General features: G+C 50.6%; 14 protein-coding genes across 28 annotated transcripts; 4 read left to right on the top strand and 10 right to left on the bottom strand.

The window, feature by feature from the left end:
- Positions 1-7,813: 7,813 nt before the first annotated feature.
- Gipr (gastric inhibitory polypeptide receptor) lies at positions 7,814-16,796 on the top strand. Its single transcript, XM_041654925.1, has 14 exons — positions 7,814-7,876; positions 8,257-8,353; positions 8,877-8,984; positions 9,521-9,624; positions 10,196-10,299; positions 10,459-10,603; positions 12,592-12,751; positions 12,949-13,009; positions 13,301-13,370; positions 13,496-13,584; positions 13,665-13,803; positions 16,141-16,182; positions 16,260-16,460; positions 16,661-16,796. The coding sequence occupies exons 1-13, from the start codon at positions 7,814-7,816 to the stop codon at positions 16,458-16,460; spliced, it is 1,383 nt and encodes a 460-aa protein (XP_041510859.1). The 3' UTR covers positions 16,661-16,796.
- A 4,664-nt stretch (positions 16,797-21,460) lies between these two features.
- On the bottom strand, positions 21,461-24,653 carry Snrpd2 (small nuclear ribonucleoprotein D2 polypeptide). Of its 2 annotated transcripts, XM_041654200.1 has the most exons (3): positions 24,503-24,653; positions 22,858-23,037; positions 21,461-21,738 (listed from the first exon to the last, which is right to left on the bottom strand). In XM_041654200.1, coding segments are annotated over exons 1-3 (357 nt in total). In that variant the 5' UTR covers positions 24,505-24,653; the 3' UTR covers positions 21,461-21,563. The 2 variants fall into 2 exon arrangements, with proteins under 2 accessions (XP_041510134.1, XP_041510133.1); XM_041654199.1 differs by lacking the exon at positions 24,503-24,653 and having other exon boundaries at positions 22,858-23,054.
- A 493-nt stretch (positions 24,654-25,146) lies between these two features.
- On the top strand, positions 25,147-36,753 carry Qpctl (glutaminyl-peptide cyclotransferase like). Of its 3 annotated transcripts, none has more exons than XM_041654662.1 (7): positions 25,147-25,386; positions 25,852-25,995; positions 27,648-27,929; positions 32,503-32,655; positions 32,769-32,868; positions 33,997-34,113; positions 35,513-36,753. In XM_041654662.1, exons 1-7 carry the CDS (start codon positions 25,177-25,179, stop codon positions 35,656-35,658), a joined length of 1,152 nt encoding a protein of 383 aa, XP_041510596.1. In that variant the 5' UTR covers positions 25,147-25,176; the 3' UTR covers positions 35,659-36,753. The 3 variants fall into 3 exon arrangements, with proteins under 3 accessions (XP_041510596.1, XP_041510597.1, XP_041510598.1); XM_041654663.1 differs by lacking the exon at positions 35,513-36,753 and adding an exon at positions 34,919-34,985; XM_041654664.1 differs by lacking the exon at positions 27,648-27,929.
- Positions 36,754-38,753: 2,000 nt separating this feature from the next.
- Fbxo46 (F-box protein 46) lies at positions 38,754-60,406 on the bottom strand. 3 transcript variants are annotated; one of them, XM_041654195.1, is made up of 2 exons: positions 60,335-60,406; positions 38,754-41,554 (listed from the first exon to the last, which is right to left on the bottom strand). In XM_041654195.1, the coding sequence occupies exon 2, from the start codon at positions 41,478-41,480 to the stop codon at positions 39,669-39,671; it is 1,812 nt and encodes a 603-aa protein (XP_041510129.1). In that variant the 5' UTR covers positions 41,481-41,554; positions 60,335-60,406; the 3' UTR covers positions 38,754-39,668. The 3 variants fall into 3 exon arrangements, with proteins under 3 accessions (XP_041510129.1, XP_041510132.1, XP_041510130.1); XM_041654198.1 differs by lacking the exon at positions 60,335-60,406 and adding an exon at positions 52,274-52,380; XM_041654196.1 differs by lacking the exon at positions 60,335-60,406 and adding an exon at positions 48,593-48,871.
- Positions 60,407-65,199: 4,793 nt separating this feature from the next.
- On the top strand, positions 65,200-82,907 carry Meiosin (meiosis initiator). Its single transcript, XM_041653269.1, is given in 14 exon segments — positions 65,200-65,270; positions 69,275-69,365; positions 75,053-75,152; positions 76,250-76,286; positions 76,288-76,373; positions 77,039-77,275; positions 78,248-78,353; positions 78,991-79,097; positions 79,537-79,692; positions 80,010-80,062; positions 80,826-80,969; positions 81,038-81,273; positions 81,814-81,903; positions 82,733-82,907. Coding segments are annotated over 14 exon segments (1,689 nt in total).
- A 494-nt stretch (positions 82,908-83,401) lies between these two features.
- On the bottom strand, positions 83,402-87,531 carry Six5 (SIX homeobox 5). The gene is made up of 3 exons (XM_041654001.1): positions 86,374-87,531; positions 84,813-85,621; positions 83,402-84,677 (listed from the first exon to the last, which is right to left on the bottom strand). Exons 1-3 carry the CDS (start codon positions 87,150-87,152, stop codon positions 84,088-84,090), a joined length of 2,178 nt encoding a protein of 725 aa, XP_041509935.1. The 5' UTR covers positions 87,153-87,531; the 3' UTR covers positions 83,402-84,087.
- A 425-nt stretch (positions 87,532-87,956) lies between these two features.
- On the bottom strand, positions 87,957-98,445 carry Dmpk (DM1 protein kinase). Of its 7 annotated transcripts, none has more exons than XM_041654160.1 (15): positions 98,131-98,445; positions 96,227-96,318; positions 95,906-95,989; positions 95,737-95,832; positions 95,314-95,462; positions 95,029-95,122; positions 94,614-94,820; positions 94,051-94,314; positions 93,287-93,372; positions 90,693-90,804; positions 89,865-90,022; positions 89,686-89,783; positions 89,478-89,524; positions 89,111-89,200; positions 87,957-88,802 (listed from the first exon to the last, which is right to left on the bottom strand). In XM_041654160.1, the coding sequence occupies exons 1-15, from the start codon at positions 98,288-98,290 to the stop codon at positions 88,662-88,664; spliced, it is 1,878 nt and encodes a 625-aa protein (XP_041510094.1). In that variant the 5' UTR covers positions 98,291-98,445; the 3' UTR covers positions 87,957-88,661. The 7 variants fall into 7 exon arrangements, with proteins under 7 accessions (XP_041510094.1, XP_041510093.1, XP_041510096.1 ...); XM_041654159.1 differs by having other exon boundaries at positions 89,111-89,196; XM_041654162.1 differs by having other exon boundaries at positions 94,066-94,314.
- A 1,103-nt stretch (positions 98,446-99,548) lies between these two features.
- Dmwd (DM1 locus, WD repeat containing) lies at positions 99,549-106,281 on the bottom strand. Of its 2 annotated transcripts, XM_041654318.1 has the most exons (5): positions 105,763-106,281; positions 104,107-104,289; positions 101,008-102,267; positions 100,302-100,376; positions 99,549-100,071 (listed from the first exon to the last, which is right to left on the bottom strand). In XM_041654318.1, exons 1-5 carry the CDS (start codon positions 106,192-106,194, stop codon positions 100,024-100,026), a joined length of 1,998 nt encoding a protein of 665 aa, XP_041510252.1. In that variant the 5' UTR covers positions 106,195-106,281; the 3' UTR covers positions 99,549-100,023. The 2 variants fall into 2 exon arrangements, with proteins under 2 accessions (XP_041510252.1, XP_041510253.1); XM_041654319.1 differs by lacking the exon at positions 100,302-100,376.
- A 2,497-nt stretch (positions 106,282-108,778) lies between these two features.
- Positions 108,779-130,625, bottom strand: Rsph6a (radial spoke head 6 homolog A). 2 transcript variants are annotated; one of them, XM_041654696.1, is made up of 6 exons: positions 130,012-130,625; positions 127,119-127,350; positions 117,028-117,792; positions 114,740-114,884; positions 113,824-113,941; positions 108,779-109,042 (listed from the first exon to the last, which is right to left on the bottom strand). In XM_041654696.1, exons 1-6 carry the CDS (start codon positions 130,623-130,625, stop codon positions 108,805-108,807), a joined length of 2,112 nt encoding a protein of 703 aa, XP_041510630.1. In that variant the 3' UTR covers positions 108,779-108,804. The 2 variants fall into 2 exon arrangements, with proteins under 2 accessions (XP_041510630.1, XP_041510631.1); XM_041654697.1 differs by lacking the exon at positions 117,028-117,792.
- Positions 130,626-130,892: 267 nt separating this feature from the next.
- Positions 130,893-165,116, bottom strand: Sympk (symplekin). Of its 2 annotated transcripts, XM_041653687.1 has the most exons (27): positions 165,005-165,116; positions 160,543-160,666; positions 160,325-160,390; positions 156,516-156,569; positions 156,358-156,431; positions 153,175-153,301; positions 151,664-151,913; positions 150,609-150,779; positions 149,291-149,530; positions 145,999-146,153; positions 145,495-145,645; positions 142,626-142,830; positions 141,854-142,004; positions 140,697-140,932; positions 140,132-140,213; positions 139,877-139,990; positions 138,937-139,084; positions 138,141-138,301; positions 137,047-137,155; positions 136,665-136,765; positions 136,112-136,202; positions 135,364-135,465; positions 132,903-133,090; positions 131,959-132,135; positions 131,740-131,835; positions 131,148-131,501; positions 130,893-131,033 (listed from the first exon to the last, which is right to left on the bottom strand). In XM_041653687.1, the coding sequence occupies exons 2-27, from the start codon at positions 160,645-160,647 to the stop codon at positions 130,905-130,907; spliced, it is 3,837 nt and encodes a 1,278-aa protein (XP_041509621.1). In that variant the 5' UTR covers positions 160,648-160,666; positions 165,005-165,116; the 3' UTR covers positions 130,893-130,904. The 2 variants fall into 2 exon arrangements, with proteins under 2 accessions (XP_041509621.1, XP_041509622.1); XM_041653688.1 differs by lacking the exons at positions 130,893-131,033; positions 131,148-131,501; positions 131,740-131,835; positions 131,959-132,135; positions 132,903-133,090 and adding an exon at positions 133,754-135,217.
- Positions 165,117-165,958: 842 nt separating this feature from the next.
- Foxa3 (forkhead box A3) lies at positions 165,959-175,842 on the top strand. Its single transcript, XM_041653978.1, has 2 exons — positions 165,959-166,163; positions 174,139-175,842. Exons 1-2 carry the CDS (start codon positions 166,095-166,097, stop codon positions 175,114-175,116), a joined length of 1,047 nt encoding a protein of 348 aa, XP_041509912.1. The 5' UTR covers positions 165,959-166,094; the 3' UTR covers positions 175,117-175,842.
- Positions 175,843-180,135: 4,293 nt separating this feature from the next.
- On the bottom strand, positions 180,136-185,097 carry Irf2bp1 (interferon regulatory factor 2 binding protein 1). Its single transcript, XM_041654033.1, has one exon. The coding sequence runs from the start codon at positions 184,696-184,698 to the stop codon at positions 182,944-182,946; it is 1,755 nt and encodes a 584-aa protein (XP_041509967.1). The 5' UTR covers positions 184,699-185,097; the 3' UTR covers positions 180,136-182,943.
- Positions 185,098-187,559: 2,462 nt separating this feature from the next.
- LOC121449088 (Myb related transcription factor, partner of profilin) lies at positions 187,560-197,838 on the bottom strand. Its single transcript, XM_041653296.1, has 3 exons — positions 197,768-197,838; positions 196,521-197,298; positions 187,560-188,848 (listed from the first exon to the last, which is right to left on the bottom strand). The coding sequence occupies exons 2-3, from the start codon at positions 197,023-197,025 to the stop codon at positions 188,181-188,183; spliced, it is 1,173 nt and encodes a 390-aa protein (XP_041509230.1). The 5' UTR covers positions 197,026-197,298; positions 197,768-197,838; the 3' UTR covers positions 187,560-188,180.
- Positions 197,839-201,539: 3,701 nt separating this feature from the next.
- On the bottom strand, positions 201,540-201,935 carry Nanos2 (nanos C2HC-type zinc finger 2). Its single transcript, XM_041653307.1, has one exon. It carries the CDS (start codon positions 201,933-201,935, stop codon positions 201,540-201,542), a length of 396 nt encoding a protein of 131 aa, XP_041509241.1.
- Positions 201,936-224,633: the final 22,698 nt, after the last annotated feature.

Below are 224,633 nucleotides of genomic sequence, written 5' to 3'. Positions count from 1 at the left end.
GTTGGATTCAGCCACTGGGGTGGGGTGAAGGGAAGTTTACTGGGGGATTTGGAAGTGAAGGGAGGTTGGCTCTATCTATCTACACAGCCCCAGTTGAGAGCCGCTCTTGTCTGCCCGCCATTCTGGCCTCTAGGGCCAACACCCCACCCAGTGAGACATTATGTCAACACAGCCCTGCGGCTGCTTCTGGCCTGGACAATATTTGCATTGGGGATCTGGGTCGGTCGCTATGGATACCGGCAACCCCCAGGACGGGAAGAGGCTAAGGAGAGCTGACTGCATCTGCCTCAACTCCCTCAGATTTTGACTTTGGGGCATTGATACAGTCTTGTCATTTTGGACTCTGTCTCTCCCTGTCGTCCCTCTCTGGATACTGTCATATTTCTGTCTCCTTGTTCTTCCCTCTCGGTGGGTGCCCTCCCTCTGAGTTTCTGTCTGGCCTGATCCCCATCTCCCTGGTTTCCTGTTTCTGAGGTTCTATCTCTTTGAAATTCACTCAACCCTTGACTTTTTCTTGAGACTGAGACTCATGTTGGCCAGGCTGTCTTTGAACACTCTAAGTGGTCAAAAATGACCCTGAACTTCCGACCCTCCCAGCTCCACCCCTCACCCCACCCCCGGAGTTGGGATTATCTGCACTAGCTGGTTGTTGTTGGTGGGGATCGAATCCAGGGCTTCACCCACGCTAGGCAAGCATGCTATCCACTGAGCCACATCCCAAAGCTCTTGACATTGTCTCTCCAGGTCTCTTCTGTCTTCCATTTTTCCTGCCGTGGATTCCTTCCTCCGGGAATCCTTGTGTGTGGCTGAGTTAGATGTCCAGGCTCTAGCTCTCTGTCACTGTGAAACCATCTTTCTGACTCTGGCCTCCTGGCCTCTCTTCTCTCTGAGGTTCTGCCTCTGGAGCTCCTCAAGTGAGTGGCCATGTTTCCCTGAGAGTGTCTTCGTGCCCCTATCACATTCTCTGCTTCTCACTAGCTCTCTATCCTTCAAGTCCCATATCTCTGTAGTCTTCAACCTCAGGGGCCATCTCTCCCTCCCATTCCTGGCCTCAGGCCCCACGGGGCGCCTCCTCTCCCCATATCTCTCTGCCTCATTTCCCCTGCACCATCTGCCAGCACCCCAGGCTCCTGCCTGATGCCCTCCAGCTCTGCTTGGCTGGGCAGCCCCGTGGGGGGAAAGACAGGCTTTCTAGTTTCCCCCTACTGTCACTTCCAAAGTTGGGGCACTGTCTGGTCACTGCTCTAAGCCAGAGGGACAAAAGACAAGAGCCAGGAAAGCCAGGACCAGCAACAATGGAGGGAAGCAGACAAACACCCACAGACAAGACAGGAAGGGAAGGAGAGACTCAGGGAAGTTAGAAGACAAGAATAGGCCCAGGGTGGAGCCTGATCAGAAGCAGAGAGCTTGCCTTGCTTGTGTGGGACCCTGAGCTGCATTCCCAGGATGCAAAATTAAATAAAGCAGATTTTAAAGCAGACTAATGAATTGTGGTAGCTAATGCCTGGAATCTCAGAGGGGGCTGAGGACTGAGGTGATTTTGAGGTCAGCTTGGGCTATAAGTATGTTGGGGTGGTGGGAGGTAAGAGTTATAACTTAACTGGAAAGTCCTTGCTTAGAATCCCTCAGTGAGAAGCTGAGGGTGTGGCTCAGTGGTAGAGCCCCTGCCTAGAATCCCCCAGTGAGGGGCTGGGGTGTGGCTCAGTGGTAGAGCCCCTGCCTAGAATCCCCCAGTGAGGGGCTGGGGTGTGGCTCAGTGGTAGAGCCCCTGCCTAGAATCCCACAGTGAAGGGCTGGGGTGTGGCTCAGTGGTAGAGCCCCTGCCTAGAATCCCACAGTGAAGGGCTGGGGTGTGGCTCAGTGGTAGAGCCCCTGCCTAGAATCCCCCAATGAGGGGCTGAGGGTGTGGTTCGCTGTTAGAGTACTAATCTAGCATGCACAAGGACCAGAACAGCAACAATAATAGCAATAATAAATACAATAAGAAGACAAGCAAAAAAGGCTGATTCAAAGCAAGAGGAAGACTGATAGAAAAAACCCGAGAAGTCGAGTGAGAGACTGAAGAGACGTACGAGAGAAAAGTACCTACATTCAGAAAGACAGAAACCCTGAATGTGGGCTTAGAGAAAATGAGAAAGGAGAGATCCAGGGGCTTTGTTTGGTCCTTTTGACAGGGTCTCCCCATGTCGCCCTAGCTGACCTGGCACTTGCTTTGCAGATCAGGCTGGCCTTGAACTCCCCTAGCCTCAGCCTCCAGAGTACTGGCATTGATGCTCTGTCATGCACCCCTAGACAGGAGGAATTTAGAGGAGAGAGGGAGAAGAAGAGAGAGGGAGGGAGAGAGAGCAAGAAGAGTGGGGAGGACCAGCAGAGAGAAGATAGGCTGGCCGCTGGGAGAAACAGGCTATATTTAGAGACCGGAAGAGCCAAGTATGCAGGAGAAGCAAGCAGAGTGTAGTCAGGGCCTAAGTCTCAGGGGGGAGCGGGCGGTGAAGGGTGGGCTGCTGCAGCATGGTGCAGCCTGGGAGCAGCTGAGTAGCTCAGGAGAGATTGCCAAGGACCCTAGACAGAGGACGGGGCTGGGCAGGAGCCAGTCAAGGTCCTAGACAGATGTCCCCTCCTCTCCCTCCTGTCCTACATGCCTGCCCTGTGTTCACTTAGAGTGGACACGGGGGGAGAGCATGAGGATGCCTCTCTGTCTTCAGGAACATCTTTGGAAATTGAATATACATATATTTGTGTTTGTTTATCTGTGTGTGTCTGTGTGCCATTGTGGATCTGCCACTGTGTATGAGCGGGGGTCAGAGGACAAGCTGTGGGAGTGGAGTGGGTTCCTCCTCTCCTACCATATGGGGTCCAGGGATTGAACTCAGGTCGTTTGTCAGCTTTGGTGGCAAGCATGCAAGCACACTTCCCCACTGAGCCATCTCACAAGCCCCTTTTAAGATTTTTATTAGCAGATGTTAATCATACACAGCTATATGTATACACACACACACACGCACACACACACACACACACACACACACACACATATATATATATATATATATATATATATATATGCATGTCCATATATAATGTGTTTTGGTTGTATTCACCCTGTCTCCTGACTCACGTCTTTCCTGTTTCTGACCATCCTCCCTCTGCTTGTGTGTCGCTGTGGGTTTCTTTGCCGTGATTCAGTGAGTTTCGTTAGTGTTACTTACAGGATCATGGGGGAAGGGGTGACTGACAGGAACATGGGCACCTTACTATAGCTTCTCAAGGAGGGTGTAGAGGAGGGGGTCTCTGCCCCCTCAAGACCATCTTTCAGGCTCACTCTCTCCCATCTCTCTTCCTCTCTTCTCCCTCCTCCTCTTCCTTTCCCTCCCCTTTTCCATCCTTTCTCTCTCCCCTTCTCTCTCTGAAATTCTGTCTCATTACGGAGTACAGGCTGACCTCAAACTCAGGATTTCTTGCCCCAATCTGCACACCAAGTTCTTTTTCTCCCCATCCTTCATCTCTCTCCTCCTCCTCTTCCTTTTCTTCTTCTTTTTGGGGGAATTCGAGACAGGGTTTCTCTGTGTAGCCCTAACTGTCTTGGAACTCACTCTGTAGACCAGGCTGGCATGAACTCCCAGAGATTTGCCTGCCTCTGCCTCCCGAGTGCTGAGATTAAAGGTGTGCACCACCATCTGGCCTCTTATCTTTTTCCTCCTTATCTTTCTGGGACTTGGGCTCTTTTACTGCCCCTCTGAGCACCCCAGTCCCACTCCTTCCTCCCTCTCCAGACCAGTGACCTTCATGCCCTTGCTCTCTTGAAGCCCAAGAGGATCTCCCAGCCCCAGCTGTCCACGAGGTGCTCGTCAATCTCAGACCCTCTTCACGCTCCACTTCAGGAACAGATACTTTCCCAGGATCCACATGGCGCCAGGAATGTGGAGCAGAGAGCACAGAGGCCCCCAGGGGCCAGGCGGTAGGGACCCTCACCCTCCCCATGTTCCCTGCTCCCTGCTTCTGATGTGGACCTCAGGCCACCCCCTGCCCTTCCTGAGGCCTCTGGGCCTCAGCTTGTCCTCTGCAAAATGGGCAGGCTTGCCTCTGTCCTACTTATCAACAGATCCCAAGAGAGCAGCCTGAACTGGTGGTGTGTATTGGGGGGAGATGTAGACACCGAGTTCTTGTAGTTGGTTCCAAGTCTCCCCATCCTACGCTCCATGGACAGATGTTCCCTGTGTCTGGGGTGAAGGAAGATCCCAGAAGTAGAGATTGTAAAAACATGGGTGATATGTAGGTTCTTGTAACCTTGGGACCACTTTAAGACTTCGTGTTAATGTGTGGCAGTGGGAATCACAGTGTGTGGGCAGGTAACTGTATGACTGGCTGTGGGACCTCAGCTGGAAGTGGTGACCCCCAGGTGAAAGTCTAGCATCTGGCAATAGGAAGCAGAAGGAAGATGAGTTCAAGGTTAGCCTGGACCACATAGCATCCTTTCTCACAAAATGAAAAAAGTGACGTGGGCCAGCAAGATGGTTCAGTGAATAAAGTTGCCGGCCATTAAGCCTAATGACGTGAATTCCATCCCTGGAACCTACACGGAATGTCTGAGGTTTGTGAGTGTGGCCAGAACAGTGGTGTAGACTCTGGGATACTGTAATCTGTGTCACAGGGTGACAGTGTTTGTGGATGTGTGTGACACTGTGTGTGACTTACAGCTTGGTTTGAGAGATGACTGAATGGCTGTGTGAATCAACACACACACACACACACACACACACACACACACACACACACTTGTGTCCTGAACACTCATTGCTTGAGGTCCTGCTCTGGGTAACATCTCAGCTGTCCAGTTCCTGTCCTCCTGGGGGATACAGACTAGTGGCCACTAATCTGACATGACGCGCTCTATTGAGTGTGGTGTCTGTGCTATTTACTGATAGTGTTCCCGGGAGCCAGACGTGGTTGCACACACCTTTCAATTTAAATCTGAATCTCAGCGCTTGAAAGACTGAGGCAGGAGGATCCAAAGTTGGAGGATACCTGGTTTATATAGTAAGACTCTGTTTTATTAAGAAACAGCAAACAGCAGGGTGGCAGTGCATGCACTTGGGAGGCAGAGGCAGGCGGATCTCTGTGCATTCTAGGCCAGTCTGGCTTACAGAGTGGGTTTCTGGACAGTTAGGGCTGTTATAACAGAGAAACTCTGTCTTGTAAAACCAAGAAAAAAAAAGAAGAAGAAAAGGAAAAGAAAGAAAGAAAGAAAAAGAGAGAGATAAAGAAAGAAAAGAAAGAGATAAGGAAAGAGAGAAGGAAGGAAGGAAGGAAGGAAGGAAGAGCAAACAAAGAAAACAGGGCTGGAAAGCACTGGCTGCTATTCTAGAGGACCCAGAGTTCAGTACTCGGCACCCACAGGAAGGCTCACAACCATCTGTAGCTGCAGTTCCAGTGCCCTCTTTCTTCTGGCCTCCTTGGGTACTGCATGAATGTGGTACACAAGCATCCATGCAAGCAAGACACACGTAAAATTAAAACAAAGCCAACGAGTTAAGGATTGGGGCCATGGATGGCTCAGCTGCTAAAGTGCTTGCAATGCACCTTAACATAGAGCCTGAGTTTGATTCTCAGCAGCAAGTAAAGCTGGGTAGTGTGTTTGTAATCCCAGTGCTGGAGAGGCAGAGGCAGGGAGATCTCTGTGAGTTCAAGGCCAGCCTGGTCTACAGAGTGAGTTCCAGGCCAGCCAGGCCTAACAGTGATACCCTGTCTCATATTTTTTTTTCAAGACAGGGTTTCTCTGTGGCTTTGTAGCCTGTCCTGGAACTAGCTCTGTAGACCAGGCTGGTCTCGAACTCACAGAGATTCTCCTGCCTCTGCCTCCCGAGTGCTGGTGGCGCCACCACTGCCAGGAAAACCTGTCATATATATGTGTGTGTGTGTGTCTCATATATATACATACACATACATATGTATATGTATGTATGTGTATGTATATGTGCATTTTTTTTTTAGAAAGAAAGGTGGGCAGCACCTGAAAAAGGGCACCAGAGGTTGATCTCTGGCATCCACATTTGTGAGGACATTTGGGCACACACACATATATATATATGCATACATACAAAGTAGGCAGCACCTGCCAGGTGTGATGGCACACCCTTTTAATCCCAGCACTCTGGAGGCAAAGGCAGGTGGATCTCTGTGAGTTCGAAGCCAGCCTGGTCTACAGAGTGAGTTCCAGGACAGTCACGGCTACACAGAGAAACCCTGTCTTGAAAAACCAAAACAAAGTAGACAGCACCCAGGAATGACGTCAGAGGTTGTCCTCTGGCCCTCACACCCTTACACATGAACATGTACACACATATCCGTCCACCAAAGAATGACAACAGAAAGACCATGGTGTTAGGAGTATTGGATGCATATCTGTGAAATGTCCACGGCCCTGGGCACACAGCCACGTGTCCCTGTGGGTGAAAGGCTGGCTCTCTCAGCGTGTCCCGCTTATGTAGCTGTGAGTGACAGAGTCGCACTCCGAGTCTCTGCTGTTCTCCTGCTTCGCGTTTGGAATCCTGTGAGAGACTGTGTGAATGGCTGAATGGGAGGGATAGTGTGTTCTATGGCTGGAGCGGGGCGGGGCGGGGGGGGGGGGGAGTCGGCGGACCATAACTGTGTGGCTGCTCCTACGTGACACAGAGTGTCTGTGATAAACGTGCCTGCTCCCCAGTTTCCACTCTTCCCTAGAGCTCCCCGTTCCCGTTCTCTGTTCCGCCCTGGCCCCGCCCCCCTCCAACACCCCAGGCTGCTGGGCGCCCGTCACCTCTTGCAGAGCTCAGGCTGGCGAGGCAGGGCAGCTGTGGCAGAAGGAAATTGGGAGCCGGGACTGGACACAGGTAAGGGGTTCCTCATCAAGACACTGCTCTGGGGTCTATCTCTCCCTGCCTCTGTTTCTCTATCTCTACCTTTGTCTCTTTCTGCCTCTTTGATGGGCTTATTTCTACTCTTTTCCTGTTCTTTGTCCCCACTCACTTCTTTCTGTCTCCCAGCCCACATTTTTTTTTCTGTAATTTTTTGCTATTTGCTCTCCTTTCTCCTGCACTTCTCATTGTCCCTGAGTCAGTCTCTCTCTCTCTCTCTCTCTCTCTCTCTCTCTCCTAGAGGTCTGAGATTCCCTCTTGAAACCCCACTTTCGCATTGTGGGGGTGGGTAATTGTTGTGGTTAGAAAAATTTTCAGACAGCGTTTAGCACGCTAAAGTCAGAAACCCACAGTCTAATGTCTCAGTATTTGGATGCTGGGAAAACGTTGTCTCTTTGACTCTGGGCTTTATATATCCAAAGCCAAGAAAGTTTTAGAAGAAGGTTTGCTATCTAATTTTAAAAACGCTTTGCACTGGGAGGATGGGAACTCAAAAGGTCGTTTCAAGTTCCCTTCTAGATTTGACTGATGGTTTCTATCCCTCCCATCCCCACACCCGCCAGAAGGTCCCAGGTTCCCGAGTCTCTCCTGTCTAGCCTCTGGTTGACACCAACGCTTCTGCCTGTCACGGCTCTAGGGCAACAGGCCCCTCAGCAAACACCCCTCCCTTCTACCTAGGCTGCCTCAGCAACACTTAGGAGGGCCTGGGAATCGCTTAGCTGATCTCAGCCCCACTTAACCATTGGAAGCCGCGCCTAGTACTGCCCCACCCCAAATCCTCACGTGCGGAAATGGGGGTGGCCTCAGACTCTATGTGCATCTGGCAGGTGAACGCTGGCTGAGGCTGAAGTGTTAATTCTGCGCTGGGACCCTCCAACCCAACTACCTCCGCGTGGCCGAGTCTCCATCACCTTTCAAGGATGCCCCTGAGGCTTCGGCTTCTGCTGCTGTGTCTGTGGGGGCTGCCACTCCAGAGGGCGGAGGTGAGGAGCTAGAGAGACACCGGTGGTCCGGGAGGGTTTTAAGCCTTCCCCTATCACAAGGAGAGTTTTGAGGCTGCCCGTCCCCACGCTGCAGTCTGGTAGTTTCTGCTCATACAAGTCCTCCCGTGGGGTCCACCTACCGCCCTCCTCTGATTCTCTGAAAAGTTTGCCGTCTCCCATATCAGATCCATTGGCGGTTTTCTAGGCACCCCGATTCCATCGAAAAGATTTCTAAGCCACCCAGGAGTACTGTGTAAAACACTGAACAGCCCCTCCAAATCTCTAAAAATGAGTGCTTTTGACCCTTCCCAACCGAGCTTGCTGCCTGGAAGGGGGTTGTCCTCGTCGAGGGGGGTTTCCTCCCTTCCCTTTCCTCTTAGACAGACTCTGAGGGACAGACGGCGGAGCTGTACCAGCGCTGGGAGCTCTACGGCAGGGAATGCCAGGAGGCCCTGGAGGCTGCAGATCCTCCCTCAGGTGTGACTAGAGGGCTGGGCCAGCAGGGGGGGAGGGGCTGAGAGAAGGAGCTGGCGGCTGAAGAGAAAAATCTGGGCGATTTCGAGGATGTGTGGGGTGGGGTTTGGCTCGGGTAAGTGGTGATGACCCGGGTTGGATTCAGTTTAATAAAAGAATCCTAATCCCAGCACTAGGGAGGTAGAGGCAGGAGGATCTCTGTGAGTGAGTTCGAGGCCAGCCTGGGTCTACAGAGCCAGTTCCAGGGAGGGGAAGTGGGAAGGGTCGTAAGCGGGGCCCTGCACTCCAATGGGCAGGGTCTGGATGGAGTTTGATAACTGAACTTTCTAGACGAAATAATCATGATACGGGCTTGGGCTTTGTTTGGTGAAAGGAGCCTGCGATGGGACTGGGAGGAGGCAAGGGTTTGAGGTCTGGTGAGAGGAGCTTGTGGCCTCTAAGGGGATAGCATCCTGGAGGTGTGAAAGAAAGAAAAATTAGGACCGCCCTCTACTCTAGCCTCTGGCTCTGTCGCCCTCTCCCTCAGGCGTGGTCTGTAACGGGTCCTTCGACACCTACGTTTGCTGGGACTACACGGCCGCCAACACCACTGCCCAGGTGCCCTGCCCCTGGTATCTGCCCTGGTATCGCCACGGTGAGGTGCCGGGCAGCTCACCCAACCCCTCCTGCTCCCGATCGTGACCCTGTCTGTCAAGCCTGGTGTTTCCTAATGTCTGTGTCCTCTGGGCTCTGTCACACACTTTATTTTCCGTCTTAATTTATTGTGTGTATGGATGGATGCACATGCTAAGGGGTATGACGATAAGAGATCAACTTTAGGGCTGGAGAGATGATGGTTGAGAGCACTGGCTGCTCTTCTAGAGGACCCAGGTTCAGTTCCCAGCACTCACATGGCAACTCACAACCGTCTGTAGCTTCAGTTCCAGGGGGTCTGAAAAACTCATGGCAACGCACGTAAAATAAAATAAAATAAAGAGATCAATTTACAGTAATCCTTTCACCTTGTGGTCCCAGGCTCTACCAACAACTCTACCTGCAGAGCCAACTCCAGGGCCCAGGCTGCTCTTGAACTCATGGCAATCCTCCTGCCTCGACCTCCCAGTTGTCAAGATTACTGTGGTGAACCACTCCATGCCCCTTTCTCTGATCCCATCCCTTATGTTCCCATAGTGGCTGCAGGCTACGTCTTCCGCCAGTGTGGCAGTGATGGCCAGTGGGGGTCTTGGAGAGATCACACCCAGTGTGAGAGTCCAGAGACGAATGGGGCCTTTCAGGTGAGAAGAGATGAAGGATTCAGGTTAGGGTATCTGGGGAGAGCTGCAAACCAAAAAGACCTCGGGAGCTTCAGGCCCAACTTGACACCTCTTTCTACAGAGTAGAACTCTGGGTTGTTAGTAATGAAAATCCAACCCGGGAGGCAGAGGCAGGCGGATCTCTGTGAGTTTGAGGCCAGCCTGGTCTAAACAGAGTGAGTTCCCAGACAGGTTCCGAAGCTACAGAGAAACCCTGTTTAAAAAACAAAATAGCCGGGCGGTGGTGGCGCACGCCTTTAATCCTAGCACTCAGGAGGCAGAGGCAGGCGGATCTCTGTGAGTTCGAGGCCAGCCTGATCTACAAGAGCTAGTTCCAGGACAGGAACCAAAAAGCTACGGAGAAACCCTGGCTCATAAAAAAAAAATAGCACAAGTGGTGCTTCAAGGAGAAAATCAGGATGCTTCACTTTGAAAGGACAGAGAACAAAGCGGCACTTTCCCCACAGGGAACAGGCCTGCTGGGCAGCCCTGCCTTCTACTCTGGACCAGCTGGAAGAGTCATAACTTCTCTTGCCTTCCATGTCTCCACCAGGACCAAAGACTGATCCTGGAGCGCCTGCAGGTCGTGTATACAGTCGGCTACTCCCTGTCCCTGGCCACGCTGTTGCTAGCCCTCCTCATCTTAAGTTTGTTCAGGTGCGCCCCCAGCCTGGGTGTGGTGGGCCTCAGTTTACACACTAAGTTGGGAGAGGGGGTGGCTCTAGGGGAAGGGCTAGGGGATGGTGAAAGGGCCTCTGGATGACTGAGGACAGCTCTGCAGGGACTCTCAGCCCTTTCGTCTCTCCAATCCTCCAGGCGGCTACACTGCACTCGTAATTACATCCACATGAACTTGTTCACGTCTTTCATGCTGCGGGCAGCGGCCATCCTCACCCGAGACCGGCTGTTGCCTGCACTGGGCCGCTACACAGAGGATCAGACTCTTACCCTGTGGAGCCAGGTACTCCATCTTCTCCTTTCTGGTGGGACCAAGACGTTTCCCGTCTGCGAGCATACCTTTCCTCGTCACTGTGTACAGAGGGTATGGGAGCAGGATGGGAGGGAAAAAAACAATGGGGAGAAGCCGGGCGGTGGTGGCTCAGGCCTTTAATCCCAGCACTCAGCACTTGGGAGGCAGAGGCAGGTGGATCTCTGTGAGTTCAAGGCCAGTCTGGTCTACAAGAGCTAGTTCCAGGACAGGCTCCAAAGCTACAGAGAAACCCTGTCTTGAAAAAAACCAAAACCAAAAATCCAGTGAGGGGGATTTGGAAGGTACCAATTTGTTCCTGGATAGGAAGGTGAAACTCAGGGCTGTCAACAGATGTATAAAAAAATAGGACTTTAATAATTTTTTAAAGAAATGTGAGGGTCTTGGAGGAGAGCCCAGTGCTGGGAAAATGAAATGAAAGACTAAGCGTCATCCATCCAGGACTGGAGAGATGGCACAGTGGTAAAGTGCACAGACCTCTCATGCAAAGGACCCTGGCTTGGTTCCCAACACCCACACGGCAGCTCACAACCATCTAACTCCAGTTCTAGGGGATCTGTGCTCTCTTCTGACCCTCATGTGATGCAGAGACATGCACGCATGCAGACAAACACCTCTATACATTAAATAACAGCAACAAAAAAAAAGCACATCTAGATAGCGCAGTGCATAAAGGCACTGGATAGCAAGCTTGATGACTGGAGTTCAATCCCCAGAACCCACATGATGGACAAAGAGAACCCACTCCTGAAAGGTCTCTGCTCTTCCTGCACCTGTGGTCACATAGCCTGGCATTTAAATTTTTTTTTTTTGACACAGGGTAGCCCTGGCTGTTGTGAAACTCACTCTGTAGACCAGGCTGGTCTTGAACTCAGAGATCCACCTGCCTCTGACTCCCCAGTGCTGAGATTAAAGGCGTGTGCTGCCACTACCCGGCAACATTCAAATTTTTTATTTTTATTTTATGTGTGTGACTGTTTGCCTAAATATATGTATTACATGTAAATGTGTGTGTGTGTGTGTGTGTGTGCACACCAAGAGCATGTCTGGTGTCCCCAGAGGCCAGAAGAGGGTGTCAGATTCCCTGGAACTGGAGTTACAGATAGTTGTGAGCTGCAGTGTAGGTACTGGGAACTGAACCCGGGTCCTCTGGAAGAGCAGTCAGTGCTCTTAAGTGCAGGAGTTCAGTTCTTAGCAGCTAGGGTGGCAAAGGCTAGTTATTGGGATTCTATGGGTACTCCACTGTGGAGATGAACTAGACAACGCCAGTTTTTAGGGTGTCAGTGTGGGAGAGTCCGTAACAGAAAGGGAATAAGGTGACATAAACCATCTGCTGGGGACCCATAGGAAAACATCTGAAAGCAAGAAAGAGATGGAGACGAGCCCTGTCTGGTCAGAAGCTCTTGTAGTCCCAGGAATGTGGGAATCTGAGTAGAATTGACATTTTAAGGCCCTATTGGATTACAGAACAAGTTTAAGGACAGCCTGGACAATGTATTGAGATCCTGACTCAAAGAGAAGAGGAATGGATGTAACCCAGTTGTAGAGCACCTGCCTAGAATCCCCCAGTGAGGGGCAGGGCTATGGCTCAGTGGTAGAGCCCCTGCCTAGAATCCCCCAGTGAGGGGCTGGGGTGTGGCTCAGTGGTAGAGCCCCTGCCTAGAATCCCCCAGTGAGGGGCAGGGGTATGGCTCAGTGGTAGAGCCCCTGCCTAGAATCCCCCAGTGAGGGTTTGGGGGTGTGGCTCAGTAGTAGAGCCCCTGCCTAGAATCCCCCAGTGAGGTACTGGGGCGTGGCTCAGTGGTAGAGCCCCTGACTAACAAGCAGGAATCCCTGGGTTCAAGACCTGCTACCACATACACGAAGGAATGCACACAAATAATAAAATAGAGATGAGGCTGCTGGTGAAAGAGTTGGGGATACCTCTCTGCCTTGACTTCTCTTGTCTAATGGCTCCCTAGGCCCTAGCTGCCTGCCGCACGGCCCAGATCGTGACCCAGTACTGCGTGGGTGCCAACTACACCTGGCTGCTGGTGGAGGGTGTGTACCTGCACCATCTGCTGGTGATCGTAGGAGGCTCAGAAAAGGGCAACTTCCGCTGCTACCTGCTTCTTGGCTGGGGTGAGCCCTAACTCCGTGCCCTCCAACCCTCTGTCCAGCCCAGTGCAACTCGCCTCCCCCAGTGTCCCACCGATCCACGTTGCCTTCCCCTCCCACCCCCTCGTTGAAGAATTCCGCGGGTCTTGGGCCTGAAAAGGGGCTCGTGTGCACGCTGACAGCTGCGGCGGGGTGGGGGGCGGGGATCGGGGTCTGCACAGGGGCCCCCGTGCTTTTCGTCATTCCTTGGGTGATCGTCAGGTACCTGTTGGAGAATACGCGGTGAGTTGCAGGGCCTAGGGGCGGGGCCTGGGTTGTGGGCGGAGCTACGTGGGATCAGGGCGGGGAGGGTGGAAACGGGACCAGGTGGAGAATGTGGGCGGGGTCTAAAGAGGCTAGGTGCTGGGGAAGGTGACTTAGGAGGTCTCCAGAAAAGCAGGGTGGGGTGGGACTTAAAGAAATGTGGGTGGGCCTTAAAGAGGGTGGGCAGGGCCTGGTGAGGGACCCGGCCTGATTAGATGTGGCTGGGGGTGGGGAGATTTGTGTATCTCAGTTCTACCCTGCCTCCTCCAGGTGCTGGGAGCGCAACGAAGTCAAAGCCATTTGGTGGATCATTCGCACCCCCATCCTAATAACCATCTTGGTAGGGCCAATATCGCCCACTCTAGGCTGTGTTCAGGGATTTCCCATTCTGGGGAAGCGGAAGGCCAACCTCCCGTCCCACCCCTGAACTCAATGACTTCTGGCTCAGTCTCTCTCTCCTCACAGATCAATTTCCTCATCTTCATCCGCATCCTTGGCATCCTCTTGTCAAAGCTGAGGACACGGCAGATGCGGTGCCCCGACTACCGACTAAGGTGAGGGCCCTAGTAGGGAGGCAGACGGGGCCAGGTTCAGGGATAGGGATGTGAAGACTACCAACAGCTTCTCTTCCCAGGCTGGCTCGGTCCACGCTGACGCTGGTGCCCCTGCTGGGTGTCCACGAGGTGGTGTTTGCTCCCGTGATGGAGGAACAGGCTGAAGGCGCCCTGCGTCTTGCCAAACTGGCCTTTGAAATCTTCCTAAGTTCCTTTCAGGTGCTCAGATAGGGTGCATGGGTTCCTCCCTCCCATCTGGGGCCTTTCTTTCCACCAGGGCACAGCGCTACTATCATCCACCTGAACAGCCACTGATTGGAATGTACCCATGGGATTTCATTCATTCATCCATCCATTCATCCATCTATCCATCCATCTATCCATCCATCTATCCATTCATCCATCCATCCATCTATCCATCCATCCAGCTATCCATCCATTCATCATCCATCTATCCATCCACTCATCCATCCATTCATCCATCTATCCATCCATTCATCCATCCATCCATCCATCTATCCATCCATTCATTCATTTACTCATGCATTCATTCAGGCTTTCATCATGTAAGCATAGGACAGAAAACACCTAACGAGGGTTATCCTGGGCTGGGGCAGAGGTAAGGGAGTGGGGATGGGGGTGAGGAGCAAGGGCTGTGGGGTGGACTGGGCTGGGGCAGAGTTAGTTGGCACTTGCTAACTTCAAGGCTTTCTTCACCTTTGGATGGGGCTAGAGTGAGACAAGCCTAAAGTACAGAATTTAAGAAAGTAGGTCGTTCCAGATGGGAGGCCAGTTCTGATGCTACCCTACCCCGATAGACCCGCTGAGCCCCAGTCTTCTTCTCTCGAAAGTGGGCACAGTACCTGTAGCTGTGTAAATGAATGCAGACAGATTGTAACAATATATATAGCTTTAATGTCGAAATAGACTTACAAAACCACCGTTCCAGCGGAGACCAGGAAAGCAGAAGTGACAGCAGTGATTAAATGAATACAGTTTGGGTGTTGTTATTTCAGGCATAAGCTAGCCAGGCAGCCGGGGTGCTGGGGACGCAGCCCCGCCGCCCATATTACTACAAGTACCAGTTTCCCTTGGGAGGATGTGCATTCACTAAAGGAAGCAAGAGCAGATGGACACTTATGTACTGAGCTACAACCACAAATGCTAGTACCCCTTCTGTGGGAAACACAGCCAGTCACATATCTGGGGCATCCCTGAGGCCAGAGGGCAGCTAGTATGGTGGACAGAGGTGAGGTGACTCCAGCTGCAGAGCTACTGCAGGAGCAGAGGAATCGAGAGGGGCCAATTTCCTGAGCGTTTGTTTTTCTTTTCTCCTGGAAGAGGAGGTATGTGATTTGAATTAGATTTTGATAGAATTGTAGAATATCATAAGGATTATCTTTTTGGGCTGGGCGATGGTGATACATGCCTTTAATCCCAGCACTTGAGAGGCAGAGGCGGGCGGATCTCTGAGTTAGAGACCAGCCTGGTTTTTCAAGACCGTCCTGGAACTCACTCTATCGACCAGGCTGGCCTCAAACTCAGAGATCCACATGCTTCTGCCTCCCAAGTGCTGGGATTAAAGGTGTGCACCACCACTACCCGGCATAAGAAATATCTTTTTAAAGAAGGAGTTTTAAAAAGATTTTATTTATTCGTATATTTTATGTATGAGGGCTCTATTTGCATGTACACCTGCATGCCAGAAGAGGGCTTCAGATCCCGTTATAAATGGGTGCTGGGAATCGAACTCAGGAACTTTGGAAGTGCAGCTAATGCTCTTAACCACTGAGCCATCTCTCCAGCCACCCTAACAGCCCATGTTTATAATTGGCTTGAAAATTAATTTAAGCTAGGCATGGGGCTCAAACCTGCACTGTCTCCAGCTGCTAAGCATGTGCTCCATTACCAAGCAAACCTCAGCCACATAATTAATTAGTTAAAATATATTTATTTATTTATTTATTGTGTATTGATGTTTTAACTACACGTGTCTGTGCACCATGTGTATGCAGTACCCACAGAGGCCAGAAGGAGGTGGCTGATTAATTTCAGATGTTTAAGGGTTATCATGTGGATGCTGGGAATTGAACCTGGATCCTCTGGAAGAGCAGCAAGAACTCTTAATGGCTGAGCCATCTCTACAGTCCAATTTAATTAATTAGCTAATTCATTATTATTGCTAAGCACTATATCTTGCTATCCTGAAACTCATTCTATAGACCAGACTGACCTCAAACTCAGATTCACCTGGCCTGGGAGTGCACTACACCGCCCTGCTGTACTACATCTTTTTACACATAAATACCTCAATTCTGACAGCCACCACCTTCATTTTTCATGACGAAGAAATCGAGGCACAGAGTGGTAGCTTGGCCCAAATGTGGAAAGCAGGGAATCAGTTTCCACACTCAGGACCCTCAACTGCTGGGCCCTCAGCCGCTGGGCAGACCAATGCAGGGAGCTGGGAGCCAGTGAGCAGGTGTACTCGGTACTTTGATCAGGGCGGCTGGGATCAAGTGCACAGCAGCGATCTGATCTCTCCTATTCTGACAGGGCTTTCTGGTGAGCCTGCTCTACTGCTTCATCAACAAAGAGGTAGGAGAGGCCGGCCCACCCGCACCCCCTGGCGGCCGCTCCGGGAACGGTGCCGCCCTGAGCGTCTCGCGTTGCAGGTGCAGTTGGAGATTCGCCGAGGCTGGCGTCACTGCCTCCTACATCTCAGTCTCCGCGATGAGCACCCCCGTCCGCACGTGGATCTTGGCCCTCCGGCCCTGCCCTTGCGTTCTGCACCCCGAGAGGTCCCCATGGGCGGCTCCTTGCCCTCTGGGTCGCTGCACATGCCTGGAGATGAGGTCTTGGAAAGTTACTGCTAGGTAACGGGACTCCCGTGTCTGTGTAGCTTGTATTGAGTGCCTACTGTGTACCAGCTCCTGTGTGGGGAATGCTGGGGAACCCCGAGAGAAGGAAGACAAGGGCGGGGTGCGGGGGAGAGAAAAAAGACAAGGTCCCTACGTGTATATTTTGTTGTGGAGTGACTTGTGAAAATAATTGAGATGTTTAGGACAACTGACAGGGAGGCCACTTGTGAAGATGAGACACTTTTGAGCCATGCTTCAAAGAATCTGGAAACAACTTGAAGAGCTGGAGGACAAGATTCCAGGAAGACAGAATAGCATGTGAAAAGGCCCTGGGAACAGGAAGGATGGAGAAGGGCTTCTGTGGCTCGATTGGAAAATGCTGGGCCTGCAGACTGAAAAGTGGGCCGGAGTACAGAAACTGCACTGGAGATTTTCATCTTTTTATGCGTACGACCGTTTTTGCCTGCATGGATGTCTGTGCGCACATGTATGCAGCACTTACATACGCATGGAGGACAGAAGCTCCCCTCCAACAGGATGCTTGTCAGCCTCCACGGGGGTGGGGGCAACTGAATCTATCTCTCCAGTTAGCAGCATGCCTAGCTCCTTGGCTTTTCCCACAGTTGTCTGCTCCACAGGGACAGATCATCAGGGGCAGGATGTAAACTGGGAGCCCAGTGAGGGGAATGCAGGTGGCTGGACCAGCAGAGGGGTGAGAAAGATTTGTTGATGGATCCCAGGAGAGGGATCAAAAGAGAATGCCAAGACAAAAGGAGGGAGATCAAAGGGCTCTTTGTTTGGGGTGGGGGGAGTAGTGAAGTGCTCTTGGCCTGTGTTAGGCTGAACTTAGGATCTGGAGAAACCTGGCAGCAGAGCAAGAGGAGCCTGGGTCACTGAGGGTTAAACATGGAACCCCTGCCGCAGAAACCCTACCACCTCCCAGAGAGGACTGGGAGAGGTTGAGGAAGCAGTCTAATTGCAGCTGGCCTACCTGCACGTGCGCACACACAGGCCTTCTCAATTAGTAGGGTGTGCTGTATTTTCCCCCACACACCCCAGGCTTTGATTTCTGGTGGGGTAGAGGCCCTAGCAAAGCAAACATGAAAATCAATTGCTTCTATATGGGGTGGGACACGATGAAGGTCAGGCTGGAAAGGCAGATGACCAGGGTATGCGTGTGAGGTTGTCTGCCACAGATGAATAAGGTTCAACTGGAGCCACGTTCCCACTGTGCCCTTGACTGGAAACTAAGACACATGTACAAATTAAATCTCTGTGTGTGACCCTGCTGCTTCTCTAGGAAGGCAACACAAATAGCAGAGCTGGGAGAGGACGTGGGACACCTGGAACCCCAAAACTTGGGAGGAGAGTGTGTTAAGGTCATCTTGATGGAAGCAAGTTGGACATCTGAACTCTGGAAACCTTGTCTCACAAACAGCGGAAGCAGCAGGACCAGCCCAGTGCATTTCTTAGTTGGGCTACTGTATTATCTGTCACTAAATTCCCAATTTGTCTGTACTGCTCCCTTTTCTGGGGCCTGTACGTTCAGGCTGCGCAGGACTCCACACTGCTTGACTTGCCTGAGGCCCATCCCTTCTGGCTGGGGCAGTCCCTGCAGACCGCCTCTATGACTCTCGTCCCCTGAAGGACTACTCAAAAGCAAGCAGAGGCAGAGGCACAACTGTTTCAGAGCAGTTAGGGCTAAAGTGAGATCACATCCTTTCCCCAAGACTAATTTGTATATCTGTAATTTGACCATCTAGGAAGTCAAGGCAGGAGCACTCTAAAGCCAGCCTAGGCTATGTAACAAGACCTTGTCAAAAACAGAAAGGGCCAGGGGAGAGGGCTCAGTGGGTGAAGTGCTAGCCATGCAAGTCCAAGGACTGCAGCTTCGACTCTTAGCATCCACGTATGTGGTAGTGACTGAGGAAGCTTCCCATGGGAGCCTGGGTTTCCATACATATAACTGTGTGCACATGGATCCATTCACATATGAACATACACACACTCTCCCACCTCCAGCGGGGCTTCCATACATACAAATGTTCATAAAGCCATACACATGTGAACACGCACACACGTTCCCACCACAACATGCGATTTGGGCAGCCAGATGCCCAGAACTGACATCTTTGCTGTCTGAGAGGCAGGTTAGCAGTATCCATGTCTGCTAAGTAGCGCTCAGAGGAACGGGGCAGGCCTGCAGCTGCGCCTGTGGCCTCGAGGCCTGATCCAACCGTGTTCCTGGGTGAAAGAACTGGGCTTCAGGGCAGCTGTGTGGACCGAGGTTGCCCACCAGCTTGGCCGCATGACTTTTATCATTTTGTTTTTTTTGAGACAGGGTCTCTCAATTTAGTCCTGGGTGACAAGAACACACAGATGTAAAGGCCCAGCAGCCATACCCAGCTCCCTCTGCAGCTCTTTAGGTCACCATGCAGAGTGGCTGGCTGTCTCCTCCCAACACCATCGCCTGCTTTCCGTGCGAAGGAGGTTGTGGTGGTGATGGTGGGGAACCCCACAGGAAGGCCAGCTGAGACACTAAGCGCCCTTTGTGGGTCTGGAGGCACCAATCCCAGGTTCTCAGCACAAACTGGAAGAAGCCGAGTGGGGAGCAGTGCTCGGGGCAGAGCTCTCTTCCTCGCTGGTCCTGCCCTAGAGAGCACCTTGAGGAGCAAGGGAGATCAGGTGCCACCTTCACTGGCCAAAGGATAATGGGTGCCCATCAAGTGGGAGAAGGTGGAGGGGGAGCCCAGGCTAGCTCCCTTCCGAATGCACTTCCAACAGAGCCTTTTCTTTTTGAGATGGTCTCACTATACCTGGCTCACCTGGAATTCACCATGTAGAGCTCTGCTGGCCTTGAACTTGTAGCAATTCTCCTGTCTCAGCCTCTCAAGCTGTGAGGATCATAGGCATGCACCATCATGCCTGCCTTCATCTTAGTGTACTATACTGTTTATCAGGCAGTTTTGTTGGTCTTTTTTTTTTTTTTTTTTTGAGACATGGTCACACTGTAGTCCTGGTTGTCTTAGAACTATGTAGACCAAGTTTGCCTTGAACTTGCATAGAAGTCTCTGCCACTGCCCCCTTCAAGAGCTGGTATTAAAGGCATATGCCACTATGATAGGCCACAAAGATCTTTTGTGTTTTGACAGGGTTCCTCTGTGTAGCTCTGGGTGTCCTGGGACTCACCATGTAGACCAGGCTGGCCTTGAACCTAGAGTTCTGCCTGCCCGTACCTCCGAAGTGCTGGGATTAAAGGCATGAGCCACCAACCTGGCATAAAGATCTATTTTCTTTATATTAAATTGCTTTTTTCTTTATTGATTTTTATTGAGCTCTACATCTTTCTGTTCCCCTCCCTGCCTCTCCCCTCCCCTTCAACCCTCTCCCAAGGTCTCCATGCTCCCAATTTACTCAGGAGATCTTGTCTTTTTCTACTTCCCATAAAGATCTATTTTTAATCTATGTGCATTTATGTGCAAGTGCCCAAGAAAGCCAGAAAGGGTGTTGGATCCCCAGGCCCTGTAGTTATGGGCAGTTGCCAGGAGTGGGTGCTGGGCACTAAGCTCAGTAGTTACTGAGCCATCTTACCAGCCCCAGCTGCCTTCTTGATGCAGCATGATTATTCTCTAGCTGGGTGATTCTGGGGCAGGTCAATGCCCTTTCTGAATCTCAGCGGTCTCACCTCAACAAGCTCTGTAGCCTGGTGACACAGGCCTGTTATCCTGGCTGCTTGGAAGACTATGGCAGGAAGATTGCAACTTTAAGGCCAGCCTGGTGGGGCTGGAGAGATGGCTCAGCGGTTATGAGCACTGACTGGTCTTCCAGAAGTCCTGGAGTCGGTTCCCAGCAACCACATGGTAGCTCACTACCACCAATATAATGAGATCTGGTGCCCTCTTCTGGCCTGCAGGTATACATGCAGACCCTGTATACATAATAAATACATTAAAAAAAAAAAAAAAGAAAAAGAAAGACCAGCATGGGAAACCTGAGGTTTCTGTCTGAAAACAAAAAGTGAATGGAAGAACTGGGGAGATGGCTCTGTGGTTAAGAGCACTTGTATAAAATGAGGACCCGAGTTCAAAACTGATGCACACACCCACAGCATGGGGTGCAGATGGGATGCTGGAGCTTGCTGGCTGCCAGCCTAATTCTGCTCAATGAGAGGCTCTGTTTCAGAGCAGTGCCAGAGGCCACCTATCGTCCTCCTGTACATACACATGGAGAGCCTGCTGAGCACATGAGACCCTGGGTTCAGCCCCCAGCACCACAAGAGAACAAGAGAGAGATGGCTCTGGAGTTCGCACCAACACTGTTCTTTCTGGCAGCCATTCAAGGAACACAGATCTTTATGGACCAAGCACCACAAGCCTTCCCTGCTACAGGCTTCCCAGTCCCACACAGGGCTCACACAAGGGCAGGTAGGTAGCTGGAAATGGTAAGCAGTCTAAAGCACTGGCTGCTCCTGCAGAGGACCCAGGTTTGGTTCCCAGCACCAACGTGGCTGCTCACCACCACCTGTAACTCTACTTTCTGGGATCCAACCTTTCTTTTCTGGCCTGAGGGCACCAGGCACAGACATATATGCAAGCAACATACCTGTACATGTTTCACATGTATTTTAAAGAGGGAAAGCTATCCCGAACTCAGGCCTATGATCTCCTGCATCTACCTTGTTTTGGAATTACCTGGAGGGAGTGGGGACAGAGACAGAGACAGAACAGAGGGCCCCGTGTACAGCCTAGAACAAGTCAGGGTTCTTCCATAATCCTCTTAAAATAAAGGGCCACCCTTTCCCACTGCAATCCTTCCAAATTTACTAGAGAATCCCTCTGCCCACAATACACAAAAGATAAATTACGGTCATTTCTGCCTAAACTATCTCCTTCACAGATGGGGTAGAAATGTGTCTCACCTACTCATGGGTTCTGTCCTAGTGCCCAGACCATGACAACCTGACTCTCCATCCCAGAGTCTACCCAGTTCACAAAACCCAAAGGCAGACAAGACCATTGAAAACAAAACAACAAAAAACACAGGGTTTTATTTCCATCCCATTGGGCAGGGCTCGGCAGGGCAGGGAGCAGGCTCTGATGGAAGAAAGAGGCCTCTACTCTACTTGCCAGCGATGAGCGGGTTCCGTAGCACCACAATGACTGAGTCCCCGCGCAGGAACATCTTGGAGATGTAGCGGTCCTTGTTGACAGGCTTGGACTTCTTCTTGCCCTTGCCGCTCTTGGGGACCTCAGTCCACATCTCCTTCACATTCTCCAGCACCATGTTGCAGTGCCTGGTGGGGTAGGGGCGGGAAAGAGGCTGGAGTGAGAGGGGGCATTCTTAGTGTCCACCTCTGCCTGGGTGAGCCTGCCAGCAGCAGGCATCTAGGCTCCAGGGTGAGGATGGAACAGGCTGCCGGTGCCATCTCTGTCCATTCTTTTTTTGAGACAGGGTTTCTCTCTGTAGCCTTGTCTGTCCTCAAATTCACAGAGATCCACCTGCCTGTCTCCTGAGTGCTGGGATTAAAGGCACATGTCACCACTGCCAGCGCTCAGCTCAGTTCTTAACTGAGGCTTCAACAAAGGCCTTGACCCCTCTCCACCTCAGTTTCCCCCTCTGAAATGGAGACAATCTATTTCACAGGGCGGATGAGAAGACTGATGAATGAATACAGCATTTCTGAAGCATCACCCTGGCAGAGTAAAAGCAACCAAATTGGCTGCACTTCTGCCATCAACTCTAAGGACTTAGGGAAGCAGCAGGAGAGAACAATTGTCCCCTCCACACCCAGAGGGTCCCAGGGCGCGGGGGTTAGGCTCCCAACACATGGACTCCAGTGCTGTGCCATCCTGTCCTCATGGAGCCAGGTAGCCATGTGTTTACACTGGATCAGCTCCTCCCAGAAATGCTTGCAAATATGAACAAAGTACAATGATAGACACATATGACTAGATGAGTGGACATACGGTAGTGATATACATATACACACACACACACACACACACACACAGCAACGAACTAGGTAGGATGGCGTATCCCGTGCCTGTAATCCAGCACATGGGATATACACAGAAGACAAATTTAAGTTGGGAAGTGGTTCATCCCCCATCCCCCCCACCCCCCCCCCACCCCCGGCACTCAGGAGGTGGATCTCTGAGTTCAAGGCCAGCCTGGTCTACAGAGTAAGTTCCAGGACAGCCAGGAGTACACAGAGAAATCCCATCTCAAATAACAATTAAAAGGGGGGGGGGGCACACCTATTTTCTGGTTTTTTATTTTTGATTGTTCAGGGCTGGCCTCTAACTCATGCTGAGACTAAGTGTTTGTCGCCAGGTCCAGCTTACTGCCACAATGCTGCTGGTATCACCTTTCCTTCAGGCACTCAGACCGTCCTCCCTCAGCCAGCACTCACCTGTCAAAGGCCTTCACCCGCCCCAGGAGCTTCTTGTTGTTGCGACAGTTAATGAGCACCTGTGTGTTGTTCTTGACCGACTGCGTGAGCACCGAGAGTGGGCCTGTGTTGAATTCCTCCTCCTCCCGCTTCTGCAGCTCCTCTGGGGTCATCTCACTCTTGGGTTTATTGAGGAGACTCCTGAATAGAAAGGCCATGAGTGAGATGGATGACATTGGGAGCCTGAGCGATCAAAGCCACTGTCCAGTGTCCCCTCAACCTGGCCCCAAACACCCTCCCTGGCTCAGTTTTCTCTGGAGGTGAGAGAGATCTTTCCAAGTTGGCCTGCTCCAGTTCATCAATCTCCAAACCTCTTCCACCTACTGTGTCCTCACATCTTCACTGATGGCAATGCCATTCAGGGGGCTCTCTAAGCTAAACCTCTACTATTAAACTAATTTCTGTTGTGGGGACAGGATCTCATTATAGCTCGGGCTAGCCTTCAACTTGTTATGTAGCTAAGGATGACCTTGAATTCTCAATTCTCCTGACTCCACCTCCCAAACTCTGAGATTACAGGGGTCCACTGTCATGCCCGGCACTGGATTCTTTTCTCAACATCTTGTTATCTGCCTGACAACATATCCAGAACCTGGCCATTTCTATCCATGGGCTCAACTTCCATCATCTCTCTCCAGGGATCCCCACAACATCCCACCGTGTAAGCTTGGCTGGCCTGGGACTTAGACTCCCCATCTCTGCCCCAAGAGTGCTGGGATTACAGGCCTGTGCCACTAGGCCCAGTTTGTGTGGCGCTGAGGGCTGAACCCAGTGCCCATAGTAGCCAAGTACTCTCTGTCCTATAACTCCAGCCCAAGTACTGCACTTTCAGGGTGTCCTTTTTTGCTAGTTACTCAACTTCTTCATTAACACTCTTGATCATCTAACACGCTGTACATATCTGTTCATTATGGTCTTCCTAACCCATTCCTTTTACAGACCTACTGAGATTTCTTTTTCTTCCCTTGGTGGCAAGGGTCTTTTACTCACCGTGTGTCTTAACCTATAAACAGGCTATGTAACATCTGCTCAATGAATAAACACACCAAAATTCCTCAGTAGCTTGCTACTCTGACGGTCTCTTTCGATTAGGTCGAAAAGCCACCTGTCTGATCTCTAATTTATCCTGGTTAAGTCCCTCACCATTATTATTGTTTTTTGGAGAGCCTTTCACTATTTTTAACAGAATTCCCTAAACTCTCGCCAAGCTCTTTATCCATAAGACCATTCCCATTTAAAATTACTACTACTTTCGGAAACGTCTCGCTATGAAGCCCAAGGCTGGCCACGATCTCGCAACCTCCTGCCTCAGAATCAGCCTGGGATTCTAGGCATGTACCACCAGGCTCAGCTTTCCTCTTACAGTCATTTTCACAAGACTCAGTACCTAAGAGGGTCCCACGCCCGTTAGGGAACAAAGCTGTCCCCCTCCGGAACTCATGAGCGTCCAAGGCCCCACGCCTGTTCTCAAACACCTCAAGAGAAAAGACACTACTTTTGTTAGAGGAACTCTGCCCCCAGCTAAGAGCACCCCACTTCAACCGTTAATCTGCTAAACTGTCCCCTTCCACCTTCCAGACCCTGCCGAAGCCCAGCCCGGCCTCACATGGTGGAGGTTTCGCTTGCAGATCACTCCCGCCGGCAGCGCGTTGCTCAGGTCTCCGGAGTAGAGCGAGAGGAGGGCGGGACTTCCGCCTCCTGCGGCTCACTTCCGTCGGCGCCTGCGCACTCCACCTCAGCGGAGATGGGCGTGCCCTGTCTTCATAGTGATCAATTTGCTGCGCGCCGCCTTAGAAAATGCCTAGAGGATCCGAGGCCATTGAGGAGCACAGTAGGGGTCTGCGCTCAAGACTAGGAGAGGGAAATAAAGGGGGGCCTGAGTCGAGTTAGCTCCCTGACCGACAGTCTAGGAGGACGGGGCACTCAGCGCCGTTTCCAAACACCCGCCGACTCTTGGCCTTGGGGGCGTGGTCTCTGGAGAACCAATCGACTCCCTGATTGAGCCACAGTTCCTTGATGTGTTTCTTGAGTGACATCGTAAGGGGCGTGGCTTCACGCACAGTCAGACGCAACTCATTGGCTGTTTCTCTTCCATGGGGCGGGCCCCATGGTTTCCGCGCTGCCTTTTGATTTGTACGACGTTTAGTCCAACCAATCGCAATCATCTGGCGGGACGACGCAGGCACTCTCCTTTTTTATTGGTTTTTGTAATCCACAAGGGGCGGATCTTGGCCTAAACTCAAACTACAGTCCAGGGATTGGTTTCAGGGCTAAGCTGCCATGAGTCTCGGGAGCCGCGGGCGGCCCCGACAGCGACCCGGGGATCGGGGCCTCATGCAGTCACCCTCTCTTTCCAAGCGCCGCCTGATACCGCGAGTGCGGCTCCTGCCTCTGCTGCTGTTTGCGCTGGCCCTGGGCTTGGCTTTCTACATCGTCTGGAACGGCTGGCACCCTGGGGTTCAGGAGCTGTCACGGAACCGGGATCTGCGGGTGAGGTCTGGCTGGGGCCCGGACACCGTCGTTCCTCCATTTCCTTTCGTATAGACTTTCACGTTAACGTGGCTGTATGGCCCTTGCCTCTGGTGCCATCTCTTTTTCCATCATTTGAACCCATGTCCCTTTCCAACAGACTAAGGCTTCAGGCTTGTTTTGTAATAGCACTTTCTGAATATGAAGGGTCAGCATAGCAACACTGGTAAATCTGAGTTCTACGCCCCAAGCCATCTATTTAGAAGAGTCTCCATCACCCGGTTTTCGTTTTTCCCATCAGAACTGCAGTAAGATGAACCAGATTTGCTTTGAAGACTTTTTCCTAATCTAGGGTATATCTATCCTTCAAGTCTTTGATGCATCGCCAAGAAGAGTCAGGGATCCTAGGGGGGCAACGTCGTCCCGGAAAGGGTGGGAATGGGGTTGTCTTCATTTTTCTTTTCCCCATCCCATTTCCCTACCAAGGCCGCGCTGATTGGAAGCCTTCCAGAAGCCAAGCTGCGGAGGGTGGTAGGGCAGCTGGATCCGCAGCGTCTCTGGGGAACTTTCCTGCGTCCCCTGTTGGTTGTGCGACCCCCGGGTAGTCCTGGCAATCTCCAAGTGAGAAAGGTAAAGGGTCTTATTTCCAATCCCTAAACTCCTTTCCCCAACCTTCCAGGAAATGGAACTCAGGCATCTAAGATCCCGGAACAGCCAGGTGGCAGTTCCCAAACTATACAACTCCCTCCCACCAAACGCTTACTTTATATTAGGTACAGCAATGTATTGTCTAGTGAGGTCGAAAGTAATATGATCTCCGCTATACAAATGGGGAAATTGAGGCCCAGGGGATATTCTATTGAAGTTAGAATTCAAGCTTGGCTTCAGAGTGGGTGATGAAGCATTGTTTTAGATATTGTACTTAGGATCCATCTTAGTTGGCATAGTTTTCTTAACCTCTCTGGGACTCAGTTTCCTCATCTGCAGAATGGGGACATTCACTCACATTGTTGACTTCATAGGGATCCTAGAACAGACTTGGCACATAGTGAGAGTCTTTTAAGAGGAAGTCAGAGCATGTCTCAACAGGAGAGCACTTGCTCAGAATTCACCATTGTGAGGTGGGGGTGTGGCTCAATTGATAGAAGACTGCTGTAGTGTCCACCAGTGTAGGGCTGTGGAAGCTGCTTGCAGGAAACCCTCGATCCAACCTCAGCACCATGGAGAGAGGCAGACAGACCCAGAGGGAGAGGGTGGGAGAGAGAGAGAGAGAGAGAGAGAGAAGAAGGAGGGAGAGAGAGAGAGAGAGGAGAGAAAATGAGGGGGGGGAAGGAGGGTGGAAGAGAGAGAGAGAGAGAAGGGAGGGAGAGAGAGAGAAGGGAGGGAGGGAAGGAGAGAGAGAGAGAGAAGGGAGGGAGGGAAGGAGGGAGAGAGAGAGGAGAGAGAATGAGGGAGGGAGGGAAGGAGGGTGGAAGAGAGAGAGAGAGAAGGGAGGGAGGGAAGGAGGGAGAGAGAGAAGGGAGGGAGGGAAGGAGAGAGAGAGAGAAGGGAGGGAGGGAAGGAGGGAGAGAGAGGAGAGAGAATGAGGGAGGGAGGGAAGGAGGGTGGAAGAGAGAGAGAGGGAGGAGAGAGAATGAGGGAGGGAGAGAGAGAGAGGAGAGAATGAGGGAGGGAGGGAAGGAGAGAAGGAGGGAGAGAGAGAGTTGAGAGAGAGGAGAGAGAATGAGGGAGGGAGGGAAGGAGGGAGAGAGAGAGAGAGAACACTGTCTGAGCTGGTTGTGGTGATGGCCTGGGTCTATAATCCTTCCAGGAAACAGAAGCATGATCTGGGGTCCTAGACCAGCCTCAGCTACACAGCAAGTATGTAGCCTGGACTACGTAGTGAGCCATAAATTTTGTTAGTAGCTGGGTGGTGGTGGTGCACACCTTCAATTCCAGTACTTGGCAGGCAGAAGTAGTCAGATCTCTGTGAGTTTGAGGCCAGCCTGGAGTATAAAGTGAGTTGCAGGACAAACTCCAGAGCTACACAGCTACACAGAGAAACTCTGTCTCAGAAAACCAAAAGAAAAAAAAAAGCAAAGAAAAAGAAGGGGGAAAAAGGTGTGGTTACCCCCCATCTGGCACGCAGCTGTTCCTCAGCAGAAGCGTTTGTTAAGGGAAACTTAACCCAAAGTGGGACTTTCTAGCCACCCAGACTGCTCTGCGTGGCTCCAGTCACAAGACCCTTCTCCCCACCTTCTCCCCAGTCCCTGTCCACCCTCCTACCTCTCTCTTGCCACTAGTTCCTAGAGGCCACGTTGCGATCCCTGTCAGCAGGCTGGCATGTGGAACTGGACCCTTTCACAGCTTCAACACCCTTGGGGCCACTGGACTTCGGGAACGTGGTGGCCACGCTTGACCCGGGAGCTGCCCGGCACCTCACCCTTGCCTGCCATTATGACTCTAAGTTCTTCCCTCCTGGGTCGCCCCCCTTTGTGGGGGCCACAGATTCAGCTGTTCCCTGTGCCCTGCTTCTGGAGCTAGTCCAGGCCTTCGATGTGATGCTGAGCAGAGTCAAGCAGCAGGTGAGAGTGGGGGAGGGTTGTCTGTCCCTAGCCCACCTCCTCCCTTGCTTCTATCATTTTATCTGAGATAGGGTTTCATTAGAACGGAGCCCAAGCTAGCCTTGAACTCAGCCATTCTTCTGCATCACCCTTCCAAGCAGTGGGGTGGCAGGTGGCCATTTACCCCATTGTCACCCTTGTTTTCTCCAACCCCCACTGATATCTTTGTTTTCCAACATATGAACTGAGACACAAGGATTCCCACCCCCACCAGGTCTCACGTAGGCCACACTAGCATCGAACTCAATAATGAATTTAAATTTCTGCTCCTCTTGCTTCCACCTCCTGAGTGCTGGCATTACAGTCGTACATGCATGGCCTAGTTGGGGTTTCTATTGCTGTGAAGAGACACCATGACCACGGCAACTCTTATAAAGGAAAACATTTAAATTTTCTGTAATTACAGAAAACTGGCTTACAGTTTCAGAGACTTAGTCCCTTATCATCATGGCAGGTGACACGGTGGCATGTAGGTAGACAGGCACTGGAGAAGGAGCTGAGAGTTCTACATCTTGATCTGCAGGCAACAGGAAGTGAACTATGTACTACAGTGAGTGTAGTTGGAGCACAGGAGACCTCAAAGCCCACCCCCACAGTGACACACTTCCTCCAGCAAGGCCATACCTATCCCAACAAAGCCACACCTCCACTCCCCATGGGGCCATTTTCTTTCAAACCACGCTGGGGCACCAGGACTGGAGCATTGCTATGCTAGGTCTGACTCTGTTTTGGAGACTTTGGTTAGGAAAGCAGTGGATGCTTTATGCACCGCTTAATTAGCCAGACTAGTAGGCGCATGGAGGACGGTGGTGCTGAGTGTGATTTGGCTCAGGAGCTTCAGAAGAGAAGAATATAATATGTGCCTACAGATTGTTCTTGTGATATGTTGGTGAAGAATGTGGCTGCTTTTTGCCCTTGTCCAAAGAGTCTGCCCGAGGCTAAAGTGAAGAGTTTTAGATTAATTCCACTGGCAGAGGAAATCTCAAAACAGCCCAGTATAGATTCTGTTGTGTGGTTACTCCTGTTGACTCTCAGGAAGATTTATAATGAAAAGGAGCAAGCTGAGCAAGTAAAAATACAAAATGTACAGATTGAGGAGAAAGGGGGGACCAGGAAATGGAATGGAACTAATTCCTGTATTCAAGGAGATAAACAGATTAAGAAATACAATAAGTGGAGTGAAATGGTTTGGTACCTTTTCTCAGTGAGGCATTCTCATCTTGCTTGCTCTGCATCTGGCTGGTAACTGTCGCTACCTTTCCTTATCCCTGAATTCTCCTAGTCTGGTTGCCCTGCCTATACGCCTGCCTGACTACTGGCCAATAAATGTTTTATTAAACTAATACAAGTGACAAATCTTTACCGGGCACAAAAGCATTATCCCACAGCAAGAGTGGGGACCTCAGGGGAAAATGCCACCCAGTTAAGTTTCCAACTTGTGAGAAGGAATTAAAGAACAGTTTAGGTCCAGGTATGATGGTATACATCTTTAATCCCAGAACTCTGGAGACAGAGGCAGGCAGATCTCTGAGTTTGAGGCCAGCCTGGTCTACAGAGTGAGTTTCAGGACAGCCAAGCTTAGGCAGTGAAGGAAACCATTGAAAACAGAAAGCTGGTGAAGATGTAACTGAACAAGGGGGCCATGTCCCAGCACCAGCAAGCAGCAGAACTTGGCAGCTTCAGCCACATGGTTCTGGCTTTAGAGTCAAGAATAGAAGAAAAGTGCTAGGGAACTTTCCTCTGGGACCAAGGAAAGCTGCTGAGGCCAGGCATGTGTCAGGGGCATCCCTGCATGGAGGCCTAGAGATGCCATTGTGTGAAGCTGTGAAATTAAAGCCTGATTGCCTTAGAGATCCCAACATGTTAGAGATGCCAGAGCTGTGGGACACCTGCCAAGGGGAGCTGCTAACAGAAGGTAGAACCAGCCTGGGAGAAAGAAGTGTGGTACGGTCAACAAAGCTGAAAGGGCTGGAGCTCTGAAGAGCACTTTGATATCTGACATGGTGATGCAGAGTTTGGAGCTTGCCCAGGATTTTGGTCTTGCTTTGGTCCAGTATTTCTTCCCTATATTCCCTTCCCTATGTTTTAGGATGGTAATGTATATCCTGTGCCATTATACGTTGGAAGCATGTGATCTGCTTTTTGATTTTGATTTTGAAGGATTACGGTTAAAAGATTGCATGAATCTCAGAAGAGAGTTTGAGTTTGAGCTTTAGATTTTTAAATATGTTTGAGACTGTTATAATATGGACTTTTGAAATTGGACTGAATGCATTTTTAAAAAATATTTATTTATTTATTTATTTATTTACTTATTATGTATACAATATTCTGTCTGTGTGTATGCCTGGAGAGAACCAGACCTCATTACAGATGGTTGTGAGCCACCATGTGGTTGCTGGGAATTGAACTCAGGACCTTTGGAAGAGCGGGCAATGCTCTTTACCTCTGAGCCATCTCTCCAGCCCCTGAATGCATTTTTGCAATATGATTATGGCTACAAGCCTTTGGGGGTCAAGGAGTGGAATGTGGTAGTTTGAAAGAAAATGGTCCCCCAAGAGCGGCAGTATTAGGTATGACTTTGGAGTGTAGGTATGACATTGTTGGAGGAAGTGTGTCACTGTGAAGGTGGACTTTGAGGTTTGCTATACTCAGGATCCTCCCAGTGTGACAGTTAATTCTGCTGCCTGCCGATCAACATGTAGAACTCTCAGCTCCTTCTCCAGTACCATGTCCCTCTGCACTCCACCATGTTTCTCACCATGACAATAATGAACTTAACCTCTGAACTGTAAGCCAACCTAAATGAAATGTTTTTCCTTTATAAGAGTTGCCGTGGACATGGTGTCTCTTCACAGCAATAGAAACTCTAACTAAGACAATGCAACAATGTACCACCATGTCTTCTTTATGCTGAACCCAGGTATTCATGGATGCTCAGTAAGTCCTCTGTCGACTGAGCTACAACCCCCGCCTGCCACAGGGATCTTTCTATGTCCTAAATGGCAGATCCTGCCCTTCTGTGTCCAGAAATCCCTCATCCCATTCTAACGATAAGCAGAGTCCTGAGGGGTCCACGGGAGGCATACCCTCCCCGCCGCCCCCTCCTACCCTCCTGCCGCCCCCGTCCTTCCCTAACTCTAAGCACTCTCTCTTTGTTGGTCTAGTAGTTTTTGTTTCTTCATTACTCCACAGTAGCCACACCCTTTCTGTGTCCCTCTAATCCACAGACTTCATTTTCACCTCGTTAGCATTTGCTGTTTGCCCTGCACAGATCATGTTTTTCTTAGATAAACCCCCTCCCCAGGGCTCTCTAACAGTCTTTTTTGTTTTTTACAAAGAAACCTTTCAGACTACCTCCAAATATCTTCCTGTCACCGCCCATGCCTTATGGCACTGACGACCCATTTTCTATAGTCACAGTGCTTTCCGTGACCGTATGGACCTGGCTTCTTCCTGATATGTCTCACTGAGTCAGAGTAAAGTCGGACATCAGTAGAATCTGTGGAATGAATGAAAGCACAAACTTTATTATATTTCTCCCTCAAAGCCCTTCTCTGGCTCCCCAGTACTCCTGTGATATAACAAAGCCAGAAATCTGTGGATCTTGCTAACTCTTCTGGTCTCCTGTCAAACCCCTCTGGCCCCAGCTTTGGTCCAGGCTGTCCCCTTGCCTGAGAACACTGTTCCCTCTTTGCCGGGCCAACTCTCACCTACTCACCCTCAGTGCAAGCATCCCTGCCTGATAGACCCAGTGGCCCCTCTAAACTAGATCACCCTGCAGCCAGCCTCCTAGGCCCTCAGAAACTAGATCTTGGAAGCATTTGTCCCAGTCCCAATCTTGCTTCTTTGTACAGTTATTCCCTTGTGGGTGGGTCTGTCTGTCTAGCCCAACTGGGCTTACGTAATAACAACAAGAGCTGATTCATTCGGTTCTTACAGACCTGGATTCAAATGTGATCCTGTGAATAGAACTATTACCACCATTCATAGATGAAGAACTTGAGCTAACCCCAGTGGCACAGTCCTGTAATCCCAGCTCTTCCAGACATGGAGGCCCGAGGAGCAGAAGTTCAAGGCCAGCTAGGGCTACAGAGTGCTCGCAAGGGTAGTCTAGGAAATTTGGTGAAACTCTATCTCAAAAAGTAATGAGAGGGCTGGGGGTGTAGCTTAGTGGTACAGTGCATCTCCAGCAAATGGGCATCCCTAGAGCCATTCCCTAGCAGCACAAAAACAAAACAAAAAACAGCCATTATGCTGCACACCTGTAATCCTAGATAGGGAATCAAGAGGGATGGACGTTTTAGGCCAGCTTGGGCTATATTGGACTATCTCAAAACAAAACAAAGCTACCATATCTAACAGCCACTTAAAAGCATGGATTTGAACCCTCCTGACTCAACTTGTGACTTTTGTCACCACATTGCATAAACGAGAACACTTGATTTGTCCCATCCCAGCTGTGCAAATAGGCAGGTCATGTGGGTGGACCAATGCCAAGGGTTGGCAGTGATTTGGTTGCTTGTTTCCACAGGCAGCACCGGTGACCCTACAGCTGCTCTTCTTGGATGGGGAGGAGGCACTGAAGGAGTGGGGACCACGGGACTCCCTTTATGGTTCCCGGCACTTAGCTCAGATCATGGAGTCTATACCACACAGCCCTGGCCCCACTAGGATCCAGGCTATTGTAAGATCCATCCCTCTGGGCTCTGGAGGAGGAGGCAGGGAGTGGGGAAGGAGGGTAGGGTCAGTAGCATCGGACAGATTAAGCAGCCTCCAGTCCTGGACTCCTTCCCCCAGGAACTCTTTGTCCTTCTTGATCTTCTGGGAGCGCCCAGTCCAATCTTCTTCAGCCACTTCCCCCGCACAGCCCGCTGGTTCCAACGACTAAGGAGCATTGGTAAGGAGGGTAGGCCAAGGCCGGGGTAGGCCGAGCACCTGACCTCTGTGTACTCATTCAGTCTTCCCTCCCTAGCCCTGGGCTGAGAAATGAGGGCAAAAACAAACTTATCTGTGAAAGTTGAGTGTAGTGACTGTGAGACTAGCCTGGTTTCAAACCCTGGGTCTGCCTGGGCAAGACACTTCATCTCTCGATCCTCCTGCCTCTGCCGTCCGAGTGCTAGGATTAAAGGCATGCGCACCACTGCCCGGCAAACCTCTATTTCTTAGATATAAAATAAGTATGGTGATAGTGCTGACGAGCATAGTTGTGAACTGGCCCTCATGGTGGTGCATGCCTGATATCTCAACACTTGCAAGGAGACTGCAAGTTGAAGGCTATCCTGGGCTACACAGTGAGTTCCATGTTAGAAGAAGCTGCCTGGTGGTGTCCACCTGTATCCCAGCACTTGGAAGGCTGGAGCAAGAGGATTGTGAATTCTAGGCAAGTCTGTATCAGCCTATATTGGTGGTGCATGCAGCACTTGGGAGGTAGCTGTAGGGCCGGAGGATAAAGGGTCATCCTCAGCTGCACACAGAGTTTGAGGCCAGCACACAGGTACGTGAAAGCCTCTCTCTACAAAAATGTCAAAATGAATAAATAATTAAAAAACTAGGGACATTGGGGTCAGCAACAATGGGTAAAGGTGCTTGCCTCAAAAGCTGGCAGCCAGAATCAATTCCCAGAACCCCTGTAAAGGTGGAGGAAGAAAACTGACTCCACAGAGTTGTCCTCTGACCTCTACATGCACACCCTCCCATTCACACATAGACAAAGAAGAAATGAAGAAATAGAGGCATCTACTTCCGAGGCAGAAGGAATAAATGAGACTAGGAGAAGGAAATTGCCATGAAAAGAAACATGGTGCTGGAGAGATGGCTCACCAGTTAGCAGCATGTGCCTATCCAGAGGACCTGGGTCCCAGCACCCACATGGGAGCTCCCAAGTGTAACTCCAGTTCTAGAGGATCTGATGACCTCTTTGGCCTCCAGAGGCACTGCATGCACGTGGTGCACACATATATACACTGGTTTTGGGGGGATATCTCTGACTGCTGACTACTCTTGCTCTCTAATCCTGCCTCTCCAGAGAAGCGCCTTCACCGTCTGAACCTGCTGCAGTCTCATCCACAGGAAGTGATGTACTTCCAACCGGGAGAGCCCCCTGGCCCTGTGGAAGATGACCACATCCCCTTCCTCCGCAGAGGTACTTGCTGGGGTCAGGGCTACAAGGAAGCCTCCTCCCCAGGGCTAGGGCCTGCTGGCAAGTGGTCAGCCTTGATTTCTTCATCTGTAAAGTGGAGAGAATGGGGGGCAAGAATATGCAAATACACATCAAGGTTTGACTCAGAGCTGAGCCCAGTGCACAGCAAGCCACCGTGCTGCCTCTTGCATTATTCCATTTCTTCACTGATTCCTTCAGTGAGTGCTTCTACAGGTAGGTGTGGGGAGAGAGGAACTGGGTGTCCAATGGGCCCCAGATCACCTGTTCCTGTGCTTACACAGGGAAATATCCAAAGAGCAGGATCCCAATGAAATATAGGAGAGGTTTGCTGGATGGTGGCACACGCCTTTAATCCTGTGCTCAGGAGGCAGAGGCAGGTGAATCTCTGTGAGTTTGAGGCCAGCCTGGTTCTACAGAACTAGCTCCAGGATAGCCAGATATACATAGAGAAACCCCATTTCAAGAAACAAAAAAGGGTTAGAGAGATGGCTCAGTGGTTGAGAGCACTGGCTGCCCTTCCAGAGGTCCTGGGTTCAATTCCCAGCACCCTGTCCATAGCTCACAACTGTCTGTAACTCCTGCTTAGGGATTCCAACACCTTCACTTAGACATGCATGCAGGCAAATCACCAATGAACATAAAATACAAATAAATAATTAAAGCAACAGCAACAACAAAAAAAAAACCCCAAAATAACCAAACAAAAAATAAATAAAGACAGGGTCTCACTAGGAAGCTGACTGTCCTGGAACTCACTTTGTAGACCAGGCTGACCTTGAATTCACAGAGACCCACCAGCTTCTGCTTCCCAAGTGCTGAGATTAATGATGTGCACCACCACGTCTGGCTCTAATTATTAAACAGTATGTATCCTCTCTCACATTTCAAATCATTCTTTGGGACTTGAGGATAACTCAGGGGTGGAGCACTTGCTTAGCATGCCCAAGGTCGAGGGTTGAGAAGTTTTTTGTTTGTTTTTTGTTTCTCAAGACAAGATTTCTCATAGCTTTGGAGTCTGTCCTGGAACTAGCTCTTGTAGACGAGGCCTGCCTCTGCCTCCCAAGTGCTGGTATTAAAGGCATACTGCCCAGCAGGTTGAGAGGTTTATTTTATTTATTTGGTTTTTCGAGAGAGGGTTTTGCTGTAGCTTTGGAGGCTGTCCTGGAACTAGCTCTTGTAGACCAGGCTGGTCATGAACTCACAGAGATCCGCCTGTTTCTGCCTTCCGAGCGCTGGGATAAAGGCGTGCACCACCACCACCTGGCTGGTTGAAAGGTTTTAAAGGGCTAGCCCCATCTTCCGTGTCTGTGGGTTGAGGGGGATGCTCTGTAGCAGCTGTCTGTGGGTTGCAGTTGGTGGCTAAATCTCCTGTCCCCTCCAGGGGTCCCCGTGCTCCACCTCATCGCCACGCCCTTCCCTGCTGTGTGGCACACACCTGCTGACACCGAGGCCAACCTTCACCCGCCCACTGTGCACAACCTGAGCCGCATCCTCGCCGTGTTCCTGGCTGAGTACCTGGGACTCTAGCCTGCAGACTGATACCTTGGAAGGATCTTATACCGAGCTGGGGACATGACAGGGGCACCTTGAGTAGTGCAGGGTAGCCAGGCTCACCTCAGGTGTCTGCTACAACCATCTCAAGTTACTGCATTTCAAGGACATGCTAGGAACACTGAGGGTATGAGACTGTCAAAGGAACAGTTTTGGCTTCTGACCTGAAGTAAATGGACTTGTCTGAAAGTTCCCAGGGACCAAATGTGTCATGGGCTGGCACCTGGACCAGCACCACCAACCAAATGAATCCTGTGTGGCTAATGTTTTATGTCAGTTCATTAGTCAGAATGGCAGCCTTGCTACTGCATGGACCCAGTTCTGTTCTGACTCTCACATGGGCATGGGCCTGAGGACAGCAATGAAGACTCATGGGACTGAGCTTAGAGCTCCACGTTCTGCTTGACCCAGGGATTAAGGGGGAAGAAAGGCCACAGTTTCCACTGGGAAATGACATTCAATGAGTTTCCTCACTCAGAAGGTGAGATCTTCCTGGCTTAGAATGAAGTGGTTCTCGAAGTATCTCACATTGGAACCCCTTTATGAGGAGGTATTTCAAATGAAGTTGCCTCAGATGATATTTTGGGAAGACTGGGTTTGAGACTGGGAATGGATTGAACAGACTACACCCCCTAAATCCAGTCAACCCCAGAGCACCATTTCCTTTTGTAGAATAAGCTTGCCATAGATCTGCCTGCCTCCACCTCCACTGGGATTAAAAGTACAAGTCACCATATCCAGCACTATTTTTAAGAAAAGATCTAACTGTATAGCTCTGACTTCCCTGGAACTGTGCAGTCCTGAGTGCTAGTATAACAGGTTTGTTTCTTCCTCGCTCTAGCCAGTCAAGAGTGGTTTACCAAGTCCATGTAAATAAACAGGCTTCCAAGACCCCCCCAAACCCGATGAACCAGCACCAATCGGAATAACCAGAGTGTGTGTCTGGGAGTTCACTCACCTTTAATCCCACCACTCAGGAGGCAGGGACAGCTGGACCTCTGAGTTCAAGCCAGCCCTATCTACAGAAAAACCCAAAATACAGAAATGTAATAAACGTTTGTGGGAATCTCATCAACTGTATTTAGAGCACCTTATCATTAGGCCAGTTTGGTGAATGCAGAGTTAGTTGCTTAGCAAATGTGCCTGAGGAAAACTGTAGGTGCTGGGAACCAGGCTGAAGGGCAGCTCAGTCACCTAGAACTTGCGAAGCCACCCTTTTATCTCAGTAAGATGGAGTGTTAATGAGGGTGCCAATGGTTTTCCTGGTGAACTGCAGACTTCATGGGAGCCTGAACCATAACTCAGGACATTAGAGCCAAGTGTGATGACACAGTCCACTTACGTCGGATTGGCAATTTAGTGAGACCCTATCTCAAAATGGGTTGAAAATATAGCTTAGCGCCTACAGCATCTCCCAGAATCCCCCAGTGAGGGGCTGGGGTGTGGCTCAGTGGTAGAATCCCTGCCTAGAATCCCCCAGTGAGGGGATGGGGGTGTGGCTCAGTGGTAGAGCCCCTGCCTAGAGTCCCCCAGTGAGGGGATGGGGGTGTGGTTCAGTGGTTGAGCACTTTCCTAGCATGTGTGGTTCTGGGCTCCATCCTCAGCATCACACACACACAGCACCAGACTATGTACATGAGGTGACGTGAAATGAATTTTATGGGCCTGTGAAAAGGCTTCAGTGGGTAGAAGTACTTGGTGTATGACTGATGACCTCAGCTTGATCCCTGGAACCTACAGTGGAAGACCTGCACATGTGTGCTGTACCATGTGTATACCTCTCCTGTTGTGGAAAATTAGTTTAAGATGTGTTACACTTGTTTATGCTGTGGAATATTTGTTTGTTACATTCCTTTATGTTGCATTTGTTTGACTCTGTGAAGCTGTGTTACTCTGCCTGCCTATAACACCTGATTGGTCTAATAAAGAACTCTTTGGGGACCTGCCAACCAGCTCCTAAATAAATACAAGAGACTTAGGAATGCCCGGCATTAGCTTGGCTTATTTCTAGCCAGCTTTTCTTAAATTAACCCACTTCTCTTCTTTTACATTCTGCCTCTGGGCTTTTATCTTTCTGTATTCTATATACCTTTCTTTCCTTTTTACTTCGTGATTGTTTGTGTGGCTGGCCCCTGGCATACTGCTCTTTTTTTCTGGCTCCTTGCCCTTTCTCTTTCTTTTCCTCCTATTTATTCTCTCTGCCTGGAAGTCCCACCTATCCCTCTCTTGCCTTGCTATTGGCCATTCAGCTCTTTATTAGACCAATCAGCTGTTTTATACAGGCATAGTAATACAGCTTCAGAGTTAAACAAATACAACATAAAAGAATGCAACATATCTTTGCATCATTAAACAAATGTTCCAAAAGAACTACCCACACATCTCACACACATGCAAAAAAATATTGAAAATGGAAAAACCTTGTTTTTAACTTGAATTGCATCCCTGGTATATCTGTATATAAAGATGAGGAGCTGTGGAGTTCTGATGAATGAGAAGTATTCACAGCTCGTGTAGCACCTCTACCATGAAGGGGACTTCCCTTCCTGCACAATAGGGACAGCAGGAATTCCTGCAGTCATAGACCACAGCGATGAGGGTCACTGCTGAAGCACCATGGAATGATGAGGGTCACGTACTTACCCAACACTGGACTCTTGAGAGAAGTAAAAATGATCTTGTTTAAACCACTACTATTTCGAGATGTTTAAAAAATACTAAGTGAGAGATGATAGGAGTCTTAAATACTTCCAGACAGAGGGACTGAGGTGGGGACTCCTACTCCTTTCCATCCCACCCTGCCAAGCGCAGACCTATGGATATCTCTGTTACCAAATCCCCTCCCTTAACATCACACAGACCAGTCTGGCCCTGCTTTATAAATATTGATTTTATAGAAAGGACCAATTCAAAATTGGTCAGATGCCACACACTAGAAGCTTCCAGAACCACAATGAAAGAGAAAACAAACAAAATAAAACCCCCCAAAAGAGGAAAAACCTCAAACAAAAAGATCTTGAATTGCCAGGTGGTAGTGGCCCAGGCCTTTAATCCCAGCACTCAAAGGCAGAGGCAGGCAGATCTCTGAGTCTGAGGCCAGCCTGGTCTACAGAGTTCGTTCCAGCATAGCCAGGACTACACAGTAAACCCTGTCTCGAAAAGCCAATAGAAAAATAAATTAAAAAAAGATCTTGGACCAAACTGCCTAAAAATCAAGGCCTACCTAAGCAAAAGGTGTGGGGAGGACGGTGTAGAGACCCGAATGCCTCACTGAGTACCCATGTGGAAGAAAGATCACCTGGAATTCAGACCCACTGTCCTTGCCCTCTGAGGCAAGGGGTTTCACAGCTTTACTGGGGAGTCAGTGACAAGAGCTTAAAGAGGGATCTCTATACTTGAGGGGATCTCACCCACTTTCCCTGGGGTGGGGGAGGGAAAGACTGGTAGTTCAGAAGAAATCATTTTTTTTTTATTTAATGAGGAAAACATCTAGAAATGGTGGGCTGCCTGCCTCCAAAAAGTGCTGACTTGAGTTGCGAGCTAATGGCCTGGAGGTGTCAACCTTAGAGACTGCAGCCCTTTGGGTGAACAAAGAACTTGGGGAGGCACAGAATGGGGAGGGCCAGCTTGAGAAATGCCTCAGGTGGTACCAAAATTAGCTGCCATCTGCTCCCTGCTGGTGGGTCCCTGGGGTGGAGAGACTCAGGGATGGGGTTGGGGCTTGATCGAGTCGCAATTGAGATGCTGATAAAAAACAAAAAACACAACCCTCTCTGAGGGTCCATGGCCCTGGCTCTGAAGAGTAGAAAACTAACGGGGGTCAACCAGGGTATTTACCCACTGACCCCCAAACCTGGTCCCAGTTCTAGTGGGAGATCAACGCTGGATGGACTGGTAGGTGTTGGCTGGTGACTCAGTCCTGGTCCCCAGCTCCCAGCAAAGCGGGAAGGGGTTAGGTATAGCAGGTGTCCCCTCATCCCCAGGCTTCACCTTCCCTCTTCCCGGCCAGCTCGGCCCCCTCCCACTCCATTGCATGGCAGCACCCAGTTGTTGTCGTGCAGGCCCAAGCGACAGCCTGGTGTCTCGCGATCGGCTCTGCGGCAGCACATCCAGTAGGAACGTCCATAAGGCAGGTCATGGTGGTAGGGCTTGGGGTGCCAGCGGCAGAGTGACACGTCGCCCTTCTCATATCTCTTGCGGCACTGCTTACAAGGGTCATCGCGATAGAGTGGGTCCCGGTTCCAGCGCGAGTCCGTGGCACGCACACCAAAAGCCTCGATGATGCCCTTGAAGTGGTGGCAGGTACACTTAAGGGCTGCCAGGGCTCGGGTGGGCAGGAAGCTGAAGATCTTGACCAGCACATGCTCAGGCAGCAGCAGCATGTACTGCCGTGGCTCCAGAAGTCGCTGGATCTTGAAGCGAATCTCCAGGAAGTCATGCGACACGTGCCGGTACAGGCGGCACAAGGAGGTGTCCGTTGTGCCTTCCGAATCGTCGGGACCTGGCACTGTGCTTGGTGTATCAGCTGGGGGTGGCTCAGGCGGACCTTCTGGACCCCGGGACTGGAGGAAAAAGAGCTGGCCAGGTGGGGGTGGCTCCTCAGGGCTCACTGTCAGGCAGACAGTCTCTTCCTTTACGTTTTTGGTGCCATCTTTGCCAAAGAAGATGCACTCATCCACCACACCTGTCACCACCACATCCACATGGAACCCTGATGCTCCACAGTCCCTGGCAGGGGGTGGAGGAGGGGCTGGGGGGGTATCTTCAGGCCTGGCCGGGGTTGGTGTCTCACCTTCACTGGCTTCGTCTGCCCTGGCCAGGAGGAACTCCATGTTGCTGGGAAGGGCATCCCTGGAGGGGCTGATAAGCTGGTACAAGTCACAGGTGATTTTGTCTTTGGCTCGAGCCCCAGGACCAGGACTACCAGGGTAGGGACTACCAGACTGGCCTCCACTCCAAGTAGGTAAATTGCCATCTGGCGAACGGGGCTCTCGGCCATTGGAGATGCGAAAAGCGATCCGCACTTCACCAGGCCCAGGACCTGGCCGCTCCTCCTTGCGGAGACCCTTGGTTGGAGGGCTGTCCCGCTGGGCCTCAAAGTGGGCCACTGCCTCAGCAACTCGGCTACAGTCACCACCACCAGATCGTCTTTCTGACCCTAACCCCTTGGCTGGTCCCCCCTGCTCAGCTGACACGAAGACCACTGGAGCTGGGGTGGTGGGGCGTGGGTAACTCTGTAGGGCCAAGGCAGCTCTCTGTTCGACCAGGGCTACCATTTCCGCTACGGAGAGCAGGTCTACATCTTCTCCGGATGTCGTAGGAGCCCCCTCAGTGGCAGGGGCTCCTCTTCTGCCCCCTGGGTCTGGAGGAGCCTTGGTGGGCTCAAGGCAGCGCCTCCTCCTCTTGGCTTTGGAACTATCACTGCCCCAGTACCCTTTGACCTTCATAGAGCTAGCCCGGCTACCTCCACCACACTGGTGGGCCACAAAGAAGGCCACCTTTTCCTTTGTGTTTCCAGGCTTGATTACATACCACGTGTCCAGCAGGACTCGACCCTCATCGCCAGCAGCTGTTGAAGAGAGAAGTGGAGCATGCTGGGAGGTGGGGGCTTCTGCAGCCAAGGTAGGTGGTGTGTTCTCTGAGTGTGCAGGTCCGTGGTCAGGCTCAGTTCCATTGCTTGTGTCAGAGCAGGCTGGTGGCTTGAGGGCTGTGGAAGGTGGGCGTGGCTGGTTTTGGGAATATGTGCCGAAGGGCCGGGGGCACCAGAGCTGGAAGGGCAGGAGGCTGCCCCTGTCCATGCTGGGAGATGATGGCAAATAGCAGGTAGTCACTCAATCTCAGGACATTGGTAGTAGGGAGCTCCACATGCCACCTGGAGACATAGAAGGTTGAGACATTGTTGTGGAATATTGGTCTAGTAAAGAGCAAGGCAGGAGAAAGACAGGTGGGGCTGGTGGACAGAGAGAATAAATAGGAGAAATCTTGGAAAGAAAAAAAGATCAGGTAGTAAGAGAAGAACAAGAAGAGGACTCCAGGGGTCAGCCACCCACCAACACACAGCAAGTCACAGAGTAAGATAAAGAAAGGTACACAGGGGCTGGGCGGTGGTGTCGCACGCCTTTAATCCCAGTCCTCAGGAGGCCAAGGCAGGCAGATCTCTGTGAGTTCGAGGCCAGCCTGGTCTACAAGAGCTAGTTCCAGGACAGGCTCCAAGCTACCGAGAAACCCTGTCTCAAAAAACAAAAACAACAACAAAAAGATACACAGAAATAGAGAGGTAAAAGCCCAGAGGCAAAAGGTAAATGGGATAATTCAAGTTAAAAAAGCTGGCTAGAAACAAGTCAAGCTAAAGCTGGGCATTCGTAAGTAAGAATAAGCCTCTATGTATTTGTCTGGAGCTGGGCGGCAGGCCCCCAAGAGTAAAAAGTATAAAAATAACCGACAACAGAGCACTGACCGACAACAGAGCACTGAGGTTACTGCCTTTCTTCCCAAGACTACCCAATCTTAACTTCTGCACAAGGAACAAATCAAAGTAGAGCACTGAGAACTGGATGTCTCACACAGTAAAGTGTGCAAGCTGAATCCCAGCAAGGGAGGAGTAAGGTGAGGAGTGGAAGGCCATCCTGGGCTACATGAGTCCCATCTTAAACGGACAGACAGTCACACACACACATACTTTCAAAACCTCTTCTTTGGCTAGAGGCATGGCTGGTAAGAGCCACTGCCTGGAATCCCCCAGTAAAGGGCTAGGAGCATGGTTCACGGTACAGCAACAGCACTTGCCTGACTTTACCTAGTGAGGGTTAGGGCTATGGCTTGAGGCAGCCTCTCTACCAGTCTGGATTTTGTTCCTAGCATGGCCAAGAAAATAAAATTCTAGCCCAGTCACGAATCAGGTAAGCAGAGGGATGCAGCCAAACCTTTATATATTCATTAGTTTTTTTTGAGACAGCGTTTCTCTTTGTAGCCTTGGTGTCCTGAAAGTCACTCTGTAGACCAGGCTGGCTTGGAACTCAAGAGATCCACCTGCCTTTGCCTCCCAAATGCTGAGATTAAAGGCATGATTGGCCTGGCCTTAACCTTCAGTGAAAGTACCAGGCATGTTGAAATAGGAGCGGCGGGGCTGCGTCCCTGGCACCCGGCCGCCCACATGGCTAGCTTAGCTTATGCCCCAAAATAATTACACGGAAACTGTATTCTTTTAAACACCGCTTGGCCCATTATATCTAGCCTTTTCTTGGCTAACTCTCGCACCTGGACTAGCCCATTTCTAATAATCTATGTAGCCCAAGAGCTGGCTTACCAGGAATGATAACCTGTGTCTGCCTGGAGTGGGAGAATCATGGCAACTCCCTGACTCAGCTTCTTTCTCCCAGCCTTCTGTTCTGTTTACTCCACCCACCTATGTTTTAACCTATGAGGGCCAAGCAGTTTCTTTATTGCTTAACCAATGAAATCAACAGATTGATATATGACACTCCCACATCACTTCCCCTTTTTCTGTTTAAACAAAAAAAGGCTTTAACTTTAACATAGCAAAATTACATATGACAAAATAGTTATCAAGCAAGAATTACAGTTACAATATTTATATCTATTTTATCTTTTATCATAACTAAGGAAAACTATAACTATCTATTCATTCTTCAACTCCATCAAAGACTCCAGAAGGATATAATATTACCTAAGTAAACAAGAAATAAGAAAACTCTAGAAATGACAGAGACATCTCGCTGCCTGGACAGTCACCCAAAGTTCTTTTGTACCGTTGGGGCATCCATCTTCAGCCTTAAGGCCCATAGTATCCAGCAGACATTTTCATCAAGCAGGAAATTCCAAAGACAGTTCAGTCACTTTCTGCTGTATCCTGCAGAATGTCTCGCAGACTCTTTCATGAGTCAGGAACCCCGAAAGACCATCTCACCTTTAGGCAAGTTCAGCAGTCCTCTCTCTGCGGGTTCTTTGTGTCCAGTTCATGCATCAGTCCAGGCAAAAGCAGTTTCTTGCCCAAATGGCTATCAAACTCCATAAGGATCCTCTTCGATGCCCATCTTCCTCTTTAAGTAGATTGGTGCTGCCAGGAGCAGAGTGTCTCATTGTCATGAAAAGTCCTAAGTTATTAAAACATTTAAAATGCCATATTCTGCAGTCTTTGAAAGATATGAAGAATGTCTATCTAACTGAAATATATCTCTATATATCTAGAAAATCTAAGTAACATGACTACAAACTTGACTATTATTTATGACTATCCATCAACAACCTATATTTCCTAATTATATATTACATTTTAAAAATGAACTACACAATCATAACACCTTATTGAAGATCAGAAATACATATACATATAACAAAATTGACCTTAAAATCCACACCAATGCAAATTATTCATACCTATATCATTTCCCCCTTTAAATGTAAAAGAACATTTATTAACAATATTTTGGGAACATGGGCGCAGTTTTTTCTCTCCAAACTGCTTCCTGCTGAATGGGGGCGCTGTTAATCAGATCATTTAGGGTGTAACCTGTGTGCCAGGTTTATCTCAGTTGGCAGTTGAGCGAAGTAATTTTTTGAGGGTGTTACAGCAACCTTTCAGGAGGGTGTGGTCTATCATACCATATCGGGATAGATGCAATCCACAGGGTCTGGTCCTCTGTGAAAACAAAAGAAGACCCTCTCCAAAGCATCATATCCTTAGACCCAAATTTTGAAATCGTAATATCCTTATATCCATTCTTGTTTAGCTTGGCAGCCCATGTAATGAAATGTCTCTCTGTACTTAGCTCCTTCACAGTAAAAAATTTTAAAGAAAACACAATGTACATAATCCAGACTCTCTGTGAATTTTCCATTTTTACGTGGCTTATTTTTCTTTATTTCTTTTAATCTACAACTATATGTACTCTGTCTCTTTAAAGACTTTACCCTTTTTTTTTTAAACCATTAATTTTATTCTCTATATTCTTTTTCTTCTCTCTCTCAAGCCTACATACATTCATCCAACAGTGTGGTCTTTTATGTCTGAATCTGTTTTATTGTGAATCTGTAACATTTTTTTATTATCCAGGAGCATTTCTTAAAATGTTAAGCATTTCTTAAAAACTTAAGTTGCACCATGTAGGGGTAATACGGTACTGCCTGTTTACTGCCAAGTCTAAACCTTAACTGCGCTGTTATTATGGTAATTACGGCAGTTCCTGCCTGAGGTCAGCATAGTTCAGCATGGAGCAGCAGCTCCTGCCTCAGATCCATTGGTGCCCCTGAGCTGAGCACAGTTCCAGGCACACAGCAAGTCCACATTGGAGCCACACTCAGCAGTTTAATTTTGAGATTGAGCGTGCAGCATAGAAACTCTTTTTATCCAAGTTACAACCAAATCTGACACGCAGAGCACTGCGCAGTCTGAAAACATGTCTCTTCCGCCATGCTCTTCCGCCTGCCTAAGCCTGATTCTGCCCAGGTGCAGGCGGGGAGCGCTGAGAGCACTCTCCTTCCGATCCCAAGCGGGAACACAAACATCCAGTCCCATAAAATCCATTGAAATGCTTTAAAGCCAGAGTTTGCATTGGCGGCACAGTCCCAAGAAGCCGCACTTTAAAATGACGCAGCTTTTTTTCTGCTGCTGTTGCCGAATCAGGAAATCTCTCTACAGCACGCCACCAACAAACAGCAAAATCTGTGTGAAATTCTCTCTCCCTTATTTTTAAGCCTTCTCAGGTTTTTAAGTGGGTTTATTTAGTCCATCACGTCTGGGTGCCACTCTGTTGAAATAGGAGCGGCGGGGCTGCGTCCCTGGCACCCGGCCGCCCACATGGCTAGCTTAGCTTATGCCCCGAAATAATTACACGGAAACTGTATTCTTTTAAACACCGCTTGGCCCATTATATCTAGCCTTTTCTTGGCTAACTCTCGCACCTGGACTAGCCCATTTCTAATAATCTATGTAGCCCAAGAGCTGGCTTACCAGGAATGATAACCTGTGTCTGCCTGGAGTGGGAGAATCATGGCAACTCCTTGACTCAGCTTCTTTCTCCCAGCCTTCTGTTCTGTTTACTCCACCCACCTATGTTTTAACCTATGAGGGCCAAGCAGTTTCTTTATTGCTTAACCAATGAAATCAACAGATTGATATATGACACTCCCACATCACAGGCAGACCAACCAAGCTTCTCCTTACACTTGTACCTCTAGTGGCCAGTTCCAGAAAAGGCAGACATTCCCAGCCTTGTCCACAGAAGCCAGAGTACACACAGAGGGGTAAGGTGATTAGTCAAGGGAGGAAAATCTGAAGCCAGAACCAGACAAACCCTTAAGAAATTTACTCTCCACTTGTTTTGGGTCATAAGGTTCTTAAGTATGACGACGGTTCTTTTTTTTTTCTTTTTGAGACTTGGTCTCACTATAGCCCAGGCTTGTCTTAAACTCAGCAATTCAATCTTCCTGTTTCATTCTGGGAATACAAGTGTGAGGCAGGCACTATACTCATCTTTTTTGAGATTATTCTTTGAGACAGGATCTCACTCTTTAGCCCCAGCTGTCAGGCTCCTAGCATCCCAGGTTCTGGGATCACAGGCCTGGGCTGCAGCATCTGCTGAGAGCACCCTTAATAATGATTTTTACTTTTGTTCTGCAAGACTTTGCACACATCAGCTAATCTGGAGGGAGTTTTGTTAATGAGTCTGATGGCAGCATTTTCTGTTCCACTTTCTACTTACCAGTAAATAGCAGACGCTTAGTCTCCTGCATCTTTGGCCCATCTCCTTCCAGACATGTCAACATGAAAACAACCCTCCACCAGGGCATGGTGTTGAGTGCCTATAATCCCAGATCTGGGGAGGTGATGAACACCTAAGATCCCAGATCTAGGGAGGTGATGAGTGCCTATGATCCCAGATCTGGGGAGGTGATGAACACCTAAGATCCCAGATCTAGGGAGGTGATGAGTGCCTATGATCCCAGATCTGGGGAGGCTGAGGCAACAAGATAGAGAATTCCAGGCCCGTCTGGGCTACGAAGACAGACCTTGTCCAAAAAAGAAACAAATAAACAAAAGGAAAAAAATAACCCTTTACAAACTAAACTTGAACATGCCAATGAAACAGAAAGGTAAGCAAATTACAAGCCAAGAATTAATCCCAGCCCACTGCCTATCTTTGTAAACTAAATTCTATGGAAACAAATGATGGCTGCTTTCATTCTACAAGAGCAGAACTGCATCAATGATTGTATGGCCTGAAATAATTCATTACCTGGTCTTTTATAGAAAAAGCTGGGCTGGAGAGATGGCTCAGAGGTTAAGAGTACTGGTTGTTCTTCCAGAGGTCCTGAGTTCAATTCCCAGCAACCACATGGTGGCTCACAACCATCTATAATGAGATCTGGTTCCCTCTTAGGGCACGCAGGCATACATGTAGTGCAGAACACTGTATACATTAAAAAAATATAATCCCACCCCCCCCCAAAAAAGAAAAGAATAAATTAGCTGATGCTGTAGGATGGACTGCCCGCTCTTAATCTAGGCAAATCTGACACACTATTATATTAGGGACCTGCAGATGCCATTCAAAACTCGGCTCCAAATACTGTCACCAGTAAGAGAACCCCAACCTTAAGACTCCTTACCCAACCCCACCCTCATTTCCAGAATCTTCATGTCCTATCCCCAAGTATTCTAACTTTTTCAAATTTTATTTTAAAATTTCAACCCTCTCCTCAAGACCTTACCAAGTCTGGTGGCACATGTCTGTAATCCCAGCACTTGGGAGGCTGGGGCATAAGACAGGAGGATAAGGATTCTGGGTTTGCAATATTATATAAAAAAAATCCTGTTCCTCCCACCCCCAAATCTAAGTGGTGCAAGGTGCCGGCCTTTAATCCCAGTACTCGGGAAGTAAAAGCTTGTGGATCTCTGAGTTCAAAACCATCCTGATCTACGTATCTAGTCCTAGGCTAGCCAGGGCTACGTAGAGACCCTGGCCCATAAATAAATAAGAATGAGAGTTGAAGAGATGGCTCAGCAGTTAAAAGCACTTGCTGTTCTTGCAGATAACCCAAGTGTGGTTCCCAGCACCCACAGAGTGGCTCTCTGTAACTCCTGTTCCAGAGGATCCGCCGGCAACAGACACATGTGGGACACAGATACACACACCGGCAATACAATACATATAAAACTTAAAAAAAACCAAAATAATAAATCAAAACGCCCTCCAGCACAGAGAAGCCAAATCACAAATAACTTTTCAGACATCCGAAGACACACAGCAATACCCGAATCTCACAGGTGATTCGGGTCTCCTGACATCCTCCGCTCATACCCGACACCGATCCTTATTCTACCCCTTCATTCCCCAAGAGCTCCCGATCCTTGAAAGAACTCAGACATAAAAATACCCTATTTAAAACGAACCCCAAATCAAATAAATGTCAGCAGTCCCTAATGAAACCGAGTGGTACAACAGCAGCCGGGTGTCCCGCACGCTCCAGCAGGCTCCTAGGCACTGCTCCGACATCGTTGCTCTGCGGATCCCGGGAGCGCGCAGTCTCCGCAGCTCCCGCTTGCCAACAGGCCACAGAAAGGAAAGTGCCCTCCTGTCCTAGTTCACACGGAGAGGAAGGACTCAAGCCCAGGCATTCTGGCCCCCGAACCCCAAAGGACACCTCTAAAACAACCAAGCCTACGACGTTACAAAATAACCCCAGCCCAAGGTGTTTCTTTAGCTCCCGGGACCCCTAAAGTATCCCCTCCATCCCCTCAACTTCCCCAAGCGCTCAATTAAACGCTTCAATGCAAAAAGGTGCCCCCAAGTTTTGGACCCGCCTCCTCCTCGACGGAATCCTCCGACCCCCTCAGGCGATCTCCCCAACCCCCCCCCCCCCGGACACGCCCCCCCCTCGGCGCGCTTACCGCAGCGCCTCCTCCAGGCGGCAGGGAGAATGGCTGCCCACAAGCATGCGCACCAGAGCCCCGCGGGCCCACCCCCTCGCGCGGGCTGGCGCGCGGCGCGCCCCGCCCCGCCCCTTTGTTGACAGACGCGCGCGTGACGACCCCAGCCAATGAGCGGCCACGGTTCAGAGCCGTGCCCATATAAGGAAGGCACTGGCGAAGGGGCCTCGACTTGGAAAACAGGAGGAGTAGGCGTGAGGTGACGGGGAGGAGGGCAGGATGGGGCGGGCAGGATGGAAACAGCCCGAAGTAAGGGAGTGGGGACAAATTCCCACAGTTCAGGACTGCCAGATGGAGAGCCCGGCGGCGGGGACAGACCGCCACACTCAAGGCGAGAACTATCCAACATTCCCTTGAAACAGGAGCCCTGATGGACGCTAGAGATTTAAAGGGCCACGCAGCCGGGGACGGGCAGAAAGAAGTGTAGGGGAGAAAGGTCCGAGAACCTGGCTTTGATTAACAGTTGTGGTGATGGAAGGGTTTCTCGGTGGGACACCGGAGCCTTAGTCATCTAGTCTTTAAAACAAACAGGCAAGTCGGGCGTGACACACCACACCTCTGTAGTTCCAAAGTCTGGGAGGCTGAGGCAGGAAGTTTTTTAAGCCATCCTGGGCTATATAGTGTCACACTGTCGTAAAATAAAAATAAAATCATACAAAAACGGAAGAATAAGCAAAACAACAGCAACGACAAATTTCCCTCAAATCCACAAACAGACAAAGGAGGGGCTGGAGGGACAGCTCAGCGGTTAAGAGCACTGGCTGCTGTTGCAGAGGGCTTGGGTTTGGTTCCAGCACCCGCAGGGCAGCCTCTAAGTCCAGTTCCAGACGTGGCATCCTCTTTTGACCGCTGCGGGCTATGCATGCATGCAGTCCACAGATATGCATGCAGGCAAAACACATGCGTATTAAAAAGGGTGGGGGAAAGCCAGCATTTAGGAAATAAAGCTAGGGGGACCAGGAGTTCAGCCCCCCCCCCCCCCACACACACACACATACACACCAGACCTTGTTTCAAAAGCCAAATTCAAAATCAAAGAACAAAGGCTAACCCTGTACTGGTCACTGGTCCCCATAGTCACTGACTTGACAATCAAGGCTAAGGCTTGGGAACCTGTCCAGTCTCCTATAAGGCTCTTCAAACCTCTACACTCACTACAGGAAAACAACAGGAAGTCACACAATAATGAATTTTAAGTTATCTTAAAATTACAGATACCTTAGCCGGGTGGTGGTGACACAGGCCTTTAGTCCCAGCACTCGGGAGGCAGAGGCAGGTGGATCTCTGTGAGTTCGAGACCAGCCTGGTCTACAAGAGCTAGTTCCAGGACAGGCTCCAAAACCACAGAGAAACCGTCTTGAACCCCCCCCCCCCCCCGCAAAAAAAAAATTACAGATACCTTGCGTTGTTTCTGGCCTATGCTGGGCTGATTCAAGACAAACCCAAAGGTGGCTTTCAGGGCAGTGCAAGTGGCTGGAGAGATGTTCAGCGGGTAAGGACATTATGGCTTTTTTTTTTTTTACAAGAGCCACGAGCTTCACAAATCTCCAACTTTAAGGATTTATTTTTTACTACTTTTAAAGTGTGTGTGATTGTGTATGTGCATCTGAGTGCAGGCATCCATAGTCCAGTTGAGGGCGCTGGAGTTACAGGCACTGTGAGCCACCTGATATGTTGGGAACTTAGGTCCTCTGGAAGAGCAGCCAAACCATTTCTCCAACCCTATAATCCACAATTTTAATGGAAACCACAAACATGCCTGTCACAGGAGATTGCCTGAGAAAGTGAAGCTGATAGGACAGCCACACACTCTGCACCCTTATTAAGTGCCCCCCAATAATTAGAGAATTCACATTCCCATACCCTGATACACAGAGTTGTCTGCAAAACCTTGCCCTTGACATGCACAGAGGTCCTCCTGCAGGCTGGTCCTGGATGTATAGGATACAGAGATGACACTGGGCTCACCAGAAATAGCTCAGAGGGAAGGGGAAAGACATCCACTTTATGCAATTAGTGGCACAGCACTTAAAACGAACTCATTCATTCCCCTCATCTCTCTCTAGGGTCTCACTCTGTAGTCAGCCTGGCCTCAGCCTCTTGAGCACTGGAAGCCCAAGCGTGCTGCACAACCAGTGTGTCTCATTTTTATGTCTTTATTTGGGGTCTGTATATGGCATATGAATGTGTTTGTGTGGTAGTGTGTAAGTGTGCTTGGAAATGCACATGAGTGTGTGTGGTGGACAGAGATCAACACCAGGTGTCTTGATCACTCAGCATATGTCTTTTCCCCCACCCCGAAACTAGGTTTCTCTGTGTAGACCGGCTGTCCTCGAACTCAGAGATTCTCCTGCTTCTCAACTGCTGGGATTAAAGGCATGCGCCACCATCACCATGGGCTGCACATGGTTTTTGAGGCAAGATCTCTCACTGAAACCCAAGCTCAGTAGTAGCTTTATTAGGCTGACAATGAGACTCGAGTAAAAATGTCTCTGCCTGCCATCTTTCCAGTATTGTGGTTACTGATGCACATAGCTGTGTCTGGCTTCTTAGGTAGGTGCTGGGGATCTGAACCCAGGTCCTCAGGCTTGCAGAGCAGGCACTTTGCCCGCTAAGCCATCTCCCCACACTGTGTTCGTTCTTTTTCTTTCTTTTTTTAAAAATATTTATTTATTTATTATATATACAATATTCTATCTGTGTGTATGTCTGCAGGCCAGAAGAGGGCACCAGACCTCATTACAGATGGTTGTGAGCCACCATGTGGTTGCTGGGAATTGAACTCAGGACCTTTGGAAGAGCAGGCAATGCTCTTAACCACTGAGCCATCTCTCAGCCCCCACTCTTTTTCTTTTTAAAATGGATCTAAGACCTATTTTAAAATCTGCGTATGTGTGTCTGTATATGGGTATGTGCACAGGTAAGGGTGCCCAAGGAGGTCAAAAGAGGGTGTCAGATCTCCTGGAGCTAGAGTTACAGACGGCTATGGACCACCTGACATGGGTGCTGCAAACCAAACTCAGGTCCTCTGCAAGAACAAGTGCTCTTAATGTTGAGCTGCCTCTCGAGCCCAGCCCATCCGTGTCTTATTTTCCTGTTGTGTCAAAGACTAGGAAGGAAACTCAGGCAAACAAAGTAGGCAGCAGTCTCTGCCCTCAGACTGCTCACACTCACTGGGCACGGATGGTATCACTCAGTCCTCCAGGTCACCACACTCACTATTCCCTGTCACCCCTTACCTCCTTCAGGACTGGCTCAGAAGTCACCTCTGGGAAGCCTTTGATCCAAGTCCACAGCTTCTGCCCAACAGAACACAAACTCAATCCTCACTGGCTTTTCTCCTTCCTGTCTGTCACTATCCACGGTACTAAACACTTTGCTTATAAAGTGTGCTGTCCGCCTCTCCTTATTAAAATGAAAGCGTAAGGGCTGGCGTTTCCCTTTGTTTCATTATATAGCACAAGCTCATCTCAAACTGGAGGTGCTCCTGCCTCAGTTTCCTCAAGACTGGAATGACAGACATGCACTACGATAGCTGGCTTGGCTGGCATGCAGCTTTCTTTCCTTAGTGCTTTCCTTGAAGCATGGCATCAGGTGCCAGCCCCTGGGAACAAGCAAGAAACACAGGTCCTAGGTCCTTACCTCAGGGAGGTTGACTGCAGCTGTGCATCTCACGGACCAGCCAGGGCACCATGTGCAATGCATTGTCTGGATGAGTGGACAGCCTGATTGCTGGCCAGCTTTTACATGTCTACAGCTGGAGACATCTGAATAGCTGGCCACTTCAACCAGCTGCCCTGAAAAATCCCATCCACCCCCTCAGGGGCCTTCCCAGGCTATCCTTGACCTCTTCCTCACCACCCTGCTTCTAACACCTGTCCCTGTCATTGCTCAATGGCAGTGGGCTGGGCAGATGAGAGGCTCTCTCCCCTCCAGCCTGTGACTGGGATCTCTCCTTGTAGCTATCCTGGATCTCTGAGTAGCTCACTGGAGGCCTCAGGGTCTACAAGCTGCTTACCCACGCCCCTCCACGCTCCTGCTTTTGGCCGGTGTGTCAGCTCTCCTCTCTCCCTCTGAGGTTCAGCTACCACACCATCCTCAGTCTAGTCCTACAATGTTAAGACTTGAGGTGTGCAGGGCTAGCCAGCTTTTTTGGTGCCCTTTAGGTGGGGAAACAGGGACACAGGGAGGCCACCTAACCTGGTTTCTGTCTGCTTCCAGGATCTCTAAATGCCGGAAGGTTTGGCTAGCTCTGCCCTGAAGATTATTAGTCAGAAACAACTTCGAAGCTAGCCCGATGGCCCCATCTGTAATTCCAGCTCTCTGGGAGGCCGAGAGAGGAGGATCACAAGTTCAAAGCCAGGCTGGGCAACTACTGGGGCAACTTGCCTCCTAAAGAAGGCGAGGGTGTGGCTCAGCAGTGCAGCACATGCCTTGAATCCACCAGTGTGCGGCTCACGGCTAGAACGTTTACCTAGCAGACAGACGATCCTGAATTCCATCCCCAGAATAGAAATAAATAAGTAAAGCAGGGTCCTGGAGAGATGGCTCAGCAGTTAAGAGCATTGGCTGCTCTTGAAAAGAATCCAGGCTCAGTTCCCAACACACACACGTGGGTGGCTCACAACTGTCCTTGGGTCCAATTCCTGAGGGTCTGGTGCCCTCTTCTGGTCTCTGTAGGCACCAGGCACATGCACAGTGCACATACACATATGCAGACAAAAAACCAACCCCCCCAAAACAAACAAAAAAACCCCAAATCCACTCATATACATAAAATATTTGTTATTGTTTTTGAGACAGAGTCTCCCTCTGCAACCCAAGCCAGCCTGAAAGTCACTATGAGAGTTCAGGCTGTGCTGGAACTCCAAGCAATCCCCCTGCCTCAGCCACCTCACTGCTGGGATCACAGGTGTGTATATATAATCATATCAGAGCGGTCCTCTTTAGTTCACATTCTGAAATTAAACTGATCTCCAGGAATCACAAAAAACAAACCAGGAAACTTTCCCCTTACTGCAGGATCCTGAGCCTTGCTTATTCATTTAACAGAGAGAGGTGGCTCCGTGGTTAAGAGCACTGGTTGCTCTTGCAGAGAACACAGGTTTAGTTCCTAGCACTCACTTGGTAGTTCATAACTGCCTGCAATTCCAGTTCCAGAGGATTCAGTGTCTTCTTCTGGCCTCTCAGGGCACAACACACATATAGTGTGCAGGCATACACAAAGGTAAAACATTTATACACATTATAATCCCAGCACTTGGGAGGCAGAGGCAAATGGATCTTTGTGAGTTTGAGGTCAGCCTGGTCTACAGCTAGAGTTGTTATACACAGAAATCAAACAAAACAACAACAAAAACATATTGTAGCCAGGTGTGGTGGGGCATCCTTTAATCCTGGCACTTTGGGCCAGACAGAGGCAGGCATATCTCTGTGAGTTTGAGGCTAGCTTTATCTACACAGTGAATCCAGGCCAGCCAGAGCTATACAGTGAGATCCTGTCCAAAAGAAACCTATACTGTGACAGGTGTAGTTCCAGGCACTGGAGACACAAGGAACAGGAGACAGAAATCCCTGTCCTCAAGGGGCTGACGTACTAATTGGATAAAGGGGGAAAATAAACACAATGGCAGTTTCCAGGTAGAAATAAACGCACAGGCGAGGGAGGGGGCTGGGCTGGATGGAGGGTGAGCTTCTGATCTCAAATTGAGCAGTGAGTGAGGCTGTGAGGAGGCCATATCCTCTTCCGCATGAAGGGACATACCACAAGCAAACTTCAGCAAAGCTGCGCTCTGAGGAGGAAGACGGCTTTGCCACCGCAGCCAGTAACATGCTGTCACAAATGGAATACAACAAAGGTGACAGTGACTTTAGAGGCAGATGTGATATTGGATGCCTGAAAACTCGACATTCTGGAAGCCAAGGCGAGAAGATCCTGGAGAGCTCAAGGCCAATGATACAGAGTAAAACCCTGTCTTAAAACAACAGGGAAGGGGGGCTGGAGAGATGGCTTAGTGGTTAAGAGCACTGACTGCTCTTCCGGAGGATCTGGGTTTAATTCCCAGCACCCACATGGCAGCTCACAGCTGTCTGTGGCTCCACTATCTGACACCCTCACACAGACATAAATGTAGCAAATACCAATGCACATAAAGTGAAAATAGCTTTTTTAAAAAAAAGTCAGGGAAGGGTCAGGGTGGGAGAGCTGGCTTTGAGGTTAAGAGCACTGGTTGCTCATGCAGAGGACCAAGGTTCAATTTCCAGCACCCACAAAGGCAGCTCACAACCATTTTTAACTCCAGTTCCAGCAGACTGGACGCCCTCTTCTGACGTCTGCAAGCACTGCCTAGACATGGTACAGACATACACAAATGCAGGTCAACATGCAAAACACTTAAGTACAAATAAATAACGGTAGCTTAGTCTATAAAGTGCTTGACAGACAGGCATGAGTGTTGGCAGAGGCTGCTAGTTCGTTTCCCAACTGCCCTGACTAGTAATAGTCACACAGAAACCATATTGTTTGCAATACTGTTTGGCCAATAGCTTAAGTGTATTTTTAGCTAGCTCTTATATCCTGAACTAACCCATCTCCATTAATCTGTGCATCACCACGAGGTCGTGGCCTACCGGCAAAGTTTCAACAGGATACTGCGCAAGCCTCTGTCTCCTGTGGCAGCTACATGGCTTCTCGCTCACTCCGCCTACTCTCTCCTCTATCTGCTTGGAACTCCCACCTTGCCCTATTCTGTTAAGCCACTGGCTGAAACAGCTTTATTCATTAACGAATAAAAGCAAAACATAGACAGAAGGACTTCTCACACCACACACGAGGACCTGGACTTCATCCCCACCATCATGTAAAAAGTAGGGCATGGTGGGATACATTTGTAACCCCGCCACTGTAGGTACAGAGATATGTTTGCTGGCACATACTCGTACATAAACACACAGATACACACAAATGTGCTATGAGAAAGCCTCAGACAGGCATAGGCTGAAATTCAATGTAAGATTTTTTTGGGGGGGCTGGAGAGATGGCTCAGTGGTTAAGAGCATTGCCTGCTCTTCCAAAGGTCCTGAGTTCAATTCCCAGCAACCACATGGTGGCTCACAACCATCTGTAATGAGGTCTGGTGCCCTCTTCTGGCCTGCAGGCATACACACAGGCAGAATATTGTATATATAATAAATAAATAAATATTTTAAAAAAAAGATTTTTTTTTTTAAGCCAAAAGAGCATGGTACCTGGAGGCTCTGATCCCTGCTCTTGGGATGCAGAGACAGGAGAATCAATGTCATCTTCACTACACAGTGAGTTCAGCCCCAGCCTGAACTACATTAGATCCTATCTTAGAAGAAGAAATAAAAAAAGCAATCACTATGTGTGGCAGCACAGACATAATTCTAGCGCAGTGGTGGCTGGGACCTGATGACCAAAGGTTTGGGGCCAGCCCATGCTACATAATGAGACCCTATTTCTGAAAACACATACAATCTCAATGCTCAGTCAGCAGAGGTAAGCAGATCTCTCTGAGTCCTGGGCTAGCCTGGTGTACTTACATACTGAGTCTCAGAGCAGTGAAGCTATGAAGTTAGAATGTACCTCACGAAACAAATGGAAACAAAGGCGGGGGGGGGGGAGGCAAAATAATTTGGAAATGTCACTTGTTTTTCTAAGACAAACAAATGGAGGGTATGGGGGAAAAAGTGTCAGCTCATCCAGCTGTAACACACAGGGCCAAGTGAGAGATGTTCGCTTTACGCCAAATCAATAGGTGTTCAGATAATTTAAGAAAAAGTGGAGAGGCCAGGTGGTGGTGGTGCACGCCTTTAATCCCAGCACTTGGGAGGCAGAGGCAGGTATGAATCTCTGTGGGTTCAAGGCCAACCTGGTCTACAGTTGAGTTCCAGGACAGTCAGAGCTACACAGAGAAACCCTGTCTTGAAAAATCAAAAAAAAAAAAAAGAAAAAAAAAAAAGAAAAAGAAAAAAGAGCAGAGAGACAATGCTAAAAGTTCTCAGGGTAGGGTTTGGGTGGGTGGAGAGGACACACATCCCGTAGGGCATGGCAGCGATGCAAGGGCCAGGCACGAGACAGGTGACACTGACAGCACCAGAGGAACTGAAACCTGAAAACTGCGCACAGAGCATAGAGCCCCTGGTGCTGAGAACAGTGCCCTGGCATTATGAAAACAGGGCGATCTGGAGGACAGAGGCCAGTCTGCCTACCATCCTCTGGCACCTAGTGGAGGATCTGGCCACTTAAGGAGTGAATCCCAAGTCAGCAAGGTAATTCATGGGTATAGGCCCTTGCCGCCATGCTGACCATCCTGACTTCTATCCTCGGGATGCACTCAGTAGAAGGAGAAAACCCATGCCCACTGACTTCCACTTCCCATAGTACACACTATAAGTATAGACATAAATTTTTAAGTGAACTATCTTTTTCAGATGGCAATCTTCCTCTCCCCTCCTACCTCCCTTTTCCTTCCTTCCTTTTAAGATCATATGTAGCCCAGGCTAGCCTCCAACTTCAGATCTTCCCACTTCCACATCAGGTGTGCCATCACAATGAGCAGAAATGTATTTTCTTGAAAGAATGAAAACCCCAAGTTGTCATACTTGTTGAGAGCAAAATGCAACAGGCATTTTAAACAAAGGGCCTTATTGTCAGTTCCTGAGGGGAATATCATGGGCTGAGTGTGGTCCCATTTTACATATTAAAAAAAAATGGAGGCCTGGTATGGTGAACCATGCCTTTAATCCCCACTCTTGGGAGGCAGAGACAGGCGGATCTCTGTGAGTTTGAGACCATCTTGGTCTAAATGAAGTTTCAGAACAGCTAAGGCTACATAGAGAGACCCTGTCTCAAAAAAAGAAAGAAAGAAAAAGAAAACTGAGACCAAGAGTGGGAATGTAGCTCAGCCAAAGTCACGGCGTGCCATTTGGCTCCGGCAGACACCAGAGCTTTTAGCCGTAAGCTTCACTGAGTTTATGAACTAAAGGCTCCAAGCAAATGACCCATGCTTGGGCTGCTAAGACAGCTGAACAGCACTTGCTCCTCTTCTGAGGTTGTGGGTTCAAGCCCCAGCGCCTACATTAGGCAGCCCGCAATCACCTGTAACTCTAGCTCCTGAGCATCCAACTGCCCTCTTCTGGGGCACAAGTACACTGTCCCCCATAACATACACATAAATAAAAAAACCCAAATTGTTTCAAAGTGAATTATAAAGTTGCTAAACTCCTTAGGGAAGCCCCTTTCCTGCCATGATTAAAATGTTAGAAGCACACACATACCACCACCAACAATGACAACAAGAAAATCAAAAATCAAGTCAAATCAAGCAAAACCCTAACTCAGTTGTCAGCAGTATTTCTAACTCACTGGAAGACTTGGGAATTGGGCCAGACTGGGCAAGTGAATTATTAATATTTAGCTGGAGACAGACTGATTTCTGAGCACCTTTCTGTGAGTCTTGCTTAGACTTAGAAACCCAGGAATAGGTGGAACTAGAAAAATCAGGTAAGGGGGAGAGGGCAACTTGAAAGCAAAGAGACAACATGCCCAATGCTCCCTCACTGGTTCCTCTATCTTCTTCTTTTTTGGTTTGTTTTCTTGTTTTCTTTTGTTTTGTTTTTGAGACAGGGTCTCTCTGTGTAACAGCCCCGGCTGTCCTGAAACTCACTCTGTAGACCAGGCTGGCCTTGAGCTCACAGAGATCCACCTGTCTCTGCTTCCCGAATGCGAATGCCACCACCGTCCAAGTCCCTCATCTATTTTCTTTATCTGACATTTCCCATTTGTTTTAAAAACAAAAACATGGACCAGTGATGCAGCTCAGTTGGTAGAGCGATTGCCTAACGTGCACAAAGTCTTGGGCTGGATCCCTAGTACAGCATAAGTCAGGCATGGTGGTACACACCTATAATCCCAGAAATCAGGATGTGGGGCAGGAGGATCAGAAGTTCAGGTCCATCCTCAGCTACACAGAGAGTTTGAGGCTAGCCTGGAATACATGAGACCCTCAAAACAACAACAAATAGTATCTGGGCTGGGGTGGTAATCCAGCATTCTGGATGCTGAGGCAAGAAGATCAATACAGGCCAGCCTGAGCTACGCAGTAAGTCTCAAGACAGCAACAAATGTGTACTGTGTACTTACTCTAAGCACTTCCCAAACATTAGCTCCCTAAACTCTCCAGCCTACCTAGCTTATGGATCTCATTTAATAGCTGCATAGTCCTAAGATTTGCAGCAGGTCACACAAATGGATTCAATTCTGTCTGACAGCTGCTCTGGCCAGTGTCTCTATTCTCCATATCTTACTTCACTATAAGCAGAGGAGACTGGATTAAAGCAGCCAAAGCAGATTTTGACCTGGACAGTAATTCTAGATTCACCATTTTTTTAAAAATATTTATTTATTATGTATACATGTGTGTATGTCTGCGGGCCAGAAGAGGGCACCAGACCTCATTACAGATGGTTGTGAGCCACCATGTGGTTGCCAGGAATTGAACTCAGGACCTTTGGAAGAGCAGGCAATGCTCTTAACCACTGAGCCATCTCTCCAGCCCCCTAGATTCACCATTTAATGCTGGCCGACAACAAGAAAGTTGCTTAAACTCTCTGCCCCTGCTTCTCTTCTATAAAACGGAGCACCTACATTTAAGTTCATACAAACAGCTAAAACCAAGATCAGGCATTTTGGAAAAATTGGCAGTAAGAGGTAGGGATGGAGGTGTCAGGTTTTGAGAAAATGTCTGAGGGCTGGACTGAAAAGTAGAGACTCTATTGGCAAGCAACTCTAACCCAGTCAACATTCCTGACAGGAGCTTCCCACCCATAGCTCTGAGGCTGGGACTTAACTTTCCTACCAAAAGTATCGATTTTTACGGAGCCTCCCTTTAGCTATCTTCACAGTGTCCTGCTTGTTCTCATCATGAGATAAGGGCACAGAGGTTTACATAGAGACTTGCCTAGGTCACAAAGGAGGGGCAGAATAAGGAATCTGAAGGCTGGATGGCCCACACAAGCCACTATTTGATGCCACTGGGGCTGAAAGGATGCTAAAGGTGGTCTCGACGGACCTCTTCTGGCCATATCAGCCCAGAGTTACGTGACTGTCTAGTTCATCGGGAGTTTCTGGTTAGATTAAGGCACGATATAGACAGCCACGTTAGTAAACTCACGCACCCTACAACGCCTCCTGGTCCTAGAAGCTAACCTTCACCCTCATTGACGTCCACCTCCCACCTCCTCAACTTGCCTTGCAGCCCCACCTCGCTGTCAGAGAACTCAACCTAACTGCATCCGCGGTTAGCTTCTCCCTTCACTCTTCTAACCCCGACTCTCCTGCCTTTCCATGTACACCAGGCTAACTAACCTCTCTCGAAATTACCCACTTCAGGGTCTCTTGCTTAGATGTCCAGCCAGGACTCCCAACTCGGAGTCTCACTCCCCCAGCTCCGAATCCTTCTCATAGTCAATTCCAAAGCTCGACTCTCTCCACCTCCAAGACCCCTCCCTAGCCCCCATTCTTCTACTCTCTCGGGCTCCTGTTCCTCTCAATCCCCACCCACAGCGATCTCCCCACGCCCAGCCCTTTCTTTAGCCTCAGTTTGTTTCCCCGAGAACCTAGGCCCCGAACCCCGCGCCCATACTCTCGAACACCCGCAGGACCCAGCTTGGGGCTCTCACCATCTCCCCGCGCTGCAGCTCGCTCGACTACGCGGGTTTCCCCCACTCGCTCCTCTCCAGCCTCCCCTTCCGGGTTCTCGCCCCGAAGCCCTCTGGGAATTGGAGTACGGGCGGCCATGGACTACAGCTCCCAACATGCAGCACGGTACCTTGGAGGCGGAGTAGGAAAAAAAATAGGTGGGCCAAGAAATAGAATGACTCGAATTCCCAGGAGGCAAAGGGCACACACAGCTGCGCAGGCGCAGACAATTCACCAGCAAGGCTCTCTGGGAAATAGAGTCCAGCTGTCTCAATTTTGGCTCGAAGCCCTTGAAAAGGGAATTAAGGTTACTTCAAAGGAATGTTAGTGAGGGATAAAGAGTTGAGAAAGAAAAAAAATTATTGGTTTATTTAACAATTTATAATATGTTATTTAACAATATTAAATGCTGTTATTAAATATTATATGGTGTGGCTCATGCCTTTAATCCCAGTACTTGGAAGGAGAGGCAGGTGCATCTCTGTGAGTTCGAGGCCAGCCTGGTCTACAGAGCGAGTTCAAACTAGGGCTGTTACACAGAGAAACTCTATCTCAATCAATCAGTCAATCAATCAATCATTCAATCAATCAATCAATGAGTTTTCCCAGACTTTCCCTCCCATTCGAATTTCACCTCCATCTCTCACCTCACCACTTTCACCTACCACCACCTCCTAATTCCCAAATGGGAAAAATAAGTTATTGGATCGAGGAAAGCCCTGGCACTATGAGACGGTTTATATCCCAGGTAGATCAGTGCATCCAGAAGGGCAGGAGTCTTTACGGATTTATGCACCTTGGTTAGGTACTAGCACAGTATTGTGTGAATAGTTCATGCTTTTTGACCACTTTGGACAACCCTCGTAAGAATAATCCCAAATTACTAAAAGTTAAGGTGACTGTAGATCAAGCCCCTCTGTCCACATCATGAATGGAAAGTACTGTGAGCCGAGAGAGTTTACCCCAGGTACTTGTTGTCATTGCTGGGGGCTAGAAAACGTCTGAAGAGTCCACACAATCCCCGTGTTCGTGTATATGAGAATGTTATTTTTTTTATTTGAGTGGGTGTGAAGCCTAGAGGACGACTTTCAGGAGTTGATTTCGCTCCTTCCACTATGAGTTTCAGGTCGTCAGGATTGGCAGCAGGGGCCTTTACTTACATTGTACTGTTCGGAACGACCGTGGTTGTGCACACCTTTAACGCCACCACTCGGGAGGCAGAGATTGGCAGATCTTCGTGAGTTTGAGGCTAGCCTGGTCTACCTACATACTGAGTTATGTATGAAACCCTATGTCAAAAAATAAAGATAAAAACATTAGCCTGGAAAGATTTTTTCAGGGGCTGGAGCGATGGCTCAGAGGTTAAGAACATTGCCTGCTCTTCCAAAGGTCCTGAGTTCAATTCCCGGCAACCACATGGTGGCTCACAACCATCTATAGTGAGGTCTGGTGCCCTCTTCTGACCTGCAGTCATACACACAGACAGAATAGTGTATACATAATAAATAGATAAATAAATATTTTAAAACAAAAAAAATCGTTTCTTACTTTAAAAAAAAATTTTTTTCAGCAGTTAAGAGCATATATCACTCTTGCAGAGAACCTGGATTTGCTTCTAGCACCCACACTGGACCGTTCACAGCTGTCTGTAACTCAAGCTCTAGGGGGATCTGATGCCTTTGGGGACACCTCCGCCACACGCGCCCATGTATACATAATATTTAATATACATAATATGGTTAAAAATAACGAATAGGATAGCTTGTAGTCTGATGTGGTGGTGCACTCTTTGCATTCTTGCCCCTGAGGCAGAGGATCATAAGTACTAGGCAAGCCTGGGTTACATAGCAAGACCTGACCCACAGAGACACGTAAAAGGTTACTTTGTTTGCATTTACAGGAACTGGCATCTCCTTCAGGTCTACAAAGGCTTATTTCAAGGAAAGCTGGCAAAATTACCAGCCTGAGCAAGGTGCCTGGCACACCATGGTCTTTAGCCACGCGCTGAAGGGAAAGGGAAAGGGCGGGACCGGGGCACAGGAGGGCCAGCAGGGGGAGTACTGGCATCTCACTCTTCCGGAGACCTGTCAAGTCCCTCTACTACTAGCCAAGGCGAATGGTCAGGGGGCGGGGCAATGCAACGGGGCGTGGCCTGAGGAAAAGGCGGGTAGTGGAGCGAGAGCTGATTGGCTGGCACTCTGAGCGCGGGAGCTGGAGCACGTGCGGAGCTGCGACAGTGTCCTGCCTCAGGTGCGCATGCGGATGGGCCCTCGCTGCACAGCCCTTTTCTAACGCCCTCTCTGCCTGGCACCGCGTGGCGGGAACGTGGAGGGGCGTGGCCTTGAATCAGGAGCAAATTCGCGCGTCAGCCTCGCGCCCTGCCATTCCTCTCTTGGCCTGCGCCTCGCGGGTCGGCATCCCTGAGACCTGCGACAGCCATTGTCATCACCATTGGGCCGCCCAAGCGTGGGCCCAGCGTCAAGGCAGAAGTGGAGCCTTAACGCCATTTTGCAAGTCTTGAGGCAGGTGTTGGTGACCAAAGGGTGTGGGGCAGTGGATGCCCGGGCACTAGCTGGCCGGGGTAGCAGGGAGCCTGGAGTGCCCAGAGTCGCACCTTATGGCGGTGGCCTCCTTCGGGATAGAGTGGAGCAGGACCACAGAGCTGAAGCAGGTGTGAAGCTAGGCCTAGGTGTGTGTGTGTGTGTGTGTGTGTGTGTGTGTGTGTGTGTGTGTGGAGGGGTGCTGAATCTGGATTTCTAGAAAGTTCTTTCTGAGTGGCGCTGGAGACGTGGAGTCTCCTGTTCGAGGCTCGAGGTTCGAGGTTCGAGGCTCGGCTTTTGGAATCTTGAAGACAGGAGGTCTGGGAATCTTAATTTGAGGTTCCAGAGTTCACCTCTGGAGAGTCAGAGATCTAATTTGAGGCTTTTCCGGTCTCAATGGAGTCTATTGAGGTATGAAAGTAGGATCTTGGGTTGGGCACAGTTTGGGTTTTTGAGAACTCGTTTTAAGGCCTGGAGTTGTCCTCCTATGCATTGAATAGAGGCACCAGTTTAGGGTTCTAGATTCCAGTAGAAGCTTTCGTGAGATCTAGGTTTTCTTTTTCTTTCTTAATCTTTTCTTTCTTTCTTTCTTTTTTTCTTTCTTTCTTTCTTTCTTTCTTTTCGTTTTTCGAGACAGAGTTTCTCTGTGTAGCTTTGGAGCCTGTCCTGGAACTTTCTGTGTAGACCAGGCTAACCTTAACTCACAGAGATTCCCCTGCCTCTGCCTCCCGAGCACTGGGATTAAAGGCCTACGTCACCAACGTCTGGCCCAAGATCTAGGTTTTTCTAAGAAGATAACAATTTGAGGATCTGAAAGGATAGTTTTGGAGTCTGCAGATATTTATTGTAGGACATGAAATACTTTTCGGGGGTGGGGTGGGGTTGAGGTTAATTTTAAAGAATCCTGGATAGTCTTCCTATAGAATTTGGGCTTTTCAGCATAAAGACTTGTGATTTGAGCTGGCTGTAGTAAATCACACATACAATCTTGTTAAGTTGGAGTCCAGTCTGTACTACATACACCTGAGCTAGAATATGGAGAGACCCTGTCAAGAAAAAAAGTTTGTGGTTTGTGATCTTGGTATTAGGCTTAGGGTCCTATTTGAGGGTCAATAGTCAACAGTTTGCAATCCAGTATTTCAGTATCATATTTTCAGGTTTAAAGGTTTGGAAGCACCTTTGGGGGATTTAGCCCTCACATTGGAATTTATTTATTGGTCTTCCCTCTCTCTCGTTCTTTCTTTCTTTTCTTTTTTGGTCTGTCTGTCTGTTTGTTGTTGTTTGAGATTGAGAGAGGGTCTCACTATGGCCTGGAACTCAGAGAAATCTGCTTCTGCTTCCTGATATATTTTTTTGTTGTTGTTTTGTTTTGTTTTTTCGAGACAGGGTTTCTCTGTAGCTTTGGTGCCTGTCCCGGAACTAGCTCTGTAGACCAGGCTGGCCACGAACTCACAGAGATCCGCCTGCCTCTGCCTCCCGAGTGCTGGATTTAAAGGCGTGCGCCGCCACCACCCCCCAGCCTCTGGGTCCTGATATTAAAGGTATGAAACTGCCAAACCTGGTTCACTTTGGGGTTAATTTTTTTAAATTATTTTTTGTGTAAGTGTTTTGTCTGCATGGATCCATGTATGTATACATACATAGAGTTGCTGGGGTAGGTCAGAAGAAGATATTAGACCCCCTAGAACTTGAGCTAGAGATAGTTGTGAGACACTATGCTGTGGGTGCTAGGAACCAAATCCAAATCCCCTGGAAAAGCAGTCAGTGCTCTTAACCATAAATCCATTTATCCAGCTCTCACTTTGGGATTTTAAAGTCAGTTTTCATCTATTAATATCACCATGTAACTCGGAGGGGTAGAGCCAGGTGAATCTCTGTGAGTACAAGTGCAGCCTGGTCTACATAGTGAATTCTAGGACGGCCAGAGCTACACAGACAGACTGTGTCCCAGCCCCAACCACTCTTCGAGAGGTCTCAAGCCACAGTTTTCAGTCTGGACAGTTTGTATTTCAGACTTTGGCATCCCATTATTGATGTCTAAATTCTGAGATCAATATCTGGGAATTTGCTGGGTTTAGTTTTAGATCTAGATTTTAGGAGCTTAAATTTATCATTTGGAATTTGTGTTCCTCTATTTAGAGTTTATAGTTTTAATTAAGATTCTTGTGCCCATAGTTATGTCTTATTTTAGGATCTTTTTTCAGGTGCTTTTAAAGATACACCATGGGGGTGGGGAAGGGTGTGCACCATTTGCCCCATTCATTCTGGAGTCCTAAAGAGCACTAACAGTTTGTTTCCCTCTGCAGATGTTGGGTTCCGGCAGATACTTGATTTTTCCTGATGAGCTCAGAGATAGTTCTTTGAGTCCTTCTGACAGGTAATAGTTCTCCCCTCCTCAGTTTAGCAGCTTGGTTTGAGTAGAATAATAGTAACAAAACAAGGCTACTAAACACTGTTTCCAGATTGTTTGTTTACCCTTTAATTGTATCTACTGACCATTACAGCAACCTTGACAAAGAAACAGAGGCGAATATTCCCGCCATTTCCCAGAGAGGGTTCTGAGTTGATTTCAGGCATTGATGTTCTTGGGTTTTTCTGTTTGTTTGTTTGTTTTTCCAGTACTGGGTATGGATCCAGGATCTTGTGGTGTGAGGTACTAAGGAATTTTTTTTAAATCACTATACTATATCCACAGCTCCCATTCTGACCCTCTTTTCTTTTCTTTCTTTCTTTTTTTTTTGTTTGTTTGTTTTGTGCATGTACTGCCTGTGGGGGCCAGGAGAAGGCACCAGATCACCCTAGACCTGGCATTACAAGTGCTGTGAGCCATTGTGGGTGCTGGGATTGCAACCTGGAGTCTCTGTAAGAGCAGCAAGTGCTGTTAATTGCTGAGCCATCTCTCCAGCCCGTTTAATTTTTTGGTTATTCATCCACCTGTAAAACACTTATGAAATGTTAGGAATCTTTTGGATATTGTGGGGTGAGAGGAAATACTGAAACAGCCTTCAGGACCACGTACTATGTGATAGGCAACCCTTTACCACTGAGCTGTAGGAATTTGAAAAGGGGATTCATATAGCAGATTGAGAGTTGGATTGGATTCCTCTCCATCCATCCAGTCTGGACAAATTAAAAGCAGTCGAAGTTCATCTTTCCCTGTACTGTCTTCCCCTTAATGGATGTCAATTCAACCCTCATTAATTTATTAAGCACCTCACAGTTAAGCACCTCCTTGCTCTGGTCCTCTGTGTAGTAGGTACTGCTCAGAAGGAGCACCATGAAGAAAATGAAGAATCATGTATTCTGTAGCTTAGCTTCCTGGAACCTTAGTAATCAACAGTTTAGACTCTTGTTGCCCCCTTTGTAGATGAGGGAATCTTTACAATAAAAGACTCTTGGTTGCAGTGGGTAGAAAACTAGCTTAGGTATAAAAGGGTATTTGCTGGATCATTTAAACAAAAATTTAGGGGCACCAGGGCATGGCTAGTCCCTGACAAGGGTTGAATGGTGTTGATAGGGCTCTGCTTGCCTTGGCTCTATCTTTCTTATCAAGCAGACTCTCTTTAGGGGAGGGCAAGATGACTCCTAGCTGCTCAATCCATATCCTGCCTGCTGGATCATCCCAAAGAGGCTCTTTTCAAGATTTATTGAGTCCATCATGCTAACTTCTTAGATATACCTTGGTTTTGTGCTCCTTTTAAAAGGGGAAAATAGAGTCAGTTTCTCTGGAAAACTTGAACAGAGAGTAGAGAGGCTTCCCAAAGGACAATTGAGGTACTATTTTCAGGGAAGGGGAACGGGATATTGGTGAAGCAAAAACAGCAATTATCAACAAGTCATTCAATAATCTATGTGTCTCATCATCTACCATCCCTTACCCCTAACACATTCTGAGAAATGATTGTACCCTCTTTTTTTTCAGTTTTTTTTTTTTGAGACAAGCTGTAGTTCTATCCTAGGTTGGTCTTAAATTCATTAGAGTCCTCCTGCCATACACTCTCAAGTGCTGGGATTATAGGTGCAAACCATGCAAGTAAATAAATAAGATCAGAAAGATAGCTCAGTGGACAAAGTGCTTGTCATGCAAAGCATGAGGGTGTGATTCTGATTTCCTGGACCCACATGGAGAAGACGTGTAGCAGCACATGCCTATAATTTCAGCACGGGGGAGGGAGAGACAGGATGATTCTTACGGGCCTTACTGACCAGCCAGTCCAGCCACACCAGTGAGCTCCAGCTTGAGAAGGAGACTGTCTGAAAATATAAGTGGGGAGTGACTCAGGAAGACATTGGATTTACACACTCAGGTATTGTACACATGCATAAATAGGTAAATAACAGGACCAGCAATTGGCGATTTGGAGGATTTACTTATTATATTTATCTTTTGTTTTCAGTATTGAGAATTGAACCAGGGGTTTATGTGTGCTGATCAAACACCAGTTTTTCTTTCAAAATAAAGTCCTCTGGGTAGTGGTGTACATGCCTTTAATCCCAGCACTCAGGAGGCAGAAGCAGGCAGATTTCTGTGAGTTCCAGGTCTTACAGCTTGATCTACAGAGCAAGTTCCAGGACAACTGGGGTTACACAGAGAAACCCTTTCTCAAAGAAAAAAAGGAAGAAGTAGTAGTAGTTCAAGGCCACCTTTCACTACATAGAGAAACTCAAAGCCAACCTAAGCTATCTATAACAGACCCTGTCTCGAAAAGAAAAGAAAAGAAAAGAAAAGAAAAGAAAAAAGAAAGAAAGAAAATCTGGTTTGGCTAAGATAATAATGAAAACTCTGAACACACTACTGGTCTCAGCTACCGAGGAGGCCAAGGCAGAAGGTCATGTGAGCCCAGGAATTTGAGGCCATCCTAGGTAGCACAGTGTGCCCAAGGACAGCACGCCTCAAAATGGCAGTGAAGAGGTCACTTGGAAACCATTTATGATATTTTCTTCTTCATTCTTCAATTCAGATGACTAGTGTGTGTGGTCTCTGTGTTCAACAACATTTGAAGAAGTGAACTAACGGTGCTGTCTACTGTGGGAAGCCCTTTAAGTGCTTTTCATAGATCTTAGAATGGAGATAAAACTCCTTTGTACTGTAATCCTACAGGTCTCTGTTTCACCCAAGATGCCTCCTCCAGCCTTGTCCCTTTTGCTTGCTGAGCTCCAGTGCTTGGGTTTTATTTTTCTTGAGTTCCTCCTACTCCTTTATGCCACAGGGCCTTTGCATATGTTTCTTCTGTCTGGAGTATTTTTTGTTTCTTCTCACCTGCTCTCATCCTCTAGACTAGGTTCTCGCCAGATTTAGTTCCAAAGGAAAAGACGTCACTGGTTAGTCTGGAGTTCTAGGTCACAAGCCCCTTATTTTGTAGGTCAAAACCTGCTATTACAACATTGACAACCAAACAGCACCTCTCCTTTACCTGCCATCAGAGCCAGCCTTGATGGGTGTATGACTTGTGCAGTCATTCACACAGGGCCTAGTGTTTAAAATTTCCAACAATTGGGTGCTGGGTGGCTGGATCCGTACAGTGCTTGGCATGCAAGGTTAAGGATATGAGATGAGATCTCTAGCACCCACAAATACAAACAAGTGCAGGGGAGATGGAGCTAGGGCTTTGAGATTAGGCCAGGCAGCCTAACTATTTCTGTGAGTTTCAGGTATACTGAGAGACCCTGTCTCCAAAACTAACACATACACACATAGAATAAAAAGACCTAAATGATGAGTTTAATGATTTACTTTCTTAATCTTGAAGATCTTAATTATTCAACAAGTGACACCACATTTTCATTTGTAGTGAACCCCTCATTCTGATCCGAGTTGCTGTTTTATGTTTGTGTAACTGTGATTGAGGCCCTTACCTCCAGCTATACCCTCAGCTCCAGAAGAACTATTTGCTCTTTATACTCTTGCCCTGTCCTCACAATTTCTGCCACAGAGTGGATGCTCACTAATTGCTGAATGAATGGATGAAAAAGATATAGTTGGTTTTTTGAGACAGGGTTTCTCTGTGTAGCTCTGACTGGCCTGGCACTCACTGTGTAAAACAGGCTAGCCTCAAACTCACAGATATCCACCTGCCTCCCAAGTTCTGGGATTAAAAGCATGCATCACTATCTCCTGTATTACTGCTAATTCTTTAGGGTTTTTTTTTGGGGGGGGGTATTTATTTATTTGTTTGTTTATTGAGACAAGGTCTCATGTAGCCTTGGTATTAGACCAAAGGTTTGGGGGCAGATGGCAAACCTTTAAAGCTAGATGTGATGGCTCATGCCTGGAATGTTAGCACTTGAGAGGCTGAGGCAATATGATCATATTACCTTGTCTCCAAAAGCTAGGTTTAATTTTAGACGTCTTAACCAAAACTGGCTCTCATCCCCAAACAGGAAGGATAAGAAGAACCACACAAACAAGCTTCGAGAACTGGCCCTGCTGATCCCTGTGACCATGACGGCCAGAAACAAGAAGCATACCAAGGTGTGGGGACTAAAGGAGATGAAGCAGGAGGGAGGAAGGATGTCTGAGCAATAAGTGCGGGCCTCTCTTGAGAAATCCATGCAGGCTCTCTCAGTGACGGACTTGAAACAGGGGTGGTCTAGCTCTTGAGCAGGAATTTCTGGGAGTTCATGATCCCACCAGGATTTTTTTCTTAAGCCAGTTCCTTGCCCAAGGTCAGGGAGTTCTGTACCACTGAGCTATACCCCCAGCCCTACGGGATTCTTTCAGGATAAGAGGTGAGGTAGGTAGAGCAGGGGCTGGAGACAGCACAGTCAGCACTCATTACTGAAGCATAAGAACCTTAGCGCCAGTCCCAGAACCCACAGAAAGCCATGCATCCATGAGGTGTCTTGGTGCATGCTTGTATTGGTCAACCAACCTAGACTAATCTGCCAGTGACCCAGGTCACATTGAGAGACCCTGTTTCCAAAAATAAAAGAAAATTTAAAAAAATAAGAAAGAAAAAAAAAAACCTGACAGTGGACAGCCTCTGAGGAATGACACTGAAGATGACCTCTGACCTCTACATGCATGTGCACGCTGGCACCCACATGAACATGCACATACACAGAGAAAGAGGAAAGGGAACTAGGAGAGAAAAAGTAGAAGCAGAGGTCACACAGCAGAGCAGGAGCCTTCCAGGTCTCACAGCTGCTGTCTGAGACTCCTCAGTCTCTCTCAGCCCCAGGTTCTCAGTTAAAAAAAGGAAAGAGTAAGCCAGGCCTGGTGGGACAGGGTTTAAATCCCAGCACTCAGTAAGCAGAGACAGGTGATCTCTGGGAGTTTAAGGGCAACCTGGTCTATAGCGTGAGTTTAAGGACTTCTAGGGATACACAGAGAAACTCTGTCTCAAAAAACAAAGGAAATATAAGTTCTGTTCCTAAACAGTACTGAAAGACCTGTAGTTTAGCAACAGAGTTCTTGTCTGACTTGTGCAAGGTTCTAGATTTCATCCTTGAGGATGGGGGTAAAGTGCACAGGGAAGATAAAAAGTGTGGCCTAGTTATACATGCCTTTCCTTTTGGCACCTGGGAGGCTGAGGCAAGAGAACTGCAAGTTCAAGGCCTGCCTGGGCTACAGAGTGAGTTCAAAACAGCATGGACAGCTTAGTGAGACCTTGTTTCAAAATACAAATGTAAAATAGAGGACTGAGGAGGGTAGCTCAGTGGTAAAGACTTGCCTTGGACACAGAAGGCCCTGGGTTCAGAGAGAGAGAGAGACAGACAGACTCAGGAGAATTCATTTCTTTTCCTTTGGCAATTTGCAAAGGCCTCACACTGCTTGCAAACTATCAACAAAGTCTCTTCAGTGCTTCTTTGTTCTCATATGGTCTCCCCACCTTTGACCCTCCTGCCTCCCTCTTACAAAGATCCTCATGACTACACCAGACTCACGTGGGTAATCTCAAGTAATTTCTCCATCTCCAGATCCTTAACTCAATGACATCTGTAAAGTCCCCTTGCCCTGTAAGGCAGCCTATTCACAGGCATGGAACTAGGATGTGGCTGCCTTTGGGACTAGGATGTGACTATGGGGGGATTTTTCTATGTCCTCAAGCAAGTGCATATTTGCTATGTATAGGTACTATCACAGGTTTCTGGAAAACCAGGGAAGAGACAGACACAGTTCTTGTCCCCAAGGAATGAATCTAGCATTTTATAATGTACAAGATGGTCATCTCCTTTGGAATTATCTCTAAGGCTGTCTACTTTTTTTTAATCTTTAAATTATTTTAATTTTTTTATGTGCACGGGTGTTTTCCCTGCATGTGTGACAGTAACAGAAGAAGGTGTTGGGTCCCCTGGAGGTGGTTAGGAGCCACCCTTGGGTACTTGGAATCAAACCTGAGCCCTCCAGAAGATCAGCTAAAGCTTTTATCTGATGATCCATTAGAACTAGGGCCTTGTGCATACTATGTAAATACTCTTCACTGAACTATACTTATTCCTGAGACAAGATCTTACTAAGCTGCTAGCCTGACCGTGAGCTCACTCTGTCGTCTTGGCTGGCCTTAACTTGGAATCCTTTGTGTCTTCCTCCTGAGTGGCTAGGATTATGAGCCTGTATCATCAGGCCTGATTTCCTTCTACTTCTCTCTGTTTTGTTTTGTTTTATTAATGTATTTATTTATTTATTTATTTATTTATTTTTGGTTTTTCAAGATAGGGTTTCTCTGTGTGTCCCTGGATGACCTGGAACACTCTCTCTGTAGACCAGGTTGGTCTTGAATTCAGAGATTCATTTACTTCTGCTTCCTGAGTGCTGGGATTAAAGATGTGCACTACCTCTGTTTTAAAAAACAGAGGCCTACTTTCTGTTTTAAAAAAATCATTAATGTGTGTGAGAGAGAGAAAGGGGGAAACATGTCTTGGCATGTTTACAGAGGCCAAAGAACAATTTTTGGGAGTCAGTTCTCTCCTTCACAGTGGAATCTGGGGATGGAGCTCAGCTCCTCAGGCCTGTACACCAAGTACTTTCACCCTCTGACCCATTGCTGTGCCCTCACCAGCCCATTCAGCTGATTTCTCTACCATGTATCCTCTCCTCTGCTCAGAACCCCTGCCCCACCACTCTCTCTGGGCCACTGACTTTCCAATCCAGGGCAAAGACTCCAAAGGATGACTCTACTCCTAGCATCCAGCCTAGAGCAGATATTGATTGATCACTGTTGTTCCCAGTTTACTGTGAATTCCTGGACTCAAACATCAAATGTTGAATATCTTAAATATGCCTCCATCTTTAAAGTTTTAAGTTATTTATTTGGTTCAAATATCATGACACAATTGTGGGAGTCAGTTCTCTCCTATGGACTTCAGGGACCGAATGCAGGATGTCAGGCAGGTACCTTTCCCTGCTAAGCCATCTCACAGGCTTGCCTTCTTTTTACAGTTTGAGACAAGGTCTTACTATGTGTTCCTACTTGGCTTGGTACTTGCTTTATAGCCCAGAGTGGCCTCAAACTAATAGCAATCCTCAGCTTCTGGTGTTGTGATTATAGGCCTATGCCACCACACCTAGCAAGGCTGTGAGAGATGTATGGACATGCTCACGTTTTTTTTTTGGGGGGGGGCTGTTGGAACAGGGATTCTTTGTGTAGCCCTGGCTGTCCTGGAACTCCCTGTGTAGACCAGGCTGGCCTCAAACTCAGAGATTTACCTATCTCTGCCTCCTGAGTGCTAGGATTAAAGGTGTTGGCTTCCACACCTGGCAATATGCTCACTTAAAAAAAAGCTCTTATATCTGTTTATTCTATTTTATATGTATGAATGTTTTGACTGAATGCATGTATGTATACCATGTGTGTTCCTGGCACCTGTGAAGGTCAGGAGATGCTGTCAGATCAGCTGGCATAAGAGCTACAGAGAGTTGTGAGCCCCCATATCAGTGTTGGAAAACAAACCCAGGTCCTCTGCTAGAGCAGCAAATACTCTTAACTGCGGAACCAACTCTCTAGCCCCTAGACATGCTCACCCTTTGGTTTAAGAAATCATGAAGAGGGCTGGAGAGAAGACTCAGAGGTAGAGAGCACTAACTACTCTTTCAGAGGTCCTGAGTTCAATTCCCAGCAACCACATGGTGGCTCACAGTCATCTCGCTCTTCCGGCCAGCAAGCATACAGACAGACAGAACACTGTATACATAATAAATAAATAAATCTTTAAAAAAAACGAAAGAAAGAAATCATGAAGAAGGCCAGGTATGGTGGCACACACCTTTAATCCCAGCACTCAAAGGTAGAAGCAAGTAGATCGCTGTGGGTTCAAGGCTAGCCTGGTCTACATAGACAGTCAGAGTTACATAGTGAGATACTGTTTTTTTTTTTAAAAAAAACAACAACACAACAACAGCAACAAAAACCTATGTGTTTAATTAAAAATAAAGAAATTCCTAAAGGAACAGATTGCCTAGAAATACCCAAGGGGCAAGGAGGTAAGAGAGAGAGGTTGTGGGGAGAGAGAGGGAACGAGAATGGATGAGAATACATCATTCTAAAAGCCTTCAGTCATTCAGTCACTCAGTGTTCAGTAGATGTTTGTCGGATGACTTCTCTGTTGTGACAGTTTTAAGACCTATTATAGCTTGAAATGGTCTCTGAAGTTTCACCTAGTTGTAGCTGCCAGGTCATGTTACTAAAGCACCAAAACTGAGCCTTCTAGCTGGGTATGGAGCCCATGTCTATAATTCCAACACTTGGAGGCTAAGCAGGAGGATCACGAGTTTGAGGCCAGCCTGAGGTACACAGTGAGACTTTCTCCATAAACAAAACAGAAAAACAGAAACAGCCTTCTATTTTGAAATCAGGGATGGAACCTAACCACCTCTGCATGGAGCATGTGTGTACAGCCCTTCACAGCTTTAAAGACTTCAGTGCCCGTCTAAGAGAGACACCTGCTCAGTGCTCCACTCACAGCTTTGTTCTCTTTCTTTTCCTTTCCTTTCTTTTTTTTTTTTCGGTGGGGGCCTTTTTGTTTTGTTTTGTTTTGAGATAGGGTTTCACTGTTTAGCCTTGGCTGTCCTGGGACTTGCTCTGTATACCAGGCTGGGCTCAAACTCAGAGACCTACCTCCTGAGTGCACTTTTCTTTTTCAGTCCCTTGAGACTCCCTTGAAGACAATCTCATTCAAACATTGACTAAGAAAAATCATGTGAGAGAGAGAGTGTGGTGTGCATGTGTCTGGAAGGGTGGGTGCAGAGGGTTCCCACTCTCAGTCTTCTTGTCTCTGTTTCTATGTGGTCTTGCTATATAGCCTGTATTGTCCTGGAATACACAATCCTCCTGCCTCATATTTCTGAGAACTGGGATTACAGGAGTGTTCCAGCATGTTTGGCTGATGATTTTTATATTGGTTTTTAGTTTTGTGTCTTCCGCAGCAGTTCAGGAGGTATTTAGTGGCATTGGTGAGGCAGGTGGTGTTTGCCCACTGGCCGGAAGCACCCTGCTGATTGCTGTGAGAAATCTACTTCTTTAAAAGCCCCTGGATGAGCCACCTCTCCATATATGCCTTTGCAATATAAAAATAAGTTAGCTAAAGTCTTGCCTCAGCTAGCTCAAGGTCAAAGGGAGAGAAGAACATGGCGACAGAAAGCAGAAAGCCGTGTCCAGGCTATTAGAAAGCACTGGAATGTGGGAAGCTGACCCCGCCTAGGCCAGATGGTCAGAAGAGAAGGGGGCCATGCTGAAGTTCAGAGGAGGAGCAGGCAGGTGAGGGGGCTTGTGGGGAGAAGAGGGGACCCAGATAGGGAGGTAAGTATGAGCAAAAGGCCTGGGGCCAGAAGCTGAGGAGTATATGCCAGTAACTGGGACCAGGAGGCAGGCTGCCCTGGTCAGATTCCAGCTCTGCCTCCTTAGGTTTCCAAACCCCATTAGTGTTCAGCCTCAGTCTTCAGCTGGCTCTCTAGGACAAGGTAGGGGCTAGATAGCAGAATAGGCGAGTCTCTGCCAATATGCCTACTAGGGTATGTGTGGAGGGTAGGCTGTGAGGTACTTCCTGTCTCTGTTCCCAGGAGTCTCACACTGTTCTGGGCCCTGAAGCTTATACAAGTCAGGGTCTTACAGATTGCACCATAGACTAGCTTCCAACTCACAATCCTGCTACCTCTGCCTCTTATGGAGTCAAGAGGTCAGGTGGGCAAGGTGCCCCACTCTCCACCCTGTCTCTGTGCAGAAGGAGATCCTGCTGCGTGTCCTGCACTACATCCACTACCTCCAGAGATGCATTGATGTGGTCCAGGCTTTGCTCAAGCTCCACAACAGCGATAGCAAAGGTGGATTTGTGGGTAAGCAGTTCCACCTCCAACATGCTTTCCTGGCTGTCAGGGAAACTGATCGGCCGTCTTCTCCTTCCTGAGGGAGGTGTCTACAGCAGAGAGGTAAGCAAGGTGCTGCAGGAGAGCCTCATGTGATGGCTCACACTTGTTACTCCAGCATCCAGAGGCCAGCCTAGGCCACATAGTGAGTTCCAGTCCAGCGTAGCCTACAGAGCAAGACCCAGTCTCAAGGAAACAAAGCAAAACATGGACACTGTGTTTTGGAGTTTGGAGAAGGAAGCCGGAGAGCTTGGCCTTCAAGGACAGCACCCTGCCAAACTGCAGAACCACTCTGACCAAAGAGCATGTGGGCGTGAGGAACCATAGAATGTTTAGGGACAGGCAGGAGATGTGGCTGGAGAAGATACAGCACTGAGCGGGTTGATGCATGTCTTTTCCAAGCCAGATCCTGATTCAGACTCTGCCATGACCATAGCCTCTCTGGGCTTCAGTCCTACAATCTGTAAATTGGGAGCCCCCCAGAACTTCCCTCTTTTGTGTGCTATGAGAATCAAATATATTAAAACAGAGAAACAACATGGTGGTTACAGCATACAGCTACCCAGCACTGTACAGTGGCTGGTGTGAAATACTCAGGCAGGAAGAAGAGGCTGGGGGCACAAAGGCTAGAGCAGGGGGAAGAGGTCTGTAGGGCAGAGCAGAGGGGTAGAGATGAGAAATATTAGAAGACTGAACCAGGAAATATCCTGCTCAGATTAATTTACTTTTGTTTTTATTTTTCTTTCTCCTCCTCCTCCTCCTCCTCCTCCTCCTCTTCTTCTTTGTTGTTTTGTTATTGAGACAGTCTTTCTGTGTAGCCCAGACTGACCTTGAACTTGCAGTAACCCTTCTGCCTCGGCCTCCCAAATGCTGGGATGACACACCTATGTCCCTATGTTTGACCTCATGGCTGTGCAGCCATAGACCTCAGTTTCCTTATTTGTAAAGCCTGTCTGAAAACCTTCCCACCTCCAGGGTTGGAAAGCCTTGTCTGGGAGGAAAACGATGTCCAGGATGGAGAGTGGGCTCTGATCTGCCCCCTTCTCCACTCCCAGGGCTGGGTCGGAACCCATCTGCCGGCCCAACCCAGCAGGCACTCCATTCCCTCCAGCTATCAGAAGTCGCACCTTTGGGGCACCTGCTCCAGACCTCGAAAGAAGAAGTTCACCTGAGTGTCAGGTACATGTGGTCTCTGGAGGCAGGACAGGGAGCTGCTGATGTAGCATAGTTTCCTCCTGTAGGGACACACTGAGCTAGGCCTTGTCAGTCTGTGCCTGAGTAGACTCCCAGACCTTCCTAGGGGGTGCTGAGGTCTAGGGTGGCATGCTTTCCTCTGGACCTTCATTTCTTCCTCACTGGGACAGTTACCAATTCATGCCCTCTCAAGGTTACAGAAAAGCCCGGGCAGACATTGCCAAGCTGTGCTTATATCAGAAGCACTGGCAAGGCCCAAGGAGGATGCTGCTGTTATCATTTACTGTCCTTGAACTAGGGCATAGGGGAGACAGAGTTGAAGGAAGATCCATGGCTGCACATTGGAATTACTTCAGGTACTTAGAAACTTCCTAAGTGTGTACCATACACCCAGAAAGCTGGTGTCTTTTGGGTGTGGAATATCACACCAACTATGCATCATGTTGTTAGAGCTCAGAGTTACATAGACCGAGTTGGCTCAGTAAGCTCTACTTGAGGAGCTGGGCACACCTGGGGTGCTGGTAAGTGGCCAAGCCAGGCAGTGCTCTGGAATGTGACAGTCCAGAACAGAAGAGTTCTCTCCTTGGGCCAAATTCTGAGGCATCCCAGTATCCTCACCAAGCCCCCTGACTCTGTCTCTATTCTCTCAGAGCGCCCAACCTGGCCCCAGAAGCCTCGCCGCTCTCTGGCTTTGAATCAGCCTGAAAATTTGGTCACTGCATACCCAGGTCAGAAAGAAGAAAACAGGGAAGGTGCCACCTACCCAAGAGACTTCAGCCCTGGCACCCACCCCACATCTGCACTATCCCTGTCAGAAAGTGATGGAGGAGGGGCCCAGCTGGTGTACTTGGACATGGCTCAGAATATTGTTGCCTATGACATCATAAGTTGGTGCCTTTCCTCAGCAGGAACTTACTGTTTTATTTGCATGTGTTCTTCTCTGCCCCCCACTGTGTGTGTACATGTGTATTTGTGTGCTTCTTCACAGATTTCCTCCTGGACAGTCCTAGCAACAAGGCATACATCACCGAGTGGGATGACACTGCGTCTCTTGTCATGGGGCTTCACCCACGGCTTTCCTTTCTTGTGTGGGGGACTATAAGGGAGGGGCAGGATCAGGTCACCCTGTGTGTAAGCTTCAGGTCTCAAGCCTGGGGATGGGGGAGCATAAGCCTACTGGGCTTCTCTGAAGAAGCCAGATTGTCACTTGGCCCTGTCACTGTACCAGAGGGGAGTAGGGGTGGAATTCCCTAAAAAGGACAGAAGAGTGACAGGAATGCAAGCCTTGGCCTTGCACTAGCTCTGAGGCCTCAGAGTGCCCAGTTCTCCATCATGCTCCCTATTGTTCACGTACCTCCTCTAGGCCAGGCCATAACTTGTTGGTGCTTGTGACACAGTAGTGACAAAATTCTCAGTCCAGTGATGGAATCACCCACATTTCCTGGGCCCCCATAATTTCTGAGGTGATAGAATGCCGTGGTCCCAGAGCTGCATCACCTTCCTGCTAGCTATATGACTTGGGCTAGACATTCATGTAGCAGTGACTGGGACAACCCATTGGGGTCTACTGCGTTGTACTTCAGTAAAAGATGCGCAGGGGTAGGTAAGGGCCAGCCACACTTGTGGCCATCCCTGTTGTCATGGCATTGTTATTCCATGTTAAGGATCTGATGATCGTCAGTGCAGCTTCTGATAGATAGAGGGGTGAGTAAGGGCTGCGATGACTTGGGCTCTTGTTTGGGTATAGAAGGAAGAAGACTGGTGGCAGAGTCTGGTCCCCTTCTTTCTCCTTGTCTTGGGGCCTTGGAATCTAGCCCATATACAGTCATAGTCACCTTATTCTGACACCCCTCCTCCAGGTGATTATGGTGCAGGGACCCAGGATGGTGAGCTTGACACTGACATCAAGGCTCAGAGCAGAGATCAGAGGTCCTGTTTCCTCACCAAAGCAGAGCCCTATCTCAGGTAAGGACACCCTGGGGTATCAGTGGCTGGGGCTGAAGTATCTGTGGAGTGTGAGAGATTGATTTACATTCTCTGCCAGAGTCCCCTAAATGGCACCCTAGGTCCAGTTGTGTGCTGGCTGGTGCAGACTCCCATGAAGGTCTGGATTGTTACCCATTGATCTTCTTGCCTCTTTCCCCATCCCAGCCTATTCTCATCCATTGAGGGCTTCTCTACTACAGACCGTGACTGTATCAGTGGGGCTGATCCAAGATACAGCCCAAACCTCTTCCTTGGCATTGGAGAATGTGACCTCTCTCACCATGTCAGCCCTCTCTTGCCTTTACCATGAACCTTCCACTGAGCAGCACAAATCTTCTCCAGTCTTCACACCACCTGCTCTGAGTTTGCTGCTCTGGTCCCTCTACTTGGAGCATCTGCCTCTCTGATTTACATGGGAAACTATCCTCTCCGATGTGCCCTCTGGTCTTCCCTGGAACACTTCCTCCGTGGGATCCCCTCTGTGTCAGCATCTGCTTACCAATTCATTTTCCCTAAAGACTGATTAAATCCTCTGGGGTTGCATGGAGTGGCCCATGTGAGCTCCACAATCACAGCTGAGTTCATCCCGGGGCTATGTGTCTTCCTATGACTCCAGCTCTCACAGGCAGAAGCTATTCTTGTGTACTTCCAGTGAGACACACAAAGAAACCCCAGACACTGACCCTTGGCTTCCTGCGTGGACCTCAGAAGACAGCCCCAATGGTGATTACAACTCCTCTTCTTGTAGGCTGTGAGCCTTCTGAACCTTCCTCTCCAGAGGGTTTCTATGGCAGAGAAAAGCAGGAAGAAGGTTGGGGATCTGCTAGGCACAGGGATAGCAAACATACTATGCTTATTATCACTCTGCCCCCTGATTGCTATGCCAGACTTTGCTAATCAATCCCTATTTTCATGAGCCAGCCACTATAGAACTTTTTAAACAGAGCTATGGGTTACTACAATCAGGCTGCTGGCTTTGACACACTGTAACAATGATCTTTCCTTTTTTGTTGCTGTATTGCCAGGCAATGTGCCTCTTAATTTCCTCTACCTTCACGACTCTGAATGGTAGTCTTCTTTCCCCAGTGTCTGACACTATCCCCTCAAAACCTGCTGCTGCACTGGGGGTTGACCACACTCCTGAGTGCCATGATCCTTTCAGGAAGCCCACTGGCCTCGGAGTCTTCCCAGAGCAATACCTGGCATGAGACGAACTACCTGAGTGAGATCTTAGGACTCAGCTCTTCCCTCTTCAGCTCCCCAAGCAAAATCCTGCCAGATCATGTCCTGGAGGACGAGACCTACTTTCTGACTGAAGGTGGGCTGCCAGAGTGGGAGGAGCTTCATTCATTCATAAAAGATAGGGACACCTGTCCACCAAGTACTTGGGTCTGAGATGGGCCCAGTGGATTCTCACAGGGCCTTGAAGGGCCCATAGTTCCTCCAACATAGGGTCCACTAGGCCACGTAGTGAAGGGGAGGCTCCAGAAAATTGCCACACTCACAGCTGGCCTGTGAGTGAGACTTGGACATGGGCTAGGAAATCCCAAAGGGGAGAAAATCAGAGAAGGGGACTGGGGATAGCCAGGGGTACTGTGAGAAAGGTGCCTAGTCCCTCTAGTTCTCTGCTCACAGGTCTCTTGGAGCCTTTGCCTGCTGCCTGTGAACTGGAGGACCCCCAAGAGAAGGTAAGTTCCATCTTCCTGGCTTGACTCCTTTAATGAGCATCACACACTTCCATCCTTCCAAGAATTACCAAGTCTGTCCTCACCATCCTCCTTTGAGCTTACCGCTGCCCATGAGGAGCCTGAGAGAGGCCTGCTAAGATCGCAGCTACTCCCCAAGCAGGGTGGGGACAGGACACTTCTCTCACCTTCAGGGATTTACCACTCATGGAGGAGCCACGATGCTTAGTATGTGCTTGTTTAATGTGTCCCTGTGCATGACACAGGGGTCTTGGATCCTAGACTGGCCTCAAAATCAATCCTCCTGCCTCAGCCTTCAGAGAGATTGGATTACAGGAGTGTACCAATTTTTATGGCCAAATAAATTTCAATTCTTCGAGCATGGAGTTTACTCCAGTGGGTAGTCTCATCACAGGCCTCATGTTCTGGAGTTCATGAAGAAAAACTCCACTGATGTCACCCAGTTTTGTTTTTTCCTCCAGTTCAGCACAGGAGGGAGCAGGAGGGAGGGAGAATCAGTCAGTAGGGACTGGTGCTGAGGCCACGCAGGTGGGAGGGGACACCTGTATCCTCCAGCTGAGACATCCTATGTCCCTGTTCTAGTCTGTTTCCTCATGTGTGAATTGATGTCATGAGGCCCTGCTTGAGACCTTTGAGTTGAGGTTCCTGAGTTTCCAGGGGTGTGGATACAGACAAGCGTGTTTCACCTGCACTGTTTCTGATGCTCTGTGAATCCCATAGTCAGTGTTTTCCTCATCAGGTCCAGGACACACCCACAGCCCCACCTAACTTCCAGTCCTCAGTCTCACTGGACCACTGCTACCTGTCGCTGAGTGAGAACACCAAGGTGCTGTCTAGCTGCAGCTCCAGTTCAGAGTCCACAGACACTGAGTCCCTGTGGGGACAGGAGGTGAGAGGGGTGGCCATCCACCCGGGAGGACAGGGGTCTTCTCCCTTGCTCAGTCTTCTGTCTTGCAGCAGGCCAACCCTGTGGGCTTACAGACCCCCAGTGATGAGGACAGAGACTACACATGGACACCTACCCGACAGTCTTCTGGCCTGCCAGTAGCTGGCAAGAAGACCAAGAAGGTCCAAGCAAGCCAGGGCTCTGGGAAGCTCAAGGAGAGCAGAAAGGCCTGCCCTGGCCAGGTGAAGAAAAAGTGTGTTAATGGCTTCATCATGTTCTGCAGGATGAACCGGAAGCATTACATCCGGTGGGTGAGGGCACCCGGGGTTTTAATGGTATAAAGAGGTTACCATCCCCATGTGTACCCTAAGACCATGTGGCCCCACTGCCATGCAGCAGACCCAAGCTCAAACTTGAGACACCAGAGAAAAGGAAATTAATTGGCCTTCTGTCACCATCAAGAAAACTTTGGTTCTGGGCTGAATCAGTCCTGCCCCTCTCTCCTGAGCTGTCGTCTCCAACATGCTGGGCCACACTGGTAGCAGGTTGTCCTCAGGAGGTTCAGGCTCAGTCCTGCCGGATGCCCTAGAAGTCTCATCTCTAAACATCCTTGGGGTTGACTTAGATCAGGTGCCAGCCCTAGACCTGTCACTGGTGGTTGAGCTTTGCTGGAAGAACGGGTTTGTGGGTCGTAGGGAGAGCCTGTGAAGTGGTGGCTACAGGTCATTTGCTTTTGGGGAAATCTGTGTCTTCAGAGGGTGAAATGGGACACTGGAAGTCTGGTGGGAGAGGAAAGATGGCCAAGGACCATGGTGTGGCCATTGTGACCTCCTCCTTCCTGTCCCAGAGCCTGTCCTGGGACTGCATCCACAGCTGCCACTAAGGTCCTGGCTCAACTGTGGCGAGAGATGACTCTGGAGGAAAGGAGACCATACTGGTGAGAAGTACCTTCCAGAGGGTGTGGGGGGAACCAAGGGCCCCAACCTGTGACTCTCATCCCTCACTCAGAGCCTCATGACTTTACTAACAGGTTGGGGCTTTCCTGGGCTGAGGACTTGTGAAACACAGATTCCTTTTCTTTGTATATGTGTGCTGCATGCACATGCGTGTGTGGTATGTGCACGCATGCACATGCATGCAGAGGCCAGACCAGGATATCAGGTGTCTTTCTCTTGCTTTTTGCCTTGTTGCCTTGAGGTAAGGCCTCCCATTTAATGGGGAACTGGCCTTTACAGCCAGGATGCCTGGACAGCAAGCTTTTGGTTCAGCTCTTTATGTGGATATTGGCAACTCAAACTCACGGCCCAGAACAAGTGCTTACTCACAGATTATCTCCAGGCCCCTGGGTCACACGTTTTATGACCTGGGAGGTGACAGGTAGTGTCACCTGCAGCTGGAAAGAGAATGAATTTTGCTGTTCTTGGACATGCTGCCTCCCATTTAAGCTTTGCCACATAGAGCATCTCGGTTATTTTCCTGTCACTTGGCCTTTTCTCTCTTGCCTTAGCCATGCTTCCCCAATTCTATCCCTTCCACCAACTTCAAGGGCTTCCTCTTGCCATTTCCAAACTAGTCGAAATCTGTTTGTGAAGAGCACCCAGCAGGGTCCAATTTAGGTGTCAGAACCTGGCACCCCAAAGACAGATTGGCCCCATGGGACCAAAGAGTGTTCTGGCTCCCTGAAACTTAGGTTTGGTCAGTGCTGGGGGCAGAGGGCTGTGCAGGAACCAAGGAGCCAAGAATGAGGAACCTCCATCTGTCCCCAGCACTAAGGCACGCAGGTTCAGCCGCCAGCACAACCGCATTGTGAAGCTGAAGCGGGAGAGCTCCAGCAGTGAGGACGACGATGGGGATACCCCTAAGCCCTTCTACCAGCTGATGGCTGACAGGGTCCAAGTGCCTTTGGCCCTGGCTTTACTGCCCTCCCCTCACTGCCAGTGAGAGGGGCAGCCCCTGCTGGGTCTGCCATTTGCTTAACTCCCAGGTCCCCCAATGTTTGTTTCCTTTGGGCCTCAGCTGCCACTACTGAGGGTCCCCTGCCCAGCCTCCCACCCCCAGCACCAGAGAGGAAGTGTATTTACTAGCCTTTCCCACCTGTTCTAAAGGATAGTGCCCAGATGAAATGCAGCTCAGAATCAATCCTGCTTCAGCCCCATTTGTTCTCATTGCACACTTCCCTACTCTAGCTGTCCTAAAATGAAGTGGAACCCTTAAGAGCAGGGGAGAAGCAATGCTGTATCCAGAATCCCTTTGCTTCTGAAATTTGAGTTCCACAGGTATGAACTCAACTCCTTTACCTTGAAAATCCAGGCTTGGGATGTGATGACCCATGTCTATAATTCCAACATTTAGGAGGTTGAGGCAGAAAGATAGGATTTGAGGCCAGCCTGGACTATAGAACATGACCCCATCTCAAAAAGAACCCAAACAAAAAGAGCAAGCCACAACCTCAGGCTTCGTGTTGTCTAGTTCTTTCTTGGGCTGGTTGTTTGGCAGGTGACCCTTACCCCAATGGCTCTGTTGTCTGTTAACTTGACTTTAATTGAAATGGAGGCATAACATGTCCTAGAAAAATAAAGATTTACGATACAAACTAGACAAAGAGGCCAGGGTTGCCCGAGTGGGCAGGGGGAAATCTTTGGTCTGGGACTGGATCCTGGGGCTCAAGTCAAGGGAAGTAGGGGAAGGGTCCCATGCACCCATCAGACCCTCCTCAGCAGAAGGGCTCTCTGGGTCACACCCTGGTCTCCCATCCCTGGGATTCAGGCAGTTCTGGGAGCACTAGGTATCCGTGGGCCTATTAATAGTGTTATGGTGAGGGTGCTGGCTGGAAACCAGCCACTTAGCAGGGCCTTCCTCAACTAGTACCAAGTAGAGGACAAAGCCCTAGTCAGGACCCCTAGAGCCCCATGCAAAGAGGGCTGTAACAAAAGACTTCCCATCAGGCAAGGGACAGTGCCCTGACTGGGGTGGTTCCTCTGGCTTCTCCAGGGCTTGCAGCTCGTCCAGCGTGGAGGGTTGTAGTGTGGGACCTTCAGACTGCAGCCACTTTACTGAGGGTTCCTCCTTCTGTCCTAGCACCTTGAGCACCATTGTCAGGAGAGGTGAAAAGTCCAAGCAATCACAGTTCCAAGGGCTCCTCCACAGGCACTGACTGCAACTGGGTCAGGACCTTGGCCTCAGCTTCTGGCCCCTCATCAACCTCAGTCCCTGCTGTGGTCCCCAGGAGCAGCCCCTGGGAGTCAGGGTCTGGCAATCTCAGCACAGTGTGGGTGGCCTGTGTCCCCAGCCCCTCCACCCCTGTGCTCAGTTCCAGCCCTGCTGGCCAGACTGGCACAGCTGCAGGTGACAACATCAGACCCTCAGGCAGGGGTGCTGGGAAGCTAGGCAGCAGGCCAGAGGAGTCCGGGGAGAAAGGCAGGCTGGTGGCAGAGGTGACAGCAGGAGCAGGTGGCAGTGGCTGAGTAGAGATTGGCCCCAGAGTGTGACCCTCAGGGAGGGTGGGGCTGGGGGTCACTGGGAGGGCTCCTTCAGGCACTGTGATGGCTGGCTCTTGCTTCAGGGGCAGGGCTAGGCTGGGGGCAGGTGGCAGGACTTGGGAAACGAGCATGCTGGTGGGAAAGGTAGCAGTAAGGATGATCTTGCCCTGTTGCACAGCTACCCCAGTGACAATAGGGCTGCCAGACACAGGGTTGGCCAGGAGGAAGTTTCCTGTGGAGAGAAGAGATGGAGGGCAAGATGCTGGAGAGCAGGCAGAGGAACCAGTAGGCTTAACCCCAAGAGATGTACCAGAAGCAGAACACGGGCTCCCCCAGCCCAGCAGGCCCGAGGAAAGCAGGAGGGTACCTGGGGTGGCGGCTGAGGGAAGTTGCAGTGCAGTCACTCCCACACCAGAGTTTATCAGGTGCACATTACCAGGCCCCGCTGGAGCTGCCACCTTCACAGGGCTGCCTGGCCCAGCTGCCAACAGCTGGAGTGGCCCCACAGCCTGAGGCAGGGTCACCACCTGGGAAGTGGGTACCACCTGAGGCAAGTTCAGCAGTGGGGAGGTGGGGCTTAGGCCTGTTGGGTACCCAGAAGAGGGGGAGAGTGGTACAACCTGCGGAGCAGCCACTGAGGACACAGCTCCTGGGGTCAGAGAGAAGGTGGAGGTGGGTGGGGGACCAGGGACTACTTGGGGCAGGGTCCCTGGGACTTCCTCGCCAGCTGTCCCAGGAACAGCTCCCTGAACCCCTTTGGTCTCAGGAGCCTCAGACGAAGCCTCTTCCAATCTAACCTCTCCTGTCTGAGGGTCCAGGACAAGGGAAGTCTTGGCCTCATTGGCTCCCTGGGGGCTGGGTTGTGGTGGTGGCGCGCCCCCGCCTCCTGTGAGCAGCAGTGGCCCCAGGCTGGAAGCCTCTCCTAGAGCCAAGCTATTGATGATGACTGGGCTGCCATTGAGGAGCACTGCTGGGGGGCTGCTGGCTGCCAGGAAACTGCCATTCACTAGGATAGAGGAGGAGGCGGGGCACGTCGCAGGAGGGGTGGCCCCCGCTAGAAAGATAGAATTCTGGGTGGGGGCCTCAGCAGCTACGGGGGCCACACTCCTCTCCAGGTCCTCCGGACTTCGGCTGGACTCGGACTCATCCTCAGTAGTGGGGTTCCCATCGGACTCACTGGCAGGAAAAAGGGTTAAGTCTCAGGTCTGAAGGCTGCTTTGCCCTAGAGGCAGAGGCAACCCAAACTCCTGTTAACTCTTTGAGCCCTTCAGAGGACCCGCACGGATCCCAGAGCCTCCACAAACCCTGCTGGGGTTGACAGCATAGCGGGAATGTAAAGCCGGAGGGAAGCTTTTCCTATTCCTTTGGCTTGCAGCCGAGCACCCAGTCCGCCCCAAGTCCCCTGGGTCAGCAGGCGCGTGGCAGCAGAGCGAGGCAGCAGCCTTTACTCCAGTTCTTCCCCCTTTCCTCCCCTGGGGCGTCAGAGACCAGAACTAGAGGCCTCGCGCTGGGGTGGGAGGAGAAGGGCTTGGGTTACAAGAGAAACCGGAGCCGGAGAAGGTTCACGTTTCACAACAAAGGCAGGCAACAGACCATGCTGTTTGGGCCGGAGGGGGCGTGGGGGTGGGCGTAAGTAATGGTCACCAAGGGTTGCAGAGGTCCTCGCCCTAGGTGCCTTAGACAAAGGCCTCCTTACCCTTACCATCACCCCTCTAGGGGACCCTCCTCCCTTTTCTCATTGCTCCCTGAACTGCAGCCCCAACCTAGAAACAGAGCCAGAACCTCAGCCCCCTGGGGCAGTGATGCCCAGAGAACCCAGGGTGTGCCTGATCTCTCTGCGCTCAGCCCGTGCGCTCGCCAACGCCGAGGGGTACCAAGGGTCAGGCGCGCAGACTCCAGCGGGAACCGAGGAAGGCCGGTCCCCTCACCTTTTGCAGGGCGCTCCGCCGCCGGTCCCAGTTCGGTCGCGCTGTCGCCGGTTCTTGAACCAGTTGCTGACCTGTGTGAGCGAGAGGCCGGTGAGCGTGGCCAGGCGGCGCTTCTCGTCTGGCGTGGGATAGCGGTTGCCGCGGTAGCAGGCCTTGAGCGCCGCGCGCGAGCGCTCCTTGAAGCAGTAGACGGTCTCCTCGCCGTCCCAGATGGTCTTGGGCAGAGGGAACTTCTTGCGCAGCCGGTACTTGTCCACCGCGCCCAGGGCACGGCCTCGGGCCCGCTCGGCCTCGTGGTAGCGCGCGCGCAGGTAGAGGTCCTGCAGGAAGGCGTGGTGGGCGGCGGGGAAAGGGCGGCTCTCTAGGAGCCGGTAGAGCTCGGCGTATTCACCCCGCTGAAAGGCCACTAGGGCCCGCGCGCGCAGCACCGGATCGCTGCCACGTAGGCGCTCGGCCGGGGGCAGCGCGCCCAGGAAGCGGCTCAAGCGGCCGGCGTGGCCAGCCTGCAGCAGCGCCTCGCACACACACGCCACCTGCTCGGGCGAGAAGCGGAGGCCCGTGGGCTCCTCGGCCGCGGTCTCGGAGGGAGACGCCGGGGCACCCGGGGACCCGGAATCTGCCGCCGCCGCCTCGCCCGCCCCGGCCGCCGCCGCCTCCCCCTCGGCCTCCTGCAGAGTCTGCAGAAGCTGGCGCGCTTCCTCCTCCTCTTCCTCGGTCGCAGCCGCTGCCTCCCCCGCGGCTGCCGGCCCCGTGCTCGGCTCGGCAGGCGAGGTAGCCATGTTTGGCAACTTTGGGAAGTTCCTCCCTCCTCTGCCGCCTCCTGCGGGCTTCCCCAGCCCCCTCCCCCGCTCAGTCGTCCTCGCCTCCCCAGTCCCCTCGCGGTCTTCTGGCCCTCTCCCGGCCCAAAGGCTAGACTCAGCTCTGCACTCGGGTCTGTCCCTGTGTCTGTGTGTCCACCCCCCTCCCTGGCTGTCGGAATTCTTTGTTTTCCCTGCGCCTCTGGCCGCGCTTTCGGCCTTCCCCTGCGTGTGCCTCTGGCTCAGGGCCTCAGTTTCCCCATCAGGGCAACGGAGAAGGTAGTGGGCCGTCCAGCAAGGTTAAGGGCGCGAAGCCGCTTCGATCTCCCGGGTCCCTAGAAGGCCCTCTCCCTATCTCCGCGCCCCGCTCCGCCCCTCGGAATTCCCGGCCCCGCGGGGAGGGGGCGGATCTGGCAGGGAGGCGGGGCGGGAGAAAAGCGCTAGAAAGTTTTCAGCAACTTTTCTGAAGCGTCGGTCTTAGGAGCGGATGCGCGTGGCTTGCGCAGGCGCGATGGGAGGATGGCAGTGGGCGCCCTGCTGGCCCAGCCCCCTACTTTTCCAAGCTTGAGTAGCACAGCTGGGTCACAGCTGGGCGGGGGCGGTGGTGTCTCCGATGGCTTGTTGCTCCTCTCCTACTGGCTGGATGCCTAAGCTCCGCCCTTCATCTCTATTCGTTCGCTTTGCGTCCCACTAGCTCCGAATCAAGCTATTGGTTGTGTCTACGGGTCTCTCTATTGGCCTACCGGAGGCTTCCTCCCCACAGCAGGGACTTCGCGGAGCTCAGGGCAGACCAGAAAGTATTTTATTCTCAAGGGTCGGGAGTGGGTTTATAGGTGGGGACAGACAATAAATACCGAGGAATGTAGAGTCTCAGTGCATCCAAAACGTGGGTCCCGGAGTCTGTCAGTGAGTCAGAGGACAAGGTCAATAAATACCCACACTGCCTTGGGGGAGGGGGTGTGCAGCAGTGGCTCCAACGGCAGCATATGTGAGGAAGGGGTCGTCGCAGCATCCCTAGGAGCGGGGCTGTTCAAAGCCAGAGGCTCCCATGAAAGATAGAGGTTGTGCTGATCATTTGCTATGGGACTGGGACCTCCCCAGAGATCAGGGGCTCATAAACAAGGATTTATGGTTTGTGACCAGTGGCTGGAAGCGTGAAAAGTGAAATCGGATGGGCTGAGCCGTTTGCCTATCCACGTCGGGCCTGAGTAAAGTGGTCGGCGAATGTCCTGGCAGTAGCAGCAGCATTCAAGCCGCCTGCCCTGCAGGAACCGGGTTCCTGCGCACGGGGTCCTGCTCCTCCCTCCCCGGCCGCCAGGGGGCAGGCCCGGATCACAGGAGCGGAGCCGGGTGGGGTCACAGGCTCGCAGAAGTGTAGAGTGGGGTGGCTGGAGGGGGAGGGAGGATGGGCACAGAGACGCTCTGGGCCGTTCCCAGGTCACCCGGCTTTCCAGGGGGGCCTAGATGAAAGATGGCTTGGAGTCTTAGGGTTCAGGGGGCGAAGGTGGCTCCCGGGAAACACCAGATTGGGGTATAGGCCACCAACCCAGTGCAGCCCAGTGTGGCGGCAGCAGCCAGAGCAACGGCGAACAGGAGCAGGCAACGCGCCTCGGATAGGCCAGACCTAAGGAGCTGCAGGCAAGAGGGCAGGATTAGCAACTGGCTCCAGGGAGCAGCCCAGCCTGTACCCATAGATGGGCCAAGAATCCTCTGAGCGCATCCCTGATGCCCCACAGCCCACAGTTACAGTTGACTGCTCGCAAGCCTGAGCTCCCTTCAGAACTCATCATTGGCTACTTCGTAGCGGCTTGTGTTGATTGGCCGCCCGATCACCCTCCCTCCCTGCAGCGGCCGAGCTCCACAGGGGCACAGCAAAGCAGTGATGACACTCAGTGGGCGGAGCGAGGCAAAAGCCCGTGATGGGAGGACTTGGGACATACCCTGGCAGGGAGCAGCAGGTGACGGCGGTGCACGGGGCCTGGCCCCACCAGCGGGCATTGGCCCAGAGCCACGGCCGGGGGGCCATCTAGCTGGAGAGAGAAGGGACAGGTGACCCGATCGGAGCCCAGCCCGGCCGGCCGCCTTCAGCAGCAGGGCAAGAGGCAGTATAGGGAGTCAAGGCAAGAACGGGAATCTAGGAAATTCCTTTGGGGAAGATTTGGCAAAGGGCCTGAAACAAGGGAGAGCTGGTAGATGGCAGACTGAGTGAAGGGTATCTTCCTTCTGGAGCCCCCAAAGAGAGCGAGCCCTAATGTGGACGGGGAGATGGGCAGATCTGAGTGGGGATGGGGAAGAAAGGGGTCTTACATGGGAAGGTGGATCCATGGCCCAGGGACTGGGGACCCCCATGACAGCTGGAAGGAGAAGAGAGGTGTATGGAGCGTGGAGGGCGGAAAAGGGCGGTGGCTCGGCGTGCCCCAGCCTGGGACCCTCCCCTGTCCCAAGTGTCCACACACCCAGCACGCCCCCATCTTCACCCGGTGCCCTCCTGGCCTGGGGTGTGTGAGGGACTCGCCTGGGGCTCCCGGAGGCTGCAGCATCTCCATCCGCTCTTGCAGCTGCCGAACGTGAGCCTCCAGGTCTCGGTTCCGGACTTCGGCCTCCTGCAATTGGCTGCAGGAAAACAGGAAGGTAAGCCAGCCCATAGGGTGAAGGACTGGGAAGGTTGCTGGCACCCCGCACTCTGACTCCAACCTGGAGAAGTTCTGGTTGGCAGTGCGGATGGCTTCCAGCTCGCGGCTCAGGCTCTGCCGGGTGAGAACCTCCTCCTCCAGGGCTTCCTGGAGCTCCCGCAGCGTCATGACGGTCTCAGCCTCTGCTGCAGGGACAGCTGCTGGGCCGGCCACTTCTGCCTGTAGGTGGGGATCGAGTTTGGGACCACCACTGGGCTCAGTCCTGCACACCCTTCCCCTGGCCTTCTCTCTGGTAACCTAGTAGGTTCTGGGACAGTCAACACGGGCACTGAAGGGCTGGCATCAGAACTTGATTGTGTCCCTCCCAATCCCACAGTGCTTCAGACAAATCTGGCTTTACCCACAGGCCTCTGGCCTGCTCTCTACATCCTCCCCTCCTTCCAAGGCCACCTACCACCTGTAGCTTTAAGAAACAGCATCCCACCTGGTGAGCTCTGGTCTCATTCTTCCACCTGATAAGGACCCCTAACTCAGCCTCCTCCAGGTGATCAGCAGTCCCTCCCTCCCTTCCAGCCCTGGTTGGTGTTGCTTTCGGACCCCACACCCAGCCTGGGGAAGCATCTACCTCTGAGCTGCGGATTCCCTAGTTCTCTGTTATTTTTCACTCGAAGACAGGGTCTCATTGCATAACACAAGCAAGCCTTGACTTTGGGATCCTTCCTGAGTACCTAGGGCATGCTACTGGGTCTTACTGAAGCAGCAGCCTGCCAGGGGCCACTGCAATGTCCTCTAAACTGCAGCACTTGGCTCAGCAGGTGCACCCACCCAGCAAGCTCCGCCCTTCTCTCTGCAGGTTCTTGGTCAGCCCTCCTCTCCTCTGTCTACTCACCACTTGATTGGGTGGGGACACTGGTGGCTCCAAGTTGAGCACTTGCAAGTCTGCCTCAGGCAACTGCAGGGCCTCCAGTTCCATAGGGGTGGGGTCCAGGACCTCATTGTCTCTGAGAAGAGGAAGAGGCTGCCAAACAGGGATCTGGGGCTCCCAAGGCTGTGGGTAGGCCAAGCTTCCAAGACCCCATGGCTCAAGGAGGAGCAGGGAAAACTGCCAGGGCTAGTTGACAGCCCCTCCTCTGCCTAACAAAGCCTCTGCTGACAGGACCTCTGCCTCTTGGCTACCTCGCTGGCTGACTGAGCAGTATGGCTCTACAGAGGGTGGGCTATATCCTCTTCTACCCAGTGTGGGATAGAAGCTGCTATCAAAACATAGGCTGTTCTTAGTTAGCTGTGCCTGTCTGGGACATGCCCAATGGTAATCACCTGTACAAGTTTCCTCTAAGTGCTCCTGCTTCCCAGTTTACTCCTGAGAAGTGGCCTATTCATTTGTCATTTTGTGGCAATGCAGATTAAGCCAGGAAATCATACAGGAGAGTTAAGATCTCTCTGTTGTTAAGACAGAAACTCTGTGTAGCCCCGGCTGTCCTGGAACTCACTCTGTAGATTATGCTGGCCTCAAACTCAAGATTGCCCATTTCTGCCTCCCCAGGTGGTGGGATTAAAGGCATGTGCCATGCCTGAATAGGTTTTTTTTTTTCTTTAAGGATTTATTATTATCTTTAGTACTTTTTAAATCTTTGTCTTTCTTTTGAGACAAGAGTTCATGTAGCTTAGGCTGGCCTGGAACTTGCTATAGCTAATGATGACTGTGAACTTTTCATCTTCCTGTTGTCTCCTCCCTGGTGCTTGGATGACAGGTGTGACCCACCATGCATCCTTTCCACAGTGCTGAGGTCAAAGCCCAGGACCTGAGCGTGCTAGGTAAGCACTCCCCCCAGAGCTGGGGATGCTCTCCTGTACGGGGCTATGCTCCCAGTCCAGGAAGCACTGTCTTATCTGAATAACTGATTTCTTGTTTTGTTGTTTTTGAGACCAAGCTCTTACTATATACCGTACTGTACCAGGTTGGCCTTGACCTTGTGACTCTCCTACCTCCACTACCCCAGTACTGGCACCACACGTGTGCCACCACATGCCTAACCAATAATGAATTTATTTCTGGTATTTCAAGACAAGTTCTCACTCTGTAGCCCAGGCTGGCCTCCTTGATGGTGGGGTTCCAGGGTAAGACACCCTGCTTAGCAATAGTGGATGCTGTCTGTCTATCTTTTGTTTCTTGTAGCCCAGGCTGGTACTAGACTCACTATATAGCCCAAAATAGTCTTGAACTTCTGATCCTCCTGCTTCTACTCTAAGTGCTGGAATTACAAGTTTGTGCCACCACACCTAGCATAATGAATGGATGCTTTGAAAAGGCTTTACTGACCAGGCATGGTGGTACATGCCCATAATCATAGCACTCTAAGGCCAGCTTAGGCTGTATGAACAAGATCCTGCCTCAGAAAAGAAGACAAAAAAACTTTAAAAACTTAAAAGTTGTTTTATTGTTATGTACTCCAATAAGTTAATGTTCTTAAAATAAACTGTCAGATTCCAGGCCTGTTTCCTAAGAACCTGGGTCCTATGACATCTCTTAGAAACATAAAAGTCAATAGCTGGAAGATTCTGGAAGGCTGAGAATAGATTTTTGGGTTATACAACTGAACTGAAATGCTGAAGTACATATGGCCAGGAAAGCCATAGCTACATAATAGAGGGACTGGTCTCAAAAAAGCAAAACAAAACAAAGTACATATGTGTTCCTGTACAGGCTAGTCTTATGTCAACTTGATACAAGCTGACGTCATCAAAGAGGAGGGAGCCTCAATTAAGAAAATGCCTTCAAGGGCTGGAGAGATGGCTCAGCGGTTAAGAGCATTGACTGCTCTTCCCGAGGACCCAGGTTCAATTCCCAGCACCCACATGGCAGCTCACAACTGTCTGAAAATCCAGTTCCAGGGGATCTGATACCTTCACACCAATGCACATAAAATAAGGTTAAATAAACCATAAAAAGATTTTTAAAAAAAGAAAATGCCTTCAAGCCCGCTGGTGGCAGTGGTGGCACATATGTTTAATCTCAGCACTCAGGAGGCAAAGGCAGCCTAGTCTACAGAGTGAGTTCCAGGACAGCCAGGGCTACTCAGAGAAACCCTGTCTCAAAAAACCACCAACCTAAAACCATCAAGCTTCAGGCAAGCCTATAGAGCATTTTCTTAATTAGTCATTGATGGGCGAGGATCCAGCCCATTGCTGGTAGAGCAAGCCAGTAAGCAGCACCCTCCATGGCCTCTGCAACAGCTCCCGCCTCCAGGTTCCTGCCCTATTTGAGTTTCTGCCCTGACTTCCTTCAGTGATGTACAGTGATGTGGAGTGGAAGCCAAATAAACCCTTTCCTCCCCAATCTGCACTTGGTCATGGTGTTTCATTACAGCGACAGAAACCCTAACTAAGACAGTTCCTAAGAAACCTTGGTTTCAAGACTGATCCTTCGAACTGACTGATTGAGGTGAGCCTTCACACACATAGCCAGTAGGCAATCACGCTTACCTGAGGGCCATGCAAGAGTAGGAGTAACCCACAAAAGGCAGGTGGACCCCAAGTGGCATGTCCTCCTGCATGTCCGATAGTGTCTCCTATGGAAGAGGTGCAGGGCTGTGGCCAACAATTGTCAGGGTTGGCCCCTCACCCCTCTCTAATCATAGCATGACTGTCCCCATTAAGCCAACCCCATGAGTTAAGGTGTCCCTTCTATCATTTTCTCTTCTATCTTGCTGCTTCTTGTTGGGCCTTGGCCCACACCACACTTTTCTCTACTGCAGTGGGCCACGGCAGGACCTAGAGCTTGTTGAATCTAATGCTGAGAGAGCACTAGCCTGAGAGAGGATCTCCTGCCTCTCTTGGAATCCTTTGGGGCCTCAGCTCAGTCTCCTCCAAGAAGCTCTTCAGCACCTTCCAGGCCGGGTCCATTTTAGCCTTGCTAACAGTGAGACCTCACTGTCTGGAGAACTGGTCACCTGTGTGTCCTCAAGTCTGAGTGGGCACATTGCAGTGCTCTAGGTAACGATGTGGGACCAAAGAAGGTGGTCACTCCATTGTTTTATTTTTCAAGGGGGAGGTCTCACTATGTAGCCCTGACTGGCCTGGAACTCATGATGTAGACCATGTTGGCCTTGATCCACCAGAGATCTACCTGCCTCTGCTTCTGAAGCCCTGGGATTAAAGGTGTGCACCATCACACCTAGCTGATCATCCCAATTTTATGAGGGGGTTAGAGAAGTCCCCTTAACCACTCAGGAATTGCAGGTACGTACCCCGCCCCCGCTCACCATGGCAGTGAGCCGGTCCTCTACCACATCAAAGTTGCATGTGTCCGTGGCACCCTCGAAGTCTGGTGTAAAGGGGGGTACACTGTCTCGGAGAACCTCCCAATCAAGGCCACAGAAGAAAGGGTGCTTCTGGAAATCACCTGCCCCACCTCGGCCTAGCCTTATCTCCGCAGGGCACAGCAGGCCCCGAATGAGATCTTGAGCTTCCTCAGGGACACCCGTGTCTGCCAGAGGCAGAGACAGGTGTTCCTGTTCAGAAAGCAGAGAAAAGCGAGTCAGTCCTGGGTTGAAGAGCTGCCTCACTGGGCAAGAGCACTGGCTGTTTCAGCAGAGATACCACGGTTCTATGTCCCGGCACCCACATGGCAGCACACAAGTCTGTCTCTACTTCCAGGGGACCACATGCCCTTTGACTTTCGTGAGCACTTACATAGTGCACAGACATACAGGCAGCTTAAACTTATACATACTTATATAAATATCTTTTTTAAAAAAAGCCTGGGAGCATGCGCCATCATGCCAGGTGCCCTGCTGGCTCCCGTGCTCACCTTGTAATGCACAATCTTGGCATACGTCTCAGCCGTGGAGTCGGCGTAGAAGGGTGTCTGCCCGTAGAACATTTCATAGGCGAACACGCCCAGCGCCCACCAGTCACACTCAGGCCCGTAGCTACCTGCCCCAGGCCCTCCGCCAACAGCCTGCAGAATCTCAGGAGACAGGTAGTCCGGGGTGCCCACAGCCACCAGCGACCTCACCTGTGCCAACCAGACCTGAATGCTAAGCCCTTCCCCTGACTGTACAATCTGGAGCACAGGATGTCCCCAGTAAAGCTCCTTTCTTGCTCCACATCCAGCCCAGCCCTTACCCAAGCTCCACTCTTCAGCTCTCCAACCCAACCCCGCCTCCTGCACCTTCTGCTCCCTAACTGGTGGGGAGAGTTTCACCAGGCTCTTCCCATCATACCTTTCCATCAGGCTGGAGTTTGAGGCAGGAGCCAAAGTCGGCCAGACGGATGTGCCCACACCGGTCCAGCAAAATGTTATCTGGTTTGATGTCCCTGTGCACAGACAAGGAAGGAGGTGCTTGAAAGACTGTACTCCTGGGTCCCATCAGGCTCGGTCCAGTTCCACCCCAGCAGGGATTCTACAATTCTAGACCCCATTCCTGCCCCCAATGGGATCTGACGTCAAGGTACCCTTCCTTCCCACACAAACTCTGCTAACCCTCCAAGGGCCCTGCCACGCCCACCTGTGCACGTAGCCCAGCCGGTGCACCGAGTCTATGGCCATGACAATCTCGGCCAGGTAGAAGCGCGCCATCTCGGCGGGGATCCGCTCCCCAAACTTGCTCAGCAGCGTTAGCAGGTCCCCGCCCACGTAGTATTCCATGACCAGGTACTGGGAGCAGGCGTGTCACAGGGGGTTGGTTGCCCCCAAGACTCCCTGAGACACCCCATCCCCAAGCATAGAGCCCTCCACTGTGATAGAGTGCCCCAGAGATCCGAACCAAGGCCAAACCAGACATCACCTCTTTTCTCAAGAAAGGTCCCTCTTCTTCCTGAGACATATTCCTACCCGCCCCCGGCCTACAGCTGCTCTCCCTACTTCAGCTTTCTTGACTTGAGGTGGTGTATCTGTCACTCCTTCCTGGTCACCCGGGCCCGGAGCTCACCAGGTAGTTCTCATCCTGGAAGGCAAAGTGCAGCTGCGTGATCCAGCGCCGGTCCCCTTTCACCAATACATCCCTTTCTTCCCGGAAGCACGACACCTGTGAGGCAGGAGCGATGCTGCAGAAGGTGAGCTGGAGAGATAAGGGCGCCTCCCCCAGCCCTGGTCCTCACCTCGCCTCTCTTCAGCATGTCCCACTTATTCATAATCTTCATGGCATACACCTGGCCTGTCTGTTTCATCTTCACCACCGCTACCTAAAGGCAGAACCGGGATGATAGCTGAGGTGGCAGGGAAAACAGCAAGGCTCACTCAGATAGGACTCCACCCTTATCTCCACCCAGCTTTAGCCACGCCCCCACGCACAACACCCACTGACCCCCCCCAACCCCGCCTCCACCCGAGCCTCAGCTTCAAGCTCATTCATCAATTTTTAAGGCTATGCCCCACCCACCTCAAGTAAAGTTCCACTCTCGGGCCCCTCAAAGACTCACCTCACTGAATGCCCCTCGCCCGATCACCTTCAGAATCTCAAAGTCATCCCTCTGCAGTCGGACCTCCTTAAGCCTTGCTGCAATGGGATCCACTGGGTGGGGGTGGAGGAAGAGCCAAAGGTCACGAGAACACTAGAGGCAAGTGTGGTACCCTCAGTCTCCTCTTCCCTCTGCCCCTTAGGTTGATTTTAGGGTTCTGCTTCCAAAACCTCTGTGATGTTTGGGGGCCCAGAACTGTTTCCATAGGACTGTAGGGCCGAAAGGGAGGCAGAGGGAGGGAAGCCCAAACCCATGTGACATTAGGGTGCTCAGTCAGGTCCCCTGAGATTCTCATTTAATGTCTTGCACCATGGCCTCAAAAGGCAGTGGTGTCTAGCACAGCCAATGTGAAGACTGCACTTGGGAAACTTTAGTAGAGCCTGGAGTTGGGGAGGGCACAGCCCACCAGCATCCTAGACACTGCTAGAAGCATTCTTGGTCTCCAAAGTGGGTAGAAGAGCCTTCTTACAGCCAAAGTTCCAGGAGATAAGGTCCTGAGCTAGGGTGCTTCAATAGGAGGGGAAGGCAGCCAGGTCAGAGGCTGGCAACTAGGGGGCAGGGGGCAGAGAGAGACCAGGCCTCCTTTGGGAAGTGGTCAGGACTGAGAGTGAGGATGGAGGAGGAATGAGTATAGGAAAGAGGGAGATGGTGGGTCATGGAGAAGAGAGGGGCTCGGGTAAAGTGGGCCGTCAGAGAAGACACAGCCAGGGCCAAGGCTGAGGGGGGGTTGGGAGGAGAGAGCCAAGGCATTGAGCCCTTTTAAGGCAGCGGGAACCCAGGCCCCCTCCCCCGCCCAGGCCTGGCAGGGGAGGGGAGGGGCCCACGGGATGCTGCTCGGGCCACAAAAGGACTGCTCCTTTCCAGTGGGCCAGACCCCCACCCCCACCCCTGTTCTCAGTTTACCCCCTACCAGCCCTGCCCCATCCTCTGCAAAAAGGGAGGTTGAAGGAGTCCCTGAGGGCTGCAGAGAAGAAAAGTCCTCCACAGGCTTAGTGGCCTAGCCCATGGCCTCCACCTTTCCATCTATGAAATGGGGGAGGAGAGGAGAATGAGCTGGGGCCATAGACATGGGCATACAGGACAACGACCAAGAGCAGGACCCTTAATGATGGGCACAGAGCAACAAAACAGCGTTATTTGTAAGGAGGTTGGGGTAAGCCTGTACTCTGGCTGATGTGGAGCAGGGGCAGATAAGGTCCAAGCCCATCCACTAGGCCTCAGAAGACCTTTGCAGAAGAGCATTTAAGTTGTGAGGGGAACTAGAGGCCTTGAGCTAGAACCACGAAAGCAGGTGGAAAGCCAAATGAGATCCCCAGTCTGGGCAGCCCGGTCCAGGAGAGTCCAAGACACACTCCGATGCTGAAAGTGTTCCTCAATTTGGGGGACATAAAGGATGCTGGGTGGCGCCTGTCTGCCCGGCTGGTTCTCCCCCAGGGCCTCTGTGAGTCACTGTGCCCTCACAGCTCCTGGACACCTGTCAGGGCAGCTGGGGAGGCAGACGCCAAACACCTGCCTACGGGCCGCGCCCTGGCAGCTGCCCCACGCTCTCCCTCCCCACACTCTGGGAAACCAGGGAGGGCTGTATTTTGGAGGGTGAGGGTCTTATAAGAGAAAGCTACCAGGCCCCTTTGTGGGTGCAGAGAAGGCAGCAGGTTGTGCCCATCCCAGCCTGCACTGGCTGAGTCATGGCTGGCCTCCACTGACCCTAGTCTGCCCCAGCAGGGGAGCTTGGGATCAAGGCCTGAACTCTGCTTGAGTCCGGACAGGAAGACCTCGTCAAGCCTCCTGCCCTCCACAGCCAGTTCCTGCCCTGTAGACCCACCTCTACCTTGCCCCTCCACCCCATGCCTCCTGCCCATACTCACCCCACTGCAAGAAGTCGGCCACATACTTGTCCTGGGCTAGGTGGGAGGCGCCCAGCTCCTGGTGGACGCCCAGGAGAAGGTCGAGCAGGGGCTCCAGCCCCAGGAAGCCGGGGTCCAGCACCAGCTGCTGGAGCTGCCTCAGCCGCACCTCGGCTGACATGTTGGGCAGGCAGCACCATGGCCCCTCCCCGGGCCGGAGCTCGGGGTCTTCCTGTCACGGGGCCTGGCTACCCCCGTCCAGGCCCCAGGACCCTGGCTGCATGTCTGCCTGTCCCTGACTATCCCTTGGGTCCCTCTGGCCAGTTCTAAGGCTGAGGCCTCCTCCTCTTTTCCCCACCCCTTGGCCCAGCCCCCCTCCCGCCTCCCAGCTTTAACCCCTCCTAAGCCAACACCCCAACTCCTTTCTTTCAGGGCCCCTCAAAACTCTTTGATGCCCAATGTCAAAGGATAGAGTAGTACTCCACAGATGACCCCCCAAAGCCCCTACCCACCCACAAAAGGATAGAGCAGAGGGAGTTACAGGTGTGAGGTGTCAGTGCCCAGAAGTGCCAATCTAAGTTCAGAGCTGGGAGGGGTGGGGAAAGGGGCTGATGCCTAGGCCCACAGGGGAGGGGGGCAGAGGCCAGGGGCAGCTTCTTCGTGACTCAGCAATGGATTCCGACTTTGGGACAGTTAAATTTAGTTCCTGTGCCTGCTGTATTACACGCCCCCCCTTTTTTGGCAGGAGGTGGAAGGGAGATCAGAAGGGAACCTAGCCAGCCACCAGGGCCAGGGGTGACCTGCTGGCCCAAGCCTGGGGAAGGCAAGTGGTGGAGCCAGGCCCTCCCCAAATGAGAGAGACCCCAAAATAGCTCCCTGGCCACAGGCCGGGGCAGCCACATTCCTGCCCAGGCTAGGATTAGAGACAGAAACATTTTGGGGGTTGGGGGTGGAGCCATCTGGACAGCCAGCCAGGAGACATGTTAGTGTCTTTCTAGGGTGGCCAGTTCTCTGGGGAGGAAATCATGGCCTCCAGCAGCTGGCACTTCAAGGGCCAGGGGCACCAGGCTACAAAGGCATATCCAGAAGATGAGGCACAGCTCAATTCCCAGCACCCTCCCCTCCTCCTGGAAGAGCATGCTTGGATAGTCCTGACACTTTAAAACAAGTTTCAACACCTCTGAAGGACCTAGCAGGAAGGGGCCACCTCAGTCTCTTGATTCTGAGGGTCAGGGATTCTTCTTCCAAAGGACTCTGCTCAGGGCTAGGGGATGGGGAGGCAGAGTAAATTGGCTTTCCTTTGGTCAGAGCACAGCCCCCAGGCCCCACCCCCAACACATCCCAGGGAACAGAGATAACCCTATGCCAGGACAGACACAGACAGACAGACAGACACACACACACAGACACACACACACACAAGCCCCAGGGAACAGAGACACTGTGCAAACAAAGACTTTAGTATAAATAAGAGGTCCAGGGGGGACAAGGAGGGCCCTGGGGGCTTCCATAATTTAACACTCTTCAAAAGCACAAACCATAGCGAGGGGTGGGGTGTGGGCTAGCTGGGGACACCCCCCCCAGCCCTCTCACCCAGGGGCACTGTGGACTTGGGCTTTTGTGGGTGGAGTCTCTCCCAGGAGTGACCAGTCACATGCTGAGACAGGGATGTGGGTTAACACTGATGCTTCAGAGGACAGGTCATTGTACTTGGCAGTGGGCAGAGGCCAGGGCTGAGGCACACATGCCTCTACAACCCCATGGCTGGGCCAGTCTAGGGGAATCCCCAGCACTTGGACAGGGTGGGGTTTGCAGCAGTCCTTCCGTCATGATTAGTCTTGTTAATACAGGGATCCTTGAGGTCAGCAGGGAGGATTATGGCTAGAAGGCTGGGGGCATGGGACATCCACAGCTTCACACTACAGTGCCACTGGGGGAGTTGCCTGGTTGAGAGGAGATGCCCTAGGGAGGATGAAAGGGAGGCTGGATTAGACAACACCTGGGCTTCTGCCAGTGCTGGGGTTGGGGGGGCATCCGATGGGGGCCCCTTGGCTCCCAGTCCTAGAGCTGACATCCTGGCTAGGAACAACAGCTCAGCAGCCTTCCCTGCCCCAGGAGATCCTGGGCAGACAAGACAGGACAGTGGAGAAGGAGAGACTGGGGCCCACTTCCAGCTTGGGGATTGGTCCTACCTCTACCACTGACTTGCTGGGTGACCTGGGCCAACTTGCTTCCCCTGTCTGGGCCTCGGTCTCCTCATCTGTAAACTAGGGAGACAGAGGGGTGTCTTTTAGAGTTCACACTCCCCAAGTCCTACCATCCTGCCTTCGCTGAGGCTGCTCTGACTTTTAAGGCTTCTGAACTCTAACATTCCACAGCAAAGGATCTGAGGGACTGAAGGCAGTGTGGGGTTCCAGATGCTGAGCCCACGTGCTAAAGAACCAAGATAGACCAGTGCCAGGTTTTCATCTCACCAACTAAGAGCACAACCACCACACAGCCCATCTGCAAGGCACAGTGACCAGGATCACACACCAAGCACAAGTGCAGGCCTGAGCCCCTGTGATTCCCATCCAGGCCTTTAGCTCAGAAATGGAGGAAAAGAGGCAGGCCAGAAGCCAGGCCCTCGGTTCAATCTCAGACCAACAGTGTCAGCCCCAAAATAAAGTTTCACCATTTAAAATGCAGATTTCCCATAAAAATAGGTTCTGCCTTGAGTGTTAAGTGTTAAGGGTGGGCCAGACGCGGGCCATCAGAGGTTCTTCACATGGGGCTGTGGGCCCCACCACTCTGTCTCCTACACCTGACTTCTCTGCTGACTGATGCCTGGCATTCAGGAGGCCCATGACTCAGAGGGGAGCAGGATGAGAGGATCCTGCCCAGGGTGGGTGGACTCACCGCCTTGCCTGGCCGAGCCCAGGTGCAGATGAGGCCCTCCTGGCAGGCAGTGATGATACAGTCCTCCAGGAACAGCAGCACAGTCAGGCGCTCCTGAGCGATCTTCTTGCACACGAGCGGCTCCAGTAGTGGGACCTCATGAATTCGAGGGCACAGTGCTGTGCCCAGCACCTTGGCTGGGTCCAAGCGGCTACGGGGAGCGGGGCCACTGAGCTTGTCGTTGCTGCTATTGCCCCCACTGCCCCCACGGCTGATATTCCCCAGGCTGTGGTAGCGCTTGTGTTCCTTTTCAGCCACTCGGTCCCGCCTCTCCTGCAGGGTCAGCGTGGCGAAGCGGCCAATGCTGAATGGTGTGCCGGGCTCCATTGCCACACTAGGCCCACCAGCTTTGCCACCACCAGCTGGGTGTGGGAGGCTGTTGGAGCGCGACAGGGAGCGGGGCAGGGGGCCTGTGCCTGTCTCTCCAGCCCGAGAGCTACCAGAGGCTGGTGGGGTGGCCCCAGGTGTGCCTGGGAGGGTGCGGGTACGGGCCAGAGAGGGATGAGGGGAGAGCACATCCTCTGTGAGGTCCCATAGGCAGAACTGTGTGTCCTGGCCAGCTGAGCCAAAGCGGTAGGTGATGGAGCCAGCCTTGGGTAGTGGGGACAGTGGGGCTCCTGTGTCTGAGTTGGTGGCTTCAGGCTCTTCCTCCTCACCACTGGGATCCCCATCACCACTGGCCGATGTTGCTTCCTCTGCTCGTGTGGTGTAGGGATCGAAGGCCACAGCATTGACCCAGGACTTGTGGCCATGGCCTCGAGCCACTACACGACCCTCCGTGAAGGACCACACAGTAACCAGGTCATCTTCCCCTCCCGTCACCACATAACGGCCATCAGGGCTCCAGCACACACACAGCAGACCCCCAAAGTAGCTCTTCATGAGGCCACGAAGAAGCATGCTGTCAAAGTGGAAGACACGGAGGCAGCCATCCTGGCTGACACAGGCTAGGTGTCGGCCATCGGGTGAGAATGCAAACTCGTTGAGGGGCCCCTCACCCACCGCCCACTTGGCCAGTGGATTGCGGGGTGCCTTGCTTTTAGCTGCATAGACAGCAAAGCCCTCACCCTGCTTCAACAGGCTATACTGGGGTGGGGTGGAGGTGCAGGGGTGGCTGACATTGTAGAGGTACAGGTGGCCACTGGCGTGAGATGCGAGGAATAGACTCTCAGACTCAGGCAGCCACTTCAGATAAGTCACCTTGGTCTTGTCAATCAGCCGCTGGAAAGGGAATGACAGGTGGGTTTGAGGGTGGTGATTACTTCTGATGGACTGTGTCCTATATCCTGAACCCCAGCTCCCCCACTGACTGAGACCGACTGCCATATATCACAGGGACACAGGGAAGAAAGTCGCCTGTGAGGACTCCACGGTGACTCCATGTATTGCCTAGCAAAGGATTATCCTCTAGCCACTCAGCTGTTGCTTCTGTCTTCAGTGTCAGCATACAGATCCCAGAATGCCAGTTTCCCCCAAGAAAGGGTCCCTGGTACTAGTCCCAGCAGTTGGCGCAGCATCCAAAGGACATGGCCCGAGCAATGCCCTGCACAAAATGATGGCAGCCTCACCCTTTCGGCTGCACCTATCAAACCCCTCCAGGCATCTCTCCTTTTCCCAATCAAGTCTTGCTTCCAACAAAAGCTGCGGCAAAGTGTGCCCACCCCAACCACCCAGGTCCCACTGCCACCACATGTTTCCCTGTTGGCCTCAGACACTCATAGCTGTCTCTTCCTCAATGGCCTGAGATTAGTACATTTGAGATGAGTAAATTAGTAAAATTCTAGTGCTGCCCTGTGAGAAGCCCTACAGCTTGGGGCAGGCACTGTGATGACCCAACTCCTCTCCTGGGACCAAGCTGCGCCCCACTCAGGACTGAGAAAGTCACCAGCCCTATGGTTCAGGAACAGAAGGGTATGTGGGGGACACTTCTCTGGCTCCTATTGATGAGGAGGGCAAGGTCCTTCTATGGCTTTCCAGGCCAACCCTGGTCAACACCTCCTGCTCCTTCCCAGAATGCACCTTCTGTCTTCTCTCCCTCAGCTGCTACCCTGGCCACAAAGTCAATGGCCATCCTGCCTAGGGGAGTTTATTTAAGCTGTTCCTTCTACTCTTGAGCCTAGGCAGACCTTGAACTTCTGATCCTCCTGCCTCAGCCTCCCAAATAACGGCAATAACAGACCTGTGCTAAAGGCCTGACCCACTCTCTCTATGAAATGTCCTTCCCTGGAGGCCAGCCTCCTTTAGGCTTCACTTGAGTGGCAGCTCCTGGCTGACACCTGATGAATCTGCAGTTTGTCTCCCAGCTTAAAAGTGTGGCTAGAGCAGGCCTTCCATGTGCTGGCTGAGCTGCTCCTGGATTGTGGCCTGCACAGGAGGGGACCGCAGTTCTGTGAATGGGTGAGTGCATTCTTAATCCACTCAGCGTTGGGCTTCTTTGCTCCCTCACTCCCTCTGGTCATTTGCTCATCTGAGAACATTTGTGGCCCGCCTGCCCTGGACCAGAGACAGCACAACCAGAGTACAAAGGCCCTCCCTGCCGGCTTGCTAAGGTCATCTCCTGGCATTTCCTTTTAAGTCAAGTTAGTCCAACTGAGCAGTCTTTATGAATGAGTTTCTATAGTCCTGTGAGAAGGGACACAGATCCTACTTTGCAAAAGAAAACTATTTGCTCAGACAACAGATCACTCTCCCCAAACCACAGAGTAAGTCAATGATACAGCACAGACTAGACTCCAAAGCCCAAAGAGCTCAGAATTTGAAGTCAGCAAGAACATCAAGAAAGTTCTAACTGCCTATGCGCCTCAGTCTTCCAATCTGTAAGATGGGTACTATATTTTCTTATCCATCCATGGGTGAAAACGTAAGAAGTAAAGCCTTCTTTCAGCATAGGGCTGGCACAGTAGAGGACTGGGACATTTTAATAATGACACTATCAGCAGCCGTCTGTCACTTGTTACCCTTTCCCTCATCCTGCCCCTCTCAGGCCTATTCTGTCTGCAGGCAGCTTAGTGAGTGGGTGGGTAGATAAACAAGAAGGGAGCAATGCATGTCCTCGATCACCTCTTCATTGAAGAGCTTGCTGGTGTCCTTCTTGATGAGGTCTAGGTACTGCACCTGGCCAGCAGAGAAGCCCACCAGCAAGGAAATGGTCTCTGTGGCCGCTGTAAACTGGTTGAAGTCGTGGCAGGTGGGCTGGGTCCCCTTGTAGATCCGCTTGTCGATGGGCTTGTTGAGGTCAATGGACTTGAGCCATGGGAAAAGACGAGTTTGTGGGTTAGAGCAGGGAGAGGATGGTAGAGGAAGCTGAGGTGTGTGTGTGTGTGTGGGGGGGGAACCACCAAGGGGAAGCAGGGTTAACCTCGAGGGAAGTGGCTGGGTGGGCGGGTGGGGAGAAGTAGGCAACCACAGACTGGAGGAGGCTCAAACCTAGAAGGATGGCACACACTTGCTCACTTGCACTCCACCCAATAAAGACAACAGACCCTTGCAAGGTGTAATTTAGGGTTACTGCTGCTCACAGCCTCAGGGTTCAGAATCCCTAAGAGCCTGGAGCTGATTCTCCTCCAGTCTTTCCAGCCACCACCACAGGACAACTCCAGGGGAATTAGAACAAAATTCCAAAACCCAAGGACTCAAAAATTCCAATATCCTAGGTTTTCAATTTTTTTGTACATATAGTATATACCTGTGTACATGTGTATGCATTACACACGTGGGCAAGGTCAGAGGTCAACATTTAGCATCTTTCTCTGTGGTTTTCCAGCTAACATTTGACACAGGTCTCTCACTGAACCTGGCGTTCACCGGTTCAGTTAGGCTGCCAGTGAGCCCTGAGGATCCTTCTGCCTCTGCTCCCTGAATTGGGGCTGCAGACATATACAGCTGCACCCTTCTACATGGGGTACCGGGATCCAAACTCCTGTCCTCATGCTTTCAAAGCACGCATTTCATCCACAGAGCCATCTCCGAAGCTTCATTTCTTCCCATTTGGAGTTCCTAAACTTCAGGATCTTCATCGTAGTTCAGACACTGCTCAATCATCACGATGGTCCCTCGTTATTTTAGGTACACAATCACCCCTGGGCTCTCAGGATCCCCACCTCTCTCTCTTTCCATCCTTCTGGGACTCAATGACTTTAGAGATGTCTGCCACACCTGGGGATGTCCCCTGCCAGGAACTCCATCACCTCAGAATTCCCATCATTCCTCCAAACTCCCTTCATTTCCTCCAAAGCCTCACTCTCTAGACAATGTATTCTTTAGGATCTCATTCACCAGTTGCTTTGTTCGCCGACCCCTAAGCTACACCCCCAGTCCTCCCTGCCTTTTACCTGTAAGACTCCTACCTTTATCACTTACAAATGCCTGACACAAGTCTCCAGACTCCCTCCAACACGCCAAGAATGCAGTATTTCTCCGTTCCCCATCTCCCCTGGGCCTGCATCCTCTTTGGATTCCCCATCGCCTGCACAATGTCTGCCCCTCGGAATCCGTAACCCCGCCCCCCATCTCCTCCCAGAAGCTCCAACCCGTCCAGAACGCTCACTCACCACCTCCACGAACTACCCCCCCCCCCCTCACGCGAAGATTCGCCTGCAACCTCTCAGACTCCATTAGCTCCAGGAACCAGGCTCCCCTGGGATGTCCAACCTCGGATGCTTTCTGGCACTCCGGGGACCCAGATGCTCTCGGCACCCCACGAATCGGAGCACTCACCCGTTGGCTCCCGCGGCGGCAGCAGCCGGGGTAGAAGTAAAGCTCGCGGCCCAGGTTGAAGCAGACGCGGTCTCCTCCCGCACCCAGTCCCGAGGGCGTGGAGGGCGGCTCCCCGGCGCCATCGGGCTCGCCAAGGCGCACCAGGCTGAGGCGGACGGCGGGCAGCGCGGGCCCCGTTCCGGGGCCGGCGGGCGGCGGGGACGACGCAGGGCCCGCGGCACCAGGCCCTGAGGCTGCGGCAGGTCCGGGCGGGGGCTGAGGGGGCTGCGGCGGCGCCGGGGTCTGGGCGGAGGCTGGACCCGACCTGCGTGTCGCGTCGCCGGGAAGCAGCTTGTAGAAGCCCTCGCGAGTGCGAAACTGCGACTTGATCTCAGCGCAGTCGCCCATGGCGGCGCTGGGACCCGCGCCGCCCTCCGCGCCGCCCGCCGCCATCTTGGCCGCCCACCGGGGCCCCGCCGCAGCCCCACCGCCAGCCGCCGGACCCCCCAGCCGGAAGTTGCGGACCTAGTGCCGGAAGGGGTAGGGTCGTCGCCCGGGTGACGCCTCTACGATTGGCACCCGGAACCGAAGGTGGGCGGAGCCGAGACTGTTGCTGAGGTAACGGTTCTGGGGCTGTGGGCGGGGTGATGATATGGGCGTGGTCGACGCGACAGACGCGGGCGAGTGGTTGGCTACAGGGCGTGGCCGCTAGGAACGTGCCTAGCAACGTTGAAACCTCAAGTGCTATTCAGAATCCTTGTGTTGTTACAGCTGACTCCAGGCGGGTTTTTTTGCCTTTTTATTAATTAAAAAAATTACTGCATTTATTTATTTTTGCGTTTTTGCGTAGTCAAGCGCAATGTAGAGGTCAGAGGGAGTCAAGTCCCCTCCCACCGTGTTGGTCCTAGGGATCGGAATCAGATCCTCACGCTTGGCAATAAGATCCTTTACCCGCTGAGCCATCTCGCTGACCTTTGTTTTGTCTCACACTTAGAGCCCAGGCTGTCCTCAAACGTGACCCAATCCTTTTCTCCTCGGCCTCCAGAAGTGCTTGGCTTTCAGGCCTGAGACACCATACCCAGCTCCTTGTTTCATTTGAGGCTCAATGACTTACTTCTCAGCCCTTCATTGTCTACCTGGCAACCTAAAGCCCTTCCCTTCCTCATTGTGGTCCCCTGCTGCTGGAGGAGTGAAGTAAAACCCTCCTGTGGCCTAGCTGACTCGGCCCACCTTTTTCTTGGCTTTGTTCTTCGTGAGAGAGGTCAGCTTTGTCAATTTGACACTACCTAGAATCACTTGGAAGATAGTCTCAATGAGGGACTGTCTATAGGGTAAAAGGGGCCAAGGAAAGGACACTCTGCCTCTGACTTGACCTCCAGGTGGCAGAATCCCACCAATCCCTGAGCACAAAATCCCAACCACCCCTGAACTTGTCCCAGAATTAGCCTAGAAACACACAATCCCAAGGCACCCTGGAAAAGTGCACCCCCAACCCTCCACTGTGGGAGTCACCATGCCCTAGGCAGGAGGTCCTAACTACATAAGCTCTGAACCCTGTCCAGTTTGTTGCAGCTTCTTACCCCAGAGGCAGTCACCCTCCTGAATTTTTCCTTCCCAATAAATCTAGTGAGGGAGGTTTGTTGTGCAGTGTGACACTTTCACTGGAGCAAGCAGAATGGTAACACTTTGCTTGGTGAAACTTTCCCCTAGAAGAGCAGAGCTGCAGCATTTGCTAACCCTGAGCAAACCTGTAACAACTTTGCTAGAACTGGGAAAGCCCTCCGGGCAGAGCAGAGCTGTTACACTTGCACTGGGGAAACCACAGGGCTGTGTAGTGATTTCGGGTAAATACCTTGGCTCCCAACTGCCTGGATACATTTCCACCAGAGCTGCAACACTTGTACTGTCTACACTGGGTTGGCCTGTGGTTATATCTGTGGGTAATTGCTTTAATTGATGTGGAAGACCCAATCCACCTTGGGAGGCACCATTCCCTAGGCAGGGGTCCTGAACCATGTAAAAGCGGAGACAAGACTGAGAACACCTAAGTAAGCATACCTGTATTCCCTCTCTCTACTTCTTGACTGGGGACATTACTGCCTTGACTTCCCTACTATGATGGGCTGTAACCTGGAATAGCAAGCTGAAATAGTGTTTTTCTCCCCTAAGTTGCCCCTTGTCAAGGTATTTTATATTTACCGCATCAACAGAAGAAAGCCAGTTCTGTTTTGCCATTTTGTGAGAGAAGGTCTCTAGCTCAGGTTGACTTCTACCTCCCTTTGTAGCTGAAGAAAACCAGGAACTCCAGGTCCTTTGCTTCTACCTCTTCCAAGTTGGTGTGACAGCATTTTGCAGTGGTGGGGACTGGAGCCAGGGCTTTGTACAAGCTGGGCAAGCACTCGAGCAACTGGTTGTGAGCCACCATGTGGGTGCTGGGACTTGAACTCAGATCTTTTGGAAGGGCAGGCAACGTTCTTAAGTGCTGAGTCATCTCTCCAGTCTGCCCCCTCCAAAAAAACCAAAATTTTAAAAAATAAATGAGGCTGGATGACCCAAGTTCAGTTCCCAGCCCACAAATTAGGGGGCTCACAATTGCCTGTAAGACAACAGGGGACCTGACCCCCTCTTCTGGCTTCTGAGGGCATCTTCACACACATGCATAGACACCCACATACATATAAATAAAAATAAATCTTTAAAAACAAACAAGGCAGGTGGCAGTGGCGCACACTTTAATCCCAGCACTTGGACGGGAGAGGCAGGTGGATCTCTGTGATTTTGAAGACAGCAAGTTCCAGGACAGCCAGAGCTACAGAAAACCCTGTTTTGAGAAACCAAAAACAAAGAAATAAATAAGCACAAACAAACAAGGAGAAGGAATGACTGAGTCCACTCCTATGGCAAATGAACGTGAAGCTTAGTTTGTGCTATGCGGGGTTTTATTTGGAGCACTGGGCGCTTTCCTACCCATGTCCTGCAAGGGCAGGAAACAAAAAACAACAGGAAAAATACAATCTGTAAATACAAATAAGGGCAAAAGCTATGGGACAGAGCTTGGTGACCTCAGTCCTCCAGGTCTTCGTCCTCCTCCTCCTCCTCATCCTCCTCCTCTTCCTCGGCTGCTGCCAGGGCCTGTTCCTGTGCAGCCTTCAGGGCCTGCTCCTCCTCCACTGTGGGGTCACTCATCTCCATAATCTCAGGGCCGCTGGGGTACTCTTGCTGAATCGGAGCTGGCAGGGATGGGTTGAAGTTCTCGGGGCTGTACTTGTGGCCCCAGCCAATGTAGATGTTCTCAAACTTCCTAGAGAAACAGGGAAACATTCTCTTGGGGGGTGGTGCGGGACTAAGTACGGCACAGCATCACCACAGAGTTGCCAGTGGGCAGATGAAAGGTGCACATGGAGATTCGCCATCACTCTATCCCACAAAGGTTTACTGAGCTCCTGTTAGGTGGTCACCAGATCTAAAGTAGCAAGGGGACTGGAGAATAGAGTGTGTGTGTGTGTGTGTGTGTGTGTGTGTGTCTGTCTGTCTGTCTGTCTATTGGTGTGAGTTTATGCACATGAGTGCAGTGTCTGCAGAGGCCAGAAGAGGGCATCAGATTCCTGGAGTCGTAGTGGCAGGTGGCTGTGAAGCTACCAAATATGAGTGCTGAGAAACTGAATCAGGGGTCTTCTGCAAGAGCAGTACATGCTCTTAACTATGAAGACAGGGTCTCCCTATATAACACATGTATATAGACAAGGCTGGTCTCAGACTGGTGCACATCTGCCTTCTGAGTGTGGGCTTTAAAAAGGGCATCACGAGCCGGGTGATGGTGGCGCACGCCTTTAATCCCAGCACTCGGGAGGCAGAAGCAGGCGGATCTTTGTGAGTTCAAGACCAGCCTGGTCAGCCGGGCGGTGGTGGCGCACGCCTTTAATCCCAGCACTTGGGAGGCAGAGGCAGGCGGATCTCTGTGAGTTCGAGGCCAGCCTGGTCTACAAGAGCTAGTTCCAGGACAGGAACCAAAAGCTACAGAGAAACCCTGTCTCGAAAAATCAAAAAAAAAAAAAAAAAAGACCAGCCTGGTCTACAGAGCTAGTTCCAGGACAGGCTCCAAAGCCACAGAGAAACCCAATTCACTTCACTGATATTTTGAGGCAGAGTCTCTTCACCAGGTCTGGAGTCAGATTCTGCTAGGCTGACTTCACCAGTAAATTCCCGGGCTCCGTTGATCCTCAGCCCCTCACTGGGGGATTCTAGGCAGGGACTCTGCCACTGAGTCACATCCCAGCCTCTCACTGGGGGATTCTAGGCAGGGGCTCTACCACAGAGTCACACCCCAGCCCCTCACTGGGGGATTCTAGGCAGGGACTCTACCACTGAGCCACACCCCAGCCCCTGACTGGCTTGGGCAGCAATTACCCACTAAGCCATCTCCTCAGCCTTTGCGGTCTTCTTCCATCACTAATCACTTCTGAGTCATTGGTTCCTGGTCTCATGTCGTCAGCATCCCCCTCTGCCTCCTTTACTGCTTTCTCACTGCCTTCTCAGGGAGCCACTGAGCACATCTTGTATGATGGCAATCACCTTACATCTAACTGAGCCTTGTTTGAAGATTCAGTTCACACTCTGTCTTGGAGTGTTTCCGTGGACACTGGAGAAGAATGTGTGTTCTGCTGTTTTGGGGTGGAGTGGCTTTGATTTAATTTTATTTAATTTCAATTTTAAAAATAAAACTGATACTTAATTTGGTTATTGGAAAACCTCCAAAGAGTCCTGGAACAACTTGGGTACATGAATTCACTTTTACTTCTTTTTTCTCTTTATGGGAGTATGTCACCATGTATCCTGAACTGGCCATAAACTAGAAATTCCTGCCTCAGCCTCCTTGCAGCTTGGATAACAGAGATGTATCAGAAGCCTGGCTAAGGTTAATTTATTTCTCCTAGTGGTACAAGAGGTTGAAGCCAGGATCTCCTGCCAGGTAGGAAGGCACTTAACTGTTGATCACAAACACTCCCAGCCCCTCACTGGGTGATTCTGGGTAGGTGCTCTACCACTGAGCCACGCCCCCAGCCCCTCACTGGGGGATTCTAGGCAGGGGCTCTACCACTGAGCTGTATGTAGCCTTGGCTCATTTTTATCTTGAAATACATTCTAGGTTGCTCAGCCTGGCCTTACGCCCCCTCAGCAGCCAAAACTGGCCTTGGAATATCTCGTGTTTCTCCTGTCTTGGCGTCCTGATTATCTGAGCTTACTGGAATCATGATCCTGGGCCACCAGCCCAGCAAGCCTTTCTGATGAAAACTTCATATCCAAACTGAGATTCATTTTAATGAAAAACATATTCCAGATCCTGAAGACATGTTATGAAATAAGGAATGAAAAATAGAAGCTGGGTGGTGGTGGCCCACACCTCTAACCCCAGCACTGGAGAGGCAGAGGCAGGTGGGTCTCTGTGAATTTGAGATCAGCCTTGCCTACAGAGTGAGTTTCAGGACAGCCAGGGCTACATAGAAAGAGGGGGGAATAGCCGGAGAGATGACTCATCAGTTCAGAGCACTAGCTGCAGACCAGAGAGATGGCTCAAGCAGTTAAGAGCACTATATGCTCTTTCAGAGGACCCAGGTGCAATTCCCAGCACCCACATGGCAATACACAACAGTCTGTAACTCCAGTTCCAGGGAATCCGACTCCCTTGTGCAGACACACATACAGGCAAAACACCAGTGCACATGAAAAATAGATCTGTTTTTAAAGAGCAAAATGAGGCCTGAGCGCATGGCTCAGCAGTCAGTAGAGCCCCTGCCTAGAATCCCTGAGTGAGGAGCTGGGGTGTGGCTCAGACATAGAGCCCTAACTACATCCCCCAGTGAGGGCCTGGAGTGTGGCTCAATAGTAGGTCCCTTGCCTAGAAGAGGCCAAAACCCTGGCTTCAATCCCAGCATCACAATACCCTGAAACCCAGGCTCTTTTCTAGACATTTGAAGTAGAATTTTCATCTTTGCCAGATTCTCAGTGAGTCCTACTCATTCCGATCATAAAACTGGTCTAGACTACCCCTGCCTGTCTCAAACAGTACTTCTTTCTTTCCCTGTGGATTGTAGATTGAGGTCGCTTTCTCTCCAGAAGCCACAAGGCCTCAAGACACCCAATTAGGAGCTTATCTAGTTCATAACAGCGTACTTGCTGGCATGGAGTGTGGAACGTCATACAACTGCATGGAGCAGGGAGTACGTGGATGGTAGGGATGTCGTCGTACAAGACTGGATTTCTGCTACCAGCTCCCATGTATGATCCGTGGCTGTCTTTCCAATAAGGGCCTGGCATCCTGCAGGCAGCTGCTAAATAGTGATGTTCAAGAGTTTCTCACAGAGCCAAGTTTGATGACATGCCTGCAATCCCAGTACTCCAGAAGTGCAGGCAGGAGGATTGGGAGTTCAAGGCCAGCCAGAGCAGCATAATGAAACCCCGTGTCAACAACAATAAGGTTCTTTTAGGGCTAGAGAGAGAGAGCCGCACAAGCCGGGCAAGCTGAATCTGACCCTGGGAACCACATAAGAGGTCAGAGTTGGCAGCACAACTGTAACTCAGCACACATGGTGTGGGATGGGGTGCAGAGACCAGAGAAGCATTGTCTGGAAGCTCAGGGAGCTAGCCTGGGATACACTGCACAGCACAGAAACAACAGAGACTGCTACAACAAGGTGGAAGGCTAGCACCCACTCCTGTGCCTTCTGACCTACACATGCATGATGTTGTTCATGCATGTGCACACACAGTTGATTTATTTGAAGAGTCTCAGGCACTTGTTGTCACGCACATCTTTAATCTCAGCACTCCAGAGGCAGAGGCAGGAGGATCGCTCTGAGTTTGAGGACAGTCTGGTCTACCTAGTGAGTTCTAGACCAGCCAGGTCTACATGGTGAGCTCATGTCTCAAAAAGAAAAGAAAAGAAAGGGAAAGAAAAGAAGTCCCACATGAAGCAAAATAAAGTCTCTTTTTGGGCTGGTGTGATAACCCAGCTGCTAAGAGTGCTCACTGGTTTCCTGCACCCACATCAGGAGGTTCATAATCACCTACAACTCCAGTTCCTGGATGCCCAGTGCCCTCTGGTGGCCTCCAAAGACATCTGCATGGCTGTGGCATACGTAAACTCACACAAGCACACAGTACATGTAAACAACGTACGTAACTTTGTCTAGAATGCTCTTTTATAGAAAGACAAAAGATAGATGGACAAATTACTGAACTGAAGGATGCACAGATGGACGAGCTGATGACGAATGGATGGGTGAATGAATGGGAGGGAGGGTGGGGAGATAAACGGGCATGAGGATGTCGGGCCAGTAGAACTCAGTCTGACTTTCAGAGAGATTTTTAAAAATTAATGTGTGGCTGGAATAAGAGGGTTAGAAAAATTCTAGTCTCAGATTCTGGACAAAAAATAATAATCTAGGGGCTGGAGAGATGGCTCAGTGGTTAAGAGCATTGCCCACTCTTCCAGAGGTCCTGAGTTCAATTCCCGGCAACCACATAGTGGCTCACAACCATCTGTAAAGAGGTCTGGTGCCCTCTTCTGGCCTGCAGACATACACGCAGACAGAATATTGTATACATAATCAAAAATAAATATTTTACAAAAATAATCTACAAGAATATGACTAAAAGCATCAATTGTCCTTGAAACTCCATCAGAACTAAGCCCAGAATTCAGCAATATAGAGCACATTCAGAGATCAGAGCAGAAGAGCTCTGCCCTCTGGTGGACATATCTGGAATCGCAGTCAGGGTCTCTGAAGGCTGTAGTGGGACTGGGGGGCTAGTGAACTGATGTAGGGATTTAGAGCCCAATTTAAATGTAAGAAGAGTGAAAGTGGGGGCGATCAGAGATTATCAATATACATTTTTTGAGATGGGGTCTCTCTCTATAGCCCTGGATGTCCTGGAACTAGCTCTCTAGACCAGGCTGGCCTCAGACTCACAGAGATGCCCCTGCCTCTGGCTCCTGAGTTCTGGGATTAAAGGCGTGCGCCACCACTGTCTGGCTGGTAGGTAATATGTCTGTATCATAGGCAGACCAAGGCTAAATCGTACTTGCCAACGGCGTAGGCATAGGCCCCTGGCCAGAGGTTGGAGCGCACAACGGCCACTGAGTACTGTGGGCTGAGGCTGCAGGAGATGCGGGTTGTCCAGGGTGACAGGTGCATGATCTCTGTTGTGAGAAGAAAAAGGGCAGTGGGGTCAGGGGCCCCCAAGCCATGCCTTACTTACCGCACGGATGAAGAAAAGGGGACCAGGCAGGAGCCACGAATCACACTGAAGCCCAGCTCTGGCCTCTCTAGGAAGACACTTCACCTGTCTCTATTTTAGTGAAGGGAACAAGAACTCTCACGTCACCTCCCTTGCTGGGTGGTGGTGAGGTCTGGTAGCCATGTCCCCAGCAGCAACTCCCAAGCATTCTCTTACAGGGTGCATGGCTTTGAACTAGGACCTGGGCCGCCCTCTTCCCCCCAGAGCTCTCAGACTTAGGGAATTCCTGCCATAAATGCAAAATCCCACTCCTGGCTGCCTCCCCTAGGGGGGGCTCCTAAACTCTTCCCCAAGCCTGGTTGGGGCTCAAAAGACCGTCTCCCAGCTAGGCATAGGGGCACATGCTGATAATCCTAGCACTGAGGACAGCAAAGATGATTGCTTAGAGTTCAAGGTTAGCCTGGGCTACAGAACAAGACCTGCCTCAAATGGCCTCTGCTGTGACAGCCCTCCAGAAAGAGAGACAACCAGGGAAGAGATTCTGTCTCGAGGCCATGGTTGCTGTCACGTGCCTGATGAGGCTTAGCCACAAGAAGTAGCTGGGGATGCCTCATGAGTCTTCCACTCTGCCGCCCTAAAGCTGGGATGACGGACTTGTGCTCCCACTGAACTGAGGCCCAGAAGGTGGGTGACATCAGTGTTTGAATCCCATCAACCCCTTCTGGGCCACCACTGCACCTGCCCCAAAGGAAGGACTTACCTGCATCTTCTGAGAGAGGAGTCAGAAGCGGAGGACCGACCTCCTGCTCCACCTCCTCCATCCCTTCGTCCGCCTTCTCTTCCTCCTCCCCTAGCTCCTCCTCCTCCTCTGTCTTCTGCATTGGGTTCACCCATGTACAGCGGCCCTGGGGGTGCAGCGGCAAAGTCAGACGGCACCCTCCAACAGAGCTTAGCCTACTGTGGGAAAAGGTGGAGGGCTAGACAGGTCCCTAGAACACTGGTCCCCAGGATGCTGGACATACTGCTGAGAAATGAGACCTCAGTATTCCTGGGGCTGCTGTCGCTCTGCAGTGGCAATGCACTTGTGCATCCCTCATTGGATGGACACTGAGCTCGACCAAGCCAATGAGCACTCCTGTTCTCTGTGTGTGTGTGTGTGTGTGTGTGAGTGTGTGTGTGTGTGTGTGTGAGAGAGAGAGAGAGAGAGAGACATCAGACCAGCATTCTTCTGAGCTACACGCCCAGCTTTGTTTTGATTTTGTTGTTTTCTTGCTTTCTTTTTTTTTCTTGTTGTTGTTTTTCACGGCAGATTTTCTGTGTAGCCCTGGCTGCCCTGGACCTCACTCTGTAGACCAGGCTGGCCTCAAACTCATAGAGATCTGCCTGCCTCTGACTCTAGAGTGCTCGGATGAAAAACTACCACTTCAGGCCCTGTTGTTCTGTGACCTTGATCAATGACTGCTTTTAGTTTTTTTAAATATTTATTTTATTTTATGTGCATTGGTATTTTACCAGCATCTATGTCCGTGTGAGAGTGTCAGATCTTGGAGTTACAGACAGTTCTGAGCTGCCATGTTGAGTGCTGGGAATCGAACCTGGGTACTTTGGAAGAGTCAGTGCTCTTAGCCCCCGAGCCATGTCTCCAGTCCCAGTGACTGTTTTTTGAATAATAAGCACAGGCAAGCACACAGCACAGCTCTACCTCCCGTTTCCTCATCTGTGAAACAGGGGCAGTACCTGTCCTGGAACTCGCTCTGTAGACCAGGCTGGCCTCGAACTCTCAGAGATCCACCTGCCTCTGCCTCCCGAGTGCTGGGACTAAAGGTGTGCGCCCACACCTGGCTTTCAGAAGGAGTTCTTTGAAGACAGTATGGTAGTTTATGCCTGTAGTACTGGTTTGCTGCTGTTCGTGTGTGTGTGCGTGTGCGTGTGCGTGTGCGTGTGCGTGTGTGTGTGTGTGTGTGTGTGAACTTGATAAGAGCTAAAGTCATCCAGGACGGAAACTCAGCTGAAAAAAGACCTCCATCAGATTGGCCTGCAAGCAAGTCTGTGGGGCACGCTCTTGATTAATGACTGATGTGGGAAGGCCCAGCTCACGGTGAGCAGTGTCATCCCTGGGCTACTGGTCCTGGACTGTATAAAGCAGTAGGCTCCACCCCCGAACCCCCACAGAGGTGGTGTCTGCCTTTAATCCCAGCACTCAGGAGACAGAGGCAGGTGGGGCTGAGGTGGGCAGGTCTCTGAGTCTCAGGACAGCTAGCGTTACACAGAAACACTTTCTTGAAAAATAAAAAAATAAAGAAAAGAAAAAAAGGGGAGTTATTGTAAAGTCAACAACAGTTGATTGAATTAATTAGATGTTCCCAGCTGGGCCAGTGAGGTAAAGTGTCTATGGAAAAACCTGACTTCCTGAGTTCAGTTCCCACGACCCAGGTGGTAGAAGGAGAGAATCGACTCCGAAAGCTGTCCTCTGACCTCTACAAACACAACTAATGCATAATGAATTAAAATGTAACTAGAAAGTCCCTGTTCCCAGCAATCTTCATGGAGTGACTAAAACCCAAGGCTGATGTCAGGACCCAGCCGGCACTCGGCACAATCAGCATCATCGTCACCTGTCCCCCATCTGTTTAGATGGATAGACAGACAGTTGACAGACTAGTGGATGGACAGATAGATTTGTGAATGGAGTGGTGGGTGAACGGATTTGTGGTTGGAAGAGTGAGTAGCTGGGTGGAAGGTTTGGTTGATGGACAAGTAGACGGATGAACAGATCATTGGATGGATGGATGGATGGATGGATGGACAGGTGGATTCAAGGGAGAAGGATGGGTGGATAGATGGATGAATGGGTAGGTGTATGGAACCGAGGTTGGATGTCTGGGTAGATGAGTGAGTGTATGGACAGACGATTGGGTGAGTATAATGATGGATGGATGGATGGATGGATGGATGGATGGATGGACAGACAACGACCAGCATCATGCTTTTATCACACAGATGCAGGGCTGGATTGGGGTGTGTCCTGGTTGGGCACTCTGTCCTCACCTGCGGCAGGATGTGCTGTGTGTGATGTACCCAGTTGGCCATGGAGTCCACAAGCTCCAGCACCGGGATGCCCTCAAAGTCGGGGTTCTCCTCGAATGAGTCACGCCCTGCGCCGCCCTCCTCCTCCTCATCTCCCTCCTCCTCGCCGAACTGGTAGAAGCCCAGCGGGCTGATGTGCGTGGCTGCTGAGATGCGCGCAATCTGAGCACGCAGGTAGTTGGCCTCGTTGCCCGGGAAGGGCGGGTAGCTGATGACCGGGGTGTCCAGGAAGCCGGTGAAGAACTTCTTGATCTTGCGCGCACTGACGATCTGCGCAGGCGTCACGTGCGGCAGGCGCGTCCACGGGCGGCCTGGCTCGTTGCACACGAAGTACAGGTACTTGTTGGCGCCCGTGCGGCTCTCCTCCTTGGGGATGACTGGCGGCGGCTTCCACTGCGGCTTGGGCACTGCATCCACCACCTTCTCCTCATCCTCCTCGCCCTCCTCCTCACCGTGCGCCTCCATGACCTCTCCTCCCTCCATCATCTCCTCCACCTCCTCCTCCTCGCCTTCCTCCTCGCCTTCGCGGAACTCCACCTCGGCCACCAGGTAGCTGCGGCTCAGTCCCAGGATCTTGCCCCAGAAGCGGCACGTGTGGATGGGTTGCTGCTCCACCAGCTGCCTCAGGGCCAGGAAGATCCGGAAGCTTTCGTCGGAGCTCAGCCCCACGCCCGCCTGCTCAAAGTAGAAGGCCGTCTCCATGATGTTGGGCACCGGGCTGTCGTTCTGCACAGCGTGGGAGAGGGGATGAGAGAGAGGATGGAAGGCTGAAGGCTTTAGAGTCAGATTCTCTTGCCATCGCCTGGGTCCCAGGGATGGTACTCGAGTCTGCAGCCTCAGCAGAAAGATCTGAGCCAGCCCGGCAGCCCAACTCATCCAGAGTTAAGAAACTTGGACTGAAGCCACCAGTTTGGGGGAATGTCCTCAGGGAGGGTGTCCCTTGAGGGAAAAAAAAAAAGCACACCAGGAGAAAATCCTTTTCTATTTGTCCTGACCGCTGGGTACCAACAGGCAGCAAATGCCTGGGTCATCATACTCTACGCCCTAATAGCGATGGGGTGAAAGGTGGATTTGGCCCTCGGGCACACAGCTGGATCGCCCTACCACCCTGGCCTTCTTGTTCCACTGGACAAAAGAATCACTGTTGCCAGGCTCGGTAGTACAGACCTTTAAACCCAGCCCTTGGAAGGGAGAGGCTGATGAATCTCTGTGAGTTCGAGGCCAGTGTGGTCTATAGAGCGAGTTTCAGCCAGCCAGGGGTGCATATCAAGACTGTGTAAAATACAAAGCCACTATTAGTCGCGTGTCCGTTACTTACAACCCAAAGCAGTCTTCACTGCCTATCTTTCCACTGTGTTCTTGGTTCACGACCATGGGATGGGGTGGAGAACGAAGGGAGGGAGGGAGGGAGGGAGGGAGGGAGGGAGGGAGGGAGGGAGGGCCTGAAAAGCAATGCTTGACAGGAATGGGGGGGGCGCCTTTCTCTGAGGAATGCCTGTCACCTGCTCAGCAGAGGGGCCACAGGCCACAAAGCTCAGCATTCTTCAGTCTAGCGATATGGAAATAGCCAGTGGTGCCCTGAGCTAAGCCAAAGCTGCGGGGAAACAGCTGCTCAGGACCTCTGGCTGGTGGCTGGTCATCTCTGGAGTCTCTGTCTGCAGGTTCATGTGGCGTCTGTGTGTGTGTGCGCGCGCACGTGTGTCCGTGCGTCTGTGTGTGTCTGTGTGTGTGTGCGTGTCTCTGTGTGTGTGCATTTGTGCGTGTGTCTGCATGTGTCTCTGTGTGTGTACGTGTGCGTGTGTGTCTGTGTGTGTGTGCGTGTCTCTGTGTGTGTGCATCTGTGCGTGTGTCTGCGTGTGTCTCTGTGTCTCTGTGTGTACGTGTGCGTGTCTGTGTGTGCATGCGTGTGTGTGTGTACATGTGTGTGCGTGTGCGCGTGCGCATATGTGTGTTCATCCCATTTTTCAATCCTTTTTTTCTTTCCTTATTCTTTTTTTTTCTAAATATTTATTTATTATGTATACAGTGTTCTGTTTGTATATATGCCTGCAAGCCAGAAGAGAGAGCCAGATCTCATTATAGATGGTTGTGAGCCACCATGTGGTTACTGGGAATTAAACTCAGAACCTCTGGAAGTGAAGTCAGTGCTCTTAACCTCTGAGCCATCTCTCCAGCCCCTTCTTTCCTTATTCTTATGCAATTAGAATTGGCATTCAAGGGGCTGGAGAGATGACTCAGTGGTTATGAGCACTGGTTGTTCTTCCAGAGGTCCTGAGTTCAATTCCCAGCACCCACATGGTGGCTCACAACCATTTGTAATGATATCCAGAGTCCTCTTCTGGCCTGAAGGCAGAACACTGTATACATAATAAATAATCTTTTTAAAAAAGGAATTGGCATTCAAAATGGATGCTTCACACTAAATATTATTAGACTTTCAGTAATGCATTATCTCCCACCAAAACCAAAACCCCATGACAGTATTAGTACTAGAGAAGTGGTTATGTCCTTGCTCATGACTCGTGTTCATTGTCTGCACTTGGTTCCTCCTCATCCGTATAGCCAGTGCCCCTTGTTCTTTCCCCTGTTACACTCTATCCATACATACACTTTATATACATAACTGCTGTACTCCGCACATGAGGGCAAATATATGGTTTGTTTACTGAGACTGTGGCCTCACAATATTGCATATTCCAAGTCAATCTGTTTTGTTTTTCTCTGTGTAGCCTTGACTGGCCTGGAACTCTCTCTGTAGACCAGACTGGCTTCACACTCAGGGATTCACCCATTTCTGCTTCCTGAGTGCTGGGACTAAAGGCGTGAGCCACCATGCCTGACTTTACACGAATTATGCGTTTTCCCCCCTAAATCTATAAAGTTTTGCACTGAGATTTTGAAAGGAATTGTATTTTGTTTATTAATTTTAGTGGACAGACATTTTCATAGTAATAATAATGTCTACCCAAGAACATGGAATGCTCTGTCATCTAGTGTTATTTTCTGTGATTTCTTCTTTCAATATCTTGTCATCTGGGTTGTTGAGGTCTTTCATGTCTTTAGATATATTCCTCAAGACTTAATTTGGGGGATTATTTTGCATGGAATATTTTTTTAAATTTCTAACAGTGGTCTGAGAGTAGTTAATATAAATGAGACTATTGTTTGTGGTTTGTGGTTTATTTATTTATTCATTTTGTTTCTTGAGACAGGGTTTCTCTGTGTAGCCCTGGCTGCCCTAGAACTCCCTCTGTAGGCCAGGGTGGCCTTGAACTCAGAGATCTGCCTGCCTCTGTCCCCAAGTGCTAGGATTAAAGGCCTGCGCCACCTCTGCCTGGCTTTTTTTTTCTTTTTCTAGTTATCGATAAAGTAGGATGGATGGATGGATGGATGGATGGAAGGATGGAATGTAATCAAATATTGCAAAGTCAACAACAGTTGATTGAATTAATTAGATGTTCCCAGCTGGGCTAGTGAGATGCTTTAGTGGGTAAAAGTGGAAAAACCTGACTTCCTGAGTTCAATTCCCAGGACCCACATGGTGGAAGGAGAGAATCGACTCCGAAAACCGTCCTCTGACCTCCACAAACACAACTAATGCATAATGAATTAAAATGTAACTAGAAAGTCCCTGTTCCCAGCAATCTTCATAGAGTGACTAAAACCCAAGGCTGATATCAGGACCCAGCCGGCACTCGGCACTCGGCACAATCAGCATCATCGTCACCTGTCCCCCACCCAAAAACCCTCAAGACATGTTCTGCAGAAGAACAAGGGCACTGCTGGCCACAGTGTCTGTTACTGCAGCCGTCTCCCCAGAAGCCATCCTGCAGCGCCCCTGGCCTGAGCTGACGGGTGTCATTCCTGTGTCAGCCAGAAATGCCCACGTGTTTGAATGCTCACTGCAGCGCTGCCTGTCACTAAGGCTCCCCTGTCCAGAGCTGCCTGTCACCACAGATACATTGTATCCTGAAACTTTACTGTGTTTATTAGGGCCAAGAATTTTCTAGCCGACTCAGTAGGGACTCTAAGTAAAGAATCATGTCATCTGCAAGCAGAGATAGTTTGCCTTTGCCCTTCCTGTATTTATGCCCCTGTGTACTGTCCTGGCTGATGGCTACAGTAATGACTGTGAGCAGTATACTCAATCAGAGGGGAGAATGGCCATTTTTGTGTGGCTCCTGATTTTAGAGGAAATGTTCTCATTTGTTTCCATCTAATGTAATTGGTTGTAGCTCTTTTATTTTTGAGGACTACTCCATCTTTTCCTAACACTCCAGAACTTGTATCATGAAGGCATGTTGAACTTTGTCAAATGCCTTTTCAGAGCTGACTGAAGTAATCATGTGTGGCTTCTGTCCTAGAGTGTGTCACAATTATGGATTTATGTGTGTTGGGCTGACCTCGCCTTTCCGGGATGACGCTCACCTGGTCATAATGTATGATCTTCTTCATGTGTTCCTGAACTGGGTTTGCAAACATTTTGTTAAGTAGGTTCACATTGCCAGGCGGTGGTGGCGCATGCCTTTAATCCCAGCACTCAGGAGGCAGGTAGAACTCTGAGGTTGAGGTCAGCCTGGTCTATAGAGTTCTAGGATAGCCAGGGCCACACAGGGCGACCCTGTTTTTGAAAAAAACAAACAAAAAAAAAAAACAACAGCAACAAAAAGAATATTCACTTATGTATCATCCAGGAAATAGGTATGTAGTTATTTTTTGCAGAGTTTTCCTTCACTTTCTATTTTATGGATCAGGTTAAGAAGAATTGGCATGAGGTCTTCCTTGGAGGTTTGGTAGAATTCAGCAATGAACCCGCCTGACCCTGGGTTTTACTATCAGCTTCAGTCTTATTGCTTGTAATAGTTCTGCTTAAGACCTCTCTCTCTCTCTCTCTCTCTCTCTGTCTCTCTCTCTGTCTCTCTCTCTCTCTCTCTCTCTCTCTCTCACACACACACACACACACACACACACACACACAGAGCTGGAGAGATGGCTCAGCTGTTAAGAGCACACTGGCTGTTCTTCCAGAGGACCCGGGTTAAATTCCCATCACCCACATGGCAGCAGCTCCACAACTGTCTGTAACTCCAGTTCTACCACTTCTGAAGACATATATGCAGGTAAAACACCAATGCACACGAAATAAAAATAAATAAACAAGTTAGAGGCCAGCCTGGTCTACAAGAGGTAGTTCCAGGATAGCCAGGGCTGTTACACAGAGAAACCCTGTCTCAAAAAACCTAATTAATTAATTAATAAAAAGATTTTACACACACAAGCACACATCTTCAAGACTTAATTTTAGTGAAGGATAATTTTAGTGAAGGATATTCATTTAGAAATCCTTCCTTTTTTTTTTTTTCCTGACTTTCCCAGCTTTCCAAAGTTAAATCTTCGTGGTAGTTTCTAGTGATGTTCTCTATTTCACTGGGGTCAGTCATAACCCTTTCGGTCTCCATTAATTTTATTAATTTTATTAATTGCATCTTCTCCCTCTTTGTTCTGTCAGATTAGCTAAGGGCTTGTGCATCTCTTTTTCAAAACGCCGACTCTTTGGCTGGATCCTCCTCAGACTGGACCACTGTGTTGTGAGACCCTTGGGCGCATCATTGGGTTGTTTATTCGATGCCTCCCAGCTTCTACACGTGTGCTTATCGCTAGTAGCTTTTCTCTTTAGAGTGCTTTGTGCACCAGGGCTTCAGGTAGGACGCGACTCTTCGTTTGCCTCTAGGGATATTTTCATTTCCTTTCTGACTTCTTGAATGACCCACTGTTTATCCAAAAGTGTGTTTAGATACACACCCCCTATTTTTTTGAGTTAGGGTTTCTCTCTGTAGCCCTGGCTGTCCTGGAACTCAGAGATTCACCTGCTTGCTGGGATTAAAGGCGTGCGCCATCACCACCAACCTGGCTGCATATTGCCTTTTTTAGAAGCCTGCATCTCTGTAAAAATGGTGTACTGTCCCAGTTCAGCCAAAGGGTGTTAGTATTGCCTGGCCCTTCTGGCCACTGTTGATGGAAACAAGTGTGGTCCAGTACTTCAAATGACAGAGTCAACTCTTTGACAGAGGGAGAATATGTCTTGCTGTTCTGAAATTCCCTATGTACACCAGGCTAGTTTTGAACTCAGATATCCACCTGTTTCTGCCTTCTGAGTGGTTCAATTAAAGGCATGCACTACCACATTAGATTGACTCTGATCCGCTTGGTGTGGTTGGATGGAGAGAAAAACCAGTATCTGGTCCTTAGAGATCATCTTCTGGTGTGGCTGTCTCAGCGCAGGCTGGTCTGACCGGACACGTGAGCTCATCCGGTGTGGCTGTCTCCACACGGGCTGGTCTGACCGGACACGTGAGCTCATCCGGTGTGGCTGTCTCCACACGGGCTGGTCTGGCAGGACACGTGAGCTCATCCGGTGTGGCTGTCTCCACACAGGCTGGTCTGAAGGACACGTGAGCTCATCCGGTGTGGCTGTCTCTACACAGGCTGGTCGGACACTCAGAGGACAGGTGAACATGCTTTATTCCATGGTGAGCCTTGACTTGCTGGAAAGACAAAATCTCAGTTCTCCTTTCTCTCATCCTGTTTCTGCTGTTGGGAAAATCCCATTTGCCATTTGTGACCACACTCTGTTTTATTGTAGAGAGACATTACCCTTAAAGTCATCCATGTAGCCAAGAATGGACTTGAGCTTCTAACCTACTGGCGCTATGTCCTAAGTGCATGGAATATAGGTGTGTCCTAGCACAACCAGTCGATGTGGCTCTGGGCCATGAGCCCAGGCCTTCATACATCCTAGCTAAGCACTCCACCACTGAGCTATGTTCCCATAGATTGTTTTCACAGCTAGGCATCAAACCCATAGCCTTTTATATATTGGGCAGCGTTTCCACCACTGAGCTACGCCCTAACCCCTCACTAGAGGAGTCTAGGTAACTGTTCGAGCAACCAGCTACACCCTCAGATTGGATTTTTGAGGGGAGATTTAAGATGAGATCTCCTATCTGGACAGTGATAGGACACCTTTAATCCCAGCACTCTGTAGGCAGAGGCAGGCAGATCTCTGAGTTTGAGGCCAGTCTGGTCTACACAGTAAGTTCCAAGACAGTCAGGGCTACACAGAGAAACCCTGTCCCAGAAAACCTAAACAAAACAAAACAAAAGGTGAGCTCTCCTTAAGGGGCCCATTGCTGGCTTTGAACTCACTCTCCACAGTATAGGTAATAATGCTAATCCTCCTTCTCCAGCCTCGGGAAGGCACAGCAAGGGGTATCCAGAAACACACTGGAGTTCCTGTGCTGTGAAGCAGTGTAGGAGACAGTTCCCGGCAATGGAGAAGGATGGACCGTCAAGTTGATGCCCTTGGGAATTACAGCTAGCCAACCATACGAGAGACACACAAAATGAGAGAAAGAGGAACCTGCCCCAGCCCAGATGGGAAAAGAAATATAACTTTTGAAACGTGGCTCTGTCTCGCCACAGACGCCCACAGTTTTTCTCTCTAGATGCTGAACCCCAGGATTGGGAACACACTGATCGTGACACGGAGACTCTTATTAATTACGAAAGCTCAGCCGATAGCTTAGGCTGTCCCTAACACTTCTATAACTTAAATCAGCCCATTTCCATAATCTGCATGCTGCCGCGTGGCTAAATTAACCCATTTCCATAATCTGCATGCTTCCGCGTGGCTCGTGGCTGTTACCTCATGTCTTACATATCATGCTTCCTCTGCATCTCCTCACAACTCTGCCTTCTTCCCAGAATTCTCTCTGCCCTGAAAATTCTGCATAGCTATTGGCCGTCTAGCTTTTTATGAAACCAGTCACAGTGACAAGGAATATTCCACAATAGCCTACCGTGTATGAGGACAGCATAAACCCGGGAAGCACATGACTGTCATCCTAGCCCTCAAGAGGTAGAGGCAGGAAGATCAGATATTCAGTGTTATCCATAACTACCTAGCAAGTTCAAAGCAAGGGAACATATCAGACCCTTTGTCAAAACCTTACCTCCCAACCCTGCAAAAATAATAAATATAAATAAAATGACTGTTCCCAGCTCTAAGGAGATGGGTCTCGGCCTTCCAGAGTCGGTCCATGCATTACGTTCAATAGGGTGGGACTTGGAGGGTCCAGTGAACTAAGGGTATATGTAGACTCTCCCCCCAAGCCAGGGGTTGCTCTTTTGAGGCAGGGCCTCCTGGGATCTGGAGCTAAGGGGAAAAGTACATGTAGTGGGTATTCCTTAAAAAATAAGATTTAAATTTTTTTTCTGTGTATGAGTATTTTGCCTACATGTATATCTGTATACCACGTGTGTGCCTGATGCTCTCGGAGGTCAGAAGAGGGCATTAGATCCCCTGGAACTTTGCCATCCAATTTTTTCTTCAAAACAGGGTCTCATGTATCCCAGGCTGATTGACCAGATGGCCGTGAGCTGCCATGCAGGTGCTGGGAAACAAATACAGGTCGTCAGCCAGGCGGTGGTGGTGCACGCCTTTACTCCCAGCACTCAGGAGGCAGAGACAGGCCTCTGTCGACAGAGTGAGTTCCAGGACAGGGTCCAAAGCTACACAGAGAAACCTTGTCTTGAAAAAACAAATATACATTCAAACATCCTCTTAGAAAAGCAGCTGGTACTCTTAGCTGCTAAGCCATCTCTTCAGGCCCTGGTTAGACCTTTAAAAATGTATTTTCTTGTTTGTATATAAATCAGAGGGCAACTTAAAGAAGTTTGCTCTCTCCTCCCACCAAGTGGGTGGGTCCTGGGGATCATACTTAGGTTGTCACACTCGGTGGCAAACACCTTCACCCACGGAGTCATCTCACCAACCCTTTCACTCAATTTTTTTAAAAAAAATATTTACTTATTTATTATGTATACAACATTCTGCCTCCATGTATGCCCGCATGCCAGAAGAGGGCACCAGATCTCATTACAGATGGTTGTGAGCCACCATGTGGTTGCTGGGAATTGAACTCAGGACCTCTGGAAGAGCAGGCAGTGCTCTTAACCACTGAGCCATCTCTCCAGCCCCCTTTCACTCAATTTTTAAAAATCATCGTTAAGATATTTTCTCACGGGGCTGGAGAGATGGCTCAGTGGTTAAGAGCATTGCCTGCTCTTCCAAAGGTCCTGAGTTCAATTCCCAGCAACCACATGGTGGCTCACAACCATCTGTAAAGAGGTCTGGTGCCCTCTTCTGGCCTTCAGGCATACAGACAGAATATTGTATACATAATAAATAAATTAAAAAAAAAAAAGATATTTTCTCACTCTGAGTCCTAGAAGACATGAAACCCTTCTGGGTAGCCCGTGTTAGCCTCAACTCACAACCCTCTCATCTCAGCTCTCCTGGGCATTTCTACTGTTTTTAAACAAAACCAAACAAAAACTAAACAGGGTCTTATGTATCCCAGGCTGGCTGCCCTGGAACTCACCACGTGGCTGAGGAGGACCTTGAACTCCTGCTCCTTCTGCTCTACCTCCCAAGAGGTGGGATTACAGGTGTGCACTACCAAACCCAGTTTATGCAGCATGGGGGAGGAACCCTGGGCTTTGTGGGGCCGGGCAAACCTTCGACCAACTGAGCCATGCTCCCAGCCCCTCACCCAAATTATATGCATCACTCAGTTCCAGAATTGTGGCCTTAAATACTTTGAGGATGGTAGAATAATCTTGGGTTGTTAGGTGGAAGAGTTCTTAGCAGGCCTTAAATAATAAATGGGGAAACTGAGGCAGGAGGAAAGAAAGGAATGGATTCTGAGAGACTCAGAGGCAGTAGGAAAAGTCTGTGGAGGGAGAGACAAGGGGTTATTCCGGTTCCTTCATATGAAAGGGAAGGGGTAGCTTCCAGGAGGCAGGGCCAAGGGCTTTTCGCCTGCTCCTAAACCTTGTGTGGTGCTCCAGATGCTGCTTCGGGTGGCACTCAAGGCCCTCTGACCCCTCCGCAGGCACAGTAGTCACTCCTGTTGACACTTTAAGCACAGACAGTGGCAGAGGCCCCCTGGCCACTCTTCCCTCCCACCTCTCCACTCCAACTCACTCACCACCTCCTCTTCCATTTCCTGTTCACCTTCTCCTCCACCCCTGATGAACAGGGCCTTTTGCTTCTCGGCCATCTCGTAGGTGGGCTGCAACTCAGGGTCATCCCGCAGCGTGTCCAGCTTGGGGTGGAACCATTCCCACTGCGTGTTGCGGTTCAGATGCTCCAGGATGGACAAGGGGTCCTCAGGCCGCTGGTTCAGGATCTTGGTCAGTAGGTTCACCAGGTGCTCATACCTGCCTTCCAGGAGGTGAGGGACACCACTCACTCAGTGCACTGAGCTTGCTGTTTTGTACCGTTCCTTTGTCTACTGCTAGGGACACAGGAGGACAGAAAATGTCCCTGCCCTGATGGGACTGACATTCTGATGGGTAAATATAGCCAGGATGAGGTACTAAGCCCTCCCTCCCCAACTTTTCTGTAGCAAGGTCGCACAATGTAGCCCAAGCTGGCCTTAAAGAAGAAACCTGACTTCATGACTTCTATTTAATATTGTTTAAGTGGCCATAGCCAAGGCAATAAGGTGCAAAAGGGAAAGGGGATTAAAATAGAATTTAGCTAATTCTATTTATTTAAAGGGAGTAAGATAGAACATGGATTACAATAGAAGAAGCAAAATTGTTTAGGCTTATGGACAATGCCTGGGGTTGCAGGAAGATCCTGGGGAGGGGGTGTGCTTGGCATACTGGAAAAGATGGAGGTTTAGCCAGAACAGCGTAAGGGAAGATTGAGAACAGAGAAGCCAGAGTAATAATAGTCTCATGGTGGCTTCCACCCACTCAGTCCAGGCAGCATGCTGAGCATTTGAGGGCATTATTGAATTCTTGCAATAGTCACACACACACACACACACACACACACACACACCCCACCCAATCCTCCAGATAAGGGAACTAATGCTTAGGAAATCTGAGGTCACGGCTCAGCACCCTTTGAAGCCAGGCTGTCTCATCCCAAAGCATTACACGAGCCTTTCTGCTGCCTGCAAACCACTCTGAACAGTCTCTAGTGTGGGGGGAACCATGCTGATGCTGGGAAGGTAAGAGAGGAGGTTGATTGGGCAGCCCAGAGGTCAGGTGCTTGTCCAGCTTGCAGGAGGCCCTGGGTTCAAGCTCTAATACTGTAAAATAAATAACAGGGATGGCCTGGTGGTTAAGAGCATGGGCTGCCCTTGCAGAGGACCTGGTTCTGTTCTTAGCACCCACATGGCGGCTCACAACCATCCAGTTTCAGAGAATCCAGTGACCTCTTTTGACCTCCAAAGGCACTGAACGATTGTGATATAGGCAAAATACTCATACACACTAAACATTTTTTTAGATTTAGATTTTACTGTATCTCTATGTGCACAACTGTTTTGCCTGTATGCATGTACACCACATGCATGCCTGACACTTGCAGAGGTTATAAGGTGCTGGATTCCCTGGAGCTGAACTGCCTTCTGGGTGCTGGGAACCCAACCTGGGTCCTCTGCAAGAGTAACAAATGTTCTTAAAGATTTTTTTTTTTTGTGGTTTTTCGAGACAGGGTTTCTCTGTGGTTTTGGAGCCTGTCATGGAACTAGCTCTTGTAGACCAGGCTGGTCTTGAATTCGCAGAGATCCGCCTGCCTCTGCCTCCCGAGTGCTGGGATTAAAGGCGTGAGCCACCACCGCCCGGCCTTAAAGATTTTTTGACTATGTATACAGTGTTCTGCCTGCTTGTATGCCTGCACGCTATAAGATGGCACCAGATCTCATTGTAGATGGTTGTGAGCCACCATGTGGGTGCTGGGAATTGAACTCAGGACCTCCAGAAGAGCCGCCAGTGCTCTTAACCTCTGAGCCATCTCTCCAGTCCCTAAATTAATATTTTAAAAATCTCGAAAAGGCTGGACAGACAGTTCTGTGGTTTAGAGTTCATATTGCTCTTTCAGAGAACCAGAGTTTGGTTGCGAACACCTGTGTCAGGCAGCCCGCAACAGCCTACAAACTCCAGTTCCAGGGGATGCAATGCCCTCTTCTAGTCTCCAAAGGCAGTGTGTGAACACACACACACACACATACACACACACACACACACACACACACACACACACACAGTTAAACAGATAAAAATGAAACCTTGGAAAAAGAAGGAGACTGGCCAGGGCATTTCAGGAAGAAAACTTGAAGCTCTCAAGACTGCAAACGTGATGGCAAAACACATACAGGTTAATTTGGACTGGATCTGGGGCCTGAGGTAGAGACAACTAAGTAATGAGTGGAAATTGAGTGTGTGTGGGCAGGAGCCACAGCAGGTTCCTAGCACAGGGGGGATGGAATGGGCTGTGTGCTTTAGCCAGCCCTCCACGGTGGTCCCAGACATAGCTGCACCCTTCAAAGACCTGACTGTGTCCTCCCTATCTCTGGACCACTCTTTCTCTTGTTCTGTGCAAGGTGCTACCCCCTGGTCCCTCCCTCTGTGTTGCCACTTAAGCCCTTCTCATCAACCATGCCGTGTTCAATATTAATATTTCATTTTCTATAGCATAACTAATGGGAGAGGGAGGGGACCATGTCTGTAGCTCAGTGACGGATAACTACCCTCCTCAGACAGGCAAGTTAGGAGACAAGAACAGAGCTCTGTGAGCCGGAGGCCTTGTTCGACAATGCTGGCTCTACCACTTCTTGGCTGTGTGATTTTAGATAAGCAACTCAACCTCTCCTGTTCAGTCTCATATCGAAACAGGCTTAGTGGCTGTGTGAACCTCTGCAGCTAGATGCTAGGAGTGGGGTGTGCAGGCACTGAGACTGTTGCTACTTCTTCCTCAATTCTTTGCTAGGTTACAGGTTCACAGAGACCCCACACCCGAGGCAGCCTTGGCTAGGGCCCTTCCCAGCCTGCTGCCCACCTTCTCCACCCCCAACCTCCTCTCACAGGCTGAGGTTGCAGTTCACGCTGGTCTGCAGCAGGTAGGCCTTGGCGTTCTGCACTGCCAGCTCACGGGGCTCGGGGTCAGGCACCTCTCCGACGAAGGGCATGAAGCCCAGGTCAGAACGCCCTACGTGGAGAGTGGGGTCGTCCCTCAGGTATGGCCCGTGCTGCATGGTCTGGTCGAACGGCTGGTCCTCTCGTGGGAACATGTTGAACTGGTCCAGGAGGCCGGCACCCGGGTCCTGGAAGTCGGTATCTAGTTGTTCTAAGAGGCCCTCGCCCTGAGGAAACTGCTGCATCTTTCTGTTCTCATCCAGGTAACCCCGTGGAAAGCCTGCTGGGTAACTTAAGCTCATGGACCGGTTATACTCTGTGCCTTCCTCGCCCTGGTTTTCTGGTGCCAGGCTGGACCTCTGTGACCACTGCGGCACGCTAGTTGACTGCTGGTCCTGGCTGCCCTGACTGCTCCGACTGCCCCGCTGTGTAGGTCTGGGCACCCCATCCTCAGGGATGGACACCAGAGGCTGCGAGGAATCTCGACTGCGTGACCTCTCTGAAGCTTGAGAAGCCCTCCGGCTTTGGGGCGAGGGATCGGGGTTGGGCGTTGGCTCGCCCATGTCTTGAAAGTGTGTGGATCTGTGGGAGGAAGGGTAGCTAGTGCTGGCGGCGCCTGCACCCTGCTGCCGTTACATTACTAGTGCGTTACATTACTAGCGCGGGGCGCCTGCAGGGTGGGAGCTGAGAGTGCGCAGGCGCAGTCTAGCACTGCTCCGACTTCAGTTTGTAGTCTGCTGCAAAGAGGACAGACAGAGCAGCCATGCGGCACCTCCTTTATTTGTGTTAAGGCAAAGCTCTAGGTGGCCCACCCCGTCCCTCCCCCCAAGCCCCCGCAGCTGTCAGCTGTTCCCCTTGCTCTCGGTTTCCCTGGCCTCTGGGCTGGAGGTCGTCAAGGATTCCTCCACTGCGTGGTTGAGGCTCTGGGGGCTTCGCTCATCCTTGGAGCTCGGTCCGACTGCTGCTGCCTCCTGGTGGCGGGAGAAGGCAAGAGGCAGCGGGTCAAGAGCCGGTTGCACAGTTAGTCCCATACCCGGGGCTCTCTCTGCTCCAGCCTCCCTCTGCAGCTCTAGCTGTCCCCCTACCTTAGGCAGGGGACCCTCAAGACTAGAGTCCAAGAGCGTAGTTTCGGCCAGCCCTGAGTCGTCGTCCATGCTGATGAAGATGGCCGGGGTCTCGCATTCAGGACCCTCCTCCCGGTATTCCATGGCCTCCTCAGTAGGGGTGGGACCAGTTCGGGCTGCCGGCACCACCGCGGGCATGGAAGATGCTGAGGCAGCAGGTGCTCCTACACCTGTGGGCTTCAGCTTCTGCTCCTCCTCCAGCTGCCGCTTCAGGGCCTTCTCCTGAGCCAATCGCAGGCCGATGAGGTCCTGAGGGGGCCGCGGAGCAGGGGCCGGGGCTGGGCCCAGAGCCAGAGCCAAGGGCTCTAGGTCATCCTGGAGTTGGAGGGGTACTCAGCTCAGGGAGGGAGGCCGGTCCCCCAACTCCCAGGATGGAGGAGACGGAGACCACCACCAACTTCAGAAAGCACTGCAGTTTCTCCATCTGGACATGGGGGTGGGGTGTGGGGTGGCTATTCCCCTTTACCAGGAATACAATCTTGGGAGACTGTGGGTTTAACAACTGGGCCTCTTGGGGTGAGAGACACAGGCAGGTGGGCCACACTGCCCTCACCTCTTCCAGGGGCCCTGCAGGTGCTTCCTTGACTTCGGGTTCCTGCTTGCCGCTTGCCTCCAGGATGGTCATGATGGAGTTGGGGATGTGTGCTTGCTAGGTAAAGGGAAGGCCAGGACCGGAGCTGTAGAGAGCTCTGGCCAAAGGCACCTCTCAGCACCCTGTAACCCATAACTCAAACCCTTCTGCTCGCTTGTCTCCACTCCGCCGCCCAGGTACCTGGTGGGGAGTGAAGGAGCGCACGTGGGCCAACAGCGGCTCCCGGAGTTCTGGGCACTTGTCAAAGACCGCGCTAAGCTGCTGCGGAGGTAGCTGCAGGATGACCTGGAAGCTCTGCGGCTTGGTGCGCTGGCAGCACTTGATGAAGCCCTCCCATACCTTGGGGTACTTCCACACCTGTGAGGTGGGAGGGGACCATTAGGCAAAAGCCCAAACAGCCACCTCCTTCCCGCAGACACTGCCATGGCTGAGAGCCCACGTGCCACCACCTGACAGCATACTCCAGGCTTCATACAGCCACCTGCCCAGGAATGCCTTTCTCACCTAGGAAACTGTACTAGGACATAACCCAGTGAAAGGGGGTACCCCACCCACCCCCAATGCCTAGGCCAGCACAGTACCAAGTGCTAGGACAGCACCACCTCATGCTGTCCTCTCAGCCACCTCTAGCTGGTGCCGTCACACTTAATAGGGTGGAGGTGCAGGGACCTTAGCTAGATGCTGCACAGGACAGCCTGTGAACAGAACCCAGCTTTAGGACAGAGGATGGAACTTGATTATCTCCACAGAGTAGTTCTAAAAGTTGATGGTGCTGTATGCTTGAATCCCAGCACTTGGAAGACTGATGGAAGAGGATCACAAATTTGAGTTCTTGGTTATTCTGGACTATAAAGTAAGACTCTCACTAAAACAACTCCACCCCCCCACCCCATTGTGGTCTCTATAGAGACAGGATGCTTTCAGTTGAGCTATGTGCCCCGCAGGGCCTAGGGGTGCGGTAAAGGGAGACACCCACATCTCTCTGATCCCTGTTTTCATTGGTCACCCTGTAGTCAGTTGGAAGAGAACACTGCAAGAGGCAGGGTAGGTGATCCAGAGACAGGATCCTGCTCCCCAGGCAGCTGAGACTTGCCCCACTGTGGCCTCGGGCCAGAGCAGGTTACCTGCTTCATGATGAGTCGGGCCAGGATGTTCATGACGAAGCCCCCCAGGCGGGGGTACATGGTCAGGGACTGGATGACGGTCCGCATGAGCAGCATGGGCAGGGGGCTTTGCTCCATCAGCTGCTGCATCACCACAGCTAGCACCTCCGATGTGTACACATTCCGCTCCGCAAAGCACAGGTTGGTGGCTGTGAGGAGGCGGAGAGTGGGCCTGTCCTCTCTGCCTGGATGTTCCCTGTTAAGTGGAAACCCCACCCCACATAGCTTCTCCATCCCTACCGCAAAAGACCCTTTATGAGGATGCTCAACGGTCCTGTCCCCAGAAGATATAGGTAGGTGTGTCCAACCCCTAGATACCCTGTGGTGCCCCAACTGGGAGACTCAGCCTCCTCCCTGAGGGCAGCCCTGGGGAGTGGGGTAGAGAGCATGCTCCAGAGTCTGAGCCCTGGGGCCTGTCATAGCCTAAGAAGGGTGGCTATAACCCACCAAGGGGAGGGGCAAGAACTGCTGACACCCTGGCATCTACAGAAAAAAGTTTGGTCTCTGCCAGAAGGCTGACCAAAGAGATTAGGGTCTGTAATGGGGCAGGGCAGATATGACAAGGGACACTTAGGAGAAAAACTGCAAAGGGAGCAGGAAGAGAGTAGTGAGGGCTCAACCCAAGATGAGGACCCAACTGAGTAGCCAGCGCCCACAGGATGTGGGAAGATGCCACACTGAAAAGCATGGAGCAGACCTTGCTTGGGGTCTAGCTCCTGGGAGTGGGTGGCAACATCAGGGCCAACCGGGCTGATAGGTGATCCCAGGAGCTGCCTCTGAAATCCTTCCCCAAACACCACTGGCCATGTGAATGTGTCAACCAGGAAGTCTTTATTGAGCCAGAAGAAAGGGTTCCCCCACCCCACAAATCTGAGAGGCCAATAGAGGGGAGGGTGGTCCTGTAAGGAGGAAGCCCTAAGAGAGAGGAGTGGACACTGTAGAAGATGCACAGGCTGCAAGGCAGAAGAGAGAGGCCTGCCAGAACCTGAGGAGGGGTCTGCTCCTCTATGCAGACGTGCCCCAGTGCTACCCAAAGGGGCCCAGTCTCTTCTTGTGCTTCCCACTCACCCTCTCACTCTTTCTACTTGGCAGCCCAAAGTGTCCTCCATCCTAGAGGGCTGCATGAGACCAAGGCCAGTTTCTCTCTCACCTGGAAGCTCTACTTGGTCCTAGCTCTGACCAGGTTCAGCTCACTATCACCTCATCGCTGTGGGTCCTGCTCTGGATGGACCCACTTCAGCATGTCCTTCCCGAGTCCCAGCTAGGCTGGATCAGGGACATCAGTGTCCCAGCCGTGTACCCTGCACTGTGTTGGGAGGGCAGGATTTCACAGGAGCAGACAGATGAGATGTAGTGAGGGCTGTGGGAAGCTGGGGCCCAGCAATCCAAAAAGGGGATTGTACTGTACAAGGTAGACCCCTGGCTACTAGCCACCTGTGTAGCTTTTGTCAGGCCCCTTTCTTCCCTCTGTGACTGGACTTCTATTCTGGATCCCAGACGGCTGTGTGTGCATGTGCGTGTGTCTCCAATTTCTGCACAGAAGCAGGATCGCTCCCATTGCACCTAAAGTGAGGGTTTGGTAGAGCACTTGCCTGCCACACCTGAAGCTCCCGGTCCACTCCCAGCATGGTAAAAGGTCAAAGAAAATGTGTGTGCGTGTGTGTGTCCAAAGTCCACAACCCTGGACCACAACTTTTGAGACCTGTCCCTGAACCCTTCCCCTGGGCCTGCAGCCTCCTCTGTTCTGTCTTCACAGGCCCATCCCGTTAGGACTGTTGAGGAAGAAAAGCAGTCCCTGGAGAAGCTACTTCACCCAGAACAGGAAACGCGGAGGGACAGAGAGAGGCCCAAGTAAAAGTGAGCAGAGGTTGGAGGACAGGATGACAGGAAGGGCCCCATCCTAGGACAGAGCTGATGCTGGCCCAGAAATCTCTGGGGAAGGGAAGAAAGGAAAATGGGGTGTCTTCGCAGGGGAGGCTGGGTTGGGGTCCAGTTGGGCTCAGGCTGTGTTACACAGCTAGCTTCTGTGAACACTGGGCCCTAATCTACACCATACTCACCAAGAGCCTCATGAGTGCCAGGAGTGGGCTTATGGCACCAAGGGAGAGCCTGGCTCAGAGGGATGCTGAACAGCCAGGGCAGAGGGGCCTGCCAGACTGTCACCAAGCCCCCGCTGTGGGGTCCTCTGTTGCCTCAACTCAGGCCTGGCTTCTGCTCATGCTAACAGAGGCCCTTGAGCCTCTGGCTTGCTCCATGGGCTCCGCTTCCTTGAGTTCCTTAGGGTAGGGTGGGAGGGACAGCCCACACTGATGGGGTAGGCACAGCAGTGGTGATTATCTTCAGTCCAGTGGACTCATGCAGGGACTGAGGCCCCGCCCCAAGTCCATGGGAGCCGGGCCACGTAGGGACAGGGGCGTCTCACCTTTGATGATGGATTTCATGTCACACTTCACAGAGTCAATGTTGTGCAGTGCAATCAGCAGCTCTCCCGGATTCAGGGGGGACAAGGCTGAGTTCCCTTCACCTGCAATGGATGGCAATAGGGAAGGGAGATAGTACAGAGGTGGGTCTCAGCTCAGACTTGAGGAATACTAAATACAGATAAGACACCCTCTGCTTCGTGAGGACTGGGTGACAGAGGGTGAGACTGCGTGAGGTGGCCATAAGTCTTCACCACTCTCCGCCTCCCACCTTGTGGGAGATGCCTTGCTGTGGTCTAATTGTTCCCACTGGGTTATGAACCCTGAAGGCAGGATTGGGCCCAGCCATCCTAGTACTGACTCTACATAGCACATGACCATGGGCAGTTAGAAGGCAGGGCAGGGTAGGGCAGGGCCAGGGTCTCACTAAATGCTAAGTGGCTTCAACCTTCTGCGGTTGGAGCAAAGAGTGGAAAAAGGCAGTTCACAGAGACAGCCTCCTCAGGAGTCACATCACCTCCCACTGTGCCCCAACTGTGGCCGCGGGGACCAGATGAGGAACTTGTCCACATCACAGGCTATTTTTCCCTCCTCAGAATTCTTTCATTTCTCACCACAGTGGACAAAATGCCTCCTGGGGGCTAGGATGGCAGAAGGAACTGGCAGGGACAACAGTTCCTGGACCCTCCCCACACGACCCTGTGTAGCGAGGAGGTAAACTGAGGGTTGGCTAGGAGGGAGGGCACCTACCGTGCTGGGTGCCCAGCAGGCGGTTGAAGACCTCCTTCACCACAATGGGGTTGAGTTTGATGAGCTTGGGCAGGGCCTGGATCACCTCTTTCTAAGGCAGAAGTGGTGGGGAGAGGAGCAGGAGGATGAGTTAGAAGGGCCCCACTATTCACCTACTCATCCCAGTGAGGCCTCCAAACACATAACACATAACACATGTTCCCTGTCTCCCCAAAGCTGCTGCCTAACTCTGTTGGACAGTGTCATCCTCATTTCTGTCTACATGGGGATGGGGTATCCTTAGCCCCAAAACTCACTAGGGGCACAACCTTGTGGAGACCCTGCTGTTGCTGGGGAGTTTTCCATAGGCCAGGACAGTGGTGTGTGCACACTCACGCTCACAAGCATGCAGACACACACAGTAAGATGCCCTGTGACTGTGACGCCTGAGCACTGCCTGAGGAGGCTGGGGACATGGTGTCCAACTACTTTCCACAGGGGCAAGATGTGCTCCCACAAGCCTCTGGCCCAGCACCATGGAAGCAAGCTGGCCACCATCCCACTCCTGCCCTACCTTCTCCAGCCCATTGAGCACAGGGATGAGGAAGCGCACATCAGGCAGCCGCTTGTGGTACAGGTCTCGGACCCGCTTCACCAGCTCTGGGGATGGCGGTACTTCAGGAAGGCAAAGAAAACAGAGTTGGGGTGATAAGGAGGGGACAGAGGAGGTAAGCATATGGGAGGAGGGCTTCGTGGGCATGGGGAGGGACACTGCAATTCCAGAGCTGGATCCCCAGACTCTCCCTTCCTAAATGCCGCTCACATGGCTTTTTCTCTACAGAGGCCAAAGGACGGGAGAAATTCACAGGGGCAAAGTCATTTGGGGACTTAGCAGCTCCAGCTCTTGCAGGGGAAGAATGGGTGGGAGGGAAGGTAGAAGGCAGGACCCCAGGCACCTTTGTCCGTAAGGCTGTGCAGGCAACGGGTGACCAGCGTCTCTGCCCCCTTGGGACAGTTTTCCACTAGCAGTAGCAGCTCTGGTGAGTTCATGCCCATCCCTCGGATCTAGATGCAAAGGTCAGCAAGACCAGGTTACAGTGAGCATTCGAGGAGGTTGCAAAAGCTGGGGTGGTTAAGGTCACTGGGCTCTGGGTCTCTCCTAGTGTCAGCCTTGATCTGTGTGGTGGTGTCCTCTCTGGCAGGTCAGTGACCCAACTATCTCAAACCTTATATGCCCAACCTCTGTGGCAATGCCTAGGGAGGTTTTCCTGATCCCTGACTACCTTCCTGCAACCTGTGATCCCAGCTTGGCTGGATAACACCCAGCTGAGGTAGACTGTGGTAGCTGCTGCAGCGATGGATGCCCTTGGCATCCTCACCTCTAGGCACTAAGGACACTAAGGCACTCAACCCCAGAGCTGCCTAGCAGTTACTTCTTTTTCTCAGCACTGGGCTACAGCACCTTAGGAAGAGCCTCACCGCCCTTCTCGCCCCATTTCTACCCGGTGATTTCCATACTAAAAATATCACGAGAACAGGGTTGTGTACACCTGTAACCCCAGCGCTTGGGAGGTTGAGGCAGGAGGATTCCTAGAAAATGAGACCTGCTCAAATAACAAAGCAAAGCTGGGGTAGAGCTGACACACAGAACAAAGGGTTCTGAGTCCAGGAACGAAGAAGGCAACCATGTGAACTGCTTTTCATAAAGTGGCCCCTGGTTAACAGCAAGGGGAAGGCCAGTTGAAACGGTAACAGTACCCAATAGCTCAGATGCTAATGTGGCATGCTTGGGGACTGGCCTGCACCCTCATGTCAGGGCACGATGAGAAGCACAAGGGCAGAATATGAATAAATCCAGGTGTGCCCCACTGTAGGCTCTATCTCTGAGCCACTCTATGCCTTCTCATGAGTTGAAGACAGACATAAGCACCACCCATAAGCCAAAGCCACGAATCCAGAAGACAGCCTTTTGTGTCTACTGAGGTAGACACCCAAGGAGCAGCTGGAGTTGGGGGCTCCAGCCCTGCCCAGGTGGGCTCAGGAGCCTCACCGGCTGCTCAATGACCCTCAGCACTGTCCGCTTGATGTCGGCGATGGCCTCAGTGTACACGGCTGCCAGCTCGTGGATCAGCTTGTGGTTCTGAGGCAGGAGAGCCAGATAGAGATAAAGACACTGCTTCACTGTCTCCTCGGTCCAGGGCGCGGCCACCTCTGACAGGACAGGGCCATGCATCAATAGAGGCCTCTACTTCCTTCCCAAAGCCCTGCCCCCAGTGTCTGAGCCTTCTCAGTGAAGTCAGTGCAAAGGGGGAATAGGTGGAGAAAGAGTAGGATCCCCTCCAACCATCAAGCCCCAAGGCAGCTAGAAGGTCATTCTACAGTGCAAATTTAACCCTCTCTCTTCTAGTCCTGTCACAACTATGACCTCATCATAAATGTCCTTACACTGGCTGGCTGTCAGGGACTACAAGGGCAGCCCATCTGGCAACTCAGTCACCCTCCACACTGGTCCCTACTTACAGTTGGTAGAAAGACCCTCATTGTTAACCCTTTGTGCCACCACCTCCTTTGAGGGAATCACCACTTCTGCTCACATATCCTCCCCAGGCTCACACCTCTCCTGGGAGGGCTTTCCACATCCCTGCAGGACCTTCTATCTGTATTTTGGCAGGATCTGGGACTATGTATGCTATAGGACTTGGCCTGAGGTAGCCCTGGAACCCACAGGCTGCTCTCCTGGTCCTCGGCTTTCTCGTTCTGCAGTCCTGTCTGTCTGTCTACTATCCAGCAGCCATTCTAGTAGGCTGGGTGGAGCTCCACACAAATCAGATGAAGCTGCATCAAACCTGTGTCCTTGTCAGCTCCGAAGAGCACTGAGGGCGGGTTGGGGTGCACCAGGAGTTGCAGGTAGTTGAGGGCGAATTTTTCCACATACTCTCGAAGCTGTTCCTTCTCATACATGCGCTTAATGAAGAGTAGGGCCTGGGAGCGCACCTGAGGGAAAATGGGCAAGATGGACGGAGTGGGAGCATGGAGATGGGGCTGCACGGCTATGAAACAAGCCCAGCTGAGGCCCCAGAGAGCAGTGAGTGTAGCTCAGCTTGCCAGTGTCTCACTTCTCATCTTGCTACTCCCTGCTCTGCTCACTCTCCTAATTCCTCAACAGTGACTCTCCCTGCCAAGTGGACTTGGCTTTGGAACTTGGCAGGACAGGCAGCCCACTGCCTGGAAGACATGTCACTGACCCAAGCTTCATTTCACTCAGACAGCTGGGAGCCACAAGATCAGGGTCTGGTCTCAGCACTGTTTGTACCAAATGGCAGCACAGGGCCAGAGGTGGTGTGCTAACAGTGCGCTGACTGCTCATGCACCACCAGGGAGGAGGTTGGTGACACACTACAGTGCAGACAGGTCCAGTCCCTTCTCGTCTTTACCACTTCTCATCCAGAGCATAGCTACTGTGTTATGGTTATCACACATTTCCTCCTTCAGGAAGCTTCCTGACCCCCATCTCTTGTCTACACAGGTGGGTGCCTGGGCACTGTATACTGTGACATCACACTGCCTGTGTCACATGGGCTCCTCTACTGCCTGCTGCCTCAGGCTGCAGTTACAGTTCATCAACATGAGAAGAGAGTGAACAGGCCTGCCCTCTTTTGAGGGCATGTGCACAGTCAGGGTCAGGATAGCACCCCTGACTCCATGGTGATGTCACACCATGGTAAATGGAAAAAGAGTTTTGAGGAAAAGGAATGCCAGGCTGGTTGGGTATGGGCACAAGCTCACCCTGTCCTTCTCATGAGAGCTGAGGTCAAGGAGAACATGCAGGTACTGGAACTGGCGAGAAGGTCGCTTGAAGATCAGGTCTCCAAGTGTCGACATGCCCAGGTAGGCACGACTCTGCAGATGGAGGCAATGCTCAGCCTGCTGTGCCCTCTTACTCTTGCCTCCCCTCCATCTCTCAAAGCAAGTTTCCAGGACTGGATCCTCATGCCACCCTTGCCTGCAAGTCTACAACACAGGTCTTCAGAGGATGCTTACCTCATCCTCACAATACTTCCGTATCACCTCCAAAGCACTCTCGGTGATCAGTGGGGCCTCCAAAACCACCTTGGTGAAGACCCTGCCCAAGAAAGACGCGGGTCTTGCTGGAGAAGTGTGTAGCAAGGCAGCCTGCATCTCAGGGGCCCAAATGCACCATACAAATTCTTTAGCCCCTGGATCCAGCACTTCAGACTGGCATCTGGGGCGGAGATGTTCCCTCTCTGAGGCTTTCTTTCGCTACAACTAGGGATGGAACCCAGGGTTTCTGGTGTGCTAGGGAGATACTCTACCACCAAGCCACTGTCCCATCTCTGGGAACTGTTAGTACAGATGGGAAACCGAGAGTGACAGGCCACTTAGACCAAGTAGCAGAGTTGGGAATGACCCCGATGAACTTGACCCAAGTCCTCCCTCCCACCTACAACAGCATGGTCTGCACAGGCTTCTGTAGGAACTGGAAAAAGAAAGACAGGGACATAGGGAGGACAAGTTTGTGTGGCATTGAGGAAAAAGGGGAAGTGGAACATAGGAGAGGAGATGGAGCTTATAGCCAAGCCCTCACCCATCCTTCTGGTCCGGTTTCTCCTGCAGGCCAGAGAGCAGGCGGATGAGGCAGTCCTCATACTTGTCCAGAGTGCCTGAGGCCCCTGCTGCAAGGTAGGCATTGTACTCCTGGTAGAGCCAGGCGAAAGCCAGGTCCAGGCGACCCCGGACATCTTCCAGGATGAAGGACAGCACCTCTGACTTGAGGCCAGAGTCGAACTGTGTTACGAGGCTGGCCAGGATCTTGATACGCACCTGGGGGTAGGTAAGCAACTGCGTCAGTATGGCAGAGCCAATGCAGCACGCTTCAGTCACGCCTTGCACTTCTGCTGCCAGGTTCAGGAACCTCCAGGGGAAAAACCATATAAAGTGGATATAGTGGCTAACATCTATAATCCCAGCATCAAGTTAAGGTCAGCCTGGTGAAAAGAAACCTTATCTAGAAAACCAAATCAATCAACCAACGAACCAACCAACCAACCAATAGTTCAACCAAGGAAGGCAGCATGAAACATAAACACGGCACTATCACAATGTACGGTGGTGGACAAGGAAGAAACAAACTACCGTTTCCAAACCACTCCAAGTTCCCAGGAGTAACTAGGTACCTCAGTGTATAGGAAAAGACCTTGAAGATTCTTTTTGTCACCTTTAACCATGAACAGGATGTGGGTGACAATCACAAGAAAGACTACAGAAAGAAACTTTCTTGAAAAACTAAAAACAAACAAAACAAAACAAAACAACAACAAGAACAAAACAGAAAATAAAGGCTAGAGAGATAGCTTAATGGCTAAGAGCACTGGCAGAGGACTTGAGTCTGGTTTCCAGCATCCACAGTTCCAGGGAATCTGGTGCCCTCTTGTGGCTTCTGTGGGCTCCAGGACACACAGCGCATATAAACGCATGCAGACAAACACACATTTATAAATTAAACAAATTTTAAAAAACAAAGCAAAAAACTTGAAGTCAGGTCTGTCTGGAATATAACACTGCTAAGAAAGGTGGCCAGTAAGAACCAGCCCTGCAGGACAGTCCCATGCAGAGCTGTCCCCCATTCCACAAGCCTCCATTGTCTAGAAGGCTGTTGCTCTAATTTTACATGGGGTGGATTCAAGCCAGGAGAAGTGGTTTGAATAGAGGAGCCAGGGGCTGGGGCTAAACTGAGGGGCACACCTGGGCAGCCCCACTGCAGGCTACAGCCTTCTCAGCCCTCAGGATCCGCTTCACAGCGCCCAGCTTCATGGCTTCCACCTGGGCATCCGTCAGGGGCTTTAGCACGTCACTCAGACGAAAGATCTTCTTGCGCCCACCAGCGCCTGCCAGCCTACATGAGGGCAGGGACAAGAACAGCGTCTTGGCATGTTTTCTGCAGACCAGTCTGTCTGGTGCCCCCAGCTCTGAATTCCCTGAGTGGACCTCAGCACACCAGGAAGACAGTGTGAGGAAGAAATTGTTACTGTTTCTGCCACGTAGGCTGTCTCCCTGTGAGAACAGGAGGGGCCAGAAGGGGTTCAGAAGAGTAAGCACAAAGATCCTGGGTGGGTGGGTGGGGGATGATGGAATGGGGAGGGAGCGAGGTCGTAAAGGAGCAGGGAACACTCACTGTGTGTGGGTGGGGTGGAGACTGGATTTGTGATAAAGGTGATGGGAAGAATGAGGAAGAAAGGATGGTGACCAGGAGTCCTTGTTGCACATTAGGAACCATAGTAACTTCCTCACTGTCACCATGACTTGTGGCCCTGAGAGTTCTCTAACCTAGTGACTCCATGACAAAGGCACCGCATTCTCCCAAGGTGAGACAGAATAAGGAGGTAATTTGGTGGTTCCTGCACAGACTGTGAAGCAGAGGGAGAACCTGGTCCAACCCTGTCTGCTTACGCTCACACCTGCAAACAGGGCACACTCATGGGACGGGGGCCCATGTTCCAACTAGAAGAGGACTCACCGTGGCTGTGTGACAGGGATGATGGGTTCCGGCCTCCTCTTGGCCTGGGGTACCTCCTCCTCCAAGGGGGACATGGTGTTCAGAGAGCCCACCACAGAGATGGCCTGGCCCTGCACTGACAGACGACGCTTGATCAAAACGCTCTCAGGCTTCACCACCTTCTCCTCCTTAGGCTCTTCCTTACACTGTTTTGTCTGCTCCACACCTGCACGGAGGCAACCATAGCACCCTCAGCTCATCACCTGTGCCCTGGGCTGTGCTGCGCATGCACTGCACCCACCATGTGCAGCCCACCTAGCTCCAAGACCCAAGGGTCGAGCCAGAGGCTTCATTCCTGAGGCACAGCCAATGTCAGTCGTTGAGATACGTCACAAGCAAACTCTTAGGTTTATTACGTGTGGCATATGCGTATGTGTGCCTTGTGTGTTAGTGCTGGATTGTGTACACATGTGTGCACGTGTGCCTTGTGTGTTAGTGTGCTGGATTGTGTACACATGTGTGCACGTGTGCCTTGTGTGTTAGTGTGCTGGATTATGTGTACATGTGCCTTGTGTGTTAGTGTGCTGGATTGTGTACACATGTGTGTACGTGTGCCTTGTGTGTTAGTGTGCTGGATTGTGTGCACATGTGTGCCTTGTGTGTTAGTGTGCTGGATTGTGTACACGTGTGCCTTGTGCTAGTGTGCTGGATTGTGTACACATGTGTGCACGTGTGCCTTGTGTGTTAGTGTGCTGGATTGTGTGCACATGTGTGCCTTGTGTGTTAGTGTGCTGGATTGTGTACACATGTGCCTTGTGTGTTAGTGTGCTGGATTGTGTACACATGTGTGCCTTGTGTTAGTGTGCTAGATTGTGTACACATGTGAAAATGATAGGTGTTTCTTGTTTTTGAGACAGGCTTTTTCTGTGCAACCGCTCTGGCTATCCTAGAACTCACAGCGATCCACCTGCCTCTGTATTCCAAGTGCTGGGATTAAATGTATGTGTACCACCACCCAGCTCTACTTTTATTAAGATAGGGTATCACTGTGCAGCCTTGGCTGGCCTGGCCTCACTCTGTAGACCAGGCTGGCCTCAAACTCAAGAGATCTGCCTGCCTTCACCTCCTGAGTGCCCAAGTTAGAAATATGTGTTACTCTGACCTGCTTTTTTAAAAAAATTATTTAAATTATTACATTTTATTTATGCATTGTGCATATGATATGTATGTATGTACAGAGGTCAGAATACAATCCTGTGGAGTTGATTCTCTCAATGAGTCCCAAGGATTAAACTCAGGTCATCAGGTTTGGCAGCTGGCACCTTTGCCAGCTGAATCATCTATCTAACCAGCCACACATTACTTTTTGAGACAGGGTCGCCCACAGAACCCAGAGCTGGATTCAGCAAGACTGCTTGGCCAGAAAGATCCCCAGGATCCGCCTGTGTCTGCCCTCATCCAGTGCTGGTTACATGTACACACTACCTTGGCTTTTCTGGGGATGTTAGAAATCAGAACACGAGTCCTCGTGCTTACATAAGCATACCCACTGAGCCATCTCCCCAGCTTTTTTTTCTATTTATTTATTTATTTGTTTATTTATTTATTATTTATTATGTATACAACCTTCTGTCTGCGTGTATGCCTGTAGGCCAGAAGAAGGCACCAGACCTCATTACAGATGGTTGTGAGCCACCATGTGGTTGCTGGGAATTGAACTCAGGACCTTTGGAAGAGCAGGCAATGCTCTAAACCTGAGACATCTCTCCAGCCTCCTCTCCCCAGCTTCTTTTTCTAAAATGTTTATTACATCTCATTTATTTGTGTGGGGATGTATATGCATATACCAGGCTGCATGTGTGGTGTGGAATTCTCTCCTTCCATCATGTAGGTTCTGGGGATCAAACTCAAGTTCTGGGCTTGACAACAGACACTTTTACCCCTGAGCTGCCGTACCAGCCCATTAGGGGTTTGTTTGTGAGTCAGGGTCTCATGTACCCCAGGATGTCCTCAAACTCACTATGCATCCAAGGATGACCTCTGATCTTCCAGCTTCTACTTCCTGGGATGACAGGTGTGTGCCACTTGGGCATCCTCATGATAAACAGTCTTTAACAGCAGAGGCCATATGACTCCCCACCCCTTGGAGCACACTGCTCAGGAAAATCTGAGCGCACCAAAGACGCATAAGCCCTTGTTGACAGCAGCCATGCTCATGAAAGGTCTGAAACAAGGTCTGGTGCAATGGCGCAGAGGGTAAAGGGGAGCTGAGTCCAGCCTTTCAGACCCACATGAGATGGAAAGAGAGAACATGCTTTGTGAAGTTCACAGCCGATGGGCACTGGAGCTGTGCTTGTGGTACTGCTCATGACTTGTACTTCAGAGAACAAGCTGGCGCCGAGTGTGCCCACACCTGTAATTCCAGCACTCAGGAGACCAGGCAGGAAAACTGGTGCAAGTTAGAGGCCAGCACGGGTTCCACAACAAGACCCAGTCTTAAAGAAGACAAAAGCCCAGACTGGGGAAATAGCTCAGGGGTGAAAAGCACTTGCTGCTCTTGCAAAGGACCTACATTTTTCTCCCAACACCGCCATCTCCAAGAGATGTGACACTCTCTTCTGATCTCTGAGGGCACACATCAAATAAAAGCACACTGATGAAATAAGGGAAAGTCTCCAAGGCTCAGGCTCAGTAACCTGACACTGTCAGTCTGGCTCAGTCTGGACCTCAGCGTCAAGTCTGTCGGATTTCAAAGCCTCAGGACACTGAGCACTCTGCCTCATGATGGACCCATGATGGGAGGTAACATGTTAGATGGCACAGGACCATCTCCACAGCTTCTCCACAAGAGTCCAGTGCCACGGCCTGGCTGGGTCAGCACAAGACTCACCAGGACCCAGTCCTGCAGCTGTCATCTGTGTGGCCATGAGCCGAGCAAGGTGCTTGATCTGGGCTTCGGTGCCTGCTGACTCCACTGGGGTGTAGATGGCTTGGAAGGAGGCAGGCATGGTCTCAGGCAGGTACACCATGCTGATGAGAACCTGTGGTATGCCCAGGAAGGGGACACTTAGCAAGCTCAGCCTAGGGCAGCATGTGAGAAGCATCAGGAACTGAGGCTGGACTGGGCCTGCCCTCCTCATCTTAGCTTTCAGAGGAGCTAATGACCTGCTAGGCAGTTCACTTGGGAGAGTATCCCATCCCAAAGAACAGAGTGATGGGGAGTGGGATAATGAGGATAAATGGCCTCTGGAAGGAGGAAGGGTGAGAGAAGGGGCCCAGCCAAGGGTAGGAGGGACTCCTGGCTGATGCTACCAGGAGGTGGTCAGCAAGAGTATGGATAGGGAAAGGACTGGGATCCGGACTCCCATCCCTAGGACGGCCTCACCCTCCTCACCAGATTGGCTACATTGTCAGGCGTCAGGAGAGGCTGCAAGAACTCAGCAGTGATGTCCGTGTCTGACTGGCCTGAGATCTGGGCTGAGGCCTTCGAAGTCCCTGATGGGCCAGGCTCCAAGTCTTTGTCTTCATCATCTTCTCCCAAGTTGGGCTCTGAGAAGGAAACAAAAGGCTGGCTCTCTAGACTGCAGCAGGACCTGTGCTCAGGGAGCCGAGTAGCCCTGCCTCTAGAAAACCACTGCAAGGAGACAGAGCAGGCAAGGACCTAAGTCTCAGTTTGCCATGACCAAGAAAATGTCATAGGGCCCCAGGCACCCACCTCTTCCTGGGTTTCAGGTCTCATTTGGTTGGCAAAAATCCAAAAACCTCTAGTTGATCACATTAGGCTCTAAGATGATGGAATCATTAATATATTCCATACTGAGGATGGAATGCAGGACCCTACAGTCACTAGGGCAGGTGGCCCCAGTGGGAAACAATATTGCTGTTACTGTTCCTTCACTGACATTATTCTCCTTCACCTTTTTTTTTTTGAGACAGGGTTTCTCTGTGTAGCCCTAGCTGTCCTGAAACTTGCTCTGTAGACCAGGCTAGGCTTGAACTCAGAGATCTACCTGCCTTTGCCTTCGAGTGTTGGGATTATGCCCTACCACCGCCCGGCCTCTCCTTCATCTTTTAAAAGAGTTGTTAATTTAGTTTATGTGTGTGGCTATTTGCCTGCATGTATGTATATCTATGCACCATGTGTGTGCATTTGAGGTAAGAAGAGGGTGACGGATCCCCTAGAACTGGACTAACAGATGGTTTATGGGCTGCCATGTCAGTACTGGGAATTGAATCCAGGTCCTCTGAAAGGGCGGATAGCACTCTTAACCCCTGAGCTGTCTCTCCAGCTCCACCCAGTCCCCCTTTCTGAGACACTGTCTTATGCAGCTCAGGCTGGCCTAAATTTACTATGTAGTTCAGACCAGGTCGGAACTCATGACCCCCCCTGCTTCCGACCTCCACGTGCTGGATCAGAGGTGTGTACCACCATGCCTTGCTAGAAGATTGTCATTCCACAGTAGGTGACAACTTAATGGATATGGACACAACATCAGCTTAGCAAGCAAGTGAGAAACATATGGGCCAAACGCAATGTGTGATCCACACCCATAAACAGCACATAGAAGCCTCAAGTAGTGCTTCTGCAACTTGTCAAGAAGTTTAGAGACATACGGAACTGGACAAATGGCTCAACCCTTAAGAGCATTTGCTTTTCTAGAGGATCCAAATTTGGTGTCCATCACCCATGTCACACAGCTCACACATGCTTGTAGCTGCAGAGGGTCCAAAGTCCTCTTTTAGCCGTTGCGGGCAACTGCACTTACGCTCTTACACCCACCCACAGGCATACATGAACATACATGATTACAAATAAATCTTAACCAACTTCACAATGGTCGTGCACACCCTTAATCCCAGCACTCAGGAGGCAGAAGCAGGAACATCTTTAAATTCAAGGCCACCCTGTTCTACAGAGTGAGTTCCAGGACAGCCAGGGCTACACAGAGAAAAAAAAAAAAAATGACAAACAAAAAACCAACAACAACAACAAAAAAAAAAACCCCAACCAATCAATCTTTTTTTTAAAAAAAAAAAAAAGGAGAAAACTGACTTCAAACAAACTTTAAATGCACAAACTGTTTACTTCAGTGTCTTTCTTTGGGAGTATTCTATGGTTAGATGTGTAGGATAGTCCTACAGCATGGACAGAAATGAAATGTCCACAAATGTAACTGTCAATCTTTCCATCACATTACAGAGGATGTGGCCACCACTAAAAAGATGCAGTGCAGACGCAGAAGTAGCTTAAACTTAATGCCTGAGCAGTGGCTCAAAACCATCTGGAATGGCAGTTCCAGGGAATTTGCTACCCTCTCTTGTCTTCTGGAGACACTAAACATGCACATAGTAAATGTACACGTGTGCAAGCAGAACACTCACACATAAAATAAAACCAATCTAATGAAAAAGTTAAAATAAATAGTAAAAAGAACAGGCCAGTGACAGGCTCAGCAGGGAAAGATGCTTCCTGCACAAACCTAAAGATAAGCTCAATCCTCAGAACTCACATAAGGGAGGAAGGAAAGAAAAGACTCCACAAAGGTATGCCTTGACCTCCATACACACACGGTACATGTGCTCCCCCCATTAAAAAGCAGATGCTGTGGACTTCAACATGCACACATAGAAAGTGATCCATAGAAACCTAATAGAGCACAACACTGAGCAATGGAGGGTGTAGCTAGATCCCCACAGCAGCCCTTACGAAATGAATTAATTCCATTTGAATATGAAAAAGAATTTCATAGCTGGGTACACTGACACACATCTTTAATCCCAGCACTTCAGAAGCAGAGGCAGGTGGATCTCTATGAGTTTGAAGGCAGCCAGGACTACATAGTGAGACCATAACAAAAATGAAACAAAACCCCTAAATAATTTCATAAATGTTCTATAAACAAACAGATGACATTTTTAAAATGTTGGTACTGGGAGGCTGTCATGGCCAACACTATTGTTTAATATTCCAGAAATCACCTCAAAGTTGGGGTGGTGACACACACCTGCAGGTGGAGGAAGTAAGACTGTCTCAAAAACAAACAAACAACCCCCCCCCAAAAAACCCCAGAAATGTTAAAAATTTCAAAATTAAAAAAGAAAAGTCCAAGCACACTCCTTTAATCCCAGCATTAGGGAGGCAGAGCCAGGTGGATCTCTGTGAGTTCAAGGTCAGCTTGGTCTACAGAGTGAGTTCTATCTATGATACTCAGGGCTACACAGAGAAACCCTGACTTGAAAAATCACAGAAAGAAAATCTAATCTGTGTGTGTGTGTGTATTTATATATATATATATATATATATATATATATATATATAGAGAGAGAGAGAGAGAGAGAGAGAGAGAAAAGAGCCTTCCACACACATACAAAACAGGAAAGGAGACATGAAGGCGACTCTCACGACTCACATCATTCCTTCCTGTACCATCTAAATGGCCCCACACCCGTCATCCCAGCAGTCCAGACATGGTGGCAGAAAGACCAAGGTCATCTTCTCCTAGACTAAAAGTCTCTACTTAGAAACACAAGTTCACACTTATTAAATGTTCTATATGCTACAGTTTTCTACTTGGCTATGCTTACTTACATCATCATGTTATGGGATGTCCTGTGTATCAATGCAACTTTAACAGTGCAACAAAGCCACCTCAGACAAGCCCAGGCCTTATGCTAACCCAGCTCACCCAGTTTCATTTTCTTCAGCGTGGAGTCAGCATCATCCCGGGGCCGTTTGCGGGAGTCCTTGCTGCTGGGCATATTGCGGGCGATCTCTGCCTGGGGGGTGCCCAGGTCCACCAGCAGGGTGGTGATCTGGGCCTGGAACTCCAAGGAGGCAGGGTGCTTGAGCACACTCAGCAAGTGCAGCTTGAGGTTTTTACGCACGCTGCTCACCTGGGACTTGGCCAGTGTTGGGGGCAGGTTGGCTGTAAGGACAGAGGTGGAAGCTCGATGCTGGGGACAGATCACTGTGTGGTCTGCCAGGCTCAATTCTCAGCCCCAAACAGGGACTCTTGCTGCCGTTCCCTGGGAAATTCCTAGGCTTGCAGAAGGACTGGTAGCCTCCCCCTTTCAAGCTGAGACTGAAAGCCCAAGAGACCTCTACAATATTAGTCCTTTAAGGTGAGAAAACCTAAGTCATTTCTCTGTAGCACTCGAGCCTCAGGTCCCCGTCTCCAATCTGCAGTCCAGTGCTCCCCTGGAGAGAGCTGTGACTGCCACCTTCTCTACAAGCTGCTGACTGAGCGGCTGCCACAGCTCAGGCCAGTCGTCCTGCCACTAGCCAGAGTCTCAGTCACCTTGGTGAGCAAGCTGCCCCTGCTCCACAGAGAAAGAGGACTCTAACTCGGCCTGCACGGTATCTACCATTGGTTCCTTGGCCAGTGCCACTCTCATTCCCTTTTGAGGGAACCACCCTGTCTCCATCCTCTGTCCAAGTATGCAGGAGACTGGAACCAATGAGAACACTGCGTTTCCCTGGCCACTGTGATTGGCTCAGTAGTAGGCTAACAGTCTCTGCTCAGCCAATCATAGACAATGAGTATCAGCCCTGACTTTTGCTGGAATGATGGGGAAAGAGTTGCACTCTCTCTCTGTTGCTAAGTGGCCAGAATAGGGGCCATCTTTACTGCTTCAGCAAACATCCAGAAAACTAAGTCAACACAAGAGCTAGAGATGGACAGACTAGATCCCTGGCCAGCATCCACTCATGTTTCAACTCCAGACTTCTAGAGTTTTATTCAGGCACAAACATGGGAAAATGTGACCAGCAGCCTTCTCTGAGGGATCAGGGGGAGGCTGGAGTGTCAGAAAGGATGCTGTGGCCCAGCATCCCAAGCCACGTTTGAAGCAGTTTTTATCCCACACCAAAGCTTTCTATCTAACATGGAGTTCATGGTGAGCTGCAGTGCCGACCAGCATGCAGGAGAGCATGTAGAGCTCAACAGCTCCTCAGGAACCCGCAACCTGGCCAGGATAACATGGGGAGGGGGACTCTCAACCTACCATGCAGAGTCTCATATGCCTGGATCACCTCGGACATGAACATGGGTCTCTGGCGGGCGATGTTGGCAAGGGAGCCCAGGGCTGTGGTCAGGTTGATGGAGGAGATGGCAGGGTGCACCATGAACTTCAACAGTTGCTCCAAGGCCGCCTTGCCTTCTTCCCACAGGACATCTAAAGGGGAAGAAGAAGGATCAGTCGGTGGTGCCCCAGTGTCCTCCAAAGCCAACACTTCACATTTTGTGCCAACACACTGAGTTCATATTACAGGAAGACAAGTAAAGCAAATTCCATGCAGATCTGCCGAACACATGGAACCACTGTATAGCAATTTTTTTTTGTTTTTTTTTTGTTTGTTTTGTTTTTTTGGTTTAAGACAGGATCTTATTACGTAGCTTGGGCTGGACGCAAACTCATGATTCTCCTGCCTCTACCTCTCAAGTGTTAGGATTTTCAGGCATGTCATGCCCAGTGCATGCAGGGCTGGGGAAAGTTCTGGGCTCTATGCCAGGCAAGCACTCCATCAATTCATCTGCAGCTCAGGCCTGTAATCTCACCAAACTTGGAAGTTCAGCTAAAAGGATCAGAAGTTCAAGGTGACCTTCAACTACACGAGGCTAACCTGAGATGCATGAGGCCCTGTCTGGAACAAAATAAGAAAAGGGGCAGGAGGGAAGAAGGTTGTTGGGGGCTGTGGACTCCCAGACCCTGAATTTCTTGTCAACTTGTTATGCTTGCAGCTGCTCTAAGTAAAACAATTTGTTTTCCTGTGTTTGCAGCTGCTCTGAGCAGGAGACCTGATGGCAGGGGAGTGGTTTCTGGAGGGTCTGATTGGGGCAAGGCTATCAGTTAAGGATCCCTATATAAGCTGCCCTGGAACACAATAAATGGGGCATTCTTGTTTCAAGGATAACCCGTGTCCCCGCCTGTCTGTGTGTGTGTTTTTAAATCTCCAGCCTAGTTCCTGCTTGTGTACCGTCCCGTAGTGCAGGCGCTACAAAGGTGACTGTAAGCAGGGCCAGTGAGTGCATACAGGGCACTAGGGCAGCAACACTCACTGTACTGGATGTAGGGGTGATCTCGGGGGATTCGGTCCAGACTGATGTCATGTTCTTGGCGTCGGGGTACCTCTGAATCAGCCATGCGCGGTGATAGGGTGACAATGAGGCCCTCCACAAACTTGATGGCATGTGTACGGATGCCGTCATTGTCAGAATCCAATAGCAGGATGATTTCTCCAGCCATGGAGGATACCATGTCCCAGCAGGCCTCCTGGAGATCGTTGATGACCCGAGACTTCACCATCCACTGCCAAGGGGCCAGGAGGAACAGAAGAGACAGAGAGAGCCAAGACAACAAATCAACTACCAGCAGGCTCTGCCCCACCTGCAGACTAAATGACTGAGAACATTCACTTGGTTAAACCAACAGCTATGCTCAGTGCTGGGCAGTGCTAGGATGGGGGCGACCAAGACAGAGCTAACTCAATGATGAGGCATCAGATCTCAAAATACAGAAGTAGTAACGGGGTGGCAGGGCTGAAAAGATGGCTCAGCAGTTAAGAGTACTGGCTGCTCTTCCAGAGGACCCAGGTAGGATTCCCATACCTACACAGAGCTCTCAACTGCAACTACAGTTCCAGAGTACCTGATGCTCTCTTCTGACCTCTACAGGCACTGTACACACCCTGCATTGACATACATGAAGCCAAAACACCCACATGCCCCCCTCCAAAGAGCAGCAGTGACTGACCAGCTTCATTTTGCTAGCAATGAATGGCCTAAGCAATGAACTCACTTCTGTGTCATCAAACAACAGTCGAGAACCCAGGTTATTTCCCCACCCTTTAAGATTTGTTTATCTTTATATGTATGGGTGTTTTGTCTGCAGGTATCCGTGCACCACATGTATGTAGTACGCAAGGAGATCAGAAGAGGGCATCAGAGAGCCTGAAATTGGAGTCAGAAACGGTTATGAGATACCATGTGGGTGGTGGGAAGTGAACCTGGATCCTCTGGAAGAGCAAGCATTCTCAACAGCTTGGCCATCTCTGCAAACTCATGATCCTTTTTTAAAAATTGCTATTATTTTTGTAGTCCAAGGTGGCCTAGAACTTTCTGCCTCAGCCTCACATGCTGGGCTAACAGGTGAGCAACCCATACCTGGCTGTGCTAATTCTTTAGTCTGTGTCCCTCACTGAGCTAGCACTGTGAAGGCCGTACCTAGAGTCGTGGTCTTCGCTGTCCCTGCACCACCTGGCAGAACAGAAGGCTTCAAAGTGGAGATTCTCTGGGAATGTTTGTTGAATGCTAAATGAGTGGTCTCAGAAGACAACATTCGATGCCCTGTTATCTGTTCTCACAACAGCAGAAACCTCGCTCATGACAAGCTTGAGTTTGGCAGGACTGGCAGTACAGGCCATAACCCAGCAACGGGAGGAGCCATAGGCGGGGAGAGGGAAATTCAAGGTTTTCCTGGGCAACTCAGTCTTGAGCTCAACACCCAGAACCAAACCAAATCACACGGTGACGTGGCCATCCTTCATTGGGAAGGCCCAGCTGACCCTCACCTGCAAGGCCACCTTGTAGAGCTGGGTCATGGTGAGGATGGCTTTCTTTACCACATTCACGTTTTCATCCCGCAGGAGCATGTTGAGGTTGGCAATCAGTTTTAGTAGCAGTTCAATGTCCCGCTTGCTGCGGAGAAAAGAGAAGGGACCAGGTCATGCTGGCCTTGGGGTAGGGAAGAGAGACTCAGGCCCATAAATCAAGCAATTGAGGTAGAAGTGTCAGAATCTTTGTTGCCAGCACATTCAGTAGTGGAGGAGGATGCTGACACCTCTACTTTAGGCTGCCGTGGGCCCCTGTACCATAGCTGGTCCTGCAGCCTTCACTCCTTCAACTCTGCAGGGCCCCACTGTCTATGTAAGTGACAGCTAACAACTGTTTGAAGTTTGACCAGAGCATCATCTTTTTCTCTGAGACAGAGTCTCAGTCCCAGCTTGGCATCCAACTACCTACACAGGTGAGGATGACCTTGAGCTCCAGATCCTCCTGCCTCCACATCCCGTGTGCTAGGATTTATAAGTATGTGCCACCACACAGATTTATAAAATGCAGGGGATGGAACCCAAGGCCTTATACATTCTAGACAAGCACTCTAACTGAGCTACATCCTCAGCCCTGTTCCTTCATCCTATTTGAAGAACACCTACTGCACAAGTGGTGAAAACAGGCACAGAAACCATCAAGTTTGTAATGAAAGGACTTAGTAAAAACATCTAGTTTTGTTTACTCAAGTCTGAAGGCTCCATAGGGACCCTTTGGTAGGACTAAGAACTGGCAGGGTCAGTTTGTTTGCCAGAGAGAATGAAAGGCCTCCAGTAACGTCTGGTCAAGGAACAACGAAATTTGAGAAGGCCACCCCCCCCAGAACTCAGCAAATTAATGTAATTTTTCACAACATAAGTTCCATTCTGATTCTTTTTTTTTCAAAAATTTATTATGTATACAACATTCTGCCGCCATATATGCCCGAACGCCAGAAGAGGGCGCCAATCTCATTACAGATGGTTGTGAGCCACCATGTGGTTGCTGGGAATTGAACTCATGACCTCTGGAAGAGCAGCCAGTGCTCTTAACCACAGAACCATCTCTCCAGCCCCATTCTGATTGATTCTAAGCAACAGTTGCACCATTCAAAAAATATGAAATATCAAAGAAACAAATAAAAAAGACCAAAAAAAATAGGCTGGAGAGATGGCTCAGTGTTTAGGGCACTGGCTGCAGGCCTGGGCTACAGGAGACTGGACTCTCCCATGCCAGAAGGCTGGGCGGTGCAGCTTTACCCCATGCTGTGTCCCTCAGCACACTGGGACACATCTGCTACACACACCACTTTTTTGTGAACTCCGAAAACTTAGTACAGCTGTGTGTGTTGGCAAATGCTACAGTTTCAGCACTGGGGAGGCTGAGACAGAGCATGACTGCCCCAAGTTCAAGGCCACAGTGAGAACCTGTCTCCAGCAAACAAACACACACACAGAAAACTACCGCTGGGGCTGGAGAGATGGCTCAGTGGTTAAGAGCATTGCTTGCTCTTCCAAAGGTCCTGAGTTCAATTCCCAGCAACCACATGGTGGCTCACAACCATCTTTAAAGAGGTCTGGTGCCCTCTTCTGGCCTGCAGACATGCACACAGACAGAATATTGTATACACAATAAATAAATATTTAAAAAAAAAAAAAAACTACCGCTGATTTTCCCAGTGAAGGGGGAGTGTGACAATGTAAGGCACTGGGTTCAGAGACACAGGGTAACAAAATGGAAGTCTGCTAAGTTCCGCCAAATGAGCCTGGGAAACCCACCTGACCCTCCAAGCCAATTTTCCCAGTTAAACAGATCAAGAATGAGGCCTTGCAGCCTCATGCTGAAGGTTGAACAACATGTAGGTCAAAACTCAATAGCTCCTGGCAGGCTAGGAGGATAACAAAAACAGCTGTTTTATCTCCTCCCCCTTACAGAGCCAAGAGTGAGTAAAGACAGGAACAAGCTACGTCCCCTTCTGAGTCTCAGAGAGGGTGACTGGCCCCATCTAAGGCTCAGAATGAGAGTAAAGGAGATATTGAGCCACTGTTAGATGTCCTTGCTTGTTCAGCACCTCCCTTGTCCCCACTGTTAGAACCAACCCTGTCTGAGGCCACTGAGACAGAGGCTTTGCTGTGAAGCTGACATTTATTGTGGTGAGTTACCCAGGTGACGTGGAGCACCACAAAGAACAGCGACAGTGAAGACAAAAGTGCCAATGAGCCGGGTGATGGTGGCGCACGCCTTTAATCCCAGCACTCGGGAGGCAGAGACAGGCAGATCTCTGTGAGTTCGAGACCAGCCTGGTCTACAGAGCTAGTTCCAGGACAGGCTCCAAAGCCACAGAGAAATCCTGTCTCGAAAAACCAAAATAAGAAGAAGAAGAAAAAAGAAAAGTGCCAATGGGCAGGAGCCAAAGGGAACGCTCAGAAAAGATTTTCTGAGGAACCCTGGAGAAGAAGGAATGGCCACCTAGGGTCACAGGCCAAGCAGAAGCAGACCAGCTATGAAGGACACTGATGTCTTATGTCAGGCGAATGCTCAGACGGCCAGCAGCAGCCTAAGGTAGGCACAGTAAGACACATGTCCTCTCAGCAGGTCACCCGGCTATGTGCAGAGGTAAGCAAACAGATGAAGGGTATGGTTCCCATCTGGCAGAGGTTTCAGAACTAGACTGTGAGATCAGGGGCAAACCTCCTATTCCAGAAACAGGAAGACAGACAGGAGGACCAAAAATTCAGGGTTATCATCTGTTACGAAGTGAGCTCCAGGCTAGCCTAAGCCTCATCAGGACCTTGTCTAGAGCAAACAAGAACGACAGAGTAAATGCACTAAGCACCACTGATGATTGTTTTAAAATAGTACGGGGATGGGGGGTGAGCTGGAGACAGCTGAGCAGTTAAGAGTGCAGACTGCTCTCAAAGAGAACCCGAGTTCACTTCCCAGTACTGTGTCACCTCAGCCAGGTTCGAGAGAAGCCAAAGTCACCTGCTAAATGTATTCTGAAAGGAGGACTGCCACTTTGACTAACAGAGCAACCGTGAACTGCTGGCTGAAGTGCATGGACTGTGACATCCAGGACTGCAATCCCATTAAGTGTGTGTTGGGGGAGGGACTCTGGGGAACACACACCAGGACACCCAGGCACTCCCAAAGAGGCCCCATACCATGCCTCCTCAATGAAGCCAATGACAAACTTGCGCACTTCAATGGACTTGTCTGCTTGGAAAGCGATGATCTCCTGCAATATCAGAGGGAAGATGGATCAGGCCACACTAAGGAGCATTACCTCACCTTTATCCCACCCCCCAGGCTGATCACTCACATCCAGAAAGTTGTCAAGCAGGGTGGGGTCTTTGTTGATGATCAGCTCCTGGACCTAGGAGGAACAGACATAAAACCAGGCTCCAAAGTCAAGCATGATGGCTCTTGCTCATAATCCCAGTACTTGGAAGGCTGAGACAGGATTGTCATGCTATCAAGACAGCCTGGAGTATGGGCTCTACCTTCAAAAACTAAAACTAGGGCTGGAGAGATGGTTCAGAGGTTAAAAGCACTAGCTGCTCTTCCATAAGTCCTGAGTTCAATTACCAACAACCGCATGATGGCTCATGACCATCTATAATGAGATCTGGTGCCCTCTTCTGTCATGCAGGCATACATACAGGCAGAACACTGTATACATAATAAAAACTAAAAATAAGGGCCAGCAAGATGGCTTAGTGGGTAAGGTGCTAGTCACCCATGCCTGAAGATTTAAATAGCATCTCTAGGAGCTGCTTGGTAGAGAGAGCCAGCTCCAGCAAGCTGTCCTCTGACATCATATGCTTGGTCAGGCACACTTGAAATAAAGAAAATGAAAATAAGGGCTGGGAGATGCTCAATGGGTAAAGCACTCCCTCAGCAAGCATGCACAGAGTTTGGATCTCCTGAGCACCACAGCTGCAGCCCCAGCACTTCAGAGGCAGAGACAAGCTCTCAGGCAGCTGACTAGCTAGACTCTCTGGGTTCTACTGAGAGACCCTGCCTTAATAAAGTGGAGAGTGACTGAGGAATACACGTCAACTTTAGGTTTCTACATGTATGCACACATGCATGCATCTCATACCACGCTACCAAGCACCTACATCCATGTGAACAAGCACACATGCACACCAAAGATACAGGGAAAATAAAAAATTCTTAATTTAAATATAGGGCTAGAGAGATAGTTCAGGAGTGAAGAGCACTGGCTGCTCTTCCAGAGGACTAGGTTTGTTTTTGCCTTTTTTTTTTTTTTAATTTTACTTATTTTTACTTTAAGAACATTAGTGTTTTGAAAGCATGGATGTCTGTGTGAGGATGTCGAATTCCCTGGAACTGGAGTTACAGACAGTTGTGAGCTGTTAGGTGAGTTCTGGGAATTGAACCCAGGTCCTTTGGAAGACCAGTTGGTGCTCTTAACCTCAGAGTCATCTCTCCAGTCCCAAGGGTTAGGTTTGATTGCCAGCACCCAGTCACAACCATCTGACTCCAGCGCCAAGGTGATCTAATGCCCTATTCCGGCCTTTGTCAGCACTGCATGCTCATGGTGCATATACACACATGTAGGCAAAACACAGAAAACTAACAAAGAAACAAATGTCAAATAAAAAAATAAACCCAGATTCACACAGACAAGAATAGGAAGGAAGCAGCACTGGTGGTTCTGGCATCCCTGACCCCAAGCCTCAAATGCTATGCTGTATCAGACCCTCATAGATCAAGGTTCTCACAGGCCACTGGGAAGCTTCCCTGCACCTTAGAGGGGAGGCAGGTCCTGGTCAGCAGTGAGGACACTATATCTAAGAGTACTAGACAAAAGAGTTGAGCCTCGTGGCATAGGCCTATGATCCAAGCTTCTTGTGGAGACAGGAAGATTACAAGTTAAACACCTGCCTAGGCTGCAGAGTGAACTCATTATAGTTTAAACATCTCAGAACACTTCTCAACAAAATTAAGCCAGCTGTGGTGGCACACACCTTCAATTCCAGCACTTGAGAGGCAAAGGCAGGTGGATTACTGTGATTTTGAGGCAAGCCTGATCTACACATTGAGCTGTAAGACAGCCAGGACTACATAGAGAGACCCTGTCTCAAAAAACCAAATAAATGAATGAAAGAATTTGAATAAATAGTAAAAAGGGCTGAGAATGTAACTCAGCAGTACAGTGCTTGTCCAGCAAGCCAAGGCTCTAAATCCAACCCCAAGGATAAGGAAAAGGGGAAAACCCCTAGGGTTCCTGCCTTCCTGAGGTTCAGCCTCCTTTTTGTTTGAGACAGGGTTTCTCTGTAGCTTTGGAGCCTGTCCTGGAACTCGCTCTTGTATAGACCAGGCTGGGCTCCAACTCACAGAGATCCGCCTGCCTCTGCCTCTCAAGTGCTGGGATTAAAGGCGTGTGCCATCACTGTCCAGTTTCAGCCTCCTTTTACCTATCTGTCAGTTCTCTATCTTTACAAGGGCAGCATCCCGTAAGCATTCCAACATGACTGCCTACATGTCAGTTTTTTTATGTTTTGAGACGGGCTCTTAACTATCTCAAAGCTGGAAGTTTTAGCTAGGCTGACTAGTCAGTGAGCTCCCAGAGATGAGGTCACATGCATAGCCATGTCCAATGGGTATTGGAGGTTTAAACTCAAATCCTTTTGCTTTCACAGTGAGCCATTACCCCAGTTCCCACATTCTTTGAAAATAATACCTCCTCCCAGACATCCTCCTGAAAAACCAAAGATGGTCCAAAACTTCAATGATACAAGTCCAAGTGTTGCTGGTAAGTCACCTTCATAAGCACACCACCACCAGCATCTACTCTACTGCACTCACGGGATGGGTTGGCACCTTCTGACCACATGCTGAACAAGCCCAACAAGGGTCCTGACCTAGGCCTATAGTCTTTAAAGTATATTTTTTTCTTCATGCTGCTGGGGAGAAGGATCCCAAGACTTTGTACTTTTTTAAGTAAAGAGCATATCTACTACTGAGCCACACCCCAGCCCTCACTGGGGTTCTAGGCAGGGGCTCTACCACTGAGCTATGTCCCCAGCCCTCACTGGGGGATTCTAGGCAGGGGCTCTACCACTGAGCCACACCCCAGCCCCTCACTGGGGGATTCTAGGCAGGGGCTCTACCACTGAGCCACGCCCCAGCCCCTCACTGGGGGATCCTAGGCAGGGGCTCTACCACTGAGCCACGCCCCAGCCCCTCACTGGGGGATCCTAGGCAGGGGCTCTACCACTGAGCCACGCCCCAGCCCCTCACTGGGGGATCCTAGGCAGGGGCTCTACCACTGAGCCATGCCCCAGCCCCTCACTGGGGGATCCTAGGCAGGGGCTCTACCACTGAGCCACACCCCAGCCCCTTACTGGAGATTCGAGGCAGGGGCTCTACCACTGAGCTATGTCCACAGCTCTCACTGGGGGACTCTAGGTATAGGCTCTGCCACCAAGCTGTGCCTTCACCCTATCCAATGACCTCTGAATGCCATCTTGGCTTCTTATTCTGAAGGAACCCTATCCTCTTCTACTTTAGCACACGCTTTGGTGCTGTGTCTGGTTATCCCTTACGTCTTTTCTTCCTCCAGCACTCGGTTCAGATGTCCCCTTTCAGAAAACTCTCCCTGACTCCCTATCCTGGACAGGTTAGGTGATTTCTCTTGATTCTGCTTGTCAGTCCTGCCCACTATGCGTCATCACTGTTTGGTCACCCTACTAGACCATGGAGAGAGGAAAGACACAGGATCTGCAGGTGGACCCCACAATCCAAGGGCTACTTTGGCCAGCTACTAGCAGAATGACCTTAGAATCACTCTCTATACTGAGGTCTGCTTCTCTGTGTATAAACAACAGGTGACCCCTCCACCTGCCATCCCCAGGCCCAGATTTGGGGGGCACTGAATGAGCATGCTGCGCAGCATTGCACTCTGAGATACAGATATGTACAAGTGAATCATGAATGAGTGTATCACAGGTGAGTGTCCATGTGAAGGTATGTATGAATGCATCACAGGTGTGTATGTGTGTGTACAGGCATGTGTGACTATGGGTGTTACCAATACTCTCTCAGTGACTCTATCCCCTGCCCCTGTCCTGCCCGCCCTCTACCTTACCCCCAACTCACCTGTTTGAGCACTGTGATCTTTGAGTCATTGGTGATCAGCGCTGCCTGGTTTAGAAGATCTACCACCTGGAAGGAGGGACGAGCTAGGTGTCACACACAGCCTGTCTTGCTGGGCCAAGCCAGTCCCCACAGTCCTCCTAAGCTCTGCTGCCTGGGCAGTGTCATGCAAAGGCAGGAGTCACACTATCACTACCAAGCCCTCAGCTCTACTCACTCACCCTCTCAGAAGTGGTCATGCCATCAATGCCTGGTCCTTCCTCTTGTGTGAAAAACTGCGATGCCACACTCCGGCGGGTGACACTGTCCCCGCTGCCACTTGCCATGACTGCTGTCAAGTTCTCCCTGAAAAAGAAACTAGTAAGTTTCCCTATGCAGTCCTCCTTCCTTTAGGCCGCATATAGAGCCTATGTTCATGGTCAGGGCGTCCAATGACAAGAGAACGATATTCCTGTCAGAGGCACAATGCTTCATCTCCAATACTTTTTATTATTTTCTTAAACACAGGATGTCAGGTAGGTTGGGCTGGTCTAGTAGTCAAAGATGGCCATCAATTCCTACTCCTTCTGTCTGTGCCTCCCAAGAGCTAGAATTACAGGTGTGCACAGCCACATACGGTTCCAGGCCAGTCAGGGCTGCATAGTAAGATCCATCTCAAGAAAAAAAAAAGAAAGAAAGAAAGAAAGAAAGAAAGAAGGAAAGAAAGGCTACCTACAATTAGGTGTGGTGGTGCCTATCTCTCATCTCAGCATTTTCAAGATGCAGGAAGATGAAAAACATCAGGAGTTTAAGGCCAGCCTCAGTTACACAGCGTGTTCAAAACCAGTCAGAGCTTCTTCATATTGTCTCCAGAAAAAAAGAAAAAAAGAAAGAAAGAAGATTCATTGCAATACAGCATCCTTAAGCTGTTCCTTCTGTGAAAGTGAGGGAGATGAACTTCCACAGTTAGCACAAAGTCATACTGACAAGTCCATGAAGTGACTGAGAGCAGACATCACATACAGCAAGCAGCACAATCTACCCAAGAGCTCTTACACAGGCAGACAGGCTGCAAAGGCACACCTACATACAGAAGGGCTCTGCAAGCTGAGGGACAGTGCTGCAGAGCATGTGCAAGGTCCCGTGTGGCACAGGATGGACCCGGGATAAATGAGCAAGCCAACAGACAACAGGGCTGTAAAAAGAAAACGAGAGGGAAGCCGGGCAGGCGCACACACTCTAGTCTTAGCAGTCTTGGAGTCTGAGGCAGGAGGATTGTGAGTTCTAGCCCAGCTGGATAGCTAAGCAAGACCCTGTTTCGAGAGAAAGGAAGGATTATGGAAAATGGAAAGTCTCTATACACTGACAGAACTCTGTGAGGACCAGCAGAGTGAAAGAGAGAGTTGAGAGGGAGGTCTGGTAAATGAAGAAAACCAAAGTCAGGGTCGTATAATCCTGGCAGTCAGGAGGTGGAAGTGGGACTGGAGAATCGGCTCAGTGGGTAGAGTACTAGCTGCTCTCCAGAGAACCTGCATTTGTTGATCCCCAGCACCCATATGACAGATCAGAACTGTAAAGCTAGTCCTGGGGGATCTGAAACCCTCTCTGGCCTCCGCAGGTACATTGCACATACTTGGTATTGAAACATAAATGCAGCATAACACCCATACATATAAAGATTAAATTTAAACAAATAAATTAGTCCTAAATTATGTAACTGAAAATCTAAAAGACAGCATTGGACATAACTAAGTTTAAATGGATTTAACCTATAAACTAAACAGGAACACTCTGCTGGATATCACAGGCTAATAAATAAAGGTTTAGTTGGGCAGTGATGGTGCACACCTTTAATCCCTTTAATCTAGAGTTCCAGGACAGTCAGGGCTACAGAGAAATATACATACAAACATACATAAAAGTAATAAGTCTATTGAAAAGGCTAGAGTGAAAGTAACTTGGTCTCCGTAAACCCTAGCCACGCTGGCCTCAGACTCAAGAGATCCACCTGCCTCTACCACCCAGCTAAAGTTAGCCCAGCTAACTGTTCTCTTTTTATTTTGAGTCAGATGTGAAGGGCTGTCACTCCCACATCTTGCTTAGAGTCAGGGTCATAGTCACAGTCCTGCCCTCAAGACCTACAAAGTCTTCTTTCTAGACGCTAGCCTTGTCTCCCTCTGGCCTCTTTGCAGTCAGCTCACCCCACCCTGCACACCCCTTTCTCTAAGTCTATTTCTTCTCTTGCCCCCAGAGATCTAGTCTTTCCTCCCTAGGGAGGCCTTCCCCACTCCAAATTTACACACACACACCCTGCGCAATCCAATCTGTTCCTTTTGTCTCCTGCTACTGACCATCACCACGCCCCATGTCTGTTCATTAAGCAAAGGGGCATGGCCACCATACACAATGCTCCTTGGACCAGAAGGTAAGAAACTGTCCACTCTTTCTGGATGATACATCAAGAACCATCAAAACTTTCCTTTCTCTTTGCTTTACTCTTTAATTTTCTGGGTTTTGTTTTGTCTTGAGTATATATTCCTATTTTTCTTTTTGACTATTTTTCAATTGTTAAAACGATGTTCAGCTGCCCATCGGTATCAGAGATTGGCTCAAGGGTCCACTTCAGATCAAAATTCAGTCCCTTATTTAAAATAAGACTGTTTGGCCAGATGGGGTGGCATACCCTTTTAATTCCAGCACTAGCAGCAGAGGCAAGATGATCTCTTAGGGCCACTCTGTTTTAAAAAAAAATCAGTACCATTGGGGCTGAGGACAGAGCTCAGCTGGTATTTAGTTGTTTAATATGCACAAAGCTCCAGGTTTCATCCCTAGCACCACAGAAAAGCAGTGGTGTAAAATTCAAGATCATCTTCCACACACAGTGAGCTGGGAAGCCAGGCTGGGCCAGGAGACCTTACCACAAACAAAAGGGCAGTGTTCAAGTGAAACCCATATACCCTCTGGCACACGTTAAAACCATCTCTCACTGGGCGCTGAAGGCACCTGCCTTTAATCCCAGCACTTGGGAGGTAGAAGCAGGCGGATCTCTTGAGAGTTCAAGGACAGCCTGGTCTACAGTATGAGTTCTAGGCAGCCAGAGCTGTTACACAAAGAAATCTTGTCTCAAAAAAAAGAAAATGGAAAAAAACTCTCCCCAGCGGACTAGAGATGGAAGCCAAGGCCCCTGTGCTCTACCACTGAGCTATAGCCTCAGTCCTTTTTGCTGTTTAGGGACAGGGTCTCACTAAGTTGCCCAGGGTGCCAGTAAACTCATTCTGTAGTCCTGTCAAGGACTAGAACTCTGTGATCCTCCTGCCTCAGTTTAAAAGTAGCTGGAGTACTCGGGAGGCAGAGGCAGGTGGATCTCTGTGAGTTTGAGGCCAGCCTGGTCTACAAGAGCTAGTTCCAGGACAGGCACCAAAAACTACAGAGAAACCCTGTCTCGAGAAAAAAAAAAAAAAAAAAAAGTAGCTGGAGTAACAAACAGGTCCCTGCCACTAAGCCTAGCTTAAATCATCTCCAGATGACTTAAAATACCTAATGCAGTATAAATACTATGTAAATGTTGTTACATTGTATTGTTTAGGGACTGATGCTTAAAAAAAAAAAGCTTCACATGGTCACTGTTAATTGGTTTCCTGAATATTTCAATCTAAGGTTGGCTGAATTAACACATGTGAACTTCTGGGTAGATGGCTGTCAACTTGTACATAAACTATTTTCTATTTCACTGTTTTTCTCTTAATAAATGCTAGAGCTCAGTCTATTTTTTTCCTTTTTTTCAACACCTGCATATCATTTTAATACATAAAATGTAATTACTGATTTCAGCCAGCTGTCTACTGAATAGTTGCCATTCTTGCAGTCTGGCTATCTGAAACACTAAGACTCCCTCCCCTTGTTGGATCTTAGTGGTGAACTGCTCCTCCCACAAGGAAGTACAACAACTCCCCTGTTACCCTAAGGAGTGGATCTCCTCCGAGTTTTTTGTTTTTTTTTTTTTTCATTCATTCAACGAACATCAACTGAGCCAGTCCAGTGTGGGATGTGCGCTGTGCTGGGAACCAGGTTCGGACCGAGACACACCCAGTCCTGGCCCACAAAGAGCTCAGGATCAGCGGCATCTTTAGACAGCACAGAAATAAAACCTTAATAACGAAGTCGACCACACGTGAAGGGAGGGAAAAGCACGGGGACCTATGAGAGCCTTCAGCTGGAGGATTTGGGGAGAGGGTGGGAAACCGGGGCTTCATAGGGGAAGTGACGTGCGGTGCCGAGCCCCCCAACCCCAAGGATGAAAGGGAGTTACTCAGACCGATGGATAACAGAATGTTTCGAGAGTGGAGGAATGGGGGTGGTGGGGGGGGGGAGGCACAGCCTGTGCAAAGGCCCCGAGGCGGGAAGGCACATGGCCGGTCTGAGGTCGTGAAGAGCCAGTTGCAGCTGTGCTCAGCGGAGGATGAGCCAAGGCGCAGACTGGAGGCGGAGGAAGTCTGCGGGCGGACTTCTGCGGGGGCCACGCTGGAACTTGGACCGCGGGGGACTGGGTAGCCAAGGAAGGGTCCTAGGCAGGGGGAGAAGAAGCAAGGGCCCTGGACGCCGCTGCTCCCGGCCCTCCCCGAGGCCCTCCCCGCCGCTCGCGCCCCGGCCTCGTCAGCGCCCCTCCTCCCCTCGCCCCAGGCCCTTATGCCGCCACCCGCTCACCGCGACTCCGGCCTCCGTCCCCCTCGCGCCCCCTCAGCAGCGCCTCTCGATAGACGGGGCCGCCGCCATCTTCCGCCTGCCGCCGTGACACAGCGCAGGCGCTGCACTAGTAGGGCCGCCGGGAAATGGAGTCCCGCACCGCGGCCCGTCCCCGCCCCTACGGCGTGCCGCGTCGGCAGCCGACCGCCCTCCCCGGGTGTCCACCGGGGCGGCCGCCATTTCCGACCTTCGAGCGCCATGCCTTTTGGGAAATGTAGTTCGTGGTGCGCAGGCGCTGGACGGAAATGGAAATGGAGGCTTCTGGGAAATGGAGTTCTCGGGGGTCGGCGGCCCCACCTCCCTAGACGGCCGACTGTCGTTAGTTAGAGTGGAGAGTGCTGTGAGCGGAGCTCCTGGGTCTTGGAGATCTAGTGCCTTAACGGGGTCTGAGCAAAAGCTCTGAGCCTTTCCACCGCTGGCCCTGAGCCTGTACACAGCCTGCAGCATTTGCATTCGTCGAAAGCCTCAGTCTTCCCGTCTGTCGAATGAGAATGTGCTTTCAAGAATCTCTGTGGGCTACTTACGGTGTCGTACAGGGACCGGTGGAATCCTGAACACTGTCTGCCTCCTCTCCTTCGTGGTGGACATGCGGGGCTCTGGTGTTTCCCTCTCTTAGGTGGAGATGATGGAACACCTCGAGGCGGAAAGATTCCCCCTCCTCTCGCGTTGTGACTCTAGGGCTCTTGGGATCAGCAGTGTGTGGTCTTACACCCCCACCCCGGGTAGCTCCCCCACTCTTCATCCATCGCTTGCTCCCAGGTGCCAGGACTGTGGCTCCCGGTGCCTAAGGTCTGTCTCCTTGCTATCCCGCAGGGGGCGCCCCAATCCGAGCGCGCGGCCCTAGGGGAGGTGGGAGGAGAGCCCGGGGCGGGCCAGGGCGGGGGTGTCCCGGCTATAAAAAGTGACTGCCTCCCAAGGCGCCTGGGCCAGCGGGACTCCCGGGCTGCGAGCCTCAGTTCAGAACTCGGGGCCAGTGCCTGCAGAGAGACCGGATCTCTCGGTTCCCCCGGGGGGGCCGCAGCCTGGGCGTGTGGGGGCACAGGCCCGGGGGATGCTGGGCTCGGTGAAGATGGAGGCTCATGACCTGGCCGAGTGGAGCTACTACCCAGAGGCGGGCGAGGTGTGTCCTCGGGGATGGCGGAGCGGGAAATGGGGGGGCAGGTGTGGGGCTGCGAGCTTAAGTGCAAACAGGGGCCGTGTTGTGGGCCCAGGTGAGAGCAAAGACCTGGGGACACAGACACCAAGCATGGGAGCCGGGAACAGGGGGACAAGGCTTGAGAGAGCGATTGAGACAAGCAAGTTGAGGCGATCGTTTGCTTCCAAACGAAGAAATGCTAGCAAGAATACACACTTGAAAGATGTTGAGACCCTGATAAAAATGAACGAATTGGAGGTGGGATTCGGGGCTCTAGGATAGGGGATAGAGCTGGAGGACCTAAAGAAACGAGGTTCAAAGTAGAGAGGACGGGTTAGGAACCCCCACTATGGAAAGTCTGTGGTGGAAGTTTAGGGTTAAAGACGGGGCGGGGGGCAGGCTTTGGGCGGTTAGGATCAGAATTAGGGTTGGGGATAAAGATCGGCTGGAGAGCCTTATAAGGTAGGGGCCAAAATAGGGGTTATCAGGGTCCTTTTGGAGAACTTACTGTAACAGGTGGCTTAGGTAGACTAGCCCTCAGATGACGTCAGCCTTGGGAGATCAAAAGACATGTGGGCATCCACACCTGTGTGGTAGGAATCATCCTTACCATGACCTTCAGCAGGGACCCCCTTCAGACCATGCACAGTCTAGTCATTGCTAGATTTGCCTTAGTTCCTTCGCCAACCAACAGAAAGTCCCTCTTCACGTCTAACTCCTATTTGTCCTGGCGCAAGGGACTTATTCTTTGTTCAGTCGCCCTGTAATCCATATTGTGATGATGGGGAAAGGACATAAGGTTCTGGACCCATAGATCCTAACCTAGGAGACTTAAGGTGTGTGGGGGGGGACTGGAGTGGCGGGGCTCACCAACAGTCATTTAATAGTTGGGGGGGGGGGTAACTAGGGTCTGTATTTTCAAGTTGTAGGGTTGGACTCCCGACTTGGCCAGAAGCCTGGGAGGGGGCCTGTCCTGGGTCTGGGGAGGGGTTAAGGGGGCAGAGCCGAGGAAAGGATTGGGACTGTGGGGAGGTGGGAGGGAGAGGGCTGGAGATGTTGGTAATATTATGGGGAAGGCAGAGGCCAGGGTGGTCCGTGGAGGCTTTCAGGTGGTTGGGAGTGTGATTAGTGGGTTTAGGGTCAGCCCCAAATAGGTCCTTCTGGGGACATAGCTAAACAAGTTAGTCTGGGGGAGGGGGAGTCTAGGGAGGAGAAACTAAAGTTTGGGGGTGGCATGTGGATGGCCCCCCACCCAGTTTAGGAGACAGTGTATATGGAGACTGTCAGACCAGTCGTGGTTTTCCATGCCTGTAAACCTAGCACTTGGGAAACTGAGGCAGGAGGATGACAAGTTTGAGGTCGGCTACATAGCAAGTTCCAGGACATCTTGACCTGCTACAGAATGAGATCTTGGGGAAGGGGAGTGAGGTGAGGCCAGCCTAAATGTAACTTTGAAAGAGTCAGCATAAGGAGAGACTGGATGGTTTGGAACTACTGTTGAAGGTCCGTGTTCTCCCCCATCCCCGCAGTCCCCCACCCCTTAGCCCCCAGCCCTTTCCTCTGCCATGCACCGCAGGGTACTGGCAGTGTTGGCAGCACCTGCCGCTTCTCAGCAGGAAAGCCCACCTCTCTCTTGCTCTTGAGAACAATGGGTGGGCTACATTCCGCTAGGACTAAGAATAGGCAAGACTCCTCCAATGGCTTCTGCTGGGGGGGGGGGGCGCAGAGAGGTTAATACCCGTGTCCTACTGTGGCCAGCTGGCTCTTGGAGAGTGACCATCCTGGGAGAAACCCATAGAACCTTAGGCTTCTACACATTACCTGTCCCAACACCCCTCCCCCCACCCCCGTTTAAGAGGTGGGCAGTAGGGCACCCTGCAGGGTGCTGGGGTCCTCAGGTTGGGTCTGGAACTGGAAGTGTCTCCCTGCTGCCTAGCACACCCTTCTCCAGAAACAATAAGGAAATGAAAAGGGAGAAATTGCCGCCTCCCAGGTGGGGATGCAGGTCCCCTGAGGGCTACCCCCCACTCTCAGCCACACCCTGAGTAGGGGAGATCCGGTTTAGACCCGGACTTCAGGGGTTCATCCCAGCCTTGGGGCGTGGGAAAGCCTAGGGTGGATTAGAGCAGCTGGAGTGCTTGAGGTCAGACCTCAAGAAGAACTTCCGGGTGGGTGGGGAGCCAGAAAAGGAAGGTCCTGAGGTCCCGGGGTTGGAGAAGTAAAGTGAGGTACAAAGGGATTAAGAGACTCTGGATCCCCCCCCCCTCCAAGCCATCACTTTTCCCTTCGAAGGGGAGGAGCAGAAGCAGTGGAGGAGGGTAGGAACCAGTCTCCTGGGGCTGCACATGGGGCTTGGGGGAAGGGAGAAAGAGTCAAAAAAGGGGGAGACTGAGGCCAGCAGATGAGTTGGTGAGCGACAAACTCTGGATGGGAGAGGGAAGAGATGGATGGGGGACAGACACTGGAAGGGGAGGGGTGCGGAGCTTCTGGGCTGGGGCTGGAGGGACACATGGCGGGAGGATAGCAATGGCCAGTGCAGGAGCCAGGGTTGGTGGTAAACATCTTTAATCCCTGCACTAGGGAGGGGGAGGCAGGAGAATTGCCATACATCTGGAGGCAGCCAGGGACCATAGCAAGACCCTTTGTCAGAGGGAGGGAAGAAGGAATAACATTGTGAGAGACCTAACAAAAAGAGCTGCCTGCAGAACCCTGTGTGGTGGAAATACCTGGAAAGTCAGCCTTTGGGGAGTGGGGGCAGGAGTTCAAGGCTATCCTTGTCTGTATAGCAAAAGCTTCCTGTGTGGGTGTCGGGGGAGGGGGGAAGGGAGAGGTGGCTCAACAGTTAAGAGTGCCATACTGCTCTTGCAAAGGACCTGAGTTCAATTCCCAGCATCCACATTAAGCAGCTCACAGCTGCCTATAATACCTGATCCAGGGGATCTGAAAGCCTTTTCTGGCCTCTCTCAGCACCCACACTCACTTGCACATACCCAAAACAGATACCTACATAGAATGAAAAAATATTAAAAAAAAAAAAAGGCTACCTGAGGCTGTAGCACACTTGGTAAAATGTTTACCTGGTGTTCAGACAGCCCTGGCTTTGGTCCTCTGGTTCCCAGCATGATCTAAAACAGGCATGCTGCCCATGCTTGTAATCTCAGCTCTTGGGAGATAGAGCAGAAGAATCAGGAGTTCAAGGTTATCCTAGGTTAGCTCAAGGATAGCCTGGGCTACACAATACTCTTGTCAAATGGAGGAAGAAGGGAAGGGAGAAAAGAGCTACCTGGAGGCATAGGTGGTTGTCACCGGTCCCTGACTCCCTAAGCTGTTCTGACAGCTCCCTTTGTTCTCTGGACCTCGGGTCCAGCTAATTCTCACAGTGTCAGAGAACCAGAAACCCGGTGGTTTCCATTCAATCAGCACCAAGTCTAAGGTCCCTCCAAAGCCGTGAGATCCCAACTGGGAAAGGGGAGGGTGCTCAGGCATATGGAAGACTGGAAGAGAGAGGAGGGAGGCCAGTGAGGAGACAGGGTAGGTATATCTAGAAATAGGAGGGCTATGCAACAAGCTTAGTGTTTTTGCTGCTCTTTAGGATCACTGACTTCCAGCTAGACTGTCGGCTCCACAAGGGTGGGCGCTTCTGGCTGTCCTGACTGCAGCTTTTAAAACGTGGTCCAGGACATCCATTATGCCCAGGTTCTGGACTCCCAAGATTCTTTCTCTTCCTTTCTGTGTGTCCCTCTGGGCCATAGCTGACTCAGCTGTAAAGTGGGTGTCAAAAGAACTTAAAGCAAGGAGTGTAGCTCAGTGGTAGAGCCCCTGCCTAGAATCCCCCAGGGAGGGGCTGGGGTGTGGCTCAGTGGTAGAGCTCCTGCCTAGAATCCCCCAGGGAGGGGCTGGGGTGTGGCTCAGTGGTAGAGTCCCTGCCTAGAATCTCCCAGGGAGGGGCTGGGATGTGGCTCATTGGTAGAGCCCCTGCTTAGTGTGTGTTATTCAAGTCTCTGCACTAACCATAGAACATGACAATATCACAGTAATAATAACATACACACATATGTCTGTAAGGATTACAGACAATACCTGTGAAATGCTTGGGTCACTCCTGGCACAGTGCAGATGATGGGCAAATGCCTGTTAAAGCTGGGAATGGCGGTACCTACCTACAATCCCAGCACTAGGGAGGCTGAGGCTGTTGCAGAAGGAGTTAGAGGCCAGCATGGGCTGCATGGTAAGACCCTGTCTTAAAAAAAACAAAAACCTCCAAGCTAGCTGAAAAATATGCAGGTGCTGATTTGTTATTTAAAAAAAAAGCATTTCAATATGTAACCCAGATTTTTCTTTGGTGCACACTGATCCTCCTGCCTTGGCCTTGCGGGTGCCAGGATCACAGGCGTGAGCCACCATTGTGAGCCTGCCTGTGATTCTGGGAAACACAGCAGTGTATACGGAGCTAAGGGCACATGTTCTTCTATGTGAACATTTCTGAAAATGGGGCGCATTTGTAAATTCTTTTGGCCTCCTTGGCCACCAGGCACCGATGTGATATACACCCATAAATGCAAGCAAAGCAATCATATACATAAAATAAATTTTTAAAAAGAACAAGAAAAATGGAAAGCCACTGATTTGTTACATAAATCAACCTTTCAGCTGACTTGGCTAACTTTGATTTATTTCTCAATTATTTTCAGATCAGATAATTGATTTCTCAATTTTACTGTGATCAGAACTTCTTCCTGCCCCCCCCCTTTTTTTAAGATATGAAGCCCTGGCTAGTCTAAAAGTTGCTATGTAGACCAGGCTGGGCTTGATTGCCTGTGTTTGTCTCCTGGATGCTGGGATTAAAGTTAGGTACCACTGTGCCTAGCAAGGAGACATTTAAAGCCTATTATTACATTTTAAATATAATTATTATTATTTGTTTTGTTTTTTTGAGACAGGGTTTCTCTGTAGCTTTGGAGCCTGTCCTGGAACTAGCTCTTGTAGACCACCAGGCTGGCCTCGAACTCACAGAGATTCGCCTGCCTCTGACTCTCTAGTGCTGGGATGAAAGGCGTGCGCCACCATTGTCCAGCTTTAAAGATTAATTTTAATTATATATATGTGTGTGGTTATGTGCCTATGAGGGCAGGTGCTCCAGAAGGCGAGAGGTGTTATATCCCCCTGGGTCTAGAATTATAGGAAGTTGTGAGATGCCCAATGTGGATGCTGGGAACTTTCCTCCTGTCCTCCTGAAGAACAGTCAGTGCTCTTAACTGCTGAGCCAGCTCTCCAGCCCCCAACCCTCTCTATACTATTAAAACATGGTTGAAGCAGGGCGTGCAAGCCTTTAATCCCAGCACTCTGGAGGCAGAGGCAGGCGGATCTCTGGTCTACAAAGCAAGTTCCAAGACAGCCAAGGCTACAGAGAAAAACCTTGTCTCAAAAACAAAACCAGTAATAACTGATTATTTAAGACCCCAAATGATTTCATGGCTTTGTTTTTCAGAGTCTTGCTAGGTAGCCGCCTCCTGCCCCTCCTTCCCCACTGCTGGGATGGCAGGCCTGCTCCAGCTTCTACTGTGCTGGGTTGTGTCCATTGATAATTGTTGTATTCAGAAGTAAAATTTTGCCTTTAACCCCAGCACTTGGGACACAGAGGCAGGTGGATCTCTGTGAATTCAAGGCCAGCTTTGTCTACAAAGCAAGTTCTGTGACAACCAGGGCTACACAGAGAAACCCTGTCTCGAAAAACCAAAAAAAAAAAAGAAAAAAAAAAAAGCAAAGCTTTAAAATCATTTAAAATTTAAAAATATGCATTCATGTAGTTTAAAACCATGTTTATTTACATGCATTTATTATTTGTATATCTATGTGACCGCAAACATCATGGTACACAACTTTCAGGAATCAACTCTCTCCTTTTCCCATGTGGGTCTGAGGATCGAACTCATGTTGTTAGGGTTCCAGGCAAGTGCCTTTACCTGCTGAGCCATTAGCTAGCCCTAATTTAGTTAATTATTGTTTTCTTTCTTTCCTTTTTATTTATTTATTTATTATTTTTTTATTTTTGAGACAGTGTTTCTCTGTGTAGCTCTGGCTGTCCTCGGACTCACAGAGCTCCACCTGCCTCTGCCGCTACCCCGAGTGCTGGGATTAAAAGTGTGCACCACCTACACCACCACCACCTCACCCTAATTTAGTTTAAAATAGCAATCATTTATTAGTATAATTCAGGGTTTTCAGATGCTGTTTAACAAGGATATTGAAGCCCAGCAGAGGTGGCACACACCTTTAATCCCAGCACTTAGGAGGCAGAGGCAGGCGGATCCCTGTGAGTTTGAGGCCAGCCTGGTCTACAGGAGCTCCCCAGGACAGGTTCCAAAGCAACACAGAGAAACCCTGTCTCAAAAAACAAAGAAACAAACAAAAAGGATGGTGAGTTTGAGAGCAGCATTAGCTACACACACGGTGAGGGTCTGTCTCAAAGACAAAGAAATAAATAGAATTTAGTGAGAAGAGAGACACTGTCTTCCACTTTTGCTACACAGCTGGCAAGATATGAGAGTACATGCTAGACCTTTGGCCCCACTGCAATAGCGGATGTCACAGATCAATGAAAAGCTCGTTATGCACCCATATGAAAGAGGGTACAAAAGGTTGACAAAATTTTTCTTTTTTGATTTACTGGAGATTGAATCCAGGCCCTCCTGTATGCTAGATAAGCAGTCTACCACTGAGCCACATCTCCACATCCCAGCCCCTCACTGGGGGATTCTAGGCAGGGGCTCCACCACTGAGCCACACCCCAGCCCCTCACTGGGGGATTCTAGGCAGGGGCTCTACCACTGAACCACATCCCCACACCCCAGCCCCTCACTGGGGGATTCTAGGCAGGGGCTCTACCTCTGAGCCACATCCCCACATCCCAGCCCCTCACTGGGGGATTCTAGGCAGGGGCTCTGCCACTGAGTCACACCTCCTGCCCTTTTTATTATATTTTGGGTCAATATCCTAGAAGTCTCTCCGAAGCCCAGGCTGGCCCTGAATTTGTGATTATTAGCTTCCCAGGTAGCTGGAATTACAGACTGTATCACCATGCCTGGTAGAACTGACAATTTTACTGTGATTTTGAAAATGGTTTTGAAGTTGGTCAGTGATGGCCCATGACTTTTAATCCCAGCACTCAGGAGGCAGAGGAAGGCAGATCTATCTCTGTGAGTTCAAGGCCAGCCTGGTCTACAAGGGAGTTCCGGGACAGCCAGGGCTGTTACACAGAGAGACCCTGTCTTGAAAAGAAAAAAAGAGAGAGGGAGGGAGAGAGAGAAGAAAAAATGGTCTTGAGCCAGCCTAGCCAGGTGTAGTGGTTCGCGTCCATGATCCTTTAGGGGGTGGATTAAGAGCTCAGGGTGATTTGGCTGTGGGGGTGCACACCTTTAATCTCAGCTCTCAGGAGGCAGAGGCAGACAGAACTCTGTAAGTTCCAAGTCAGCCTGGTCTACACAGTGAGACTGTGTACTAAACAACAAGAATTAAAAAATGAAAATGGCCCTGACCTGGCGGATACCTGAAACCAGTTTCAGAGACTCCCTCAGGTGTTTGAGACCACCTGCGCTTCCTTCCCAAGCCCATGTTCAAGCGTGACTTTGAAGGCGTGGAAGGGGACAGAACCCTGAGTGCAAATGGGCAGGCAGCTACTCCGGAGAGAGGGAATGGTGGGAGGGCAAGATGGTGGAAAAGCCAAGATGGGCAGATGAGCGGGGTATGACGGCCCACGCCTGTATTCCCAGCAACTGGAAGGTAGAGACAGGAGGATGGAGAATTCCAAGTCATCTTGTCGGCGTAGCGAGTTTGGGGCTAGTTAGGGCTGTGCTGTGTGAGCCTCTCTTGAAAAGACATTAATGGACCTGTATTCAGGAGCTCCTTTGCTGAGGAAGGGAGTGAGGAGCCACTGACCGCATCTCTCTTTCTTTCGCCGCAGGTGTACTCTCCAGTGACTCCCGTGCCCACCATGGCCCCTCTTAACTCCTACATGACCTTGAACCCTCTCAGCTCTCCCTACCCTCCAGGAGGGCTTCAGGCCTCCCCACTGCCTACAGGACCCCTGGCACCCCCAGCCGCCACAGCACCCCTGGGGCCCACCTTCCCAGGCCTGGGTACTGGTGGCAACAGTGGAAGCAGTACTTCCGGCTACGGAGCCCCAGGGTCTGGGCTGGTACCTGGCAAGGAGATGGCAAAGGGGTACCGGCGTCCACTGGCCCATGCCAAGCCACCATATTCCTACATCTCTCTCATCACTATGGCCATCCAACAGGCGCCAGGCAAAATGCTGACCCTGAGTGAGATCTACCAATGGATCATGGACCTCTTCCCATACTACCGGGAGAACCAGCAACGCTGGCAGAACTCCATCCGGCACTCGCTGTCCTTCAATGACTGCTTTGTCAAGGTGGCACGCTCCCCAGACAAGCCAGGCAAAGGCTCCTACTGGGCCTTACATCCCAGCTCTGGAAACATGTTTGAGAATGGCTGCTACCTTCGGCGTCAGAAACGCTTCAAGCTGGAGGAGAAGGCGAAGAAAGGAACCACCAGGAATGGTGCGGTGGGGTCAGCCACCTCTGCCACAACCACAGCGGCCACAGTAGTCACCTCTCAGGCTCAGCCCCAGCCTACGCCTTCTGAGCCCGAGGCTCAGAATGGGGAAGATGTGGGGGGTCTGGACTGCGCCTCTCCCCCTTCTTCCACACCCTATTTCACTGGCTTGGAGCTCCCGGGGGAACTGAAGTTGGATGCACCCTACAACTTCAACCACCCCTTCTCTATCAACAACCTGATGTCAGAACAGACACCAGCACCTTCCAAACTGGATGTGGGGTTTGGAGGCTACGGGGCTGAGAGCGGGGAACCAGGGGTCTACTACCAGAGCCTCTATTCCCGCTCTCTGCTCAACGCATCCTAGCAGGGCAGCTGGGAACACGGTGATGGGGGTTAACTGTGACGGACACCAGGTTCTTGGGCTCTGGTCCTTCTGGTCACACTTTGCTTGTCCCATTGATTAGCATGTTATTTGGTGTATTACTGTGATGACCCATTGGCTACTGTGGTAACTGCCGTGGACTCCCTGGTGGCCTTGGGTGGCGGTGTGGTGACAGCAACTCCGCTGGGTGCACTGTGGAAGCTGCCATACTGAGTGAAGCCATTGGCTGACCCAGTGGGTCTCCATGTTGGATGACATCTTGTGTGGCCCTTCGGAAGCTGTGATGGACATCTGGATTGACCGTCTGAATGTGTGGCTGTCACGCCACATCTTTTTCGGCCCACTGTTTCCTGGGATCACTTCTTTTGTTTTGGCAGACTTCTTGATATAACAGATGCCAAGTTGGCCACCACATTACACGATGTCTTTTTGACACACTGGATGCACGGAGGGCCACCATATTGGCAAGGTGACATCACAGCTGTTACCCACCACGATGGCAACCACAGGCCTGTCATCACCATCTTCTTGGTGTGGGTCGGGTGAGGGATAGAGTCGAGGAGACACTGTGATTTTTCTCTGAAGCCCATCCCCACCCTGGCTATGAGAAAGGGCTGGTGTGGGGGACTCTTCCTGAGGTCAAGTTCTTGCCTGGGACTTGGGATACTGGCTGGGTTTGGCCATTAAAAAAACACCTTTTCGGTCTCATGAGTGTCTCTTTCTTTGGGGGACCCTGTGGGCTCAAACCCCTAAATTTGTGTTCCTGTGATCTTCCCATCCTGGAGAGCTGGTGGCCTCTGGGGGGGGAGGGGTTAGGGGAATGCAGCAACGTGACCTTTGGCTCTTTGTTGTCCCTGACCCCAAGGACAGTTTGCTCAGACAGCAGCCCCCGCAGTAAGGGAGCCAGAGGGGAGGTGGCTTTGCCAGTGTCCAAGGCCATCGCCCCACCCCCACTTTGCAGACACACACAACACAACACGGGGGCACGTACACCTGTGTGTGCGCGCACACACACACACACCTGGAACTCTGAGGCTCCAGGAACCCATGGAAACTGCAGGTTCACTTTGGGGGAAGAATGGGAAAGGATAGAAGACTTGAGGACTTGAGGGTGTGTGTGTGTGTGTGTGTGAATTTTTTTTACTTATTTTTGAAAAATGGCTCTAGCCGGGGTCCTCAACCTCATGAAAATCTTGCTTCTGGCTTATACTGATTTATTCTGGTGTTTTCGGTGCTGGGGATGGAACCCAGTGCCTGGAGCACTGAAGCATGTGAAGCAAGCACTGACCTACTGAGCTAGGTCCACTCTGGTCCTGTCACCGTCTCTCTATCCGCCCCCCTTGGCTCTTTTTCTCTGGCCTCCCTCCCTCTCCTGGTTCACAGTTTCTGCTTCTACCTGCCGCCTGGCAGGCGGGTCCCTCTATTTCTGTCGCAGTCCCGCCTTGCCCGGCTGCGTGTCACCTCTCCCCCTCCCTCCACCTCGCCCCCTGCCTTGCTGGCTCCCAGTTGTCAGCGGTCCCACCAGCCTGGCTGTCCCGGGGAATTCCTCCCGGTTCCTGGAAAAAACAACTGGGGCCGAGAAAAAGGCCCTCAGTCTCCCCGGGCCCGGGCCCTCCCCCGGGCCTGGGGGTCGCCGGCCTGAGGCAGGAAGCCCTGCGGTTTCTGGCTTCTCCCCGGCGGCCTCCGGATCTGGCCCCCGCCCCCCGGCCAACAGCCCAAATATTATTCCGCAGGAGGAGTCGGTGGCGGCGGGAGGAGGCCCAGGTTGAAAGAGGCTTTCAAGGCAGCCAGGCCTGGGGCTTCCTGTCCCCAGGCTCGGGCCTCAGGCTGCCCCATTGGGGACCTCAGGTGGCCTGAGAGGCGGGGTGTTGTTGTAGGGTCCTTAGGGGAGGGTGGGGCCATTCGTCAGGGTGTCTGGTGGCCACCAGCTCGCCTGGCCTCGCCTGGCGTGGGCAGGTGTGACCCCCCACCCCAGGGACAGTCGGCTGGTGTCCAACGTGGAAAAGTACCACCGCCAGACGTGGGACAGACAGGAGGACGCCAGGGATGAGGGATGGGTCGGGATTGGGGGTGGGGGGAATATGAGAACACAGAGGGCTGAGTTGTGGGGCTGAAGTGACATAGTCTAAGGAAAAGCCCTGTGGGTGGGAAACTGAGGCTAGGGGTCCCATAGAGCTTCGGCACAGGGCTCTATGGGACACTTTGAGATGAGATAATCACCATTGAGGTGGCCCCAGCTGTTGGGCCAAGCAGCCCACACCTGTGTGTCTCTGTACTCAGGAGGCAGAGAGGCAGGAGGGTTACTGGTTTGGGGCCAACCTAGGTTACATGTGAGTATGTATCTCTTAAGGAGAAAAAAACAACAAGAAGTAATGAGAAATTTAAATAACCCTTGTCTAGGGCCCCTTACTTTATTATGGGGAAAAAACTGAGGGAGAAAGGTGCCTTGACCTTAGTCACACAGCTAATTATTGGGGTGCTAGGCAGGCCATGAGGCCGAGATGCAGTGCCCTGGACTTCCACCTATTCAAGAGGATACCTTCCACTTCCTGCCTCACACACAGAAGCCAGCTTGGGGCAGTACACGTGTGTGTGTGTGTGTGTGTGTGTGTGTGTGTGTGTGTGTGTGTGTGAGAGAGAGAGAGAGAGAGAGAGAGTCGTGTCTGTCATACAGCTCTATATATTTATTTCTTAGCGTCATTTTGATGTTGCTCTTCTTTAGTTCTGTGATGAGTATCTCAGCATAGTGGTGTGTGTGTTTCCGTATCTTTGTCACTGTCTTGTTCCTTGTCATCGTGTCTGTCACCTTTATCTGTCACTTTCTATGTGCAGCATGGTGTCTCTGTCCCTCAGACCTGTCACTCAGATCTGCCTATATTGGTCACTGTGCGTCACTGTGTCTGTCCACGAATGTGTCACCATCTACCCTGGTGCCAGTGTCGCTCAGGCCACAGGTGGGCGTGTCGGGCCTATTGGTGCCAGGACTGCGGCCCGGCCCTGCCTACCCTGGCTGCTGTGGTCCAGGCTGGACGCCTGTTTGCCATGCCTGCCTCAGGTAAACATGAGGATCCGGAGGCCCAGGGCACCTCCCTCACCTCTGCTCCTTACCCTTAGAGCTGCTCCCAGCCCAGCTGGCCCACAGCCCACTGCTGTGGCCCCAGGTCCCTGCACCTACAGTCCCGGTTTTGGCCTCAGCCTGGTCTCCTTCGCTCCGTCTCTGTCTTTCTCTCTCTCTCTCAGCAGTGGTTCTCAGCCTCCCTAATGCTGAGGCCCTTTAATACAGTTCCTCATATGGTGCCCGCCAGCCATAAAATCATTTTCATTGCTACTCATAATTGTCATTGTCATTTTGCTACTGTTATGAATCGTAATGTAAATATCTGCTATGCATATGTCCCCTGTGAAGAAGGTTGTTGGGTCCCAAAGGGGTCGTGACCCACAGGTTGAGAAGCAGTGCTCCAGGATCTCATGTAGCTTAGGCTAGCCTGGAGTTCACTGTAGCCGGGATGACCTGGACTCCTGTTTCCTCCTCCTCTACTGCCATAATGCTGACATTACAGGCACGAGCCCCCATGCCCAGTTTAGGGGGTGTTCAGGACTGAACCCAGAGCTGCTTTCACACTAGATAAACACTCTATCAAGGGAACTATGTGCCTAGCCTGTTTTTTATTTTATTTTTTTTAATGGAGTGCATGGGGGGGGCAGTTATTTGAGATACATAGCCCAGATTGGTCGGCAAACTCAGTTTGTAGCCCAGGAGAACCCCAAACTCTTGTTCCTCCTAACTTTACCACCCAGGTGCTGGGGTTACAGGCCACCACACCCATATTCCCTGAATTTTAATCTCTTGCTTTCTCTCTGCACCTACTTCCTCTCGCCTGTGTTCCCTGCCACGGCCCTTTTCTGCGTTCTGTCAATCTCTTGCCATCCTTTTCCTTCTCGCCAGCCAGGTTTGTTTCTCAGACTTGTCTCCAGCTTCAGAACCAGCTATTGTGTCTTCCAAGTCTGGGTTCTCCAGCTGCTTTTCTCTTAGTTCAAGTCTTGGCCACAGCGGCAGACTCTGCTGTGCCTTGGCCCTTCAGGGACAGAGCGGCCCCAGCCTCTGGCCCAGCCCGCTGGTATATATAAAAAGGTATATGCACATCTTATTTATATCTGTATGGGGGCAGGAGGGGCAGACACTGGGGCCTTTGTGTAGCCGCTGCCCGCTGCCCGGCACTCCTCTCCCTTCATCTCTGCCACCCGCCCCATTCACTGCCCCCCCCCCTCCACACAAAGGTTCCTGTGGGGCTTGCCAGCTTCCTCTGCCTGCCTTGAGGTGTGAGTGGGCAGGGCACAGGGAGGCAGATGGGGGACCCAGAATTTTTTTTTTCCAGGGCCTAGGTGGTTCTCCCCGTGGTGAAAATTCTGGAAAGAATAGGACTTCTATACCATGTTGCTGTCTGTATCCGTTGTCCCTGGTTGTCCTCAGGTCCATAGGTGGCCTCTCTCCCGGGGGTGGGTCTGCCTGTCCATCTACTTTCTCTGGCTCGTGGCTGCTTGTGTGTGGAACCAGGCAGCTTGCTACCTCAGGACCTTTGCACATGTCAACCACACTGATTTCTCTAGGCTTTAGTTTTCATGAACCTGTTCTAAAGATATCAACCTGAGATCCCTTTGCCTGGCCTATCTTTTCTTATGACCTGCGCCAAGAGCCGCCATGTTTTAAGGCTCCGTGTCTTCCATTTGAATAGTAACTCCTGGGGTGTCTTCCATTTGAATAGTAACTCCTGGGGTCAGAAACTGCTTTTGTGTCCCCGTTCTGAACCGCAGCAGCTTCTGACCCAGGACTTATCACACAATGGTGCATGAGTTTTATTTATTTTTTATTTTTATTTATTTTTTAACCGAGGTCAAGGATTCTGAGTACTTGTGCATCCCTTGGACCATGGTCCAAAATGGGCAGAGCTGGGATGAGGGAGGATAGGGACTGTGGGAGCTCAGAAGCGACCTTCCAGGCAGACTGGCAGTTGGGGAGGTACAGTGAGCAAAGCTGGGAGGGTAAGGAAGAACTAGCCAGGCCGTTTTCACCACGTGGGGAACAACCGAGGATTCAGGACAGGCCTGGCCTTGTACTTCTTCCCAGAGGTCTTCGGCTTTCTCTTTCCGGAAGCTTCCTAGTTTGAACAAGTTTGAAGTCTTAGTGTTGCCTACGTGCTTTCTGTTCTTTTCTCTTTTGCGTTTTGAGATGGACTGTTCCCATGCAGCCCAGGTTGGCCTAGAACTTGTGTTGATGTTTCTGCCTCAGCCTCTTGCATGTAGGGATTATGGCTATCACTCGGCATCCAATCCTCCCAGCTCCCGAGCCTGACTGGCATCTCTGTGCACCTGCCTTTCTCAACCTTTCTGGACATCTCTCCATTAAACTTTCTCTGAGCATTTGTTTTCTTTGGGGCGGGGAGCTGTTTCAAGACAGGGTTTCTCTGTGTAGCCTTGGCTGTCCTGGAACTAGCTCCATAGACCAGGCTGGCCTTGAACTCAGAGATGAACCTGCCTCTGCCTCCCAAATGCTGGGATTAAAGGTGTGTGCCAACACTGCCTGGTTGTTCTCATTCATTTTTGCGGTATTTTTTCCCCATGTCTCTGGCTCAGTGAATTTAAAAAAAAAAAAATTGTAGTGTTGGGATGGAACCCATGGCTTCCCAGATGCTTAGGCAAGTAAGTATTCTACCACCTAGCAAAAGCTTCCCAGACCCTCACTGGGGGATTCTAGGCAGGTCCCACGGAGTCACACACCGAGTCCCCCCACTCTAGGCAGGGTTTCTACCACTTAAGCCCCACTCCCAACCCTTACCAACAGGCCTCTTGTTCCTCTCTCTCACCTCTGCTGATTCCCACATTTTCTGGATCTTTCTGTAGAATTTTTCTTATTCTGCCTACTCCCCGGTTCCCAAACAAACCCCAAATCCCTCCGCCCTAACCCCACCTGACCACTGGGGAAAGGGGGACTGACCCAGCCTCCCCCCCCCACCTGCACAGGTCAGCACGTCTGTTCTGTTAATAGTTAACCCAACCTCTATCTAAAATACACAGCAGCCAGGCTGGGGGTGACTCCCCTGCCCCCCACCCACCTACCAGCTGCTCTTAAAGGACCAGGTGTCTTCCACAGCTGTGAGCCCTTCCTGGAGCAGAGTGGCCAGGTGTGAGGAGGCCTCTATTCCTGAGGTTTTAGGGGGAGGGTGAAAGCCCCACTACTTGGGGCTGCAGCCCTGGATCAGCTAGACTTTTGAAGGAGGGGCCCTCCATCCAGCACCACCCCTGGTGTGGTTTATCACCTGGTGTATTTAATCAGAGATGGTTTTCCCAGCCCTGCCCTGAGCCCCAGGCTATAAGTGCCGGGGTTGCCTGAGCACTGGGGTAGGGGGGACGGAACCCTTGAGCCCAAGAACTCAGAAGATAGTGGGATGTGTGCATGTGATATGTATTTAAGTGAATGGGGAGGGGGACCCTGGTAGTACACCGACGAGCATGTGACAGTTCGTGTTCAGGTTAGGGAACATCTGGGAGGACGATTGGGAGCACCCTTGGGTCTCAGAGCTGAGCATTGTGCAGTGGTGAAGACACAACCCCCGACTCTCACTGTGCAGGTATCACCCCTGTGGCTCCGCATTCCAATCCTTCCCCTAATCTCCCAGTAAGGGTCACAGTAGGAATGGGGCAGGGTTCCTGGGGCCATCCTCTCTTTTTAACCCCTGTTTTGCCACAACCTACTTAGGCCCCAGACCCCGCCCCCTGACGTCAGGGAGCAGGAAATCCTGGTTAATGATCAGTCACCCAGGACAGGTGCGGGACAAGGCCGCGCACACATCAGAAGCAGCCGCGGCGGGTGAGAGCCTTTTACTTAGCTCCTGGGTGTTCTAAGGTGGCCGCCATGTCCCCAGATGAAGGATGCGAGGAAGTTTCTCATTCTCAGGAGTGTCCACCTCTCGGACACCATCTGAAGTAAGAAGCCATCACCCTGCTTTTACGCATCTTATTTGCTCGGGAAGGTAAAGCTTACTTTCTCCGTGGGCAGTTCCCCTAGAAACGTACCTTCGGATAAATTGCCCTAGGAAGCCTCCTGCTTCCTTTCCACATTCAGAGTATCGGCCACCTACAGCGCATACCATTCCTATTCCCGGGCTTGTCTGTGGTCCCCAGGCAAGAGCCAAACCCTGTCAAAACCTCAGTTCCATCGTTTGCAAAACCGGCCTCGACTACACCTTTTAATGAGAGCACAGCAAATGTACACTACAAACAGCCGCCCGCTGGACAAAGGGCGCCACCTAGTGGTCACATCGCAGAAGTCCGCTCTCTCGCAGGACACGTCCAGTCCCGAAGGGGGCGCAGCATCTCACACAACTAAAGGGACCAAGTAGGGGGAAAAAAAAAAAAAACCCCAACCCATCTTTCGGTTTATTGAAGGAGGAAAAGGGTGGGAGGGTGCAATAAAATGCTTTTGCTTCATTTATAAAGAGCAAGTACTCAGGAGGTCCCTTCTCAAGGACAAGTGGGGTACCTCTCCCCCAACTACCAACAGCATAAAAGCCAAGCCAAGAAAGGAGAAGGTAATCGGAGGGGCCCAGGAACTCCAAACACCAGCTCTGACAGGAGCCACAAGCTCTACCCCCACCCACAATGTATCTACCCCAGGGGATCCATCCGGGCAGGGAAAGAGGGTATATACACAGGTTAGGGTGGTACCAGGTTGGGTGCGGTAGGGAATAATTTATCCGCAACTGCGGTGGGTGGGCAAGGGGGAGGGGAAAGTAGCCTGATGGCACTGATGGCCTAGGGGTCCCTTTCTTTCTTGACCTTGATATCTCCAGCAAGGATGGTAGCAATCTCGCCCTGCATAAAGGCCCAGGGGACAGAGGAGCCCACCAGCGGACACTTGTCTCCGCTGGGGCAGTACACCTCTCCAGCTGGGCCCTGCGCCTTGATGAATTCTCGGGAGCAAGGAAAGCAGAACTTGTGTCCGGGTACTGAGGGACACTGCACGAAGTGGGTGTCTTCCAGCCTCTCTCTGCACAGGGTACAGCACAAGGGGGCTCCAGGGGTCGCCCCTGTGCCGCTACCACCCCCGCTGACAGCTTCAGCCCCCGCCGTGGGGCTAACTTCTGCCTCTCCGTTGCGCGCCACCAGGCGATGCTGGGTTGGTGGTTGGGTCGTGGAGGAAGCTGCCGGGCTAGCGCCACCTGTACGCACAGAGCCTCCACCCCCACCAGCGTCCTTCGGTGAGTGGCCCAGGGCCTCGGCTACATTCTTGAGGGCAGCAATGGGTGAGGGTACACCAGGTGTGTCTGTAGAGTATGGACCACCTGGTGCCACCCAGTGCCGCTGCTGCTGTTCCTCTGTAGTCATCTTCCCAGCTGATTCGCCCTCGGGCTCAGGGGATGCCTTGCGCCGGCGAGGCGTGGGTGCCAGGTTCCGGGATGGGGCTCGAGGTGGTGGGCCACACAGAGCAGCTGGGGCCGGTTCTGGGTACTGCTGGGGCAGGGCCTCCGCAGGAGCAGGCTCTCGGAAGCTGCGGACCCCATCGGTAAGCAGCTCTCCCAACTGGCGCCATTCCCCTGAGCCATGGCGGCGTTCATATTCGAGGTACTTGAAGCCCGATGAGGCCAAGGCCTTGCCCGGCTCTCGAAGAGCATCATGAAACATCTGGCGAGCCACCGCAAGGACCCCTGCATACACATTGCCAGAACCACAGGGGTATTCAGTGAAGAGCTTCAGCTCGAACTCGTAGCCAGGAGGTCGGGCAGTGGCATCAAAGGCGAACACCCTTCCCACCAGCCCGTGGTCCTTCTTGAAGCGGACATTGAAAGGGGCACAGGCGGACAGCGCCAATAGCTGTTCTCGCACAGCCTTGGGACGCCCATGCCACTCCTCCGCCCGGCCCCTCATGGCCTCGTTCAGTTCTGCCAAACAGTCCGCATTCCTCTGCTGCTTCTCCTTCTCGAAATCAGAGCCGAAAAGTGGACGAGCGGGGCTTAAGCCAGGTGCCAGCGTCAAGGCTCGGCCTCCGAGGCCAGACACTGCAGCTGCCAGCAGCCCGGGGGGCATCAAGCTGGGGATGGAGCCAAGCAAAGCCCTGCGTGCCCCTTCCGCCACGGCCTCCTCGCGGCCCAGCCCGTTGGCCAGGCGAGACCCCAGGGTGTACTCCAAAGCCGGCGAAGGCAGCGCCAGGCGGCTGGATGAAGTAGCCCTGTCATAGCGGTCCGGGCCTGAGACGCTACCTCCGGTCCCCGATGGCTGCGCCTGGGCCTGCGGGGGTGGCAACTGGGAGCCCTGGGAGCCCGTGGTGGCCAGGTCCTTGGAGGTCGGATGCTTGAGAGCCGGGGGTCCCGGCGAGCGGCCCTCAGGGAGCACGTGGCTGCGCTTGAGCTGGCGGGCGGCGTCGATGAGCAGCTCGATGCGGTCCGCGCCCTCGAAATTCACGCATCCACGGCACACGGCCTCGCTGAAGTCCCACACCATGGCCCACGGCATCTTGGGCAGGTCGCACAGGTAGCACCACTGGCGGCGGGACGCTTGCACGGACGCCATGGCGCCCCCCGGAGCGCCGCCAGGTGCCCCCGCTGTGCACCCTCCGCCCACGTTCGTCGAGCCCGGGGACGGGCGCGCGAGCCACTCAGTCTGGCCTCCGGCTCGGCCTCCCCGCCGGATTCAGGCCCGGCCCCCCTTCCCCGCCCCCTGGGCCCTCAGCCTTTTTTTTTTCCTCCTCACTCCCGCCTCCCGTGGAAAAGGCAAGCCACGAGCACGCACGTCGGCGCCCCCGTCCGGTCCGCGCCGTGAGCCGAGATGCACAGCTCCAGCTCTTTGATGGGCCTCGGGTGCCGCCGCCCCGGGCTCCCGCCTCTCGCGCTGCTGCCGACGCCGCTGCAACGGCCACCACCGCCGCCTCCACCTCCTTCTTCTGCCCCAGAGGCCGCTTCGCAGGGAAAGTTACATAACGCGAGGGCAAAGCCTTCTGGGAAATGTAGTCCCGTTGGGGCTGCTTCTTAAAGGGAACTGGGCAGAAAGCAGTGGCGGGAAGAGTGGGCGCGCGCAGTCTTCTGCATGCTTAATCTTCAATGTGCTTCGCCAAGAAGCCGGGGTTCGCACACAAGGTTTACGGGACGGATCATGGATTCAGAAATGCTTGGAGCGGACAAGTTCGAGGCATGCAATCCCCCCCCCCCTTTTTCTTTTTTTGGGTTTTTCGAGACAGGGTTTCTCTTTGGTTTTGGAGCCTGTCCTGGAACTAGCTCTTGTAGACCAGGCTGGTCTCGAACTCACAGATATCCGCCTGCCTCTGCCTCCCGAGTGCTGGGATTAAAGGCGTGCACCACCACCGCCCGGCATCCCCTTCTTTTTTGAGATTTGAATTTATTCTTTAGCTTAGGCTGGCCTAAAGGCTAGCCTTTGTAGCCTAGGCTGGTTTCAGACTTGCTGCAATCCTTCTGCTTCAGCTTCCCTAGTGTTGGGATTACAGTCCTGAGACTCCATACCCAGAACCCGGCAAACATTCTCTGCTCTGACTTGCTGAGCAGTTTTAGAGAAAAGTCTTGCCCTCTCTGAGAATCCCGCCCCTTCAGAAGGGCCAATGACGGGTTAGGAAGGCAGCAGCAGTTTGAGATGGGGCGGAGAGGTTCTGATTGGATGGTTTTAAGTTTAAGGGACCGGGAAACAGGCAAGTGTCCTGGAGAGGGGTGTCTACTTGGCACTTTGTCGTCCCCCGGAGTCCTTAGCCTCGAGGGAGGCCCACTGGCAACAGGATGAGAAGAGAGAGGGCTGAAGGCTTCAGAGCCAGGGCCTTATCTGTTAAAGGAGGGGCACTGAGCGCCTTCCAATTCTGCTCCAGCTGTGCACGCGCTTTGGTCTTCAAAGGGTTACACAGTCAGCTTCCCCGCGCTCCCCCCAATTTCACTACAATTCCCAAAATGCTCTGCAAGACGGACGAAATGACGCACTTCCTCTGCTTGGAAGGTTGGGGGAGGCCTTCCCGATTCTTGCCCCCCCCTCTCCGCTTTGCTAAAGGGAATCTTTCCCCCCCCTCCCACCATGGGAATGGGGTGGGGGTGCTTGGACTTGGATTGGGAGATCCTAGAGGTGGTTGCAGGGAGGGCAACGCCAGACCCTCAAATGCTTAATGACCTGGTGGGCCCCATCTGCCTCTGGGTACCCCATGTTTTCTCAGATTATGGGGGAGAAGCGATGTATGTCGTCAGGTTTTTGTTTACATCAGCCTTTTCCCTTCACTCGGCCTGGGTCCCCGCTGATGCTCCCAAGAAATATCTTGAGTATGTTGTCAATTTGCATTCAATCATCCGGGTTTGCACTCCGTAGAAGCTGCCTGCTTTCTCACCTCATCCCAGGGTTGTCACAGCAGCCCTGGAGTTCTGCTATTTCAGCGTCACAATTTTACCTACCACCTGCACTACTATTTTAACACTTTTCTCCTTTAAGCGAATTGCCTATTTTCGTCGTTTCCTGGGAGATACTATGTTCGCAACCATTGGTTTCGTGTACTACTGTTTATTTACTTTCTCTTGCTTATTCTTGGTGCTGGGATGGAATCCAGGGCCTTATGCTAAGTGTTCTGCCGCGGAGAAGTACTACCAGCCGTATTTTTTTTTGTTTTGAGACTGGGTCTCACTAAGTGGCCCAGGCTGGCGTGAAGCTTTAGATCCTCCGGCGGGCTGAGATTTCAAAAATACTTAAATAAGCCTGGCTTCAATTTTTTCTTTTATAAAAACAGGCTTCGCAGGCTAACCGGTGGTGGTGCACACTTTTAATCCTAGTACTCCGTAGGCAGAGGCCGGCGGTTATCTGAGTTCGAGGCCAGCCTGGTCTACAGAATGAGTTCCAGGACAGCCAATACTACAGAGAAATCGTGTCTAGAAAAACCAAAACCAAAACAAAAAAAAAAAAAAAAGAAACAACAGTTTGGCCTTGAACTCCTGTCAGCCTATTACTGAATTGCAAATGTACGCCGTGATCCCCTGCTCTAAATTCTTACAATTGTAAACGCCTATTTTTAAATTCTGTGTAGTTCTTGGGAATCTGACCCTCAGGCAACTGTCTTTACCGGAGTCATCCATCCAAGCTGCTTTAACGAACTGCTCTCCTAACACAGGCCTGCATGAATGTTAACTAATCTCAAATTTGAAACATAGGTTGAAAACCTTTTTTGGGGGGGGATGCAGGGTGTCGTTATTGTTGTTCAGGCTGTCCTCAAAGTCAGTTTCTTGCCCTCAGCCATCTGAGCAGCTGGGATCACAACCTTCACTCTGGGCTTCCATACCAGGGTCAGTTAAGGCTTTTAGAAAGACAAGTTCAGGAGGTGTGGCCTGCAGAGGATGAAGGGAATAGTCTTAAATGCTGTGCTCTCACCCAAGGCCTGTCTCAGAGCCCAAAGTTGATTGTATGAAAATAAGTTTATTGACTTCTTGTCAGCACTGAGAAGAAAAGGGGGAGCTGAGCTGGGGAGGTCAGACACACGACACAGCAACGGGAGGCAGAGGACCCAACCTATACCTCCCCCATCAGAATCCCGCCTCCCCCTCCCGAAAGGAAGTGGTCCTCTTCTACATTCTCATTTGTCTAGCAAACGCCCAACCCTTCCGAAGTCGGCTGGGGGAGTGGGGATGTCCGCACGCGGCTGGGGGAGTGGGGATGTCCGCACGCGTTGCTTCTCTTCAAGACAAGAACAGCAACTCTTAGGCAAAGGGGCATGTCGCAGAGCCAGGAGGTCCCCCTCCCACCCCACATGGGGCAATATAACAACATAAAATTGATGGCTTACAAGTTGGGGGTTACAGGAGGCAGTCAGGCAGACACCACTGTACCAGAGAAAGGGGCTGAGGGCTTCCCACCCAGGGAACCCACTCAGAGAATCAGGCACTAACTAGCACAGGAAGTGGGGTGCTCACTTCCCTAGAGCAGGAAGCCAGGGTGCAGCTAGGATGGGCAAAGAGCAGCTTCCTCCTCGACTGTGCCAAGCAGGGAGAGGGGGTTGCAGGCAGGAGCGTAGACGGGAGTAGATTTCACGGAGACTTCCAGCGACTCCGCCTCTTCCGTGTAGGGAAGCCTTTCTTCCTTTTGTGTGGTGGTGAGTCGTGGAGGAGTACTGGTGGAGCTGGGGGTGGTTTGGGCACCCCTTCCTCGCTTCTAGGGGAGATGATCACTCCCCTAGCTGCTACTACAGCCCCATCCACGACAGCAGCTACCACGGACACAGGCTCTGAGGGGACCTCCACCTTGGGGGCAGGTGGTGGAAGAACTGGCTTGGGAGGTGGGGGCGGAGGCGGAGGCGGGGGCGAAGGCTGCGGGTCAGCTGGGGTTCCCGGCAGAAGGGGTAACAGGGCGCTGAGGGCCTCGCTCAGTTTGGCCAGTCCCTGCCGAAGGGTGCCAGCCAGCTCCCTGATGGCATTGGCAGTCTCCTGCTGAGCCCGCAGAAAGTCCAGGGACTGTTCTGGGGCTGAGGTGGGCCGAGGAGGTGGTGGGCTAGGGGATGAAGGTGCCACTTGGGCCAGCGGCGTGGGTGGCGGTGGAGGGGCAGGGAGAGGTGAAGACAAGGCCAGGCGGGGCAGCTGGACAGGCTGCATGGCTGCAGGGGACGGGGACTCACCCTCCTTGGCTTCAGGGACATTGCAAGAGGGCCGGGCAGAGGACTCTGGGCTGCTGGAGCCCCCTTTGCTCTGGGCTGCGGTATCTGTAAAGAGAGAGACCTTGGGTAAGTTGTAATGAGTCTGCAAGGCTTCATTTCCCGATTTGGCTTCCTGGCCCCCAGAACAATCTCAGTTCCTTCCTCCTCTGATGAAACAGGGTCTCTAACCTGCAAGTCCTGACCCTCTTGCTTCAGCTTCTAAACGCGGGTAGTACAGGTGGGCTCTACCATACCTGGCTTGACTTTGCCTTTTAGACATGCTGGCACACACCCGTTAACCCAACTGCTTAGGAAGCCAAAGCCAGAAGGAGATTGAGAAGCTGAATGCCTGCATCCACTGCTCACCCAACTTGGATTATATTACACCATATACACCCCTTAAAAAACAACAACCAAACACCCTAAGATCTCTTCCACCCTAGGAAACACACACCCCCCAAAACCCGAACAGCTATCAAGACTCATGCCTGAAATATTTGTATTCTGGAGCATGAAGCCGGAGGATTGGTTGGCGCTCAATCTGGGATGTATAGAGAGACTGTGTCTCAAAAACAAGAAAACAAAACAAAACACCAAACCCAGTTGTAATACCACCCAAGTTAGAGCATGTCAAGAGAACAGAGGCCTGTGACATCAGTCTCTGAATGCAGAGTCGTCGATGCATTAAACCTGGTGGCCAGCTTCAGAGGACAAAAGCCTTCAAAGTCTTGCTGTCCCCGTAGGTAGCAAGAGGCTCTGTGTGCTCCCCAGAGTTCAGAATCATCTGGACACTCACCATTCACCTCTCAGCTGGAGTCCCTGGAGAGGAGACAAGAATGGCTGGCACGCTGGCCACACTTCCTGGAAGCTCTCTCCAGCCATGAAGGCAGGGGAAGGGCTTCCTAGTTCTGTCCCTGCCTGCTGGGCTTCCCAACCTGGGACCTGATTCACACTCTTGGACTTGAACAGTCTGCCGGGAGGACTAAGGTCCTGGGTGACCTGAACCTTTTCCCTGAGCTGGGGACTGGGGCTCTCTAGTCTTCAGGGGGAATTCTTCGAGTCTGTGCACTGTCTACTGACACTCCCAACTCAGCACTGAGCTCCTGACCTTCCTCTTCCACCCCTGCCTCAGAGACAGCCGCTCCATCCTTTAGCTGGGGCTAAAGTACGTCCTTCATTCATTCCCCGTTCTTTTCCTATGCTGGCGCTGGAAGAGTGTTTCATTCATGCTAGGTGTGTGCTCCATCAGCAGCCTGTGTCAGGGAGTGCAGGAGTGTACATGTGTGAGGGATATGTGCACCCATGTGGACGTGGACTGTCCAACTCATCAGCAGCCTGTGTCAGGGAGTGCTCTGTGTGGGTGTGCAGGAGTGTACATGTGTGAGGGATATGTGTACCCATGTGGACGTGGGCTGTCCAACTCATCAGCAGCCTGTGTCAGGGAGTGCTCTGTGTCAGGGAGTGCAGGAGTGTACATGTGTGAGGGATATGTGCACCCATGTGGACGTGGACTGTCCAACTCATTTTTAAGACCGGTTTCTCCTGGACTTTGCTGATTTGGTTTGACTGGCTGGACAACGTGACCCCAGGGTCCTCCTGACTCCACCTCTTGAGTGCTGGGATTTCACTTAAGTGAAGTACACAGGGCTTTTAAGCCTGGGTTCAGAAGACTGAACTCAGAACTTCATACTTCTCTGGCAAAAGCATTACCAACTGAGTTCTTTCTTCAGTCCATTTTAGAAAAATATTTTTAATTTATTTTATTATTTAATCTTGGTTTTTCTTTTTTAAAAAAATATTTATTTATCATATATACATTATTCTGTCTACATGTATGTCTGCATGCCAGAAGAGGGCACCAGACCTCATTACAGATGGTTGTGAGCCACCATGTGGTTGCTAGGAATTGAACTCAGGACCTTTGGAAGAGCAGGCAATGCTCTTAACCTCTGAGCCACCTCTCCAGCCCTCTTGGTTTTTCAAGATAAAGAGTTTCTCTACTTATGTGTCCTGGCTGTCCTCGAACTCTGTAGACCAGGCTGACCTTGAACTCAAGAGACCTACCCACACTCCAGTGCTAGCAGCAAAGGCGCCTGTGACCACCGCCCAGCTACAGGTTTTTTTTTTTTTAAGTTTAATTCTGTATCTGCGTGTCTGTGTGGGTCTGTGCGTGCGAGTACTGACGCTCCAGGCGCCTCGTGGTTCTGAGTGGCTGGCGTGGTTGCTGGGCCCTGAGCCTGTGACCTCTGTAAACAGTGCGGGCTCTTAACTTCTAAGCCACCTCTCCACCTCCCACATTGAGACAGGATTCTGCTGACTTGCCCAGGCTGGCCTTGAACTTCCATCTACTTTAGCCTCCTTTAGTAGCAAAGACCACAGGCCTGCACCTCCACACCCCATGCAGGTATCATTCCACACAAACCGCATTAAATCCAACACCCAATTTAGACTCTTTTGAGTCCAGACCTCTGGCCTTGTCAGATCACTATCATCTCCCTACCGGCTCCCTACCCTCATCCAATGTACCCTCAGTTCCTTCACCATCAGCCTTGTAGGGTACCACTACAACACACCCAGACTCCAGGAAGGCGTCTAGGCACGACCAACAGCATACCGCCTGCTTCCATGTACTGGAAATGTCAGAACAAGCTGATCTACAGATGCAGATAGGAGATCAGTGGCTGCCTAAGGCCCGAGCAATGAGCAACCGGTGTGGTGGCTCCGGGCCTGCAGGCTCTACTGTTATCTCCTTGGCTCTTATCTAAAGTGGCAGCCAGGCCTTTCGCCCTAAGGGATTTCTTCTAGCACTCATTTCCCCTAGGTATGGAATCCCTGTTTGTTGTCTGTCTAATTACTCTTCCTGGGCCCCACCAGCCCAGGCTTCACTGTGCTAGCTGCTGTTTTCCCAGGCTTAGGACTCCAGGCCTCAAGTACTAAGCGGAAGGGGGCGGGCTCTACCACTGAGCCACACCACACCCTAGCCCCTTACTGGAGGATTCTAGGCAGGGCTCTACCACTAAGCAACACCCCAGCCCCTCACTGGGGGATTCTAGGCAGGGCTCTACCACAGAGCTATTGGACAGCCTTCTTTTCCATGTTATTTTTTTTTAATATTTTTATTTATTTATTACGTATACAATATTCTTTCTGTGTGTATGCCTGCAGGCCAGAAGAGGGCACCAGACCTCATTACAGATGGTTGTGAGCCACCATGTGATTGCCGGGAATTGAACTCAGGGCCTTTGGAAGAGCAGGCAATGCTCTTACCCTCTGAGCCATCTCTCCAGCCCCCCATGTTATTTTTTTAAAAAATTATTTCACGCTGGGCAGTGGTGGCACATGCCTTTAATCCCAGCACTCAAGAGGCAGAGGCAGAGTTTGAAGCCAGTCTGGTCTACAAGAGTTAGTTTGAGGAGTGCCTCCAAAGCTACAGAAAAACCCTGTCTCAAAAACCCAAAATAAACAAATAAATAAATATATTTCATATTTACTCATTTGTATTTATGGGGGTTCAGGTACACATGCCATGTTGTACATGTACAAGTCACAAGACAACTTGTTTCAGTCCCAGGGAATTGAACTCATGTTTTGTGGCAAGCACCTTTAACCACTCAGCCACCTCAGAGGCCCTCATTTTGTGTGTGTGTGTGTGTGTGTGTGTGTGTGTGTGTAAGTGCCAGGGGGTGGGATGGGATGGGGTGGTGGTGTATTTGTTGTTGTTTTTCAAGGCAGGGTGTTTCTCAGTTTAACAGTCCTGGCTGTCCTGGAACTCGCTCTGTTAATCAGGCTGGCTTCCAATCACAAAATTTGCCTGTCTCTGCCTCCCAAGTGTTGAGATTAAAAGTAGCTTGGGGGGGGGGGCGCGTCTTTTTGTGTCAGAGCGACAGGATGTTGCTCAGTAGCTCTGGCTGGCCTGGAATTCAGTATGTACAACAGCCAACCTCAGATTTGGGATGATGCTCCTGTATCTATGGGTATGTGCCACCATCCCTGGCTATTACATCTCCTCCAAATACTATGCAGAGATAAGTGATCCCCAGTTCAGTTCCCAGTGCCAGTAAAGATACATTTGGCAAATGTAGGACAAATTCTAATTGGTGGTTTTTTTTGTTTTTTGTTTTTTTTTTTGTCTTTCGAGACAGGGTTTCTCTGTGGCTTTGGAGCCTGTCCTGGAACTAGCTCTGTAGACCAGGCTGGTCTCGAACTCACAGAGATCCGCCTGCCTCTGCCTCCCGAGTGCTGGGATTAAAGGTATGTGCCACCATCGCCCGGCTTTCTCTAATTGTCTTAATAATAAAAACTCGGAGTCAACTATGGGGTGAAAGCTGAAGGGTCAGAGAAGCAGAGTGGTCAGTCATTAGAGCTCTTACCTCTACCAATGCTCAGACCATAGGGGCAATCCTGTCTCAGACTGACTGCCCAGGCTGCACCCGAGCTCCTTTCTCAGCCCAGCCATGTCCCTTCCTGTCTCCACCTCCCTAGTACTGGGATTAAACACACGTTGACTCCCAGATATGGGGATTGTTAAGTGTTAACCACCACTACCTGGCTGTTTCTCTTTTAGACTGATTATTCTTACGTAGCCCAGGGTGGCCTTGAACTCACAAAGATCCATCACCCTCTACCTCCTGAGTGCTGGGATCAAAGGTGTGCGCCACCACTGCCTGGCCTTTATGGCTAACCAGTGGCTTAGTTCTGCACTATGATCTTCAGGCAAGCTTTATTTGTTAGATCACAAACAAAATTATTACTACAAGCAGGCTTCTCACAGCTGCTCAGTGCCCTGCTCCTCTTCTTCCACTATCGATTCCCACTTTAAAGGTTTCACACAGCATTTAGAGGCTAGTTAGGCCAGGTTCTGTGGTGCAGTCCCAACATTCAGGAAGCAGAGGCAGGCAGATCTTGGTGAGTTCAAGGCCAGCCTGATCTACAAAGCGAGTTCCAAGTTGGTGGAGGATACTGTAGTCTCAGGGCCTTTGCATATGTGGTTTTCTGAGGCTGAAAGGCTCTTCCCTCAGATATCCAGCAGGTTATAGTGTAAATATAATACATTATATACACACATTTACATATACATGTATACATATACACACATAGATATACATACAAAATCTTGTGGATATGTATCTAAATTCAAGTTTCTGCTGATGTCACCACCTCCGAGAAGCCCTCCCTGACTCTCCTTACTATACAGCCCATATCACCCTAAATAACTTTTTGGTACAGGGTCTCCATGCAGCCCAGGTTAGCCTCAAAACCTCTCAAGAACTGGGATTTCAGTGTGAGCTGCCCTTCCCTGACTCGATACCCTCTCAGTAGAGAGTATTTCTCTTGTTAGTAGTTATTGTCTAGTGGCACTATGTGGCTATTTGTGGTGTTTCCCCCAACTAGAGCAGCTCCCTAAGGGAGAAGAATTTGTCCTGTCCTCTGCTGTATCTCAGCTTCTACCCCCAGGAAGAGGGTCTCCGTAAACATTTATGAGTGTATAAAAATGAATAAAGTGGAGCCGCACGCCTTTAATCCCAGCACTCGGGAGGCAGAGGCAGTGGATCTCAGTGAGTTCGAGGCCAGCCTGGTCTACAGAGAGAGTTCCAGGGCAGGCTCCAAAGCTACACAGAGAAACCCTGTCTCAAAAATCAAAACAAAAAGGATAAAGTGGCTTCCACCAACTTCTAAAAAAGAAAGGGAGTTCAGGAGATGATTCAGTGGAAACGTGAAGACCAATCCAGAGTCCCAGAGTTCACATGATGGGCAAGCATGGTAGCAAGCCTGGAATTCCAGTCTTGGAAGGCAGAGACAGGGAAACCTCTGGAGCATGCTGACTGGTAGGGGAGCCCACCAGTCAGCTCTGGGTTTGACTGAGTGATCCTGCCTCACAGCCTAAGGTGAGACAGGTGACAATTCCACACATCAACTTTGGGCTTCTCGATGCACATGCATGCGTGCAAACACGAATACCTACCACACAGGATACACGAACATGTAACAAACTACGTGCAAACACGAATACCTACCACACACGACACACAAACATGTAACAAACTACGTGCAAACACGAATACCTACCACCCACGACACACGAACATGTAACAAACTACGTGCGAACATGTAACAAACTACGTGCAAACACGAATACCTACCACCCACGACACACGAACACATAACAAACTTGTTAGTATCCTGGTCTGATAGGACCACTTCACAGAAAGATACTTGATTCAAACTGAGAACACAGGCGGGCATTTCCTGGCTTCCTCACTCCCCTCTACCTGAGCTCCAAGTCCTGACCTTGAGCTCAGGCTCACCTCCTCGGGCTCACCTGTCTTACCCATTAACTTCCCAGTTGCTCAGGGGCAACAATTGCAGGCAGACTACAGGCAAAGACACCACTGAACATCTCTCCGCTGCTGTGTGGCCTCAGGTAGGAAAATGAACCTCTCTGAGTCATATGACTACCTAGCTAAGTGGCCAGTGAGATGCTCAGCATAAAGATGCCTACTCGGCAAGCCTGACAACTTGACTTCGATCCCGAGAACCCAAGGTGGAAAGAGACTTATGAAGAAAAAAATCTCCACAGCAGCTCTTCAGGTATGACCTTGAGGAAGTCACCAGACTTATCCAAGTCTTTGGCTTACAGTGGAGAAGTAGTAAGGACCTCAAACTGTTGACCACGACATCACAAGCTAGTCATGTACTCCAGAGACTCTGAGCAATTTGCCTGTACTGCCACACGAGGTTCTCACTGAAACCCTTGGAGGGAAAAACTTACTTTTCACCCGTGTTTGGCTGGAGCAGAAATGAACTCAGACGCCACCACCCAGCGACAACACTGTAATTAACACTCAGCCTGGACTCTGCCTCTAGGCAGTCCTGGGTCTCCCCCCCCCCCCCCATCTCTCTCTCCTCTTTATTTTCGGGGCTGGAAATGAACTCTTGAGCCCCATGCATGCTGGCCAAATGCTCTACCAGCCCTCTTTCTGCTTTTGGTTTGGCACAAAGTCTCCTGAATCCCAGCTGCTACTGAACTCACACTGAAGACCAAGGCAGACACCGAGGTCCCTGATCCTCCTGCCTCAGCATCTACCGGGGCTGGGAGAAGAGACCAGCCCCACCTATTGAAATCCTGCCTGGCTGCTGGCTGACTTTTCCAGCTATGGACCCCAACTAGGCCTCCTAGGGCTGCTTCCACACCTACCCCTGACAGTTACCAAGTGACTGCCCAACCACCAAAACCAGTCCATTTCCTTTACTAAATCATTATTATTTTTAGAGAAATGGAGTCTCACAGGGCTGAGGTTTGCATTTTATCAATGTACCCAAAGATAACCTTGGTCTTCTAGCACCAACTTCAAGGTATTGGGATTACAGTCATGTGCCACCACACGGATCTATGAAGTGCTGGGGGATTCGACCCAGCGCTAGGAAAGCACTCTACCAGTTGGGCATCCCCAGATAGACCTTGCTCGCCCTTCTTTTGAACCAGTTCTGCTGTAGTACATGCTAGCCTTAAACTCATTTTTCTTCTGCCTTCACCTTCCAATGACTAAAATTACAGGCCCATTGCCACCACGTCTAAATCATATCCTTCCTCTGACCTTAACACCCCAGCTCTAAACAACACCCACCTCCCACAGTTTTTAGGAGACTGATAAACACGACTGAAGGATTTGGGCGTGAACTGCGTACAGTAGGCTTTAGAAGTGTTTGCAGTTGTTACACGAGTGGCTTTGGGACTCACCTGCCCGTCGATCCTGCCTGCGATCCTCGGACAAAACATAGCGTTGCGTACCAGCGGTCGGAGCTTGTGGCTGTGAAGAGGCGGCTGTCGGGGTCTCCTCAGCCCCAGCTCCGGGCCCCGCCACACCCGGCCCCAGAATGGCGAAAATAGTCTCCTCCTCCGCGGAGAAGGAGTCCTCGGCGGCGGGCCCCGCGCCCTGCGTGGAGTGCGGCACTCGGGCGAGCTTCTCCTTGGTGCGGCGCTTGAAATCGTTCCAGCGCTTCTGAACCTCCTGGCCCGTGCGCTTCCAGCTGGTGATGCCGTTGATCTTGCTGGCGATGCTGTCCCACACTCGCCGCCGCTCGGCCACGCTCACCCGACGGCTCTGCGCACCGTAGAGCTGAGGGTAGTGGGCGCGCACCTCCCGGATCAGGATCTGGTTCTCCTCGAAAGAGAACCGCGGTTTACGGAGCCGGGTCGTTTCCTCCGCTTCGCCCGGCGCCGCCGCCGCGGTCGCCGAGGCCATGGCGCCCCCAGACGCCACCGATCGGCTTCTTGGCGCATGGGGGGCGCCGGCTCTGCGGGCAAAGGGTGAACAGCGCTGGCGGGGGCTCGGTGTCCCCGTGTCGCCCCGACACGGGCTTCTCCGGTCCCCTGTGCAAATGGGTGGTGGGAGCGGCGAGCTGCTGAGTGCAATCAGAGGTGCTTACTCGTAGTTGACACCCGCCCAGTGCCCATCTTGTGCTTCACGCGGCCGCCGAATGCCTCGCGGAGGAGTTGATGGATATTGGGGGACAGTCTGGAAGGATGGAGGGAAATGAGCAAAAGTGGAAAGAAGAAAGGAGTCGCTGTAGGAGTTAGAGGAGAACGGGGGCTCAGGGGAATAGGAAAGGGAAAGAGAATCGGGGATGCCCCGGGGGTCGAACACCCATAAGGCTTTGAAGTGATGCCAACCGAGCAATGCAGTAGACAGGGGGCATCCAGATCAGAGGGGAGCGTTGGGGGGCTCTCAGGTCAGTGTCTTATGGTCCCTGAGAGATGTTCAGGAGTAAAGGTGAGATGGGAGCCTCTGGATAAAACGATAAAATATTAAGGCTGAGGGTCTGCAGGGATTGTGTGGGGGTGCTGGGATTGCCTGGAATGAAGGGGAGCTCCGGAAATAACGGGGGTCCTAGATAAGAGGAGAGACCCCCGAAGCTCTTTGGGACTCCAGGAAGAGTTGATGGAGCGCAGAGGATGGGGACCCAGTTGGGTCGTTTGTCACTCACCCGCGCCGCCGCAGCCCCAGCCTGCCGGTGGGTCAGGGCTTCGGCTTCTGCAGCCTCTTCCCTCCCCCCCCCACCTCTCCCTCCCCCTCCGGGCCCCGCCCCCAGTAGCATCGAAAGTCGAGGCGCATGCGCGCTGGGCGAACGCTGTCTCCAGACACCCAGAAAGCCAGGGCTGCGTTCTCTGCACCCTGCCTCTCTGCATGGCGCAAGCGCAGAACTGCTCATCGCTTTGCTTCACCAGAAGGACACGGCTGCGCAGCCGCACACTTAGCTTTGCACTAAGGTCCCTAGGCGTCTCATGCCCAAATGCGCATGTGCAAACCTACAGCGCGCTTGGTTTCGCGGGCACCTTGCCCGCGGTGGTACCCGGGACCCAATGCGGGTGTAGCTGAGGGAGGAGAGATGCTGGAGAGAGCGCTACGACAGAAAGGAGTTTCCTCTTTTTGGGTAGTCTCTTAGCCTACTTTTCTCACTAAACGAAAAGTCTTTTTTTGATAGAGATGGGGAGAGCGGTAGGGGGGGTGGAGTAGAGTTTAGTTTCCATGACAACTGCGTGGGTGAGGACGGGGGCGTTAGGAAACCTTGCCCACGCCCAATCACGCCCCAGCGCAGGATCGCTTGGGAACTACCTCCTACGGATTGGGGCGGGGCACCCTAGCGATATTTCCCGCTCATGCAGAGGCGGTAACCATAGCAACCTAGCAATCTCCCAATCACGCCTGGGAGGACCCCTGTTCGCGTTTTGACGTCATTGCTAAGAGAGGGAGTTCAAAGGCTGGAGTTTCTTGGAGGGTGGGGACGAGGATCCTGGCCATGGCCTATTTTAATCAAAAGCGCGAAGCTGGAATAAATCATCAGATGAATTTAATCTGTTAAATTAACAGGCTGATGATTGAGTTTAGCCTTGTGAATTTTTTTCAGTGCCTGCAGTTGTAAGGTCATTGACTAAACAAACGGTGCTTCTTCATTCATCCGGTTATTTGTGAGCGCCCACTAGTTCAAGGTCCTATCCTTACAAAAGGCAAAACTCCATTTCCTCTTTCTGCTCACTCCCAAAATTTGCTTTTGAGGGCATCTCACTAAGTATCCCAGGCTGGCATTGAACTTGCAGCAATAATCTCGCTGCAGCTTCCAGAGTACTTAAGAGGCAGGCCCACCACACTCAAGGAAAGGTGCCCTGTATTAAGAAGTGAGGCGGGGGAGGGGCTGGAGCGATGGCTCAGTTTAAGAGCTTTCCCTTAAGGATCTAAGTTTGGGTCTCTGCACCCATAACCATCCTTTGCTCCGGTACCAAGCAAATCTGATGCCCTCTTCTGGTACCAGGCACACATGTGGCACGCAGACATACAAGCAGACAAAACACCCATACACATAAAAAGGGGGGAGATTTTAGTTTTAATTGTTTATAAATGCATGTGGGTGGTGGTGCCTTGGCTGCCAGAGAGGGTGAGAGATCCCCTGTAGCTGGATCCACCTGTTTCTGGCTCCTGAGTGCTGGGATTAAAGGGGTGTTTAAGACTGTGTGCCTAGTTTATACTTTTAAAAAAAAAGTTTTGTGATGGGGTTCTGAAGGCCAAAGTTTAAAGTCTATCAAAAGTCACACCTGAGCCGGGCGGTGGTGGCGCACGCCTTTAATCCCAGCACTCGGGAGGCAGAGGCAGGCGGATCACTGTGAGTTCGAGACCAGCCTGGTCTACAAGAGCTAGTTCCAGGAGAGGCTCCAAAACCACAGAGAAACCCTGTCTCGAAAAACCAAAAAAAAAAAAAAAAAAAAAGTCACACCTGGCGGGCTGGAGAGATGGCTTAGAGGTTAAGAGCACTGCCTGCTCTTCCAAAGGTCCTGAGTTCAATTCCCAGCAACCACATGGTGGCTCACAACCATCTGGAATGAGGTCTGGTGCCCTCTTCTGGCCTGCAGGCATACACACAGAATAATGTATACATAATAAATAAATAAATATTAAAAAAAAGTCAGACCTGGCAATTCCTAGTCTAATAAGGCAGAAGGCTATCAGAGATGTAGATCTCTAGGTTCAACCTCCAGGGAACAGGAAAGAGAAAAGGGAAGAAAGAAAAAGACTCCTGTCTCGAAAAACCAAAAAAAAAAAAAAAAAAGAAAAAAAAAAAAAAAGAAAAGAAAAAGACTTACCGGGCATGCGAGAGATGACCCAATGGGTGAAAGGTACTTGCCACCAAGACTGAGACCTGAGTTCAGTCTCCAGGACCCACATGGCAGGAGAGAGTGGACTCCTTTGAATTATCACCTACCCCCTGGATGTTGTACCCCTGCCCCCACCCCCACCCGCTGCAGTTTCTTCTCTGAGACAGTGAGGACACGGTTTCTCAACATAGCCCTGGAACTCACTCTGTAGAGCAGGCAGAGATCTGCCTGCCTCTGTCTCTGAGAACTGGGATTAAAGTCATATGCCATTACTGCCTGGCCTTTGCACAGAGTTTTGTTTTTTTTTTTTTTCCTTGAGGCAGGGTTTCTCTGTGTAGTCCTGGCTGTCCTGGAACTCACAGAGATCCTTCTACCTCTGCCTTCTGAGGGCTGGGATTAAAGGCATACACCACCACCACCTGGCTCCACTTTTTTTTTTTTTTTAAGAATTAAAAAAAATCAGTGTCTAGGTGGAGGCTGAGAAGTATTTGGGAACCTGTCCCAGCCAGACAACCTGTGTTGGGAGGACATATGAGGAGGATCCCTTCCTACCTTCCTGTGGCTCCCAAGGTTGTAGGCAAATGCAGCCTCCCGTCTCCTTCATCTCTCTACCCCAGCACCTAAAGGCACAGCCCACTAAATTGAGCCAACCAAGTTCAAAGACCATAGACACCAGGGTCTCAAATCTAACTCTAAAACACTTTATTCATTAGAATCCTACCCATATATCCTCATCCCATCTCCAAGCCCAACTCCTAAATAACTTAAAATCCTACTGGAGTTCTTAGTTGACCTTAAAATATTAAAATGTAAGCAGTTTCCACATTCCCATAGGTTCTTAGACTCTGGCTGTGGGACTCACATTGACTTAACACACTCAAGTAATAAAACGGGGTGGCAAAGAGATAAACCTCTCACTGGGGGAGGGATCCATCCATGATTGGGGTTGGGGGCAGGAGAAAGTGAGATGGGACTGGTGATGAAGTCAGGGGAGCTGTGGGCTTCTGCTCACTTGAGGCAGCCTGTGAAGCCACAAAGGCCCTGCAGCCTTCCAAGAGGATCCTGACTCTCCTCCAGGTCCTGCTGGATGGCATGTTCAAGGAACTTGAGGGCTGAACTCGAATGGTCCATGGAGAAACCCAAGTCTGGAGATGGTGAAGATAGATGGATGATTTCACAGTCAGTACCAACATCAAGTTCCTAGCAGTGACGGACCCAGCCAGTCTCTGGCACTGTCTCCGGGTTCTGAAGACTGGCCTGTCAGAGCACGATGGGGTACTGTAGGGTGGAGAGTCCAACGGTTCCCCCAAGGGATATTTACAGGGGATCTGAGAAGTCAGCAAGGCTAGCTTAGTGTCATCAGCAGGCCATCAACATCCAGAAGAAGCCACCAGGATGCAGGGTCCATGGAAAACAGCTCTCACAGTGTCGGGAATCTCTGAGACAGGTGAACCCAGTTGCCAGCAACCCCCAATGTTTCAGGATCCTGAAGACACAGAGAAGAGTGGGATCCAGGAACCCCTGTAGGGCTGGGTGAGCGGAGGAGAGGGTACTAGGGTGAGAGCCAGGAGGGTTTGGGGGTGTGGGTGATGGGCATCTCATGGGTATTACTTATCGCTTGACTTTGCGTCCAGCCGAGTTTCGTCCACCACGACGGTAGAGAGACTGCTGGTTGCTGTTGAGTGGACAGTACTTGAGTGTGTGAGCATGGTCCCCGGTGGCCCCGCACAGAGGGCACACATAATGCCTCAGGATGGGACACACCACCACGCCTTCAGGTGTCTTCAGCTGGTGTGAGGCATAGACATGACGAGACTCTCCGTTGTGCTTGCAGAAGTTGCATAGGGCAGGAAGGTTCCCGGAGACCCCCGGCTCCTGCTCCCTCTTCTCCTGGAGCCCGGAGGCCCCTTCATCCTTCTGCCTTTGCCTCCTCTCTTTGATTATAGTCAGTATCACCTGGCTCAGGTTAAAGTAGTCCCTCCACATGTCAAAGGGTGGTATGTCCATGACACCTGATGTCTGTGGGCACTGTGGAGGGACTGGGGGCCAGGGACTGTGAGGTCAGAGGGCAGGAGGAGCAGGCCTGTTTGTGGAGCAGAGGGGAGGCACACCCCTTATAAATACTCCCCTAGAGCCCATTCTAAGCAAAGGTGGAGCTTAGATTTAAAGGGCCCACTTCCAGCCCAGGGTTCTTGGCTGACTCCAATCTCCCAGGGAGACTGGAAGCAGCTTATTTCCAGGTTGCCCCTCCTCCAAGGCATTCCGTGTTTTCTGGAAAGGAATTCCATGGGCCTCAGTTTCCTTCCTGTTCAGTTTAGGGCTTTGCTTATGTCTGTTGCTCATTCTCGATTCCTTCTTCCCTCTTTCCTGCCCTCGGGATCATCCAGAACCTTATGATTTGACCCAACTTCTTTGTTTCGTTTTTCAAGATAGAATCTCAATCCCTGGCTGTCCTGGAACTTGCTATGTAGACCAGGCTGGCCTCAAACTCTCAGAATCTACCTCCCTGGGTGCTAGCATTAAAGTGTGTATTGCCATGTCCCGCTTGATTTTTTATTACATTTATTTACTCAATAGTGGGGGGCATGTCACATCTTACATGTGGAGATTGGAGGAAAACTTGCAGGAGGCAGCTCCTTCCCCCAAGTGGGGGACCAAACTCAGGTCATCAAGCCTGGTAATAGGCCAAGCTGAGCCACCTCACTGCCGCCAGGTGGGTTTTTGTTGATGTCTGGTATAGTTTGTTTGTTTTTGTTTTTGTTTTGAAACAGACTTACATCTTGTTACATAGTCTTTGACCTCACATCCTTCAATTCACGGCCTGGGAGTGGGCTCCTCAGTACCCTTCCCACACAGCTTTTTTAAAAAAAAAAACGATTTATTTTATAAATACATGAGTGTTCTATCTGCATGCACACCTTTATCCCAGGAGAGGGCATCAAACCCCATTAGAGACAGCTGTGAGCCACCATGTGGTTGCTGGGAATTGAACTCAGGACCTCTGGAAGAGCAGCCAGTGCTCTTTACCATTGTGTCATCTCTTCAGCCCCTACTACAGCTTTTGACTCTGTCCTGCTTCAGTCTCTGGAGTGCTGAGAGGACACACACAGAGGCCACAGAGGCCTGGGCAGTCAGCTCCATGGCAGAGCACTTACCTATCGAGCATGCTTGAGTCCCCAGGTGGTTTGCCTTCTTTTGAGAGGTAGAAAAGTGAGGATCAGAAGTTTAAGAGAGATGGATCAGCAGTTAAGAGTACTGGCTGCTCTTCCAGAGGACCTGGGTTCAATTCCCAGCACCTACATGGCAGCTCATAACTGTCTGTTACTCCAGTTCCAGGGGATCTGACATCCTCATGCCAATGCACATAAAATAAATTTAGAAAAGAAGATTTAAAAAAAAAGATTTCAAGACCAGTCTTAGCTATTTGTAGCCAGTTTGAGGCCAGCATCGCCTATTTAAGATTCTGCCTCAAATAATAGGGGCCAGAGCCTGCTCAGCAGGTAAGAGTGCTTCATGCTCTTTCTTGCATATGATCCAAGTTGGTTCTGAGCACCAAGGTCAGGCAGCACACAGTTACCTGTAATTCCAGCTCCAGGGAAGTCTGATGCCGTTGACCTCTCTGGTACCTGTACTCATGTGCATATAGATATTCATAATTAAAAACAACGAAGGAGGCTGGAGAAATGGCTGAGCTGTTGAGAGCACTTACTGCTTTTTACGAAGAACCTGAGTTCGGCTCCCAGCACCCATTCTGGGCAGCTCACAGCCTGTAACTCCCATTCCAGGGGTCTGATGCCCTCTTCTGGCCTCTTTGGGCACCCGCATATATGTGGTATACAAAAATCGAGGCACACACACACACACACACACACATGCACACACACACACATTTAAAAAAATTAGAGGGGCTGGAGAGATGGCTCAGTGGTTGATAGCACTGGTTATTCTTCCAGAGGACCCAGGTTCAATTCCTAGCACCCACATGGCAGCTCATAACTGTCTGTGAACTCCAGTTCTGGGGGATCTGACACCCTCACACAGACATAAAATACATGTAGACAAAACCCCAATGTAAATAAAATAAATTATTTAAAACAAAATCGGAAATTGTAAAGATAAATCTCAAAAAAAAAAAAAACCAACAAAAACCAACAACAAAACCACAGCCACACTCTAGGATGTATTCCTAGAATTCTCTTTTGAAATTGTTTTTTGTTTTTTGAGATGTAGCCTGGGCTGGCCTGGAACTCCCGCCTCGCTTCTCAGCTGTTGAGTGACAGGCATGAGTCACTGGGCTCATGGACCTAGTATTCTTTTCCTTTTAGCATTTGTGTGTTGTATATTTATGTTGTATATGTATGTTTTGTATATATGTTGTTTGTGTTTCATATGTTTTTGTATTGTATATGTGTGTTGTATTGTGTGTTGTGTGTATGTGATGTATGTTGTGTGTAATGTGTGTTTTATATTTGTGATGTGTGTTGTATGTGTGTTACATGTTGTATTATGATGTGTCTTGTATACATGTGTGTGCATGTGTGTTGTATATGTGTGATGTGTATTGTATACATGTGTGTTGTATGTGTATGTTGTATATTTGTGTATGTTGTATGTGTGTGTATTGTGATGTGTGTTTGTATGTCCTATATGTATGTGTTGTGTTTCTGTATATTGTATATGCATGTATTATGTGTGTTGTATATGCATGTGTGTTATATGTGTGTGCTGTATATATGTGGGTGCTTGCACTGCAGGACACAGAGGTCAGAGGATAGCTTTTAGAAATCAAGTCTCTCCTTCCACTATGTGGGTCCTGAGGATTGGACTCAGGTTCTCAGGCTTGGAGTTAAAGCGCCTTTCTCCCCTAGGCGGTCTTGCCTGTTCAGCCTTACTCGTCTCAGTAGCCCTAATGAGAGGCAGATACTGCAACACAGCTACCAAATGGTCTGGTTCAATCCTCACAACTCCATGAGGAGCACAGCTATAACCCTGTATTACAGACTGGTAACTGAGGTTCAGAGAGGGAAATTCGTCAGTCTAGGGTCACACAGCAAGGAAAAGCTGGATCCAAACAAGTGCTGACCAGTACTTAGGGTGCCTGGTGCTTTAAAAGCATGAATCTTTGAAGGCCATTATCAGGCAAGGAGGTGAAGACTCTGTTCCTTCCCTGTCACAGAGGACGTGAGACTTGCGGTCAAGAAGGAACACACCCAAGGTCACAAATTGGGAAGATAGCGGAGTTCGGATTGATACCTGTGTGTGTGTGTGTGTCTGTGTGTGTGTGTGTGTGTGTGTAAGAGAGAGAGAGAGAGAGACAGAGAGAGACAGAGAGAGAGAGAGATTGAGATTTTTTTGTTTCTGCCCCCTCCTACCTCCAGGTAAGGACCAAACCCAGGACCTTGAGCTCGCTAGGCAACAACTCTACCTCTGAGCTAAAACTAACCCACAATGTGTTTATTTTTGAGGCAAGATCTCATGTGGCAAGGCTGGTACTGAACTCTGTAGCTGAGAATGACCTCGAATTTCTGATCCTCTTGCCTGTACTCACCAAGTACTGGGGTGACAGGTGTGTACCCCACTATGCCTGGTGTTTGTAATGCTTGGTATTCAATCCACTGTAAGCCAGGCATGGTGGCACATGCCTTTAATTCCAGCACTTGGGAGGCAGAGGCCAGCAGATCTCTGTGAGTTCAAGGCCAGCCTAATCTACAGAATTAGTTCCAGGTTGGCTGGAGGTGCACAGAGAAACCCTGTCTCAGAAAACTAAAACGAGGCCGGGTGGTGGTGGTGCACGCCTTTAATCCCAGCAGACGGATCTCTGTGAGTTCGAGACCAGCCTGGACTACAAGAGCTAGTTCTAGGACAGGCTCCAAAACCACAGAGAAACCCTGTCTCGAAAAACCAGGTAGGGCCAGGTAGCGGGTTAAGGCGCTGGCCAACAAATTTGAGGACCTGAGTTCAATCCTCAAGATCCACTTTCCAAGTTTTCCTCTGACCTCCACATAAGCATGCCTGTGCAGCTTCACAGACATAAATACACATATTGAAACAAATTCTAAAGTCTCACTGTAGCTAGACAGGGTGGGTGACATGTTCACAAGCCTAGATCTCAGAAGGATCTTGGTTTTGATGCTTGGGTGACAATTAAGACTATCACAGAAAGTCAAAAATACCATTGTGGTCCCATCATACAGATGAGCAGAAAAGGGCTCCAGAGAGGCTGAGGAGTTGGGCAAAGCTAAGTGGATAGCTGGGACTCACACCCAGAGTAATCTTCAGTCCCATGAACCTACTTATGGGACATAGTCAAGATGGACGAGCAACAAGGTGCTGTAGTCCCAGCGAAGGCAGGAATATTGCTGCAAGTTCAAACCCAGTCTGGGCTACAGAGTGAGCAGCATCTCAAAACAAGGGAGCCAGGGGAGCTGGGTGAGGCTTGCCTAGCGTAATACACACTGAGGTACAGGAACTGCAATTAGGGATGTCTGAGTCACTGGCTATGCACACGGGATAATGCCACACATACTTCAACCAGGGACAACCTTCCAGGCAGAAGAAACACACTGGCTGCCATATGTATGGGAGAGCAAGGCTTCTAATGAGGGGCCCAGAACAGCTCTGGATGCTACTACATCAGAAGTGGAAGCATGCTGACTCAGGTCTGTAATTCCGGTGTCGGGGAGCCAGAGGCAGGAGGGTCGTGGATTCTAATCCATCTTGGACTACATAGGGAGACATAGATATGAGGGAGAGGCAAGTGGCTGAGTTTGAGGCCAGGCTGGTCTGCAAGGCGTCAGGCAGTGTGTGTGTGTGTGTGTGTGTGTGTGTGTGTGTGTGTGTCTCGAAAAAAGGAAAACTGATCATGGTGATAATTTTTAGGGTGTATGTTGTTGGGGGCTTCTGAGCCCCCTGTGCATGGTAGAGCTCCAACTGCCTGATCATTGACCATGATCTCTTTTTTTTTTAATATTTATTTATTTACTCATTATGTATACAGTGTTCTGTCTGCCTGTATGCCTGCAGGCCAAAAGAGGGCACCAGATTCCAGATGGTTGTGAGCCACCATGTGGTTGCCGGGAATTGAACTCAGGACCTTTGGAAGAGCAGGGAATGCTCTTAACCACTGAGCCATCTCTCCAGCCCCTGACCATGATCTCTTTAGTTGAGAGTCTGGTAACAGGGTAAGGAAAGGCAGGTTTGCAGAACCCAGTAGTAACTACTGCCATTGTTTGGCCACTTCATCCCCAGTGCCTGGCCTGCCATCCTTACTTATTTTCCCCAGTTTCCTGTCCCATCTTGTTACTCAGCTATGGCTGCCTTTCCTCCTGGGCCTCTGGTTGTGGTTTATTTTTTGGATGTTTACAGGTGCCTCTTTAGATAAGCCCAGTCTTGGGTGGGATAGACAGGGGAGGGGGGGAGACCCGGAGGTGAAATTGATGAGAAACTGCCCAGCCTGGTGTTTACTGTGTAGGGTTGTGCTACCCACACCTGGCCCTGCAGGGGTCCATTGCCCTGTTTACTTCTGCATTTCCTCTTCACCCTGACCTCCCCACCCCAGGCTAAAAAACAGATCAAGGGGGTTTCAGACAGGTGGACCTGGTAAATATTACAAACCTTCAAACAAGTCTGCCCAAGGAACTTTTAAGGAGAATTTATGCTCTATAGAACCACAACTAATGTTTATTAATTTATTTTAATCTTTTTCTTTTTTGTTAAACCTGGATCTCATTGTATAGCCCAGGTTGACCTTAATCGGCAATCCTTCTGCTTCAGTTTCTCAAGCTCCTAGACTACAGGTGTGTAACGCTATATCCAGCTATATACATATTTTGGATTTTGGAGATAGGGTTTCTCTGTATATCTCTGGCTGTCTTGGAACTCACTTTGTAGACCAAGCTGGCATCAAACTCACAGAGATCCACCTGCCTCTGCCTCCCCTGAGTGCTGGGATTAAGGGTGTGTGCCACCACGCTCAAGCTATATGGGTATTTTAAAAATGTTAAGGCCAGCAAGATGGCTCAGTGGCTAAACACTTTTACCATCAAGCCTGAGGACCTGAGTTCAATACCCAGGACCCTTGTGGTGGTAGGAGAAAACCAACTTCCCAAAATTGTCCTCTGCTCTCCATAATACAGTGGCATGTGTCCCACTCCCAAAGAAATACATAAAGCAATGTGGTTTTAAGTTTTTGAAAAACTGTTGTTAAACCAGATTTGGTGGCACAGATTAATAATTCCAGACAAGAGGATCAGAAGTTCAGGGCCATCTTCGGCTACATAATGAGCTCAAGGATGCTCTGAGTTATAGGTGATCCTATCTCAAATGGGCAATAAGCTGACTAGGCTGAGGGTGTAGCTCCATTGGTGGAGAGACTGCCTCGGATCGGGGAAGACAAGCATGCTGACTGTGGCGGCCTCTGTAAGAATGGCCGCCATGTGGGTGCTGGGAACTGGACTCAGGACCTCTGGAAGAGCTGCCAGTGCTCTTAACCTCTGAGCCATCTCTCCAGCCTGGGCTTACATATTTGAACCCTTAGTCATCAGGGAGTAGAACTCCCTTAGTCTATTCTGTTGCCGTGCAGAGACACCATGACCAACACAACTCGTATAAAAGAAAGCATTTAATTGGGGGATGGCTTTATAGGCAGGGGTGGTGCTGGAGAAGTAGCTGAGAGCTACATTCTGATCCTCAAGCAGTGGGGTGTGTGGAGACGGACTGGGCCGGGCGTGGGCTTTTGAAACCTTACAGTCCACCCACTGTGACACACCAACTAATCCTTCTAATTCTATCAAAGAGTTCTGCTCCCTGGTGGCTAAGTATTCAAATACATGAGCCTGTGGGGGCCATTCTTTTTTTCTTCCCGAGATACGGTTTCTCTGTGTGTAGCTCTGGGTGTCCTGGAATTCACTTTTGTAAACTAGGCTGTTAAGGTATATGCCACCATCATCCAGTTTACGGGGGCCATTCTTTTTTTGCCCCCTTTGGGTTTTCAAGACAGGGTTTCTCTGTGTAGCAGTCCTACCTGTCCTGGAATTAGCTCTTGTACACCAGGCTGGCCTTAAACTCATGCAGATCCATCTGCCTCCCTAGTGCTGGGGTTAAAGACGTGCGCCACCACCGCCTGGTGGCCATTCTTATTTAAACCACCACAGTGGTTATCCTTGGTTACAGAGGGAACAAGGCCAGTTTGGGCTGTAAGAGTCTCTCTCTCTCTCTCTCTCTCTCTCTCCCTCCCTCCCTCCTTCCCTCCCTCCCCCTCCTCCCCTCCTCTCTCCTTCCCTTCCCCCTTCTTCCCTCCCTCCCCCCTCACTCCATCTCTTTGTGTGTGTTTGTTGGGGGTGCTTTTAACTGTGCGCCATCTCTTTAACTTCCCCCCCTTTCTTTCTTGTGACCCGGTTATTTTGACTGGGTGCTAGTTCACCTTCAGATTGTATGAGGGTTGCCCAGGTCTGACCGAATAGAGATGAAGGTTGGTCTTGGCCACATTCTGGGGTTATAGTTCTACTTAGAGAAGAGTAAAACCTGTTTGTTTGATGTTTTGTTTCATTTTGAGACGAGGTCTCACTTTATGGCCCAGGGTAGCGTCACCTAGTGTCAATGATCCTGCCTCTGCCTCCTAGTGCTCTCTCTGATCACAGCTGTGCACCATCACGCCCTGCTCACAACAGGGAAATCAATTAGGATTCTTTCTATAAGCACCTGACGTTTTAACCATCTTATTTTATTCATCCTACTAGATCTCACAGGGTAGTCTAGGTTGGCCTCAAAATTGTTCCAATCTTCCTGTCTCAGCTTCCTGAGTGCCGAAGTTACAGTCAGGTGGTATGGTGCCAATGCCTATCTTCCTGGTATCTTCTGGGCTCTCTATCCATTAAAAACTGTACAGGTACTGGATGGTAGTGGTGCATGCCCTATAGAGTTTAGAGGTGAACCAGCATCCAGTCTGAGTGCCAGCACCCAGGAGGCAGAGGCAGCCAGATCTCTTAGAGTTCGATGTCAGCCTGATCTATGAAGCAAGTTCTAGGACAGCCAGAGCTGTTACACATAGAAACCCTGTCTAGAAAAACCAGAAAAAATGAAAATATAAGAAAATACCTCCATAAAATCAGGCTGCAGGCAAGCCTGTAGGGCATTTTTTAATTAGTGATTGATGTGGGAGGGCCCAACCCATTGTGGGTGGGGCCATCCCTGGGCTGGTGGTCCTGGGTTCTATAAGGAAGCAGGCAGACACACCACGGGGAACAAGCTAGTAAGCAGCACCCCTCCATGGTCTCTGCATCGACTTCTGCCTCCGGGTTCCTGTCCTGCTTGAGTTTCTGTCCTTACTTCCTTCAGTGATGAAGCGTGGAAGTGAAAGCCAAATAAATCCTTTCTCCCCAAGTTGCCTTTGGTTGTCGTGTTTCATCACCCTAAGGTGATATTCTACAAAAGTTAAAATGGGTTTGGTGGGTCAAGCCTGCAATTCTAGCCACACGTAACGAGCTCAGCGGAAGACTGCGTGCTCACAGCCAGCTTCGCTACACGGTGAATTCCAAACCTAGCTGGGTTCCGGAAGCAGAACCCTGTCTCCTCAAACTGAGGTTGAGATGAGGAAAGTCTGGCACAGTGGCGCACACCTGTTATCCCAGCTCTTAGGAAATAGCCGACGGAAGATCAGGAGTTCAAGGCCATCCTGTCACCTCACGTCAAGTTCGTGGCTGTGCTGGGCTATGTGAGACCTTATCTGATAAATCAGAATAGACTGGAGTACTATAATAGAGATCATGAATCATTAAAATACCAGGCTGTCGAGAAGGCTCAGCAGGAAAAGGTGCTTGTTACTAAGCTTGAAGATCTGAGTTTCAATCCCTGGGACTCACGTGGTGGAGGGAAAGCCACAAATATGAAACATACACACATATTAACACATACATTTCTGTTATGCCATATTTACATCACACACACACACACACACACACACACACACACACACACGGTCTTGCTGTAACCCAGGCTGCCCCACAGCTCCCCAGCCTCCTGCCCCAGTCTTCTGCGTGCTGGGATGACAGTTTGCCCCATCACTTAGGCACTGTTCCCACTAGTACTTATCTCTTATTTCATCTCAGGCCACGCCGCTTTCTCCCACCTCTGCCAGACTCTCCCAAACAAACCCCAGCCACACTGTCATTTCAACCATAAATACAGATGGTCCTGCATGGAAGGATGGTTTGACTCATGATATTTTGACTGTACGATGGTGGGAAAGAAATACACACTCAGTTGGATCTGTTTCTCCCAGCTAGTGATAGGCAGGAAACCGTGAAGACGCTGGGTGGAGGAGGTGAGCCCATGCTGCAGGCCCTGGGAGTCAGTTCTCTTCTCCCACAAGGTAAGTACCAGGGATGGAACTCAGGTCAAGCCTTTACCCACTCTGCCATCTCTCTGGCTGCAAATTTATAAGTTTAAAAGGACCAGAAAAGCAAAACCAAAATAAAACAGAACAGAAACAAGGCAAGAAAGTTCAGTGGGTAAAGCCAGCCACCGCACAGCTCTGGGACCCTGAATTCAGTCGTTAGATGACAAAGGTAAGAGGAGGGGACCAGCTCCATGAGGTTGTCCTTTAGCCTTCATACTCACTCTGGGATGCACCCCCTCCAGTAATAATAATAAATCAAACCAAGAGGTAAGGCGGGGTGTGCTGGTAGATGCCTTCACGGATGCACTTAGGGCAGGGGCAGGTAAGTAGGCACCTGGGAACTTGAGGCCTTCTTGGTTTACATATCAAGTTTCAAATAAGTAAGTAAGTAAATAAATAAAATAAATACCACCCAGATATCAGATTCTTCTGTTTTCCTGCCGTTCTTCTGGGTCACCATGCACAGCCCTGCCTAGTTGGTGTGTTGTTTCCACGTGGTAGGAGTGGGGCATTCATTCCCTCAGAATTTTCATGGAAAACTATGGATACACAATCAAGAAGTATTCATAGACAGTATGCCAGGCCATTTCTGCTGCTATAACCAAACACCAGAGACTGAGTAAATGATAAGAAACCAAAATTTATTTTTCACAGTGCTGGAGACCAGGATGTCCAAGTTCACTCTGGCAGCTTTCACGGTGAGGGCTCAGTCTCTGTTTGAGAGATGGTGCCTCTGGTGCTGTGTCCTCTGACAGTAGATGGCAGGATGGAAAACAGACACACATATCTCTAGGCGTTTTTATAGAACTGTCAGGGTGGCCCTCACAGTGTCTTTTTTAAAATTTATTTATTTTTATTTTATGTGCATTGGTGTTTTACCAGCATACATGTCTGTGTGAAGGTGTCAGATCTTGCTGTTACAGACAAATGTGAGCTGCCACGTGGGGACTGGGAATTGAACTTGGGTCCTCTGGAAGCGCAGTCAGTGCTCTTAACCACTGAGCTGTCTCTCCAGTCCCCTCATAGTGTCTCTTAAAGGCCCCACCTCTACATACTGTTGCATTGGGGATTAAGTTCCAACATCAATTTTGGAGAGACACACGTAAATGATAATGGATAACCAAGTTCCGTTTGCTTGTGTTGGGGACTGCAACCCAGGGCCTTCTCAATGCTGCTCAGATTTGTTTTCTTTTGTTTGGAGATAGAGTTGCACCTGAAGCTTGCTATGCAGGACAGGCTGGCCTGTAACTCAGAGATCCCTCTGCTTTTGCCTTCCTGAGGGCTGAGATTAAAAGGCTATGACAACACTCCAGGTTGGGCTAGGACTTTTGCAGACAACTTCAGGAGACATTCTGGATTGTCTTGGTTAATTCAGTGATCCCTGGTCTGGGGGGTATGGCCCAGTGTTAGAACCCCTGCCTAGAATCCCCCAATGAGGGGCTGAGGGTGTGGCTCAGTGGTAGAGCTCCTGCCTAGAATCCCCCAATGAGGGGCTGAGGGTATGGCCCAGTGTTAGAACCCCTGCCTAGAATGCCCCAATGAGGGGCTGGGGTGTGGCTCAGTGGTAGAGCCCCTGTCTAGAATCCCCCAGTGAGGGGCTGTGGCCCTGGCTGGGATGTTGTGTGCTCCTCTAGCATATATTAGGCCCTAGGCTGTATTTCCAATACTAGAGCACAAAGAACTCAACAGAAAAGTAATCAACATGATAATAATTTGAGACCACGGAAAAATCTTGTTGAGCATATATTTGAACAATTTTGAAATGCTGATGCTATTAGAAGGAGAGATGGCCAAGCAGTGGTGGCACACACCTTTAATCCCAGCACTCGGGAGGCAGAGGCAGGCGGATCTCTGTGAGTTCGAGGCCAGCCTGGTCTACAGAGCTAGTTCCAGGACAGGCTCCAAAGCTACAGAGAAAGCCTGTCTTGACAAACAAACAACCAACAACAACAACAAAAAGGCAGAGATTGTGTGTGCTTTTCACTCCCTTGGGCAGGAAGGAAAACGAGACCATAAAGTGAGTCAGCTTGCGTCTAGAGTGGCACCTGGTCACAGATTCCATGAATGAAAATAGAAATGAATGTGTGGGCAGAATTGAGCTCGAAGATGCTCATGTTGTTATGGTAGTGTGTGTAGGGTGGGGGAGTAGGGGTTGGGGGGTGCATGCTATGGTCAAGTGTCTGAGGATATTGCCCCGGAGTAGGGCGTCAGCTCTCTCCCACTCTGTGGGGTCTGGGGATTGAACTCAGCTCATCCAAGCCTGTGATCAAGAGTTTTTACCCACTGAGTCAGGAAGATTTTCAGTTTGAACCCTTCTTGGGCTATAGAATAAGGTTTTGTCTTAACAGTGTAAAACAAGGCTAGCGGCAAGGCTCAGAGGTAATAGCACTTCCTGTACAAGCCTCACAACCTGGGTTTGATCACTGGGAACAAAAAGGATGGAAGGAAAAAAATGATCTCTACAAAACTTCTCTGGACTTGTGTGTGTGTGTGTGTGTGTGTGTGTGTGTGTGTGTGGCATATACACACTATAATGATAAATTAAAAAGAAGTCCCTGGGGTGGAATCACAGGCGGAATCTCTAGTAAATAAAAAAAAATCATGTGTGTGTGCATGTGTGTGCGTGTGTGTATGTATGCACAAATGCCACGGCTCATGTGTGGATGTCAGAAGACAGTTTGTTGGTTCTCAGGTCCTTAGGCTGGGTGGCAGGCGCCTCTACCTGGCGAGTTATCTAGCCAGTCCTCACAGCTGACACACATGACTACAAAGGATGAAAGCTTGTGTGGTTGGCCCCATATGGACGTGTGTGAGAATGCGGTCTCCACAAGGTCAGGTTGCAGAGCCGTGCACGATAACGGGAATTTGCAGACCACTGTGGATAACTTGGAATTCATGGAGGCAAGTGGAGGAACTGACGTGATGAGAATGCATTTTCCTCTTGTAGTAGATTGATATGTACTTCTCTTCTTTTTTTTTAAATATTTATTTATTATATATGCAACATTCTGCCTCCATGTATGCCTGTACGCCAGAGGAGGGCGCCAGATCTCATTACAGATGGTTGTGAGCCACCATGTGGTTGCTGGGAATTGAACTCAGGACCTCTGGAAGAGCAGCCAGTGCTCTCAGCCTCTGAGCCATCTCTTCAGCCCCTGTATTTCTCTTCTTAAAAAAATATTTATTTGAAGCCGGGCGGTGGTGGCGCACGCCTTTAATCCCAGCACTTGGGAGGCAGAGGTAGGCGGATCTCTGTGAGTTCGAGACCAGCCTGGTCTACAAGAGCTAGTTCCAGGACAGGCTCCAAAACCACAGAGAAACCCTGTCTCGAAAAACCAAAAAAAAAAAAAAAATATTTATTTGACTGGGTGGTGGTGGCGCACACCTTTAATCCTAGCACTCGGGAGACAGAGACAGGTGGATCTCGAGTTGGAGGCCAGCCTGGTCTACAGAGTAAGTTCCAGGATAGGCTTCAAAGCCACACAGAGAAACTGTGTCTCAAAAAACCTAAATAAATAAAAATGTTTTATTCTATTCACATTTTTGTGTATGTATGCACATCTGTGTGTGCATGATGTGTGCATTGGAAAACTCAGAATTTGGGTTATGGGTGGCTGCAAGCTGCCCAAAATGGGTGCTGGGACCCAACTCAGATCTTCTGCAAGAACATCTCTCCAACACCCCTCTTTCTTTTAAAGATCTATTCATCTCTACGCAATGTGTATGAATGTTTGCTTGCTAGTATGCATGTGTACCAAGCATATGCCCAGTACCAGAGGAGGCCAGAAGATGACATCAGATGCCCTGGAAGTAGAGTTACAGAGGTTACCTGATATGGGTGCTGGGAACCAACCTAGTCCTCCGCAAGAGCAGCCAGTACACCAAACCACTGAGCCATCTTTCTAGTCCCTCTCCTGATTTTCTTTCTCTATTTGAGGCCGGAGTCTTAAGTAGTCTCATCTGGCCTTGAATTCTCAGAGTTGAGGATGACCTTGAACCCCTAATCCTCCTGCTTCTAATTCCAGAGTTCTGGAGTTACAGTGGTGGTTTTCCAAGTCTCTTGAAGGGAGAGAATGTTTCTTTTCCTGCGTTTTTCTCACTATTTGGGGATCCTGTAGAGGACCCTAATAAAAACTGTATATAAACAAATGGACATTCGGATGAACTTAACGATCATGCTGAGGCTCTCTGGAGAGCCTCTGCCTCTCAGGTAAGTGAGTCACGTCTGATAATAATAATTAGCACCTGGTTTGCGACAGGCTTGCTTCTGAATGCCTTACAAGCAGATACCTCGGGCCTCACAATCTGTGGTGGTCTGAAAGAAAATGGCCCCCAAAGGGAGTAGCACTATTGGGAGGCGTGGCGTTGTTGGAGGAAGTGTGTCACTGTGGTGGAGGGCTTTGAGGTCTCCTATGCTCAAGATACTTCCAGTGTGGACACAGTTCACCTCCTCTTGTCTGCAGATTCTCCAGCACCCTTTCTGCCTGCACGCTGCCAGGTCACCCGCCAGGATGGTAATGGACTGAGCCTCTGAAAGTATAAACCACTCCATTAAATGTTTCCCTTTATAAGAGTTGCCACGATTGGGGCTGGAGAGAGGGCTCAGTGATTAGGAGCACTAACTGCTCTTCCAGAGGACCCAGGTTCAGTTCACAGCACCTACATGGCAGCTGGCAACTGTTACTCCAGTTCCAGGGGACTTAAAACCCATGATAAAACACTAATGCACATAAAAAAAATTGAAAAACACAAAAGAGTTGCTGTGGTTATAGTGTTTCTTCACAGCAATAGAAACCCCAACTAAGACACAATCCAACACAAACCATGAAAGAGAGCCAGGGGGAATTGTCTTCTCCGAGATCATACAGGAAGCCGGTGATGGAGGCAGAGTTTCTGCTCTTAGGTATAATTCAGGCTTGCACCAAGTCAAGCCTGTCTTGGGATCCAAGTCCTGCATCCTCCCAGCTGCCACAGACTACTCAGGTTCTGATCCTGGTTGCTCAGGGAAGGTGGATACAGTAAGGGTTAAGGGTCAGGTGAGACCCCATGATGCCTTGGTTGGATTCCCTTAGCTGGTAAGACAGGAGTCAGACAATTGGGAATGGTTTCTTACACCTGTAATTATTATTTTTTTTTTTTGAGACAGGGTTTCTTGGTAGCTTTGGAGCCTGTCCTAGAACTTGCTCTGTAGACAAGGCTGTCCTCAAACTCCCAGAGATCCATCTGCCTCTGCCTCCCGAGTGCTGGGATTAAAGGTGTGCACCATCATTGCCTGGCTCTCTCTTTTGATTTTTAATTCTGAGACAAGTTTCCAGGTAGTTGACAAGGCTGGCCTTGAATTTCCTCTAGAGTCCACGTAAGACTGACTAGCTGGGATGAGAGGTTGGGGCTCCAGACCTAGATACCCTAAATTCTAAGCAGTCACTAAATTTTGGAGGAGTGGAGGTCTTGAAGACTTGATCATAAAGGTCTTGGGGTACGGGTTGACGTTACACATTGTCCCAGGGCCTCCTGGCTCTCCTGATTGGGAACTGGAGCAGTGAAGCAGGATCCATGAGGGTAATGTCTTGCGACCGCTGAAGACCTGGCCCCATTCTCAGCAATGTCTTTTTTTTCCAGTCAGCCCTTCCTTTCTATATGAGCCGTCATTCTTTGAAAAGCAATTTAAAAGTGTTTTACTCTATTATTTTGTGTGCATGGGTGTTCTGCCTGCATGTATGTCTGTGCACCATATATGTGCTTGCGGAGTTCAGTAGAGAGTATCGGATCTCCTGGGGCTGGAGTTACAGATGGTTGTGAGCCACCATCTGGGTGCTGGGAATCAAACCCAATTCCTCTGGGAGAGCAGCATTTAACGGCTGAGCCATCTCTGTAGCCCTGAACTGTCTTTCTTAAATAGCCCCCCATGAATAACCAACTATATTTACTCTTGTGGGTGTGTGTGCATGTTCGCGTACATGTGCACTTCTGTGCACACGCACCATGTTCCATGTGTGGAGGTCAGTGAACAACTTTGGAGAGCTGGTTCTTACCTCGTGGGTTCCAGGATTCAAGCTCTGGCCATCATGGTTGGTGACAATTGCCTTTACCCACTGAGCCACCTTGGCAGGCTCTGTAGCGTCTCTTTTGATGGCATCTCTGGTGAGCCACATCCTGGGGCGCTCTCTCTCTCTCTCTCTCTCTCTCTCTCTGGCTGTCCTGGAACTCACTCTGTAGATCAGGCTGGCCTTAGATCTGCCTGCCTCTGCCTCCCTGAGTGCTGGGATTAAAGGTGGCCGCAACCACCTGGCACTCACCTGGGATCTCCAGCGAGAGATTGAAGGTTTGAGTTTCCCGCGGTTTGTGGACCTGGTCTACATATTGAGTTCTAGGCCAGTTGGGGCTACACCATGAGACACCTTTTTTTTTTTTTTTTTGAGAAAAAAAATTTTTTTTGAAAGCCAGGCAAGCATGCTGATTTGCTCCTACTCTAGGGGGTTGAGGCAGGAGGATTTGCTGTGAGTTTGAGGCTGTAAGGTTTGGGGAAGTCCTTGGCCTTGGTTTTAGGACATAAAAACTACAAGTAGATAAAGTGATAAAGCAAGCTAAGTCTTGTGGGGCATACCTAGCGCTCCTATAATCCTAGAACTTTCAAGGGGCTGAGGCAGGAGGTCTGAGACCAGTGTGTGAGTTAGGCAACAGCATGAGATGTCTCAAAAAAAAAAAAAAAAGTTAAGGCTGGGCAGTGATGGCTGGAACTGCCTCCTTAGTTCCAGCACTAAGGAGGCAGAGGCAGGTGGACTATGTGAGTTCAGGGTTAGTCTGGTGTATGTAATGAGTCAGGCTAGCCAGGGTTTTATAGTGATATCCTTTAAAAGAAGAAAGGAAAGAAAGAAAACAAAAAAAGAGATGTCTCAACTGTTAAGAAGTTTGGTTCTCAGCGTCTATATGGTGTCTGTAATTCTAGTTCCAGGGGGTCCAATGACTTCTGACCTGTGTGGGCGTCAGGCACACACATGGAGCGTAGACATACATGAAGGCAGGCCACTCATAACACAGAAATTAAAAATAAACAAATAAAAAAAGAAAAACAGAAAGAAAACAATAAGTCAAGCATGGTGTGGTGCATGCTTTTAGTCCCAGCTCTTGAGAGGCAAAGTTAGGTGGATCTCTGTGAGTTTAAGGTCAGTCTGGTCTACATATTGAGTTCTAGGCCAGTTGGGGCTACACCATGAGACACCTTTTTTTTTTTTTTTTTTGAGAAAAAAATTTTTTTTGAAAGCCAGGCAAGCATGCTGATTTGCTCCTACTCTAGGGGGTTGAGGCAGGAGGATTTGCTGTGAGTTTGAGACCAGCTTGGGTTACAGAGTTCTAGGATAGCTTGGGCTACAGAGTAGAGTGAGATTCTAATTCAAAAACTCAAAGGAAGGAATAAGTATGAACTTTCTACACACATCTGTCCCCGTCCTACCTTAGTCCTAACTTCATCATTGTCTGTTAATTAATTTTTTTTTCTTTTTGACACAGGATTTCACTATGTAACCTTGGCTGGCCTGGAACTCACTGTGGAAACCAAGTTGACCTTGAATTCATAGAGATCTGCTGCCTCTGCCTCCCTAGCTCTGTTGTTGAAGGTGTGTGCCACCACACCAGGTTACTTGACAGGAACGTGTTTCCTGCCTCCACAAGTCAACAGGTGAGCCCTCCCAGCCCACCTCTCCTAACCTCAGTTATAAACCACAGTCTCTTATCTGCTGTCCTAACCTAGCTATTTCCTAAGCTGAAACCTTAACCCAGGCTCTGACCAGAGTCACCTCGACCTTGATCCCAGCCCTACTCTCAGTGCTGTCCCCAACCAAAATTCAGCCCTGATCTTGGCCGTAATCCCAGCCTCCATCTTGATTGTAACCAGGGTCTTGACTCCATCTCCTACCTTTTCCCATAAATTTATTGTTGTTACCGAGTACACGGCGTGTGTGTGCACGTGCATGTGTGCGTGTGTGTGTGTGTGTGTGTGTGCACGTGCCCCACAGTGTACAGGTGGGGGTCAGAGGGCAGCTCTGTGGAGTCTGTCCTCATCTTCTTCCTTTACAGGGGTGGGTTTGCAGGATCAGGACCATTAGGGGGAGAGCACCTTTACCCAGGCACCTTGATGGGCTTCCATGTCCCATGTTTACTGTACCTCCACTCTTTAGCCTAATCTTCCCTCCTCCTTCTTCCCTCCTTCCCTTCAGCCTTCGACAACCCCTTTCTTTCTTCCAAACAAAACTAACTGGGTCGTGAGCCTTGTGCCTATAACCCCAGGACCAGAGAGGCTTGAAACCGGGGTGGGGGTGGTGGGGAATTGGGATGGTGGAGAATGGAGGGGTGGTTATCACCTCCCTTCCCTTCTTCCCTCGCACTCTCCTTCTTCCTTTTCTTTGGTGTTTCTTTTGTATCTATGTATGTGTATATATGAGTACACACCTGTATGAGCATATGTGTGTGCAAGTGTTTAAGCACACCTGTGATGATCAGAGACTCATGTCAAGTGTCTTTCTGGAGAGTTGGCACAGGGTCTCTGGATGAAGCCAGGGTTCACCAATCTGAATACTCTAGCTAGACACTTTACCCCAGGAGTTCTGTCTCAACCTCTTAAGTGGAGGACCACAGACCGATGATTCTCCATTCCTGTGTGAATTTCACATGGGTGTTGGGGATCTGGACTGAAGTCTTCACATTTGGTATTGTGGAGGCCACAAGAAGGTGTCAGAACTCCTGGATCTGGAGTTACAGATGGTTGTTAGCCACCATGTAGGTGTTGGGAGTGAGCCCAGGTCCTCTGCGAGAGCAGCAACTACTCCTAACCATTGAGCTAGTCCATCTTCACACTTGGTCCTTAAGCCTTGTATCGACCGAGCCATCACTTCAACCACACCTCCTTCTTTTTTGAGACAGGGGCTTACTTCGTAGCCCAGGCTGGCCTTGAACTCACTAGGTAGCCTAGGTTGGTCTTAAGAGTTCAAGGCAGTCCTTCTGCCTTAGCATCCCAAGTGTTAGAATTACAGGTGTGAGATGCTACACCCTGCTATTCTGTTGTGTTCCTTACTCTCCGTCTCTGTTGTTCACCAACTGTCTAAAACAGGACTAGAATCCAGTAGGTGCTTACTAAATATTTTCAAATGCCTACATACTTTTTCAGAAGGATGAAGCTGTGTTTCCCTGCATGTTTAGGCTTAGTGGGGAAAGGGAACAGGGATGAGGTGGTCACACCTTCATAAGGCAGACTTATTGGTCCCTTACAGTTGGCTGACTGAGGGCCTGGCTCAGATACAAAGCTGTTCACTCCTTTGGCCACTGTTTAATGGCTAGGAACTCACTGGCTCTTTAGTTCCCCTTTCGGGACCCAGTCTTGAGCATCCCCCATGTAGAGGGAATTCAACTGGGAAACCAAATGTTGGTCTTCAGCCCGGGGCACTTCTTGCCAATTCTCTCCCACCTTTCCACTGTCTTCTCCTTTAGGGCTCTCAGACTGAGGGCCAGCTCAAATTGGCTGAAGGCAAAGAGGGAGACTCACTCATTAATGGAGCTGGAGCCAGGGCATGCTGCAATGCTGATGCCTGTTACTTCAGCCAGAAATAGAGACTGGAAGAGCCCTGCAACTTCCAGGCCAGCCTGGTCTACACAGAGAGCTCAAGGCCAGCCAGAGATTCAGAAAGAGAACCGAGACCCCATCTCAAAAAGAGCCGTGGTGCTAGAGAGATGGCTCAACAGTAAAAAGCACTTACTCCTCCTCCAGACTGCAGTTCGCCAGGCACCTGCACTCACATACACCTGCTCACACACAGACGCCTAATTGGAAATGATACAATGTAAATCTTAAGGTATTAAAACCAAGCTTGGGGAAGGGGCTCAGGTCTGTAATTCCAAAGATGGAGGCTGAGACAGGAGGATGGCTTGAGGCTAGCCTGGGCTATCAAGTGAGAAATATCTTTTAAAAAAAAACCACAAAACAAAAAGGAGAGGACATGAAGGTAGGAGGGATGTGTTGATGGGTGTTTTCGGAGAGGGAAGAACGAGGTGACAGGTGGGTATGATCAAGATACATTGAAATAAGTGTGTAATTGCCAAAGAATAAATAAAATATGTTCTGGAAAAAACCTCAAAACAGATATTCACAGGAAGACTGAAAATGAGAAACAGGTGTAAATAGAAACACGTGCAATAATGTGGAGGAATTGAGGCTCTCGGTCTCTTACAGGGGCTGGGGCTTCCAGTGGCCTGTGGCTGCGGAGGCAAATCGCTAAAACTACATTTCCCAGGAAGCTGTGCGGTCGGAGTTTGGCCCCACCAATCAGACGCCTTAGCGGGAATCTTAAATTTCTAACGGAGATGCAGCCTGGAGGTCGGCTCTAGCCAGTGTGGACCCTGTCACGTTGTCAGCCAGCACTTCCTGTTACTAGGAAGAGTAGAAGTTTACCTGTGAGGCCCTGGTCTGTCTGTCATTTTCTTCCCACCCCACTCCCGTCCCCTCCTCTCCCTCTCCAGGGTCTTACAGTGTTGCTCAGCATGTTCTGGAACTCACCTTACAGCCCAGGATGGCCTGGCACTATCAATCCCTGGTCTCAGCATCCCGGACTGATGAGATTGCTCATACCCTTGCCTCTCTGAATGGCGTGGCTCTAGTGTGTGACATGCCATGACTTTTGACCTTTGTACAGTTACCTGGACAACCCTTCTGTGGCCATCCCAGTTCTCTTTTTTAGAGTGTTCTCCCCACAATTTTCCTTCATCTCTGTCTGGGAACATCACCTGCCTGTGCAGCCTCACTCCTACCAACTAATACCTCACCTTGGTCCTGACCTCATCTTTCCTTCTCCTCTCCTGGACCAGAAAGATCAGAGTGTACCAAGGTTGGAACAGGTACACTATTAATTCCACAGCTGTGTATCAGAACTGACTGCGTGGTTACGACATTTAGTGCTCTCCCCCTCCCCCTAGCCAAGACTTTTGTAGACCAGGTTGGCCTTAGTTGAGGCTGTCCTTGAATTGAAAATCCTCTCTGCTTCACCTGGCAAATGCTGAGATTACAGCATTTATTCCTGCTTATATCTGGGTTTTTTTTTGTTTGTTTGTTTTTGGCAATGTAGCTGTGTCTGGCCTGGAACTCTCTACTAGGTTGGCCTCAAACACAGAGGTCCAACTGCACGTGCCACTGAACCCACCTCCTACGTCTGCTTTTGTTTTGACAGGATTTCTCTGTGTGACCTTGGCCTAGAACTAGCCCTGTAGGCCAGACTGGCCTTGAACTCAGAGCTCCGTTCGCCTCTGCCTTCAGTGTGCTGGGATTAAAGGTGCACCACCACCACCTGGCTTCTTGAACCTGCACTGGGGATTGAACCTGGGAACTGAAGCAAAATAGGTGAGGGCTCTACCACTGAGCCACACCCCAGCCCCTCACTGGGGGATCCTAGGCAGGGGCTCTACCACTGAGCCACACCCCCGCCCCTCACTGGGGGATTCGAGGCAGGGGCTCTAACTCTGAGTTATATACTAGCCAAATTTATAACTTTGAAACAGCTTCTCACTAAGTTGCTCAAGCCATCCTTAAACTTGCTATGTAGCCCAGACAAGTCATGAATTTTCTCCCAACCTCCTCCCTCAGCCTCCCATCCCAGGTAGTTGAGATTATAGATCAGGACCACTGCACTCTGATATAAACGTTTGAGGGATGAAAAATGAATAAATGAATGAACCCTCCTCAAGCAGTTGATACTCATATTCAGGTCTGCCCTTCTCTTTAGTCCCATTGAGGTCTCTTACTTTGAGCTTCTGGTCTCTCTTTCCGCCCATCCTCTCTTCTCCTGGCTTTTCTCTTTTATAGCTAGAGGGTTTTCCAGTGATGGACTCACACACAGGTAGTATCCTTACACGATATCCCTGGAGCTAAGTAGAGCTGTGAAGAGTGCTTTCCTCTTGTTGGAGACTGTGATCCAGAGAGGATGAGAGGTGTCCTGGGTCCCCCAGAATCAGAGCATGCACCCTACACAACCTCCCTCAATCTGTTTTGACTTTGCATCAGCCTTCTCTGCTTGGTATAGATTCACGGTTATCTCAAACATGTAGGTCATTAGTGTTAAGCGTTTACCCAGAGGCTGCATCTGATCCATTCAGGAGAGGCATCATAAGACAAAGGAGCAGTGTGGGTTGGGAATGCGCTGTGGCTACCTCATACCCCTCAAGGCTAGCTTGTGATAGCAACCAGAAGCCCTCTTGGCTTTATTGTCTTCTTTTTTCCTTGGCTTTCTGAGACAGGGTCTGGCAACCTAACTCAGCCTGGCTGGGAACTCATTGTATAGCTCAGGTTGGCCTCCAGCTCTCAGCAATACCCGAGCTGGCTTCCAGCTCTTGCCTCTCAACCCTCTTGCCTTATCCTCTCAGGGCTGGGATCACAAACATGCACCTCCATACCTGGTGTCATTTTGGATTTTCTCAAGCCAGAGTTTCCCACACAAAATGCTGTTCAGGAATTGGGAACAGGTTCTGTGTTTGTCAGACTGACCCCCTGTGGCTGATGACCTAAAGCCCCCAAATTTGTTTTGTGTGTGTTGTGTGCCAGACTTAGGCTAAGAAAGAATTTGGATTCCAGTAGAACACACACTCCCTGAAGGCAGACATGTTTGGGTCTGTTTAGTTCATTTTTTCTAACTCTGGCACTTAGAACAGTGCCTTACACATAGCAGGTGCTTAATAAACTCTTTAAAAAGTGAAGGATGTATTAAATTCAAGCATAAACCATGGATGTAGAAATAACATTTAAAAAAATTTTCCATTCTACAGTTGGCAAGATGGTGGCTCAGATGGGCAAAGTCTCAGGGATCTGAACTGGGGCCTCACAGGACTTCAAGCACCTGGCCCCGGGCTATTCTGGTGCTACTGGACTTGAAAAGCTGCTCCCTGTGTGGACATGGTGTCCAGGAGCTGTCTGTGGGTTCTGTGTATGTGTGGGTGGTGGTGACCCTGGTTCCGAGCACTGGACATTGAAACTGCAAGTTCAACCTTCAAACACTTCCTGTCTTTGGCCACGCTTACTCTCGGTCTCATTCACCCAGTTCAGAGAAAACAACACACCCCTCCCTCCTCTGAGACCATCCTTAAGGGTCCCCCCTCCCCTAAATGCCCAGAGCCCTGGGTGAGGGATGCGGGAAAAGGGAGGGGGGAGAGTTGAGGATGAGGGTGGAGGTGCCAGGGAGGAGGGAGAGGGAAGGGGATGGGTTAAGAAGGCGTGTGTGATGCCAAGCAAAAAAGACAACATTAGACACAGATGCTGAGATGACGTTTATCGCGGCAAA

This window comes from Microtus oregoni, unplaced genomic scaffold, assembly GCF_018167655.1.
Source record: "Microtus oregoni isolate MIOR12 unplaced genomic scaffold, Mior012 000006F_ref0000085, whole genome shotgun sequence".
Lineage (NCBI taxonomy): Eukaryota > Metazoa > Chordata > Mammalia > Rodentia > Cricetidae > Microtus > Microtus oregoni.
Note: the sequence above shows the minus strand (reverse complement) of the source record. Positions and strands in the feature narration are given on the sequence as shown.

Bases quoted from the DNA above. Each gene is read 5' to 3' on its own strand.
- Gipr (XM_041654925.1), top strand. From the start codon at position 7,814: ATGCCCCTGAGGCTTCGGCTTCTGCTGCTGTGTCTGTGGGGGCTGCCA. The intron at 10,300-10,458 runs GTGCGCCCCCAG...CCAATCCTCCAG, and splicing joins CTCATCTTAAGTTTGTTCAG to GCGGCTACACTGCACTCGTA. The intron at 13,585-13,664 runs GTGAGGGCCCTA...TTCTCTTCCCAG, and splicing joins TGCCCCGACTACCGACTAAG to GCTGGCTCGGTCCACGCTGA.
- Snrpd2 (XM_041654199.1), bottom strand. From the start codon at position 23,054: ATGGCCTTTCTATTCAGGAGTCTCCTCAATAAACCCAAGAGTGAGATG. The intron at 21,739-22,857 runs GTGAGTGCTGGC...CTACCCCACCAG, and splicing joins CGGGTGAAGGCCTTTGACAG to GCACTGCAACATGGTGCTGG.
- Qpctl (XM_041654662.1), top strand. From the start codon at position 25,177: ATGAGTCTCGGGAGCCGCGGGCGGCCCCGACAGCGACCCGGGGATCGG. The intron at 25,387-25,851 runs GTGAGGTCTGGC...TTCCCTACCAAG, and splicing joins CACGGAACCGGGATCTGCGG to GCCGCGCTGATTGGAAGCCT. The intron at 25,996-27,647 runs GTAAAGGGTCTT...TCTTGCCACTAG, and splicing joins GCAATCTCCAAGTGAGAAAG to TTCCTAGAGGCCACGTTGCG.
- Fbxo46 (XM_041654195.1), bottom strand. From the start codon at position 41,480: ATGGACAGGGGCAGCCTCCTGCCCTTCCAGCTCTGGTGCCCCCGGCCC.
- Six5 (XM_041654001.1), bottom strand. From the start codon at position 87,152: ATGGCTACCTCGCCTGCCGAGCCGAGCACGGGGCCGGCAGCCGCGGGG. The intron at 85,622-86,373 runs GTGAGGGGACCG...TTTTCCTGCCAG, and splicing joins GGCGGAGCGCCCTGCAAAAG to TGAGTCCGATGGGAACCCCA. The intron at 84,678-84,812 runs GTACCCTCCTGC...TTCTCTCCACAG, and splicing joins TCCCTCAGCCGCCACCCCAG to GAAACTTCCTCCTGGCCAAC.
- Dmpk (XM_041654159.1), bottom strand. From the start codon at position 98,290: ATGTCAGCCGAGGTGCGGCTGAGGCAGCTCCAGCAGCTGGTGCTGGAC. The intron at 96,319-98,130 runs GTGAGTATGGGC...ACCCCCACCCAG, and splicing joins GGCCGACTTCTTGCAGTGGG to TGGATCCCATTGCAGCAAGG. The intron at 95,463-95,736 runs GTGAGCTCCGGG...GCCTGCTCCCAG, and splicing joins TCCAGGATGAGAACTACCTG to TACCTGGTCATGGAATACTA.
- Dmwd (XM_041654318.1), bottom strand. From the start codon at position 106,194: ATGGCGGCGGGCGGCGCGGAGGGCGGCGCGGGTCCCAGCGCCGCCATG. The intron at 104,290-105,762 runs GTGAGTGCTCCG...CCATGGCTCAAG, and splicing joins GCCGCCGCGGGAGCCAACGG to TCCATTGACCTCAACAAGCC. The intron at 100,377-101,007 runs GTGAGTCCACCC...CTGTCTCCCTAG, and splicing joins GGGCTCGGCCAGGCAAGGCG to TTTACAGATGAGGAGACCGA.
- Rsph6a (XM_041654696.1), bottom strand. From the start codon at position 130,625: ATGGGCGAGCCAACGCCCAACCCCGATCCCTCGCCCCAAAGCCGGAGG. The intron at 117,793-127,118 runs GTGAGTGAGTTG...CACGCTGTGCAG, and splicing joins AGGAAATGGAAGAGGAGGTG to AACGACAGCCCGGTGCCCAA. The intron at 114,885-117,027 runs GTGAGGACAGAG...CTGCACCCCCAG, and splicing joins CACAGCACATCCTGCCGCAG to GGCCGCTGTACATGGGTGAA.
- Sympk (XM_041653687.1), bottom strand. From the start codon at position 160,647: ATGGCAAGTGGCAGCGGGGACAGTGTCACCCGCCGGAGTGTGGCATCG. The intron at 149,531-150,608 runs GTAGGTTGAGAG...CTGTCCTTACAG, and splicing joins GGCATATGAGACTCTGCATG to CCAACCTGCCCCCAACACTG. The intron at 146,154-149,290 runs GTGAGCTGGGTT...TTTCCTTCTCAG, and splicing joins GCTGAAGAAAATGAAACTGG to AGCCCAACTTGGGAGAAGAT.
- Foxa3 (XM_041653978.1), top strand. From the start codon at position 166,095: ATGCTGGGCTCGGTGAAGATGGAGGCTCATGACCTGGCCGAGTGGAGC. The intron at 166,164-174,138 runs GTGTGTCCTCGG...CTTTCGCCGCAG, and splicing joins ACTACCCAGAGGCGGGCGAG to GTGTACTCTCCAGTGACTCC.
- Irf2bp1 (XM_041654033.1), bottom strand. From the start codon at position 184,698: ATGGCGTCCGTGCAAGCGTCCCGCCGCCAGTGGTGCTACCTGTGCGAC.
- LOC121449088 (XM_041653296.1), bottom strand. From the start codon at position 197,025: ATGGCCTCGGCGACCGCGGCGGCGGCGCCGGGCGAAGCGGAGGAAACG. The intron at 188,849-196,520 runs GTGAGTCCCAAA...CTCTCTTTACAG, and splicing joins CAGGCAGGATCGACGGGCAG to ATACCGCAGCCCAGAGCAAA.
- Nanos2 (XM_041653307.1), bottom strand. From the start codon at position 201,935: ATGGACATACCACCCTTTGACATGTGGAGGGACTACTTTAACCTGAGC.